Source organism: Pinus tabuliformis, chromosome 4_1, assembly GCF_031772625.1.
Source record: "Pinus tabuliformis cultivar Carrire ecotype Pingquan chromosome 4_1, CPIR1, whole genome shotgun sequence".
NCBI lineage: Eukaryota > Viridiplantae > Streptophyta > Pinopsida > Pinales > Pinaceae > Pinus > Pinus tabuliformis.
The window spans coordinates 712,122,929-712,411,286 of record NC_142303.1 but is presented as its reverse complement, the minus strand read 5'-3'; the positions used below and the strand labels follow the sequence as shown (position 1 = coordinate 712,411,286).

The window sequence follows — 288,358 nt, the reverse complement described above, 5'->3', positions numbered from 1 at the left end:
AAAGGGTCCTTGCACTAGGAAGCGCAAGCCCCTCCGGGACCTTCAATCCATTCGAGGTAGGAGCCTCCTGTGTTCCATAGCGGTAAGTTATGTAGTAACTAAGGTTCCGTAGGGGTAAGCCCCGGTAGAAAGGGGAAATGGGATGAAACCTCGAAACTAAAGGGGCGAAGCCGCCAGAGAAGAAATAGGAGGGGCAAGGACCCGGAGGGGCTTGCGCTTCCTAGTGCAAGGGGTTTCAAATCCAAAAGGGCTATCAGTTCAGTAAGACACTAGAGTTTTTCAGGATAAGGGCGGGCGAAGCGAGATAGACATACAAAAGTTTCCGTCATAAGTATTATAAGTAGGTAGAGTATGGCAGATATATAACTCTTTACTTACGAGCATATGGTTATAGACTTTCACTTATGCCGAAATACGAGGAGATGAAGAAGTTATGCCCAACCACACTTACCTTATTACCTTATGCCAGGATGGATTAGGAAGGTACAGCATGCCCCAATTTCTATTTCAAGTTATGTTTCCTTGCACTCGGAAGCGCAAGACCCTCCGGACCTTCCTTCCATCACTTTTTTAGGGGCTTTTTCAGTGTTTCAACCTATTGTTCGATGCTTCCTAGCTGCTTCTTTCTTCTTTCCTACCTACCGGCTTGAACAGTGAAGCCTTTTCCCCCTCTGGCCCTTAGACTACCATTACGTTCATGTGAACGGTTTTCCCTCTCAATGTTATGGGCACATCAGGAAGGATCCCTAACGGTCGACTGGTTCCTTTGTCAAAGCCTGTTAGATTTCTCATTTCAGGAAAAAGAGATGGCGAACCAAGCGCTTTCCAAGAAGTTGAGGAAAGGATACTCACAGAAGCCCCTTCATCTATGATGGTACCAGCCATGACCATTCTATATACTTGAGCAATGATTTGGAATGGTACACTAGCCGATAAACGGGGTTTGCCTAGTAGATTCCAGTCAAAGGAAACAACTAGGTTGCTTGGAGGTGGGACCAAATAGACGGCCGAGTACGACTCTGACGAACTTCCTTCCTGCGGTAAAGGAATGGGTAAACTGCCCCCATGTTCATAGGAGTTTGTGCTTACGAAAAGAATTCGGATGGTGTCATCCTTGTTCTCTTTGGTGACTGTATCATCTGAAGATGGAACCTCTGAAGGCAAGACCGGGTCAACTGCCGCCTCAACCTTTTGACTTTTGTCTGGAATGGATTCAGATGGTTTTTCTTCAATGATAGATACTTCGGCCAACCACAAGGGCGTGTCAGCTGGATTTTCAACTAGTGACGGACTCAGCAAGAGTTTCTTATATCCAGGAGGGAACCGTAACGATGAAACCGAACAGTCGTCCAAAACTCTTTTAGCCTCATCTAAGAAGGGACAATGGTGGACGACATGATCGCCTTCACACAGTTTACGAGGAAATTTACATTTTCCTTTTTGTCCAGGGGCTTCACTTTCACTAGTTGACAGTGTACTTTCAACATGATCGTCAGAGGTTGACGACACCGGGTTGTGCAAACGAGGAGACCAGTCCCTTAAGATCCGAGGGATGCAAGGACAATCTCAATGATAGTGGTCTTCTTTGCAAATGACACATGGTGATTTAGGCATGGTCGGTGCAGTGTGTGGATTTTCGCTAGATGACGCTAGGTTGCCCCTTTTCGCCTTTGGCTCCTTCTTCTTCTTCTCTTTCTTCTTCTTTTCCTTCTTCTTCTCAGGTACTTTATTTTTGGCTTTACCAGATTCATCAAGCGAAGAGGAAGGAGGAGAGGAAGAATTGGACGAAGTAGAAGGTGGGGGGTAACTCTGGTATCGTTTAGTTGTTGACTCGATTGTTCAGGAATCGCGGTGTTCTGAATGACAGAGGTTGAGAAGAGCCATACGGGAAAGCCGATTTTCAACCCTAGAAGCGACAATGTGGCCATATGGGGTGCACCAACATCTCCCCAAGAGGAGAAGGGACTAGGATTTCCTCCAAGGGGAACTCCTTGGTTGGTGGACTCCATTTTCCTCAACCTAAGACCAACGTAGGAAAGGTGATAATTATTCCGTTTAAAATAAATTTTATACGCTTTGACACAACTTGTTTTTTCAATTTTTAAGAGTCGAGAAAAAACAAAAGAATGACTCTAGTCGCCTTCGATTTTTAATGAGCCTGAAGTGACAAGTGCTCAGATGAACCTTTTCCGTTAAGGAGTCTGAAAAGGAACGAAAGGGACTGCTCTGGAAATCTAGACAGAGGGATTACCAAACCAATCGCAAAATTGCAGAATACTTTTTACAATACGGTAGTCAATCTTCCCGAATGCTGTGTTTAGTGCATCACGATTGATAGGGCTGCAGACACAGCTTCCGATGGATAAAGGATAATTAAGCCTATTGTGGTCTCCCAAAATATACTCGACGGTACGTGGGAGCACAAGTCCGTACTGGCACTTATCGTCTCAAAGTGGAGGAATCACCCAACAAAGAGTGAAAACAACAGTTACCAGGTTTTATGACGCCAGAATACGTCTCTCGCCTAGACTTCTAGATTTTGTGCGTTAGGTTCCAAAGCATTTTTAGATTCATTAAATTTATTTTATAGTTGATCTTGCTTAAGAAATTTTCCTTTCAAGTTCACCGCATGATGTAGATGTACAATTCCTAAAATGCAATCTAAGATGATAAACAGTCGTTTAATCTTCTTTTTGCAAATGAAAATCCTAGCTACTAAGGAAAGAGAGATGGCGTTCTTTCAACAAAGAGAAAAGAGCACACACTATATGCACCGTCCTAAATCAAACCAACAAAGAGTCTAAATGCAAATGCACATGCATGTATTTGTTTTCAGCCTTCTTAATGTGTGAATGATAAAAAGAAAGCTCATGCGCAAATCTGAATTAATTTTCAAAGCGACTATTACTAACAAGCTTCTTTTCAAAACAAAATGAGGACAATGACAACACTTTGCGATTTGGAATTGAAAACTTGCTTTCGACACTAGAAAAACTACTAATTCAGATCAAATACAATAGTAACAGGGTAATCGACTATCAAGAGAAATCAGACTCTCTTCTATGACTGAAAATGACACTTGCAACACTTTCAAATCAAGAAACGACAGTACAATTATGCTACTTCTTTGCAAAGGAGAACTGAAAATGACTCAAAAAAATACATAAAAACATTTACAGTTCTTTGCACAATGGATGCGGAATAACAGCAAGGAAAGGGGTTTCAAACAGAGGTGTACTGACTATAGGCAGCAAAACTCCTGAATAGATCTGAAAAGAGTGAACACAGAAACAAAAATTTAGGAACAAGTCCTTGTCTAATCAGCGCACCTGTAACACAGTGAAACTGAAATGCAACGCACCTACTACACTCAGGAAGTGCGCTGCATTTGAAGTTCACAGAACAGACAGTGCGCTGGACCAGGGATGAGACTTTGATTGCATTCCGGGTCACAGTTTGCAGTTCAGTTCAGGGATTTAGGCCAAGCAAGTGGTAATCAGTAAATCAATCACAGGGGCAGATCTAAGGAGGTTACTAGAGCCACCACGAGGGCAATTAGAGAGCTTGTAAATCAATTGTTTAATTCATAAACAAAACCCGGAGATTGACTGAAGCAGCATTGGTATACTTTGCACTTGCATAGCAAATGCAGTTCGAAGGCTAGCTGGCTTGACTTCAGGCTCCGTCTGTAAGTTTATAAAGTAAACAAATGTAGATTAACAAACAATCTACTCGCTCCCCAACGGAGTCGCCATTTTGTTACCGGGAATAGTGTCTATGTAGAACTGCTAATCCCACTAAGGCTGGTAGCTACCTTAGAAACCAAAAAACTAAAACTACTTTCGTTTTCCTTTATGAAAGATAGATGAGAGAAGAATAAAGGAGGCCAACCTCTGTCTTGCGCTTGGTTCCTTGTTCGATTCCTCTCTCTTCTGATAGTCCTTTGCTACTTGTTTTCGTACCCAGCTTCACAGAATATCTGTAGAATCAAAGCAGCATAACACTATACGAGAACATGGATCTATTATCATAAGCAATATAGGATCAGATGTATATTAGCCACACAAATGCATAAAACATCAATCACACAAGTGTATGGAGGAAAAATTAAATAGTTTTATTGATAACCAAGAAAGAGCCAAGAGAATTACAACCAATTGTTCTGACCCAACATCATCCTCTCAGCAAGTAAGCCCTTCTTCACCTCATGAAAAGCTTAGATCACCCAACATTATGATGTTGTCTCAAGAAACCAACAACAATTCCTTACAAGATGCAAAATTCCAGCCTTTGGATCTCTGGGATGAGGGATCCATATATAGATGTCTGCAAGGGGGGTGAGTCAGCTTGAGATTTGATTAGTGTCTTCCCTCTAATAGTTCTTGATTCCACTTGGAGATTGATGATCTCTTACTCATCCCTGGTCGAATTCAGAGAGGAAAGTGTGATAGGAGAAGTTTCTGGAAGATTCCATGCTTCTCCACCATGCGGATTGACCCTGCCATTTGTCCCTTCTCGCCCATCGCACCCCATAGAAGGGCTTTTTGAAATGCAACACACCTACTGTGTGTATTTAGGTGGGATGCAACGCACTTTGCCTATGGAGAAGGTGAAATGGTCCAGTTTTGACCAGTTCTGAGTAGTTTTTCATGGAGAACTTCTTGGAGATGTTGTAATCAGTTGACCTTGTCCTTTTAGGGGTTGGAACAACACCTTTAGGGACTTAGGAGCCCTTGGTTTATGGACATTTATGCTTGGGGTTGCAGTGCCCAAAAATGTCTATAACACATGGAGACCCTTTTCTTGTCTTATTATTACCCCTTACTTGGCTTCCTTCCTTTTCTAATTCCATAGATGATAGTTTGACGTTATAGTGGAGTGGACAACCTATATATATAGAGGATTGTCCCTCCTTTTAGGCCAACCAGAAGGCCGACTAGAAGATTGTTGACTGACATGACATATATAACTTTGATTGCTACTTTGGAGGTGTCTTTGCTTTGGAGGAGGCTTGATTTTTCTTGGAGGGTTATTCTTTGAATCTTACACAAACATATATATGGAGTAACATGTCCTTAAGGTCTTCAATCATTTTATTCTAACTCCTTGACTCACCTATAGCACTTAACATGTGTTATAACTATTTCAATGAGCAAGAAACTCATTGACATATATTATAAAAATAATATTTATTTTCTTAAATAAGTAAAAATATCAAAAGTAAATTGATGAATACCGAACCTAGTTACATTTCCTTCAACACTCTGTCTTAATTGGGGAGGTATTCATACAAAATTACGAGGTGTTTGGCTATGTTTCAATTTTGAAGAATTCACATAAGAGAAACCGGATTTGTAGTCCATTTGTTATAGCATCATAGTAACCAACATTGTTTCCACACCAAGGCCTTGACTGGAAGCTCACTCTCTCAGTAGATCATAGCACAATGTTGGCGAGACCAATGAGTTATAGACACCTTAGTCATTGTCTCTCAAGGTAAATACCCACGCGGGTGTTCACTAAGTATGACCTTCTACGACTATTCTTTTCTTGGGTTCCCAGGCCTCAAAGAATATAGGTCCTCTTACCTACTCTTGTCTTGGATGCCCTACACATCCTCAAAGAGCATCAGATTCCAGATGATTACCCAATCCTCCCATTCTTTCTTCCCAAGTGAAGACAAGAATCTTGTGTTTATCACTTCCTCTCAATTGAGGAAGACATGCCCAATTATCCTCTGACAAGGTACTTGTCCAAGTTCCTTTGTAATTGGGAACTTGTTATAACTCCCACTTAGCTAGGGACTTGTCCATTTATTAGCAACTTCTTCTTTGTGGTTCCTCCAGTTGCTTGATCTTCTTCTTTCCTTCGATGTCATGAAGTCTTGGTTCGAACTTCCTTTTGGTAGGGCACCATCCACATATAACTTTCCTTCTTGGTTTGTCATGACATTGCTTCCTTTGTGGAAAGCAGTCTTCTTGTTATATATCAGGATATGTTGTCATATAGCTACTCCTTTGTTATCGTGTGCATGCTTCATAATACTCTTCTCATGGATGCTTCGTTGAACTTGTTTGTTCCCATGTTTTGATCTAGTAGTCGTTCATGACTTCATCCTGATATTGCTTCAACATTGCTTTGCTTTCGTTGGATGGCTTCTTCATCACGACATCTTCGTTAGACTAGAATTAGTTATCTACACATTTCATATCTCCAAGGTCTTCATAGGTTTCAAGGGTCCTTTGATCTTTTTCTTCCTTTGTTAGAGTTGTCATGCCTTCTTTTGGGATATGTCTTCAATGTATCTTGTCAGATAGTGATTCTTTATGATCATGGTGTTCTTCACATGCTTGATATCTTTCTTCATTTGCTTCTTAATTGGTCAACCACCTTCTACTCCTTGTGGGAGCACTTCTTCATTGCTTGCTTCTAGTACTAGTCAACATTTCTTCCTCACTTGCTTCTTAGTCATCAATTTTATACTCCTTATGTGAGTATTTCCTTTTGTTGACCTTCATTGTATTGTAGCACATGCCTTCGAGCATGTCATTGGTGAAAGAGATTCTTTCCTACTTGATCATGTTATAGAACTATTCCCACGACTCAATAATATACAAATGATAACATGACTAAACTTTGATGCATACATACCTCATCTTGATTCTCCTTTGATCATCTTAGTTTCATTTGGTTGTCCTTGGTGTGGCTCTTCTTACTTCATCTTAGCTTGCCTGCATATCATCCTTTTCTTGAATCCCATGAATGGGGTTCCGAATGAGACATCTACTTTGGTTCATGAACCTTCTTTTGAAGATTCCATCATAGGATCTTAAAGACCTTTTCCTTCCAAATGTTTATTTTCTTTTGATGATGGAGGTCTTCTAATATTCTTAATCATGATCAATTTTCTTTCATCATGGATGAGGTCCTATACTAGGTATATTCCTTATACATGAATATCTTGAGCTATATCTACTATGCTCCTATATTCTAGAATATATTTCTAACCATGCATTTTGTTCTCGTTATAAATGCTACTTCTACATGAGTATCTAGAACTTTATTTACTTCATGCTTCTAGATTCTAGAAGATGTTTCTAGCCATGCAATTTTTATTTTATTCCCACATGCTCCTATCCTATTCAAAACCTTGAAAGAAGAATTTAAGTAAAGAGTTTGACTTAATCATAGTATAGATTCGGAGGATCTTCCTTATTTTGCTTATTTTTCTTCTTCTTTCACCTCTTGAGTCATGTGAGCTTCTTCCCTCTTTATTTCGTTGTTGTTGTCCTTCTTAAGCTTAAGACAATTCCTTTTGTAGTGTCCATATTCTTGGCATCCATAGCATTGGATTTTGGACATATCTTTGTCGTATGTTCTTTGTGGACCAAATTTGCCAAATTTTCCCTTTCTCTTAGCCATGGTAGAAAATGCTTGCTCCTTTGATCCCAAATCTTCCTTTGCTTTAAGTCTAGTTTCCTTTGTCTTGAATAGAGACCACATTTCACTGAGTGTGGTTGCTTCCTTCTTGGCATATATTCTTGATGTGAAGTTACCCCAATCCTTGGGTAGAGCATTGATTACTAAAATTTTCATTTCTCTATCATACATGACCTCCCCAAGCTCTTGAAGTTGATCCCTCATCTCAGAGATCTTCATGAAGTATGGATTTACTCCTTCCTTTGATATCTTCATCTTGTATAATTCATTTCTTAGAGATATCACTTCTCTGGTTGTGGATACCGAGAATAGCTCTACTATCTTATCATAAATTTATTTTGATGTTTCAAATTTGGATACATAAGGAATAAGAGAGTCCTTGATAGATTCTATTAGAATCCTTTGAGCTCTTGTCTCATCCTTATTGTACTTGGATAAGGCTTGGGTTTGTTCCTTAGCAAGGATAGTGATATTCCCTTTGACATGTTCTAGAAGTTCATTCTCCTTGAGAAGTAAATCAGTCCTCTTCTTCCATGCAAGAAAGCTATTAGTACCTACCAATTTGTTGCTTTCCTTGAAAAAATACATTGATGTATATTCAGAAGGGGACATATACTTACTTGATAGATTTTGAAATGTAGTTGACTTCTTTTCTCCTTGAAGTCTTGATGGCTTTCTTTTTTTGAAGCTTTATGTTCCTCAAGATGTCTTCTCCAAGTGGGCTTCCTTGATGATTTGTGGCTTGATGTAGGTCCCTCTTTGATCTGCTCTTCTTTGTAGGTGCCATTATATAAGGCTCTTCTTATAGATTTGTAGTCTTACTTGATGAATGATATAAGATAGACCTTCTTGTCCTAGATGTGATAGAGAATTCTTGGCTTGATGCTTCAACTTTTGTAGATGTCCTTCCTTGATGAGTGTTCTTGAGATGCCATTTTCTTGATGTGTGACCTTATCTCTGATACCATGTTAAATAATCTAGGGAAACTAGGTGTAGTGTGATTCTTCTTTACTTGATAACAATTTGTGGAGTCTTTTTACTTTTTCTTGTTAGCTTAATATTCTTTTTCTTCTTATTAATGCATGTGTGTGTACTTCATCAAACTGCTACCAAAAACATAAGAACAAGAACACAAGATGTTGGCTCTCTACCAGGGAAAAAACCTCTCTTCTCTTGAGAGGAAAACCCTTTAGTAAGTTTCTCCTATTGAAGCTTCTTATTGATAAATTTCAAACCCTATACCCTTGACAAGAATATCCTCCAAGCACAAGTCAAACCCTTTCAAGATTACTTCTTCTTGCAGCACTTTGTCCTCCTTCCTGCAGCACTTTGTCTTTCTTCCTTCGGCACTTCTTCCAGAAGCTGTAGAGACCTTCTATTGTACACTCTAGAATATTCCTTGACCTTTTCTTCCTTCACTTGTGATGGAGCCTTTCTAACTTAAGGATATGACCTAGCTACCTCCCAACCGAGCCTTCTTCTCTTTCACAAATATTGCAAACTTAGAGCAGCAATAATGTAGCCCTAGTTCCTCGCACATGTGAGGGAATCTCCTCACAAGAACTATGTTAAAATTCTCCTTATCCCTTCGCTTGCATAGCCTTCTTCCATGCTTGAGTGAGAGGCCTTCTAGGCCTAGTTTCAACCCTAAAAAATGAGATATGGTTGATTGTAGCTTATTGTTGTCATAGCTGGAGAGAAATCTTCTTTCCTTGCACATGTGGATGTAACTGGCCCTTCAACACTTTGTTTTGCTTCCTTCTTTCTTCTTTGCCTTGGAGACCCTTTTCCTGTCTTATTATTACCCCTTACTTGGCTTCCTTCATTCACCAATTTCATAGATGATAGCTTGATGTCATAGTGGAGTGGATAGCCTCTATATATAGAGGATTGTCCCTCCTTTTAGGTTGAACAGAAGGCCAACTAGAATACTATTGCCTGACTTGACATATATAGCTCAGATTGTTGCTTTGGAGGTGTCTTTGCTTTGGATGGGGCTTTACTTTTCTTGGAGGGTTATTCTTTGACTCTTATACAAACATATACATGGAGTAAGATGCCCTTAAGGTCTTAAATCATTTTCTTTTGACTCCTTGACTCACCTATAGGACTTAACATGTGCTAAACCTATTTCAATGAGCAAGAAACTCATTGACATATATTATAAAAATAATATTTATTTTCTTGAATAAGTACAAATATCAAGGTCGGGCTTGCTGCATCATGGAGGATATGAAATTAGAGGAGGTGGATTATTCCTTCGACCCTAACCCCAATATCCCTATTTTTCGTGGCCCTAACCCTACGTCGGCTTATTTTGCTCACCGAGAACCGACTGATCTGCTCCTATCCATCTCTCCTCCCATCGTTACTCTCTCCAGACCATCTACATCTGGCCTCCCCTACGCCACCCTCTCCATTGATTACCCAAAGCTTGGCTGCCCTCCACTCTCGCCGGTGACCCTACACCTTCATGTTGCTTGTTCTCCGCCATCCCCTCCCTTCGCACCCTCACCTTCCGGGGAACTATTGCACTCACCACCCTTCGCACCCACATTTGCAGTCATTCACGCTATTGTGCCTAAGCAAACCTTGCCTAAGCCTTTTTCCCCTTCTACCTCTTTTGCAGTGTCTTCCTCCACTATCCCTTCCGGATGCTTCAAGACCCCGGTCATTAAGGTTCGGCACTCTGTGCAGAATCGCCACTAGGAGAATCAGGGCTCTCCAGACCCTCTGCAAGACCACCCGACTGCACCTAGATTGGGCAAGCAGAAGATTAAGTGTGTGAAGGCCTCGGGTAAGGACCTCACCCTCAAATTTGGGGAAGGTTTGAACATGGGAGAAGTTGTCACTATGGTTGGTAAGGTTCTTGTGGGTAGGGTTTGGGGACGTGCATATTCCGTCGAGCGGCTTAGCATCTAGGTCAAAAATATTTGGGGAAACATTTTCAAATATCTTCCTGAAGTGCAAACATTGCCCCAAGGTTGGTTTGTGCTCTATTTCTTGCTGGAGGAATACACCAATTGTGCACTTGCCAGATATTGGCACATCGAAATGGCCTCGATCATGTTAAAGTGATGGAGCCCACTCTTCGACCCTAAAAGAAAACAAATCGGGGCTAGACCATTATGGGTTACGTTGCAAGGACTCCCTCTATAGTATTCGTCCGAGGATGTGTTTTTCCATATCTGGAATGCGTTAGGTACCTATTTGGACTATGATAGTTCCTATATCCAATCCAGGAAAAGGTCACTGGCTCACATATTGGTACATCTTGATACAAGAGAGGGATTAGAGGAGAAAATCACCTTGCACTAGAAGAATTTGGACTATGAAATAGTCTCATTCAAATGTCGCAGGTGCCACAAAGTTGGGAACCTCTTCAAGGAATGCTCATTGGTGCGAAAGGACTCGGACTCTCCTAAGGTACCAGAAGGTGAGACTGCTAGGGCTCCTACATCCACTCCAAGACCGACTCCTTTGACTGATTCATCGATGAACAGGAAGGGGACTCTAAATAAATTTATGACTTTGAGCCCTCCTCATCCTCCCTCCCCTTCAATGACCCGATCAAGGGCTGCTGTTGACGCCACTCGCTCCTCAAGTACTCCTCCTCTCCCTGACTCTATTTTTACTTTTTTCTCCTACTTGTTTTGCATTACATATGCACTCTGCATCTGCATCAGTTCAGGATTTCACCTCCACCACCGTCCCTTTCCCCCTCGTCTCTCATCAATCAGTCCTCTTGACCTCTCCCCCATCCTTCCCTCCAAATATTCCACCCTCTTTTGCCAAATTATCTTCTTCCCTCCTGGGTCCCCCCCCACCCTTACAATCTCTGACCCTACCTCCCCATCTCTTCGGCCTACTCTGTATCCTCTGGTTTGGGACTAAACCCCCTTTCTCACCCTCCAAAATCCATCAGAGGTTGTAAATCCCATTTATCTAAATCCATCCTATTAGCCAGGGTGGAAGTGGCTTCGGGAAGATAATCATCACTTAACCGAGTGCTTAGAGCTCTGAACACCCTTCCTAAATCACCCCCATCAAGTGGCTCTCTTTTAATTGTAGGGGTCTAGCTAGCTCGCCCAAAAAGTTAACCCTCAGACATATGTTTGAATCTGAGAATTTAGACATTATCTTCCTACAAGAAACATTGGGTGAGGCTGAACTTTCCTCTCGTATTCTCCACTCCCTGAAGCCTGGGTGGATCTTTCAATCCCTTGATGTCATGGGGTGATCTAGAGGACTAGCCCTAGGATATAACCCCCATACAATTAACCTCAAGGCCTCCTGGGGTGGAGCTGGTTTTATTGGAATGGACATATTCTCATCAGATTTGGGAATGGACTTTGGATGGTTAATGTATATGGCCCATGTCAAAATAGATAGGCCTTTTGGAACCGCCTCCTTAATCTTTCCCTCACAAATTCTGATAGCCTCATATTGAGCGATGATCTAAACTTCTCCATAGGATATGTAGAATCATGGGGGAAAAATGATCAGGTGGATCCACTTTCCGAGGCTATGGAGTTGCTGCTTGAAAAGCATCATTTAACGGATATCCCCATGGTAAAGCCCCTCCCCACCTGGAGAAACCGTAGAATTGGTGAGGTAGCTCTGCCCAAGAGATTGGATCGCTTCCTCATAAAGGACACTCTGGTTCAAATAATTTCCTTATATAGAAAATGGGGTGGGTTAAGGAGGATTATCAGACCACTCCCCCATTTATATGGAGATCACTAGCCCCTCTCAGAAACCAAGGGCGCCGTATAAATTCAACTCCACTTGGCTATCGGACCCCTCATATATTCAACTGGTCTCTAATTTCTAGCTATCAAATCCTCCTTCCTTGGGGAGAACTCTGGCGAAAGGATTCTGCACCAATCTCACTAAACTCAAGAGACTTGCCATTAATTGGGCTAAGGAAAAAACAAAGAGGGATGACCAAACCCATGGAGATATAGAAAATACATTGGCCACTCTTCTAGATGATTAGGGATGGGGTTTTACTTTAGCAGAGGCAAAGGCTCATCTCATCAATTTGGAAAATCAAAGATCAAAACTTTTGAGGGAGAGGGAAGAAACTTGGCAACTCCAGAGCCACGCTGTCTGGCTAAAAGTAGGAGATGAGAACACCAAGTTCTTCCAAAAAATTTCCAAGGGAAGGGAATTCATCAACACTAATTGGAATATGCCCATGGAGGATGGGGGCACAGAAACAACCTATAATCATCTCTCCTACCTTGGGAATTCTCATTTCTGAAAACTCTACAAGGCTCCTCCTGGTGCCTCTCTCGCTGAAATTGTCAGAATTGTGGGACACTTCCCTAGATTTGTGGACATGGAAATGGCACTAGAATGTACTCTGAAATGGTTCAAAAAATATAAGAGTCCAAGGCCGGATGGCTGGACAAATGAATTCTACCTTTCCTTTTATGAGATCATTGGTGAAGACCTGATCAAGGTGGTGGAGGAATGCAGGACTTATGGGCATATGTATGAGGCCATCAACACCACTTTCATAGCCTTGATTCCTAAATCTGACTCTCCTTCATCCTTCAATGAATTTCAGCCTATTTCCCTTTGTAATTGTCTATATAAAATCATTGCCAAGATTATTGCTAACTAGCTTAGGCCCATCCTATCCTGCCACATCTCCCCTGAGCAATTCGTTTTCCTCCAGAATAGACAAATCCATGAAGCTATCGGCACAGCTTAGGAAGCCCTTCACTCCCTTAAAACAAAAAAGCTAAAAGGGTTAACTCTCAAAATTGACCTTGCTAAAGAATTCGACCGGGTCAGTTGGCTCTACATTAAGATGATCCTCACCCACCTGGGATTCCCTCCCCCCTTCATCGACTGGATCATGTGTTGTATCACCTCGGCCACCTTCAGTGTTCTCATTAATGGTTCTACATCACATTTCTTCCACGCTAAGAGAGGTCTTCGGCAAGGATGCCCACTCTCCCCGCTCCTCTTTTTTATTGTCATGGAAGGTCTCAGCAGACTCATTGCATCGGCCAAGCGGGAAGGGCGGATACAAGGGCTAAAAATGTTTGACTATTGTTACCTCACTCATCTACTTTTCGTAGATGATGTTCTCATCTTCCTAAATGGAAGCATCAGGGACTCATCTACTTTCCATGAAATTCTCACCCTATTTTCCTTGGCTACTGGCATGGAAGCAAATCACTCCAAGTCTACCATCACCCTTTCCAATGCATCTCCTCCAGAAACTAGGTACGCACATCAAAAATTTCCTTTTCAGAGCCATCATCTGGAGGATGGCCTCAAGTACCTAGGGTTCTGGATCAAGCCACATTGCTACAAAATAGCTGATTGGATCTGGCTTGTGGTTAAAATTGAAAAGTGCTTACAAAATTGGAACCACAGATTCCTATCCAGAGTTGGTCGGTTAGTCCTCATCAAATCTATCTTGGAGGCTACCCCAGTCTATTGGATGTCATTGGCTTGGATTCCTAAAGGAATCCTCACCCGAATTCAGAAGATCTGCTGCAGATTCCTTTGGAACGGGTATAAAGAGGGAAAACCCTTTGCTTGGGTGGGATGGAAGCACATTTTCCTCCCCAAGAAATGGGGTGGTTGGGGACTAAAGGACTTATCAGTATTTTCACATGCTCTTGCTGCCAAGATGGGATGGATCCTGCTCACATCACAAAACCTCTGGACTGAAGTCTCCTACCATAAATATATATGGCCTCATCACCTCTTGGATTGGATTTGACTACCCTCCTAGCCTTGAGAGGGTCTAGCTTGGAGTATAAATGATGGTACATTGTCTCGTATAGATAGGCATGGACCCATGGACGGGAGGGGGGAATTTGTATCAATTACCTCCAAACCTCATTCTGTTTCTCAATCAGAGGAATATCAATGTAATTGCACAAGTTGTTGATTTGGAGAACAACTCCATCTTTGAATAGGCTTGGTTATCAACTCTGCACTTGGGCATCCCTGAACACTGGCAGCAAACTTGGGAAGGGTATATTAATGCCCTAAAAGAAGCCCATGTGTGCATCAAAGAAGGCCCCGATGAACTTATCTGGACTTCGGCTGAGCATGGTGTATACTCTCCTAAAATTGGATATCCCATCCTACTCTCAGCGCACAGGCCACTTGCACTCCTAGACTGGTGGGGCAAGATTTGGAAGCTCAAAGCACCACCGAGAACGAAACTATTCATGTGGAACGTGCTCAGAAATAAAACCCCAACTGGAGCAAACCTCATGCATCGATCCCACTTTGGTCCACATTGGTGTGTACTATGTAAACAGGCCAAGGAGACTAATGATCATTTGTTCCTCCAATGCCCAATGTGTGCTCAGCTATGGCTGCAAGTATTAAACATGCTTTCCAAATCTGGCTGTTGGCAGGGACAATCGATACCTGAGGCTTGGGATCACTGGACAGCTGCGAACAATGACTCTAAAATTCACTGCCTTCCTCTACTTGTCTATTGGTCAATCTGGTTGATAGGAACAGGATTATTTTCAAGGAAATAGAGGCCAGATGGCCACATGTTGCAGTGAAAATCGTTGCTGCCTACCATGAGATCCCAGATGAATCACACACTCCTACAAATCACAACTTTACCATTGATTCGATTGATCCCACCATTCCGTGGGCATATTTCAATGGCTCCACTCAAGCACAGTGGTGTGGAGGTGGAATTATACTCCATCTATCTAAACAACATCACTTCAAAATTCAACTGAGTTTTGGAGAGGGAACAAACAATTATGTTGAATTGGTCACACTCAGGCATCCTTTTCATTTTGCATTGGCTCACTCATGCAATAAATTACAGATCTTTGGTGATTCCAAAATCATCATAGATTGGTTCAATAACATAAATAATTGCCATGCACATTCACTCATAAACATATTAGATGAAATTTCAGATTTCAAGGCACAATTTAACTTTGTTCCCTGTCAACATATTTACAGGGAACGTAACGCAGTTGCTGACAAACTATCCAAGGAGGCTACGGCACATCCCATAGGTCTGTGGATGATATAGGAACAAATTGGTGAAGAACAATATCAATACTACCACCGTCCCTACATTGATAGGGCGTATCCTAGGGCGGACAGACCCTAATTTTTGTTTACTTTCAGTGAATGTACACAACACTGACTTATGTATATATTTATGTTTTTATTTCTATTACTATACATATCGAGCACACCCTTCATGGTGATCTATGTACAGCGCTTTTTGGAATGGCCTCGACCATAACTTATTATTTTTGAACACTACTTGAATGGCTACGGCCAACAGTTATGCATATGCCAATGGCATCTACTATATGTAATTTTTCAAAAGTTATGATTTTTCCTCAGGAAAAAGAAAGTACAAATATGAAAAGTACATTTATGAAGACCGAACCTAGTTACATTTCCTTCAACAAATGGAATATTCATCTTGTTGGAAAATTAAGAAAGGAAACATTTTTAACTTAACATTTTCCATTCATGACCTTTACTTGTGACATTATATTCTTCTTATTATATTCATGCTTATGTTCTTATCATCAAGTAAATGCCAAATTGTTATGAATAAAATATTCATAAAAATATTAATTACATAAATAATATTAAATTAATAATTAATTAAGTAATTACTAAAACATTGTTATTTATGAAGAGGTAAATAGTCAAAATACATGACTATTCATACTTCATGTCCAGTCACTGTCTATATAGGCAAACCACCACGAAGGTATTGTACACCATTCAGTTCTTATCAATAATAAAAAATACTTGTTTACATACAATAGAATTACATACATATATACTTTTGTGTATTGGTTTTCTCCTCTACCATGGTATCAGAGCCAAAAAAATATCAAGAAGAACTCGATAAGGTATGATGTCATCTCGATAATGTTGAGAAGAAACAGGTAGAGTTAGGAGAAGGTCAAAATAGTAAAACTGTAACTCAAGAGAAATTAGCAAGTGATATTAAATAAAGAGATAACACTGAGAGCATGTTGCAAGGAATGCAGAACTAGTTAATGGGAAGGGTTAATTCATTTTTTAATCATTTAATTGCTCATGAACCAACACAAAGTCCCAAGACTCCAAAAAGTGAACGTTTCCCAAATCATGAAATTATGCAAACACATCATGAAATTCTGCAAATTCCGCAAATACACTTGTCAAGTAGTTAGTACTATACAAAATTCCCAGGAAAAGACTATTAGCGAATTAATAAGGAGCTCCCAAAATACGATGGAAAATACCATAGAGATTCTATTGTGTGGGTTAATACAATGGAAGCCATTTTTTAATCGAACCCGCCAATAGGTGGAAGAAAGAAAATCATGACTGCATCCAACAATTTGGAAGTTGAGGCATATGATTGCTTCATATGGTGGTCCAAAAAATGTGACGCTTGTTCCTTTCTTTGGAAGAACTTTGTGGATGCTTTGCTAAGAAGGTTTTATGATGAAGAAGAAGATGATGTCTACGAAAGATTTGTTCACCTTAATCAAAAAGGTTTTATAAGAAAATACATCCACAAATGAAAAGTATTAGCTACAAGAAAAAGAGGATTTACTAATGAACAACTACTTAAAGTGTATAAATGTGGACATAAGGAGTATATCCATGTAGAATTGAAGTTGTACAAACCCAAAAATATTGAAGAAGCTAGACATGGATCAAAATTATTGAACAAAATCATAAGTTCAAAATGTCATCATTCAAGGAAGATGAAGACCAACAACAATACTCAAGTAAAAAGGAGTCAAACAAATGTAGTTATTTATAGAGACAAATGGACTTCAGGACACATATTCCTTAACAATAAGTTATATATTTATGAAGTTGAGAAGGAATAAAACGCTTCAATTAATAAGAAAAAAAAAGTATCACGAGTGTGGAGAAAATTGGACGTCGGGACATAAATGTGAAGAGACATCCTTATGCTACTATAAAATAGTAGATGTGAAGCAAATTAAAGTACAAGAATGTGATGAATAAATTGTTGTCACGCATAGTGAAGATTCAGATTCTGAGGAACCATCATTAGCTGCAACCTCATGTGTCCAACAAAATCAAGGTGAAGGAAGCAATTCTTCAAAAAGTCAAAAACAATAAGTCTTTGCAAAATATGTTCCACCACACCTTCAGAAGCAGAGAAACCAGTCACCAAGATGAAAGAACATTAAGCTTAATACTCTACCAACAAACATGACAAAGGGATTACACTCTAAAACCATAAATCTTAAAGGGCTCATAAGAGGCGGAAATGTCAATATACTTGTAGATTCTGGCAACACTCACAATTGTATAAACATTGATCATGCTAAAAAATTTGATCTTTATGTGTGCCTAATCAAAGACTTGACCATGTCTGTCACTACTGGGGAAAATTTCAAAGAGATAGGAGAATTTCATAAGGTTTCAATCCAGATACAAGAACAAGAGCTAGAAACAAATTTATTTGCCCTACCACTCAAAGAAATGATATAGTGTTATGTGCATAATGGTTAATACAATTAGGGAGCTATACTACAGACCTTGAAGAACAGTTCATGGAGTTAACTAGAATGGATGACATTATAAATTATATGGTTTTAATGCTTCCAACTTCAAGGAAGTTGCAAATACACATGATGATTTCACCAACTCACAAAGCACAAGTAAGTCAAAATAAAGGATGCCATTCCTAGAGAGACCCTTCTGTTATGATTTGAGGACAAAACATTTATAAAGGGGGTGGAAATGTTATGAATAACTTTTTCATAAATAATATTAATTGCCTAAATAATATTAAAATAATAATTAATTATTAAAACATTATTATTTATGAAGTGGTAAATAGTCAAAATACATGATTATTCATCCTTCATGGCGAGTCACTACCTATATAGGCAAATCACCATGAATGTATTGTACACCATTGAGTTCTTATCAATAATAAAAATTACTTATTTACATACAATATGAAAACTACATACATCTATACTTCTACGTATTGGTTTTCCCTTCTGTTAGCGCTTGAAATTTCACCTCATGCTGAGAAAGGTAAACCTCAAGGCAACATCAAACCACTTAGCCTCGTAGCTAGCCCTACGGGGCAGGAGAGGGCTCTCTCCGGTCTATCTCGGTGAAATCTTCAATGGATGAGATTACCAATAGGGTAACACTGATTTTAGGCTAGTAAACTGGTCAAAAAGGTTGTTTTGGGGTTTTTAGGGTTTTTTGGTGGCAAATTGAGGAATGGCAATTTTGGGTGCGGGGATTGGACACAGTTTCTGCAGGGGGTTCTTTGGGGCGAGATAGGAGACAGTATTGATGCCTTTGATTGAGGTGGATGGTCAGGAATGACAGGTGAGGAGCTAAGGAGAGCAAACAATAACTTTGAATTCTCCTTAAACAGTAGAAAACATTGAAATTAAACAAACTTAAAAGCAGAGCATGACAGTCATGAATTCTTACTTTAACACTTCGTTTGCTTAATGTGCAGAAGGAAAAGAAAGGAAATGATTCACATAACACACTTACAGGTACATAAGAAAACACACCATCAATACATGTAACCACAAGAATCCCAAAGAGGACTGCAAAACCCTGGTCTTCCTTAGCCAAAAATTGCAGAGATACAGTGAATAATACAATGATAGCTTATCCCTCAAGAGTCCAACCATGAAAATGAGCAAGAAAGTACATAATATAGATCATCTAACCTCTTTCCCTGCCTCCATGGGTCGAGCTCACTATCCTAGGAGCTGTTTCAACCACTTCTAAACTAAGCACTACAAACTAGGCAGTCAAAACAACTTGCCTCTATAAGCTAGGAAACCAATTCATTCATTTAATTTTCACCTTTTTCATGAATGAATCTTCTAGAAGAGGTACATAAGAGTAAAAGTGTCATAAAATTACATTAATTACATCAAAGAGCATAATAATCCACCCCAAAAAGTCAAACAGGGTCAAACTGCGTTTTTCTGAGCTGTACAGTGAAATCTGGAGAAGTTTGCCTAGCGGGTCGCGCGCCTCTGCATGATGGGTCGTGCGCCTTTGGGACCACATTTGGGGCACTTCCAGGTGTCCAAATTGAGCACGAGTAGGCTTTTTGGAAAGGTCTGTGAGTCTACTTTCCAACCCAACTGGAATTTCTGAATTTGGTGGTCATTTTCCCCTCCAAAATTGCAATCTCCCAAGACTTCTTTCTGTGTCTCAAAATGTGGCAGAAAGTCATTTTTTGCTTGTTTTTTGACTTTCTGGAGGCCCAAAACTTCATAAAATCTCAATTCCATTGATGAGCATATGTAACTTCTCATGAAAAATCTGGAAATGCTGAGTTTTTGCAAAATGGAGTTGCCGGGATGAAGGGTCGCGCGGGGGGTGAGACCCGTTAATGGACAAAAACCTGTAAATTGCCTGAAAAATCAAAATTGACCCAAAATGTTCAAAATTTCTTGGGATTTGTGCTGTGGCTAGGCTATTTAGTGCCTTGGTCCTTCAGTGAAGCCTCGGCCAAGATATGGAGGGGATCGGGCCTCTTTCTCCTTTTTTGTGCCTTGGCCAACCGCCTTTGGAACATTTTCATCTTTGCCTTGCACACATGCATTCTTGCCCAATAATGGTTCTTCATGTTCCTCAGCAATTTCTTCTCTTGGTTGGCCTTAGCCAACAACCTCTCCAAGTGTGCATTTACCTGGATGAGCATGGACTCTCGCTCAGCGGGCAATAGATCACCAGGTCTTCTCCGGTTCAAATGGCGGTCACTACGAATCCTCCACAACTCATCAAGAGCTTGTTCATCCTCCAACTATTTGTTGCGCTGCTCTAGGTATGAGATTGTCCATTGTGCCCCCTCTAATCTCCTCTGCAAGGCATCATTTTCAGCTCTAAGGTGCTGACTCTCGGCTAGGAGAACTGACATCAAGATCAATAAACTCTATATCCGAAACACCTGATGGTCCCTCATCAATCTTGGGTTGTTTGCCCCTCCCTGGTACCTGTGCTACTGAAGAAAGCGAGGCCCCTTCCACCTGATGTGGAGATAACACTCGCTGAGTCGATGAAGAAGGCGAGACCCCTTCCACATGCTGTGGAGAAAGTACTCGCCGAGCTGCTGCAAATAAGGCCCTCTGGCCTCTCTGATAAGTAACCAAAGGTGAGGAGCTGACATGTCTAGTGACGGGGATGTCATGCTGTTGTGATGGTCCTCCCTCCTCGTGAATAGCCTCAGGATGTGGCGGTGGTGGTACTGTGAAAAGCTCACGAGAAATGAACTCCTCCCATGAGATGCCCTGCTGAGCCAACTGATGTAATACTACAAGCTGAATCAAACCATAATGGTAAAGGCTCCTATACTGTTGTGCCGGGCTCTTCCTCTGCATCATGGACACCATCCTCTCAATGTTCTGATAGAAGAAAACAGGGATGTTCATCATCCGTACCCGTGTGAAGTGCATCAAGAGGCGAATATGGTATGAATATACCTGTGAAAATCTGCCCTCACAGGTAAAATAGAGCATGATGAGCCTCATCATGGGAGCATACTCACTCCTGAGAAATCTGAAGGGAAACACTCCTGTCAAGTGCCTCATGAGTGTTGGTCTAACAAAAGGCTCAAAATGGACACTGTCCAGCACCTTGCGCTTATTCCATACCTCTCCGACATTAGGTATCCCTGTGGCCTGTGAAATCACCTCAGGTGTCAATGTAAAGTCCACCCCGGCAAGGTTGGCATGTCCATCATGCAAGTGTAAAACAAACAGGTGAGCCAACTCTCTGTGGTGCTGAATCTGAGAGATCCTCTCACAAAACTCATAGCAAGACATGTACTGGAAACATGAGAGTGCCATGGGACAAGCCTGTAAATCTGCCAAAGAAGTGGGCTCCTCTCACCTATGGTGACCACCCTTTCCACCCTTATGAGGCCTCCTCTGTACCTCAATCTCTGAAGCTGATGCCTGGTCATCACTCTGCTCATAGGTTTCGGTTTCTGACATTGTTTAAGGATCAGAGTGGCCAAAATGTACTGCTGTTTCTGCCTTGTAAAATGCTGATTTATATGTTGTTTCAAGGGGACAAGGAGCATGAGGGGAATGTTAGGGGAGGGATAATTTTAAAGGGAAAATGGGAATAAATATATAAAACATGGATTTAAGGGAAAAACATTGCAAAAATCATTGCATATGCATCATTACATACATTGTTTACATGGGTAATGAGAGGTAGGGTTAGGGCTTAATTTTTCATTTTTTAGGGAAGAAGGGAAGGGTTTGGATTTTCTTTACAATTTAGCAAGGGAAATTTACATGGAATATCAAGGAAAAAGAAATGGGAATGGGGAAAAAAATGATTACAAGGAAATACTCTTAAAACAACATAAAACCCTAGGCATTTTTACAAGTTCAAACTACAGCAACAAGGAGCTTTTCTCTTGCACATGGAGATCTTTAAAAATGAATTCATGATGTCTTTAATCATAACAAGCAGCAATTTATAAGTTTGGAGGGCCTACCTCAGGCAATTTAGCGATTTGTTGGCTCCTTAGATAAATTTGCAGTCGGTTTGGTAAGGAGGGCGCTGACGGGTCGCGCGCCTCACCCAACGGGTCGCGCGCCACTGACGGGTCGCGCCCGTTGAAAAAATACACTGCCGGAACGCGCTTGATGGGTCGCGCGCCTGTCCAGCTCCCAAATTCGCTCAAACTTTCACTCAATCACTCTTGCAAGTAGCTTAGATGCACAATAAGGGTCGATGGAGGGAGATTGGGCCTTTATATCTTTGATTTGAAATAATTTCATGCCCAAACCCACTTTATAATGTTTTTCTTTGACACTTTATAAAATTGACTTTTCTTGGTTTCCTTTGTCCTGAAATTGACTTATTTAATGCTTTTGCTCGATACTTTTTGCAGGGATATCATCTGAGGGATCTTGGCAAGGGAGCCAGGGTACATGATGTCTCTGGAAGTTTTTTGAAATTCCATCACTTTTTACAAAAATTAGAAAAATGACCTTGGCTTTAAAAACAGAGTTTTTAAATCCAAGGTAAAGATTAACTGTACAAGATTGAAATTTGCGAAGAAACACCTTTAAAATCATCCCTCTGGCTTGCTGGGCACTTATTGACCTTCAGAGACATGACCTTGTAAACAAACTTGACCAAAACCCTAGACCTAGGAATTTGACCTCAAGACAAGACAAGACAAGCTTGAAAGTGACTAAGGACTGAAATGACTTGATCCAGCAATGCCAAGAGGGGGACAAAGACACCAGCTCCTCCATCAGGGTTATGGCATGCCTAATGGGATGCAAAAATTGACATTGATGAGACACCTACTTATGCAAATGCAAAGAGCTTTGATCATTGATGGAGGGCTACAAGACCGACTCTAACACCTTCTACAAAAACCATAAAGATCATAACCATAAAGAGAGGCACTAGAAATAGGCTCCAAGCTAGGGAAAAACCCCTCCAAGCGGAAAACCCTAAAGAACATTCTCTTCTTCTAGAATAATTTCAAAGGATACTTCCAAGACCCAAAAATAAAATTGTTATCTTCCTCCAAGGCACAAGATAACCTACCAGATAACCCAAGAGATCTTCAAGAACAACACTCTAGGAATTTTCCATGAAAGTGGTCGTTTTGTCATCTCGAGTCTAAGGTAACCCTAGGTCCCCTCACATGACATATCCTTTCTCCTTCACATGCCTAAAAGTTCCTCTTTTATGCCTTCACACTCTTCCTCCAAACCGCAGACCACAAACTCATATATGTGAGCTTATTGTCTTGCAAAGGAGGTCAAAGTTATGCTTTATATCTAAGTCTTTTCGCGTGGATTTTCAGGCCTATCCAAAGTCAAATTTAACTGTAAGTTGACTTGACCTTGTTGGAGTATCTAGATACTTCTTAAATACAAAATAATATTTCTCTTCTTTGATACATGTTCCCACAAGGGTCTTTTACAATGTAACAATGATCTTTGACTCATGACAAACATTAAAAGAATACAATGGACGCTTTTACCTATTAACCATTGACCCAAGCATAAAACCTGTTGTACCTTAAGAAACTAATTTCCTGGTTGTAGAGGCATTGTGCTTAAGACATTAATAAATATTATTTACTGTCACTTATTGTTTGTTATGTTCTCAAATGAAGGACCTAGAGAACTTGGTCTTTAACCCTTAATACATGTATGACTAGACAATATTAGAATGTCATTTGTTGCTAGATATAAATGGTGAATGAAGAATGCTTGAAGGAGAAGTTAAAGATAATATGGTGATATTTCATAGAAACTACTATCTGTAACTTAGAATAATTATAAAACTGAGAACTGAATCATAGACAATATGTTGTTCAACACAGAAACTACTATCTGTGACTCAAGGAGAAGTTAAAGATAATATGCTGGTCTTTCATAGAAACTATTATCTATAACTTAGAAAGGAAGGTGAAAACTTCAAGTATAGGAGCGCTCTTTTAAGGAATTTTAACTTTATCTACATAAGCAAATAAAGACCTACAGCTTCATTACTACACTTGAAAGAAGAAAACATAACATGACACATGACAAAGAAGGTTACAAAATTATACCCAACAACTCATGCAAACTTTTGATTCTTTCATTAACCAACGATGATATCAAGAATACAGTGGCCTAGTCTCCAGGTTCTCCAAAATTCCAACAACAACCATTACAATTCCCTTTTTGGGCTTTTATCTCTTCTATCAAATCAGTTTTGGAACTGATTTCTTGGAATAGCTAATAAACTAATTTATAGCAGTTATAAAACTATTTTATCTTTGAAATTATTCAACTTTGTTATATATAAAATATTAAGACTCGGAACATATATAAATTGCGCCAAAAGCTTTGAAAGAGGTCCAGATATATATATATATATATATATATATATATATATATATATATATATATATATATATATATATATATCGGGAATGATCTGATTGGCGAGAACACCAAATAACCCGACCAATCACCTTTTCTTCAGATTTGGCTTTAACACTAATTTTCCCTTTATTCAGCGGAATTAATGCAAACCTTTGGTAATTGCGGAACTTAAAATGAATTAAATTTGTTGCATAAACTATTGGATCCGCCCATTCGCCTTTTAAATATGCCTTAATACCTTTATGGACTTGATTATACATAGATCTGTATTTAATAATTCATCGGGTCCGTAACCCATCGCAATCGCAATCGGCACTTTCAATTGGGGTATTAACCCAAAACCTTAACAAACTGCGATTAGCGGACCCGCTGGAAATATAAAACATGGTATATGTAATATCGGGTCTGGTTCGCCATCGCAAATCGCAATCGGCATAAGTCATAAACGTTATGCGATGATCGCAGACCCGACGGGAGAATCAAACATAATATATGTTATATCGGGTCCGGCCATCGCAATCGCAATCGGCGGAACCCATATACCCAAACCTTAACGATTTGCGATACGGCGGACCCGCCGAAATTATAAACGCGATATATATATGTTTTCGGGTCCAATTGTTCAGTGCTTTGCGATACAGCGGACCCGATGAGACTTTTAAACACAATATATATATATATATATATATATATATCGGGTCCGATTCTTTTATAATTGTTCCTTTAGCGATTCCGCTATGTTACTTTGTTTCTTTCTTGTTTCAATATGCACATATATATATATATATATAGATCGGGTCTAGCTCCATACAACCATTTATATAGTAATTTGTATAGCAACCTTGGCTACTTTGGGGCCAATTCTTTTATACTTGTTTATTGCATCGCCCCTTTTGTGCTTTATCTATTTTTCAATGACTTTTAAATGAAAAATGAAAATTATAAACAGTGAAGATGCATGTTACAACATCTGGCTCCACCTGGGGATAGTGCTTTTGCCACAAAAGCACTAAGAACAGTAGATTAGTGCCTTATCCATTTGGCATGGAGTCATATATTGCTTCACCAAACTTAACTGTGTGAAAATTTTGTACAATGAACCCACGTCGATATCTACAATGACAAAATGCTTGCGCTTTGATAACAAAATATTGAGAATCGTATATCAGTAGCCTTAGTTGGGCGTGGAGTCCAAAACTGTGAAAACCCTAAAATGTGACAACTGAAACCTGACAATCTTGAAGTCTGACACCTCTGCAAACCAGTTTCCAACTAGGAAAGTCACCCTTATTCATCACCTAATGATTAAAATGAAGAACTGCAACTGAAAACCAAATTCTCAACACATGAGCTTATTTATGTACAAGTTCCCACATATGTACATGATTGATCTCCATCAAGTGAAGTCAATCTTCCAATGGTACTAAGTTAGCATTTGAGTGCTTAATCTAGAACCATTCTACGAGTGAATCTTTAAAAAACAATTCATCTTGAACGAACAATAAGCTTGTACGAAGGCACCTCACAATAAAAATTAGGAGTATATCCACAAAATGATATGTGTAGACTGTTGATAAATTCTTCCATGTAATCTACCATAGGATCTTCAAAAGTATAAGAAAAAATATGTTCTTGATCAGCTCCAAAAAAAAAATTCTCTATGTATGAAGGTTTCTGCTCGATTAAACCTTTTGTTGGGATAATATGTTCAACATAACAATCAGCAACATCTTTAAGAAAATGATCTGTGTCACTTTTATGTCTCCACCTTTTATCTTTAAGCTTTGATTGAAAATAATGTGTAATTATATCCTTAGGAAGAAAAAGAAATTTTTTCACATCAAATTCAAATAGATTGTTTACCTCTGATTCATGGGCATCATTTGTTCTTCAATGCATTGATCTACAACCTCTTTATCAACTTCCTTTTTACATGAGATAGCCTCTTTTGCTATGATAGATGGCTCAATATATTGTTGTCCAAAATATCCCTCTTGTTGGTTTCTTCCTGTATGTCCAACACCCAACTGATGAACTTGAAGAGATTCATCCTGCTCCCCATTTAAACCATTTTCGTTATATATAGGAGGATCATCAAATTTAAAAAAATAGGAACTCTGGGGATTTATTTTCAACTCAATCATTTCTTCCTCTTCTTGACTGCTGAGCAGAGACTCTTGATGCATGTTTGAACTTTCTTCCATCTAAATACTCTCTTGATTTGCTTGGAACAGAGTTAACCAATTCTCTTCTTGGGAGATTATTGGAGAGAAATGTTTTATGAACTTCTCCACCTCATTTTGAGAAAATAATGCTCGATCTTCTTGGAACATAGTTAACCAAGTCTTTTCTTGAGAGAATATTGAAGAGGAATGCTTTATAAACTTCTCCGCATCATTTTGAGAAAATCATGGTTCCTCGCTTTCAAAGACTTGCTCATAGTTAATCTGGCTATAACTTCTCTGAATGCTTGATATATTATCAACAAGATCATTAGTTTCCTCAACAGGATTATCTTGAGCTTTTAAATTTTCTTTAAAATAATAATATTCACAACAACCTTAAAAAATAAACCTATGTGGATAATAAATTCTACAAGAAGAATTGAATACTGAATGGAAATCTTTCAAAGATGAAATTCTTGAACGAGGCAGAGACCTGAACCAAGCCCTAGCTTTTTGGTCCAAAGAAAACAAAAACAACTTCATCTTTACATCTTCATGGATGATGCCATGCTGCTCCATGCATTCATGAAACTCTTGGAGATGTTGAGCCGGATCTTCATATTCCTTTCTACTTAATTTTTGAAGATACTCATTCCACGCAGAAAATGTAGGCATATCATGAGGACAGCCAGTGATCCCAGTAAAATCAAATGGATCAAATTTATGGACTATGAATGCAGGGAGAGCCATTAAAACCCAAAGAAGAAAACTTCAAAGTCCAGTGGAATCGCCAATCAATGTTGTAAGTGAAAATCACAGGTGTGAATGTACAACCAATTGTTGAAACTTTTCACTCTCAAGGATCAGCTTCAAACTTGAAAAATCTATAAAATAGTGTTCTTATTCTATTGCTTTGTAGTCTGTGGTCTTTGTTGCAATGGAGTCGCCTTTTATTGCTTTTATTCGAAACAACCAAGTATTTCCTCCTCACTGAACAACCAAAGGAAAATAGTGAAAACCCAGGGAAAAGTGTTCTTGTCTTCTCTCCCCGGCAACAGTGCCAATTAATGTTGTACCTTAAGAAACCAATTTCCTGGTTGTAGAGAAATTGTGCTTAAGACATTAATAAATATTATTTACTGTCACTTATTGTTTGTTGTGTTCTCAAATGAAGGACCTGGAGAACTTGGTCTTTAACCCTTAATACATGTATGACCAGAACATCTCAGAATGCCATTTGTTGCTAGATATAAATGATGAATGAAGAATGCTTGAAGGAGAAGTTAAAGATAATATGCTGATCTTTCATAAAAACTACTATCTGTAACTTAGAATAATTATGAAACTGAGAACTTAATCATAGACAATATGTTGTTTAACACAGAAACTACTATCTGTGACTCAAGGAAATGTTAAAGATAATATGCTGGTCTTTCATAGAAACTATTATCTATAACTTAGAAAGGAAGGTGAAAACTTCAAGTATAGGAGCGCTCTTTTAAGGAATTTTAACTTTATATACATAAGCAAATAAAGACCTGCAGCTTCATTACTATACTTGAAAGAAGAAAACATAACATGACACATGACAGAGAAGGTTACAAAATTATACCCAACAACTCATGGAAATTTCTGATTCTTTCATTAATCAACGATGATATCAGGAATACAGTGGCCTAGTCTCCGAGTTCTCCAAAATTCCAACAACAACCATTACAATTCCCTTTTCAGGCTTTTATCTCTTCTATCAAATCAGTTTTGGAACTGATTTCTTGGAACAACTAATAAACTGCTTTATAGCAATTATAAAACTATTTTCTCTTTGAAATTATTCAAATTTATTATATATACAATATTAAGACTCAGAACATATATAAATTGCGCCGAAAGCTTTGAAAGAGGTCCATATATATATCTCAGGAATAATCTGATTGGCGAGAACGCAAAATAACCTGACCAATCACCTTTTCTTCAGATTCGGCTTTAACACTAATTTTCCCTTTATTCAGCAGAATTAATGCAAACCTTTGGTAATTGCGGAACTTAAAATGAATTAAATCTATTGCATAAATTATCGGATCCACCCATTCGCCTTTTAAATATGCCTTAATACCTTTACGGACTTGATTATACATAGATCTGTATTTAATAATTCATCGAGTCTGTAACCCATCGCAATCACAATTGGCGCTTTCAATTGGGGTATCAACCTAAAACCTTAACAAACTACGATTAGCGGACCCATAGGAAATATAAAACATGGTATATGTAATATCAGGTCCAGTTCGCCATCGCAAATTGCAATCGGCATAAGTCATAAACGTTATGCAATGATCGCGGACCCGACGGGAGAATCAAACATAATATATGTTATATCGGGTCTAGCCATCGCATATCGCAATCGGCGAAACCCATATACTCAAACCTTAACGATTTGCGACACGGCAGACCCGCCGGAATTATAAATGTGATATATATATGTTTTCGGGTCCAACTGTTCAGTGCTTTGCGATACAGCGAACCCAATGAGACTTTTAAACACAATATATATATATATATATATATATATATATATATATATATATATATATATATATATCGGGTCCGATTCTTTTATAATTGTTCCTTTAGCGATTCCGTTATGTTACTTTGTTTCTTTCTTGTTTCTATATATATATATATATATATATATATATATATATATATAGATCAGGTCTAGATCCATACAACCATTTATATAGTAATTTGTATAGCAACCTTGGCTAGTTTGGGGTCGATTCTTTTATACTTGTTTTCTTTTTATTTCAATGTGCAATTATTGCATCGCCCCTTTTGTGCTTTATCTATTTTTCAATGAATTTTAAATGAAAAACGAAAATTATAAACAATGAAGATGCATGTTACAACAAAACCCATGCTTTATAAATAATTTTATTTTACAATTTTCTTTCTTATTTTGATCAATACATAGAGATTACATCATTATATGAGTCAAATGATAATTATGAAGACCGAAACTAGTTACATTCTTCAACACATCTCTCAACCTAAGTACATCAGAGATGTGTTGAAGAAATTTCGAATGAAGGATTGCCAACCAATTAGTACTCCCATGGTGACAGGATGCAATCTAAGCAAGCATGATGATTCTAAGGAAGTTGACAAAAACTTATACAGTTCCATGATTAGTAACCTATTGTATGTAACAACCTCCAAATTGAATGTGATGTAGACAGTTGGATAGGTTGCACGATTCCAAGAAACTCCAAAAGAATCTCAAGTCCTTGTTGTAATTATGATCTTCAAATATCTCAAAGGGACAAATGAGTTTGGTCTACGGTATCCTAAAGGGAATGAATTGATCATTACAACTTACACTAATGCATATTGGACAGGTTGCATTGATGATTGCAAGAGCACCAATGGAGCAACTTTTTACTTGGGTGGAAACCTTTTATCGTGGTTGAGTAAAAATAAATCTTCAATTTCCTTATCAATAGCAGAAGTAGAATATATCGCAGTCGCACCATGTTGTACTTAGGTTCTCTACACGAAAAAAAATGTTGCAGGATTTACAAGTGAAGGTAGATGAGCCCATTGTGATGTTCTACCACAACACCAATGCCATCAACATCACCAAGAATCTTGTCATGCATTCTAAAACATAACATATTCCTATCTAGTATCACTTTGTTAGAGAACAGGTTGCAGAAAGAAACATAACGGTGGAATATATTGGGAATAAGGAGAAAATAGTTGACATCTTCACCAAACCATTTGATCTTGAGATAAAAAAAATAGGCTCAAAAACTAAATTCTTCGGAATCTCCCAAAACTAGTGTCAAGTTGTAGTGTTCGCTTTCCTGATTCCAACGATGCTTGAATCGCCTCAATCCGACGTCATATGAAGAAGTTATGGCGTTCTGAATTTTTTGACCAACACTTAAAAGGTCAACAGCAGGGTTGACTGGGCTACTGACTGGGAAGTCCATACATCTGTCATCATCAGTTGAGTGTAAGTACAGTTGGAGGTGGACCAAATATTTTTTTACACGTGGCATCATGGTACTAGTGTAGCTAGTGCATTGTGCTTTGTTGTTGATTTTTGAGGTGGCCCAATGATAGGGTGTCGTGTGACACCCCATGGTTGGCCAAAATTTTTATAATGGGCCCAAAGGCCACGACAGGGTTCAACCCCTAGCCCTCTGGCAGACCAACCTCTAACCTTACCATCACACCACCACGTTAGTTCTTAACATATAACAATCATGGGTTATATTTAAAGTTGATTGTTTCGGTAGTTTGGGAGGAGAGGTTAGGTGGTTAGCCCCAACCCCAGGTCAAATTGATTACCCATATGCTCATAGCACATGGCAGAGAGGCCAGGGACATGGCCCCAACCCATGGTCCTATTTCTCACCACAGGACCTTGGCGGCCAAGCAAAATGCACTATGGCAGAGGGGTGGGGCACCTAGCCGTGGCCCCAGGTCTTATGTGATACCACATGACTGGCAATGAGGGCGGGCGGTTAGCCTTGGCCCTCAACCACATCAACGTCATGTGACCTTATCCTAGGGCATAAGGAGTGGAAGCTGGCAGGGGTGGGCAGTTGGCCCCCAGCCCTCGGCCATATGGCCAACACATGACCTTATCGCAACAGAGCGAGAGTTAAGCTGGCGGGGGAGGGAAGTTAGCCTCGGCCCCTGGCCACATGCTCCTCCACATGGCCCTGATACAATTCATAGGGGTTATTGGTGAAATTAATGAAGTGACAAATTGCACCTTTTGCAGCGAGAATCTCTCCGGTCCCGGGCAAAATTGTTGCTTAGCGGACTGTGTAAAGGGAGAAATCATCGCGCAGTTAAAAGGTTTTTCCAATTTTCAGGACATAGTAGAGCTTGGCTTGGAGAAGAATATCTTGTTTAGTTTCTAACTTTTTCGAGCTCAAGAAGAGACTAGATGGGGGTTTTCGAGTGTCCTGAACTCAATGGTAGCCTCAACTTTCTAATTTAAGCAATTTATGAAGGACTTTTTGCATAGTCAAGTCTTTTATTGCTAGAAGCAAAGTTAGTTTTCAAGCAGTATGAAGGCATTTGTGAACATGGAGAGAGCCTAGTTAGAGGTTTTCCATCCTTCTAGTTTCATCTACAATAGCTATGACATCATTAGAGCATCTCTTTTCAGTATTTTTTCAATATGTGTTCATCATAAAAGCTCTTTTCATCCCTTCATTGTGGATTTGTTATATGTTTTTGTGCTTGCATTTCAGGTGGAGTACAAGAACCTGTTGTGAGGGTGTCCTTTTTATGTTGATAATCATGACTTACTGTAGGGAGTCATATTTTTGAGTGAGAATTATTTGTAGGAGAATTTTTCTTTGTAGGATAAACAAGCCACTCTTGTGTCAATGATTTGTGATGTACTCATTTGCTGCTAAAATTAAAATAGCAGGCCTAGTCATTGGAGCAAGGCCCAGAGATGTAACCCAAGAAGGGTAATTTTGTTATCAAATTGATGGTTTCTTCTCTTCATGTTTATCATTTTGAGTTGCATGTGAATGTGCTTCTCTTTGAAGTTCATGTGAAAACTTAACTCACCATCTTTAAGAGGTTTTGAAACTTATTTTTATCTTTAAAGACCCATTTTGATTAACTTGAAAAGTGTCAGAGGATGGTTGTTTTTTATTAGAGGAATTGTCTCTTCCCATTTTCAGATCAGGTGGTATTAGAGCAGGTTCTGACCAGATTGCAAGTATGGACAAGAAACTGAAGTGTGAAAGACTCAAAGAGTTGGAGGAGATTAATCTATCTCTTCGAATGGAGAATGTCGAGCTAAGAAGATTTCTTGAAATTTTAGAGGAGAAAATAAAAATGCGCCTACAATTGCAGCATGTAGTGGAGGAACAGACTGGTGAGATTTCTATCCTAGAAGCAGCAAAGAATCCCTCCATGATGAAGCCAAATTGTGGGCATGGTTCGTACACAGGACATGGACCTTATGTTGAGAATGATTCTTGTGAGTTTTATCAGCATCTGAAAAAACTCTCCCTATGTTCCAGTTGGTAAAAGTGGTTGGCTAGGGTCATCATAAACTTAATCATCATCATCTGAAATAGAAAAGATGGGTGATAGGCCAAAGGAGGTAATTAACATCTCTAGTTCTAGTCCTTCAGCTAATGTTGATAACACATCGTTTACAGCTTTTGAAAAGCATACCAAATGTATTGGTATGAAGCTTTTAACTCATATGGGTTATGATGGAAGAGGCCTCAAATTCAATGGCCAAGGTATCATTCATCCTATCGAGGTGAAGGAACAACCACGATACGAAGGATTGGGTTATGGTCATGGAGAAATTGGAGGGTGCTCTAAAATTGTTGAGACAAAGAAATCATGAAGTGATGATATGTCACACCATGATGGAAGTGATAATGGAAAATTGTCTCTAAAAAGAGATGAATGTTCCAAGGGACATGTCAAGTCCAGTTCTTCTCGTCAAATTCACAGCCCAAAGGACATGTATAAGTATCATGGGGATTTTAAAAATGTTGGTGATTTTGATTATTTATGGAAATTGTTGCCTTGCACATTTTGTGATGTATCTGACCATTGTGTGGTTAAGTGTGAACAACGGAAGGCGATGGTCAAGAAAATGGATAAAATCCTTCGGAAAAGGAATGAGGAACCTCCCTCAAGTATGAAGACTTCCTTTTCGATGGGCAAGCATAAGCATTTTGTACCAATTGTAGCATGAAAGGGAACTAGATCGAAAAGTGTTGGAAACCCCATCCAGAACTTCATCCCAAGAAGGACAAAGATGTCATGCAATCCAATGCAAGGAAAGAAATAGGTGCCAAAGTGGAAACTGATGTAGTTCCTGAAGAAACCTTTGAAGTAGAGCGGGTGCAGAAAGAGAACCAATAAGCCTTGTTAGGCAAAAAATTGGTAGACTATTTTGTAAAATTTGCTTGCTTTGTAAAATTGTAAATACTTGTTGTATATCCCCATTTGGGTACTTTGTAAAGTGAAGTCATGTACAATCACTTATCTACAACAAGTGTGTGTGTTTTTTTGGTATGTTATGTTATCTTGGATTAATGATAAGTCAACTTGAATGGGACTTTTAGGATGAGCATTTGCATATCATCTAGCATGTCTAAAAATGTGTCAAGCACTCACTTATACAATTGTTTTGATGTGAAACTTGTTTTTCAATTTGATCTTTGGGAAAGATTGTGCAGAAGATAATCATAGTAATGCGGACAAAGTCAATCATTGATTTTCTTCTGATTTCTAGGTGGAAGATCAAGTTCATCTTTAGCAAAGAGACAGTTCAAGCTTAATTTTGTTTGAGCCAAAGAAAGATAGTTTTGGAGAGAATGTGCAGATTCCATCCATCAAAGTATTTATTCCTACATGTTTAGAAGAATTGCGGCAAGCCACAATTCTTGACAAGAAGATAAAGACTTCATGCAAAGTCAAAACCTGTTTGGTCCACTGCCAACTGTACCCGACATAGTTCGCCAATGAAATGAGCTATATGGACTTCCTAGTCAGCAGCCCAACCAACCCTACTATTGACTTTTTGTTATTGGTCAAAAACTTCAAAATGCCATAACTTCTTCATACAACGTCAGATTGAGGCGATTCAAGCATCGTTGGAATCAAGATGATGAACACTACGACTTTACATTGGTTTTGGGAGATTCTAAAGCACACTTTTGTTTTTGAGCCTATTTTTGATCTCGGGATCGTACCTCCCCAACTAGGAAATTTTAGACCTCCAAAAGTCTATATTCACTCAACAAATAAGTAAGGAAAAAAAGCTCATTAACTTTCTTGATCTCAATCCTTTTTGTTCTGATTGAATTGGTGCCTTTGAGCTCCAATCAAGGTATGGGTGCAGCTGGCACATTTTGGTTGGTTGTTGAGTTTTAAGGTGGCCAAATAAGAGGTTTCCACGTGGCCCAATGAGACGGCGCCACATGGCACCCCATGGTTGGCCAAAAATTTTATGACGAGCTCGAAGGCCTCGGCAGGGTTCAACCCCGAGACCTCTGGCAAACCAACCTCTGACCTTACCATCACACCACCGCATTAGTCCTTAACATATAGCGGTCATGGGTTATATTTAAAGTTGATCGTTTCGGTGATTTGGGAGTAGGGGTGGCGCGGTTAGCCCCGACCCTAGGTCACATTGATTACCCATATGCTCACGGCGCATGGTGGAATGGGCAAGGACAAGGCCCCAACCCATGGTCCTATTTCTAACCATAGGACCTTGGCAGACAAGCAAGGGGCACTACGGCAAAGGGGCGAGGCACTTGACCCTGCCCATGACCAGCGACACGGGATCTGACGATGAGGGTGGGCAGTTAACCCTTGCCCTCGGCCACATTGATGCCATGTGACCTTATCCCAAAGCGGAAGCCGACGGGGGTGGGCAGTTGACCCTCGGCCCCTGGCCATATGGCTAGCACATGACCCGACGAAGTGGGAGCTAAGATGGTGGGGGCGGGCAGTTGGCCCTGACCCCTACCCACATGCGCCTCCATGTGACCCTAATCTGGCAAATAAGGGTTATTGGCGAAATTGATGAAGTGAAAAATTGCACCTTTTACATCGATAATCTCGTTGGTCCCAGGAAAAATTGTCGCTCAACGAACTGTGTAGAAGGTGAAATCATTGCGCAGTTAGCAGGTATAACCAATTTCTAGGACATATAGCAGAGCTTGGCTTGGAGAAGCATATCTTGCTCGTTTTTTAACCTTTTTGAGCTCAAGAAGAGCCTAGATGGGGGTTTTTGAGTGCCATGAACTCAATGGCAGCCTCAATTTTATGATTTGAGCACTTTATGGACTTTTTGCATAATCAAGTCTTTTAGTGCTAAAGGCAAAGTCAGTATTGAAGTAGTACTAAGGCATTTGTGATCATGGAGAGAGCCTAGTCAAAGGTTTTCCAGCCTTCCAGTTTCATCTGCAGCAGTTGTGACTTCAGTAGAGCAACTCTTTTCAGTCCTTTCTCAATATGTGCTCATGAGAGAAGTTCTTTTCAACACTTCATCGTGGATTTGTTGTATTTTTTTGTGCTTGTATTTCAAGCGGAGTACAAGGACTTGTTGTAAGAGTGTCCTTTTTATGTTGACAATCATGACTTACTGTAGGGAGTCATAATTTTTAGTGAGAATTATTTGTATGATAATGTTTCTTTGTAGGAGAAACAAGCCACTCTTGTGTCAAAAAATTGTGATGTACGCATTTGCTGTTGAAATCAATATAGCATGCCTAGTCATTGGAGAAAGGCCCAGAGATGTAACCCAGGAGAGGTGAACTCCGTTATCAAACTGTTGGTTTCTTTTCTTCATGTTTATCATTTTTAGTTGCATGTGAATGTGTTTCCCTTTTAAGTTCATGTTAAAACTTAACTCACCATCTTGAAGAGGTTGTGAAACTTATTTGATCTTTAAATACCCATTTTGTTTAACTTACAAAATGTCAGAGGACAGTCAGTTTTTATTGGAGGAGTTGTCTCTTCCCATTTTCATATCACCATTACCACGTGAAACTTTTGAGTATACAATTGCACAACAGCATGCATATTGTCACGGGAAGTCTTTGGCATCGACGTAAAAGGGGGAGAGAAAGCAGGTCAAGAAGATCAACGACATGAAGTCAAGGGGAGAAGTGGTCATAGAGGGAGTTTGTGTGTTGCCATAAATTTAAAAGGGGGAGATTGATGAACTATTGTTTTCATTGATGTCAACCAAAGCAACAGCCAGTGGAGCCCTGCCTTTGTTGACCAAAATGACATGGAAAATTATGGTTTTTCGAGTTAGGATCATCCTCGATGGATTCTCCTCGTCAATCCGGTTTCGGCAGTATGTGGCATGCCATGAGATCCTTCATTGTTTATGAGATATTCTTGTTTGAAGTTGAAGACCCCGCCCTGTGGCCAAAAACTCCGAAGGCTGATGATGTGGCAACTCCTCATTAGTCATGTCAAACGGCTATACAATAAGGCTCTTCTACAAAGAATAAAATAATCTTAATTATGACAAAAGTATATTTTGAAGGGGTTTCAAATATATCAAAAATAATGAAAAAGGTTTTAAGCCTACAAAGAAAATTAATTTCAAAACCCTAAAATGGGTTTTCTCCCTTCAATATTTCAATTTTTATATTCTATATTTCCCTCCCTTAAAGGAATTCCAATGTGTCATTTGAAGCCTCTTAATCATCTATAAAAAGGTGCTATATTCCACCTCTTTGGTTATGAAAATCAACAATTATCATCAACATCTAATCTCTTAGTTCTTTTTTCGACTCCTGTGGCGATGTTGAACATCAAACGAGAAGGGGTTTTGTGGGACATCAACCTGGGATTCATTGGTTTGATTTGCATTATACTAGGATTTGTTTGGAATAGATTCGTGTTGCGGGCTCGGTTTATTCTAAGGAAGAATCACGTCAAGGTCTGAAAGCTTCATCTTTGCAACACATTACTGAGTGTACCAGTGAAGGGTTACAGAGCAAGATCTTTGTGATTTGATAAAAGGAACTAGCGAAAAGGAGACCCTTGTCCTTGCGGACTATGTAATCATCTATCTGAAGTTATTTGCGGACCCCTTGAAAATATATCTCTAAGTTTTGCAGTTCATGAAACTTTGTGTTCATCTTTGTATTGGGTAGTCTATATTTCTGACCTTCTAAGAGTAGCGAAGGAACAAGAATATCCTACAATCAAGGTTTTAATACTCTGTATTCTATGTTGTCTTTTGATCTGGAATGAGATTTGTTTGAGTCTTACAATCTATGTGGTCCTTCTTTCTTTCGTACATGGGCTTCATTTCTAGATATGTCGTGACCTGTGGTGATGAACCAAGCTCTATGGAGCATGAAATATGACAAGGCTATCACTAGGGAATCATCTCTGTGACTACTTTGTGGTTAGTTTTAGGCTACAGGATCTAACAAGGTCCTCCATTTGAGCACAATATCATTGCGGCCTAGATCTCTTCTAGTAAAACTAAACAACGAAGTTGTAATGATGAAAATTTGATTCATACTTATGTTGATCGTTGAAGGTTCATTGATGCCACAAGCAGTGCTTGTAAAGTTGTAATATGCTCAAATCTATACTCAGATACATGCTTGCTTCAACAATTCTGGAATGTGATTATTAACAACTCTACAATCAGATCGTTTTGAACAATCACCTTGAAAATCTTCTAAATATGATCATGACTACTATCGTTGCCATAGTTTCATTCCTACAGTGACACAATTTCTCCAAAGTAAGCATCAAACACAGTCATGTGAACAATAAATTAATGAATATTTATGAAGGATAGGAGTACAGTGGCATTGCCTTTCGAAGGTGGAAGTTGGAGTACTATGGTTTATTTACTAAAGAGGTTGTGAAAGATACCATCATTAGTAGTCTTGGCTCATAATTCTCGAAATTTCAATAGGCTTGAGATTTATCATCAATTTGGCTACAACAATGTATTCATCGTTACATCATCTTTATAGCAAATCTTTCATCTTTAATCATTGTGCAACGATAAGGGGTTTTTCAGGCATCATCTTACAACAGCAAGGATTACATTGTCCAATACCTTTGCAGGGTGTCATAATCAGTAGTAAGGGCAAAAAAATCTCATCAATAATTGGCATCATTACTTACAACAATTTGGAAAAAAGAGTCACTTGTCATAAGTTGAATCTTGCAGTAAGGGATTTGTTGTTGAAATATATAACTAGGTTCGGTCTTCATAATGACATATGTAATCATGATTTTATGTATTTAATGTAAATAGAAAAATAAATTTATTATTGTTGTTCTATAGGCATGGGTTTCATGCTCAAGGGAAAATTATTTTTAGGTCAAGAAGCCATTGAGTGCTTCTAGGTTTGTCATAAAGTCAATTGAGTCATAGTCATGTATTGAAGACCCATTTGGGCATGTTAAATATTGTAAAGAAATATTTATTTGTGTCAAAATAGAGGGAAAAGAACCTCCAAGACCGATTCATGGTGCAAATATTAAGTCGGCCAACATGAAGGGACAAGTAAGCCTAAAGATAGCAATTTGTACCCCTCAAAAGCCTATAAATAAGAAGGAACTCGACCTCATTTGGAGACACTCTCAAGCAAGTTAGATCTCCTCAAGAGAGAAGTTGGAAAAGGAAGAAAAAGAAGAAGAGCAAGATCGAAGTTTTGGGCCTCTCTCTCTCTCTTTCTCTCCCTATCATGTCAAAGTTTCTACAGTTGTTGGGCAAGTTGAAGTGTTGGAAAATTGTTGGGCAAGTCAAAGTGTTGGAAAATTGTTGGGAAAGTTGAAGTGTTGGAAAACTATTGGGCAAGTCAAAGTGCTCGAAAGTTGCTAGGCAAGTCGAAGCACTGGAAAGTTGTTGGGCAAGTCGAAGTGTTGAATAGTTGTTGGGTAGGTTGAAGTTGCAGAAGAATCAGTTGGGTCAACCTTGCAAAATAATATGTTGCATCAAAGTTGCAGAAGAATTTGTTGGATCAAAGTCGCAGAGGAATCTGTTGGAGGTCAAAATTGCAAAAGTTATTAGAAGGAAAGTTTTGACTTGGTGTTGGAGGGTCTTGGTCAAGGGTCATAGGTCTTCGGATTCGTCAATTGAATTTTTTTAAGAAGACAAGAATTCTTGTGGGTTTTCTTCTTAAGTGGAGAGGTTTTGGCCCTAGCTGATTTGTTGAGAAATATGCTATTAGAATTAGGGTTGGATTTCTCTTTCTTGATAATTACTTGTGAATTATGTTGGCTTCCTTTTACTTCTTTGTTATATTATCTTTCATCAAGCAATTACCAAATTATGTGTATGAATAACACAAAAACACAAGACGTAAGATGTAGGCACTTTGCTAAGAAAAAACCCCTATCTAGGGGAAAGCCCAGTCAACAATTCTTCCTTCAATAGTTTTACGAGATAATCCAAGACTCTTGACCTACACATATACTTCCTCCACACCAAGTTAGCCATATCCTCCTTCTTGCAGATGATAACCCTTCAATAGCAACTTCGACCTAGCAGCATCAACTTGCAGTAGCAGCTTCGACCCAACAACTACCAGCAGTAGTAGCTTCGACTAGACAAAGAAAAACTTTGATCTCCATAGATACTCCTAAGTGAGAGATAGATGGCCCAAAATTTCGATCTTGATGTCTTCTTATAGCCTCCAAAATTGCACACTTCTTTTCAACCCCTTTCCATCTCTTCTTCAACTTCGCATTTCCCAGCTTCCAACTTCTGGATATCGAACTATGAGAGAGTGAGTGAATTGCTCCAAATAAATTTGAACTGCCTTGTATATATAGCCTTCCAGTAAGGTCAAATTGTCCTTCTTGAAGCTGACTTGATCTCTTTGAGGCCGAATTGGTGTGAAGGGGACAAATAGCATATTTGACTCAATATTAATTCTTTTTACATGATTCAAAAGCCAAGAAGGGTATCTATTAATGGACAATGACTCTAATGACTCAGAATAAATCCTATAAGTCCTCAATGGGGACTTTTATCTAAAACAATATGACCGAAGCATGAAAACCATGCTTTAATATGTCATAATAATAATAATTTCTTCATTCTTTTGATAAATACATTTCATTGTGACTCAAATACATTTATGAAGACTAAACCTAGTTACATATTTCAACACACCCTCTTAACTAGGGAGGTATTCATAAGTACAAGTACAAGGAAGATCTCAAAACACATGAACCATGAATAATTTAGGCACCACAATGCCATGGACTAGATTCCTGACTAGGAAATCTATACAAGGTTCTCCAATAGTTTAGGCACTCACAATGCCATGGACTAGATTCCTGACTAGGAAAATCTATCTAGGTGGGACTAAGATGGACTAAAACTTTCAGCCTCTCTAATTACCATCAGGATTATTTGCTAACCATCAACCCAAGGATCTATGTGCGTATTTGACGTCAGAGCTTTATGACCAACGCCACCCTCCCTACTTTGGGACCTATACATCAACACAAAGTGTCGGCCAAATGCCCTCCCAAGCAATGTCTCTTACACACAAAGCCTCAACACTCCCAATTATTCCAATCAATAACAAATCCTCCCTGGTCAAACAGATCGGTAACAAATCTCTCTTGTGTAACTAGCACACTATCAAACCTCTGAGAGATCTACCAGTACAAACACAGCCCCAATTAGTAACAAACTTTTAAATGTACATAAGTAAACATAAACCTTCGAGGTCTTCCAAACAAATGATGTTTCTTCTCAATTTTATCATAATAGGACTTCCAAACGAATCTTGACAGAAGATTCCTTAATCATACATCTTCCTTTACTACTTCACTTGCAACAACATATTCTTACAAATAGATCCTGCCTTCCTCAAAATGCATTCTCCAAATTCTTCTTTCAAGGTGTTCGTCATGACTATGATATGCCCTCCCTCTAAACACAGGCCTTGTTTCTATGAAGACAAGAGTGATGTGCCCTTCTCTCGAGTCATGTCCTTCACTAAGACCTACGACTATTAGTCCTATTCTAGTGCATGACACATGAAGTAGAGAACCATATCCATCACTCCACGTTAACTAGGGAGGATCTAATCATTCATATACAAGGAATATACCCAAGCTCCTTCTTAACTTAGGGAGATCAACTTATTTTCTACGACATCGGAGAATCTTTCATGGCTTCCATACTTCTCATTAGAGTTATCATGGCCATCATCATCCATATAACTTTCGTCATCATGCTTATCAAATGAACATCTTCACCATATTGAAGATTATGTACCTGCACAACTTAGATAGCAAGTATAACCAAATCTATAGAAGCATGAAGTTAACCATATCAGAATCATATAATAATGAAAGCATTAGACATTAGACATCAAACACCTAAACTTAGTTAAGTTCACAAACAATAAGAAACATGTACTTTTATACTTCGACTATGTGTTAGGGGTTTTGTCATAAACCTTAGATTTCATCAAGGTTCTTGAGCACCTCAATCAAGAGAACAACCTTCATTATATATAAGACTTCAATATTTCTTCCAGAGGTATGACATACCCTACTACAAAATATTGCAAACCCTAGAAGTAATTTAAATAAATATAGTTCTATAATGCATATAACAACTTTAGAACTCATTGTTAGACTTCCACTAGGATTTAGTGCAAGACCCTAGATTTCATACATGAGCCATTAATCTCCAAAAATCAAAATCAATCACAGCTCAGATTTAGATTTCAACAATCTTTTATAAATCTCAAATTATCACACTAGTCATTACATATTAGAGAGTTAGACTTCTACTAAGGTTTAGTTACAAAACCCTAGAATTAACAAATACAATCATCCTAGAGAATCAAACTTTGACTAGGGAATAGTTCCAAACCCTAGGACTCATGACCACCAACAATTAGGTCAACACATATATCTAGAATTCCATCATCATGCACAAGCATATCATAACTTGTGTTAGCCAAACCCAATGACACAAATATCAATATATTAAAGTTAGGCATATAACAAACTTGATCAAACTAGGGTTTGATCGGCCAAACACACATATACCAAGGATTTCATTTCTAGGTCATTATAAGGGTCTTTCTTATAAACTTTAACAAACACTAATGATCTATGGTTTAAATACTAAACATAGCAAACCCTAATACTTCAAAGGTTTGGGATTTCAAACATCACCATTCAACCCTAACAAGTTAGGGTTTTCATTACCATACCAAAACCCCAAATATGAAAACTTCAAACATCAAGAATAACATCCTCTTAGACTTCACCAATAACACTAAGTAGGCTAGGGTTTCATACATCATCATCAACATACCCTTAATTTAGAGTTTTTACAAAGAACCTTTTTAGGGTTCCACAAAAGTAACCAAATATAAGGAGGGTAGATTTATCTAATGATGAATCACCCAATCAAGAATCTTTATGATTCAAAAGAGCTAGACACAATGATGTTAGTAATATTTTATCAAGACTAAATATCATGAAGGGAGAAAAAACTTATAGTTTAAGACATACATTTGTTTCTTAAGAAACCTTATAATTCCAATGCTTTGTCTTGTGAAGCCTTCTTCCATGTTCCTTGAGTATTCAGCAAGTCTTTCCTAAACAAGGAAAATATGAATATAAATGTGATTAGTATTTAATGCAATAAACTTAGATAAGTAAGGAAAACAAAAAATGAAAAGGTAATAAATCTTTGGAAGTTGGTAAGGGCTTCCTCCAATTTTGAGGGATATCTATAGCCTTATAAAAATAATTCAAAAATGTTTTTCAAAATATGTTAAACATAGAAATCAAAACATAAAGGAACGCAATTCAAAACTTAGAGTAGAAGGATATGCAAGGGATAGAGTTCCTAGCAAATAGGTCTTTGACTTCAGGTCCTTCCATCATGTTCTTCTTTTGTGAAACTTCTTTGGCAAAGTTTGCTTGATCCTTGTCCCTTTTTTCTTGGCCCTTTAGGCTTCTTGATTTCTTTGTAGACTTCTTCACTTTTCCTTTTACTAGATCCAAGACTTTATTCTTTTCAAGGATGAGATGTATCATCTTCTTCCAAACATTGTAATTAGATCCTCCTTCTAATTTGTTTTCTCCCTTTATTGTGTTAGACATTGTCCTTGAAGATAGTAAGCTTCTTTTCTTATAAGGTCTCCTTATATGATCCTTTAATCAACTTCTTGAAGTTCCTTAGATTCCTTTCAATAGATCCTTAAACAGTTTTTTTCCTCCTTCACCTTAGCTCCACTCTTCAGCTTCAATGATGTTGATCCCAGACCTCTGATAGCATAGCTTTTGTTGTCTCCCAATTCCACCGCATGAGAAGATGATTCATTTGATAGAGTGTGAAGTTGTTTACTCTTCCCTGGCATATGCCTAGATGCTTCACTGTCATTAATCCGCGCATTATCATCATCAAGTGAACCTGTAAGTGTAGCCAAGAACCCTTAACTTTTGACTTTGTTGAATAAATAGTAGAAGATATTTTTGATACAGCGTCCTGCAGTATTGAATCCCATTCTTATCATAGAGGGAGTAATCATTTCCTTCAAGCCAACAAAGAGATCTTCAATATTCTTTGATCTTAGCTCCGATACCATGTTGAGAAATCAATGCTAGTAGAATTAGGGTTAGATTTATCTTTCTTGATAATTACTTGTGAATTATGTTGCCTTCCTTTTACTTCTTCATTATATTATCTTTCATCAAGAAATTACCAAATTATGTGTGTATGAAGATCACAAAAACACAAGACACAAGATGTAGGCACTCTGTTAGGGAAAAACCCCTATCTAGGGGAAAACTCAGTCAACAATTCCTCCTTCAATAGTTTTACGAGATAATCCAAGACTCTTGACCTAGACAAAGACTTCCTCCACACTAAGTTAGCCCTCTCTTCCTTCTTGCATAGGATAACCCTTCAAGAACAGCTTCAACCTAGCACCATCAACTTGCAGTAGCAGCTTTGACCCAACAACTGGCAGCAGCAACAACTCCGACTAGACAAAGAAAAACTTCGATCTCCCTAAATACTCCTCCTGAGTGAGAGATAGATGGCCCAAAATTTCGATCTTGATGTCTTCTTCTAGCCTCCAAAATTTCGCACTTCTTTTCAGCCCCTTTCCAACTCTTCTTCAACTTCACATTTCCCAGCTTCTAGCTTTTGGATATCGAACTATGAGAGAGTGAGTGAATTGCTCCAAATAAATTCAAACTACCTTGTATATATAGCCTTCTAGTGACGTCGAATTTTCCTTCTTGAAGCTGACTTGATCTCTTTGAGGCCAACTTGGTGTGGAGGGGACAAATAGCATATTTGACTCAATATTAATACTTTTTACAATATTCAAAAGCCCAAGAAGAGTCAATTTTAATGGACAATGACTCTAATAACTCAGAATAAATCCTAGAAGTCCTCAATGGGGACTTTGATCTAAAACAAGATGACCCAAGCATGAAACCCATGCTTTAATAAATCATAATAATAATAATGATAGTAATAATTTCTTCATTTTTTTTATAAATACATTTCATTGTGACTCAAATACATTTATGAAGATCAAACCTAGTTACATATTTCAACATGATTGCCGACATCTTGTGTCCTCTTGTCCCATTATTCTTTATGATTTGGTAGTTATTTGATGATAAATAACACTAAATATAATTAAGAGAAAAAAAGAAGCTAATTAAGTTAAGTAAAAATACATCACATGAAGTTATCAAAGAAGAAAAATCACCTAATCTAGTTGCCCTAGATTTCTCAACATGGTATCAGAGCTAAGGAGACAAGACAAGGAAAGGCATCTTGAAGAAGGACCATCAAAAGAAGTAACAAGAAAGGTCAAAGCATCAAATGTGGCATCGAACCATCAAAAAGGGTACTCAAGGGCTGAAGCATAAAGAGATCATCTAGGAAACATCAAGAGCTTCAATCATCAAGGAGAATCAAAGCCAAGGATTGCATCATCATATTGAAGGAAGTAACTAAAAAGACCTCAAAACCCTAGCATATTCAAAGAAGGGTTCTACAATCGAAGCATGATTGGGAAGCTTACAATCTACATCACAATCAAAGACCTCAATAACCCTACCTCCACTCAAAGAAGGACCACTTATTAAAGTACCTTGAAGTCTCTAAATGAAGAAGCATTGGCATCATCACCAAAGGAATCAGGGTAATGTCCCTCTCATTGAAGCAAGGATCACTTTCGTAGAATTCTTGAAGGAAGACATATTTGTCAAGAAGACATCTTCTACTATCAACATCATCAAGAAAAGTATCAAGTTGAAGATTTCATCATAAAGGAGTATTTTCACTAGACAAGTAAGTACCTATATATCTATGTCTGAATCTACCATCAAAATGACTTCAATTTGCAAGGAAAGCAACAAATTGGTTGGGTCATCAAGTTATTGGTCATATTAAGGGCTCAATCACTAAACCTCCAAAGGAAGAAGCTCAAACTCTAGCTAAGTATATGAAAGGGGAAGTAAGGGCTCAAATGAACCTTATAGAATCCATCAAAGATCCCCTCATACCTTATGTATCAAAGTTGGAGACATCAAAAGAAATCTATGAGAAGTTGGTCGAATTGTTCTCTGTAAGCACTGTTGGAGAAGGCATATCTTTGAGAACCAATTTGTATGAGATGAAGGTATCAAAAGAAGGGATAGACTCATATCTTATGAGGATGTCAGAAATAAGAGACCAACTACAAAAGTTTGGAGAAATAATGTCCAATAAAGAGATGACCACAGTTGTGTTCAATGCACTATCGAAGGAATATGGCAACTTTGTATCAAGCATCTATGGAAAGAAGGAAGCCACCCCATTCAGTGAACTTTGGTCACTATGTAAGATTGAAGAAACCAAGCTGAAGGAAAAAAGTGATGTGGGACCAAGTGAAAAAGTTCAAGCATTTGTTGCCACGGCTAAGAAAAAAGGAAAGTTCAGAAAATTTGGTCCTCGGAAAAAGAAGAAGGATATGTCAAAGATCCATTGCTACGGTTGTCATGAAATGGGCATTACAAGAGAGATTGTCTGAAATTCAAGAAGGACAACAAGAGGAAAGAAAAAAATGAAGCTCATATCACTGAAGAAGTGGAAGAAAATGGTGAGAATAAATCTAAAGGGACAGATCTTCACTATTAGGGTTTCTCCAATACATCGCAAGGAGAAGTGGAAGGTGAAAAGACCTCCACCACAACAGTCAAGATGAGAAGCATTATGACAAGATGGCATACACTAGAAGCATATTGTTGGAGCAAGGGTTCATGACATCATTAGAAAAGCTTGAAAGAATAGTTGAAGTAGAAGTCTACATGGATGTAGCAATCATCATAAGAAGGAAGTAGATCTTGGTAACCTCATTGAAAGCATAAGTAGTACTAGTGGGTAAAAGAAAGTCATCTAGCATAGAGTTCATCATACATCATCATCATTAGGAAGGAGCATTTGCGGGATGAGAATAATCAAGATCCTCCATTGGAATCTTCATTAGAAGATTCACCTCTACTTGCAAGAAGCAAATGTCTCGCTAATCATTCCAACTTGCGTGGGACCCATTGTTTACAAGGATAATGGTATAATGACAAAGGAGTGTGGCATGTCAAGATGGTTGAAGTACTTTCAATCAAGAAAAAGAAGATGTCGAAGAAAGTCAAGATGTCCAAAAGAAAAAAAGAGGTATGTATATATTTGATAAATAATTCATGTCATCATATAGTTGCAGATAGTATGGGTAAATGCTCTACCTTGTGAGCATGATCAAAACGGATCTCTTCCTTTAGAAAGATGCATGAAAGCATGGTTCACATATTCGCAAGATGAAATCAACACAATATGTCCTCATATGGAATATGAGGTAGTTGATAAAGATGAAGGAACCATGGACGGAAGTTTGTGGGGAACAATATGTGAAGAAAGAAAGAGATCATGAAAGATGCAAGTATGGTCACATAAGAAAAAGTGCTTAAAAATCCAATGACTAAAAAAATTGGCTAGGACATCTCCATGAAAAAGTTATAAAGATGTTGATGAAGTCTGTAAAGAAAGGAGACCCTTGACATTGAAAGTCTTGGAGATGTGTTTATGAATATGCAAGATGGTGATGTTGTGAGCAAGTAAATGTCATGATGAAGAGCCATCACAAAAGGTAATTTTGATTTGATGTTCATTTTTTATTTTTGAGCAGCATCTATATGGGCTGATATAGGGCTACCGAAAAAGAGTTGTGGATTTCACCTACAACTAGTACTCATGTGGTGGGATGGAAGATCTTGAAGGAAACATGATGTGGAAGAAGTAGTTGTATGAAGGAAAGCCAGATGTGGATTAGTAGATCACTTTCCGATGAAGAGAAGGATGACATCACTGACATGGTTCGTAAAGGAAAATGATGGATGACTGATGCCCTACAATATGAAGGCTCCACAAAGATGAAGACGAAATTCATGACATCAAATGGAGGAGTTCTATAAGCAATTGAAGGTACCATGATCTCCACCAAAAAATAGATAATTGTTGCTGGAAACAAGTCCCTAGTTAAGAGGGAGCTTGAAAGCAAGTCCTTGGTTAAGTGGGAGCTTGGAGAAGTCCCTGGATAAGAGGGAACTTGGGTACATTCCTTTATAGGAATGGGTATATATTCCCTAGTTAAGAGGGAGAGATAGACACATCATTCTTGTCTTCACTTCTTGAAGAAAGAATGGAGGATTGGGTAAGCATCTGACATTCAATGCTCTTTGAGGATGAGGTAGAGCATACAAGATAAGAGTAATTGAAGAGAACCGGTAATCTTTGAGGTCTGGGAATCCAAGATAAGAATACTCCTGGAAGGACATACCCTATGAACACTTGGGTGGGTTATGTACCTTGAGCGACAATAATGATGTTGTCTATCAATCATTGGTATCACCAGCATTGTGTTATGATCTTGTGGAGAGATAGAGATGTTAGTCAAGGTTTTGCTATGTAACAATGTTGGTTGGTATGATGCTAAACATATGCCTTACCAATCTGACTCTTCTTATGAGAATTCTTCATAACGAGAATGCCCAGTACCTTGTATGGATTAAGAATACCTCCCTATTTAAGAGGGAGTGTTGAAATATGTAACTAGTTAAGAGGGAGTGTTGTAATCATGATTTTATGTATTTAATGTAAAGAGAAAAATAAATTTATTATTGTTGTTCTTGAGGCATGGGCTTCATGCTCAAGGGAAATTTATTTTTAGGTCAAGCACCTATCGAGTATTTCTAGGTTTGGCATAAAGTCAATTGAGTCATAGTCATGTATTAAAGACCCATTTGGGCATGTTACGTATTGTAAAGAAAAAATTATTTGAGTCAAAATAGAGTCAAAAGACCCTCTGAGACCAAGTCATGGTGCAAAAATCAAGTTGGCATGTATCAATGGACAAGTCAGCATAAAGATAGCAATTTGGACCCCTTAAAGCATATAAATAAGAAGGAACTCAACCTCATTTGGAGACACTCTCAAGCAAGTTCGATCTCCTCAAGATAGAAGTTGGAAAAGGACGAAAATGAAGAAGAGCAAGATCGAAGTTTTGGACCTCTCTCTCTCTCGTGTTAAGGTTTCTACAATTGATGGGCAAGTTGTAGTGTTGGAAAACCATTGGGCAAGTCGAAGTGCTGGGAAGTTGTTGGGCAAGTCAAAGAGCTGGAAAGTTGTTGAGAAAGTCAAAGTGCTGGAAAGTTGTCGGGTAGCTCGAAGTTGCCGAAGAATCTGTTGGGTCGAAGTTGCAGAAGAATCTGTTGCATCGAAGTTATAGAAGAATTTTTTGGGTCGAAGTTGCAAAAGAATTTGCTAGAGGTCAAAATTGTAGAAGTTGCTAGAAGGAAAGGTTTGACTTGGTCTTGGAGGGTCTTCTTCAAGGGTCATAGGTCTTGGGATTCGTCAATTGAATTTCTATAAGAGAAGAAATCTTGTGGGTTTTCCTCTCAAGTGGAGAGGTTTTAGCCCTGATTGATCACCTACATCTTGTGTCCTCTTGTCTCATTGTTCTTTATGATTTGGTAGTTGTTTGATGATAAATAACACTAAATATAATCAAGAGAAAAAAGAAGCTTATTAAGTTAAGTCAAAATACATCACAAGCAATATCAAATAAGAGAAATCACCTAATCTAGTTGTCATAGATTCCTCAACATTTGTTAGGGTTTTGTAGTAAGAGTTTCAGTATTTGGGATTTTGATGCTATATATTTTGATGATGTAAGTGGGTCATTGTCCTTGGTACAAGAACTCACATTAGTATGTCAAGTTCCTTATCTTTTTAGGGTGGTTGGGTGGTGCTAGGCAGGGGATTGAAGTCACCTTCAGGTTGAAGCCTGAAAACATTTCAAGGCAGTAGTGTGGTGCTAGGGCAAGTTGGAGCTTGTAGGGTGTTTAAGCATCCTTCTAGTAGGTGCTGGTAGAGCAGGTTGTTGTCGCATCCTTTCAGGGGTCGGAGCTACCTGATAAATCTTGAACGCCTCTCTGAGTACTAGGGAGTTGGTGCTTCCCTTTTCAATTGCTGTTGATGTACTCATAAAATTATTAGAGAAGTGTTTGGTGATTTTTCTCCTAGAAGGGTTTCGACCTAAAAAGATTGTGTCTATTGCCTTGATTTTGTGCACTATTGTTTTATGTTTATTGTTGAAGATAATTAATGCTCTGTAAAGATAAATTAACTAATTGTAAGTGAAACACTGATTCACCCCCTCTCAGTGTTTCCAACAAATTATAAATAAAGAATATGTTAAGTTTCTTGCAAATTTGAGTTTATATTTTACTTCTCTATTCTTTTGTAAATCCATTATATGTTTTGCCCAATATTTCCCCCACCCCCAAACAGTCATAATTAACTAGAGAACAACTCTTGACCATGCATTTTCTATAAAGAAAGTAGCCTCTCCTTTAGCTAATAAATCAACTTGTTCATTTATACAAATACCAGAGTGCCCCTTGATAGTTTGTTCTTACATGTTAGAACAAAAAAATCAAGATATAAATTCTTGATGAAGAGATTTTAAAACCAATGAGTTTCAACAAATAGTTCATTTGCTCTTAAGAACCAGCAGTACAAACAAACTCTTCTCCAACTCCAAAAGGAAAAGCCCATAGTACAAACAAACTCTTCTCCAACTCCAAAAGGAAAAGCCCACAGGCCCTCCTTGTGGAAAGATGTAGAGTTAGACAGCAATTAAGTAGATCCAATAAAGACTTCCTAGGACTCGGTGCCCACTCCTTTTCATCCATTGTAACTACTCTAGTGCACCATAGTGGAGAAGCCACTATTATTGCTATCTTATGTGGCAACTACTCTCTTCTTGATTCCCAAATATGAAATTTTTTTGGATCTAGAAATAAGAGATAAATTAGAGTCCTAGAATTATGGAAAAGATCCAATTTTGTTTTCATCAGTGCATGCAAAGAAGCAATTGAACGTGACAGATACTCCAACAATTCACGATGGAGAGGTAAACTGGACCAGAGTCCAGAGAAATCGAGAGAAAAAGGGGCATAAATGGAGGAAGTACGATATTTTATCAAGTAAAAATGGACAGTTTGGTCATAATTATAATTAGCACATATATCTAAGAGGTCAATGTAACACCAACTCCAGTAAAAGGTGGATAATGTGAACATAAAAGCCATGGATATTTGCAAAAGAATATGGACCTTAAGGTTTTTATTTATAACAACACTTTAGGAAGCAAACCGTTGGTCTATACTTCCAAATATAACATGTATCAGGAACTACTCCATCTGTTTGCAAAGTGCATAAAATGCATTGGAAGCAATCAATGAAGTATGACAATATATAGACATGGCAAGTCCTATGTGCTTTTAAATTTATATTTCCTGGTCTGGCAAGACATCCATGAAGCAAAAGAAATTGCATAGTTAAAAAAATTTACCACCAGAAAAATTGAAGCCACCTTGATAAAGACAATTTGCACTTGTTTCGACTATAAACATCCCTGTAGTAATCACCTACAAGTGCATATACAAACATACATTCCGTTTGAAGTGGCATCAAAGTACCGTCAACAGTACCATTCAGAGACCAGTAGATCCAGATCCAGATCTAGATCCAAACGTATAGCCATGTCAGCGAAGGGGGATGGTGAATTCTCTGTTTCACTCATCAATGAAGATTACTCCTACTAAACCAATGGACCTTATTTAGTAGAGTCTGGGCAGGAACAAGATAATGATATGCCACTATTCTATTGGAGGCAACCCTATCTCATCTTCCGTACAATGATCTATTATGTGTGTAGGAGAAACAACCATCAACACTGCCTGAAAAATTACATTAGGAAAACCTGCAAGCAGCATTCTCAGCTACTGGGCTAATTCAAGGTAATAGTGACACACTGACAAGCTATTTTTTCTGTTCCTATGCTCTGGATATGTAGGATCCTCACAGTAGGCTAAGAGGATTGCCAAATTTTGAATATCCATATACACTTTTGCTTGATCTAATATAAATAAATGTATTATATTTACAACAGCCCAGCCCTCCCAAAACAAAAAGTACATTCCATTTCAACATTTTGAATTCCACATTCAAATACTAACTTTGCTGGAAGTATCATAATTATACAAATACAAGTCACATGTCATTGATGTGTCTACCTAAATATGAGAGAATCCATAGTTCTCTCAAGTTCATTTCATGACACTGTACTTCAAACTACATAATGGCACCACAACATTGATGAATGCCAGCTAAGACTAAATGTGACTACGAAGAAATGCAACCGTTGCAACACGACTTCCCTCAACACCACCAAAAGTAAAAGTTGGGTATGTCCGAACATGATCAAGATAGTGGAACAAAGGCTGCGAAGCATTATTTGATGCCGAGGAGGTTGAACATCCTTGCATTTCTGAGTTGATATTGCCATCAATTAAACTTTCTTGGTAGCTATTCAGCTCCTCAATAAGTTCATCCTTTGTACAATTACAGGATGTAATAACCTGCGTGCAAGTAACGACAATGTTTAGATAGAATAAATATGAAAGAAAAAGATTAGGCACTAGACATGCTACACAATAAACTGCACACCAGTAAACCACCAGGAGCCACGAGCTTTGAAACAGAACCCCAATACATAATCCTGCATGGTACAGAGAAAGTATTATGACAACTTCTGGACAATAAAACCTGTCCGATAACTTGATTCTCATCGGATCCAAATTACTAGACTCTCAGGCACAGTTAGTATCAATTTAATATAAAGATTCATATGAATAAAGGTGGATCAACCATCAAAAACTGATTAAGTAGCTTGGAGGAAGAAAGCATGCACAACTAAAACAAAAAAACAAAAAATTAACACTGATTCTAGTATAAGTATAATAATTACAAAAAATCTTGAGAGTAGAGTGAAAGTCTGTTACTGAAAATGCCCCAAGGTATCGGTTTCCTCTCTGACAGTGTTTCTGAAATAGGAATGACCAGGAAAAGTCGCAGAAACAATTTTTCCTTTGCTGTTTCCAGTGTTGGGTTCCACTGTGACCCATCAGAAACAAAAAATTGGTCTTAAGTTGTTTTGTCTGTTTATGACCTTCGAGAGCCAGCTATTGAGCAGCAGCGTGGAGAGGGGATTCATAGGAGATATTTTCTTAGAAATCTGAGTTTCTCTGGTTTGAATATTTTTCATGAGATTTTAGAGTTTCTTAAATCTTCACTATTCAGATTTCTTGATTCTTCTTGAATTTATACTACATTATTCTGAGAGACTTAATGGTTGTTTCTGATTCACATGCTTCTCTGAAGAGACTTCAAGATCCAGAAAATTTTGATTGTGCAATGAGTATTATGAATCTGTGTTGAATTGATGAATCCTTATGCTTATCTACACACATTGAAATGCTTTCTCTCTCTCTCTCTCCCCCCACTTCCCCATTCCCTAACATTTTTAAAAGTGGTGTTAGGGCTTTTAGATGGCACTCTGCAACGAGGACCAGCACAGATCATGTATAGCAGTAAATGGACAGTACGCAGAGGATAGTTAGATCTAACCCAAGATGATCAAGGGATCTTTCCTTTGCATAATCTTTCATGCACACGGGGTGGTCAACATCTCCTGTTTCATCCTGAGCCTGCAATCGGTTTATTTGACCTTGTAAGGTGGATTATACATTTGAGGTGTCATTTCTTCCTACAGGAAAGACACCATTGGATAGATGCCCATGGATGAATCAAAAAGAAACTTCAATTGCCAAAGGGCATCGATGAAGTGCTGATGGAAGAATCTCTTTTTACAAAATAATGTATCATTCTCATGGTTGAAGATTGTCTCAAGGTTGAGTGGCAAGATAGGAGCCTTTTCATGGGATTTGTCTTCGAGACAGGCCCGCTGCTAAGCAAGTTAGCAATGAAATCGGGGTGTTTGCATGGAACTGTCTGTAGGACCATAATTGAATGGAGTGAGGAATAGGATACTAAGGGATTAGAATAGGGCCTGACAAAGACGTCAACCTGTGAGGTACCCGTGTCTATAGAGTTTTTGCTGCTCTTTCTCTTCAGATGTGAATAAAGCTTTCTTGGCCTGGTAGCATCTGTCAAAGTTACATTAATAATAGTTGAGTCCCAGCTTCATTCCTTCAGAAATCTTGATCTTTCCAATGTAGGATATCTTTGAAAAATTTGGATATCAAAGACATAGTGGCAAAACAAACTAATCAATTCCCCACCTTCCTTTCTTTTCTAATTTGAGCGAAAATGTTTCCATACAAAACAGAAATAGAAGTTAACATGAGACTACCTTCTTTCAGTACAGACATTGAATAGAGACAAATTTCATAGCCATGAATATTATCACAATGACATGAACAAATATATTCTTGTGCGGTTTCATTATCATCATACTATACCCATAGCCAGCATAAGTTATGGCTTCCAGTAATACACAATAGCCGGTAAATTTCTTGTTGAAATACATGTCCAATACAAGACCCATACCTTTTAACTGCACCATCAGGATGAAGTCCAATTGCATCTAAAGTCCCTTTATCATTGACAAGTCTAAACTGTCTCTGTAATTTGGATTCCAATATATCATCTGCCTGAATGAAAAGAATCATGCAAAAGCCATGTGTTTATTAGAGAAGAATAAGGATGACACCTTGAAAAATAGGTAAGATTTGTCCTTTAGTAATTGCTACGCATCCATACTATCATCCAAACCTCAACATGAACAAGTATACTAGCAAAGATAATATCTTGTTACTCTCTGTAGAATCAGTGGAACACTTCTTAACTACTCAAGCGTTGTAGATGACTGTTACTTGCAGATTATTTTCTTTGAAAAATGCTACTTAGATTAACAAAAAAATATAATATATAAATAATGTACAACCAAGCATGAGAAAAACATTTGGTTGTGTTGTCCTTGGATAGAGATATGTTCCATTATATGGAGATTTTCAATGAGCAGAGGACAGCTGGAATTAGTCCTCTAGTGGCTGAGAAAGAGCTATAATAAAGAGCATATCCAAGGATGTGGAAACGTTAGATACATTCTGTATATGCAAATCGATTGCTTACTAAGATTTTGAAATAAACGTGCTAACCTTTTTTACTACCAACTTATAACGGGAATATAACAATTCATGCAGGGCCCAGAACACAAGTGACCAATAACAGATTCAAAGAAAATAAGGCAGGCAAGATAACCTTCATTAGGAATGTAAGTCAAAAGGCTTTAATTTTCACATTTATAAACCTTCAAAAATGGAATGTCCTCTATGAAATATTAAAGCATATTTTTGTATGCTTACATGTCCAGCACAGAAAGCTTTGGTGTTCCCTTCCCAAAATTCCCATGAAATTGTATAAGCTTATATGAGAAAAAATGTTTTCCAATTATCAAAATGTGGTGCTAGTGTGGTTAATGAATAAGAGGTGCAACCTTGCCTCATAAGATGACTTGTTTGACCATAGGTAAGAGAGAACTTGTAAAATGATCAAGCAGTTGCAGGATATGTTAACTGCCTATGAAATGGTAGCTTGAGATTCATTTTGAATTGACAAACCTATGCGGATTCTGGAATTTTATGAAGAACATATCAGCTTCCAAGAAATTTGATGTTGTTTCAAACCATTAAATTTGTCATGGTATACCAGTGACACATTTTTTGTTTCTCTGTTATAGTACACCTTTAAGATCTCATTTGAATTGTATGTAGTCATTTAAAAGCTCATTTCCACATAGTCCAGCAGTTAAAGGACAGACTGTTATACCTGAAAATACCTCCTCATCAGCTCAGAGGAGATCACTATGCTTTGGTTGAAAACACCCCTTTTTCTGGCTTATTTGAGACTCTAATGCACCCTTTATACTCAATAAATGTGTTATATCCTATGTTGCCAGGAAACGTGGGTTCGGGGACAGATACAGGGACGAGTGCGGGAACAGGTGTGTCACTTTTTGAAACAGGGTACGTGGGTTCGTCAGGGGTATATTATAATTTATATATATTATATATTTTATAAATTATAATATATATGAATTTTGAAATCTTCCAACTTACAACAAGAAAAATAAATCATTTAAAGACTTAAACATGAACATTCACTTTGAAATTTCAAATTTGATATCAAGTGGAAATTGCAATTTACATATTGATGTGAATCATGATAATAGATATTAGAATCATAAGTATATGTCCATTGTCATACTACATTCAAAATTTGCCCTAAGGCATTTCCAAACATGAAATAGAAATTTCAAATTTTCAAAATTCCAAAAAAAGTGAAACTGAACAATGAACAAGATTAGGCTTCCTTAAGCCATGTCATCAGTATCCATGTCATCAACATCACTAAGACCATCAGTTTTGATTGAAGGATGAGACTTTAATTTCCTCAAGTTGGGGCTTTGTATTTAAGTGCAAATCTGTGAAAAAAATACGAGTACCACTTCACAAGGAAGAACTCCAAACCTACTACACACTGCATCGCTGTCTCCACTCTCCAACCTGCCGCCAACACCACAAACTGCTGCAGTCGCTCCCTCCAATCTCCAACCCACCACCAACACCACAAATTGCTCAGTGTTGCACCTTCATCTGAGCAAATGAAATTTTGGGGGTTCCCAGGTCGGGTTATGGCCATAGGTTATAAACTTGTAACTCGTAAGTTACAATGAGTCATAACTATTAAAAATTAAAATAGGATTTAAAATTATAACTATTAAGATAATTACAACGAGTTGTAACTATACATAGGGTTTAAACTTATAACTAGTCGTAACTATTAAAATTTGTTTTTGCTTTATTAAAAAAAGAAAATTTCCTTGCCACGCGCCACAGAAGAACCCCTCAAGCACTTGTTTTCGGGGTTCACACACCCATTTTATGCAATGTTCCACCAAGACTGCGGTGCGGGGAGACGCGGGTGCGGAGAGACGCACAGGGGGGACGTGTGGGAGTACCCTCAAATTTTAGGGAAATTTCGGGGGTGCGGGGAGTCGTCGAGGTATATATATATATATATATATATATATATATATAATTATAATTCAAGTTCATATTCATTGTTCACTGTTCAATAATGAAAGCATAAAAATACTAAATAGACAATTGAAATTTGAATCATTGATCCATCCTCATCATTCATTTTGATACATACAACATTCATATGACATACTCAAGTGACAAGTCTCATTATTGAATTAATTATTATTCATACATACCATGAGATTCGAAAAACAAAAATAAAAATCAATAGTAAAATATTCAAATAATGCTCATGTTGTAATCAACGATTTTACACTTGCAGGCTTGCAGCTTGTTGTGTCACTGTTTTAATTTATTTTGCAATTTTTTTTTTTGTTTTTCTGCCCTGCAGAAAGAGTTAGAAAAAAATTCATCATGTAAATTCAAATTTACAATGTAAATATATTAGAATTAAATTTAAATTATTAAAATTTAAAAACAAAAACATAAATAAAAAATAAAAACTAAATTCAAGTGACTGTGTTTTGAAGCATTTTGAAGTTTTCATTAAAATTTATATTTAAAAATTATTAAAATTTAAAACATTATAATTATAGTTTAAACAAATGATATCAAATTTATAAAAAAAAAAATTAAAAATTTTAAAAATTACAGCAGGGCCGTAGGCTGTATGTTCACTGTTACAACAATTATTATTTTTTTAAACTACAACATTAAAACAGTTCAAATTTCAAGCTTTAATGTCTACCTGGAGGTGGAGCCACATAGCGTCAGGGACAGAGGGTTGACGGCAAAGGACTCGGGAGGTCCGAGGACACTGGGCTGCGGCTGAAACTTGAAAGTCGTGGTCAAAATTTTAAACAACAGCGGCTGGAGCAACTGCCAACAGCAAGCCTGCAAGGGGACGCAGCACGCTGTCTCGGCTCAGCGTCTCTCAACGGCAATGACTCGGCTCACCATCCCTCAGCTTAGACTTTTAAGTTTTAGTTATTTAGTTTTAATTTTAGTTTTAAAAAAAAATTAATGGTTTTGATTTTTGAATTTTAAATTTTTTATTTTTAAGTCTTATTAGACAAATTTAAAGGGGGACGCCCAGGTGCACCCTTTTTGGGGAGTCTAGACTCCCACACTGAAGGGGGACGCCCAGAAGCACCCTTTTTGGGGAGTCTTGGGGAGTCTAGACTCCCACACTAGGGAAACGCTCCCCCTTGCGTCTCCCCGAGACTCCCCAAAAAGGGTGCGTGGGGAAACGCACCCCCAAGAGACTCCCCGTCCCAGGTGCGTGGGGTGCGAGGGGTGCGCACACCCGACCTTGAGGGACGTGTCCCCGTGGAACACTGATTTTATGGGTTCATCAAACCCGTTTTTGCAAAAGAACCCAGCCCGAAGCTACTGAGTATTGAATTCTTATGGGAAGTACCGAGTTCGTCTGGGAAGTCCCTGCTACAGCACCCGATTCGTGGGGACAAGAACCCGGGATGGGTTTGCCAACCCATGCTTCACAAGTTATAATGCAATTTATGTACTATGAGGACAATGTTACGATAGTCTATAAAGCTTTGTCTACTCATCTAATCCGCGTTACCAAATTCTCACATAGTCAGAAGGAAAAAGCCCGAGTTAACTCACTATGACACTCTTGTTCACTTAAGGAAACTCTGAAAATGTGGAATCTGATCACCTTTTCCTCATCTACAACTTTTTCCTAAACAAATAAAGCACTATAAAACGGATAAAAACATTAAAGCATTAGGAAACATTATCCACCCCAAAGCTTTTGCCGAAATTGCAATAGAGAGAAATTGATAGCCTCCATAGCCTCCATTTTTCCTATAAATTGAAGGCTTGGCCATTGAGAAAGCTATGAGAATTCTTTATATTGTTATGCCGTCAAGATCTTCTTTGAGATAGAGAGTTTTGGGAGCTAGGAGCTGGAGGAGGTGGTGTTGCTGCACCTTCATTTGGTTGTAACCTTCCCTCTATTTATTAATATATAGATCTAGTTTCCTTTCTTCCATACTATTGTTCATTGTTCATGTCTTTTATGCTTGATTAATGATTGTTTGGAAGTCAAACAATCATTAATCAACTATGAAACTAGATTCGTTGTTTTTTCCTCAAGTGTCTGAATCCTACAAATCGGACACGATTCGACCTAATTCAAATCCTATTCCGGGACACGACGTGTCCTAACAGGACACACTCGAATCCGGGCCGTGTCTCGTTAGGACACATCGTGTCCCGAAAACTAGATTCAGATCTGGCGAGAAGGAACCCGCGGGCCATTAAAAAGGGCGCATTCCTATTTTTCTTTACCATTTTCTCTCGTTCCTTTTGCAAATAGTGAGTTGTGGGTTTGTTGTTAAAGTTTGGAGCGCTTTCAAGGAGATTCAAGCACCAGGTAAGTGCATTTCATCTCTATTTTTTTGCATTTGTATTACAGCAGTTTGTAGATGCATTTCTTTTACAAATTTGTGCATGTTTTGTTTATTTGTTTTACAGTATTCATGGCTCAATCAAGGGCAGTAGGTAGGGGGCAAAGGAAGGGGAAGAATGTCCCCATTGGAGATGCCCCTCCTCTCCCAATATCATCAGAGTTTGTTGCAAGTAATGTTGAGGGAAGACTTCCTCCTAAAGGTAACATTGAGAAATATCCCTTGTGGAAATATGTCACAAGAGAGGATGGGCCAAGCAGCAAGGGGAAGAGAGGAGGCAATGTGCATTGGAGATGCAACTTTTTCCACAGTACTTTCACAAGCACATATTTTCGTGTGAAAGGCCATTTGGTGGCTTTACTGGGTTGTGGAGTTGGAGCTTGTGCACAAGTTCCTTTACAAAAGAGGAAAGAAATGGAAAAATAGTTCACTGCTGGTATGGAAAATGTGGTTGCAAAATCAAGAAAAACCAAGAATGATGACCCCCTTCCATTTTTTAGGAAAGGCACCACCAAATTTCCATTTGAGAGTTCTATTGGGGGACAAGCAGCAAAAAAAAAGGCAATTTCACTTGGTCCAATGGACAAGATTTTTCAAAAAGAGAAATGGGAAGAGCTTGATCTCACCATTGCCTTCTTTGTCTATCAAAACTTCATATCCTTTAATTTTGCACGCTCACCTCTATTTATTGAGATGTGTCGAGCTCTAACTCACGGGTCTCCATCATGGTATGTGCCTCCTAGTTCAGAGAAGCTTAGAACCACATTATTGACGAAGGCAAAAAAAGAGGTGCAAAAAATGCTTGAGCCTATTAAAGCATCATGGCCAACATCTGAGGTTAGCATTGTTTATGATGGATGGAAAGATCCAACAAGACACCCACTCATCAACTTCATGGTGTCTTCCTTGAATGGTTCAGTTTTCTTGAAAGCAGTGGATACACTTGGAGAATACAAGGATGCACAATTTATGGGTGAGTTGTTTATTAAAGTTATTGAAGATGTAGGTGTTGATTCTTGTGTGCCAATCATTACAGATAATGCACCTGTTTGCAAGGTTGTTGGCATAATTGTCGAAACTAAATATCCACAAGTGTTTTGGATACCTTGCATTGTCCATTCATTGAACTTAACACTGAAATCCATTGCTTCTGATGTGCTTTGGATTGCTAACATTATTGAGGATGCACGACATATCCGTAACTTTGTGCAAAATCATACAAATGCCCTCACTATCTACAAGGAGTACAACAATCTATCATTGTTGAAGATTGTTGATACACGGTTTGCCTCTTCATTCATTATGTTGAAGAGGTTGAGGGAGGTCAAGACCGCTCTTGGGGCCATCATTATTTCTGACTTTTGGTCTTTTTGGAGAAAGACAGATCAACTAGCCTCTAAAATAGTGAAGGACACAGTGCTAGATGATGATTGGTGGGAGAGAGTAGATCTAATTATTCAGATCATGGACCCTATCATTTCTTTGCTTCGATTTGCAGATACAGACAAACCCATCCTAGGAGAGGTTTATGAGGGATGGGATTCCATGATTGAGTCTGTGAGGAGCATTATTCTACAAAGTGAGTGCCTCGAGTATGAGACATCACCAGAGGCCTTCTGGGGTACTATACAGGATATTCTTATCAGCAGATGGAACAAGAATTACACACCTTTACATTGTTTGGCTCACTCATTGAACCCAAAATACTACAGCCATGAGTGGCTAAATGGTGGACCTTCTTGCAAATTCCCTCCTCACATGGATGGCGAAATCTCACAGGGAAGGAAAGATGCATTCAGGCGGGTTTTTCAGGATAGAGCATTGCTTGATGAGGTGGAGGATGCCTTTGCAGAGTTTTCCACTGGCATTGGTCGATTTGCAAGATATGATGTGATTAGAGACAGGAGGGCTAAGAAGCCCTATTCTTGGTGGGCAAATCATGGGGCAACAAGCCCTCCTCTTCAAGAGTTAACCATGAGGCTCCTTTCTCAGGTGACTTCATCCTCTTGTTGCGAGAGGAATTGAATCACATATGGGAATTTGTATAGTATGAAGAAGAGCAGGCTTGAGCAGTCCAGGGCAGAGACAATGGTGTATGTGCACACCAACCTTCGTCTTATTTACAGGAAGAGGGAAGATTGGTTGAAGGGAAAGACAAAGATGTGGGATGTCTTTCCTGATGATATGGGTTTGGACAGCAATGTTGAGTTGGCATTGGCCAACATGGATCTCAATGATCCAGTGCTAGATCCTGTTAGATTTGATGAGGGTGATATTGTAGAGGGGTCATCCTCCACACCAGCAGATGCGGAGGCGACCATGGATACAGGGGAGGAGAAGGATGCAAAGGAGAGCGGTGATGACCATGATGATGAGGACAGTGATGTTGATTCTGATGATGACTATGAGGATTGATGACTCATGAGTCATGGGCTACCTACTGCCTTGAGGCTTGTATACCTGTAGTTGTTTTGTATTTTCTATTTCTATTTGCCATTGGCATTGCACTACCTATGTAACACATTTTGATTTGATGACTTAATGAGAAAACTACAGTTGTCAGTGTCCTTATCTTACTATCTTGTCTTTTTCCGATTGGATCATAGATGAATTGAATATGTATAATGATTTATCATTTATGAATTTAGAATTTATGATTCATTGATTTATCATTTAGGATTTATGTGACATGTATTTGAATTTTGTATGTACTATGCATGCTATAATGTTACTTACTTTGTAAACAGTATCTAGATGAAGATCTATGTTTGAAATCAATGAATTTGTATCATTAATGAGAATTTGTGTAAGAAATATCTAATTTTTAATATATATATATATATATATATAACGAATCCTACGTGTCCTGTTCTGAGGGGTCAACGTGTCTGAATCCGACACTCGAATCCCTGTATCCTACGAATCTCGAATCCCCGTGTCAAGTTACTTAGTTAATCAAGCATAAAAGACATGAACAATGAACAATAGTATGGAAGAAAGGACAGTAGATCTATATATTAATGAATAGAGGGAAGGTTACAACCAAATGAAGGTGTAGCAGCACCTCCTCCAGCTCATAGCTCCAAAAACTCTCTCTCTCTCAAAGACCTCGACAGCATAACAATACATAGAATTCTCATCCTTTTCTCAATGGCCAAGCCTTCAATTTATAGGAAAAATGGAGGCTATGGAGACTATCAGTTTCTCTCCAGTGCAATTTGGGCAAAAGCTTTGGGGTGGATGATGTTTCCTCATGCTTTAATGCTTTTGTCCATTTTAAAGTGATTTATTTGTTTAGGAAAAAGTTGTAGATGAGGAAAAGGAGATCAAATTCCACCTTTCAGATTTCCTTAACTGAACAAGAGTGTCATAGTGAGTTAAATCAGCCTTTTTGCCTTGTCATTGAGTGAGAATTTGGTAAGACAGGTTAGATGAAGATACAAATCATTATAGACTAGGGTAATGCTGTCCTCAGAGTACATAACTCACGTGATAACACATTTATTGAGTATAAAGGGAGAGTTATAGTCTCAAATAGGCCAAAAAAGGGTGTATTTCAACCAAAGCTAATGAGGAGGTATTTTCCGATATAACATAGGCTTCATCATACAAAGTTCACAGTTGAAAGTTGTGTAATAAATCACAAGGCAGAAACAATCAAGCATCTTCTATGACGCTGCAAGGTAGCCTGAACTTTCTAGGACTAGATTGTGGAAGAATAACAGACACTATTCATTCCCCCCTTGCATTGGAAGGGGGCCATTTTTGGGGACAAATGGATGATTGGGCTATTGGGAAGAGCCATATCAAATATGACAAGATTGGCAGGCACATCCTTCTTATGAAAGGTGTTGTCGAATCTAGGGCAATCAGGTTAGGGTTTATTTAAATTTGATTTCACTATTTCAATGACACATTCTTGTGATTATATTATCGCATCATTATTATTAATGTGTTCAATTCATCATCAAGACAAGTGCCAAAAATTAGATCACAATGCAAACAAGAAGACACCAGAAAATAGGCTCCAAGCCAAGGAAAAACCCCTCAACAGGGGAGAACCCAGAAAACTTCCTCTTCTTATAGAATCACTTTCAATGAAGACTTTCAAGACCAAGACACGATATTACTCAACACATTGTCAGACCAACCACCCATACATAGATCTGCTTCTCAAACAAAACCAACTGCTTTGTCTACACAAATTAATCTGCGGAAACCCTAGGCTTTTGTTGAAAAATGTGTAACTAGGTTCAGTCTTCATAACTATGAATGTATTCTTGTAATTTATAAAATGAAAAGAAATTATTATTGGAGTATGGGTTTCATGCTCAAGATCTTCTATTTTATAGGTCAAGCACCCATTGAGTGCTTCTAGGGTTTGTCCTGGGTTTAAGAGTCATTGTCATATATTGAAGACCCCCATGGGCACATTGTTTTTGTCTTTAAAGTGTCAAAATGCCCTCGAAGATCAAGTCGGACTAGAAGTTGTCAAGTCGGCCTACATGAAGGGTCGCGTCTACCTTTAAAGAACCCTATATATAGAGTAGAACTCATCCCCCCATTAGAAACACTCACTCATCTCTCATTCTATTCGAAGAAGAGTACTAAGAAAGGTCGAAAAAGAAGAACAAAAAGGAAGTCGAAGGAAGTCGAAGTGCTTGTGCTAGTTATCTCTCTCCCACGTGAGAGTCGAAGCTAGGGTTTCTGCACTAGGTTTATCTTTGGTTTGATCTTGGAGGAAAGAGAGAAAGGAGGTCAAGTGTAGGTGTCTTAGGGTGTCTCACTAACCCTAAGACTCAAGGAGAGGCAAGCGAAGGAAAGAGGAGGCTATACGAAGAAAATCGAAGTCTCTTAGAGGAGCAGCAATAGTTGTTGGGAGTCAGAATTTTGAATCTACAGTGGGAGGTCTGTTGATTTTGGGTAGCATCAGATGTGCTCTAGCCACGAAACTTGGTGGAGAGGCTAAGGCACATGAAATCTCCAATACCCAAAAAGGGTTTGGGCAGATTCTAAACAGTTTGGGAAATATTAAAATAATTAGTATTTTTAATGTAATCCCTAAGTCTAGACTTAGGGAAAATAAAATATTAATGTGAATTAATATGAAACTATGTTAGAATGGTCCAAAAGTCATGGATCAAGCAAGATCTAATCTTAGCCGTTGATTAGGGACTTAATCTCGATCGTTGATTTGTCAACAAGAAAAGTATAAGAAGAGGCTTGAAGGTCACTTGGAGAACACACTCAAGGAGACCAGTTCAATTTCTGGAGCGGGGTTAGCTGAGAAATTGAATCAGTGGACTGGTGAGTAGTCAGGAGGCAACAAGTACGGAACAAAGAGACAGGAGATCAGTGCAAAAAAAGGCAGACACAGGGCCAGAGGGAGCCATGCAGAGACTACGCAGAGCCAGTAGGGCCTGTGTCATCCACGCAGAGGCTGCAGGAGTGACGCAGAAGGCTAGAGAGGCTGCACAAAGTCTCAACAAGTTGACGCACAGGGATTCAGGCCAAGCAGAGGTCAGCAAGGCTGACGCTGGTTTCAGAAGAAGTGCTGAAGAATTTGTCTATCTGTGGGTAAGCCAGTTTGGCACCCTGTTGTACTAGAAAATTGCTAAATAATAAAATCCTCCCTTGCTACACCGGTTTTCCCACATTGGGTTTTTCCAGGGACATTAGTCCAAAATATCTAAGTCAATCTGTTGATTATTGTGCATATGTTTGTTTCTGTATTACGGTGTGATATCTGCAGCAGTATTTATTTTAATGTTTATTGAAGTGATTTCATGAATAAGTAGGAAAAGTAAATCAGTTACTGCAGTGACAGAATTTTCACATGGTATCAGAGCAAGTAATCAGAGACAGAAAGGGAAAATCAGTTATGGGTCGAGACAACGATGCAGAGGCATCCACCTCAGGGGACTCACGCAGATTTTCAGAAGATTGCACAAGAGAAAGAGATTTTGATTTCTCTATGTTGGCTTCCAGGCTGGAAGAAGAAGTGGCGTGCATGACTAGTGTTGCATCATCAGAAGTATGGTATATAGACAATGGAGTATCGTGGCATATGACGGGAATCAAGGAGTGTTTCTCAAAATATCGAGAAGAGAAGATGAACTTTCAGATCACCATGGGGAACAAGGCAAAGTGTACTCCAATAGGGAAGGGTACCATAGTTTTTCAGACAGAATCAGAAGAGCGGTTCCGTGCCACAAATGTGCTGCATGTACCAAGATTGAGGATAAACTTACTTTCCGTGTCACAACTACAAGGCAAGGGCTATGACGTCTACTTCATCAAGGAAAAGGTATACGTCAAACAACCAAGCTGGAAAATGAAAGTGCAGATCAGGATCAAAAATAATCAGTTGTATAGATTACAACTAGAATCACCAATGGCACTAATAGGCCGTCATGGGGACAAGGACTTGAACGAACTATGGCACAGAAGGATGGGTCACTTGCACCATGGAGCTCTGAGAATTCTCAAGAGCACTGTAACAGGAGTTCCGGATCTAAGTACGGAACGAGATGATGTATGCAGGGGGTGCGCTCTAGTAAAGTATGCCAAAGCAGCATTTTCTAGGAGCAAACACAAGGCCAAAAGTGTACTAGGATTGATACACTCAGATATCTGCGGACCTATGTCCATCAAATCTCTCAGTGGTGCTGAGTATTTCCTTACCTTCATTGATGACCACTCGAGGAAAACTTGGATTTATTTTCTGAAAACGAAGGATGAGGTTTTTTGTCAATTCAAGGAGTTCAAGGCTCTAGTGGAGAACCTGACTGGGAAGAAAATAAAAGTTCTATGCTCACATAATGGTGGAGAGTATTTCGATAAGGACTTCATTGATTATTGCGCTAAGGAGGGCATCAGAAGAGAGTGGACAGCTCCCTACAACCCAGAGCAGAATGGGGTAGCAAAAAGAAAGAACAAGACTACTGTAGAAGCAACTAGGGCCATGCTATACGATCAAGATATGCCAAAATTCCTGTGGGCGGAAGCATGCAACACAGCTGTCTATGTTCAGAACAGGACTCCTCATCGGGCATTAGGCAAGATTACTCCAGAGAAAGTCTTCACTGGGAAGACGCCTGAAGTCAGTCATTTCAGGATATTTGGGAGTTTGGCATATTGCCACATACCCGAAGAAAAGAGGAAGAAGTTGGATCAGATTGCGGAAAAGGGATACCTGGTGGGATATAGCGAGAACGCTAAGGCATACAGAATCTATCTTCCAGGGAGTAGGAAGGTAGTAGTTCGACAAGATGTAAAGTTCATGGAGGACAGAGCTTTCAGAAGATCTCGTGAAATGCCTTGGAGGACAGAGCTTTCAGAAGATCCCATGAAATGCCTTCTGTGGAGCAGTCGAAAGAGGATCCGTTGGTCATGCCTCTTCAACCAACGGAAGTGAAGAATTCTTCCTTATGTTAGGAAGATTCTTAGGATGAGGAGAAGGAGCGAACAGAAGCACCTACTCGTAGAGAAATATCTAGCAGAGAACTTTATCAGATTCTGCGTGATGTAGAGAATTTTATCGGTGAGCCAAGGAACAGTAAGAGGGAGTGAAAACAGCCACACAGATATTAGGCATTAGTAGCTCAGGATGGAGAGCCTGGCAACTTCAAGGAGGCAGCTCAGCATCAGGTCTTGCTAGATGCGATGGTAGAGGAGTATAACTCCATAATGGTGAACGATGTCTAGGAGGTGGTGTCAAGACCTCAAGACAGATCTGTGGTAGGTTCGAGATCGATCTACAAGATCAAATATGTTGCGGACAGCAATGTTGAGAAATACAAGGCCAGGTTTATGGCTAAGGGGTATGTTCAAAAGGAAGGGATTGACTATGAGGAAACCTTCGCCCCAGTAGCCAGGTATACATCTTTTAGGACCGTGATATCTCTTGTAGCACAGATGGGATGGGAGATCCATCAGATGGATGTCAAGACAGCGTTTATGAATGGGATAATAGAAGAAGAGGTATACATTGAACAACCAGAGGGCTTTGAAACTCATGAGAAGAAGTCTCATGTATGCAGACTGAAGAAAGTCTTGTATGCGCTGAAGCATGCACCGAGAGCATGGTATGGTCGAATAGATGGCTACTTGCAGAAGATGGGGTTCGTCAAGAGTGGCGCCGTTTTGAATCTCTACTATCTGGTCATAGAGAACGAGCCGCTTATCTTAGTATTATATGTGGATGATCTCTTTCTGACATGATCATCCAGACTCATTGAGGACTGCATGATCCAGGTGGATGTTGGTGGCCACCCACCTATCCCATTTGGACCCCCACAACTGTTTCTTTCAGTTTTTCAGTTTCCTGAATTGTAGCACAGTTTACTATTTTTAGCAGTTTTTCGGGTCCTGAACTTCCGGCGCTATTTTGAGGCCCTAAACAACGTTTTTTGGGAAATCTGGGGGCATGGACCCATGTTTCCCTTCCAAAAGTTGTAGTGCCTGGATAGATCTTTCTAACGAGCTATTGTACGCGTCAAACGGAGATCGGGTGCCAAAGTTACGACCCCAGGAAGTTGATGTACCAACTTACCCAAAACGGGCCCACAATTTGGCGTTTCATCTTCTAGGGTTAGGTTTTGGGATTTTAAGGGTTTTCCATTGTTTTTCAACAATAAATAGACCTTTGAGCCTCATTGTAACACAGTTCAAAGGCACGTAGCTGCCACATCTCTTCTCAGAGATAAGCTACCATCACCCTAGCTGGTTTATTTCCATTACAGTTTGTAACCATATTTCAGTATTTTACATCAATGAAATGAAGTATTATTTCCGCTACATATCTGTGTTTATGGTTATCTCTGTATTTTGTTGCATTCCTGTTTAAATCCGTATCAGTGGTATTAGAGCGGTCTGCTTTGTCTTTGTTTTTCTTTGCATGTCCCCAACGAGGTCGGGATATAAGGAGTTAGGGCTTGAACTGGTCGAACCTTTGCAAGACCAACCTCGCAAATCCCAACGGCCTCCCATGGCTGATGAGAAGAAAGATGAGGGGGCAACAGATCCTATCAAAATCTTGCTCAAAGAAGCCCTCAAGTGACAAAAGAACACGATGATGGACAGCTTTGCCCAGATCCTTCAGCAGCTACCCAGAAGCGACGCACCGGCTTCCAGCAGCTACTCAGGAAATGCCACGTCCTTTAAGGTACAAGTTAATTTTGAAATCCCCATATTCGAAGGTCAAATAGACGCAGATGCCGTAGATAAATAGTTAAATCTGCTAGAGGGTTATTTTTCTGTTCATGAATTTTCGAGTCGGGAAAAGATTGTTTTCACTCTTCTCAAAGCAGCCCCCCACGTCAAGGACTGGTGGGAAACCTACTGCGAACAGAAGGATGAAAATACCGGCTCACTATTTTCAATCGCACCCACCTAGAATTCATTCCAGGATGCCATCAAGGAGCAATACTACCCTGTCGGAAGCTATGAGGATCAATACATAAAGTGGACCACGCTACGGCAGGGAAGGGACCAAGACGTGCCGGAGTTTACCAATCTTTTCCATACACTTCGCACAAAGTTGGGTACCAGGGATTCGGAGCAGCATTTGATACTCAAATACCGCGGTTGCCTGCACAAGTACATCTAGGAAGAAATAGTTTTCCTGAACATCTCCTCGCTCGGCACAGCATACCGATATGCCGTCAAGGTCGAGCAGAAGTTTAAACAGAAGAAGCGAGACTTTGGATCTGCGAATCCGAAGCAAGGGAAAGGTGCCCCTAAACCACAGAACAAAGGACAAAGCCAAGGCGGGGCAGCCCAAGACAACCCACCAAAGCTGCAAGCAAAGAATAGCGCCGCGAAGCCGAAAAAGGACACGGGAAAATGGTGCAAGTTCCATAAGAGCTCCACTCACAACACAAGTGAGTGTCGGGCCAAGCAGTCATTGATGGCTGAGCTAAAGGTTTCAGAATCAGATGCATGTTCCGACTCTGAGTCAGAACCCGACAAGGGGAATGACAAAGGGAAGCAGATTATCGATGCGGAGCCCAACGCCATTGTTGCCACCACAAAGATACAGAAGGAGGAACCCGAAGATCCAGAGGAGGAGGAGCGTCTCTTCCACTCCCAGATGTGGGTAAAGGGCTCCCCGCTATAGTTCATTGTTGATAGCAAGAGCCAAAAGAAACTCATTTCGGCAGAGGTCGTGAAGCGGTTGGGCTTACCGACCACAGCACATCCACAACCGTACACCATCGGGTGGCTTCACCAAGGACGGGATCTTCGTGTGAGCAAGCAGTGTCGCCTTCCATACAACATCAAGCCCTTCACGGATGAGGTATTGTGTGACATTGCTCCCCTTGAAGTTTGTGATGTATTATTAGGACAACCCTACTTGTGGAAGCAACATGTTGTGTATGAATCAAGGCCTCGTGCTGTTATTGTTACATTGGGAAATAAGTTGTACAGGATACCGGAGGTAGCACCGCCTACCGCCATCTCTTTGGTTACTGCAAAACAATGCAGTAAGCTCATTTCCAAAACTGGGAAATTTGTTTTCCTAATGATACGCCCTCAAGGAAAGAAGAAGATGGTGGCCACGACCTCCAGATAAGGCCCCTCCGCACGACAATTACAGATGGACAAGGTCATGAAGGAGTACGAGAACATCTTCACCTTCCCCGCAGGGGTTCCTTTGCACTGTCAGGTCAAGCACTCCATCGATCTGACACCAGGTGCACCACTAACGCATGGACCAATCTATCGGCGCTCTGTTCTGGAGAACAATGAAATCAAGAGGCAGATTCAGGAGCTGTTGCAGAAAGGTCACATCCGTCCGATTTCATCACCTTGTGGGAGCCCGATCGTGTTGGTACAGAAGAAGGATGGGACTTGGAGACTCTGTATTGACTATTGGGCGCTGAACAAGATCACGATCCGTAATAGGTACCCGATCCCGCGGATTGATGACCTCCTAGACCAACTAAAGGGGGCAAAATATTTCAGCAAGATCGATCTGAAGTCAAGATATCACTAGGTACCAATCGAACCCTCTGATGTGTGGAAAACTGCCTTCAAAGCCAAGGAGGGCCTTTTCGAATGGTTGGTTATGCCTTTCGGATTGACGAATGCTCCTGCAGCCTTCATGAGGTTAATGGATTACATCTTGTGGCCATTCACCAACTCATTTGTAGTGGTATACTTGGATGACATCCTGATCTTCAGCCAGAGTTGGAAGAGCACCTCCACCACATCCAACAGGTTCTCCAAACACTGCGGCAACACAAGCTATGTGCCAATTTGGAGAAATGCACTTTTGGCATGACCCAGGTTCAGTATCTGGGATACATTATTGATGAACAGGGGGTGCATGTGGATCCAGCCAAGATCCAAGTCATTCGGGATTGGCCATCTCCAACCACTCTGACAGAGCTCCGCAACTTTCTAGGTCTTGCCAACTTCTACCGCAGGTTCATGTTGGGATTTTCTCATATCACTTGGCCCTTGAATCAAGTCACCAAGGGAGGAGCGAAAGCAAAATTCTTTTGGTTTGAATCTCAACAGAAGGCATTCACAGAGTTGAAAGATTGTCTCTGCACGGCACTAGTGCTCGCATTACCAGATTTGCAACAACCATTTGAGGTCGAGACAGATGCCTTTGACTATGCTATTGGGGCAGTCCTTATTCAACATGGGCATCCAGTGGCATATCACAGTGAGACACTTTCAGACACAGTCCGAAAGTATCCCACTTATGACAAAGAGATGTATTCCATTGTGCAGGCCTGCCGACAATGGAAACATTACATTTTGGGGAAGGAAACGGTCATCCACACAGACCAACGACCCCTACAGTTCATACAGACCCAAGGGAAATTGCAGAATGATCGCCATCAGAAGTGGTCTACATACCTGCAACAGTTCCATTTGAATATCAAGTATAAGAAGGGCAGCACCAATAATGTTGCAGATTGCCTCAGTCGACCACCGATCATGGCGTTAACCACCGTGCTCAACTCTTGTGGGCACGAGACTTTTGATTGGCCACTTCTCTACAAAAGCGACCCGGAATTCAGCCACACATACCAGACACTCTTGGAGGGTCAGCATGTTCCAGATTTTCACCTCTAGGATGCCCTATTATGCCACCTGGGTCACCTTTGTGTTCCTTCAAGCAAGCGTGCCAAGATGATTTAGGAAGCACACTATAGTCGGGCTACTAGGCATTTCGGGTCGAGAAAACGGTGGAAATACTACAAAAGTATTTCTATTGGCCGAATCTTCGACAGGATGTCGCGAAGTACATCAGATCATGTACTGCCTGCACCATTGCCAAATCGACCATCAAGAAGCAAGGCCTCTATACCCCGCTGCCTACCCCTAGTCGACCTTGCGAATCCATCTCCATGGATTACATGTCAGGCCTTCCTTCCACTAAGCATGGAAACAACTGTGTTTTTTTGGTCGTTGACAGGTTCTCGAAGATGGCCATTATGGCGGCCTACAAGAAGAATATCACAGCAGAAGCCACTGCTAAACTCTTCTTTGAACGAGTGTGGGTGCACTTTGGGATCCCACAGTCTATCATCTCAGATCGGGACAGTCAGTTCCTCAGTACATTTTGGTCCAGTCTCTGGTCGATGCTGGACACCAAACTCACTAAGTCCACAGCCTTCCATCCTCAAACTGATGGCCAGACAGAGGTTGTCAATAGGATGATTGTACACATTTTGTGCATGTACAACTCAAAGCATCCACGCACATGGGATGAGAGCCTCCCCTATGTTCAGAACAGCTACAACCGAGCTCTTCACAGCTCGACTGGCCACAGCGCTTTTCAGGTGGGCTTGGGATTCCAACCACTATGCCCCATTGATGTGGCCATGCCATTTGCAGCTACTCACACAGATTTGGCTCATGTCCAGTCTGAAACAGATAAGGCAACCAGCTTCATTGAGCACATCCAACATATTCGCCAGCGGGTCCATGACATTCTGGAGAAATCAAATGCCAAGTACAAGCAGCGACATGATCAACATCGGGTGCCACACAAGTTTCAGGTGGGTGACAAAGTCTGGTTGCATTTGCAAAAGGTATGCCTTACTGGAGCCTATCGGAAACTGAGACCACTCCGATATGGTCTTTACACCATTACTAAGGTTGTGGGAGACAATGCATTTGAGCTCAGCATTCCCCCATTCCTTGGCCTGCACCCAGTGTTCAATGTGGACCGCCTTCGACCATACTTTCCACCATTACTAGACACATCCGACATTCTAGAACAACTCACACCCACAGAATTAAATCCACATTGCATGGAACAAGCTGCAACTGATCGGATCATGGACACACAGATCAAACACACTCGCCAACAGAATATCCAACTGTATCGAGTTGTCAAAGCAGGCCAACTCCTTCACCAGGACAAGTGGCTCACCAGGGACCAAGTTCAGCAGAAGTTTCCTCATCTCATGGAGGAACTCAACGCAATGGGGACCATTGCTTCCTAAGAGGGGAGGAATGATCTAGGTGGATGTTGGTGGCCACCCACCTATCCCATTTGGACCCCCACAACTGTCTCTTTCAGTTTTTTAGTTTCCTAAATAGTAGCACAGTTTACTATTTTTAGCAGTTTTTCGGGTCCTGAACTTCCGAAGCCGTTTTTAGGCCCTAAAATTGCCCTTCCCAAAGTTGTAGTGCTCGGATAGATCTTCCTAACGAGCTATTGTACGCATCAAACGGAGATCAGGTGCCAAAGTTACGACCCCGGGGAGTTGATGTACCAACTTACCCAAAACGGGGCCCACAATTTGGCATTTCATCTTCTACGGTTAGGTTTTGGGATGTTAAGGGTTTTCCATTATTTCTCAACAATAAATAGGCCTTTGAGCCTCATTGTAACACAGTTCAGAGGCATGTAGCCGCCACATCTCTTCTCAGAGATAAGCTACCATCGCCCTAGCTGGTTTATTTCCATTACAGTTTGTAAGCATATAATGAAGTATTATTTCCGTTGCATATCTGTGTTTATGCTTATCTCTATAATTTGTTGCGTTCATGTTTAAATCCGGATCACTGCAAGAAGAATCTAGCCATAGAGTTCGAAGGATCTAGGACGAATGCACTATTTCCTAGGGTTGGAAGTTTGGTAGTAGAAAGGAGAAATCTTCCTTGGGCAAGGAAGGTATGCTACAGAAATCCTAAAAAGATTCGAGATGGGAGACTATAGACCTATGGCTACGCCAATGATCACCAACTGGAAGAAGATTGATGCATCAGAAGACAAGAATGTCGATCCCACCCTATACCAGCAGCTCATAGGGTCCCTGATGTATCTGGTCAATACCAGGCCGGATATTTGCTACGCTATCAACACCCTCAGTCAGTTCGTGGTGGAACCAAAGAGGGCACACTAGGCAGCAGCCAAACACATTCTCAGGTATTTACAGGGAACAGTTGATTATGGGCTCTTATACACCAAGGGGAAGGATATCAGGTTGAGTGGATTTACTGATGCACATTGGGCAGGAAGTTCAGTGGATCCCTTTGGATACTGTTTCAACATTGGATCAGGAATGACCTCCTAGTGCAGTAGGAAACAGAAGTTCGTGGCTCTGAGCTCATCTGAGGTAGAATATATGGCAGCAAGCACAGCTTCGTGTGAGGCCATATTGCTTAGAAAATTGTTGGTGAACCTATTTAGAAGAAATATGGAGGCGACTAGGATCATGTGCGATAATCAGAGTTGCATCAAACTCTCTGAGAATCCAGTGTTTCATGATAGGTCGAAGCATATTGATATCCAGTGTCACTTTGTCAAAGACTGTGTCCAACGAGGAGTTGTACAATTGAGCTACACTCCTACAGGAGAACAGGTGGCAGATATTCTCACCAAGGCCCTTGGAAAGTCAAAATTTGACTACTTCAGGGAAAAGATGGGGATGGTAAAGAACCCCTTTCAGAAGTAGAAATGAGTGTGTTAGCAACACGAATGAAGAGGGAGTTGCAGTGCAGATGCAGTGTTGGGAGAAAGGACCAGCAACAGCACAGATGCAGAGGGAGTTGTCGTACAGATGCAGCAGTGGCAGTAGCAGTGGCAGAGCCATGGGCAGCAGTATAGGATACAACAGTGCAGAGGATGTTGGGCAGGAAGGCTTAGCATCAGCACAGGAACCGATGCCGGATGATTAGGGTGATGCTCAGTGAGGAGTATTACCAGAGCACAATCCTCGCTAAGAGGGAGTGTTGATTTGGGGAAGCATATTATGCGCTCTAGCCACAAAACTTGGTGGAGAGGCTAAGGCACATGAGATCTCCAATACCCAGAAAAGGTTTGGGCAAATTCTAAACAGTTTGGGAAATATTAAAATAATTAATATTTTTAATGTAATCCCTAAGTCTAAGCTTAGGGAAAATAAAATATTAATGTGAATTAATATGAAACTGTGTTAGAATGGTCCAAAAGTCCTGGATCAAGCCAGATCTAATCTTAGTCGTTGATTAGGGACCTAATCTAGGTCGTTGATTTGTCAACAAGAAAAGTATAGGAGGAGGCTCGAGGGTCACTTGGAGAACACACTGAGGGAGACCAGTCAATTCAATTTCTAGAGCGGGGTTAGCTGAGAAATTGAACCAGTGGTCTAGTGAGCAGTCAAGAAGTAGCAAGTACGAAACAGAGAGACGGGAGATCAGTGCCGAAGAGGCAAACGCAGGGCCAAAGGGAGCCACGCAGAGACAGCAGAGACTGCGCAGACCCTGTAGGACATGCGTCATCCAGCAGAGGCTACAGGAGTGACGCAGAAGGCCAGAGAGGCTGCGCAGAGTCTCAACAGGCTGACGCAGAGGGATTCAGGCCAAGCAGAGGTTCCCACATTGGGTTTTTCAGGGGACATTAGTCCAAAATATTTGAGTCAATGTGTTGATTTTGTGCATATGTTTGTTTCTATATTACGGTGTGATATCTACAACAGTATTTATTTTAATGTTTATTGAAGTGATTTCATGTATAACTTATGGTGGAATAAGTAGGAAAAGTAAATCAGTTACTACAGTGATAGAATTTTCACAAGGTCGAAGTTCTTGCAATAGGAGGCCGAGTTGATCTTGATCTTGGAGGGTATTTGTCTGAGTCACTAGGTCATGGTATTCATCAATTGAAGGATCTATAAGAAGAGAAGAGATTTAAGGGTTTTCCCCTCAAGAGGAGGGGTTTTGGCCCTAGCTTGCAGCCTATATACTGTGTCATTGTTCTTATTGTTTTGGTAGTTGTTTGATGTATTACACACTGTAATAATAAGGAACAAAGCTAATAAGGTAAAGGATAACACAAACAATTATCAAGTGAAAGAGAATTAACATAATCATTGCCCTATTGAATTCTCAACATGGTATTAGAGCTAAGGTTATCTAAGGGCATCATGAAGATCTCTTCTACAGTGAAGAAGTTCATCAAGAAGATCGCAAGCCATCTCAAGAAAAGTATCAAGGAAGCATGGAGTTTCTTATTTTCTTCAAAGAAAGTATCAATCAAAGAAAAGGATGAAGGTCTCTTCTCGGCTCTCTCTAGCACATTCCAAGATGAAGACATTTGGGTAATTGATAGTGGTGCATCAAGGCACATGACTGGCCACTCCAATCGATTGAAGACCTTATCAAAAGGAAAATCCACTTATTATGTCGAACTTGGAGATAACAAAAGCTATCCCATGAAAGGTATTGGATCAACCTCCATAACCCTGGAAGATGGAAGCAACATTCACCTCAACAACATTCTATTTGTCCCAGGTTTGCACAAGAACTTACTTTCCATTTCAAGTCTAGAAGAAAAGGGTGATAGAGTAGCTTTCATTGATGGTAAGGTCGTTGTATGGAGTAAAGACTCAAGTATAGATCAAGCTAAAGTCATTGGCATTCAAGAAGGAAGACTCTACAGACTAACGTCTCTTGTGGCCCAAGCCCTAGTTCATATTGAAATTAGCCCATGTGAACTTTGGCATAGAAGATTTGGTCATCTATGTTTCAAAATCCTTCCAACTCTAAGTTCCATAGTAGATGGAATTCTAAATCTAAAGGAAGATCGTGAAGGAGTTTGTAAGGGATGTGCATTGGGAAAGAATACTAAGAGACCATTTGGGAGCAGTGCTTCGCAGTCAAGAGAAATCTTGGATCTCATCCACTCCAATGTATGTGGCCCTATGACTCCTAAATCTCTTGGAGGTCATTTATATTATGTAACATTCATCGATGATCATTCAATAAAAACTTGGGTTTACTTAATGAAAACCAAAGACGGAGTATTTTCAAAATTTCAAGAATTCAAAGTTGAAGTGGAAAACCTTACAGAAAGAAGAATCAAGATATTAAGATCTGATAATGGAGGAGAATATACATCCAAAGAAATTATAGCATTATATAAGGAATTTGGGATTAAGAGGGAGTTGATAGTCCCATACAATCCCGAGAAAAATGGAGTTGTAGAACGGAAGAATAGATCCATTGAAGAAAGTGTAAAAGCAATGTTACACAATCAAGATTTATCTAGGTTTCTATGGGGAGAAGCCACGAAGACAATTGTCTACATTCAGAATCAAAGTCCCCACAGATCTCTAAACAACAAAATTCTGGAAGAAGTGTTCAATGGAAAGAAGCCATTTGTAGATCATCTCTGGATCTTTGAGTGCCCTGTATATATCCACATACCAAAGGACAAGAGAAAAAATTTGGATCCTTCAGGCATAAAGGGAACATTTGTTGCATGCGAAAACTCATCGAAAGCTTATATGGTCTACATGAAAGATGGACATCACATAGAAGTCAATCGTGATGTTATATTTGATGAAAGCATTGCTTTCAAGAAATCAAAGGAACTTTCCACAGACTTTGATGACGAAGAACTTTAGTATTTGAGGAGGAAGTGGCAAGGGAGAAGAAGAATCACACCATGAAGAAGAAGGTCCTAGTGAGCCTGTTCAACCGGTGGTCATCCATGAAACAAGAAAAAGACCTAATTGGTTAAAATCTTCTCTACTTGATGCGGAAGGTCATGAGGCAGCAAAAGATCATTTAGAGAAAGAAAGAAACCCAAAAGATATTATGGGTATGTTGCATACATGAAAAAATTAATAGAAGTAGAACCATCCACTTTTGAAGAGGTAGTAAATAATCAAGAATGGAAAGATGTCATGAATGAAGAATATCAATCTATAATGAAGAATGGAGTCTGGGAGATCATACCTAGGCCCGAAGACAAATCTGTGGTTACTTCCAAATGGATCTATAAGATTAAACATGCAACAGATGGAAGTATAGATAAATATAAAGCAAGATTGGTGGCTAGGGGTTTCTCTCAGCTTGAAGGCATCGACTATGAAGAAACATTTGCTCCAACAACAAGATATATAACAATTCGATCATTAGTCTCTCTGGCAGCATCGATGGGATGGAACATCCACCAAATGGATGTCAAGACTGCGTTTCTGAATGGTACAATAGATGAAGAAATCTATATAGAGCAACCCTTGGGATTCAAAGTTAAAGATAGGAAGGCCTATGTTTGCAGATTAAAGAAATCATTATATGGCCTCAAGCAAGCACCAAGGGCACAGTATGCTAGAATGGATGCATATCTTCAAAGAATAGGCTTCACAAGAATTTTTGTTGATCCGAACCTTTATATTAAGATTGTAGATGGAGAACCTGTAATCATTCTTCTGTATGTAGATGATCTTCTCTTGACAAGTGTAGAAGGTCAAATTGAAGAATGCAAGAAGCAACTAGCAGCAAAATTTGACATGAAGGATCTTGGGCTGATGCATTACTATTTGGGACTAGAAGTCTGGCAAGGGCTTGATGAAGTTTATTTGGGTCAAGGAAAGTACGTGATCAAGCTGCTGAAGAAGTTTGACATGATGGACTGCAAACCTATGACTACTCTGATGATCACAAACTTGAAGAGACTAAGGAGTTTTGAATCTAGCCCTATGGATCCTTCCAAGTATAGGCAACTTATTAGCTCATTGATGTACTTGGTGAATACTCGACCAGACATATGCTTTGCAGTAAATGTTCTCAGTCAATTCCAAGTGGAGCCGAAGCATGATCATTGGGTAGCAGCAAAACATATTCTGAGATATCTACAAGGAACCATCCACTATTGTTTGAAGTATGATAGAAGGAATGATGTCCAACTAATTGGATATACAGACTCTGATTAGGGAGGCAGTGAGCAAGATGGAAGGAGCACCACAGGAGGATGTTTTAGTTTGGGATCCTCCATGATCTCATGGATGAGCAGAAAGCAAGACACAGTTGCTTTAAGTAGTGCTGAGGCTGAATATGTTGCAGCCTATGAAGTAAGCAGAGAAGCAGTATGGTTGAGGAAGTTGTTATCTGACCTATTTGAAGGACCAATGAACCCTACAGTGATACTTTGTGATAACACCAGTTGTATACATTTGTCTGAAGATCCAGTGTTTCATGGAAAGACAAAGCATATAAACAACAAGTATCACTACATTCGAGAGCTAGTACAAAATGGTGTGCTGCAACTACAGTATATCTCCACTGATGAGCAAGTAGCTAACATATTGACAAAGTCACTTCCGAACAAGAAGCTTGTGTACTTGAGAGACAAGCTTGGTTTGGTTGATGTATCCTCCCTAATTGAGAGGGAGAGATAGACACTACATTCTTGTCTTCACTTGGGAAGAAAGAATGGAGGATTGGGTAACCATCTGGCATTCGATACTCTTTGAGAATGAGGTAGGGCATTCAAGACAAGAGTAGTCGTGGACCGATATTCTTTGAGGATTAGCTACCCAAGATAAGAATAGTCCAACGAAGGTCATTGGTCTCACCAACATTGTGCTCTGATCTTGTGGAGAGATGAGTTGTTAGTCAAGGCCTTCCTATGTGACAATGTTGGTTAAATATGATGCTAGACAGGTGGTTACCAATCCGACTCTTTTTATGAGATCTCTTCAGATTAAGAATGACCATGTACCTCTTACGAATACCTCCCTAGTTAAGAGGGAGTGTTGAAAAATGTGTAACTAGGTTCAGTCTTCGTTAGTATGAAATGTATTCTTGTAATTTATAAAATGAAAAAAAAAATATTATTTGAGCATGGGTTTCATGCTCAAGATCTTTTATTTTATAGGTCAAGCACCCATTGAGTGCTTATAGGGTTTGTCCTAGGTTTAAGAGTCATTGTCATATATTGAAGACCCATGGGCACATTGTATATTGAAAAAATTGTTTTTGTCTTTAAAGTGTCGAAATGCCCTCCAAAATTCAGTCGGCCTAGAAGCTGTCAAATCGGCCTACATGAAGGGCCACGTCTACCTTTGAAGAAGCTTATATATGGAGTGTAACTTGTCCTCCATTAGTTGCACTCACTCATCTCTCATTCTATGCGAAGAAGGGTATTAAGAAAGGTCGAAAAAGAAGCACGAAAAGGAAGTCGAAGGAAGTCAAAGTGCTTGGGCTAATTATCTCTCTCCCACTTGAAAGTTGTAGCTAGGGTATCTGCGTCAGGGCTATCTTTGGTTCGATATTGGAGGAAAGAAAGAAAGGAGGTCAAACGAAGGTGTCTTAGGGTGTCTCAGTAGCTCTAAGACTCAAGGAGAGGCAAGCGAAGGAAAGAGGAGGCTATACGAAGAAGATCAAAGTATCTAAGAGTAGCAGCAACAATTGTCGAGAGTCAGAATTTCGGATCTACAGTGGGAGGTCAAAGTTCTTGCAGTAGGAGGCCGAATTGATCTTGATCTTGGAGGGTATTTGTCTGAGTCACTAGGTCATGGTATTCGTCAATTGAAGGATCTATAAGAAGAGAAGAGATTTAAGGGTTTTCCCCTCAAGAGGAGGGGTTTTGGCCCTGGCTTGCAGCCTATATATTGTGTCAATGTTCTTATTGTTTTGGTAGTTGTTTGATGTATTTCACACTGTAATAATAAGGAACAAAGCTAATAAGGTAAAGGATAACACAAACAGTTATCAAGTTAAAGAAAATTAACATAATCACTGCCCTATTGAATTCTCAACAGCTTTCACATATGTGCGTTGCCAAGAGGGAGAGAAATTCGTTGATGGATAAGATCAAAGAGAGAGAGACTTCGTTGCCTGCCTTCCTGAAATTAGCACTTTCTATCTTGCTTTAGATTGCTTGTCATGATCAAGTCATCAATGTGTGTCTTGTGGAGGTCAAATCCTCCTTTTTAATAGCCTTCTCAAAGGGTGCATGGGCCTCATCTAGGCCGACTTGGTGAGTTGGCTGACCTAACATTTGGGAGCTTCTAGACAAATTCTTTACATAAAATATTTTTCGTTTCTTTGATTCATGAGCCCTCAAAGGTTCTTTATAACATGACTTTTGAATTTTGACTCTAAAACAAAAACCCTAGAGCACACAATGGGTGTTGTGACCTAGGACGAATAACCATGGGCAAGAAACCCATTTATGGATAAATAATTTTTCTTATATAAAAGTAAATATATTTTTCCTTTTCTTTTTCTTTTGACAAATATAACAATGATTACATCAATTCATGACTCGCATACAATTATGAAGACCGACACTAGTTACATTTTTCAACACGATGTGGTTAACCCTAGTTATAGTGGTAGTGATTGGAATAGACCCTATGCCATGCGAGTAATAGACTGGAAACTCTGACCCAATTGCCCATTCCTCTAATTACAAAAAAATATATGTACTATGATTAATATATAACACCTATAAATAAATTTTTAAACCCTATAACTCTATTCAACATAGTGAGACCAAGTAGTATAAATATGAAATATTGATAAACTCTACCAAAGCTAATAAAAATTTAAAAACCCAACCCAATGGAACCCTTTTCATGGAGCTGCCCCAAATTATGGAAGGTTTGAGGTCTTTTTCACCGCAAAAGGAATGTGCCACAATTCTTAAAAACCCAATGGACTCTTTCTCACCACGGATGGAATGCAGCTTCGGGAAGAAATACAGCTGAAGGACCGTTTTTCTATCCACTTGCTGTGAATTTCACATGCTAAAGGCAACATGTTGTGGTTTTTCACCCGCCACAAACCATGATAAGAGAATTCCATGGGATTGTGAGCTGTGTGTGGACGTCAGTGAACCACTAAAATTTTAGGGAGGATCCTGGGCGGATCGAGATCTGAATCCATATCGGATCTGAGGATCCATCCACCCAAAGCCCACGGATCAGGTAACACAGGTTGGGAAACACTTGGATTATTGGGGACAGTAGAAAATCTTAATGGCACATAGTTCATCTATCCACTATTGGCTTTTTGTCAAAACGTCAGTTTAAGACTGCTTTTCAGGAGGAACCATTCCCTCTTGGCTGAAGGGAATTGAGCCTTCTTAAACAGTGTTTGGCTTTGCTCGTTAAAGTTAAATTTAGTATTCAGTCTATTTCTGTAAGAAGTAGACTCCCTTCCTCTTGAGGAATACTTTAGGCTCAATGCTAGCTTTTTTTGCCTTTTTAGGATGGAAATTTCCTTGTAAATATGTTGGTGGACTGCTGTAGCTATCTTTGTTTTATGATGTAACTCACTTTTTCATGAAGTAATATATGACGCATTTCTCAAAAACAAGACTATGATATATTGTTCCCACATGATTTTACCTGCTCTGCAAAATTTTACGGAAGAAAAACATGAAAATGAACAGTTCTTCCCACATAAAGCTCTTGCGGAGGCTTTAGCATCCCTAATAAACGGATCACACAAGAGATATGGACAAAATCATACTAAAGCCCAAAAAAATAATCCCTACCAGGAAGTTGATATTGGTAAATCCATCCCGAACAGCAAGATTTCTAGCCAATTCCACAGCCGCTTCACTGTAATCCGTTCCAGTCAAGTCTGAATATCTACATCCACAACCATTCATGGCAAGAAGAAAACTTCATTTCAAATTAGCATCCCCATTAATTTAGTAAAAAAATATCCTAAAAATATTTCGTGAATACAAGCTCTCAAGTAATGGAGACATACAAAAAAATTTATAATGTACATCCGCAGATTACCATGATAGCTTGTGAAATAAACAGCAGATACAAATGGGAAAATGTTTACCAATGAAAAGGTTAACCATATGATAGCAGATCTAAGAATATCGAGCTTGTTTTTACAGTGGGTATAATCAGACAACTGTCTTATATTCACTGACATGGGCAAAGAATGCTTCTAGAAATAGCTAACAGTCAAAGTCTGAATACCCTCACAGAAAATCAAAAACATACGTAACTAATAATTGACATAATGGAAAACATTTTACAAATAGCAATAATGGGTAAAGCAATTTACTTACAAACGCATCAACCAACTCGAACTGACACGAAGAAAGGTCAGTATACTCCATACAAAATACAATTTGGCCATAATCCTGCAAATCCAGCTTACCTGGTTCTTACAAAAATAATATACAAGTAGTGGGCAGCTTTGAAACTACTTTAGATGAAAGGCACAAGAGCAGATGGCAGAATCAGTGAAGTAGCTGGCAAAGAAGACATTCAGGTTCAGAAATGATGAAAATGTCAATAAGGCTGGTATGGACATGAATGTCCAAAATAGCGATCATGGAGTATGAGTGGAGAATCCAACCTGGTTCTAAAAGCAGTATACAAAAGGAAAATCATTCAACTATTACAACTTGATGTCAAATACCTACCACAAGAAACGAAGTCTGCAATACTCTCAAGAGGATAAGTACAAAGATGGAAACTTTAATTGTATGACACAACAATATCCACAAAGTTAACATGGGCATTCATGTAATGGCCCACCTACAGCTACAAACAAAATGTGGATATTAGCATACATACGGGGCATCCATATGATAGCTACATGTGCATAAACCGCATGTATTGCAGTAGTACACATACTAGCTAACACTGGAAAATGCCTAAGTTAAGGTAATGAATTGATTATCGAAATAAATTTCCATCTCACCAGAATATAATAAATATATCAAGTTAGGTACTTGATATGTATACCACCCTTATATACCAAAAGAAAATATAATTTAATTTACAAATTATATTGGAGTAAAATAATAATTTAATTAGAATTATAAATAAGGTGAATTAAATTAATTAAAAATTAAATTAAATTAATAAAGTAATGTTAACCCTAATTAAACTAATCAAATGAATTCTACGTAGCCTATCTTTTAGAAAAAAAAAAGAACCTACACAATCAAATCTATAAAGATCATTAAAAGTTCAAAGGCATGCAAAGTTCCACGTAACAAGGAGTGACACAGAGATAGGAAAGGGAAGAAAGGCGGTGAATCGAAGAAATAAAAAGGGAAGGGAGTACGACTAAGAAGAAAACTTTTGTTGGGGGGAATGAAGTGCAGGGAGGAGAAATTTGCTTAGAAAGTCATAGACCAAGAGAAGCCTCAATTGTTCTTGGTGTTTTTTGGAGACGAGGTCAGAGTACCTCATTTGTGAAGTACTTTGGAGCTGGGTACCGAGGTTGTGCCTAGTTTGGCTCGGAGGTTTTGGTCATTTTGATAACAGAAACGGGAGCAGCAGCCACCAGAAACATCATCAGACAAAATTTCGATTTCAGGAACACTCCAAACAAAATTACAAGTACTTATTGATGATTTGCTAAAATCAAGAATGTCTGCTTGCTTCATAAATTTAAGGGTTTAGTTCTGTATGAATGATAATTTAGGGCTTTGTGTATGTAATGACAATTTAGGGCTTTACAATTCATTACTTATTTTTTGTGGGTGATTAGTTGCACTCTAACATTTCAAACCAGAAACTTTGCACAGAAAAAGCAAAGACACAACAGTTAAATCTTCCTTGTTGGCAGGAGTTTATGTGGTTGAAAGAAAAAGCATGACAAGGATCAGATATGAAGACGAACTTACTGCCAATATGTGGATTTATATCCACAAGCATAACTTAGTGCCCAAAAGTATGCTAACAACTAGTTCTAAGTACCTGGTTCTCAGATACCTTGGCTTTTAGATTGTCACATATTCATACAATCTCAAGCTCTCCAAACCCTAACAAGGGAAACCATGAACATCCTAGCCACCAACTTTGTTTCACTATGAATCATTCCTAATTAAAAATGGATTCTCTACCCAAGATCCTCTTTGGCTCCTACACTATCATCATACAAGTGTACAAGGCATCTCCTTCTCTTCAACAAGCAAAACCAATAGCACTAGCATTTCCAAAACCCTAGTTTTCTTCTCTCACAAGAGATACGAGATACAAATTTTCCTTTACCCTCTAAGGTTTATAAAAAACCGTAATTTCTTTGCCTCCTTAGGGTGAAACTTTAACGCTACAATTTACTTTAACTTCTCCAAGAATCCTAGTGCTCGAATACAGTAAATAGAATGTGAGAGAGAGAGACTCATGTGCTATACACCTCATCTCTAATAAAAGTAAGTGATGAATGAATCCACAAGATCCAACATGAACAAATGACTTTTGCCTCTCTCTATTTATATGAGAAGTGACGGATGCCAACGATACAAAGTGGACTTAGTTGTTTCACTAATGCAAGAAATAGCATGTCTATGATTTTCCAAGCTTACAAGTTGATCCTTCTGGATGAGCCTGGTAATTGGATTCCTCTCATTTAGAGATTCATCTATCCAGCTGTCATAGTGAGATATCGTAACATTCCCTCTAGTGTGGGGCTCTCTCTAGTGAATATGTGGGATTGGTGTTTAGAGCATCTATAGCATAAACTCCATTTTTGGTAGTAAAAACCTTCCATTTGTTGGAAAACTAACTATAGTAAGCAGAATTCTTTAAGCCTTCTTGCCTGAAGTGGGAAATGGTGGAGCATGTCCTTTGGGATTGTTCTTCTACCAAGTCATGTTGAGACTCGAGAGTTTGTTCAGTTTGAGCATTTAACCATTTTACAAGGGACGTTGCAATAAAGAACGGTGTTATTGTGTGATTTCAGATATTTGGTCTACTCCTTTCTTGATTGTGTCTGTCACTACTTGAAGATTTCAGCCTTCTTTGTTCTTTGGAAACTTTAACGCAAATATCTTTCCAAGAACGAGGTTAGCTCCTTGTCAACATTTTGTCAAGTATGGAAAGAAAAGGTGTGTATGCACCGTGCAGTTGTTAGCTAAAGGATTTATATTGATCAAACAAAGATGCCAGGGAGTTAGATTCAGCTTCCTATTTGGATTTTATTTTCCTTTTTAGTTTCTTTAATGTGAGGCATGTAAATTCATTGTACCTACTACTCCCACTTTATTGCTTTTGCTATGATGTAACTACTCCCACATTATTGCTTTTGCTATGATGTAACTAAATATTTTTATACAAATATATGAAAAAATTCTTAAAACAAATAATAACAAATAAAATTTTGTTGAAAGAGATTTCATTGCCATACTTTGAAAACTCCCTGTGGGAAGATCATTCCATTTAAATTCAAAAGAGCATATTGCAAATTCAAACAACATAATGCAAAAGAGAAAGACAGCAATACTCATGATCTGTGACTGCAATTAGTTATTAAATAAAGATTAGACAGTTGAGTCCTCCCAGAAGCCACTTCCATTTTGAACAATATACTTGTAGATTAAAAGTATTGCTTGTTATCACAAGGGAAACTATCTCCAAACAGAATTGCCATTTTTAACAACTCCATATGAATCATTCATTCTAATACATTACAGAAGAAAATATAATCACCTTTACAAAAATCTGTTAATCACTACAACAAGCTCTAGTCCTAAACAGTGTTGCACGATCCTCTCCCCCCCAAGGATCTAAGGCCGGAATGGCATCCTGTATGGATCCTTGGACGATCCTACGGCAGAACCACGGACCCAAAAATCAGATCCGCGGTTCCGGAATTTTGAGGTGATTCCTAGAAATAAGGAACCGTGCGAGCTTGATCCGTTGTTACAGATTCCCGATCCGCAGATCTGAAAAAGGATTCGCCATGGATCCGTAGAGGTTTTGGGCATGGATCCGCACGGATCACAAGCAGACCCAAAGCGAGATGGGGCGGTTCTGTGAGGTTTTTTCTTTGACTTAAGTTGGGTTGGGGCTTACCAGACATCCCAAGGTGATCCTTTGATGCTCCTTAGATGCTTCCTAGATGCTCCCTCATGGTAATGTTAAATTCTCACTTTTACTTAAATTTTTAACATCACCATGAAATGACTCAGGATGTTTGAGAGTGGTTCCAACCTCATCAGACTCCATATGGACCAAAAAAAAAATTCATATCCTATTCAAAATTCAGCAAAATTAAGAGTTTTCATGAATTCAGGATCAATGAAACTGTGGCATTTCATTAGATTATATGTATAAGGGTATGTGATTGGCATTTAATCAAGAGCACCAAGCCCTATAAGTGCTCATGTACCCTAGTGTTGGCGGTGTTAATTGTTGAACTCCTTTGTTGTGGCCTTAGCAAAAACTTACCTTTCAATCAAGTCAAATTCATTGATCAAGCATGTTAAGCTTTTAACACCATATTTTAAGGCTTGGATTAGGTAGTTTGATCAAAATTCGGCAATGTTGACTAATATCCCTACACAATCGAGGTAGAGGCAAAGGTGAGACAATAGGAGAAGAATCTAGATTCTAGATGGTTGATGCTCGAATAATTAATTATTGGTGTAAAATGGATGCCATATCTATCTTGATTTATGTACAAATATGCATGTTTTCACATCTTCTACATCTAATTTGGTATTTTGGATTGCTTTTTTCAATATAAATGCAAAAAAATAGAAAATATAAATATATATATATAGCAGATGCTTTGCTTCCTCGATTTTTGGGAAATGACGCTTCCATGTATCCGCTTTCAAAAGCGTCCCCGCTTTGACCCCGCTTCATGCAACATTGATCCTAACGACCCTTGATCATGAGTCCCATCTACACTCCATAACTCTTAAATCCAATTAGTGGTACCTGTTACCCACCACTTGTGGGCTATGTCACAGGGTTCGCCGAATTTGAACCTTGAGGTTCGAAATTTGGCGAACCCAAAAAAAATTTCAAATTCGTTCAGGTTCGGCAAACCTGATAGTCGAACCTCAAATTCAAACCTCAACGAATTCAAACCTGAAGGCTAACCTAAAGACGAACCTGAAGCTGAACTTTAAATTTTTTTGTCGTTAGAGGTTGAGTTCGAGTTGTTTTTGTCAATTGTTTTAAGGTTTATAAGAAAAGCCATGGGCAGCACATGGTTTTCTCTTGTTTCAGTTACCGCCACTTAGTTTCCCATGGTGGCCACTGGTTTGGCTTTATTTACCATGGTTGTCGATAGATTTTCACAAGCCAACTTCAATTTGAGTGTACTCGCTCTATTGTGCTCAGTGTTGTCGTTGCGTGTTGTATTGTTTGCAATTTCCTGAATTCAATTTCTAGATGTTGCTTGTCCCCATCACGCGGAGCGTGAAGTGAATAGTGACTGTGATTTGTGGCTCATGGGTGCTCACTACTACTCATATAGCTTTATTCATTGATTTTGATTTTTTATTATTTTATGTCATATATATATGTTGAAGAATATATATAATCGAACTTAATGTCGAGACTCATACGAACCTCATCGTAAAATTCAAATTCGAATCGAACTTAATCAATGTCGAACTCAAATTCGATCCCGAAGCGTGTGACATAGACTGTGGGTAGTGTATATAGGAGAAATTTTTTTCTCCTAGATGGTCATCAATCGGCAACCAGCAGCCCATTGCAGCCACCAAATAGCTTAATGTGCCATTATCTCTGCCACCTGAGCCAGCCAAGTGATCCCTCACCCATCTGTTATGATTAAATGTTTGAAGGTGGACCTCTAGACTCCAAAGGTATGGTTTTTCATTGGTATATGTTATAGGCCATTTTGTTGCATCTAGTCAATAAGCCTGCAAACCGGATCAATCCACATCCATGAACATGTTGTCATCATCCCTACACAAAGCCCTAAGCATGACCTTTCCAAATGTTTGAGTTTCTGGGTCTAATTGCTAAAAATCAATGCTTTTAAGCCCCAGTGCACCCTGCCCCTTTAGAGACCTACATTCAGTGTTGTTTTCTCCTTTCTACACCAGCGTTGATCATCACTAGTTGCTCCTTGTTGGGGGTGCATTGATTCGAAAATTAAAAAGATTTCCAAAGCTTCCTCTTCCAGAAGGTTCCAGGGGTTTTTTTAACCATTTACTTTGGATAAGAAGCTCGAGTCCTATCTGATCCTACCTTGGAGACTTCACCTCTTATCCCTTGAGCTCATCCTCCCATCATAAGTGGATCTCAAGCTCATTATGGTAAATCCTAAACTACCATCCCTCTCCTATAAATTTACTACCATCCATAACATCAGGGTTGGCTTTTGGAGACTGATCATGCCCTCATGCTGCTGCCTTGAATCTAAGAGAGTCATCATCTTCATGCATCAGGGTTGGCTTTTGGAGACTGATCATGCCCTCATGCTGCTGCCTTGAATCTAAGAGAGTCATCATCTTCATGCATTAGGGTGACATTGAGGTGTGCTTTGTGACAAGGAAGGACAAGTCAACTTGGGGAGATCTCTACAAGATCAACTACTATTTTTGGTTGTAAACTCTCTTTGTTTTCTATTAATACAAAGAATATCTTGTTTTCCCATATTTGTTGTGTTACATTTACATTCATGTATTCCAATGCCTCGTTGATTCATTGAATAGAGTAATTGAATTATGCTACGTAGATGTCCCATGTCATCCTCTTCTAGAATCCTATTTGGCACTTCTTTGATGAGCACTACACAGTTTGCTCTTTCTCCTCCATCTACACCTACAATTTAGTAGCAGACTAGTCCTTATGGCAGTGGGTATTGACACCTACAACACAATCTAGTTCATATTGGGAACCCTCCTCTTGGGGGGGAGTTGCCTCTGTATTCCCCTCCTCTTTCAGCAGGGGGGCAACCTGTTAAGGGAATATTTCCATCTCCTCATCAAATATTACAAGTTAGTGCTCAGCGGCTCAGCCTCATTCGAGTCCTCCACATTCAAGAATGGTTGTCAATTTTTGGTAACCTACATCGCATGTACAACCTGGTTCTGCTGTGGTTTCATCTCTAATCTCTCAACCTGTTCCATCTGCATCTCAAATTCCTACTCATCAGCATATACCCCAACCTATTCAAGCTCATGTTACTGCTATGTTGCACGAGTTTCCGATATGCAGGTACGGGGGAACAAGTATCCGGTTCGGCTAAAAGCTTTGCCCAAATTTACAGGAAACATCAAGTTGGGAGCGACAATAATATAATATATAAAAATTTAATATGTATTAAAAATAAAAATAAATAATTTATTTATTTCCATCCAAAACTTGTCAATTAAATTTCATCCTGCAGATTCCATCTTGCAATGAAATATGTAAAAGATTGAACTTTGAAACACTGCAAGAAAAAATCAAAATATTAATCCATCAACAATTTTGCCAATGAAATTTCTTGCCCACAAAGAAACATGTGGAACTCCCAAACCGAAAAAAAAAGGCTATTATTACTTGATTATTATGTGATTTCATGCAACACTATATTATATTCAACTTTGAAATTCAAGTTTCGAAATTTATAAAATGAAACTGACTAACACACTACTCTTTCTCTTTCTAACCATCACTATAATTTGCTTAATCTTATCATTAAAGTTTCAAGATAGACTTCAAGAAAGTAGACTTATTTGCAAATGTTGAACTTCAAGATTAGCAACCGAAGTTGCCAAGGAATGACTAGATATTGTCTATATTTTGTTGAAACCTTTGCTACGTCTCCACGTCTCTGTCGCTTTACAGAGCCCATGCAGTCCAACACCCTGACCTATCATGTATCACTTAGAAAATAAACAAATCGTACCTTCTATGCTCAAAATAGGTACCCGAAAGGTGAAAATCTGCTCAAAATAGGTACCAAAACGTCAAAATTTGTTGTAGTGAAGCTCCTCAAAAGCTCCAAAGTACCCTTTGGAGCTTCCAGCGATTTTGGAAAATTTCCTATCAGCTCCCAAGCTCCCAGGAGCGCGAGAGTGTGGAGTACATGCTCTCCAATGCCTGGGAGCAGTACCCGTGTTTCTATGTGTTAATGTAATCCAACCTTTGCACACTGCATCTTTGACTCAACCTGTTCTACTGGTATATGGCGCCTCCCAAGCCCCATTTACTTAGCCTCTTCAAGGTACCTTACAACCTCCACCACTTGGTCAGGCTATTCCTCAAATTCAAGTGGGTCAAATTGCATATGTTATGGCGCAAGCACAACCTAACTAACCTTATGTTGGGATGATGCCAAATCCCACAGGGAAACTATATCAACTCTATCAAGGTATACCTTACCAAGGTCAACAAATGCCTTACCCAGGTCAGTAAATCCAAACTCAGCCATTTCAACCTTTACAAGGTTATCCTAGAGCTGGGAAACAAGGTTATGTGCATCCCTGTTATCAAAATCCTCCCTATCCCAGAGCGCAAATACTTGTTGCTCAGGCCATCCCATCTTACCCAAGGTATCCTCCACCAGACTTCAATAAGCAGTTGCCATTTGTAGCAACTCCTGAATTGCCAGATCTAAACGACTTACCAATGATCCCATTTCCCATTCTCCTTGGTGGTCAATTATTCCCACAAAATTGCCCAGTGATATCCCTAAATTCAATGGAAATCCTGGAAAAGAACCATCTCTACACATTAAGACTTATTATTTGTGGTGTTTTTCAAACTCTCTCAGCAATGACTCTATCCATTTACGTCTTTTCCAGTGCACACTTACCGGTATGGCAATAAAATGGTATATTGAATTACCACGAGCTTCGTTCGATAATTTCAGTGCCTTGGCTACCACGTTCTCAACGGATTTTCAGTTGCCCATTCAATACGAGACTAGAACTGAACTTTTAACCAATTTGAAACAATCTAATTCCACTCACATTTATAGTTACATTCATTAGTGGTGACATCGTCGTCGTTTGGTTAAAGCCTTTGTTCCTAACCACTTGTTAGTTGAATGGTTAATTAAGTCTTTGTTACCATCCATAATAGAAGACGTCGCTAAAGGCGGAGTTGTGACTGCAAAGTAGGTAATTGCTCGTATACAATATCTTGATCTTATTTATACCCAATCCAGCACACTCTATGATAAAACACCAAATGCTATGTGACCTTCCGATACTATTACTCAACCTACTAGTAAAGAATCACATGTCATTGATGGTGTGATAGGTTCTGCTAGCCAACAGTCGGTGAGTAAACCATTTGGCTGAACTCTTGTTGTGGCTACCCAAAACCCCCCTTCCACTACTCCTGTGGCTTCTACTTCCGAGATCAATGTCATTCAATCTTCCAAAGGCAAATCTCAGCAACCATGAAGTCAAAAGAAAGGCAAAGGCAAAAGAAGAAAGATAATCCTCCGCAGGATAAACAAAATAATTAGTCTTCTAAAGAAAAGCGGAAACCTCGTTATCCATGCTTAATTTGTAATGAGGAACATTTCACTCATGACAATCCACATCGAGCGGAAGTCAATCAATTCCTTAAGTCATCTATTGCACCTGTTGTGTTGATAGATCTATTTCTGAACCAGGAGACTAATATGGTTGCTTGGGATCCCGCTTCCTCTAACTCGATTATGATGCTTTCCTCCACCAAGCCAAAAAATGATGTTATGGTGGCCACCAGGAATAAAGACTACGGTAATGCGAATCCCACGACTGGTCAGTGTACTGATCAACCTGTTAGTTCTACCGCATCTCCATCGAATCCTAATCCATATATGTTTCCTACCGAATTGACAATTAAGCCTCGCAAAGGCATTATTCATAAATCTACATTCAACCTGTTGAGAAATCAATGCTAGTAGAATTAGGCTTTTGATTCCTCTTTCTTGATAATTACTTGTGAATTATGTTAGCGTCTTTTATTTCTTTGTTATATTATCTTTCATCAAGCAATTACCAAATTGTGTGTGTATGAAGATCACAAAACAAGAAACAAAAGATATAGGCGCTCAGCGCGGGCAAAACCCCTATCTAGGGGAAAACCCATTCAAACCTCTTCTTTCAATAGTTTTCACGAAATAATCCTAGACTCTTTAACCTAGACACAAACTTCCTCCAACCACCAAGTCAACCCTTCCTCCCAGCAACTTTGATCTAGACCTTCGACCTTATAGCAGCAAAACTTCAATCTATGCAGCAACAGCACTTCGACCCCAGAGTCTGGTTGCTCGGGATCTTGCTTCCTCTAACTTTATTATGATGCTTTCCTCCACTAAGCCAAAAAATGATGTTATGGTGGCCACCAGGAATAAAGACTACAGTAATGTGAATCCCACAACTGGTCAAGCTACTAATCAACCCACTAGTTCTACCGCATCTCCATCGGATCCTATTCCAAATGTGTTTCCTACCAAATTGACAATTAAGCCTTGCAAAGGCGTTATTCATAAATCTACATTCAACCTGTTGAGAAATCAATGCTAGTAGAATTAGGGTTTTGATTCCTCTTTCTTGATAATTACTTGTGAATTATGTTAGCTTCTGTTATTTTTTTATTATATTATTTTTCATCAAGCAATTACCAAATTATGTGTGTATGAAGATCACAAAACAAGAGACACAAGATATAGGCACTCATCCATGGCAAAACCCCTATCTAGGGGGGAACCCAGTCAAACCTCTTCCTTTAATAGTTTTCATGAGATAATCCAAGACTCTTTAACCTAGACACAGACTTTCCAACCACCAAGTCAACCCTTCCTTCCAGCAACTTCGATCTAGACCCTCAACCTTGTAGCAGCAAAACTTCGATCTATGCAGCAACAACACTTCGACCCCAGCAACTTCAACCCCTGCAACTTCGATCCTAGAAACTTCGACCTTGCAATTGCCGAATTTCGATCCCTACAAATCTAGCACTTCGATCCTGCAACTGCCCAGTAAATTCATAGGAGAGAGCTAGACAAATAGGCCAAGAACTTTGATCCTGCAATTCTCCTTCTTGCACTTCGCACTTTTTCCTGCACTGCTTCTTGTGTATATCAAACTTGTTGAGTTGGTGAGCAAATAGATCAAACTACACTTGTATATATAGCCTTCTTGTGGGTCGAATTGCTCCTTTGTAGGCCGACTTCATTAGGCAAGGGTTGACTTGGTGTGGAGGTGACAAATTACATATTTGACTCAAAAATAATTATTTTTACATGATTCAAAAGCCCAAGAAGGGTCTCATAAAATGTACAATGACCCTAATGACTCAATATAAATCCTAGGAGTCCTCAATGGGGACTTTGACTAATAAAATGATGACCCAAGCATGAAACCCATGCTTTAATAAGTCATTGTAATAATAATAATAAAAATTCTTTTTCATTCTTTTGATAAGTACATTTCATAATGACTCAAATACAATTATGAAGATCAAACCTAGTTACATTCTTCAACACTCCCTCTTAACTAGGGAGGTATTCATAATGACATATACAAGTACAAGGAAGATCTCAAAACATATGAACTATGAAGAGTTTAGGCACCGCAATGCCATGGACTAGATTCCTGACCAGGGCAATCTATCCAAGTCCTTCAATAGTTTAGGCACTCACAGTGCCACGGACTAGATTCCTGACCTGGGAAATCTATCCAGGTGGGACTAAGATGAACTAAAGCTTTTAGCCACTCTAAGTACCATCAGGCTTACTTGCTAACCATCAACCCAGGAATCTAGGTGTGTATCTGAGGTCAGAGCTCCATGACCAACGTCACCCTCCCTCTTCGAGATCCAGACATCAACACATAATGTCGACCAGATGTCCTCCAAGACAATGTGTATCACACACAAACCCTAAACAAATCTCTTCCAAACTTTTATCATCATCAAGAAGATCAACAATCAACTAAACCAATCATGCTTCTAAGATATTCAAACTTCTTATTAGGAAGAGACTTTGTTAGTACCTAATCGTCGAGACATATTATAGCTTCACGATCCCATCTTGCAACAAGCTCCTAATGTAGTGGAACTTATTATTGATATGCTTTGTCCTAGCATGAAACACGGGATCTTCAGACATCTTGACGCAGCTTTGATTGTCACAGTTTATCACAGAAGGACTTAGAGACTTCTCAAACAAATCTGTCAGAAGTTTCCTCAACCATATATCCTCCTATCCTACTTCACATGCAACCACATACTCTGCTTCAGCACTACTCAAAGCAACAAGATCTTCCTTTCTACTCATCCATGAGATCATGGCAGATCCCAAACTAAAACATCCACCTGCAGTGCTTCTTCCATCGGTCTAACTTCCACCCGAATCAGAATCTGTGAAACCTGTCAGCTTGACTTCCTTGCTATCGTATTTTAGGCAGTAATGTATAGTGCCACGAAGATATCTCAATATATGCTTGGCAGCTATCCAGTGATCATGACGAGGCTCCAATTGAAATTGACTAAGAATGTTCACAGCAAAACATGTATCTAGCCTAGTATTTACCCGATACATCAAAGAACCCACCAACTTATGATAGGAGGTAGGATCTACGAGACTTGAGTCAGACCTTCTCAACTTCTTAAGATTGGTGATCATGGGAGTAAGCATGGGCTTGGAATCCATCATCCCAAATTTCTGCAATAACTTGTTTATATACTTTCCTTGCCCAAGATATATCTCCCCAGGTTTCTGCCATACTTCCAAACCTAGGTAATAATGAATCAATCCCAGATCCTTCATCTCAGAATTGGCTGCTAGCATCTTCTTGCATTCTTGTATCCTTTGCTCCACACCTGTAATGAATAGATCATCCACATATAGTAGAATAATGATTGGCTCATTACCCACAGTTTTGATGTAGAGGTTTGGATCAGCAATATTTTTAACGAATCCAATTCTTAGAAGGTACGCATCCATTCTTTCATACCATGCCCTAGGAGCTTGCTTCAAACCATATGGGGCCTTCTTGAGACTATAGACATGAGTGTCTTTACTATTTACTTCAAAGCTTTTCGGTTGTTCAATGTATACTTCTTCATCGATGGTCTTGTTGACCACTACGTGTCAATGACCGACAGTAGTACACCCCCTTTTTTCGCAAAAGGGATAGCGCCTGATCGATGTGTTCCTTCCATCCAGCTATCATCATCAGCCTGAGGATCATGTTATATTGTAAACCGATTATGCATGTGTATAATGTAAATAATCTTAGCAGATCCGTGTCATGTATGTAATTACCTAGGTAAACCTACTTTTCTGGTGATGATCTACATTCCAGGAGGCTTTTTTGTCTCACTGATCAATTCTCGGATGGTGGCAAAGTTTTCCTTCAGCCTTACCCAAAACCGGAATGGGTTTTGTCACTGGGATCTTAGGGGAGTCCTAGTGTTCTAGATTGAGTCTATGTAAAAGTGATTTGGGAATAATCTTAATCATATGGTTAGGTTATTTTATTACAAATTGTTTGGTCTACTGGATTATATTTGTGTCGCAGAATTGGGTAGTCTGTGAGGGCCTTTTGCAAATGGGGTTTTCCCCTTGAGATGTAAGAAATGTAAAAATCATGATGTAAAGTGTCTTGAGGGTTGGAAAAATCCTCATAGGTTAATTAATTAAATTTTCTGGCCAAAATTAATTAAAATCTTAAACCAAAAATTTAATTAATTCTAGGTCCTAGGTAAATTTAAATTCTCCGAAGGCAAAATTCATCGGTCCTTAAAAATTAAATTTTAAGAGGTCGAGGGACTAAGGTAAATTGATTATTTTGCTAAATTTTAAGCCTTGGTCCCTGGGGTTAAGTCAAAGTCAAAAATTTTAAGGAAATTAATTCAAAATTTTAATTTTTGAATTAACTAAAATTGCGTTTAATTGAAAAACTCGAATTTCCTCAATAATTTAAAATTTCGACGAATGAGATTAAAAGAAATTTTGATCCTCATCAACGGTCGAGATTGCTTTGACAATAATCACTCGAACTAGCCATTGGAGAATTTATCTTTAAATAGGAAGTCATTTGTCAGTCAATTCATCCGATCTCTAGATCGTGTACTAAGCGAAAAAGCTCTCTTGTAATCCTTTTTATGAGCAATAAAGAAAGACTTTGGGGTTAAATTTTTGCTGGTATTACTCTTCGTGGAAATATTGTAAGATGTGTCATTTTCATGCATAGATTTCTTTTTAACCATTGATGATAGCTTTCTGAAGAGCGATTTGAGTACATGTATCTTGCTCAGTCGTTGGAGTTTGAATGATAATTTAAGTTTTGAATATAATAGCAGGTATTTCTATTTATCTGAATTTTATTATCGTTTTCTCGCTCTACGTTGATAGTTGAATTGAGTTGTGCAGAAAAGTCTTGAATTTTAGATCACCAGGCGTTCAGAGAAGTTTTCAGTTGAACCAGCCAACTCTTGATCTGTGTTTTCTGAAGAGCCCAGCTTGATTTGATCCCAGGCTTATCATAAGATATTTTGTATGGGTGATGCATGAAGGGTTTTGAGCTTAGTACCTCCTTTAAAATTCAAAAAAATTAGCTTTTTTGTGTTAAATCGATAAATCTGACTGTTGAGAGCCTCATCTTATCCGATCTGGGAGCGGAGTTGGACTAACACTCCCTAGATCTGATAGATCTGTCATTTATGTACATAGATCTATAATTATTATTTGGTTTTCTAACTTAGGTTTTTTTTTTGGTCATTGCATATATCGTTTGGGTGTTTCTTGTTGTCCCACAACTGCAGATCTGAAGCAAAAAGCTATGCAAAGCCCAAATCTAGGCCCTGGAGGGTAAGATCTGGATCTCTGGGGTCATCAGCATTATTTTTGCAGGGATCATATCGAGATTTTGCAGTCCAAGGGTTTAAATTTATTTATTTTCAGATCTGGAAATTTCGTGAGGGTTTCATTAAGAAATTTGAAGCAGAAGGATTTAAAATTTTAAATTAAGATTTCTGGAAAATTCTTAAAGAAGTTCTGATGGATTTAAAGAAGTTTTGGGCCACCATTTTAAAGATTAATTCGCTGCCTGGTTTTAGGGTTTACTGTGCAATTTTTTTGGATTTTTTTTTACAGCCTTTGTAGCCTAGGTCTGCTGCAAAATCCGTCGTCAGATTAGCTCCTCATCGCACAGCAAACGCTGCCATACTCCATCAATCTGCTCCTTTCTACTGCCTGTAGCATACCCACGGAATCTCTCTTCCACTGCCTAACTCGCACCCTCATACCTTTCGAAATCTGCAACCCGTGGCTCCATTTTGCGAGCTCCCTCAACTGCTTTCCTGTCCATCTATGCTGTCTATCCTCGTTGTTGCCCTCAACCTGCTATCTCCTCGTCCTCCCTCATCATTCCCGCACCTCCTTGCATCCTTTACCTGCGTACTACCATCCTGCCTGCAACTTCCTCTCCACATCTGTCCCTTCTCGCAAACCTATTCTTCACTCCACAGTGTTGTGAAAAGCGCGATTAAATCGCGCTTTTTTCCCGCGCCGATTTAATCGCGCTTTTTACACAAAAAAAACCGGCTATTTTTTTGCCGATTTTTTCCGGAAAAAAGCGCTTTTTACACAAAAAAATCGGCTATTTTTTTGCCGATTTTTCCCGGAAAAAAGCGCGCTTTTTTCGAAAAAAGCGCAATTTTTTTCGAAAAAAGCGAGATTTTTTCCAAAAAAAAACGCGGGTTTGCCGAGACAACACGATTTTATAAAAAAAAAAAATTGGTTTTTCATTTGGTCAATTGGGTTTTTTCATGCAATTTTTTTTGAAAGTAACAAATAATTTTTGAGTGGGGCAGCTTAATGATCAAGTCTAGGCCCTAGTATGGATATGTTATTCATGGTAATGTTAAATTCTTAAAGTAAAAGTGACATTCTCCTTAATCTTCATTTTCATCCTTTTACTTAAATTTTTAACATTACCATGAAATGACTCAGGATGTTTGAGAGTGGTTCCAGCCTCATTGGATTTCATATGGAGAAAGTAGAATTTTAGATTTCATTTAAAATCCAGCAGACTTATCAGTTTTTCAGGATTTCAGGATTGGGAGATTTTAATGTTTCCAGGTGACACCACCTGCTCGGGCTAACCCTGCCACCAGTAGAGGACGTGATCTACCTCCTATAGCTCCTACTTCTAGTTCTTCAGCTTCTAGAGCACATCAGACTCCACTGCCATCTCCACCAGCACAGGCACCAGCATCTACAGCTAGAGGGAAAGGGAAAGCTGTGGCATTTTCTCGCAAGAGGGGCAGAGGAAATCAATAGGATTAGACCTCATTTTATTGTATATGACATTATGACATGATGAGATACATTATCATATTTTTTGTTGATATTTTGAGGCTGATTTGGGACTCAGGAGTCAGGACTTACTATTCAGGACATGATTCAATGTTATGTGTGATTTTAGCGCTAAAAATGATATTAAACATCTTATATATTAGTTTTTTTATCATATTTATGTGTCAATGTATTTATTTTATGTTGTAGATGGTTTAGATATTAAAAAAATTGAAAAAAAAATGAAAAAAATGAATATTTTTGTACCAAACGATTTTTTCCCGCATTTTTCCCCGATTTTTCCCGATTCATTCCCCGTGCCAATTTAATCTCGCTCGCGCTTTTCACAACATTGCTCCACACCCATCGTAGCAGCTCCCTTCTACCATCTCCGTTCTGCTGCCAACATACCTTCCTGCACACTGCCCAACCCCTCCATCCATGTGTTGTCCCTCGCATCCAAACCTACGTACTCTTACCCTCGCTCTCCTTTCCGCCCTCAAGCTTACACCTGCAATACATACAAACTCAAAACATTTTGATCTTTTTTTTACTTATATGAATGTGTTAGGTTAGGTTTTTCATTTTTTTTCTTTATTTTACGTTTGGTTTGTATGTAAATTAAAATTTTAGGATCAGAATGTATTTTTAATTTTCATTCGATTTTCATTTTTTATTTTCATTTTTATTTCACTTTTATCTTTTTATTTTTGATTCGATTTAATTTTTGTTTCATTTGATATATAGATATATATTTCATTTAGAAAATCTAAAACATTAAAAGAAAAAAACCTCGCCTTAGATAGTAGGAGTTTGAGATAATCATGTGATCGCTTCCCCTGATGCCTGAACTCTAGATTTCAGGGAAATTCCTTGAGGGCTCTCAGATCACAGTACCGAACGTGAATAAGTGAAAACAAAATTCGAAAGAGATGCATCCCCACCACACTGAAGACTTTAACCATTTCATCGCATGGTTATCCGTTTTGCTTTAATCATCAGTTCCCCATCGCCTAGCAAGTTTAGAGCCATCATTGTGTCGTGACCAAATAAAGATCACCGCGTCCTCTTGAGACTTAGAGCCTGAAGGACTCACAGAGCTCCTAGTTACAGAGTCTGTCTCTTTATGAAAGTTTTAATGAAGGCAAGGTTTGTTTTTGGGCATTTCTATCATATCTCTCATAATCACAACGAATGTTAATTATTTCTACAGGCGAGGACCAAGAGAAGAAAAGCGAGGTCGGCGAGCTAATGCATAAGCATCATGAAAGGCTGCAACAAAAGATGCAAAGGGATCGTGAGGTGGTAATAAAATTCGAGAAAGTAACGCAGCCTTTGAATGATCATCACAGGAACAGCATGCCTAGTCCACATGATACCTCTACCAGCAGGATTTTCGCTGCCATGTGTCATGGCTTTGGGATAGATGGGGTAGGATGTCGTAAAATTATGAGAAGATAGGAAGCAGAACAGATGTTGGTATAAGAGTCATTATGTCGCTCTGGGGACTCTAGATGACACCTCTGCACCACTGATATCGATATTGCAAAGAAATACTCCACAAGAAAGGGATATGGAACCGCCACAGTGCATAATGGAGGCACACTCTATGTTAAGTGGAGGTACTCCTGACAGCGCAGATCCATCAAGACACCTTAAATCATGCCAGATGTTCGATGATGAGCGCAGTGTCTTCATTTGCGTTCAGGAAATAACAGGGAATAACGTTCAGTCGATACAGGTGCGAAGAGATGGCTTGTAGTCATTCTTCTTTCCGTCGACATCCATTCATTTCCTCTAGGAAATAAAACGCTCCAGCAAATGTGGCCTCGACGTGTCAACGGTTTCATTGACCGTTATGTGTTTGTATATTTTAATTTGTATATTGAAAAGAACAGGAAGGTGGAAAGTCATGGAAGACCGAGGATCAGTTGACTTGCTGCATAAGTATTACCTCTGGATATGGGTACAGGACTTTTTTTTGGCAAAAGAGGGGTCGATTTTATTATGCTAATAAAGAAGATTGTTTCGGTCAAGAAGAAGCCTTTTTTCAGATTCATTTTTCTTTTTCTTTTATGTTTGAAATCAGGGTGTTGTGACTGGCATGAGGATATATATGTTTTGTTTTTGTGCACGGTGATAACAGACATCTTATGACTAGTCTTGGTTATTTGAATATAATTCGTTATCATGGTTAACTCATGAGCAGTCTCCGATTCGAAGCTATATTAAACATCAGTTGCAAGTTTTATTTGTAGAAACAGGAATGTATATTCTTGTATGAATAATGAGATTGCAATTAAGCTTAAATATAGCCTTGTTCATCGGTGAACTTAGTAATTGATTCATTTGGACTTGGAATTTATATATGATGTTTAATATCTTTTATTATGCTCCTGCGGGATAGATTAGAATAGTTAGGACTAGCATAAGTAGGTAAAATCAGTGTAGATAGGACTTGATACTTATAGGTTAGCTATTTCTTTTGTTGATTTAATGGAAGTGTTACTCTGAGGAGCAATCTTTCAACACCTATAACAGTTTACGAGATCCTTTGAAACCCGTTGGAACTAGCCATTCCAAACGAAAGCAGATCTAATCGGGGTCTGCGATCGGGTTGGTTCCCTTTTGTTGGCATAGAGAAAATTCGCCGTGTCACCAGAACCACTGTAAAAAAAACTGGACCAAAAGCCCGGTTGAGCAAAAATACATAAATATTCAACTTTTAAAGAAAAGCATATATATTCATGTGCGTCCATATAAATTCAAACCATTTATACACAAATATGAAAAAATTCTCATTTATATAGCAAATAAGAGTGCATAATATGATAATACCAAAATAACACTTAGTGCAATACATGTTTGAAACAAAATACATCAAGATACAGACTCTAAATGGCCTTTGATACATCAAACTACAATATTATTAGTACTAAATTACTAATCAGAATCAACATCCTCAACCTCCCCCTCATCTTCATCCTCAGAATTAGCAGTAGCAGACTGAGGATCTATAGTGGGATTTTGACTTGATTCCCCTGGCCCTGAAGGTGGAGCTGGAAGTGGGTCCAAGTCCATCCAAGAAAGATCTTCATTATCAAATGTTGGTTCGTGGGTCTCCACAACCCACTCTGATGATGGATCAAAATCATCCAAAGTTATGTTGCTTGATTCAGGTGTCTTGTTTAGCAACTGGTTTTGCCTCAACTTGAGGTTGTACTGAACATAAACCATGTCATTTAACTGTTTTTTCTCCAAACGATTCCTCTTCTTGGTGTGTATTCGCTCAAAAACACTCCAATTTTGTTCACACCCCAAAGCCCCAACTAAGAAAAATATTTAAAAAATCAAAAAATAATAACAAAATCGCTTGAATGGGCCCCATGCATGAGTTGTTAGGTGGCTATACCAAACTGGCCAGATCGGTACTATTTCAGCAAAAATGGTCGGTTCAGTACCGAACCAACCGGTTTCGTAACAAAATCGGCCAGTTCCATACCGAACCGGCCATTTCCAGTCTGTTGCACTGGTTTGAACCGGTTTAGGCCTGAAAACAGTCGAACCGGCCGGTCCAAACCAATTCAGTCCGATCCTGATAACACAGAGTTAAACACATGCAAGCATGCCACAGAAGATAAGTGTGAGCTACAAAAGATCGAATGTCATACGTTGTATGGAGGATTGATGGGTATATATATATAGTAGCTTCCATCTATGAAGGGTCACGTCATTTGGGGCAGGCTGACTCAACCAAATCGAAATCCGACTTGAATTCTTGGAGTGAAACCCAAATTTTAAGTTTGAATTTCAATCATAATAATATTAGATATATTCCTCCCCTGATCGGGGTGACAGAGTGGGTAATCAAACTAATTATGGTTGTCAGAGGCCAGGAGGTGAAAGGACTGCCCACCACAGCCCACACGATTATACTGCAGGGCGTGGTGGAGTCCTGCATGTATGCAGCGACGTCAGAAGGGAGAAGTGGCGGTTTGTACGTAGGCAAGAGGAGAGGTGGTAAGGACGGCGGCGTAAGGTGGATGGGACGACAGGTAGGTAAGGTAGAGTATGAGAGGGAGTGTAGGGAAGAGAGGTTGGCTAGATTGCAGAGTAGCAGGAGAACAAGAGCGGAGGACCGGCCATACTCGCATTCAGCAAGCAGGCATAGTAACCACGGGTACGTTAATCGTTTTCTTTCTGTAATTCATGAAGGAAAATTCAGTATGCCGGGAGGGGGAAGGAACTTGTGCCAGGTTGGGAAGGAAATTCCACGGGGAGAGGTTATGTTGCGCAGAGAGAGCAAAAGCAGTGAGGAAGAGTGGCCTTGTAGCTTTTCATTGATTCTAGCCAGGGTTGAGGGTATAGAAGTTAATAGGGAGTGGCGCATTTTGCTCAGGGCTAAGGCTTGCGAGACTAGCAAGGAGTTTATCCGGGTGGAATGGAGGACTGAGGGTCCAGAGAAGTTCCTCAGGCCGAATTTCTGGGTAGATAGGGGGAGTTATGGTAGCAGAGAAGAGCAAGCCTGGGAAGGGAAGCTGGGCAGGAAGCTAAGCAAGGAATGGGTGACATGTAGAGGAGGTAGCGCTGCGAGGGGAGGGAGTGGCGATGGCAAGCAAGGTAGGGGGAGGGAGGAGAGTCCCAGCGCGAAGCTCCCTTCGTTCGCTCTAACGGGGTCGCACAGGGAATGGGTTAGCCTGAGGGACCTCAACGCGGGAGGAAGGGACAGGGGAGGAGAGACAGAGACTATGGGTCTAATCGAGAGGCAGGTCAAGGTGAGCAGGGAGAAGGTGAAGACCACTCCTGGTTCACTTGAATGCCTGGGAGCTACAGAGTGTAGGCAGAAAGGTGGCAGTATCGGAGAACAGAAACCCCACGAGGCAATTGGTATTTGGATGGTTAATGGTTGTTTTATCCTAACATTGAATTGTGATCACTATGAACAGGTAGTAGACACTGGCGACATGGCACGTCCAGCCAAAGGAAGAGGTCATGGAGGACGAGGTAAATCTGGTCCTCGTCCAAAGGACCTGGGAACCTCAGAACAGAAGAAAGGTAGAAGACCCATGGACGAGACTGTCAGGGAGGCAGCAAAAGCATACAAGGAAGGAACGGATGTTGGGATCCGAAAAATTATAGAAGAAATGGAGGATAAAATTCTGGAAGAGGACTCCGAGGACGAAATGGAGGAATGGAAAGACCACATCCCAGATCCTGGGAACACCAGAGGGAGACTATCCCAATTCAAACAGACCTTGCATCTGTACTGGCTCATGAAAAGACTGGTAGGAAAAGCAATGGAGCAAGTGTCCATGGGGATGGCGCTGATCGTCAGAGACATGCCAGACTATAAAAAGGACCTGCAAACAATCCAGTTCCAACTCTGCAAGCAGGACATAAGACTAGACCGTATATAGCGACACATTCCATGTATTATTGAAATGACACCAGCACCTAGAGATTCAGCTGAAGATCCAGCGACAGTGGAGTCAAAATCGGAAGACCTCAAAGAATAGATGATTTCAATGACCTCAGGATTTTGTTTTTAGCGGTTAGCTTTCTTTTACATGCATGCTTATGCGATCTAAGACTATAGACTGGTTTTTAAATAGTTATGTATATATTGCTTGGGTATAAAGACTAATAACTTATCGTTTTTGGATGGCTTACAATATGCATAGGTGGCCAACAGACTTGGTTTCCCAATGGGCAAGTTGAGGCCACCTATTAACTGTATGTGGTTTCAATTTGCTTTTATATAAATAGAAAACGAGGTTCTACCTTAGCTTACAAAAAAAAAAATATTAGATATATTCCTCTTTAATAATTGCTTGTCCATGTAATAATAATAATTTCTTTTATACAATTTGAATTCTCCTTTGGGGATTTTATTGGGGTAGTTGGGTTTCTATGGGAAATTCGTCCCATAGCTTCCCAAATTTCAAGAGATGGTGGCCAACTTGCAAAGGTATCTGTATTGACCCAAGATTCATGAGCTCCTGCTAAGTTCATAAGAGGATGCATGCTTTGTTGTACCAACAAGCCCAGCAACAAGAAACAAGGTCTATATCATCCCTTACCTGTACCCACTCGTCCTTGGGAAAGTATTTCCATGGACTTTGTGGAAGGTTTACCAACAACCAGGAAGGGACATGACTACCTATTCCTGGTAGTAGACAGGTTCGGCAAGATGTGTGTTTTGATGTTCTATAAAAAGACCGTCAGTGGGAAAGAAGCAGCAAACTTGTTCTTTGGACAGGTCTGGATGCACTTTGGGATACCAAGGAACATCATTTCAAACAAGGACACAAGATTTCTTAGTGCATTTTGGACCACATTGTGGGAGAAGATGGACACAAAGTTGAAGAAAACAACAGCATTCCATCCATAGACCGATGGGCAAATAGTAGTCACCGGGACTTTCGTGCAACTTCTAAGGGAATACAACCAGAAGCGTCGGAAGACCAGGGAAGAAAATCTATCATATATACAACATTCTTACAACAGAGTAATCCACACTTCTACAGGAAAGTCCCCATTTGAAACTTGTTTTGGATATTTGTCACCTTCACCTTTGGACATTGCATATGAGTAGCAAGGAGGAGTGAGGAAAGATCTTATAGGATACACCTTCAGGGCTGAAAATTTTATAGAGAAGATCAGGCTGATCCATATACAGGTACACAAGACACTGCAAAAGTCACAGGAGAAATATAAAGCCAGGCGTGATGAGCATAGAACAAAAAAATCATTCAAGCTGGGAGACACAGTATGGCTACAGTTGAACAAGGAAAGGCTATAGGGACCTAGCAAGAAAATCAAGGCTCTGAGGCATGCTCTTCGAGATACTGGAAAAGGTGGGTGATAATGCCTATCGACTCAACTTACCATCATATATGTGCATTTACTCAATTGTGAATATAGAAAATCTGAAACTCTATGAGCCTTCCATGCTAGATCGGGAAGCAGAACAGGTCCTACCTTTTGTGGAGGATTTGGCACCAGATGCTCAGGCAGAGTTGACAGAAGATATAGTTTTGCAGAAGAGGCCCAGAACTACACGATAGGGACAGCATGACCTTTAGCAAATTCAGTTAAAAGGAAAACTTCCAAGCAAATTTAAATGGTACACCAGAGAGAAGGTGGAGGAAAAATTTCCTCACCTCATTCAGTAGAAGCTTTTGGGGACCAAAAGCCTCACAAAATGGGGAGGTGTGATTGAAATTGGATCATTATATTGTTTGTCATCCATCTCGATGTTTTCAAAGTGGAAAAAGTTGTTCAAAAGTATGGTAGCCGTGGTCAGTATTATAATCTTGAAAAAGAAATTGGAAATTTGAATTTTTAAATTTACATCCAAAATTATTTTAAGTCGGCCTAATATGATTCAAGTTGGTTGGGCCTCTTCAAAGGCACGCATTCGACCCTATTTGAATTCTATAAAAAGGAGACTATCTCTTCAAGGAAAACCCACAAGGGGAAAACTAGTCTTCGAGGAGTATTTGATTGCTCTTAAGGCAAATTATTTACAACAAAGATAAAGTCAATTTATCTCCCTTTAGCATGAAGAAGGCACTGCTGGGTTACATTGAAATATGAGCCTCCTCACAGTCATTAACTCTGACTGATAAATGCATTGATTTTTATGCATAATAATTTACCCAATAGACCTTGATTTCTGTGCTTGGTACAGCAGACTAAAACCCAGAAATTTCTACCCTCTCAAAGTCTCGAAAATTGTGCTTCTAGGGCCTCAAAACTCATGCTGAAGGACACAGAATTCTATGCAGTAACAACCTTGATTTCTGAACCAAATATAGCAAAACCTTTCCTGGAAATTTGTGCCTGATTGAGCAAATACATTGCAGAAATTTTCTGTCTGAAAATATGTGCTATAACAGTCGCTAGAAAAGCGCTGTCTGCACCCAGAAACTTGGCCCCTGATGACAGTTCTGTAGCAGAGGAATCTGGGTTCAAACAGCCCCCTAAATACTGCTGAAAATTGCTGAGTTTCCCACTCAGATTTCCCACACACCTGCGCTGTCTCTAGGCTAGAAGCACAGCCAGCAAACACTAAAATTTGACTCCTCAGCTTAGCACGAATTTTTTGGGATTCGTGTCAGTCAAGGGAAGAGGAAACTCGACCTGCTGTATATTGTCTCCTCTTGTTTTATGTTGCTTCCATTCTCTGCAATCAAACTCTGCCTCCTTGCTATCACTCGTACTTTTTTTGTTTCAAATTTCATTGTCTCTTCATACTTTGCTTCAACTTTCAAATTTCAATTTATGTTCTTACGTTTCTCTTATTTGTTGTAGATGCATGGTGGAAAAACTATGGTGGCAGAGTGCCCAATCTCCAAAAGCTTGTCCTTCGAGTGCCCAACCAAACATGTGTGAAATTTTCAATCTATTGCAGCAACTAGAAATTATTCTTCTAATTGAATATAATTATGTGCAGTTTACTTGCTACAGCAATTAAGGAATAAAATCACAACTGCAATTTTCACCATTAATTTACTGCAGAAAATAAAAACAGGGACTGAGAAAATAGAGCGCACATACAATATAAAATTGACACCATTATTTTTTGACAAAAGTCCCCAGAAAAATCCAATTTGGGAAAACCAGTGTAGCAGATGAGGATTTTATAATTATTATTATGCAGCAGTGGAATTTCTGAGTACAATCCGGATGTCAAACTGGCAATCCTCAGAAAAATAATCTGGACAAAATTATTAAGGGAAATTTTCCCTTCTCCACAAGCAATCATGCAACTAACTGTTGCTCGAAAACTAGCTCTGGAATACCTCTGTGTCACCTCTGCACAGCCTGTAACTCACACTGCCCAAAACTTCCTCTAAATCAGACGTCCTTCCTGTTGTTGTTGCTAGAAGTGGTTCTCCAACCCTCTGGAAAATTATCACACCCTTTGGCAACAGAATCGACCTCCTCCTTAGCCAAATCGAATTGCCCTTTGAAGCTGCTTGCACAGCTTCTAGTGGAATAACTCAGTCTCTCTGTTGCTGCCTCTCTGAGACTAGAAATTATTCCAGAATTCACTTATGTTGCTTCCTCTCTATCTCTGTGTCCCTTCTGACTCGAACTCTTCTTCCCTGCTCGACCTTTGCAGCTGGATAGCTCGATCTGCCAAGGAACTCAACCTCACAGTGTGTCTTTCTCCAACTCAACAACTTGCTCTTATAATCTACCATTGGTGAACCAACGGCCATGATTAGATCTCCATCAACAGCTAAGATCATCTCAAACTCAATCTCTGTGAGTTCTAGAGCATTCTCACCTTTCTCAATTAATTGTTGTTGATTAATAACTTTTCCTAAGGCTTAGGAAATATTTAATTATTGCTTAATTAATTTAAATGAGTTGTCTCTAGGTGTTTTCTCAGAGAACTTGAGGGCAACCAAAAACAGAGGCTCAAGGGTGAGCCAAATGGGTCAGTGAATGATCAGCAATGGGTACAATGCTCATGGTGTACAGTGCCCGAGTATAAAATCTAACAACTGACACAAGTGCAAAACCTCCATCTCCACCTTGTTTGTCTACAACTTTTCCCATTTTTCCCATATTAAAAAAAAAAAAACAATATAATAATAATATACATCTTTGGTGCTCTCAACCCACCATTTTTTCATAGAAATCTGGGGAGGTTTCTAGCCATTTTGGACACCCCTTCCCACATTCTGGAAACTTGTGCAACATATTTTGTCTTTAGAATATCAGCAGAGAAGAAAGCATAAGAACACTAAACAGGAAGTTTTTCTTCAAAGCATGCAGGTGAATTTACTTGCTTCTAACACTTGAGAACCCACAAGGGTTTTCGGATGAGGTTTGAACTGTAAACTGAAAGACAAGGTGGCATACTATACAGAATAAGGGAATGAAGAAAAGGAAAACTGGATAGGTGAACAATATAATTAAAATTTAATAAAGAGAATACTTCAAAACAATCACTAACATGTTACAGATTACATTTCATTATCCAACATCTGACCCTGACATTCAACATCAAACAATGATGAAGTATGAACAGGAATTCTCCCTGAACAGAAAACCCCCAAATCAATCTAACTACAAGTAAACACGACAGGATCAAGAGCTCTTCTAAAAGATTAAAAAGCCTATAAAAGAAGCCTTGCTGATCCTCATCAAAGAAATAGGTAAAAGAGTCAAGACATGGAAAAAATTACAATCCGAGTCCGGACCACCAATAAAATATCCTAATAGAACTAGAGAATTGATTTCTTTCACTGAAGAGGGCTTAAGTTCCATTTAAGTCTTTAAAAGCCATAATTAAAAGCAACAGATGCTTATGAAAATATAGACAATCATGAGGAACCAGAACTATCACCGATGTCATAAGTGGAGACAAAACAGAAGAATTGCTGAAGACAACCTCAGACCACTATTTCAAGAGGTAAAAGTATACCAACATTACTGACAAGAAGCAAACTTCTAGGATTCTTTATAAAAGAGATTAGGACACCCCAGAACAAGAATTTGTTTAGGTGATCTAGTAGGGGAAAGGCCCTAAAGGCTAAAAGGCTGGTCTTTATTCTTTCAGAACTTAATCTTCTCACAGGAGATAGAATCTGTTGCCTTTCAGTTTCTTTTCTCAGAAGCAAAGCTAAGAAAGCTATTGACTATGTTTGATAACATTGAACTGTTCTTCTAGAATACCTTTCTTCCTTCAGTTTTGTTTTTGCACTGTTATATATTTAAATCTCTATATAACATGAGCTTTCAAGTGAAATTAGAACAGAGGAAAAACCTGAGTATCATCTCATAAAATCTCAGGATCGTTGTATGTTATTCCATGCAAATACAGTTTTGATTCAAGGTCAAAGAAAGTTACAGAAACTCAAATTAGTTGAAATCGTTGATTACCAGAATCTTTCAATAAGTAACAAGATGTCCAGTATGTTAGTATCAAACAAAGTTGATGAAAAAATTTCAAAATGTTTTTGAACCAAATAAATTGAACTTCTTCAATTTAGCCAAAATTTATGGTCATATGCAAAGCATAATATATACTGCAGGTAGACATCCATGATGCGTACTAATCAATAGAGTTTCGAGTAATACCCTTGCTTTGCAAGTGCATGAAGGAGTAGTCCATTCCCGGTTCCAATATCAAGGACACTCCAGCTTGCTAGCTCTTTAGCTGTTGCCTCGGAATTTGCCTCATCTAACTTTGTGTTAGTGACATCTTCTTGATCTATATTATGGCCCTGCTTAAGACTTAAGCATAGTTTTACTGCCCAAGTAGCAACAGACTCCATGACCTCAACTCCAAACCTGATATAGAAATTATGTTAATCAGTATTTAATCTTTAGATATAAAAGGCCTTAGCATACAGAAAATTATCTAGTTCATTCTTTTGATAACCTAAACACACAAATAGTACTGAAGCCCTATGAACTCTTTAAACGAGCCCCTAAAATGAATTTATCATAGATACCTAGAATAAATTTAATAGTATTCCATTTTAGAGATTGACACTCAATTCTGAAGAAAAACATAATATTGGAATATGGTCAAGGAAACACATGAATCCATAACCAGAATCTATACGGAATTGATTTGTCTTACTCAATCTCACCAACATGATTTCTATTACATGACAACATGTAGGTGGCTTTGTTTGTATTAGATATATAGCCTCCATACCAACATTAAACCCATAGGAATTTTATCATGGACTATTATCTAAATTAATTTTTTTAGAAGATCTAACAAAAATGAAATCAAAATGAGAAGCACTCATCTCTTGGTTGGAAGAAGGCTTTGCACCAAAATCAATCAAAAAGTTGAATATTACTTTTACTTTAAGATAAAATGATCATATGTACGTCGCTTGCTTTATTATATGTTGATGATGATAGCTCAGACAGGTGGTTCTGCATAGGCTAGGTGTCAAGTATGCAGAAAATGTCCAAAAGCCTCTTTAGGTACTTGCTTGAGTAAGTGACTTTTATGATCTCTTTCCTATGTCCAACATAGGAAAAGCAAATTGATTAATTTCTTAATTAATGTTGGCTATTGGGCTTGTTGTCGCACAGATTGTCACGACAACGCTCAGACCAGGGGCTGTCACTCTGATCCCCGATCTCTCCGTTTAAGCCTGTCTCCCGCGGCTAAGGGGGGTAGACCCTATGAGGTGATGAAGACCAACTGTCGACCAGTTGGGTTGGGAGACACGAAGAAACAAGGACTAAATTGACTTTGTTAAGTTAAAAGACCAGTGCCTTGTGGGTTTGATGTTTAAACAGTTATTTACTAGATGTTGCAGAGATGTAAACCATGTACAGCAATCATTTACCATCAAACAACTTGAACGATGCAAGATATCCAGTAAAACCACAATGTTCTTATAATGATTAAAGCTCAATAACGATATCCAGCGATTAAAAATTTCGAAAGATGAATGCTTTAAACAACCACGCAATTATGAACATTAACCAGATATCATATTCATGCAGCTAATCTTCAAAATGATCATTCATGTGCAGACTCGCATAAAATGATAAACATTCATTCCACATCAAAAATTTTAGCCTTAGCAGAAAAGATAAAATGTGATAAAATCCCCGAGCCAAGACTGAATCTGGCAAAATATTTCCAAAATATTTTTTACGTTTTTCAAAATAAAACAAGACTATAAAGTCTAAATAAAAAGGTTTTTTGATTTTTTTTTTTTTTTTTATTTTTTTATTTTTTTAATTTTTGTACTTTTATGATTTTTTAATAAAATCTAAACTATAACAAAACAAAAGAAAAAGAAACTAAATTTGAATCCTAAAATATAACTTAGCTTTAATCTAATACATAAGAAATTAAAAAAATGAAACCATTTTTTTATTTATATTTTTTTTTTTAGAACCAAATCCAAACAAAGTTAAATTTCTTTTTTGAACAAATCTAATGCTAAACCCTAAATCTAAAATCTAAACTAAAAAGAAAAACAAAACAAAAAAACATAACTAAAAAAAAACCTAACAAAAACTTTACGGATTTTAAATTAAATCTAAAGATTAAATAAAACCTAAATCTAAAATTTAATAAATAAATTTAAACTATGCAAATCGTATATCCTAAAACTAAAACTAAAACAACGAAAAACCAATCCAAATAAAACTAACTGCGAAACCGAAATAAAACTCAGATTTAAGATCGAAATCTACCCAAAAAAATTGACTGAGGCTCGAATGGAAAATCTAACCAGCGTAAAAGACCCAATCGTTCTCCACGCAGGCCCGCAGAAGCTCGGTTAGCACAAGGGAAAGAAAACTGACTGCGTGGGCGTGTGAGGAAAACGCTGTTTCTAAAACGCACTGCCCAGCAAAGGTCGAAAACTTTGAATCGTATTGGAGCTTACCTGATCCTTTTGGAGTATCCGAAACTTGCAGACGTGACTGGATGCAGAACAAGAGCTGCGTGCAGGCCCACGGTAGCTCTGGTGAAGGCAGCGAAGAGCAGATGCGTAGGAAGAAAAGCCTCACGCAAGTAATCTCCACGTGCTGAGAGCAGAAACGCGGGCAAACTCACGTGCTGACCCAAAAATCGAATTTCGTTGGGTTAATATGACTGAAGGGTTGAACGTGGGGATCAATCTGCGTTGAAGAATGGAGTTGGGCGATGGCGTGGAGAGGAGGATTGCAAACAGTGGGCGATTTAAGCAGCGTGGAGAGCCTTATAAATGAAAAACGCAGTTCCAATGAGAGTTGTGCAGCGTTTGGATGAGTTGCAGGTTGATTGATGAGGAGCAGATGGGGTTTGACGGAGCTGTGTTGCTGAGACCAGGCTGAGTTGGGATTTGATGGGAGCACATAAAATTTAACTTCCTGTAAATAATGGAACCCCAGATTTGAAAAACAACTGATATCTGAAACCTCTGGACAGCAAGATAGTAAACCCTGCAAAACTCAATTTTCCTCTAGAATTTTATCTCAAACCTGCAAGTGGAAGACCCAAAAAATCTGGAAAGTATATGCAAAGAAAAAATGAAACCCTACAAACCGGTTCAAAATTTCAAAATTTTAGCTCTACAACAGCCAGATTTGTCAGTTATGATCTACAATATTTTAGAAATTCAGATTTACTTATGAAAATACTTTAGAAATCTCTCATGCAAATCAGAAAATAAACTAAATGATTAACCCAGGATCCAAACTAGCTGGGCTCTGCAAGAAAATGCTTGCGGGAGCTGGCTGGTTCAGCCGAGAACTTCCCCAAACACCCGCTGATCTTCTTCAATAAGGGTTTCCTGCACAGCTCACTTCAACCATCAATAAAGAGAGAAAAATAATACTAGATCTCAAAAAGCAATGGAGATACCTGCCATTACTTCAGAAAACCTAATACCATTCAAACCCTAGCAAGTGAACAAGATACCTGTGCTCAACAATACTCTATAATAAGCTGTTACTAATGGCTGAAAATCAAAATATGCAGAAAATAAAATAGCTCACAGCACTTCCAGAGAGTAACACCAACAAGATTTTAACCCCAAAGTCTTTCTTTATTAGCACCAGAAAAGTTTACAAGAGAGCTTCTTCAGCACAAGACTCCAAGATCGAATGATCTCAAATGACCCCTAGCACCCTATTTAAAGGAAAAGATCCCAACAGCTAGTTCAAGTGATCCATGTCAAAATGATCTCGACCGTCGATGAGGATCAAGATATCTCTTGATCTCATCCGTCGAATTTTTAATGTATTAAAAAATTGAAATTCTGCATTTATTTACTCAAAATATTATTATTTTATTATTTTTAGGTTTTTTACTTTATCATATATTTAAAAAAAAAAATTATTATTATTTTTTATTTTTTATTTTTTATTTTTATTTATTTATTATTTTTTAATTTATTTTTAAATGGATCCTTGAACTTAGCTTTTGGGAAAATTACCTAGGACCTAGGACTTAGGACTTATGAGGGGATTAAAACATTTCTTAACCCTCAAGACACTTTACATCATGACTTTTACAACTTTACATCCCAAGGGGAAAACTCATTTGACATAGACCCTCATAAACCACCCAGTTCTGCGAAACAACTATAATCTAGCAGATCGACACACTAGGATTCTCCTAAGATTCTAATGACAAAATTCATCCCGGCTTTGGGGTTAGGCTGAAGGAAAACTCTACCGATCATGGATTGGTGAGACGAAAAACCTTCCGGAACGTAGATTATCACTTAGAAACTTAGGTCCACCTAGGCAATTTACAGACATGACTCATATCTGCTAAGATTATTTATAATTTATACATGCAGACTGGGTTTACAACATAAATTGATCAAGCTGTCGATGACTGTAGAATGGCACGGGCATGTCGATCAAGCGCTACCCTTTTTGCAAAGAAAAGGGGGGTGTACTGCTATGGGCAGTTGACCGGTAGTGGTCAACAGGGCTAAAGTTTTCTAATGAAAATAAATTAATTTAATTTAGTGAGTTAAATTTGATCTCTACTCTTGATCTCGAGTGAGGCTTACAATCTAATCCTATCCTTCCATCGCTTAGGAGACTTAGGGTTAGGGATCTAGGTCAATCAGAAATTATAAAATAAGCCCAAGGGAGAGGTGGATGACAATCGAGCTTTTGGAAGAGCAAATTTTCTCAAGGGAGTGAGAGACTCAAGGCTGAAGAGGAGAAAGGTGTGCAGCTAGAGGTTCTAGTGGACACAGGTTTGCAAGTTGAGCACGTGAGAGGAGGGCCTAGAGTCATATGTGGTTGGGGCTGGAGAGTGTTCTGCACATAGAAGGCCAAGAATGGTGACAGCAAGTTCTAAGGGAGAGGTGGAAGACACATTAATTTCATTGGGAGAGATATTTTTGCAAGAAAAGTGAGAGACTCAAGACTGAAGGGAGAAGAAAAGTGTGGAAAAAGGAGATTCTGGTGTGAAAAATTCCAAGGGACTGAGATCTTGGAGAAAGGAGACCCAGATTTGTCAAGAGGTTGAAATTCCATCTAAAGGCTTGTGCAGGGGGGCCATATGGCCTAGGTGAAGGATGAATTTGTCGTACAGGGCTAGGAGAAAGGAGGCTGATTTCCAAGTTGCAGAAGCCAAGTTTCCAAGGGGGGGCAATATTTTTAGGAGAATTAAAAATTTGGGGGCCCGAAAATTCCAAGTTTTATTATGTTATATTTTTTGTGTATTCTTTGAGGGTAATTTTCCCTATTATGGGAGACCTTAATTTTCCCGAGTAATAAAAAGAGAAGGAGAAATTGGAGGGCGAAAATTTTGTGTTCCTGACTGATTTTCTATTTAAATCTCTGCTGCAAACAATTTAAGTTAAAATACCTGTGTATTTTTATTCAGCAGTTTCTTCAGATAAAATATAAATAAATTAATTAAAATATATATATATATATATAGGTGAATATATTTTCTAGGCATAAAATAAATTGCTAGGATATAGGAAAATTTTAACATGGTATCAGAGCAGCAATAAGCGCTGATGAGAAAGAAGATCGATTTTGTCACAAGGGTTTTAGCAAAATATTTATTTTCCAGCAGTTATATTTTTCTGGGTTGAGTATTTGATTTGGAGGTTGTGAGGATGGTTGCAACCGAGCTGAGGTTTCAAGACCAGTTAGAGGGTACATTCAACTACAGTCCTTGGAGGAGAGGATAGCATTGGTGTTGATGGAGAATGGGATCCCGGAGTTTGCAGATCAGCAACTCAACCCTTCTATTGATGCTACACAACTGGCCGCCCATAACCAAAATGATGTGAAATCTAGGAGAATCATTTTGGACGGTGTAGAGGATCATGTGATCCCTCATCCTTCCGGAAAGAAATCAACCAAGGAAACATGGAAGGCTCTAACAAAGATCTACTAGAGTGACAATCATAGCAAGAAAATGGCGTTGACACCGGACGGAGAAGCTTAGGAACCCCAAGATGTCCAAATCAGATACAGTAGCATATTATCTCACCAGGATCACACAGGTTCATGATGAGTTTGTTGTAGATGGGGAGGTTGTGTCAAAAGGTGAAATCAGCCTTGAGAGGTTTCACAAAGCCATGTGCTCCCTTTGTAAAGAGTATTGTGGCATGAGAGAAGCTTCCAAATTGGGAGAGGTTGTGTGATGACTTGATTCAAGAAGAGATTTGAAAGGAGTCTCTACATGGTGGCCAACAAAAAGGTGATGATAAGAACCTTGACCTTGCTAGTCAAGCAAGGATGGGTAAGGGGAAGACCAAAAAGAATTCTAGAGGAGAGGCTACCTCCGGAGTTAAGAAGAAAAAAGGAATGCGCAAAGTGAAATGCTTTGCATGTCACAAATTTTGCCATTATGCAAGTCAATGTCCAAAAATAGATTCACAGATCAGTGAGTTTCCCTCCAAGTTCAAGAAGGAATTCTCATTGGTGTCTTGTCTTTCTAGCACCATAGCCAAGGGTGCATGGTTTGTGGACAGTGGTGCTTCTCGTCATGACAAGACCACAAGAGTTGTTCACCAACATTTTAGAGGGAGACTCAAAGCTACATTTGCGGCTTGGCAATAATGCCAAGTGTGCAGTAGAGGAGGTTAGTGTTGGAAGATGTAACTAGTTTCGGTCTTCATAATTTGTACCATTATGTATTTTATGAAAGGTTACTTGGGAGCGGGAGCAGGAGCGGGAGCGACATTTTCAGAGGCTCGGTCATGGAGCGAATCAGGGAGCGAATTTTTATATAATATATATTTTTTTATATTTTGGTGCATATATGTTAACAAAACCATATAGAATGATGAATTAGATATGAAAAGCATAAAAACATAAACTGAACCATATAACATCAATCATCTAGAAGTTATAATCTTCATCAACCACGTCCACAAGTTAGTAACATACAACATACTGAGTCTCATGATTCATCAATCTTAAAGTTTCAAGCTTTCAGAATTCAATATATAACATTTATAATCATTGATCACCAAAGTTGTACTTGTAAGCTAAGTGTACATTTATTTATTTTTTTTGCACGTGGTTCACAGACACCTTCTGTCAACGGGTGGTGCTACGTCCACTAGAAAAATCTGGGCTTGACGCCCTACGGCCTATTGCAAGACCTGACCCCAAGAGCTTTCGGGAATTGATCCTATGATCTCCCATTTGGCGAGGCCCCGTCTTGACTGATTGGGCTAACCCTTGGGGCTATAAGCTAAGTGTACATTGTAACTATTACAACAAATAATATCTGACATAAAATGAAATGTTATAAAATGAAATGAAATGAACAACTTTCATGAAGCATCATATTCATAATTCATTACCAATGAGTTATAATTGCCAACTTCAAACTTCGAACTTAAATTGTCTTATATTGTTTACAAAAAATATCATAATAAATATGAAAGAATCAGCAGTTATAAAACTACTAGAAACTAGAAAAAACAAGTAAATCTATTATCTACAGCTTCCTCTTACCACCACGAGAAATGTCTAATTTCTAAGCAAGTCGTGGCACTGGTGATCTTCTAGGAGTCTCCTCCCGCATAGTTGCACGACCAAAACCAAAAGACACATGCCCTCCACGTGAGGATGTAGATGGAGGCAGCGGCAGCAAAGGAACAATATTTGGAACTCGAGCATTGGCATTGCTACTGGATGGTGGGGCCGAGGGTGGCATGGTTGTTGTTGCTTCATCATCATCTCTCAAAAGTTTTGCTTCCAACTTTTCAAGATGTATAGTGCCATACTCCAAACTATCGTCCTCTTGGTTGCTGTCCCAAATTTTATATGTTGGATCATCATAACCCTGATCACAATAATTACTCAACAACCTCAAGTTGTAGTGCACATAAACCAAGCTTTCTACCCGATTTTCATTGAGTCTGTTTCTTCTCACATTATGTAGTTGTAGGTGCTCCAACACCTCTCTGCATCTGATGTTATTAATAGCCAAATGACTTGCAAATATTCTCAACACTCAATTTGGGGGGGGGGTTACTATTTATAGGTTGAAACAACACTTGATTGGTGTAAGAGGCCAAGCAACCCGATGCGGTGAACCAAAGGATGTGATAGGGTATATTTTAGCAGAAATGCTTCAAAATCTTGAAAAATATGAAGAGGAGAAGAGTAGGGAACGTGCAATAAAAGAAGAAGTTGCAAGAAAGAAGCAAATTGCATAAGTTATGAGAGAAAGTGCTATTGGTATTTGTGATTTTCAATTTCAAGACTCTTCCTCTATCCCTTTTGTTATGTTCCTCCCCCTTTTGAGTCTTACAGTCAACCTAAAAAGAAGACGAATATTAAGAGCTATTTCACACCTTCCCCCAACTCTGCCTCTACTAGTGCCTTTCAGTCTCAACCAAGTCTAATTCAACCCACCTTAGATACCCATTGGAAGAAGCAATGCAAAGAAGTTGCTTCTGAATATATTGTCAAGTGATAGTATGATGCAGATATCCCCTTCAATGCTACACACTCCCCTTATTACCAAGTTATGTGGGACTCTGTTATTGTTGTACCAAAGGGCTTCAAAGGCCCTAGTAAGCATGCCATGAGGGGATCTCTTTTGCAAAAAGAGGTTTTGTCCATAGTTGGATATTTGAAGGAGTACAAGGAGTCATGGGCCAACACAAGTTGTTCCACCATGTCAAATGGATGGACTTTAATAGGAAGAACTCTACTATCATAAATTTCATTTTCTCTTCTCATCAAGGAACCATGTTTTTGAAATCAGTGGATGCATTTGATAGGGTGAAAGATGCAAACATGTCATTTGAGTTTTTGGATGAGATGGCTAAAACAATGGGGGAGCAAAATGTTGTGCGGGTCATCACAGATAATGCCTCAAACTATGTTCTTGCTGGAAAAATGTTAGAGTCCAAACATAAGACCATATTTTGGACCCTATGTGTTGTAAATTGCATTGACCTCAAGCTTGGGGACATAGACAAAGTTGATTAGGTAAAGAAAATTGTAGAGCATGCCAAGTGTATCACAAAATACATCTACAACCACTCATTGGTATTGAACCTAATCAAGAAAAACATTAGAGGCAAGGACCTTGTTTGGCCTGTCATCACAAGTTTGTAATTCAATTTTTTATGTTGCAATTTGTTAAGTTATGGTATGTTCTATGCTTATAGCAGTTTGCTTATCTTTCTTATTATTATCCACAGATGAGCAATCACATGTACATAAAGTAAAGTGCAAATAGAACATTAAACGATCGACAGAAAACAAGCCAAGACAAGAGACACAAGATGTGGCGGCTAGCCAGGGACAAACCCTAATGTGCGGAAACCCTTTGATCAAATCTTCCTTTATCTTCAATAATTTAGCAGAGAGAAATAGTACATAAATCTAATTTACATCAGCAGCAGCAAACCCTAGATCAACCAAACTAGGGCAAACAATATCTTGCAAACCGACTGTCGAATCGGCTTTATTCCTTCACCAAAAAATGCGGCCTTCAGAGGAGATCCAAATTCACCTACAGCGCAGTTCTGAGAGGCAAACTGATGGTCAACGCTGGTCAAACTTTGGTTCTGCAGTTGCAGCCTTAAATTCTGCACCTTCCTTCCACACGTGAGAGAGAAGAGTCTCTTTCTGCGCAGTAGGAGAAGAGCCTTTTTTCTGCGTAGGGGAGAGAGAGAGATGTGATGAGTTGAGTGAGTCCAAATGAGGAAAAGACCTCCTGTATTTATACACAACTGTTGATGATTGAATAGATGTGATTGTTGGGCTTCTGAGCCTACATGAGTTGTAGGTCGGCTTGATAATTATTCCATAATCAAAATAAATTCATATCTCCATAAATACTCATCGGAATCGGATGATCTTTAGATCAATCCTACACCTCTTAACGAGAGGAATTTAATAAAAATATTATCAGCCATGAATAAGATGACCCACATGGAGTTTGGCCCTAGTTTCCAATTTTAACACTCCCCCTCAACTAGGGAGAACTCCATCTACAATTTGTCAATGTTCCACCAAGTCTCCGGGACGGGGAGACGCACAAAGGGAACGTGTGGGAGTACCCTCAAATTTTAGGGAAATTTAGGGGAGACGGGGGGACGTTGAGGTATATATAATATAATTTTTAATTATATATATATATATGTATATAATTTTGAAATTTTCATGTTCATATTCATTGTTCAATAATGAAAGCATATTAAATAGACTAATTAGTAATAGTAATACCAATACATTGAAATTTCAAATTTGATCCATACATAAAATTTAAATTCATAATTGAATCAAATAATAACATATTATAGCAGCAATGCTGCCGGCCGCGTGGAGGGTTTGGTGGAACCGTGAAATAAACACCCACCTAGCAAGCAAAGGTTGAACCCATGTTTTAAAGAGACAAACAGCACAGGGAAATCCGAAAAACAGTTTAATAATAATAATGCATGGCCTGAATCGGATTAAAATTTAGAAGGTAGATAAAATGTTAAGAGACTGGCATAGTAGATTGCAAAACAAAAATTACCAGCACAGCAAATAGAACATAACAAATCGTTGTTTCAGCTGCCGGCTGCGTGGAGGGCTGGTGGAACCGTGGAGCAGCAATGCTGCCGGCTGCGTGGAGCAGCAAGGTAACCAGTAACCACTGCAACGTAACTACTAACAGCAAGCCGCTGCGTGGAGAAGAGGGAGGATAAGGCATGAGCTGAAGCTCTGAGGCTCTTGTGGGCGCAGTGGGAGCAGATTCACACTGAAACGATGGAAGAAAAAAATGCACTCAGTTGTTTTAACTTTTAATAGAGGTAAGAGCATAATGAATGGCGGCAGAATGAAAAGTAGAGTTAAACCTAACTTTTCATGTAATTTTTTATTTGTAATTGTTAGTTTAGTTTATTTTTATTTTTGTTTTTCTTTAATAAATTAATTTTCATTTTTATTTTTTATTTTTTTTATATAAAGGGGGGACGCCCAGAAGAACCCCATTTTTGGGGGGACACCCAAAAGCACCCCTTTCGGGGAGTCGAGTCTCCCACCCTGGGGAAACGCACCCCCTTGCGTCTCCCCGAGTCTCCCCAAAAGGGGGACATGGGGAAACGCACCCCCGAGTCTCCCCGTCCCGGGTGCGTGGGGTGCGTGCACCCCACCCTGGGGGACGCGTCCCCGTGGAACACTGCAATTTGTCTATCAGTCACTACTATTCATCCATCAAATGCACTGCCCTGTATAGCTTGACCCCTGCTCTGCTCTACTCTATCCTGCATGCTCTGCTCTGTTCTGTTCTACCTTGTTCTGATCTACTCTGCTCTGCTCTGTTCTACTCTGCTCTGCTTTGTCCGAATTATGAAGAGGAAGAAATGATCGAGGATGTATCATACTAACTCAAAGTCAGTCTCAGAGTGTGTACCACTGGTCCCAGACCAGTCTCAACCGACCCGAAGTCAGCGTCATAGTGGGTACAACTCCTACCACAGGTCCCAGACTAGTATCATCCTCCGTTGACTCAAAGTCAGTCTCAGAGTGTGTACCACTAGTCCCAGACCAGTCCTCAACCAACCCAAAGTCAATGTCATAGTGGGTACAACTCCTACCACTAGTCTGAGACTAGTATCATTGATCCCAGATTAATGAAGGTCATCCTCGCATAGGAAGTACGGTAGATACAGCGATGCATCCATCGGTACTACTATGGTCCCTATCCTCATTTCCCTGCTCATTGATCAGATAAGAGGTACTTCCCATGAGTCCCAGACTGCATGGGTAGGATGCCTCGACAAGAGAACTTAATCAATCCTGTCCTCACAAGAGAACTAATCATCCTGCTACACAATCGTCATGGAGAACACATCATCCAGAACTCACAAGAGAACAAATCATCATTCTACATAATCGTCATGGAGAACGCATCATCCAGACCTCACAGGAGAACAAATCATCCTGCTACATAATCGTCATGGAGAACACATCATCCAGACCTCACAGGAGAACAAATCATCCTGCTACATAGTCGCCACGGGGTGTCACAGGGAAAGTTTTGATTCTTTTACCCTGTTCGTCATATGTTGCTCCAAGAAGTACCCCGCACCCCCCCGGAGCTCCGAGAGCTCAATACATCATACAGGACCCTCATTAGAGAGTTTTTGCAGGACCCTCATCAGAGAGCTTTTGAACGACACCAAGTCGTTCTCGAAAAGTCAAAAATTTGACCTTTCCTAGGGGCTTTGTCAAAATGTCGGCGACCTGTTCATCTATACCGATATGTTGGAGCCTTATAGCTCCCCACTACACCATATCTCGAATATAGTGGTACCTGATATTGATATGCTTGGAGCGATCATGAAATACGGGATTCTCTGACAAACGAATCCCACTCTGGTTGTCACACAGGATCACAGTGGTATCCAATGTAAATCCAAACAAGTCACGGAAGAGCTTTCGCAACCAGATTGCCTCACAGGAGGCCATGCTAGCAGCAATATACTCTGCTTCGGTGGTGCTCAAAGCCACCGACTTCTGCTTCCTGCTCATCCAGGATAATGAAGCAAATCCCAAGGAGAAACAGCGCCCGGAAGTGCTCTTATGGTCCTCCACATTGCCTGCCCAATCAGCATCAGTGTATCCAAGTAGTCTCACATCTCCGGCATTGTATCTTAACCCATAAGTAATTGTGCCACGAAGATATCTCAACAGATTCTTGGCACCAATCCAATGTATGTGGTGAGGTTCAACCATATGTTGACTCACGTGTTGTCTGTGAAGCATATATGTGGACGGGAGTTCACTAAGAACATGAATGCTCTGACGAGTTGACGATACTCGGTGGCATTTTGTAAAACAGGTCCAGCAGCGCTATCGCTTAACTTCTTAAAGTCAAGCTCCATCGGGGTAGTAACAGGCTTGCAGTTAACCATACCGAATCTTTCCAATATCTTCACCACATATTTTCCTCGAGATAGGAAAATTTCCCCTGCCTTCTGCCACACTTCAAATCCTAGGAAATAGTACATCAATCCTAGGTCCTTCATTTCAAATTCAGAAGCCAACTCCCTCTTACATTTGTGAATCAGAGGCTCTGCACCTGTTAGGAAGAGGTCATCCACATACAGCACCCGTATGAGAGGTTTGTCATCTTCAACCTTAAAGTAGAGGTTAGGGTCGGCTCCACTCCTAGTGAATCCCAGCTTCATCAAGTAGCTATTGATCCTCTCATACCATGCTCAGGGTGCCTGCTTCAGACCATAGAGAGCCTTCTTCAACCTGCATACATGAGATTTTCGATCATACATCTCAAATCCTTCGGGTTGCTACACGTAGACCTCTTCTTTGATCGAACCATGCAAGAACGCAATCTTGACATCCATCTGATGTAGATTCCATCCTTGTGAAGCCGCAAGGGCTATGATCGAGCAGATGGTGGTATATCTGGAAACAGATGCAAATATCTCGTCATAGTCTATACTTTCCTTCTGGGAGAAGCCACGAGCGACAAAACGAGCCTTATTTTTTTCCGTACTTTCATCTGCTGCATGCTTTATCTTGTAAAGCGATTTAGAAGTGACAATTGTCTTGTCCTGGGGTCTGGGAACTACTTCCCAGACATCATTCTTCATAATAGACTCATATTCTTCGATCATAGCATCCTTCCATACTTGATGCTTGACTGCATCTGAGAATGATGAAGGCTTATTTTGTATGATCGTGCTCATGATGGTCATATATCCCTGATACCTATTGGGTTTCTTACTTTCACGGAAGGTTCCTCGGGGTGCAGTGTGTCCTTCAGCATCATCGAGTTGCCCCCTAAGCCAAGAGGGCCTCTTCCTAGAAGAGGAGGGCTCAAGTGGATCAATAGGATCCATGGGTTCTTCCACATCAGGCATTGTTTCATCATCCTTTTCTTTCAGTTCCCTGGTATCAGCTTCTTGAGAGCTCCTCCAAGTCGGAAGATTGTCCACCTTGTTGAGGGCCATATCTTCGTCAAAGGTGACATCATGACTAATCACGACTTTCCTTTGACCGGCTACATAGATCCTATAGCTACATAGATTTTATAGCCCTTAGTATTTTCTCCATAGCCCACAAAGATTCCTTTCTTTCCAGATGCACCCAATTTATTCCTTTTCTCTTTCGACACATGAAAATATACAAGGCTTCCAAAAATTCTAAAATGAGATATGTCAAGTTTCTTACCGGTGAACATTTCTTCAGGAGTCTTGGAACCCAATGCTTGATGAGGGCATCAGTTTTGTACATATACGACGGTGTTTGTAGCTTCGGCCCATAGAAACTTCGGAAGTCTTTGATCATGAAGCATAGCACAGACAGCTTCCACAATCGTACAATTCTTCCTTTCCGCCACACCATTCTGTTCAGAAGTATATGGTGTAGTAGTCTCTCTCTTGACACCAGCCTCTTTACAAAAGTCATGAACTCGTTAGATTCATATTCAGTCCCATTATCAGTCCTTAAGATCTTGATCTTCTTTTCGGTTTGATTCTTGATCAAAGCTTGAGATGTGTCACAAGACATGACACCTAGCGGACTTCCTCCGACCTGATATAATGAATCAACTCGAAACCCAAGAGTGAAGGCATCTTTAACATTATTTTTCCATATACGTACCTTGCCATCGCTAAAGGTCACCTTGTAGCCTTTGTCTTCCATTGCCGAGATGGACACCATGTTCTTTTTGAGGTCAGGTACATATAATACATCCTATAAGTGGATCGTATTACCTTGATTCAATTTAAGAGAGACATTGCCCACACCTTTCACAGGATATTTCATATTATCTCCAAGGACAATTTCCAGGTTAGTTTCTTTCTCTATCAGATTATGGAGAACTTCTTTGTAACCAGTGAAGTGCCTTGAGGCACCACTATCAATGAGCCAAATTCCCATTGAGTCCAAAGGAGCAGAGGTAGATAGAGCAGCTAGTAGATAATATTCATCCTACTTATTATCAACAGTGTTGGATTCATACCTAGAGTTTCTAGCCTTCTTGAATGGTTGTCCTCTTCCTTGATTTCCAGCACTCCTTTTACCTTTGCTATTGAATTTGTCATTCCTTGATTGCCATGAGAGGGATTTTGATCATTATCCTGGTGTGAGACCTTTCTGTCAGGGCACTCCCTTGCATAGTGACCTGCTTTATCACAAATGTAACATCGTCCTTTTCTTCCACCCTTAGGTCCAGCTTTTCTTTTTGATTTAGTCCCAGAATTATTTCTTTTCTTAGCATGAGAAGAAAAGGCAGCAGGAGGACCTTTAGGCATAGGCATTTCTTGCTCTTTTACCCTTGTTTCTTCTTGAATGCATCTAGCCAATAATTCCTTGAAACCAGGAATTACATTATTGTTCAGAAGAGTAGTCTTGAACACGTACCATTCGGATGGTAATCCTCCAAGAGTCGTGAGTGCCATTTCCCTATCAGTAATAGTCTCCCCAATAGATAGGAGATTGTTCCTGATCTCGGTGATTCTTAAGAAGTATGCTTGCATACTCTCATCTTTGCCCTTCTTAATTTCCTTCAGCTTATTTCTAAGAAACAAAACTTGATTTGCATCATTAACTTTAAATAAACTCACCAATCTATCGTAGATTTCCTTGGAGGTGTTTAGGTCGGAGATGTAGGCCACCAAGCGCTTGTCGATAGAGTCCCGGATGATCTTCTTTGTTTTGACTTCACCGGTTTTCCATTTGTTCTTGGCAGCAACGGGTGCATTTGATGGAGGCTCAAAAATATTGCCTCTCACATGGTCCAACACTCCTTGATCTTCTAAGGTTAGATCGATAGACATCTTCCATCCGTGATAGTCAGCTTTCTCACGGATCTTGTCCTCAGCGGGGAAGAGTATTGAGGACCCCATAGTTCCTTTAGGATAGCCTTGCCAATCTTCTCTTCGGTGATTGCTCTTGCTCTTGCTCGAGCTTTGTCTTCACCTCAGCTTCGATTCCATGTTAAGTTATGGTATGTTCTATGCTTATAGCAGTTTACTTATCTTTCTTATTATTATCCACAGATTAGCAATCACATGTACATAAAGTAAAGTGCGGATAGAACATTAAACGATCGACAGAAAACAAGCCAAGACAAGAGACACAAGATGTGGTGGCTAGCCAGGGACAAACCCCAATGTGCGGAAACACTTTGATCAAATCTTCTTTTATCTTCAATAATTCAGCAAAGAGAAATAGTACACAAATCTGATTTACATCAGCAGCAGCAAACCCTAGATCAGCCAAACTAGGGCAAACAATATCTTGCAAACCGACCGTCGGATCGACTTGATTCCTTCACCAAAAAATGCGGCCTTCAGAGGAGATCCAAATTCACCTATAGCACAATTCTGAGAGGCAGACTGATGGTCAACGCTGGTCAAACTTTGGTTCTACAGTTGCAGCCCTAAATTCTGCACCTTCCTTCCACACGTGTGAGAGAAGAGTCTCTTTCTGCACAGTAGGAGAAGAGTCTCTTTTCTACACAGGAGAGAGAGAGATGTGATGAGTTGAGTGAGTCCAAATGAGGAAAAGACCTCTTGTATTTATACACCACTATTGATGATTGAATAGATGCGACTGTTGGGCTTCTGAGTCTACATGAGTTGTAGGTCGGCTTGATAATTATTCCATAATCAAAATAAATTTATATCTCCATAAATACTTATCGGAATAGGATGATCTTTAGATCAATCTTACACCTCTTGACGAGAGGAATCTAATAAAAATATTATCAGCCATGAATAAGATGACCCACATGGAGTTTGGCCCTAGTTGCCAATTTTAACACAATTTGTCATTGTCCAAGCATAAAAATTGCAAAAAATGTTTTCCAATGATGATTGGAATGTATCTCGGTGGGCTCACAGACATGATGGAAAAGACAAACAAAAGAAAGTTTTTATGACACTTTTTGGAAAAAGGCAGCAAAGATTGGGAAATTGGCGAGCCTCTTGTTAAGGTGTTGCAGTTGGTGTATAGGGAGAAATTGGCAATGGGCTGTAGAATTTTGTAGCTATGGTCAGTCTTCATAATTAATATTTTATCCCTTGAAATATGTAGAACATGTTCTTCATGTCGATTTCAAAAAGAGAAATATACATAATGATTAATATAATACATGTTCTTCATGTCAGTTTCAAAAGAGAAAATTTTAAATTTTAAATTTTTGGCTCCAAATTTGTCAAGTCGGCCCTCCCTCAAGTCAAGCCAACCCCAATTAAAGAAACACCCATTCAAGCCGGCCAAAACACTATATATAAGGCACTTGACCTTCTCTGCAAGGCACAATTTGATCTCTCACACAAGAAGATATTTTATGGATATCCAAGCGAAGTAGACGAAGGATAAGAAGGGCGAAGAAGGACGAAATTATGTCAAGCATCTCTCTATCTATCTCTTTGACTTTGCATGTGTGAATCTCTCTCTCTCTCTCTCTGCAACTTTGCACATGTGATCTTCTAGGCAGATTCTGCAACGAGTCCAAATTTCTAGGCAACATATTCTAGGCAGCAAGTCCGAACTTCTGGGAAACAGAGCTGAGGTTTTGGGCAGATTTGGGAGGTTGAATTTCGACCTAGATAGAGTAGGGAACGTCGAGTTTGTTGGGAAGAAGTTAGACTTGACAAGAGGGCAATTTGATCTGGTTTGACCATTGTATTGTTGGTCAGTTCGACCATCATATTTGACTAGATGATCTAGGTGTTATCTCTTGTTGAACTAAAGAATTTCTCTAAGGTTGGTGGATTTTTCCCCCAAATGGGTTTTCCTTGGATAAATTTTGTGTTATCTTTGTGCATTGAGATCTTTATTGTCCTTGTGCATTTATGGTTGAATTTTTGAAGTGTAATTGCTTAATGATAAACTGGAAGTGCTAAAAGAATATCTACATCATTAGAAGTAATTATTAGTTTTTCATAAATTAGTGCTTGTATCTATTGCACTTGAAAAATCAACATGGTATCAGAGCTTTGGTGAAGGAAAGGACATTGAGATCACTATTGAAGAGACCTACATCTATAATTTGATTGTTTATCTATATCCATGGGTTCCTCTATGAAGTCAGAGAACAAGCTGGAAGGAGCTACAAATTTCAAGGCTTGGAAGACAAGGATTGACCTCATTCTTGCAAAGAATGATGTCTTGGATATTGTGAAGGGCAAGGTCACTAAACCTTTAGATAATGAAGGAAAAGCAAAATATGAGAAGGATGACATCACAACCAGGAGTATTATTGTAGATTCTATCAAAGATCATTTGATTCCATATGTTGCAAATCTTGACACTTCAAAGAAGATGTATGATGCCCTAGTTGGATTATATACCATCAACAACATTGGTCAAGCAATGAGTTTGAAGAATGAGCTTCGTGATGTTAGAATGACAAGAAATGATATTGTGGCCTCATATTTCATGAGAATCTCACAACAAAGATATCAACATCAAGCAATTGATGAAACCATTTCTAATAAAGGACTTATGACTACAACACTTAATGGTTTACCTGACTCCTGGGACTCATTTGCATCTAGTATATGTGGCATAAAGGAAACTTCAAATTTTGAAGAACTATGGACCTTATTCTCGCCTGGATTGTACAGGCACCACGACAAGTTACAACGCTCAGGACGAGGGTTATCACTCTGATCCCCGCCCACTATGTTCTAGTTGTCTCCCAACAGTAGGCTAAGGGGGGTAGTCGCTATGCAATGAGGTGAAGGAAAACATGTTGGGAACCAACTTGTTTGGGAGACACGGATGAGTGGCCTAGCCAATTGGTTAAATTTGAGCAAGACTATTGATTAAATTAGATTTTTATTATGATACCAGTGCCTTAATGGAGTCACAAATTCTTGCTTATAGAAAATTGGAACCAAGTGATCAGATGGACACCCGCTGCTAGAATGATTGATTAACCTATATATGTGCAAATCCTAGGACCTACGTGAGATGCAGTGATCTTAATAAATTTTAATTAGATGCCTAGTCTAAGTGTAATGTTATCCCCAACTATTTTAAGAAACAATCCTCAAAGTAAGTTGTGAAACGAAAACCAACGGGAAACAGGCAGCGACCTGATTAACGATACCTCCCCCTATGTTCCACTCACCCAGTGCCTCCGACGTTGCAGAGACTGTGGCTCTGACGACTGCAAGGGTCATTGTGTTAACTACTAGGAAAAGTTGAATCTCTCAAGTTAGTTTGAAAAGGGGTGCCCTAAATCTCTATCAACCTAGCTTATGCTAGGAGATAAATTTTAATGCAGTCTAGAACTAGTATACTTGTGCAAGAGATTATGAGTGAGATTATGTTACTTAAGTACTTATTGTGAATTGTCTTAAACCAAGAGTACTTAACAATATTGAGATACAATTTTAAACAACACAAGTGCAAAACTTCAACAAAATTCCCACAAAGTGTAAAATGAAAAATTTTCAACAATGTTCGATACCACTTAAGATAAATCAATCACCACTTAAGATAGCCAATGAAAGACTTAGATGCCAAATGTATTAAATGATTAATTCAGATGTTAAAGACTTAAGTTATATACCAAATAAAAAGATGCCAATTAAATTCCAAGTATTAGAACAACTTATCACAAGATCAGATCTAGAACTTGAATGTAGGAGTGTTTTAGGTGCCAAATTATTGAAATTTTATAAACTGAGAGTAAGTCACACAAGTTTTAGATCTCAACAGTCAAATCAACAATAGTACTTCAGAAAATTCAACGCTTATTAATGTTATGTCAATAGTAGAAAATTCCCTCTAAATTGAGAATTTGCCCAACACATGAAGTACAAAACATTCCAATGACCAGCAAAAGTAAATTTATGTATCTAGCTTACTTTATGATGATGTATTTAGTAATATTTCATATCTGTAATAAGTTATTATAGCAGTAAATTGACCCACAGATCAACAAACTAGTGATGTTAGAAGTTAGAACCAGTGCGCAATACACCCAAAATAGTAAAAAATTTACCTAACTTGAAAAAATCAATTTTTAGGGTTTTTAAAGGGTGTGATTCAGATAATTTCAGATCTGATATATTTACTACAACATTAATTAATTGACAGATCAGTGAAGCGAACAAAGTTCCTTCTACAGATTAATTACTCCAAAAGACTTGGAATATCCAGATATGCATGAGGATACAAATATTATATTATATGTATGGATAAGAATAAGAATGAACTACAATGAGAACGAGAGGCTTGCTTATATATCAAGCAAGTGTCTCTTCATGAAGAGTCATGTCTCATTTAGACATGCCTCTTCAACTTAATTACTAATTAACTAATAATTATTTATGTTTATTATCATTTACATTATTTATATATATTTTATTCGTTACATTGCCGCCTTCTTCAAAAAGCTTTATCCTCAAAGCTTGTTAATGAAAAAGGCTTGATCTCTTTTTCGGCTTCAAATGTCTTTCTGTCTCGGAACAATCATCTTCGTCGATACAAGCGGATATGATCTTCTAAGTGACAAACAAAATTGTCGCACTAAGAAGGGATCAGACCATCCTAGATTAATCTTCTGTGTAGTATTGTGATCACTGGAATTTTGTAACAACTTGTCAGTATAAGACGAGATTGATTTTACATCATTATTCTCTGAAACATCAGTTTGTTGTTTCGGTTCTGAATGGTCTCGATACGTAGCGTGGTAGATTTGTCTAATCTCATGATTCAGATGGCTATAGGGAACTTTTTTGGTTTGATTTTCCCTTATTGGGCATGTGGCAATTTTTAGATTTTCTTCTGGCGAAAATGTTGTTGAGTTGGATATGGAACATTCACTGGGGATGTTCATTATCTGAACGGCAGCATCTTAGTTTGTATTTTCTTCAGCTTTGTTGTCTTCTTCTTGAGTTGTGATATTCACTGAATCGGTATTCATTCCCTTATTTTCAACTTGAACTATTGTGACTGGAGATTTCGATACTTTTTCTTGAGTGAATTGTTCCAACTTCTCTTTTAATGCTTTCTTATCCTCCTTAAGTTTCTTAATTTGAGTTAGTAGACTTTTATTATGGTTTTTCAGACGTAAGAGTTCTTTGATTTCTGATTTATCAACCTTATTTTCAATGTTTTGAATTTTAAGATTTTCATCTTTTAAATCTCTGATTTGTTCTAATAAATTTTTATTAAGGTTCTTTAAACGCAAAGTTTCCTCTTCTTGTTCTGATAAGTGCTTCTTGAGTTCTTTTTTTGTGACCTTAGTCTTCTTCACTTGCGCCAGTAATTTTTCGACGTGGTCCTTGAGACGAGAAATTTCTTCGTCCTTTTCCATTATTTCTTTGTAATGCATATCCACAAGATCTTTATGTTCGTGTTCTAACGCTTTCTTGTTTTGCTGGATTTTGACTATTTTGCCATTCTCTTGATCTTCTTGCACTTTCTCGGTACACTGGATTACATCATTCTGTGGGAGTGATGATGGATGTAGAGAATGGAATAGGGATTCCCTTCTCTCTTTCTCCTCAGCATATTGTCGCTTAAGTATTGTGATTACTTGTTCTACATCTCTTTGGAATTGTTTTTGTTTATTACTTAGAGATTCCATATTTTTTTTCACTTCTTTTATCTCCCTTTTATATATATATATATATATATATATATATATTTCAAATATTCTCTTTTTTTTTCTTTTTTCCTTTTTTTATTTTTTCTAAATTTATTTATTTATTTTTATTTTTTTAAATATTTTTTTTTTCAATATTTTTTTTATTTATTGTTATTCTTGTTTTTTATATATTCCTTTTTTTTTAATTCTATTTCTTATATATAGATATTATATTACACTCCTCTTTTAATTTTTTAATTATTTTTAATAATACTTTTGATTTTTTTAATTTTCTAATAGTAACCTCTCTCTTTTAAGTATAATTCACGTTTCCCTTTCTATCCTTAGGAGTATCACAGCTTTCTTCCTTTTTACCCTTATAATTTTTTCCTCAAAAAAGGTAACTTAATATTTTATAATATTCTTTAAGAATTACCTCAAAAATACATTTCTTATCCTTTGACTTACTCAATGCACTTTAATAAATACCCTTACGTTTATTGAATCAAATACCCTTCTGTTTATTTGAATCAAATCACACTTTGATTCAATATAATGGTCTATGTAGCCTTGTTTAAATTTCGTTAATATATAAATAATATGAAAGTGTGCAAATTATTTAAATTAGAACCCTTATAAATAACCTTGTTCCATGTACGGACGTGACTCTATTTGTATGGACGCAACTGCACAGGTCTTTTAACAAGGGTATGTTGTACGAATGGTGGAAAGCAGTCAGGCGGTGAAATTATTGTAACTACCAGCAAGATATATATAACTCCTGAGTTCCTATGGCCCAACGAAATATATATAAATTTTCGTTGTTACTTCTGCTAGTGAAAATTCAAATTTAAACACACGCAGAGTAGTATGATTGTTGTTGCCTTGTCAGATTTACTTCAAAAATTATCAGCGGTAGGGTCGGTAGCGGCTTGAATTACACAACGTCCACAGGTAAAATCGTATAGATAGGGTTGTATTGCTTGACAACGTCAAACGACTTTCAGTTGGTCGAGTGGGTACAACGGTCGGGCGGCATAGTTGTGGCTAGGTGCAGCGAGCGGATGAAGTAGAACAGTCAGTTATGGTGGCGGTGGATGGCCTGTTGGGTGGCAACGGTTTGTCTATTAGCAGCGGTGGATATTACGGGTCGGTGATGGCTGAAGCAGGGCAGAGCAAACTATTGTGAAAGTTGCCCGTGCCTTGGCTCGGGAGCGTTGCGACCGCTATAAATGAAAAATGCGGCTGTGTGGCTGTACGACTGTTTTTTGTTGTTGTTGTTTTGGTTTTTTATATATAATTTTCCCTTTTCTTTTTTTAATTTTTTTTTATTATTTTTTTTTAATATTTTTTTTAATGGCCAAAGCCCTGATTAGGGATATGGAGAAACTCCAACTTTTTGCAGCGAAACGCTTCAAACTTGATGACAACAATGTTGACGAAATCTTGATGGCCAAGGGCCTGGATTGAAGAGTGTGGCTCTATGTAGCGGTGACGATGCCAGAGGATCGACTGCTCTGATACCAGATGAAGCGAACAAAGTTCCTTCTACAGATTAATTACTCCAAAAGACTTGGAATATCCAGATATCCAGGAGGATACAAATATTATATTATATGTATGGATAAGAATAAGAATGAATTACAATGAGAACGAGAGGCTTGCTTATATATCAAGCAAGTGTCTCTTCATGAAGAGTCATGTCTCATATTAGACATGCCTCTTCAACCTAATTACTAATTAACTAATAATTATTTATGTTTATTATCATTTACATTATTTTACATTATTTATATATATTTTATTCATTACAATCAGCAAGATAATGAAACCACAATCAGTGCCCAAAATGTCCAAAAATAGCAAAAATTAATGAAACTGAAAATTTTTAGTTTTTTATCCAATTTAGGTGTATGCTTCAAAAATCTTCAGATCTGAATTTTTCAGTTATGCAATGAATTCCAGTGAACTTAAAAGTTAGATCTGGGCTAGACCTAAGGTGCCCAAGTGGCCAAAATTCATAAAAATGAAAATTTTGCAAATTTAAACAATTTTGACCATGTAGTATGTGATTTTAGGGCTTGATCCTTACTGATTTAGTTGTAATAAAACAGAGATAAAACTAGGGTTTAGAGGTCAAACCCTAGACCCAAGGCTTTGAAGATCCCTTAGTCATAATTCGTTGAAATTTGGGATGAAGTTGCCACCTGAAAAATAGAATTTTTGAGCCTCAAAACCGGCGAAACCACCAAGTATTCAGCTCTTAAAAATCAGAGTAGGTTTCCAAGTCAAGTTAGGGCAGAAAAACCAAGGAGGGCCAACGCTAGGCCAAGGAAGGCCAGCATTTGGGGAAAAAGGGCTTAGAAAGACAGATCAGGGGCTAAGGCAAGAGGAGGCCCAAAAGGGCTAACGTTGGGCTCAGAAATAAGACGTTGGAAGAGGAAGGGGTCAAAGGGCTAGACATATAGGGTTTAGGGAAGATCTAGGGCCTAGAATGCCACGACTAGCCAAAGGGGCAGTCGTTGGGGTCAAGGAAGGGGGGGTGGAGGCTCCTAAAGCCCACAGCTAGGCCAAAAGAGGCCCTAAAACCCTATCGCAAAGGCTAGGAGAGGAGTTTGAGGCCTCACGGTCAGCCTCAAAAGGATGACTCGGGAGGGAAGAAGGCTAACGCAAGCCTTGGAGAGGCCGGATCCGGTCCCAGGGAGGCCAAAAACTGAAACACTTGGCTCAAAAAAAAAAATTTCTTTTCCGAATTTAAATTTTGCTGCAAAATCTTCAGTGAATGGCCCTGCAAAAATTTCAAGAGGCTAGATCTTACCCTCAAGGGCCTAGATCTAGCTCTTCCTTTACTTGATCCCTTGATCCAACCTGCAAAAAAAAAATACAACACCCAAACCCCAAATATATACAAAATAAATCTAAAATCCCAACCCGGGTTAGAAAAAAATAAAAATTGCAGTTAAAATTACAGTATTATTTTACAAATTATACAAGGGTTTCAAATAGATTTTGAGAGATAAATTTTTTATAATATTTCTTCCTTTGATGAATGACTAAAAGTGCTTCAAAAAAATTTATGTTCACTATAGCCCTAGCGAAGATTTAATCCACCATATAAAAACTTAGGATCCAAGCAAAATGAACCTTGCCCACAGTCTGAGAACTTGGAGACCAAGGACTGAAGTACCTGCAATCACCATGTATTATCTCCAAAATAATCATATAACACCAAACATAGGAAGCCCGTAGTTAGTACATTCCACAGATCAACGAACAAGAACACCTCGAGTTGCACCCCAAAGACTTTTACTATAGCGCAGAAAAAATAGTTCCCAACAGGACAATAGTTCACAAAAATGCTTCAGCAAGAAATTCTAGCCAGAGATCAAAAAGGCTAGAGACTCAACTAACTCTCTATTTTAGAGATAAATCCTCCAAGTGGAAAAATAACGGCTAGTTTCTTTGATCTTTGTCAAAATAATCTTGGTCGTTGATAAACACTTCAAGATCTTTTAATCTTGGCCTTTGCTTTTTTATTTTTGACAAATTTTCGAATTTATCATTTAATTCTATTTTAATTAGCTCAAAATTAATTATTTTGAGCTAATTTCCTCAAAAATTTGACTTTGATTTAACCACCAAGGTCCAAGGGTCCAAATTTTCTTGAAAAATACAGTATTCCCTCGGTGGAGGACCTTTAAGACTCACGAATTTTTTCACTTGGAGAATTAATTTTCCTAATACAACTTAACTTAACTCTAATTAATTAATTTTTTGGCTTAGGATTTAATTTTATTTTGCCAGAAAAATTAATTGATTTACACGAGGGGATTTAATTATTTTTCCACCCTCTAATACATAAGATTTTATATTTTCAACCCTCAAAGGGGGAATACACATTTGGATAGACCCTCAAAACGCATAACCCATTTGCGACACAATGTGATCTAGTAGACCAAGTGATTTGTAATAAAATAATTAAGCCAACTAACTTAAATTATTCCCAAACCACTTTTACATTCAACTCGACTAAAAACATTAGGACTCACCTAAGACTTTGATAGTAAATTTCACCCTAGCTTTGGGGGTTTAAGCTGGAGGGAAAAAACTCTTCTGATTAGCCGTGTTTAGAAACACAGATAATCAGTGAGGTTAAAAAACCTCCTAGGATGAAATTCTTCGCCAAAATCATAGGCTCACCTAGGTTGTTACATATACACAAGGTCTTACTAGGATCATTTACATCATACAACTTGCAGAATGGGTTGACCATGACACGTGGACTGTTGATATATGATGCGAACCTGTTGAGAAAAATAAGCACTTCTGCTTCCTTGGAACTTTGACAATTTGAGTGCGTTAGACCTCGTACTCAAGAAGAATCTAGAATTTTCTCAAAGGAGAAGATCCCAAGATCTTAATATGATGACTCTCAAGCATTTATAGCCCACTTTAAAAATGGCAAAGGAAGGAGAAATTTTGTAAAATTTCAAAGAAATGCAAATAGAAGACTAGCTCCTCAAAAGAAGGATATTCAATTTTTTCATTGCCACAAGTTTGGTCATTATAAAAGTCAATGTACTGAAGGGTAGAACGATAAGAAGAGGAAGGGCAATGATGATGATGAGCATCCTCATCAGAAGAAATCCAAGAATGATACTACAAAAGCTTTAGCAACTAATGATAAGGACATGTTTTACTAGAATTGCAAATAGATCTTTGATTTATGCAAGTAGGCTAGGAGCAAGAGGGCGTTGAAGGGGTCTCTCACATAAAAAGAGAAGTCATAACACTTATGCTATGAGCCCTTCTTAGAATTGATTTGTAAACCCTAGAAATCTAGAATTCTTGATAAGAAAGCCCTAGGGTTTGTGGATAAAACCCTAGAGTTAGACCTAGATCAATGTTTCCGCTAAAAGAAGAAATCCTAGCTCATGCAAGAAAGAAAAGGAAAGCAGCATGCTAATGATGAGGATGAGGATGATGAAATTGCAAATGGATTTCATTCCTGCAAGAAGATAAGGATCAAAAGGGAGCTAACAATTCCCTACAATCCTCAAAAGATAAGTAATTTATATCTCTCTTCCTTGATTATTATTTGTTAATCTTGTTGTCGCTACAAGCACTGTGACAACGGCTCAGGGCAGGGGTTGTCATCTGATCCCCGCCCACTCCACTCTAGTTGTTTCCCAACAGCAGGCTATGGGGGGTAGTCCCTATGGAAATAAGATGATGAGAGACAAGTTGGCAACCAACTTGTCCAGGAGACACAGTTGAGTGGCCTATCTACTTGGTTAATTTAAGCAAGATTTAATGATTTGATTAGATTTAGAAATGAGACGGGTGACTTATGGAGTCAAAACTCTTGCTTGCTACAAATCAAGCCCAAGTAACCAGATGGACAATTGTTGCTTAAATGATTAACTAACTTATATGCTATGCAAATCCTAAGATCTAGGTGTAATGCAAGGATCTTGGTTGCTTTTAAGTTATATTCTTAGTCTAAATGGAACCTCTCTCTTAATTGCTTCGGGATTAGTCTTTAGAGTAGGATCTGGGATGGAAGCCAATGAGAAACAAGCAAAGGCTTGATTACCGATAGCTCCCCCTATGTTCCAACCACCCAGCTCCCCCTGTGTACCAACCACCCAGTGCCTCTAACGATGCAAAGACCATGGCTCTGACCACTGCAAGGTCACTGTGTTAACCACTAAAAATGGGTTGAATCCCTCAAGCTAGATGAGAAAGGGTTGTCCTAGGAGTCTATAAACCAAGCTTATGCTTAGAGGTAAGTTATTAGTGCAAGCTAGGCCTAGGATGCTTGTGCAATGATCATGAGTGAGATTCTTAGTTGGAGATTAGCTTAATGTTTAAGTACTTAAAGTTATGATGAATCTTTAAAGACAAGAGTACTTATAAATCAAATGAAATCTTACAACCAAGAAAGTGCAATGTCAAATCCACAAGATGCTAATTACTCAAGGTATTCGATTAAACAATCTTATGCCACGATTACATTCTTAAACAGCGCCAATAAGGAAAAGATGCTTGATTAAAATAAAACTTAAGATGCCAATTTCTCGAGAAATGTTACTTGGGAGCGGGAGCGGGAGCGGGGAGCGGGAGCGAAAACGGGAGCGGGAGTGACCATTTTCAGAAGCTCCCGGTTTGGGAGCGAATCCGGGAGCGATTTTTTAAAAATATATATATATATTATATTTTTTAATTTTTGATACATATATGTCAACAAAAACATGTAGAATGATGAATTAGACATAAAAAACATAAAAAAACATAGATTGATCATTGAACCATATCACATCAATCATCTAGAAATTATAATCGTCATCAACCATGTCCACAAGTTAGTAAAATACATATTACAACTGCAACATATTAAGTCTTATAAATCATGATTCATCAAATTCAATATTAAAGTTTCAACTTCAAGCTTTCAGAATTGAAAATTCAATAACATTTATCATCATTGATCACCAAAGTTGTACTTGTAAGCTAAGTTTAACCATTACAAGAAGTAATATTGAAGATATTTCTAAGTCCTAACTTCTAACTGTTAACATGATATGAAATGTTAAAAATTTATAAAATGAAACATGAATAATGAGATGAAATGAAACAACTTTAGTCTTTCACAAAGCATCATATTCATAATTCACAATCATTACCAATGAGTTATAATTGCCAAGGCCCAACTTCAAACTTCAATTTTTCATTGTCACAGTGATATAATGTTTACAAAAAAAAATCATTATGATATGAAAGAGTCGAGTCAAGAGTCAAGGACTCAAAACTCAACAGTTATGAAAACTAAAGTCTAATAGAAACTAAAAAAGATCTACATGTGGCCAATGTCACATGGTTCGGGTTCGGGTTTGAGTTCGACAATGATTAAGTTCGATTCGAATTTGAAATTTATGATAAGGTTCGAATGAGGTTCGCCATTAAATTCGAGTATATATATATAATTTTCCTAAATTTAAAATATAACCCAATATACTATTTATACATTAAATTTTTTAATGCTTATATTATATAATATAAATGAAATTGCCTCGTCCCGACTCCCCACACATATATATAAAACATAAAATCTTATTAAATTTAATATATAACTCATTATAATATTAAAATATTATGTTTAATATATATGAAACAATATATAACAAATTATTTATAAAATTATCTTTCAATAAGATATTAAATTTAAAAGCAATTAAATTAAGTTAAATTTAATAAATAATTTAATATAATATTAATATATTATTTTTTTTAAATATATAAAACAATATGTATCTACAACAAATATAAAACTATACTGATGTGATTCAAATTTAAAAAAAAAGCGTTAAAGCTTATTCCCTAACCTACCGAAGCGTCATTTTGCTGCGTAACCTATCAAAGTGTTATTCCTCTCTGCGCGAGTGCAACTCCATCGATGGTTTCTTAGCATATATTATATGTAAAATCATTGGCTCTCAGACGCGTGATGGCCCTCATATAGCATATGGTTATCTTTGTGCACATTTTCATCGTGATGGTAAAATTTGAATATAAATTACCTTATGGAATGTCACAAAAACCATTGTCTATGCGCTTAACGACCCTAACAAAGTTACCCTTCATCTACACGCTTGACGACTCAAATCAAGTTAGTGGGGCAACTTGAATATAAATAATCGATAGGAACCTCAAAATTAAAATATGGCAGACTACAGACCTAGTACCGTAAAATAACGCAAACGAAAAAGCAAACTTGAACCGAACATGATCGAACCTCATGCGAATTTGAAAATATTTTTGAGGTTCGCCGAATTTCAAACCTAAAGGTTCAAATTCGGCGAACCCTGTGACATAGCATGTGGCCCTTGCCACGAGAGTCTCCAGGAGTATAAGGAAGTCGTGGTGGTCTTCTAGGAGTCTCCCGCACAGACCGACGACCAGAACTAGAACCTCCACGCGAGGATGTAGATGGAGGTGGCGACAGCAAAGGAACAAGACTCGGACCTCGAGCACTGCTACTGGATGGTGGAGGTGGCATGGCTGCTGCTTCATTTTCATCCCTTACAAGTTCCTCTTCTAGTTCTTCAATATGTACAATGCCATCCTCCAAATTGTCATCCTCTGAGTGATTGTCCCAAATTTTATGTGTGGGATCCTCATTAGCCCGATCACAGTAATGACTCAACAACCTCAAGTTGTAGTGCACATAAACCAAGCTTTCTGCTCGGTTTTCATTGAGTCTATTTCTTTTCACATTATGTATATAACTGTAGGTGCTCCAACACCTATCTGCAGAAGAAGAATTTACAACCTGTGAAAGAACTTTTTTTGCCAATTTTGGCAAAAGTCCGTGGCCGCCATATGTTTCCCACCATGTGAGAGAATCAAATTTATCTTTGTCGTCCATTGCATGGAAGTTACCATACAAACCAGTGCCACTGAAGTATCTGCCTATTTCAAGGCGCACAGCTGCACATTCCTCCCTGTCAGGTACCAACTTTTCTAATGCTTCCAAATATCCTTTAGTTACCTCTTGATCTAAATGGGGTTTGGTCCTAACTCGACCCCCTGCTGCAGGTTGGCCCAACCAAGATGTAGAGTAGTATTTTGGCATAAGGATATACGCCAAGCAATGTAGTGGAAGGTTAAGCCTATTCCACCGTTCACACACACAATCATGAATCAGTTTGTACAAGTTGGGATCTCTATTATGAACAATGTCTTTTATTTCCCCCAACATGGTATCCATTTGCTCATACACCTCGCCAATCACTGGTTTGTCTGTATCTGCAAACCGAATCATGTGATAAATTGGCTTGGTGAAATCCAATACCTGCCTCACACTTGTCCAAAACTGCCCATCAAGAGCGGCCTCCTCCACCATTTCAAAACCTGCCATGTCAGCTACATTTGTAGCCCTTTCCTTTAACACCTGCCAATGTGGACTTGATACCATGCTAGCTAATGCCTCTCTTACCTTCAAAAGGCGCCTGAAGGTGAGGTAATAGCTACCAAATCTAGTCCTCGCAATCTTCAGCAACTCCAATCTCGAGTGACTGCGGAAAAGGCCATGGGTATTGCTATGATTTGTAATAAATTTTATCATTTGTTTTCCTTTCTTGTACAAATTACCAATCCATTGGTATTGTTCATTTTTGTTTTTGACAATATCATGCAACAGAAGGTTCAATGTGTGAACCGAACATCCAGACCAAAATATGTTCGAGTATTTATCCTCAATAATTGCTCCCGTTGCCTTACAATTAGGAGCATTATCAGTGATGACTTGGATGACATTGTATGGGCCAATACGCTCAATTGTTTCAAGTAATGCTTCTGCAATGTTGATGGCGGTCTTGAACTTGTCTGAGTAATCATGTGCAGCTAGAAAGATGGGACCACTAACAGACACAGAGAACACTTATCAATGGCTTGCCTTTTACATTTGTCCATCCATCAGATACAATGGACGCCCAATGGTCAGTCCAAGAACTTGTCATTTTATTCAAAGAATGTGATATTTTTGCTTTTTCATGATCAAGGCCTACGGTTCTTGCCTTGTCATACCCAGGGCTCTTGTATCCTTTAGGGGCATCATTTATGGCAGAAACCATTTCGTGCCAATAAGGTGAGCGTAGAACATTGAATGGTATCCCACATGCATAGAGAAACCTGTAAACTTTTGAATCCACATCATTCCTACACCCCTCATCAAGGAAATCTGATATGGTTCTACACCTTAAAGATGATGACCCTGTGCCTCCATGTCCATATCCACTGCCTTGGGAGGATGCTGAAGGAGTTCTTTGTGATTGTGAGCTTGGTTCAAAGAAACCCCTTGATTTTTTTGTTCTGTATTGGGCTTCCTCCTCTTCCCTTATGTATTTGGCTCTATCTGTTGTTGACACCGCTGTACAAGTTTTGATTCCTATTTGTTTCTCTCCATCCCATGGCCTTTTCCCGCAGAGGTGTCTTCTAGCACGGGTGTATGAACCTGTGTAATCAGTGTTGCAATGGGGGCAATGAAATTTAGTGGTTCCACCCCCTCTCCCTGTTTCAGCCCTGTGAACATATTTCCACAATGGAGTTTGGTCTTGTTTAGTTTTTTGAGGGTCATGTTCACCCTCCTCCAGCTCCTCCTCACTGGGGTTTTCAACCATTTGACTTTCTCCGGCTTCTTCATCCCCCTCTTCAGTTTGGGGCCCCCTCTGTTTCCTACTCTCCAGCACCATAATAACCATAAAAGGGACCAGGAAGAGGAAAATGCCAATAAATATAGCCAGGTCCATGGTGTTTGATGTTTGTAGGGTTTTGATTCTTGAATCTGCAAATTAATTTAATTTATTGGGATTAATTAATTTAATTTATTAATTTAATTTAAATACATGATCTTTAAACTCAAACAACTAAATTAAATTAACTAAATTAACTACCTAACCAGCTAAACTAACTAAATTACTAAGTTACTTACCTCTGCAGGCTTGCTCCTCGCTCCTTGGCACTTGCTCCTCACTCCTCAGCACTTGCTCTTCGCTCCTTTGCTCTTGCTCCAGCTCCAAACTCAAGCTCAATGAAGTTATAATGAATTTTTTTGGCCCATTGGGCTTATAAAACTAAAAAAAAATTCTAAATTTTTTTTATTTTCGGGTCCGGCGGATTTTTTTTCCGCCGAACCGCTCCCGGCCCGGCTCGAATCGCTCCCGGAGCGATTTTTAATGTCCAGGAGCAATCGTGGAGCGATCGCTCCCTGATCGCTCCCGGGCATTAAAAATCGCTCCGGGAGCGCCGGAGCGATCGCTCCCTGTGTCGCTCCCTAATAGACCAAGGAGCGTAAATTTTTTTAAGGGAGCACGCTCCCGAAAATCGCTCCCGTCCGGTAGCGATTTTGGGAGCGCGCTCCCCAGCCGCTCCCGCCCGGAGCGCGATTCGGGAGCGGGTTCGGGGGGGGGCGCTCCCCCGCAACACTGAGATAAACAATAATATTACCCAAGCTTCTTAAGATTAAGAAAGAGCACAAGATTACAAACAATGCCTCAACCACAATGTCAATTAGGTCTTAAATGTCAAAGATACTTATTTCATTAACAAGGTAACAAAATCTGGAGATTAGGTGTTTGAGTGATTTTAGTGCCAAGTTAACAAATTCTCAAATCTAACACAAAACAAACAATTGTTAGAACTTAACAACATAAACCACCATTAACCAAAGAGATCATGAAAGAACTACTTATGATGAAGTTATGACAGCAGTTAGTATGTCACTTCAAATCAGGAGATTTGTCAAACATATGAAACATAAAATGACCAATAAGTAGCCCAATGACTTGCCAACGTAAATTTATGAATTTTAGACCTCTTAAGATGTTATGTTCAGAATATATCAAATCTGAAAACTCTTATTACAGCAACAAGAAAAGTGTGCAATTAGTGAGCTACTATTGCAATAACACATGCCAAAAATTGCCAAATGCTAGAGTAAGCTTGCCAAATTGAAAAAAAAAAAAAATCAAGCCCTTTAAGACATGATATTCAGAAAATATCAGATCTGATCTAGTGATTATGTAGAGAATTTTTAGCAAGCAAATGATTAGATCTATACTAGATATTCAATGCCCAAGTAGCCAAAACACTAGCGAAATTTAATCATGAAATTATTAAGGTGTTTAGGCTATTTAGATGAGATTTTGGGGTACTTATATCATTGTTTCAAAGAATTTATTACAGCTGAAACAGAACAAAGATAAAACGAGGGTTTGGAGAGCAAACCCTAGGCCCAAGGCCTTGTTGAAGACTTGCCCAAATTTGCCAAAAAAATTTCAATGATTATGCTACCTGAAAACACAAATTTTGACTAATTTCTTCCTACAAAACCCACTAATTTTCAGTCCATAAATTTTAGAAATGGGTTGAGGGCAAACTAGGGCCAAAGATGGCTAAATGAGGGCTGAAAGGGGTCAACGAAAGGCCAAAGAGGGGGACAAAGGCAGCAAAAGGCTGAAGGAGGAAGGTTGAGGTAAGAAGAAGGGAGGTCGAGGTGAGGAAGAGGCTTAGAAAGCCTACGGCCAGCCTAAAATGTTGTCATCTAGGGTCAAAGAGGGGGACCGAGGCCTCCTATGCCCACGGGCAGGTCTAAATAGGCCTTGAACCCTTGATGCAAGGCCTCAAAGGGAAGGTTGAGGCCCCTAGAGGCTACGGCTAGCCCTAGAAGGGCCTAAAATGATGACGTTGGGTGACAAAAGGATGACGCAGAGGCTTGAGAGGAGGACATTGGCCGTAGAGAGGTTAGATCCGAGCCCATGAGGCTTGAAACTTGAAACACTTGCTTCAGAAAAAATAATTTGCTTCACATCATAAATTTATTACAAATTCTTCAATGCTTGGCCATGTAAAAAAATTTAGAGACTAGATCTTACCCTCAAGGACCTAGATCTACTTCTATTACAGCTCCTTCACTTGATCTCACCTGCAAAAATGGGGATAAAAATACTCAAAACCCCAATAATGGCTAGTTGGCTTGATCCTCGTCAAAGTAATCTCGATCGTCGAAAAATATTTGATCATCTTTTAATCTCCACCATTGAAAATATTTGTTTATGAGGAATTTTTGAATTTCTCATTTAAACCATTTTTTATTAACTCAAAATTAATTATTTTGAGCTAATTTCCTCAAAAATTTGATTTTGACTTAACCACTAAGGTTCAAGGGTCAATTTTTTCTTGAAAATTCCAATATTCCCTTGGTGGGGGACCTCCAAAAATTAATTTCTTTGATACCCACGAATTTTTCTACTTGGGGAATTAAATTTCTCTAGGACTCTAATTTTGAATTTAATTAATTAACTTTTAGGCTTAAGATTAATTTAATTTTTAGCCCCGAGGGATAGCTCAAATGGTCGAGTTCCCGTTGATAGTACTCTCCCGGTTTGGGAGGTCACGGGGTCAAATCTCCTCGACGCCCTCGGGGTCAGGCCTGATGGCCGTGCAGCTTTACGTGGACGTAGCGGCCCACCTCCGGTGCCCCGTGAACCACATCGAAAAAAAAAAAAGATTAATTTAATTTTTGCCAAAAAAATTAATTAATTGACACTTAAGGGAATTTAATATTTTTTCCACCCTCTAATACTTTAACCATGGTGTCTAAGTATGAGGGACCATGCATTAAAATATTTTTTACATAAGATAATTACATTTCAACACTCAAAGAGAGAACTCTTGTTCAGTATAGACCCTCAAATTACACACTCAATTCTACGACACAATATGATCTAGTAGACCAAGTGATTTGTAATAAAATAATTTGCTCAATTGGCTTAAATTATTCCTAAATCACTTTTACATAAAATTCGACTAAAACAGTAGGACACACCTAAGACCTTGACGAAGAATTCCACCCTAGCTTTAGGGTGAGGTTGGAGGGAAAAACTTTGTCGGCCATCCATGTTTAGAAACACAGATGAGTCAGTGAGACGAAAAACTTCCTAGGATGAAATTTTCGTCAAAATAATACGCTTATTTAAGTTGTTACATACATATAAAGTCTTATTAGCATCATTTACATTACAAATTTGCATAATGGGTTTACAATGACTCAATAAAAAACGGATTGATGATCCGAGCCTTTTGAAAAAATTGTTACATCTACTTCCTTGGAACTTCAAAAATGAGTACAAGTCTCTTGTCTTTGTTTCCTTTTTGCTAAGTTATAATCATTTCTTCCATGACCTCCTAGTAAGGGTTGCAAGTACGTCATAAAGGTTGCCAAGGCTTTGGCTGTAGGTGAAAGCATTATGAAGAACGAAGAAAAGCTTGCAACAAGAAGATTCTCCCAAAGTAATTTGTTTTCAAGAGGGAGAAGTTGTACCGACATCTACAACCATGTCTGATGACCAGAAGATCTCCTTGTTCAAAGGCGCAGGCTAGCAAGTTTGAAGAATGCCGTAATGAAGATTGTGTCAAGATTTGAGAAAATCTATGGTGAATTCCAAGTGGATCTACAAGTATGTAGTAAATGGAAACATAGAGAAGTACAAAGAAAGATTCAAAGATTCTCCCAGAAAGAGGGAGAAGACGATGACAAGACGTTTGCTTGACAACATCTACAACCATGTCTGATGACCAGAAGATCTCCTTGTTCAAAGGCGCAGGCTAGCAAGTTTGAAGAATGTCGTAATGAAGATTGTGTCAAGATTTGAGAAAATCTATGGTGAATTCCAAGTGGATCTACAAGTATGCAGTAAATGGAAACATAGAGAAGTATAAAGAAAGATTCAAAGATTCTCCCAGAAAGAGGGAGAAGACTATGACAAGACGTTTGCTTGACAACATCTACAACCATGTCTGATGACCAGAAGATCTCCTTGTTCAAAGGCGCAGGCTAGCAAATTTGAAGAATGCCGTAATGAAGATTGTGTCAAGATTTGAGAAAATCTATGGTGAATTCCAAGTGGATCTACAAGTATGCAGTAAATGGAAACATAGAGAAGTACAAAGAAAGATTCAAAGATTCTCCCAGAAAGAGGGAGAAGACTATGACAAGACGTTTGCTTTAGTTGTCAAGTACACTTCCGTTAGAATTTCTATTGCTTTGAAAATTGCACCAAGCAGATGCAGAGATCGCTTTTCTGAATGATTGATAAAGAAGAAGTGTATATAAATCTACCTCAGGGCTTTGAGCTACATGAAAACAAGTCTCATGATTTCAGACTAAAGAAAGCTATGTACAATCACAAGCAGACACATTGGACTTCATATTCTTAGATTGATGGATCTTGGTTGATCTTGTTATTACATGACTTGTTTCTAGTGGGAGCAGAAAGACTCATGTGACAAAGGGAGCAACATTGACAAGAGAATTTGCTTCAATGATAGAGAGAGTTGCCAAATCCTACTTCAATGTTAGAGGGAGTTGACATCTAAGTTCCAGATGAAGGATCTCGGCTACAGTGGCAGAGGAAGCAGTCAAGATTGCCACAACAAGATCGCTTTCAAGAAAGAGCACTCGGTTAGAATAACCGGAAAGTATCCAATCAACATATGGTCGAGCCAAGACATGTAGCTCGACATGTGTTGAAATACTAGCATGGTGGTTAATATTGGCAACTAGGGCCAAACTCCATGTGGGTCATCTTATTTATGGCAGCGGATATTTTTCTTGGATCCCTCTCATCGAGAGGTGTAGGATTGATCTAAAGATCATCTGATTCCAATAAATATTCATGGAGATATGAATTTATTTGTATTATGGGACAATTCGTCAAGGTCGGCCAGCAACTAAATTGCCCCCACTTGTGCTCCATGTTTTGGTATAAATGCAAGTGCCTTGCAAGTCATTTGAACATACAACTTTCTTGAGATTTCTTCTTTTCCACTTGTTTTGGGTTTTAGTGGAAAGAATAATCTCATAACGAAAAACGCAGGTCTAGAAGGAGACCCTATACGCAGCAAAAGAAGGATTCCCTAGCCGCAGGTCTTGTGAAGGTTTGGCCGCAGTTCAAAGGGAGCTCTGTCCATTGTTTAAGGGAGCTTCAATAGCCCTAATCTTGGAGCCCTAGCCGCAGTCTATTCATAGACTAACGCAGTCCTATCATGCCCTAAACGCAGGTCATATCAAGCCCTAGCTAAACGCAGTCATGCCCTAATCCATACACTGTTTTGGAAGGGTTTGAGACAGCCCTTAGATGCAGCAAAAAGGGATGCCCTGGCCGCAGTAAAAAGACTCCTATACGCTGCCCATAACCGCTCCTATACGCTGCCCATACCTGCTCCTATATGCTGCCCTAATCTATACGCAGCAAGGCAGCCCTAACCACAGCAAGAGAAGAGCCCTAGTGACAGCATGAAGAATGAATGTGTTTGGGTGCTGGCAAGTGCTATTAGTTAGGCATTTGGATGCCACAGCTGTGTTAGGGAGATAGGTAAAAGTGTTGGGCCTGAAACTACCTCAAAGGGGCAGCATGGAGGGCAGCATCTCTGTGGAAGACAACATCAGTCATTAAGTGCAATTCTGGGCTAGTTTTGATGGGCTGTTAGGGACTGTGGTTAGTACCCTAACCAGTCCCAGAATTGCAGCAGTGCACAGTAAGTACAGCGGCATAATGATGTGATCGGTGGCAGCATGATGAAGGCAACATTGTGAAGTATGGTGCAACAATGGGACAGCATGGTAATGATGGACATGCAGCAGTATGGACAGCAAGAAGTATGGTGCAGCATTGGGACAGCAATGCTACATGGTGTTGCAATGATAAGCAAAGGGACAGAAAAGGAAACTTGGTGAAATATGGTACAGCAATGGGACAGCAATGGTCAATGGCATATAGTGCACAATGGGACAGCAATGGTCAATGGCATATAGTGCACAACAGGACAGCAATGGTCAATGGCATATAGTGCACAACGGGACAGCAATGGTACAATGGTACAACATGGGCCAACTAGTACTTAGTGCTGCAATGTTTCATGGTGGATACATAGGACAGCAAGTACATAGTGCTGCAATGGTTCATGGTGGATACACAGGACAGCAATGACATTGTACAAGAGTGGCACAATGGGACAGCAAGCATGTGCAGCATGATGTTGCACGATGAGGTGCAGCGTGATGACGAGATGCAACATAATGATAGGTGAAGGTGTCACCTTGGAGAATTAGTTGAAGCAGCATGTCTTCAACTAATCTCATGTATCATCTTGTTAGAGATGATCTATTCTCTTATCTAGAAAGTCAAAGTGTTGACTTCTATTGTAAATGTACTATCTCTCTCTCTCTCTACTAAACTATTGAAGAACATATAAGAAGAATTGATCAAGGGTTTCCCCACATTGGGGTTTGTCCCTAGCTAGCACCACATCTTATGTCCACCTGTCTTGGCTTGTCTTCTGCGATTTATATTTATGTTCTATCTACAGTTTACTTTAATGCTGATGTGATTGCTAATCAGGAAAATATATTGAGCTTACTGTGAAATTGAAATAAATTGCTCTAGCATAGAACATACCTAAATTTTTCAATGGTACAATTGGTTATGGCACGGCAAATTATGCTTTGAGATATGTCTCAAACAGTGAAGTATAGTTGTAGGGATATACAGATTCAAATTGGGCAGAGAACGCTAAAAACAGGAAAAGCACATCAGGATGATGATTTAGTTTGGATTATGCTTGGGTAGGAAGCAAACATTTGTGGCACTCAAGACTACAAGAGTTGAGTATATTGCAGTTAGTTTGGCGAATTGTAAAGCAATGTGGCTTAAGTAACTGTTCACAAGATGTTAAAATTTGGCAGCTCAAGGATGAATTTCTCCTAGCAGAAATCATATCTTTCAATTTTGTTCGAACCACCTATAATAAAATTTCATTTCTGACAATTCTAATATGAATGTCCAAAAATAGTAAGCCGCATTTCAATTTGGAAGTGACTTTCCAAAAATAGAAAGCCATGTCTAAACGACCAAGGATGAGCTTGACATATGGAATCCACTTTAAAATAAAATCAATAATGATTATACAAGTCAAAAATTAATATTTTATCCTTACTAGAATTATTATTATTATGAAACTATTATTTATAAAATAGTCTAAAGTCATTCACCTTTAACGGATTAATAAAAAACAAATTCTCAATAGTCTCATCGAATAAGTCAAATAAATTGAGAATCTTTTACTTGGCAAATCGAATCTCTTTCTTCGAATAAAATAGTAACTCCAAACTTAAGAGAATGTAACTCTCTCTCTCTAATTAGATGTATGGAAAAAGTGTAACTACTCCTCATCAAATGCACTTGTAACTCTTTCACTCAATTCGATTTGTAACTCTCACTAAATATTCTCTCATGTCTAAGTGTAACTCTCTCTCTCCCTAATTCAAATTGTAACTCCTCGAGACATGTCTACCTCTCTTTATTATTATGATGAATTATACTTCTCCTGAAGTAACTCCATCATGGAATTCGATTCTCTTGTTGTTGGCAAAAGGCATGAATTCATTTTGTAACTCCTTTCCTTTCTCATCTATTTAAGCAAGAGCAAGTGAGAGTTGAAAATAGCATGTTCATTGTGAAGAAGGAGAGCAAATGTTGAGTGTGTGCAAGAGAAGTGTGAGAGCAAGTGAAGAGCAAGAGCAGGGGAAGAGCTGGAACAAGTGTGAAGGACAAAATCTAATCAAGAGAAGGAAGAGATCTTCAAGCAAAGAGCAAGAGCACTTCCACTGTAGGTTAATCAGATATTGGTGACTTTATTCATTCCCATCTTTATCTCTCTCTATACTCTGTTGAACAATTGAAGAAATCTAATAGAAGAAGAATCATTTGGGTTTTTCCCCTTGAGGGGCTTTTCCCTAGTCATTGGACATAAATCTTAGTGTCTCATATTTGTGTTTGGTTATCTTCATATGATCCTTATGTTTACGTTCTATCTACAATTGCTGATCTGAAAAGTTTTGAAGAAGAAATCTCATTCTAAGTAAATTGTAACAGCATAGAACATTTAGTTTTCTAGAAAGTACTTTCAAGTCCCAACATAGAACATTCAGTTTTCTACAAAGTACCTTCAGTTTTCTAAAAAGTACATTCAACCTTCTACAAAATACATTCAGTTTTCTACAAAGTACATTCAACTTTTTGCAAAGTACATTCAATTTTCTGCATAGATCTTTCAAGCTTCTGTAAAGAATTTTTAAGTTTCTGCATAGAACTTTTAGATTTTTAACACAAGATTGGTTGATCACGTGCAGGAAATGACCATCATGACAGGTCAAAGCACATATCGAGACACAATAAAGGAGTGGTGAGGTTCACAAAGCCTCTATCCCAAGGCGATGTTTGTATACTCCAGGGACAAGCCAGAGTTGTTGAGAATGTTTTCCTCGATTAGAGGGAACAGTGATGTTTTGCATCAAGGGGCAAACATTCTCCCTAGGTCATAATATAGACAAGTCAAAGTATTGACCAGTGGCCACAAAATGTGGCTAGGGAGAATGGCCCAAAGAGCATCAAGGCTCGAAGTGCTCCCCAGGTGGGCGAGTGAGTGCCTCTAGCATCGGGCAAGAGAGTTACCATTCAATTAGCATGCAAGAATGGTAACAGCACGGGGTTTCACCATAGGTGACAAGTGTTGACTGTCGAAAAGTGTAACTAGGTTCGATCTTCATAATGGCATGTAATTGTTATTTTATGTAAAAGATGTAAAGAAGAAAAATAATATTATTGTAATGCTTGCCTCATGGGTTTCATGAGCAACAGATTTTATTTTTAGTTAAGGCTCCCATTGTGAGCCCTTAGGGATTTTATCATCTAGTCATAAAAGTCTAAAAAGTCATTGTCATGTATTCAAGGCATGTTACACACTGTAAAAGTCAGTTTTGTTTTTGTAATTCACCCTCCAAGACCTTGTCACCAATCCTCACTCAAGTTGGCCCACAATGAAAAGGATAATAGTAGAAAGATGATGTCGGCCTATTCTAGTGATCATATCGGCCTAATAACCATGGACAAACCATTATATATAGCAGTGCTCGGCCTCATTTGGAAAACAACAATTCGATCAAGCAAGTCTGAAATAACCAAGTGTGAAAATAATCTTAGAAGGAGCCTTAATATCAGCGAAGGAAGAGGAAGGGATAGCAAAGATAGTGACATCATTGTGGGAAATTTTTGAGCTAGTCTACCCTCACACGTGTAAAGATTGTAGATTTGAAGTTTGCAAAGGGAGGCCGAAGATTACATTCATATAGGGTGATCTAGATTGGGTGAAGACTCTGTTGAAGGAAGCAGAGTAGAAGTGAAAAGAGTCTCCATCCAAAAGGAGACTATTCAAGGATCAAAACAGATCTAGGGTTTCTGTTGTGAAGCAAAAAGTTGCAGACCTATAAGAAGAGGCCACAATTTTGAAGGAAGCCTAGAAGAGGAAGAAGAAGAGCAGTGTTGACGTAAGGGTGAAGAGAAGGCTTGTGACTTGGTCTTGGAAGGGCTCTAGTGTCAAGGGTCTTTGTCATGGTCTTGGTATTCGTCAATTGAAGTTTCTATAAGAAGAATTTGTTTGGGTTTTCCTCTCAAAGAGTGAGAGGTTTTGGCCCTGGCTGACAACCTATATACTGTGTCTCTTGTCTCTTTATTGTTCATGAATTGGTAATTGTCTTGATGAAAAGAACACAATAATAACATAAGAAAGAGAAGATCATAATCAAGAAGTAAAAAGGCACTCACAAGCAATTATCAAAATAGAGAAATCACCTATCTATTGATGCCCTAGATTTCTCAACACTGACCAGGTTCCAATTGACGACTTAGATAATTGGTGAATTGCTCCAAGTGGCGACTTGTTGAGTATGATGTTGATGTAGGATACTTTCCTCAGGTAGTGAATTGACACATCAACATAGCTAGCTCATTCAAGGATAGACATTCTCTCTAAGTCAAGTATGTTCACCAGGATTAGGGAGAATGGTTCGGCAAAGGACAAACATTATTCCTGAGTCAAGAATGTTGACCAAGATTAGGAAGAATGGTCCTATAGGCCCAAAATTACTCAACCATAGATTTGAGTAGGCACCTTTCAGCTTCAGGTTTAAGATTACTCTCCAAATAGGTTGAGTGAGCCTATTCAGCATTAAGGCCTAGATTGAGGCCTTTATATTTGGGACCAGAATACTCAAATGGATTGATTGTGTCCCTAGGGTTTCAACACAAGTCAAAGAGATTGACCACGATGATGGTGAACCAGGACTAGTCAGTATACCATGAGTTAGAAGCATAGACCAGAATCATGGTGACTAGTTGATGCTAATACCATAGGTCAGAGATGTTGACTAGAATTATGGTACCTAGTTGATGTTGTAGATTTTTACCATAGGTCAAAGATGTTGACCAGTGTTGATCACTACGTGTCAACTACCCATAGCAGTACACCCCCTTTTCTTCGCAAAAGGGATAGCGCTTGATCGATATGTCCGTGCCATTCAGCAGTCATCGTCGACCCGATCATGTTATGTTGTAAACCCAGTCTGCATGTGTAAATTGTAAATAATCTTAGTAGATCTGAGTCATGTATGTAAATCGCCTAGGCAAACCTAATTTTCTAGTGATAATCTACGTTCTAGAAGGTTTTTTGTCTCACCGATCCATGATTGACAGAGTTTTCCTTCAGCCTAACCCCAAAGCCGAAATGAATTTTGTCATTAGAATCTTAGGGGAATCCTAGTGTGCTTCGAGTCTATGTAAAAGTAATTTGGAAATAATTCTAACTATTTGGTTAGGTTATTACAAATTGCTTGATCTGCTAGATTATAGTTGTGTCGCAGAACTAGGTGGTGTATGAGGGTCTATGTCAAATGGGTTTTTCTCCCTTGACGTGTAAAATTGTAAAAGTCATGATGTAAAGTGTCTTGAGGGTTAGAAAATGTTTTAATCCCCTCATAAGTCCTAAGTCTTAGGTCCTACGTGATTTTTCCAAAGGCTAAATTCGAGGATCCAAAAATGAAAAATAAAAATTAAAAAAAATATTTAAAATAAAATTAAAATAAAATAGAATAAATTTAAAAAATAAAATTAAAAAAAAATAAAATAATAATAAGTCAAAGTTTTGAGAAAATAAATGCAAAGTCTTAATTTTTTAATATATTAAAATGCATTTAAAATTTCGATGGATGAGATTAAAAGGGATTTTGATCCTCATCGACGACCGAGATTTGTTTGACATAGATCACTCGAACTAGCGGTTCGGAAATTTTCCTTTAAATAGGGTGTTAGGGGTCATTTGAGATCAGATATGATCTGAGAGTCTAGTGCTAAAGAAAGCTATCTTGTAATCATTTTTTGTGCAATAAAGAAAGACTTTGGGGTTGAAAATCATGTTGATGTTACTCTTCTGGGAATGTTGTAAGATTGTTTTATTTTTCTGCATAATTTTATTTTCAGTCATTGATGATAGCTTAATGAAGATTGATCTAGGCACAGGTATCTTGTCTGATCTCTGGGGTTTGAATGATAGTTTAGATTCTGAAACATAATGGCAGGTATCTCCATTTGATCTGGATTTCACTACTATTTTCTCCCTCTATGTTAATGGTTGATTTTACGTTGTGCAGGAAATCCTTTTTTTAGATTACCGGGCATTTGGGGAAGTTCTCGGCTGAACCAGCCAACTCCCGGATTGTGTTTTCTGAAAGAGCCCAGCCAGTTTTTGATCCCGGGCTTATCATTTGAATTTTCTTTTTGTTATGAATGCATGAAGGGTTTTTCTGAAGCATCTCACATTAAATTTAAATTCTGAAAATATTTCTGTGACATAACGATAAATCTGGCTATCTAGAGTCTTCAGTTTGTAAATACTGTAATTATTTAGCTCATTTAGGGTTTTCAGTTTTGTTTCCTACACATTATTTTTGGATGTTCTGTTTTTTTTCCATTGCAGCTTGCAAGTACAGATCTTAAAAAAATTTCAGGGTTTCCATCAGGCAATTGGGAGCAGGAAAGATTTAAAATTTTGATCAGGTTTCTGGACTGCCTGGGGTTTTACTGCTGCAGAAAAATTTTGAAATTTTTTTTAAGGGATCACAGTTTTTGCCATTGCCATACCCTCTGCCATCTCTTAGCTCTCTATTTCTCTCCACGCAGACTGCCAATCCGCTGCTCCACGTCATTTCTCTGGTTGCTGTCACTTCCATTTTCACGCTACCCTTCCTACGTATTTCCCTTTTCACTACGCTGCCTCACACATCAAACGAACATTCGATTTTTCGCGTTTTCCTCTTCCTGGCCCGCGTGAGCACTCTTTTCCGTCGACTCTCCTCCACTGGCCATCCTCACGCTAGAGCTTCCTACGCTCAACTATCCTCGTGATCTCCTTAGTGTGGCCAACCTGCAAGCAAAAAAAAAAAAAAGATCAAAACCCTTAACCCGTGTTTTCATTACACCTTGTCCCTTTCCATTGCCTTCTACCTGCGTGCACTCTCCAATTCCCTGCGTGTAGTCTCCCCTTCCTATGCAGCCCTTCTTCAACCCGCATTTCCATCCATCCGCATTTCTCCTCGACCTACCTATCATGCTTCTCTCTTTCCCTATCCATCGACTTGCAGAAACCCCACTCTTTCACTCCCCAGAAACTTCTTTCCCTGCGCTGCTCTTTGCCTGCTCATCGCACTCCTCACCTATTGTCAATCCTTCCGCACAGCTATAACAGCTTCACCTTCATTGCCATCATCCATCGACCTAAACGCATTCCTTCCATTCCCCATACGCACGTCCCTACTTGCCCTCCTCCATCTAGCTGTGGGTCGCCGCCATCGAGAACCTACACATAAGCAACAGTGAGAAATACACTTATATTTTGGTTTATTTCCTGTATGCGTTTAGGATTTGATTTTTCGATTATTTGTTTTCTTTTTCTTAGTTAGGTTTCATGGTGTTGGCATATGATAGTTAGAATACATTAGATTTGATTTTATGGTGGTCATTTGGTTTTAATAATTTTCGATTTGGTTTTTGTATTCTTTTTTTTTTAAATCATAAAAATTTAAAAAGTTCTTTTAAGATTTAATTTTAGTTTCTGCATAGTATAGTTTTTGTTTTATTTTTTTTATTTCATCCATAAAAAATAAAAAATTTCATTAAAAAAAGAAAAAAGGAAGTTTTAACGGGTTGGCCTTTGGGTTATTTTTAATTTAGATTTATAGTTTAGTTTAGTTTAGTTTTATTTTAGAATAAATCAAAAATCAACAAAAAAATAATTAAAAAAAAATCATAAAAGATAAAAAGTTCCTTTTTTATTTTTTAGACTTTAGATTAGATTTTATTTCTATTTAGGATTTTAATTTTATTCTATTTTGATTTTTAGCTTAAAATATATAAAAAATATAAAAATGTAAAAAAAAAAAAAAAAAAATTTGAAAAGCTTAGCTAAAAATTGAAAAATCATTTTGGTGTCTTTTTGTGGTATTTTTCTATAGCTAAATGCACTTAAATGTTTATTTACAAGTTGGTTATATGAAAGTGGTAGCTGGTCAACATTTAAATTTTGTGGTCGCTTAAAGCATTTAATCTTGTAAAATTTAATTGATGGATCATTATTAAAGCGTGGAGTTTATTGAATAGCTTGTATCGCTTGGGATATTCGATGATAAATGATTGTTTTACAAGGTTCATATTTCTACAATATTTAATAAATAATCATTTAATCATTAACTCCATAAGGCACTGGTACATTAACTTATAAAATCAATCAAGTGCTTGTTTCCCCTTGTTGTGTCTCCCAACCCAACTGGTCCACAGTTAGTCATCCTTTGTCCCATAGTGTCTACCCCCCTTAACCGCGGGAGACGGCTTAAACGGAGAGATCTGGGATCAAGGTGACAGCCCCTGGTCTAAGCGTTGTCGTGACAATCTGTGCGACAACATTTTTTGGTGCCGTTGCCAGGGATAGAGTTTTTTCTGTCATTGGTTTATTCAACATTCATCATTCTTTCTTCTTTCTCATCTCTCATTTGAGCTGGCAGATTCAGCATTTTTTGGCATCATTTGGATCTTTTCATCACCTTATCTTTCGTCATATCAACAACTACTCTTCAGTTCGTTTCTTGTTTGGGTGGCGACTCCATTTATTTTCATTTATTTTTCCCAGACAAGAAGCCTCTCTCATATCAGCTTGTTTGTTGCTTTTTGGATCCTAGAATTAGATTCATTGTTCAAGTGGTGACTCCACTTCTTTCATCTCTTGATTTTCCTGAGCAGGGATCTCTCTCTATCATCCATTTGGTCCCCCGTTATTCATCATGGATTATTCGTTTAAACCATGTCATTTACTGATGATCTCCATGATTTACCGAAAGTGACCATTTCTAAATTACCTTTGTTCTCGGGTGGTGGTTCAGTCATTGTTAGAAGGCATTTATGGAGTTTTTATCATATAACGGTCATGTATTGTAGACTTCCTCAATATGATCATGAAGATGTCTAAATGCGTCTATTTGTCCTTTCTTTAGAGGGTGATGCTTTGAATTAGTTTAATAATTGTCCTAAAGACTCTTTCACTTCTTTACAAGAGATTTACAATGCTTTTAAAGATAGATATGGTGATCGAAATAGCTCGCCTTGTGCCCCTAAAATTGTGCAACAGAATGAAAGTAATCTTATAAAAGGTCCAGTTGTCGATGAAAGATTTCAAGACAATTCTTCATATCAGAATGTGCCATCCACCTGTACCATTGTAGATCAAATCCACGATAGTGGAAAAGTAAGGACAAATTACAAAATCAATGTCGACAATGAAAAGGAAGATCAGAAGCAAATTATACAAGAACTAATGCGGCTGGTAAAAAATATGGAGATCAATCAAACTAATCACCCCAGTGATGTGAGAACTTTATGCACCCACCTGGAAAAACGTAATAAGGAGATGGAGATCATGCAAAATCAGCATGCTAAGGAAATTGAGGCCATGAAGACTAATCATGACACAGAAATTAGTTTTATGCAAAGCAAGTTATCAGGCTTAGAGGAAAATATGACGACCATGAAAGTTAATCATGATAGGGAAATTAATTCTATGCAAAAAAAGTTATTAACTATGGATGAAGAAATTACTATCATGACATTCGATCATAATAATCAGTTGGCTACCATGCAAGCAAATCATAAGAAAGAGATAAACTCTATGTAGCGTTGATTGATGACCATAAAGGAAAAGAACGATAAAGTAATAAAACATATGGAAGAAGACCACGCCAGGGAAATCAGTGCTATGAAAGTTGAACACTCTAGCCAGATAGATGCCATTACAATACAGGTACATAAATTTCGACAATGGTTAGAGGATGAAAGAAACCAGGAAACATCTATAGATCAGGAGCCTCCTCATTTGCTGCAACAAGCTCCATCTTATTATGAGGAGATCATTGGTTCGATTGAAAGGTGGTTAATTGAAGGTGATCCAGACAAAATTAGAAACGATAAAGATCAAATGCAAGATGAAGAAAGACATGTCACACATATCTTACATACTTCATCTGAGAGCTTTGAAGCAGAAAGTTACACGTCATCAGTAATACAGCCTGCCACGAAGAAAAAGCGCAAGAGAAAGAAAATGAGAAGAAGATTTGATGCATCAGACGGCCGCGAGCAGCGTGATTGTCGAATAGGGAAAAGTCCTACCGTATGCAGAATTGGACATGGCACATCTGACAAGCAGCCGACAGATTTGCCTGAAAGCAGGCAAATGCTCAATATACATTATATTGAACACATTTGATGCCATGGGGCATCCTCTGTATTTCTAACCTTACTCCTTGTTTTTTCAGCACTTTCATTTCTGTTTTAGGATTAGATTTACTTTTCCAGATAGTTAATGAAAAGCTTATATTTTTCATGTGCTTAATGTTATATGATGATTTTTGAATGGACGCTACTTATGCTTTGTTCTATATTGCGTGGATGCAGATTCTGGATTCTCACATTCCTATAGTGCAGCAATGTGTCCCCAAGTAGAGCCAGATGTTGATCACTACATGTCAACTACCCATATCAGTACACCCCCTTTTCTTCGCAAAAGGGATAGCGCTTGATCGATATGTCCGTGCCATTCAGCAGTCATCGTCGACCCGATCATGTTATGTTGTAAACCCAATTTGCATATGTAAATTGTAAATAATCTTAACAAATCTGAGTCATGTATGTAAATCGCCTAGGCAAACCTAATTTTTTAGTGATAATCTACGTTCCGAAAGGTTTTTTGTCTCACAGATCCATAATCGGCAGAGTTTTCCTTCAGCCTAACCCCAAAGCCGGAATGAATTTTGTCACTAGAATCTCAGGGGAATCTTAGTGTGCGTTGAGTCTATGTAAAAGTAATTTGGAAATAACTCTAACTCTTTGGTTAGATTATTACAAATTGTTTGATCTGCTAGATTATAGTTGTGTTGCAGAACTGAGTGTTCTATGAGGGTCTATGTCAAATGGGTTTTCCTCCCTTGAGATGTAAAATTGTAAAAGTCATGATGTAAAGTGTCTTGAGGGTTAGAAAATATTTTAATCCCCTCATAAGTCCTAAGTCCTAGGCGATTTTTCCAAAGGCTAAGTTCAAGGATCCAAAAATGAAAAATTAAAATACTAAAAGATTAAAAATACTAAAAAATAAAAAAAAAAAAAAAAATAAATAGAATAAATTTAAAATAAATAAAATTAAAATAATAATAAGTCAATTTTGAGAAAATAAATGCAAAGTTTTAATTTTTTAATATATTAAAATGCATTTAAAATTTCGACGGATGAGATTAAAAGGGATTTTGATCCTCATCGACGTTCGAGATTTGTTTGACATGGATCACTCGAATTAGCGGTTGGGAAATTTTCCTTTAAATAGGGTGTTAGGGGTCATTTGAGATCAGATTTGATCTGAGAGTCTGGTGCTAAATAAAGTTGTCTTGTAGTCATTTTTTGTGCAATAAAGAAAATCTGAGGTTGAAAATCTTGCTGGTGTTACTCTTCGGGAAATGTTGTAAGATTGTTTTATTTTTCTGCATAATTTTATTTTCAGTTATTGATGATAGTTTAATGAAGATTGATCTAGGCACAGGTATCTTGTCTGATCTCTGGGGTTTGAATGATAGTTTAGATTCTGAAACATAATGGCAAGTATCTCCATTTGATCTGGATTTCACTATTGTTTTCTCCCTCTATGTTAATGGTTGATTTTAAGCTATGCAAGAAATCCTTTTTTTAGATTACCGAGCGTTTGGGGAAGTTCTCGGCTGAACCAGCCAACTCCTGGATTGTGTTTTCTGAAAGAGCCCAGCTAGTTTTTGACCCTGGGCTTATCATTTGGAAAAAAAAATTATGAATGCATGAAGGGTTTTTCTGAAGCATCTCACATTAAATTTAAATTCTGAAAATATTTCTATGACATAACGATAAATCTGGCTATCTAGAGTCTTCAGTTTGTAAATACTGTAATTATTTAGCTGATTTAGGGTTTTCAGTTTTGTTTCCTGCACATATTATATTTGGATGTTCTGTTTTTTGCCATTGCAGGTTGTAGGTACAGATCTTAAAAAAAATTTAGGGTTTCCATCAGGCAATTGGGAGCAGGAAAGATTTAAAATTTTGATCAGGTTTCTGGATTGCGGGTTTGCAAACTTCGTTTTCATTTCTCACTGCTGCCTGGGGTTTTACTGCTGCAGAAAAAATTTGAAATTTTTTTAAGGGATCACAGTTTTTGCTGTTGCCATACCCTCTGCCATCTCTTAGCTCTCTATTTCTCTCCACGCAGACTGCCAATCCGTTGCTCCACGCCATTTCTCTGGTTGTTGTCACTTCCATTTTCACGCTGCCCTTCCTACGTATTTCCCTTTTCACTACACTGCCTCACACATCAAACGAACATTCGATTTTTCGCATTTTCCTCTTCCTGGCCCGCCTAAGCACTCTTTTACATCGACTCTCCTCCATTGGTCATCCTCACACTGGAGCTTCCTACGCTCAGTTATCCTTGTGATCTCCTTAGTGTGGCCAACCTGCAGAAAAAAAAAAAAAAAAAAAAAAAAAAAAAAAAAAAGATCAAAACCCTTAACCCGTGTTTTCATTACACCTTGTCCCTTTCCGCTGCCTGCTGCCTGCGTGCACTCTCCAGTTCCCTGCATGCTGTCTCCCCTTCCTACGCAGCCCTTCTTCAACCCGCATTTCCATCCATCTGCATTTCTCCTCGACCTGCCTATCATGCTTCTCTCTTTCCCTGTCCATCGACTTGCAGAAACCCCACTCTTTCACTCCCCAGAAACCTCTTTCCCTGCGCTGCTCTTTGCCTGCTCATCGCACTCCTCACCCGCTGTCAATCCTTCCGCGCAACTGTAACAGCTTCACCTTCACTGCCATCATCCATCGACCTAAACGCATTCCTTCCATTCCCCATACGCACGTCCCTACTTGCCCTCCTCCATCTAGCTGTGGGTCGCCGCCATCGAGAACCTACACATAAGCAACAGTGAGAAATACACTTATATTTTGGTTTATTTCCTGTATGCGTTTAGGATTTGATTTTTCGATTATTTGTTTTCTTTTTCTTAGTTAGGTTTCATGGTGTTGGCATATGATAGTTAGAATACATTAGATTTGATTTTATGGTGGTCATTTGGTTTTAATAATTTTCGATTTGGTTTTTGTATCATAAAAATTTAAAAAGTTCTTTTAAGATTTAATTTTAGTTTCTGCTTAGTATAGTTTTTGTTTTATTTTTTTTATTTCATCCATAAAAAATAAAAATTTTCATTAAAAAAGGAAAAAAGGAAGTTTTAACGGGTTGGCCTTTGGGTTATTTTTAATTTAGATTTATAGTTTAGTTTAGTTTTATTTTAGAATAAATCAGAAATCAATAAAAAAAAATCATAAAAGATAAAAAGTTCCTTTTTTATTTTTTAGACTTTAGATTAGATTTTATTTCTATTTAGGATTTTAATTTTATTCTATTTTGATTTTTAGCTTAAAATATATAAAAAATATAAAAATGTAAAAAAAAATAAAAAATTTTGAAAATCTTAGCTAAAAATTGAAAAATCATTTTGGTGTCTTTTTGTGGTATTTTTCTATAGCTAAATGCACTTAAATGTTTATTTACAAGTTGGCTATATGAAAGTGGTAGCTGGTCAACATTTAAATTTTGTGGTCGCTTAAAGCATTTAATCTTTTAAAATTTAATTGTTGGATCATTATTAAAGCGTGGAGTTTATTGAATAGCTTGTATCGCTTGGGATATTCGATGATAAATGATTGTTTTACAAGGTTCATATTTCTGCAATATTTAATAAATAATCATTTAATCATTAACTCCATAAGGCACTGGTACATTAACTTATAAAATCAATCAAGTGCTTGTTTCCCCTTGTTGTGTCTCCCAACCCAACTGGTCCACAGTTGGTCATCCTTTGTCCCATAGGGTCTACCCCCCTTAGCCGCGGGAGACGGCTTAAACGGAGAGATCGGGGATCAGAGTGACAGCGCTCAGTCTGAGCGTTGTCGTGACAATCTGTGCGACAACAACCAGAATTATGGTACCCAGTTGATGTTGTAGATTTTTACCATAGGTCAAAGATGTTGACCAGGATTATGGTAATTAGATGATGTTGATACTGATGATAAATGATGAACCTTTTCTTAGAGAAATTTGTCAACAAGAGAACATCTAAGCAGTCCTTATGAATACCTCCCTAGCTAAGAGGGAGTGTTGAATTTTTTAGCTATGGTCGGTCTTCATAATTAATATTTTAGCCCTTGAATTATGTAAGATATGTTCTTCATGTCGATTTCAAAAGAGAAATATCAATGTTGCAAACATCAGTGTCGGGTTAAAATCGGCAAGGGTCCGGAAAACCAAAAAATCATAAAAATCAGGAAATTATTGGTAACAATCAGCAAACATTGGCAAAATTAAGATACCACCAAAACATCAATAAAAATCAACAAATATCAGCTCAACCAAAAAATCATGATTTTATGATAAAATCAAGATGTTATCAAGATGTTTGCAACACTGAGAAATATATATAATGATTAATGTAAGACATATTCTTCATGTCGGTTTCAAAAGAGAAATTTTTGAATTTTGAATTTTGGCTCCAAATTTGTCAAGTCGACCCTCCCTCAAGTCAAGTCAGCCCCAGTTGAACACCCATTCAAGCCAGTGAAAACAATATATATAAGGCACTTGACCTCCTCCACAAGGCACAATTCGATCTCTCACACAAGAAGATATTTTCTGGGCATCCAAGCGAAGGAGAAGAAGGATAAGAAGGATGAAATTGTCTCAAGCATCTCTCTATCTATCTCTTTGACTTCGCACATGTGAATCTCTCTCTCTGCAACTTCGCACATGTGAATCTCTCTCTCTGCAACTTCACAAGTGTGAACTTCTGGGCAAATGTTGGCAACAGGTCCGAATTTCTCAGCAACATATTCTGAGAAGCAGGGCCGAGTTTTTGGGAAGATTCTAGGATGCCGAATTTTGGCCTAGCTAGATCAAGGAAGGTCGAGTTTGTTGGGCAAAAGTTTGACTTGACAAGAGGGCAATTTGACCAAGTTTGGCCATTGTATTGTTGATCAATTTAACCATCATATTTGACTAGAATATCTAGGTGTATTTCTTGTTGAACTAAAGAATTTCTCTAAGGAAAAGGTTGTTGAGCTTTTCCCCCAAGTGGTTTTTCCCAGGATAAATCTTGAGTTATCTTTGTGCATGGTGATCTCTACTATCCTTGTGCATTTAGTGATTAATTGGATGTGTTAAAAGAATATCTACATCATTAGAAGTAATTGCTTAGTGATTAATTGGATGTGTTAAAAGAATATCTACATCATTAGAAGTAATTATCAGTTTTTGAGAAATGATTTTTTGTAGGTCTTCTATCTGATAATTACTTCTAATGATATTCACTTTAGATTCTTTTCATGTTCACATTAATCATTAAGCGATTACACAGAATATCTTCAACAATAGACATTAGGATCATAAAGAGACAACCAAATCAGGAACACAAGCATTTACCCTGGGAAAACCTACATGGGGGAAAAACCAAGCAACCTTTTCCTTAGAAAAATTCTTTAGTTCAGCAAGAGACACACCTAGGTCATCTAGTCAACCACAAGGTCAAACTAAATAGCAAAGTAGACATGGTCAAACTTGGTCCAACCGCCTCCTAGTCAAGTCATAAGACTACCCATTGAACTCAGCCTGGTTAGGCCTGCTAGGGCTGAATTTCAACTTCATATTGTGCCTAGAGAAGCTCGGTCTTGTTGCCTTTCACAGAATTCTTGGTCCTTAGAGATTTTGTCCTTCCACAAAGATCTAGATATGTTGCTACCTCGGAGATTCAATCCTGCACTTAAGCTTTAGATTCTTCCTTCAACAAGCATCAAATTCGTCATGTCTTTTGCCTTAGATTCGTTCTTTTCTTTCTTCCTCAGATGATCGAATTTTGCTTCGGTGGTGATCCAAAATTCCTGCTTGGGAAGGAGGTTGAATGCCTCATATATATAGTAGACTAGCTGACTGAATGGGTGTCATTTGGCTAGGCCAACTTGGCTCCTTGGAGCCAAAAATTCGAATTTTTCTCTTTTGAAAAGGACATGAAGAACATGCCTTAAAAAAATTCTTTTGACAATAGCATGAAGAACATGCTTTACATTTATCATTACAAATACTTAAAGGGTTAAAATATTAATTATGAAGACCGACCATAGCTACAAAGTTCAACACTCCCTCTTAGCTAGGGAGATATTCATAATGACTATCTAGATGTTCTCATGTTGAAAAAATTCTCCAGGAAAAGGTTATAACAATTAATCAGCATCAGCATCATCCAATTACCATAATCTGGTCAACAAATTTCACACATGATAAATTAACAGCATCAACATTATGCAATTACATAATCTGGTCAACAACTATGACACGTGGTAAATCATCGGCATCAACAAGTTACCCTAATTCCAATCAGTACCTCTGACCGATGGTGCATCCTCACCATAATCCTCGTCAGTACTCCTAACACATGGTACATCTTTAGCATCATTTAGTCACCATGATTCTAATCGGCACCTCTGAACCATGGTATATTGACTAGTCCTGGTTCACCATCATCCTGGTCAATATCTTTGACTCATGGTGAAACCCTAGGGACACACTCAATCCATTTGAGTAATCTGGTCCCAAATCCAAAGGCCTCACTCTAGGCTATGATGCTAAATGGGCTCACTCAACCCATCTGGAGAGTAATCTGAGCCTGATGTTGAAAGACACCCACTCAACTGAACATGTAGTCCCTAATGAGTCCAAGCAGCTGAAAATACATTGACAGATCAATGCTTTCACTAGGGCAACAGGTACCTCTGACAAAAACCTAGCAAAGACTGCAACAGATGTGGACCAACCAAGTACACAATTCCAATTTCTTTTTAAATTGTTTAAAATTCAAATTATAAATACTTAAATTTTTAACCAAACTCACAATCTTAAGTGTTGAACATTGAAATGACTTTAGTCTTTGTCTTTGCAGCACATTGGTGGGAGCCATTTGGCAGCCAATGTCCTCAATCGTTAGAGTCAGCCAATTCTTGTTATAATTGAAATACTTGTTATAGTTGAAATAACAGTGTGGGATTAGTTCTACAACTTAACACTTTATACCACCATATCCTAGGCAGGCAAGCATTTTTTTTAGGATAATCATTCAATGAAATTGATGTTTAAAATAAGGCCAACTTAGTAATTGCGAGCAGTTAAATTTTCCATAGAACAAATGGGAATAAACTATGAGAAACTTGAAAAAGACATACCAAATTTCACCAGCATAGCCATGCTCATGAAAGTTTGCTAGATCATCTGCATATGCAGCATCCCAGTGACTCTGCAGACCCAGCACTGATGGCTCCACCTCAGTATCCCGTTCGTCCTTATCTGAACTGTTCCAGCCAAGAGAAGAGAAGAGGAGATTATATAAAGAACTTATGACAACATTATGACTATGTTCACAGGTTTTAAGACGACAATTCATAGGAGTCAAATCACAACAAAGAATTTAAGAATTCAACTAAAGCGTCAGCAAATTCATGTTACATTTCAAGCATGTTGACATTACAGATTGTGTAATTAGAAACATGTAAGAGGAAAGCTAGTTTAGTGTGTTCTATTCAAGGCCTGTCACTTGTGCTTTATGCTTTCTGTCCAGTTTACCAAACAAGAACTTACAAACCCCAAAGTGCACAAATAGTCAGCTGCTAAACTGATATTTCTGCAATCATACTACCAGAAGAAATAAATGCCTATGCCCATTTATACATGTTTCTTGCTATTCCCGCCCCACTCTTGCAGATCAAACTGTGCTGCTGGCTATGGCCTACGGCCTAGCCCAGCAACAAGTTAAGCTTATGATCTCCAATCATATTAACACAGCTGTATTGAGTCCAACAAGCTTGACTCAATCTGAATATGTTGATCATGGACAAGGACAGATTTCTTCACTGCAATGACAAAGGTTTGTCAGCCTTATAAACTGTCCTCGTGAGCAGCCTCATCACTACACTGTCACCATACTTCTAGGACACAGTTACTAAGAGACTTGATGTTGTCAACATGATGCCTGGTTAGGGCACTTCTTGGTTGTAGCTTAGTGATCCAAACAGCCCTCAAACAGTAGACCCTAGCTCCTCCCTTTTGTGGATTATGTTGTCCCTCAAGAACAATATCAATATGCCCAAACAGTCTTCAAATAAGCCACGTTGTCACCTACAGCAATGTGGCATTATGACAGCAGTTGAGATGATTGTAACTAGGTCTCTTGGAGATTAGAGAGCTACTTGAGACCTCGTTTGTGGTAGTTGGAACCTCCTTCTTGGACTGCGGCTAGGGCAGATAGAAGCCTCATCAAACTGCAGATTGGGGCTCCTAGTTTGGGTTGCAGATTAGGGCCTCTTGACTGTGTTTTAGACTGCGGATTAGGTTGCGGATTAGGAGATCTTTTGAGTTGCAAATTGAAGCTCCCTTTGACTGCTAGAGCTCCCCTCTAGAACTGCGGCCAAGTCTCTCCATTACCTGCGGCTAGGGTAAGGCTAGAATCCTCCCATTAGGACTGCGGCTAGCTGTGAGTTTATCTCTTCCTCTTGACTACGGCTAGGGCTCTTTTAGAGCTTCACTAGACAGCGTATAGAGGATTCCTAAGGCAACGTATTGAAGCCTCTCCTTGCTGCGAAGAATAGCCTCATTTAGGACAGCGTATGACTCTGATTTTATTTCGTTAGGGCAGCGTATAAGATTCTCCCATGACTGCGTCTAGGGCACTCTAGAACAGCGGCATAGGGTCTCTTCTAGACCTGAGTTAAAGCCTCTCTTCCATGACTGCATCTAGATCTCATTAGGGCAGCGTATTCTCCTCTAGATCTCTCCTTCCACCAAAACCCAAACAAGTGGAGAGAGATCACAAGAGAGATGTGTGTGTAAAATGACTTGAAGACCTCTTCTATTTATGGTGAAACGTTGAGGATAGGTTGGGGTAATTTGGTTGTTGGCCGACCTTGACGAATCGTCACATAACACAAATAAATTCATATCTCCATGAATACATGTTGGAATCGGATGATCTTTAGATCAATCATACACCTCTCGACGAGAGGAATCCAAGAAAAATAGAAGCTGCCATAAATAAGTAGACCCACATGGAGTTTGGCCCTAGTTGCCAATTTTAACACACTATAACCCACTTCTTCATCCTCCTCTTCATCATGATCAACCCTCCTTCTACTCTCCAACACCATAATAACCAAAAAAGGAACCAAGAAGAAGAAAATGCCAAGCCATATAACCATGATGTTTGAACTTTGAAGTTTTGAGTCTGCAAAAAAATGGAGGAATGTGAATGGGAAATAGAGAATTTTTTTATTTATTTAGCAATGAACATAAAAAAATGGCTAGATTAGAGTGTAGATCCTACCTCTTTGGCCTTCAATACCAAACTCCAATCTCCCTTTGCAAGCTCCTCAAGTTCCTCCAAGCTCCAAACCCTCTTGCTCCTCTTGCTCTCCAATGGATGAAGTGAATAATGGGAGGGGAGAGGGTCTTTTTATGCTTTCCCCGCTCCCCTTTCCCTCCCTTTCATCTCCCTCTTCGTTGTTAGTCATCACCCCTCTCTCTCGGTCGTGCAGCCTTCTTTTTCAGTATCGGACGGGAGCGATTTTTAAGAAGGGGAGCGTTCGGGAGTAATCGCTCCCCGACCGCTCCCCCTCTTAAAAATCGCTCTCGAAGCATACGGGGGCAGTCAAGGATTGAACGCTCCTGACCGCTCCCTTAAACGCTCCCGAAAAACCAGGGTTCGTTTTTTTTGCAGGGAGCGTGCTACCGAAATCGCTCCCCCATCAGGAGTGATTTTGAGAGAGTGCTCTCGTCTAGCTCCCAAATAGCTCCTAAGTGGAGAAAAAATTCGGAGTGGGGACGTGAGGGGAGGGCGCTCCCCCGCAAACCTGGGGTGCCCTGACTTGTGACATGTCTATTGAGATTCTATGATGATCCTTGATGTGAAGGAGAAGGAATTTTGTAGAGCACTTACCTCCTCTAGACATCTTGCATATTACTTGTTATTTTGGCATAGCATCCTAGGGTTTCAGGCAACATTAGTATGATTGGTGGCATCACAAACTCTTGGTGAAGGCACCCTAAGGTTTTGCATGTCTATTCCACTTTCATGACAATATTAAACACAAGAAACTCTTGTTCTCTTAGAGTGCTCATCTCGGAATTTTTTGGAGTACCTTGGGGGATTGGATGAGGATTTTTTGGTAATATGCTACTAGACTCTTGTGATAGAGCACCCTACCTCTTGGAGTGTCTTTTGTACTCCTGCAGTGATACTTAACGAGATAAACAACTCTTAGTGCACTCACTTCCTTATGCATTTTTCAACAACCTATGGATTCAAACGTTGATATTGGCATAATTGACGGATCATATTCCTTGGAAAGATCACCCTAGGGTCTATTGTGTCTATTTCATTCTTGTGATAATTCTTGGTGGATTAGACACTTACTCCTAGTGAGCACTCCTTTCTTTCATGGATTTCCAACATTTGGCTCACATTAGGTAATTTTCAACTTTTAGAAGAGGATGGATAGTCTAGCACTTCTCAATAAAGGTGCTCTAGGTTTCTTTGTCTACTTTGAACTCATTATGATACTTAACTAGATAGACACTTGTTCTTGTAGCATGCCCTACACCATCATATATTTTCAACATTTGGTACAATTCTGTTAATTTTAGGTATGTTCTATGCTTAGGAACAATTTACTTCAATTTCTTTATTAGCCCAATATCAATATTCAGTTTAGCAATCACATTAGCATGATAGTAAAATGTAGATAGAACATAAACATAAACAGTAGAAGACAAGCCAAGACAAAAGGACACAAGATGTGGCACCAGCCAGGGACAAACCCTAATGTGGGGAACCCTTGATCAATTCTTCTTATATTCTTCAATAGTTCAGCGGAGAGAGAGTACAAATTTACATATCTGATAATTTATGACAGCAACCAAAAAAACCCTAACTAGAAAAGTCAACAATGGTCAAACAGGGTTGAATTCTTCCTCTAAGCAGCTCGGTCTTTTCTACTCCTGCAGTGATACTTAACAAGATAAACAACTGTTAGTGCACTCACTTCCTTGATGCATTTTTCAACAACCTAGGGTTTCAAACGTTGATATTGGCATAATTGACAGATCATATTCCTTGGAAAGATCACCCTAGGGTCTATTGTGTCTATTTCATTCTTGTGATAATTCTTGATGTACTGGACACTTACTCCTAGTGAGCACTCCTTTCTTTCATGGATTTCCAACATTTGGCTCACTATTTAGGTAATTTTCAGCTTATAGAAGAGGATGGATAGTCTAGCACTTCTCAATAAAGGTTCTCTAGATTTCTTTCTCTACTGTGAACTCATTATGATATTTAATTAGATAGACACATGTTCTTGTAGCATGCCCACCATCATGGATTTTTAACATTTTGTACAATTCTCACGCAAATTTTACCCTGTTAAAGAAGGACTAATAATGCGGCACCTTGGACAACAGTACCCTAGGGTTTGAAGTGTCTAGTATGGCCTTGTGATGATGTTTTATATCATATACACTCAAACTATGGGAGCACTCCACTTCTTCATGCTTTTTCAAGCATCTAGGGTTTGATTAGAAGGCCCAACCAACTCCTTGTTGCACAAGTTGTTTCCACAACTAGAAAACTTGACTTCTTGGTTATCTTTTGAGGTTAAGATTGCACTTTTAGATGGCTATACATTCTATTATCATGGAGTTCCCCATCATTTGCACACTTGTGGAGGTATTTTTCATGAAATAAGGTTGTTAATGGTGTATGTTAAATGCATGTGGAGGTTGTTGAGGTTTGATGATTCAGCACTTGATCTATGGTGTCTAGTTGTTACTAATCGACCTTCTACCTTGATCTATGAATGACTTGGAGCCACACATGTCACTTGTTGGATTATTGTTGCACAGTTCTTGGAGTTGGTTGTATCTTTAAGTTTGAGAATTCATAGACCACTTCACTTGAGCGATACAATTGTTAAGGTGTCTATTTCCATGATGAGGACTTGAAGACACCTTGCACACATTTGCATGTCATTTGTTAAAGACGTACACTTAAGAAGGTGATTTCACACTTGTACATGCATATTGATGAGGATGTTACATTGCATATGTTCCTATGCTACATTGGTTGAGGGTGTCCACATTCATGAGGCATCTACTTGGCCTTCAATCAATACTGCTACCTTGGGATCATGCCACAAATATCACATGAAGCTTCTAATGCAGATTTTCCATAGAACTACACATAGGACATCTATTAGAAATCCATGCACCCTAGGTCTAGTCTATGCACTTAGCTAGAAAACATTAAGACGTTGAAAATGCCTAACTTCAAAATTACACAATGGAAAATACTAGCAATCAAATCAATGATAGTACACAAGAATTAGTGCCCATAACTTGTTTCTTATCAATCCATTAACAAGAAAAACCTCAGGAATCCTATACCAAGGATAATGGCCCTTTATATCCCAATACAATGCCAAGTCCTTTTGACCAAACACTGAAGGTTGAGACTTTGTCCTCTAAGCCCTTCCTGCTCAACCAAATACTCCTACAACACTCTAAACACTTGGTTGTAGCAAACTAGGGCTTTTATCAGCCCACCTTAAACCATCCAAACAATAAATTGCATACCTAACAATTCCTTGTAACCCATGGTCAACCTATTGTCCCTTTTTCTTCCATAGCTAGCCCTGTTCACTCTGTTCCTTCAACTGCTACAAGCTTGTGAGCACTCCAGCTGGCCTCAGACATCTTTCTGTGGGTCTTTCAGGCCTCGGCTTACCTCTCCTAGCCCCCGGCCTACCTCTCCTGCCCTCAGCCAAACACTTGTTCTACCTTAGGCCCTCTTACTTTCACCAACGAACTGCTCCTTTAGCCTAGCAAGTCGCTACACAGCCCTAAACTAATCTCGGCCTCCTTTACGAGCCTAACAAGCCATCTTTTAACCCTGCAACTAGTCCAACCAAAGTTCGGTTGCTCCTTTAGCCCTTCATTAACAACTACAGTCAGCTCTTCTTAGTCCCAAATTCTTCCTTGTTGTCCTTGGCCTCTTTGTTGCGACAACACCTTCATCAGTCAACCCTTAAACTAGGTTTAGATCTCCTTTTCCAGAGTGCAGCTTCCTAGTTTTCACAACTTCCTTCAACTTGTAGCTAAGTCACTTTTAGCCTCTCACAAGAAGATGATACTTTATGTGAAAATTTCAGAACATAAATACTATTGTAGCAACTAGAATTAATTCTTCCAACTGTTAATTAATTTAACAATTTATTTGCTACAGCGAATACCAAATTAATCACACTGCAACCTTCACAAATAAACTGCGGAAAATAATAGCGTTGGAAACTGAGAAAATACTAGCACACACACATAAAATGACACTGGTATTTTTGGACAATTGTCCCCGAAAAAACCCAACTTGGGAAAATTGGTGCAGCAACTGACGGTTTTATTATTAAGCAACAGTGAGAAATTCTTAGTACAATAATCTGGATGCCGAATCTGGCAATCCTACATAGAAAAGTACTAGAAAAAATCTAGTGAGGAATTTTCCTCACCCCATAGGCAAATCCGACATTGAAGACTGGCCTTTAAAACCCTCTACGAATTGCCCTGTGTCACCCTCTGCATCGGTTATGCACAAGCTCTAATTCATACGGCCTAGATCCCAATCTGAGTTGTTTCTTTTGTTTGCCACTTCTCCTGGCCTTTGCAAAAATCTTCTACCACCTGAACATTGAAACGACTTCTCGAATCTGTAAATCGAATTACCTTTAGAGGCTATTGTGCAGTGCCTGCGTCAACCTCACTGTGGCTCTTTCTACCTCTCTGCAATGAACTCACTGGATCTGGAAATCTTCCTCCAACCTCACTGTCCCTACCCCTCACTCACTACTTCGATCTCTGACTCTCCAGAACTGCTGTTGCCCTCTGGAAATTGCTCTGCCAAGGAAATCAAAATTCTAGTGTATCTGGTGTGTCTTCTTCAAGTGCCCATTGACTGCCTCTTATAATCCACTTTTGGAGCACCAACACCCAAGATTAAAACTTAATCATTGGCGCTATCATCTTGGAGTCGATCCATGTGAGTTTCTAGATGATTCGCACCTTGGCTTAATGAATTCTGATTAATTAACCATATTCCCTTTATTTAGACTTAGAAAATATTTAAACACTGGTTAACAATCTACTTAAGCCATCTCTAGGTGGAATATCCAAAAACGATTTCTGGGTTTTGCAGATCTCATGTATTCTAGCCTCTCCACAGAATTTTGTAGCTAGAACACATATGATGCTATAGAAACTAACACTCCCTCTTAGAGAGGATTGTGTTCTCTCTAGGGCTGCATATTTTGCCACAACGCCCTGTTTCTGTATCATCCTTTGTCACATTGTTGATGTCCGGCCACTGTGACTGCCCACCAACCACTACGCAACTCTGATGTTGCATCTGTGTTGATGATGTCCTTGTTGTACTGCTGCCAACACCGCATCTACATTGCAACTCCCTCTCATATGTTGATGCAACAACTGCAACTGAGAAACATCCAAAATACTGAATCAACTGTGTTCAGTATGCTGCATCTATCACCCGAGTCTCTGACTAGTACTAGTCGTTGCACTGTCTCTGAAGAATCTGCATTGTTGTTGACTCTACACTATGCCACTCTGCACTGCGCACCCCAACACCTGACTGCTACTAGTTTGCGACTGTCACTTTGGTTCTGACTGCATCCCCTGACACTGATTCACCCTAACACTGATTCACCCTGCTACTGAATATTGTGGGCCCCCATAGCCATGTAATGATCCATGAGGTGGACTCCTCAATGGACCTGGTCCATCTCTGTAGCTCTCTGGGGCTACAACTCCAAGTCACCCCACCTCACTCCCGGAGGTATCGCTACCATCATAACGAAGTCTTCCTCCAACCTGGAGGACAACCTGACAATCTCAGCTGACACTGCTTGTTGGTCCTACTTCTCGTGCTTGTTCTTCTTCTTGAAAAGACAGTGTGTGTTGTAGTGACTGAGCTCATCACATCTGAAGCACTTGACCTGTGGCAGGTCCTTCTTCTTCATTCTTTGCTTCCCCTGCCCCTAACTGGGACCCTTAGATGCAAGGGCCACATTCTCCTCCTCCTTCACCACCTTCGATCCGTTGTTACTATTGCCAGTGTGGAGCTCTTTAGCAGAGCTTGCCTCAACTCCTCTTGCTACAAATTGGCCCACATTCTGTCCCATCTTGGCAAAGTGTCTCTGCCCAATATGCTTTGGACAAACACTTGCGAATCATCTTGGCAAAGTGTCTCTGCCCAATATGCTTTGGACAAACACTTGCGAATCATCAGAGACATTGTTTAGTGCCAAACTCACTAGCTCTGATGGTTGAGGCGTTGCCCAAATAGCTGCAAGTTGATCTCGAACCTCCTGGATTCTGGTGAGGAAGGGATTTATGCCTTCTCCCTTTTGCATCCTGATACATCTCAGCTTTTCTTCTAGGAACATCTTCCACTGCTCGGAAGTACCCTGATATAGTGTGGAGAGAGCATCTGACATTTCCTTGGTTGTTCACTTGTCTGCCACATGTGAGACTATATGATCTAGGACTCCATCCAAGGTCAACCGCTTCGCCCTTGCCATCTCCTTCCTGTATTCTTTCCGTTGATCTGCATCTTAGGGAACTGCCACCACATTATCTATGTGGGCTTTCAAGCCATATTCATCTAGAAGGAAGGATATCATAGCCTTCCAGATGACATAGTTAGAAGCCCCATCCAACCTGTCGTGATCTCTAAGCCCAGCGGTGGCCATCTCAAAAACTGTCGAAAACCCTCTCCTTCCTTCTGCTTGGTTGTTGCTTTACTACTCGCACTCCCTTCTGGAATGCATGGCTTTGCTAGCTGCTATTGCCAATCTGCCTAGAAAAATCGAACTTCTGAGACTCGAAGTTCCCTAAGAGAAATTTTCCCTCTGTTGTGTGTTCTTTTCTCTTCCACTTCCACTTGACGTTGGTTCTACAGCTGCAAAACCCTTTGTGTCCAACCAAGGGATCTGCTCAGCGAAAATCTGAGCTACAGTTGCTCCCTCTGACATCTAAAATCACTATCCTAGGCAACTCGACTTCTCTGCAATCATGCAACTGAAAATCGAATTGATGCCCCAGCAACTCGGTCTGTTGGTCAATGAAGTATGCGGCCTCTAGGAATTTCGGTCTGCTGCTCACTCTAAGTAGCGAAATTCTCTCCTTCGCTTTTGAGCTTCCCGGCTAATCAATTACGCTCTGATACCATGTGAAATTTTCAAAACAGAAACCCTATTGCAGCAACTGGAATTCATTCTTCTAACTATTAATTAATTTAACAATTTATTTGCTACGGAAAATACCAAATTAATCACACTGCAACCGTCACAAATAAACTTCGGAAAATAATAGCACTGGAAACTGAGAAAATACTAGCACACACACATAAAATGACACCATTATTTTTGGACAATTGTCCCTAGAAAAACCCACTTGGGAAAACCAATGCAGCAGCTGAGGGTTTTATTATTAGGTAGCAAAGAGAAATTCATAGTACAATAAGCTAGATGTTGAATCTGGCAATCCTACAGAGAAAAATACTAGCAAAAATCTAGTGAGGAATTTTCTTCACCCCACAGGCAAAACTGGCATTGAAGACTGGCCTCTGAAACCCTCTATGAATTGCCCTGCACCACCCTCTGCGCAGTGTCTAATTCGTACGGCCCATGGCCAGGATCTCAATCTGAGTTGCTTCTTCTATTTGCCACAGACTCTAGAAACGCTTCTCCCAACCTCTGCAAAATTCTTCTGCCACTGGAACACTGAAACGACTTCTTGAATCTGCAAATCGAATTGCATTTAGAGGCTACTGCGCAGTCCCTGCGTCAGCCTCACTGTGGCTCTTTCTGCCTCTCTGCAATGCACTCGTGGACCTGGAAATCTTCCTCCAGCCTCACTGTCCCTGCCCCTCACTCACTGCTTCGATCTTTGGCTCTCCGGCAACTATTGCTACCCTATGGAAATCGATCTTCCAAGGAAATCGAACTTTTGGTGTATCTGGTGTGTCTTCTTCAAGTGCCCATTGACTTCCTTTTATAACCCATTGTTGGAGCACCAACGGCCAAGATTAAAACTTAACCAATGGCTAGGATCATCTTGGAGTCGATTCTTGTGAGTTTATAGATTATTTGCACCTTGACTTAATTAATTCAGATTAATTAACCATATTCCCTAAGTTTAGACTTAGGAAATATTTAAAAACTGGTTAATAATCTAATTAAGCCATCTCTAGGTGGAATTTTCAGAAACGAATTTTGGGTTTTGGAGATCCCATGTATTCTGGCCTCTCCACCAAATTTCCTGGCTAGAAGACATTTCATGCTATAGAAACTAACACTTTATTGCTCCTTGTCACAAGCCTCAACATTGGCTACTTTATTTATACTTATCCTTAGGTCTTTATGGAAGCCCTTCTGTCATTGAAGAAACCTACAACACAACCTTTACATTAAATTAGATTATTAAATGCTCTTCCTTGAGTTCCAAGCCCACTCACTTTGAATCCAAAACCCTAAAATTTGGTCCAAAGCCCACACATCATAAATTGTGGGTGTTTCCCTCTCACAAGCCTAGCACCAAGGGCATGTGAGAGTACCTCCCAATGCTACCCAATTTCAACACTCCCTCTTAATGAGTGAGGTACTTCCATTCCTTTCAAGTCTCTGTTTCCCACAATGGAACAATATCAACTTCCATTGTTGCTCTCCAACTTTCATCATAAGCTTCATCTTTCATCGCAAAAGCTAAACCTATTGTAAGAATAGAACCCTTCTTGCTACTAGAAGCCTCTTGCTTCTTTTCGTGATAGGCATTTTGTTGAAGTTGTAACTAGAGTCGGTCTTCATAATATAAAATTATCATTGGTGTCTTTAATATATTCATTTACATATGTTAAATTATGTTCTTCATGGGAGTCAAAAGAGTCAAAAAAAAAATATTGAGTCAAAAGAATATTTATTGGAGTCATGTCCCATTTGGACATTTGTAAGAAAAAGAATTTAAATTTTATTTTTGAGTCATAAGCCCACAAGAAGACCAAGTTGGCCCTCCTTGGACAAGTCGGCCTACTGGCACCTATTTGACCTTCCTGAACAACCATATATAAGAGACAATTCGACCTCTTCGAGAACCAATTCATTCATCACATCATCTATCATCTTCTACACCTAGACAAGAAGAAGAATGCTTGAATTCAAAGGAGAGAGAAGGAAATCAAAGGAGAAAAGATAATAGAAGTTTTCTACCCTACTGCAGCCTACACGTGCGAAATTTTTGAGGCATTTTTGAATTTATTGCAAGGCCGAAATTTTGAGCTTGATCGGATTTGAAGGGGTTTGACCAATGTTGAATTTGACTTGTTGGAGGAGCCTTGGAGGGTTTGACTTGGAATTTTTGTGGCAGTTTGGTCTTGGTCTTGGTCTTGGATATCTCTTATTTTGATTTGATTCTATAAGAAGGATTGTTGGGTTTTCTACTTATGGGTTTGGCCCTAGCCTCGGCCTAACTTTTGGTGTCCCTTGTCTCATTGTGATCTTTATGTTTTGAACATTTGTATAATTGCTTGATGAAGTAGACATGAAAAGTAATAAGAAGACATCAAATATTCACAAGTAATTATTGAGAAGAGGGATCAAGCATTGAACTACATAGCACTTGATTTCTCAACAGGGTATCAAAGCTAAGGTGAAGGAAGATTGAAGGTCACATTTTGTTGGCACTCTTGATTGAAGATATCTTTGTAGCAGCTCTCTCTCTCTCTTTCAATGGCCAAGTACATGAAGGTAAGTCTTGTTACACTTGCCGCCTGACACACACACATGCCAGTTAGTGAGAAATGCCCTTAACCCCACAAGGTGTGGTTGGTGGCAAGGACTAAGAGATGGGGCCTGTTGCAGTGAAATTGTCAAAGTTCCAAGGAAGTAGAAGTACCAAATTTTTCAACAAGGATCGGATCACCCATCAGTAGTCCATGTGTCATGGTCAACCCATTCTACAACTTGTAATGTAAATGATTCTAGTACCGAGTCGACTCCAACTCGGCCGAGTCAAACTGGGTTAGAGGCTGACCGGGTCGACACGGTGGCTGACTCGGACTAGCCGGCTGAGTTGTTACCAAGTCGGCCGAATTGGATATTGATTTGGCCAGCTCGGTAACAACTCGACCGGCTCGGTAACAACCCGATCGGCTCAGCCAAGTCCAAGCCAACTCCGCTGGCTCGGTAAGAGCAGCCAGAATGCGGCTTTTTTTTAAAGTTTGATTTTTTGGGATCCCAAAGCCCATTCTAATGTTCCTTTCGGTTCTTTGGGGTCCATTTCCCTCTCCTAAACCCTATAAAACCCACCCAACCCCTCTCATTTCCTCATAGCCATCTCATTGCATTTGAGTGAAAATTTGTGAGGAGTTGTAGAGATTGTTTTTGGAGCAGCAGTGAGGAGTCTTGGGCAAGCATTGTAGCAGGAGTGAAGAGCTTCTTAGGCAGCCATTGGAGCAGCATTGAGGAGTTGGTTTGTTGGAGCAACTTTGAGAAGGCAGTTTGTGCCTAGAGGTATTTTTTTTCACTTCTAAAAATATGTTTTTGCTTATTTATTTTTTTGTGCAAATCTAGAAATTGAAAAGAGTGTTTTTTTGTGAAAGAAATGAACATTGAAGCAATGCTGTTTTCTTTGTTTTCATTTTCAGATTTTTTCCTTTCATTTCCAAGACAAAAAATGGCACCTAGAGTGAAAGATGTTGCTTGGGCATATGTTGAAATGGTTGATAGTCAAATGCATTGCACATTTTGCCATAGAAAAATTAAGGATTGTCCTGAGAGCATTAATAGGCTGAAACAACACTTGGCAGGGATTAGATGCCAAATTACTCCATGTGAATCACCAGAAATTGGGGAGATTAAGAAGGATTTGTTAAATAGCTTTGAGAAGTTTAAAGAAGAAAAGGCTAGGCAAAAAGAAAAAGAGGCTGAAATTGGGAGGAAAAGGAGTATACAAAAAATGATGGCTACCAACCCCCATTTTGATTTGAGAGTTCTTCCTCTATCCCTTGTACTGATGCATCCAACCCCTTCCGATATGTTCCTCCCTCTTTGGAGTCTATTCAAGAAAAAGGTAAGGGTAAAATGAAAAAGAAGGGTGATATGAATATCAAAAGTTATTTCACTGTCACACCCTCCTCTCCATCAAATGCACATGGTCCTGAAGCTAGTAGAACTTTGCAGCCCACTTTAGATGACCATTGGAAGAAAGAATTGAGGGAGACTGTTTGTGATTACATATGTAGATGGTGGTATGATGTTGATATCCCCTTCAATGCTTCCCGTTCACCATATTATGAGCCTATGTTTGATGCCATATATGCTGCTGGAAAAGGCTTCAAAGGCCCTACTATGCATGAGATAAGGGGGTATCATTTGTAGAAAGAAATTTCCTCCATTAATGAGTATTTGAATCATTTCAAGGACTCATGGGAAAGAACAAGATGTACCATCATGTCAGATGGATGGACTAATCAAAGGAACCGTACCATCATAAACTTTCTTATCTTCTGCCCACAGGGAACCATGTTTCTAAAATCAGTTGATGCATCTGATAGGGTGAAAGATGGACAATTGTTGTGTCAACTATTGGATGGGGTTGTTGAGGAGGTGGGGTTGACTAATGTTGTTCAAGTCATCACAGACAATGCCTCTAACTATGTTCTTGCTGGTAAATTGTTAGAGGAAAAACACAAAACCATATTTTGGACCCCATGTGTTGCACATTGCATAGACCTCATGCTCGAGGATATTGGCAAATTAGATTGGGTCAAAAACATTGTAGATCATGCCAAAAGCATAACAAAATTTTTCTACAATCATTCATGGATTTTGAGCGTTATGAGGAGACACGCAAGGGACAAGGATATTATTAGGCCTGCCATCACTAGATTTGCTATTCATTTTTTGACATTGCAATCTATGCTTTCACAACATAGAAACTTGCAAAAGATAATTTCCAGTGACGAATGGAATCAAAGCCAATGGTCTCTCAAACAGGAAGGCAAAGAATTGAAAAAGAAAGTTAATGAAGAAATATTTTGGAGAAAGGCGACAGAGATTGTAAAGGTTGTTGAGCCACTCATTAAGGTGTTGTGGCTGGTGGATGGGGAAAGATTGGCTATGGGCTTCATTTATGAGGCTATGGATCAAGCAAAGGAGCAAATAAAAAGGGCATACAAGGATAAAGTGGCTAACTATGGGCCCATTTGGGAAATCATTTTTGAAAGATGGAATAATCAACTCCATCGCCCTATACATGCAGCTGGGTATTTTTTGAACCCCCAATATCATTATAAAGCTCTGGCGGCGGGAGCTTTGAGTGGGGAGGTTAGAGATGGATTGATTGACTGCATTGATCGCATGATCCCACTGGAGTGTGATCAGCGGTAGATACACCGACAGGTCACAACCTTTAGCAAAGCCACAAGTACCTTTGGGAAGAACCTAGCAAAGATTGCAAGGGAAGCAGATGAGCCAGGTAAACAAAAATTTCAATTTTCAAATTCTTTAAACTTATTTTGTTAAATCATTTATAATTTGAAAGTTGGATATAATTTGCAATTTTGTTGAGCTAACTCATTACACTCCTGTGTTTTTTGCAGCACAATGGTGGGAGGCTTTTGGTAGCCATTGTCCTCAATTGCAGAAGTTTGCAATTTGTATTTTGAGTCAAACTTGCAGTGCTACTAGGTGTGAGCGCAATTGGTCTGTCTTTGAGAGGATTCACACGAAAAAGAGAAACCGTTTGGATCAAAAACAGTTAAATGATCTAGTCTATGTCCAATACAACCTTCGGCTCAAACGCAACCAATCGTTGAACAAAAGACCTGATTCAGATCCCATTGTGTTGGAAGATATTGATCCAACATCAAATTGGGGCAGTGGAGAGTCATCCAGCAGAGTTTGATTCTGATGAGGAACTTGATTTGGATTTACAGACAGTGGCATCACTCGAACATAATGTTCAGTTGAATGCAAACCCACTTGCACCAGCCTCAAGGCCAACCCCAAGTCCTCCAGTTGCAGGCGCTTCCTCTGCGCAGCCACGACGGAAGCGCATATCTTGTCTATCTCAGCAGCCACCAGTTACACAGCCTACTAGTGCTACCACTTCTATAGTTGCAGTTGGAGATGATGAGGAGGAGCAGCCATGGGCTTCCCTATCTGACTCTGATTCAGAGGTTGAGCCAGATGATGTTGGCTCCTCTAGCAGTAGCCAGTGGTACTGGTCACAGTTTACTTTTGTTGTAGAGGCCATTTCTAGCCTCCTTGGTTACGTGTTTTTGTTTTGATCTCTATATCATCATCATGTATGTATTGGACAGTGCATTGGGTGCCATTTTGATATAATGGATATATTCATGAGCCTGCTTTGATCATATGTTGTTTTCTATCTATATTCTAAAGCTTTGTGTTTGGAAACATGAATGAAAATCTTTAAAATTATGTTTTTTTAATAAATAAAAATTATTTAATGTATTTTTTACAACGACCGAGTCATTGAAATCACACCAGCCGAGTCGATACCAAGTCGGAGTCGGAGTTGGATTTTTAAAACATTGTTCTAGTACGACCGTTTAATTATGTAACAACCTAGGTAAGCCTATGATTTTGGTGACAAATTTCATCCTAGAAGGTTTTTTTACCTCACTGATTATCTGTGTTTCTAAACAAGGCTAATCAGAAGAGTTTTTTCCCTCCAGCTTAAACCCCAAAGCTAGGGTGAAATTTATTGTCAAAGTCTTAGGTGAGTCCTAGTGTTTTAGTCGAGTCTAATGTAAAAGCAATGTGAGAACAAATTAAGCTAGTTGACTGAATTATTTTATTACAAATCACTTGGTCTATTGGATCATATTGAGTCACAGAAGGGTTATGTGTCTTGAGGGTCTAAGCCAAAAGTGTATTCCCCCTTTGAGGGTTGTAAATGTAAAATCTTATATATTAGAGGGTGGGAAAATATTAAATCCCCTCATGTGTAAATTAGTTAATTTTTCTGGCAAAATAAAATTAAATTGTAAGCCAGAAAATTAATTAATTAAAGTCAAAATTAAGTTGTCTTAAGAAAATTAATTCTCCAAGTGGAAATATTCGTGGGTCTTAAAGGAAACAATTTTTAAAGGTCTTCCACCAAGGGAATTTTGTATATTTCAAGAAAATTTGGACGCTTGGACCTTGGTGGGTCAAATTTTTGAAGAAATTAGCTCAAAATAATTAATTTTGAGCTAAAAAAATGGAATTAAATGATAAATTTGAAAATTCCTCAAAAATAAAAAAATCAAGGGCCAAGATTAAAAGATCTTGAAGTGTTTATCAACGGCCAAGATTATTTTGACAAGGATCAAAGAAACTAGCCAATTTTTTTCCACTTTGAGGATTTAGCTATAAATTAGAGTCACTTGAGTCTCTAGTCACCTTGATCTCTGGTTAGAATATTGTTGTTGAAGCATTTGTGTAAACTATTGTCACGTTGGAAACTATTTTTTCTGACATAATAAAAGACTTTGGGTGCAACTCGAGATGTACTTGTTCATTGATTTGTCGTATGTACTAACTACAGGTTTCCTATGTTGTGCTTATATATGATTATTTGGAGATAACACATAGTGTTTGCAGGTACTTCAGTCCTTGGTCTCCAAGTTCACAGACTGTGGACAAGGATCATTTTGCTTGGATCCTAAGTATCTGTATGGTGGATTATATCTTCACTAAGGCTATAGTGTGCATGCATTTTTAGCCATTTATCAAAGCGAAAAATACCATACAAAATTATTTCTCAAAATTTATTCTAAAACCCTTGTATAGCTTGTAAAATTATTTTGTAACTTTAAATTGTATACTATTTTGCTAATTGGGGTTTTGGGTGTTGTATTTTTATTTTTGCAGGTTGGATCAAAGGATCAAGTGGAAGAAGAGCTAGATCTAGGCCATTGAGGGTAAGATCTAGTCTCTAGAAAATTTTGTTGGGCTACTCAGCCCTTCTAGCCTATGCGTCCTCCTTGCATCAGCCCTTCTAGCCTATGCGTCCAAGTTTTAGGGCCTTCTAAGGCTGGTCGTGAGGCCTAGAGGCCTCGTCCTCCTCCCTTTCATCCTGTGCAGATGGTTTAGACCCTTTTTAGGGCTAGCCATGGCCTAAAAAGGCCTTGGCCTCCCCTCTGGAAGCCTAGACGGTTGCCCCTAAGGCTATCCCTGGGCCTTTCAACCCTTAAACCCTAGCCTTTTCCAATAGAAGCCCTATCATCAAGCCTCCAAGGGCCTCCCTCCTCCAGCATTGCCCCTTTCTGGCCTTCCCTTGCCTCTTTGACCCCCGATCTATCATTCTAGCCCCCTTAGACCTCAACGTTGGCCTTCCTTGGCCTAGTGTTGGCTCTCCTCGGCCATCTTCTACCCTAGTTTGCCCTAAACCCTCTAAAATTTTTGGGATTGATTCCTTGATGGTTTTGCAGATTCTTGAGCTCCAAAAGTTTGATTTTCAGGTGGCTTCCTCATCAAAAAAAATTGGGCAACTTAGGCAAATGCATCTACAAGGCCTTGGGCCTAAGGTTTGACCTCTAAACCCTCTCTTTGCCTCTGTTTTATTACAGCAATGATTATAGTGATAATTAGGCCCTAAATCACATAAAACTTGGTCAAAATTGCAAAATTTTCATTTTCCTAAATTTTGGCCACTTGGGCACCATGGATCCAGCCTAAATCTATTTTTCTACTTGATGAAATTTACTGCATAACTGAACACATCAAATCTGCAATTTATGAATCACACACTTGAAAAGGGCCCAAAATTTCATTTTTTTCAAGTTTCAGTAAATTTACCTAAATTTTAGGCATATTGAGCATTGATTATAGCCTCATTAGCTTGTTGATTTGTTCATTATTCACTGTTGTAATAAATAGATCAAATCTGAAATTTTTCTGAGTATTATATCTTGAGCAAGCTAACACATCTAATTTTTTAAGTTGGTCAAGTTTATTTGGTAGTTGGGTTATTTCTTGTGACATTGGGCAAGCATATGCAGGTTGGAATTGACATTTACTTGCTTCTATCATAGCTTTTTCACTGTTGTTCTAACAGTAATATATAACATCTTAAGAGGTCTGAAAATCATAAATTAGCATTGGTTAAGCATTGGAAAATTTTCTACCTCATAAGTTTGGCAAATCTCATGGTTTTAAAGTGACTTTCTTGATGTTATCATAAGTATAATAGAGTGCTGAAATTTTCTAAAGTGCTAATGCTGATTTGATTATTGAGATCTAACATTTGTGTCTTGCTAAGTTTGCCAAATTTTCTGAATTTGACACCTAAAGCACTTCTACAATTAAGCTCTAGATCCTTGATCTTGTGATTGACACAAGTTGTTTTAACACTTGAAATCTAATTGGCATCATTGTGTTTGGCATCTAATTAAATCATTGTTCTAAGTCTTTGGCATCTTGGTTGATCACCTTAAGCACTGGGCATCTAAGCTTTTCATTCGTTATCTCAATAGTGGTGTGATATTGAAAATTGTTGAAATTTCGGCATATTCATTAGTGGATAAGTGCCTTAGTTTTTTTTAATTGGTCAAGCATCTCATGTATTGATCTTTAGTTGAAGTTTGCACTTGTATCTGCTAGCATTTATCTTGTTTAAGATTGTTATCTCAATGTTGTTAAGTATTCTTGCTATAAGGCGATTCACACCAAATACTTAAATAACATAAATAATTTTAACTCAAGATAATCTCACTCATAGTCTTTTGCACAAGCATCCTAGTTCTAGCTTGCATTAAAATTTACCTCCTAGCATAAGCTAGGTTGATAGATATCTATGTCAACCCTTTCCTAATTAGCTTGAGAGGTTCAACTCTTCTTAGTGGTTAACACAGTGACCTTGCAGTCGTCAAAGCCACAGTCTCTGTAGCGCCGGAGGCACTGGGTGAGTGGAACACAGGGGGAGGTATCGTTAATCAGGCCACTGTCTGCTTCCCATTGGCTTCCATTCCACAACCTACTCTGAAGACTATTTCTCAAAACAGTTAAAGGAGAGGTTGTTACACAGCATTTTGTCATGTCTCTTGTTCACTTACCGTGCCATATCCCGAAGTGCCAAAACATTGACTACTGTGCAAAATATCCATCATGATATGCAGACCAAAACCTCCCTGAAGAATCAAAGGAAAGCTACCCTGAAATCATTCTGGAGAAAATTGCCTTAAAACCTAACTTCTGGCATCAGCGCGTTTTGCTCCACTGTCTGCCCATGCTGATGGCAGGGTGCTCAGTTAGACACTCATGTTGACCTCCTTCTGGCAGGTTTTCCCAAACTGGAGGAAAAGCTTCGTGATCTAGAGGCTTCTAAAACGATAAGCTGGATGTTATTCGTTGTGGATGTGGTTGAATTCTCCCAATATTACCCTTTGATCTTATCCCTATGAGCTTCCTCCTTGAGATGTGGGCCTTCCTCTATCTTTGGTGAGGTCCTAACTCCCTCTCCCTTCCTATAAATTCACCCCCTTCCATTCCCAAATGGTTGGTCATTGATTGCTGCATCCCTATGCTGAGATTATGCTTACATGCTTCCCATTCTAACTTGGAGAAGGAGTGCTTGAAGAGTCTTTTCTTGGACTTGGACATCCACCCAAAGGAAGGCCTTAACATCAAGGCATAGGTTGTATGCTTCCCTTTTCAGTTTCTTAATATATACAACTATTGGTTCACTTTCCATAAATGTTTGTGTTGATGCTTCATTTATCTTAATTCTCCTTGATTTGTTAAGTGGATTACATTTGAATTATGTTGGTTGCACTTTTATGCTTTGTTGTGTTCTTGATCTCTTGTGCAGGTATTCAAACGCCGTGAGCAACAAAGATTCAGCCTAAAGGAGCAAGCGATTAAAATCTTCAACAAAGGAATACATAATAGCATCAAAACGAGGTAGGTCTTCTTCCTCTTCTTTAATTTCGATTGTAGTCTAGGAAAGTGTCTTGTAGACTGCTCTTTTACTATGTCAACCTCGTTAAAAAATGAAATAGATCTCCATGAGGATAGTTCTTTTACTATGTCAACCTCGTTAAAAAGTGAAATAGGTGCTATGAGGATAATTTTTTTACCATGTCAACCTCGTTAAAAAATGAAATAGGTTCCCATGAGCATGGTTCTTTTCCCGTGTCAAGCTCGTTAAAAAATGAAACAAATCCCCTTCCAATTCGAGTCTCTCATTAGATCTCGTAAAATCCCAGTCAAATCTTTCACTTGATCTCGTAAGTGAACCCTCATTCCATCCACTTAGGTGAATGAAATGAAGTTTGGGGGGCATGTGCCTCGAATTGAGTCATTATGATAGGGGCATGCAAACTTATCTCAAGCATGGTTTATCTTTGTTTCAAGCTTGTGTAAAAATGAAACCAAACTGAAGCATAGTTTACCATGTTTCAAGCTTGTGTAAAAATGAAACCATTCCCACTTTACATCTCGTGATTGTTGTTTTATCGGCCGATTTTTTCCAAATGAGCCTTGGTTTTTTCATTCCATTGTCACCATCTCTTTGGTCGATCATACGCTTTCACTTGGTTGTTTTACCCTTGCCTGAGAAACATCTGCGATGAATGGTCTTATTAGCCAGCCTCTTGACCTTTACATGTTTTGAGCAGTTCCATCATGACCGGAACCAGTTGTTATCCTTTTATACCACTCGTTTTTCCAGGCGGAGTCATCTTTCAACTCTTTTCTAACTCTCAAAATATGAAAAGATTGTCAAGTACTTGTCGTTTCGGACTTGTAAAAGTAAATGAAATGACGTCTACTCAGTATAAGTTTAACCCTTTTCCGGATTGAGATAGACTATTGTACAAAAAAAGAATACCTTAGTCGAACATGGCTAAGAGGTTCTCTTAGATATTGTTTTCTAACTTTTCGGGTTCAAGAGACGATTTACGAAAAGGGACCTTTAGAGTTTTCTTTTCCACTTCTTTTTCAAACTCTCTAAACATGAAAAATATGTCGAGTTTCACCTTCATCGGACTCGTAAAACTTAAACGACGCAGGACTTGTCGCCATGACGAAACCGAGTTCCTCCTTCCTAGGGCTTGTAAAACTTACAGGGATGGATTCATCCGAAGGGTGAAATTATATGGCAAGCATATGTTATCTCCTTCAAGCTTACGATAAAAAATATATGGGGTACTCACCAACAATGGTGGGGGAACAAGTGAAAGTGTCTGTCTTTTTGTATCTTGTAAAGGCAGTGTGTCACTCTTGAACATGACACTCATCTGTGATTTGCGTCGGGTTTGGGATAACCTCGCTTCATTACTTGCCTTCTTGGGTTTGGGAAATCCATTTTGCCTCTAATTTGATCATATCATTCCACCATCATGACCTTTGATCTTATGCAACTCAAATGATGCCAAACTCCGGAGTCACGTCATCAATATATTCAAGAGAAGTCCTATCTGCGATGCTTTACCGCCTATACACTATCTGACTTTCTGCTACAGTCCTGGATCACACTTATCTACTATACTACATCCTTTGTTTCGTGTCGATGATGTGGGATTCATTATGGCCCTCCTTTTACAGATCACTTCCCGTCGAATTCAGCTCATTTTTGGGAAGATTATCTAAAAACTCCTTTCCAGTACCTTAGAGCTTACATGCCTCAATGGCAAGTTCTTTGCATTCGACACCAGGTTCACATCATTGACCTTCGATTGGATGACTTCACAGATGTTCGACTTCAGTCCCATTATTCACATTCGTGGATTGTGTTGATTGTACCTTGAGAGCCATTGTCATTATTGGTGGTTTCTCTCGTGCCTGTTAACGATTTACATCATTGACCGGTAATCAGGTGGTTTTCTATCATGTTTGACTTCGACACATCTATTCACATGTTAGAATCTGTACATTAATTGGGTCGAGAAGGAGCGCAAGACCCTGGATTTTGTCTGATAGAATCCAGGTTCCGTGGAGTTATGAGTCATTCAGGATTGTATACATGTTTCTGTTGGACAGATGGTTGCGACCATACCATGGGTCCCTATTTATGATCCTTTCTATTCGGATGGTTGCGACCATACCGAGGATCCTTACACATGATCCCTCTTATTTGAATGGTTGCGTCCATACCACAAATTCGTGTATCATTAGATGCCTATTTCTGTATCATTAGGCATGATCGTCAGAAATGTCAAATATATATATGTATATGCTTGATTCGCAGGTCTCCTAACGGTATTGTTCTCGTCCTTGCATTGACTTGTAAAGCATCTTAGCCATCACTCCCTGTTTTTCCTTCATACTTTAGGGGGCACCTGTTACACAATGTTTTGTCATGTCTCTTGTTCACTTCCCATTCCATATCCCGGAGTGCCAAAACATTGACTACTGTGCAAAATATCCATCATGATATATAGACCAAAACCTCCCTGAAGAATCAAAGGAACACTGCCCTGAAATCATTCTGGAAAAATTTGCCTTAAAACCTAATTTTTGGCATCAACGCGTTTTGCTCCACTGCCTGCCCGTGTTGAAGGCAAGTTACTCAGTTAGACACTCGTGCTGCCAGCACGTGTTTTCATAGGAAAACTCGCGTTGGCCTCCTTTTGGCAAGTTTTCCCAAACTGGAGGAGAAGCTTCGTGATCTAGAGGCTTCTAGAACGACGAGCTGGATGTTGTTCGTTGTAGATGTAGTTGAATTCTCCCAATAATACCCTTTGATCTTATCCCTATCAGCTTCCTCCTTGACATGTGGACCTTCCTCTATCTTTGGTGAAGTCCTAACTCATTCTCCCTTCCTATAAATTCACCCCCTTCCATTCCCAAATGGTTGGTCATTGGTTGTTGCATCCTTATGCTGAGATTATGCTTACATGCTTCCCATTTCTAACTTGGAGAAGGAGTGCTTGAAGAGTCTCTGCTTGGACTTGGACATCCACCCAAAGGAAGGCCTCAACATCAAGGCATAGGTTGTATGCTTCCCTTTTCAATTTCTTAATATATACAACTATTGGTTCACTAACGGGGGGTGGTCCCTAACAAAAAGTTATATGATATGAGTATCTAGGAGATTAAGGTTAATTTGGATTACTTGTCAAAAAATAACTTGTTTCCAAGAATTAAGCAAGCATATGAATAAATGAGCAAATTTCAATGATATATTCAAAATATAGACCAATGCCTTCAAGTAAATAACAATAGCTTGCTCAAAAAATGAAATCAAGATACAATGATAAACAATCCTGCAAAATCAAAAGTTAGCCCAAGAGAAGCATATAAACATCAATTGCAACTATAAAGGAGATTGTACTTGAAAGTAAATGCCCAAATGATGTGATAATGGCATCAATTACTCGAGCTTAAATGATCATCAAAGCAACAAATATATGAAATAACTTTAAAATAGAGTTATACCAATGAAAGAAAGTCTAGTACAAGAAAGCTAAATGTTGCAAAAGTAAAAGAATTCACAATACTTGCATAATAAATGCCTCTTGAAATAACAGTGATATTTGCAAACAAGTCTCAAGTAAATCCAAGATAGCATAAATAGGAGAATTGCATTTGCAAGTAAAGTAAAGTTGTGATGTAGATGTTCTCTTTGTTTATTTTATTAGTTGTACTCTAAAGCAAAGTTTCAATTGAACTCCTATCCCTAGACCTCACTTTCGCACGGAAATCCAGATCTCACGGTTAAGAGTCAATAGTGGTGGAGGGTCCCTAGAGTCTATACAACAAACTTAAGTTGGAGGTCGATTTTAATGATGCTTGAAAATGGGCCTAAGTAAGATGCATGTAAAGTTTCCTAGGGTAGATTGCAATGCTTGAAAGTGAATTGAAATAAGATTGATGCCCACAATAGCTTTGCAAAAGGAACTTTAACTTGAGAAAATAAAAGATAATTAGCTTGACATAGAAGTAAATAGTTTCTTTGGAAAATAAAATTGTCCAATACACAATGCTTCAATATTCAAGATATAAAAATGTAGCATAACAATGAGGCATAAGTGATTATTAGACAAATGTCAAGCTAAATGTGTCAAAGTTTGCTACAAGTAAGAGAGTTGCTTGTATAAGAGTAAATTGCTTTGAAATAGAATGTGAACTTGTAGTTTATAGCAACAAAGATAAAATGGTGCAAGCTTGTAACAAACTTTAAGAAATGAAATCTGATTTGTGTTACTTTCCAATTAGAGCATGCATATCATGTGAAAATGAAAGAAATGGAAATGTTAAACAATCAATCCACCACAAAGCTTCTCTCCCTAAATGGAGCGATAGGATGCCATGGGTAAAACCTACGCTCACACAACAAAAAAAGGAGATTTATTATTAAATGGTGTTACAATGAGGTTAGAGCCTCTTAGAAGGTTACCCAAGGAATAATGGGAAATATTTAATATGAGATCTTGCAATAACATGGAATTCCCTTCAAACTATGGGAGCCTCAAAAGGGATGAAATGATTCTACAACCTGAAAGAATAAGCTCCCAAAAAGGTGCACGGCCTAGCCTCCTTGATAAGTCCTCCTAATGCCCATGACCTCTTTGGAAATGAGCTTGAACGTTTGAGGGAAACTACAAGAAAGATCGTTAGGGCTGCAAAACTAATACATGGTTAGTGTGCAAAAAAGAGAGCATGCAAATAAGTGAGTATACTACAAAATAATGTACAAAACTAATTCAAGTGATGCGAAAGGACCCCATCACTTGACTTATAAACAAACTATGTCAAAGGGAGAACCCTACAAAACAAGCACTTTGATATATTGGACTTATGAGATTCAAATAACGATGAGAGCTCCTTGAAAACTATGCCAAGAGTGAGTTGGTCTCTTGAAGACTTCCCCTCACACTTGCTAATTGATCCAAAAGATGGTCTTCTACAAAACTTCCAACACACATTAGCTCATATGTCTTAAATCAATAAACAATGGTAAGATAACTCTAGAAATTTATATGAAAATAACTAGAGATTATCTACACCTAGAGCATATTCATAAACCAATTGCAAATGTAAGATAGCTCTACATCTACAATTCTATAAAAGCATATGAGAAATGAAACACAATTTAAAGCACAAATAGAGAAGATTATACCATCAATAAACCAAGAACATGCTCCAATGGAATAACAGTCATGAATGAACCCCAAAGACTTTTTATTCAAACTGGTTTATTTATAGAAAAATTGGGAGGAAATCCCAATGTGAACCAGTGCAACAAGTGACTAATGATGACAATCCCAAAGTTGAGATGGTTGAGATCCCAATGCAATTGATCTCTCCAAATGGCAACATGACTGTTGTAAGTGGTCTGCGATTCCTCCTTCTGGTGGCAACATATGAGTATGAGTGACAGAAGAATACATATGTGTGGAAATGAAGGGAAACAAATCCCACAATTTACTTTTGAAAACTGACACCAAACAAATGTAATGACTACTGTGAACTACCACTAAATCAATGTTCTCCCATGAACCCACAGTCCCCAAAAACGTGTGCAAATATGTCCATGCGTGTGTTCTAGAAGGCTGCCAACGTGAGGGTTGAGTGGAGTTGGCTCTAATTTGTGTGTACTTGGTTGGATATTCACGTAAACAAGAGGGCTTTAAAGTGCAGACCGTTCCACTTCAACTAGAGTCAATTGCTCATCCAAATCTGCGTATGATCCGTGTGGTTGGCTAGCAGTTTGAGTGCTATCTTTTGACTGATTGTTGGTGCCACCGTGTGAGTTGAGAGTGGAGACAAACATGAGCTAGTGGGTGACAAGGCTTGTCCTATGTGGCAATGTTGCCCCCCCACAAAATTATCAATTCCATGAGTTGCTAACATGGTAGACCTGAGATTTTTTATTTTTTTTTTGGATGAAGTTCATATATTTAAGATCATATATGCATTCATATAACATTATTGAATGATGACAGATCATTTTTGCTGCTGTTGTGCGCGCGCGCGCCTGAGCCTGCCTTCGAACCTGCCTGCCTGCCTGCATCAGCTTGATCGACCAGCATCATGGATCCGCCTGGTGGGGATCCGGAGCTACAGCGAGCCTTCTCAAATCTGGTTAAATCTCTCCCCCAGCAAAGACCTAGACCAACAGCAACAAAATTTGTGAAGAAGCTAGATATTTTACAGGAAGTTCATTTGCCTCCGACCATTCCTCGCATGGCAGCCATTTCCTTAGCAGAGAAAGGATTAATCGGGCAATTTACAGGACTATGGCCTTCTCCCAAAACAGTGCAAAGGTGGGTTGAACGGAACTGGTCGGACAAGATCCAAGGCAAAATATCCATCAGATTTTGTGGTAGAGGATACTTCACCTTTCATTTCGAAACTAAGGAGGACAAGGATCTAATCTTCAGAAACGGGCCTTACTTTATGGACTCCAGGGGTCTCTATCTCAACAAATGGACTCCGGATTTCGATCCAGAGCTAGACATTCCAAGTGCAGTTCCAGGCTGGGGCGACGATTCGGTCAAAGCAATAGGAAACGCGGTCGGAAAATACATAGACCGCAGTGAACCCAAAGACAACATGCAGGCCTGTGCGCGGATTTGTGTTGAAGTTGATCTGGGGCGTGGACTGCCGGAAGCCATCAAACTGAAGGTAGACGACTGGTGTCACATTCAGCAGCTGGATTATGAACAGATTCCCTTCAAATGCAAGGTATGTCATGAATACGGACATTTTGCAAATAGATGCACTAAAATCATAAATGTAGAAACAGAAGAGCAAGAAGGGCAATGGGAAACTGTTAAAAGGAAAAAATCATCACCCCCTCAGAAACCATCGGACTCTGAAGCCCCTGGGCCTTCCCACCAACACCCCTCCAATCATCATTCAGCCCACCAGCTTCCTTCCTCTTCCTCCCAGCAACCTCCTCTCCATCACCCCTCCTCTCCCCCTCGATCTTCGGATCCTTCCATTCCTCCATCTTCTAATCCATTCGCAACTCTCACTGAGGAAGATTCCGACCCCTCATCTGATCCTCCTCTCCATCCCTCTCCCCCTCACATTTCTCAACCCTCCCCTGATACCCCCTCCGCTAGGATAACCAGAAGTTCTTCAAAGGATCATGGAGCGCCCAGTGATGTTCCCAAAAAAGGGCCTGGCAGAAAATCGGCCAAACAGCAGAGAGAAGAAAGCACTCAGAAAGATATCGCCATGGGCTCTCAGACTCCTATAGAATCCTTCATTCTTGGACACTCGGATAAAGAAAATAATAACAAGGGCAAAGAGAGGCGAGCACCTCTCCATGTAACTGGTAAACCATGATGAAAATGCTATCCTGGAACAGTAGGGGACTAGGGCACCCCTCCAAGATAGCAGCCCTTAAGGATTTAATCCAAAGTGAAAAGCCTGAAATCGTCCTTGTTCAAGAAACAAAGCAAGATCAATCTGAAATTAATAGAGTCATCAGCCAGCAAAAGCGTTACAGTGGTTGTGCAAGTGAAGCAAGAGGAGCCTCAGGTGGCATCCTAACAATGTGGGACAGTAACAAATGGAGCTGCAAATCCACCAAAATACATCAGAACTGGATCAGTGTTAATCTAGAAAGCAAGGAAGATGGATCAACGGTAAAAATCTACAATATTTATGCACCGAATCAATACAGGGAGAAAGAAGTGTGCTGGAACACTTTGGAAACAAATATAGAAGAAGAGCAGGACAACAATCTCATTCTTGCAGGGGACTTCAATTTGGTTTTGCATGCCAACGAAAAAAGAGGGGGAAACTTCAACCCAGACCCATTCAGAAATCGACTTGAGAACATTATGCAGGAGCAAGATCTGATTGATATCAAACCCAAGAACCGCAGGTATACCTGGAGCAACAGACGATTAGGAGCTGGCAACATCATGGAGCGCCTTGACAGGTTCCTCATAAATATAACATATCTGTCCACCTTCACTACTGGCCAGTCAAACATTCTTAATGTCTCCGCCTCTGATCATTATCCAATAACGCTTACTCTGCACAGTCATTGCCAGCTAGGACCACTTCCTTTCAAATATTGCTCTCTCTGGAATCGTATCCCTGCAGCAAAAGACGCGGTGTGGCAGGCTTGGACCCAACATGTGGAAGGCTCCCCGACTTATATCTGGGAGACAAAATTAAAGAGAACAAGACAGGCTTTAAAAAACTGGGCAAAGAGTAATTACCAAGAGCCCGAATTGAGTAAAAAGAAAATTAAGAAAGATCTTGAGGAAGTGCAGCAAAATATTGAAGTCTTTGGGCTTTCCCAGCAAGCCAAAGAGAACGAAATAAGACTTTATACCCAGCTGAGACAAACTATAAGGGATGAAGAAACTAAATGGAGACTGAAGTCAAGGCAGCTGTGGCTGCACGAGGGAGACAAAAATACTTCATATTTCCATAAGCAGGCTACAATTAGAAAGGTTCGAAATACTGTGAGCACAATTAGGGATAACGAGGGGAATAGCTACAACACCCAGGATTCCATAAAAGAAGCAGCCACCAATCACTTCAAAAACCTTTTGACAGAGGAAAAAAGTGAGGAGGATTACACAAGTTTACTACAGCACATGCCTAAAGAAGTCACCCAAGAAACAAACAGCAAGCTCACGCAAGAAGTAGAAGAAGAAGAAGTTCAAAAAGCAATTTGGGGTCTTCACCCAGACAAAGCTCCAGGACCTGATGGGTTTCCAATCAGTTTTTACAGAGAGTACTGGCAGATGATCAAAAAAGATCTTTTAAAGATGATACGCTGGGTTTTACAGAAAGGCAAAATGGGGGGACTCACCAACTCAACCCATCTAGCCTTAATTCCAAAAGAGAACAGACCCTCCACCTTCTCAAGGTTTCGACCAATATCCTTATGCAATTCTGCATACAAAATAATTACAAAAATTCTGTCAACCAGGCTTAAGCCTTATCTCTCCTCTTTGATCTCAGAAAACCAAGGGGGCTTTCTCCCCAATAGGCACATCTCTGACTCCATCCTTCTTGTGCAAGAGGCCATTCACTCAAGCATAAGCCGAAAGGAGAAAGGGTTTGTCCTAAAGCTGGATCTTGCCAATGCCTTTGATAGGGTTAGACACTCCTTTCTGTTTGCAGTCCTTCATAAAATGGGATTTGACCCCTCCTTCATCAATATGATCAAAGCCTGCATTTCGAACCCATGGATTTCCCCACTGATCAATGGGAGACCTTGTGCTGCTTTCCAATCCTCTCGAGGCCTTAGACAAGGCTGTCCCCTGTCCCCATATTTATTTATCCTCATGGCTGAGTCTCTTAGCAAAACCTTGGATTTCAATCGAAGAATAGGCCTAATCACTGGCATCAAATTTGAGCAAGGTACAAAGAACATCAACCATTCCCAATTTGCTGATGATACCCTCTTGATTGGAGGGGCGTCCATCACTATTGCAAGGCGCTTCAAGAAGATCTTAGATCAATTCATGGAATACTCAGGAGGGAAGGTTAATCAGTTAAAAAGTTGTATTTATGGTTGGAACACATCAGATCACACCATCCACAGCATTGCAAAAATTCTAGGAGTCTCATACAAGCTAAACTGGAACCACTTCACATATCTAGGGATGCCGGTAAGTATGGGACCACTGAAGGCTGATACTTGGAACGAAATCCTTGACAAAATAAAGAGAAAAATCCAACAATGGGGATCTATGTGGCTGAACCCAGCAGGACGCCTGGTACTACTAAAATCAGGTTTGGCCTCTCTACCTATTTATCGTTTTTCTTTGTACCAAGCTCCAATGGTCTTCCACCAAAAAATGGAAAGAGCTCTTAGGCATTTTCTCTGGCAAGGAGGGAAAACGGAAAAAAAAAAAAAAGTTCAATCTGGTCAGTTGGAAGAATGTCATTCAATCTCAGGAGAAAGGAGGACTTGGAATAAGATCTCCAAAACTGCTGAACTTAGCTCTTGGAGCTAAAATAATTTGGAGAATGATCTCAGGGGTCACAGCATGGTGGAAGACGGTTCTTGAAGCAAAATACCTGAACAGCACTAGGCAACAACTCCTGGACACTAATATTCCCAATAGAGATAGCACAAAAATTTGGCAGCTCTGCAAGAAAGCCATACCCTTTATGTCACAGAACACTTCAAAGGTCCCAGGAGGAGGGAGCAGCATCAATTTTTCCACTGACCGCATATTAGGACAGCTTCCCATTGGATCAAAAATGGAGGCAATTCCTGCCATAAACTGGCTTAATAATAGAGGTATATGGTGCTTAGCCCAAATATCGCAATGGGATAATCACTCTCAGGCATGGACAGGTTGGAAATTACCGGATTACCCCAGAGAGATAGAGGCAAGCATCACAACTTTCAAGAACCTTCTACACAATAAAGCTCCGACTCAAAAAGGCAAGCAAGATGGCTACCGTTGGGACCCAACGGGAACCCAATACACGGCCAAAGCCGGCCACCAACACCTTTGTGACAGCACCTTTCCACAGGAAATATGGAGCCAATGGAAATTGGTTTGGAGAGCAGAAGCACCCCCTAAAGTCAAATTCTTTTTTTGGCTACTCCTGAAAGGGAAGATACTAACAGCAGAAAATTTAAGAAAAAGGGGTATAATGGGACCGTCAAGATGCCCAAATTGTTGTAAAGCAGAAGAAACAATACAACACCTGTTTATAGATTGCCCGGTTGCTGAAGAATGCTGGAGACAGATGGCCACAATTGGGGAAGTTACATGGGAACCCAAGACAACTATTGCAGAAACTGTCTATAACTGGAAAAAAAATTGTCCATGGAAAGAGAAGAAGAGCAACTTGACGCAAAGGATATGGAACACCATACCTTTGACCCTTCTTTGGCGCATCTGGTTGGCAAGAAACGGGAAGGTCTTTCAAGAGAAAGGATGCAATACCAGAGTCATGTGTCATAAGGCAAAGAATTTAGCGGTGGAGGCAATTATAGCCCACACTCAAGGCAAGATCGAGGCTACCAACTACAGCATTGAAGAAAGAAATTTGATCAGCTATGCCCAAGGGATTATAACTAGCACTCAGGAAACAAGACAAGAAAGGATACAACCGAAAGAGACAAGCAGTGTCTGGAAGCTGAGGTTAAAGGAAGCGGAATTTGCAATCTGGTTGGGTAACTGTAATAGGTTCTACATGTTCTTTGATGGCGCTTCAAAATCAAATCCAGGCCAAGCAGGTGCAGGGGGTCTTATCTGCAATGCTAACGGCGAGACAATTCTTCAATTTGAATGGGGATTGGGAGAGTTATCCAATAACAGGGCAGAGGGATTGGCTCTGTATCAGGGTCTCACTCAACTGATCAAGATAGGAATAAAGAAAGTAATAGTCTTTGGCGATTCAGCAATAATCATTAGGCTCATGGCACTGAGGCAGAGCACGCCAAACATTCTATTGCAACAGATAAATTGTAGGAACCAGACTCTCCACGACTTACTAGAAGAAGTCCGCTACTATCACATACTTCGTGGACTGAATAAGGAAGCTGACAAGTGTGCCAACAGGGCATGTGATCGCGCCAAAGGCAATCTTCGCTGTAATAACACATCATCCCTCCAACCGTTACCATGAACACTATGCAGCTAGTCAACGCCTGGTGTACCGTAGTTAATAGAATCTATGACTGCAGGCAAGCAATCAGTGCAGGGGACAGAGTAGGTATGGTAGATAGGACTTATATCAGAATTCAGATAAGGAGATCTATTCAGCGCATGGGAATCGGGCATCGCGCAGGGGAAAATCGTCCTAACAATCAGATCCTCGATACAGGCCAAGATATGCATCGGACGGTGTGGTGGATTATTGGGAGACGCAGGGCTCATTCCCGCCATCACAGCTTGTCGAAAATGTCTTTATATGCCCCGGGTATCACAAACCATCTTCCCATAGGAGATATCTGTGCTCACAGTTATAAGAGCGGAGTTGCTTCTGCATCTCTTCAAGTAGCTCGAGGTAGTCACTTTAAGGCCCCTGCGCGCACGGTGACAGCTACCAGTAGCAAGCAAAGAATCCAGAGACATCGTGTTAAGAAAGAGATCAGCACAGACAAGTATTTTCCAGTGACAATGGAGCGTCCAGAACAGTGCTTCCACTGCAGGGATTTACAAGCAGAGTTTGAAGAAGTCCGAGCGCAGCAACGAGCCCTGGAGGAACAAGTGCGAAGTTTGGAAGCAAGACTTGAGGATCAGTGCAGAATTATCCATGAGAAATACAGGGCTGAGATGAACCTCTTCTTACACAGAGTCCATTCCTTGCATGAACAGTTTAGCAGTTTGAGTAATAGATGTAGCCATGCTGAAGAAAAGATAACTGTCCTCAAGTACATGATGGACAAAAAGTTCAAAGATGCAACATCCTCTTCTAGTGCAAAGCAGAACGAACCAGATCTAGACCCAGAAGCGTCCACAGCAAGGAAGATTAGTCATATAGACATAGATTAGATATGGTTTGTAAGTGTAAATTTTGGGGCCTGCAGTTTGTAAGGATTTATAGTAGTATAAGAAGCTTTAGAGGCAGGATAACTAAAGTAAGGATCAAGGAAAGGAATCTTTTTGTAATTCCTTGGATCCAGAATGCTCAGGATGCATTATATGTATGGCAAACAGCCTTTTTCTTTTCAGATTAATATATAGCAACCGAACTTTGTCTCAAAAAAAACATGGTAGACCTGAGCCCCCAACTTGGAAACACATTCATACGTCCCCCACTTAATTTTTGTACTGGTTTCTTTTTGTCTCATATGCCAAGTCACTTTATTATGTCCCCCACTAACTTGGAAACATATTTTCTCATCCATTTTTTGACTTGGATAACATTTTGATATGTTGCCTCATGAACTCATCATGGAGCATTTGACTTCCTAATTGACCACCCTTTGGCTTTGACCATGAGATAGGCCCCTTTTGGTGGGCCCCATGTAGCTTCCACGTCATCATTTTCTTCTCCACTTAATATCCATGTCAAAATTTGACTTATTTTGGCTTTGGAATTTATTTATTTTTCCAATTATTCATTTTTCCTCCATTTTTCTCATTTTTTCTCATTTTTGCCACTAAATTTAGAAAGAGGCTTTTGAAGAACTATAAGTCATTTTTTTACCCTCAAAGTGGGTCCTAGGATAACGTTAAGCCTCTGAGGATGAATTTCGAGTAGTCACACGCCCCAAACATTTCCCAAGACCACTTATTTACATCATTACATAGAAAACAATTAAAAAATCCCATTTTGCCGGAAATGTTTAATTATTAAAAAATTCTACTTAGACCTATTCAAATTCCACGAAATTTCAGATATGAACTAGCATGGTAATATACATTGACCCTAGACACTAAGATGGACTTAAGGCACGATCTTCAAGCCGTCACCTCGGCTTTGGTGTAATGCAGTGAGTGGAAAAAACTAGAAAATTATTTGTCACTGAAAATCAAGAATAATTAACCAAGTAAAAAAACACTCCAAGGTGTACTCGCTTGTTGATCGAGTCTCAAAATCCTAGATCTGTTACATAGATTTATTCATCATGCTAGCGACAATTATACAATATCTCCATAGGGCTGCGGAATCTGAGTACAATATAGAAAAAGATGAGAAGAAAAAGAAGAAGACGAGATAAAAAATTATGATAATATAGTGAACAATAAAGCCTCTGACACATCCTTGGGCATGGAGTCTCCAAAAAATATTCAAGTGCAACTTTAGTGGTCAACAAGTCTCAAGGATCTAAGGATTCTCCTTGAATCCATCAAAGGATGCATCACCAACTTCATTTCTAAACTATCTAAGGAAGTCAAAGGACAGAAATCTTTACTCTACTCTTGCAAGTTCAATTGAAGATGACAACACATGGGTAATTGATAGTGGAGCTTCAAGGCATATGACAAGTGTATGTGCACATCTCAACACTCTATCAAAAGGAAGCTCCTCTCACAAGGTTGACCTTGGGGACAAAAATAGCTATCCGTTCAAAGGCATTGGATCTACCTCCACCGAGTTGGAATCTGGTGGGAACATCCATCTCAACAGCATCCTCTATGTTCCAGGTTTGAAAAGGAATTTACTTTCTATTTCTTGTTTAGAAGATAGAGGAGACATGATAGCATTTATTGATGGAAAAATGGTTGTTTAGGCTAAGGGATCTAGTATAGATAACACTAGAACTATTGGGATTCGTAAGGGGAGGTTGTATAGACTTCTAACCCCTCCTGAAGCTTTAGTACACATTGACATCAATCCATGTGAATTGTGGCATAGAACATATGGTCATCTCCATTACAAGATATTGCATCCTTAAGTCAAATGGTTACAAGTATGCCCCAATTGAAAGAAGAACATGAAGGAGTTTGTAAAGGGTGTGCTCTTGGCAAAAATGTGAAGAAGCCATTTCCTAGTAGTGACTCAAGATCCAAAGAAATATTGGACCTAATCCACTCTAATGTTTGTGGCCCTATGTCTGAAAAATCACTTGGTGGTCATCAATACTATGTAACATTTATTGATGAGTATTCCAAAAAGACGTGGATATATTTCTTGAAATCTAATGATGAAGTATTCGACAAATTCCAAGAATTCAAAGTCGAAGTTGAGAATATGACAAGAAAGAAAGATCAAGGCCTTGAAATATGACAATGGAGGTGAATATACGTCTAAAAAACTTGTGGCCTTTTGCAAAGAAATTGGGATTAAGAGGAAGCTGATAGTTCCCTATAATCCCCAATAGAATGGTGTAGCTGAAAGGAAGAATCGATCTATTGAAGAATGTGTAAGAGCCATGTTACATGATCAAGACCTTCCCAAATTCATATTGGGAGAAGCCTCTATGACCACAATCTACATTCAAAATAGAAGCCCTCACAAAATTCTTGGTGACATAACTCCAGAAGAAGTCTTTATTGGAAAGAACCCAATGTTGACCATCTCAGAATCTTTGGATGTCCAGACTACATTTATATTCCCAAGGACAAGAGAAAGGAGTTGGATCCTACAGGTATAAGAGGAACCTTCGTTGGCTACAACAACTCATCCAAAGCATATAGAATCTACATAAAGAACAGTGTTGTATTGATGAAAGTAATGTTGTAGAAAAACAAAATGAGTTTTATCTTATTTCCGCTCTACCCATTGCCTCTCCTCCAGATACTTTGGATCATTGGTTGATTGATAGTGCAGCCCTAAGGCACTTCACTGGGTACAAGGAGACCCTTTCAACTTTGGTTGAAAAGAAGACTAATTTGGAGATCATACTTGGAGAGAATGGTACCTACGTCGTGAAAGGGATAGGTATTGTCACTCTTCACTTGAATCAAGGTCAAACCATTCATCTACAAGAAGTATAGTGTGTGCTCAATTTGAAGAAGAACTTGGTGTTTATTTCTGCGATGGAAGATAAAGGCTTCAAGGTAGCATTCATTGATGGAAAGGTACATATTTGGCAAAGAAACCCTAAAGATGCATTTACTCTTGGATTTAGTGTTGATGGTCCCTATCCAATTGGAAGAAGTTCTTTGGGAGCTTTGGAAAGCGATACTTCATTTCAATCTGAGCTATGGCACCGGAGATTTGCCCACTTACATTACAACGCTTTACCTGGGGTAAGGAAGATGGTCACAGGTATGCTCAAGTTCAACATGAATCATGAAGGTGTTTGTCAGGGTTGTGCAACTGGGAAACTTACAAAGGGACCATTCCCTTGTAGTGAAAGCAAGACCATCGATATTCTCTAATTGGTCCACTTTGACATGTCTGGTATGTTGCCCATAACATCATTGGGAGGATATCTATATTATGCAATCTTCATGGATGACTTCTCACACAAAACATGGATCTATTTCTTAAAGAAAAAGGATGAAGTGTTCCAATGGTTCCGTTCTTTCAGAGCCTTGATGGAAAATCAAACAGGGAAGAAGATCAAAATATTGAGGCCCAACAATGGAACCGAATATGAATCAAATGAATTCAATGACTTTTGCAAAGAGGATGGCATTAAGAGGGAGACAACTATCTCATACACTCATGAGCAAAATAGAGTTGCTAAAAGGAAGAATTAAACAATCATGGAAGCCACCTGTGTCATCCTCCATGATCAAGGTCTATCGAAGTTCTTATGGGGAGAAGCTGCCAACACTGCCGCGTATGTTCAAAAAAGGAGCCTGCGTCAAGCATTGGATTTCAAGACACGCGAGGAGATCTTCCCTGGTAAGAAACCTAATGTTTCTCATTTTAGAATATTTGGTTGTCCCATGTATTTTCATGCGCTTAAAGAGAAAAGGAATAAGTTGGAAACATCCGAGAAGAAAGGTATATTTGTTGGCTACAGTGAAAATTAAAAGGCATATAGAATCTATGTGCCTAGCCAAAGAGATGTGGAAATAAGTCGCGATGTCAATACTGCCATTGGGAAAACCAGAAATCTCCCTATCCCAAGGAAGGATGATGATGCTGCGGAAAAACATGATGATGCTCCAATGGATGAGCTTATGCCTGATGTTGAAGGACCGATGGATCTCATTGATCCACAACCTGGTGATCCCTCTACCTCAAGGAAAAGACCTTTGTGGCTCAAAGATACTCTCGAAGATTCTGAAAAACATACTGCTCCAAGAGGGACATTCCGTGAAAGTAAGAAGTCGAATAGGTAGCAAGGGTACTTGGCCGCCATGAGTACTATCGTTCAAGTTAAACCATGCACATTCGAAGAAGCTATGAAATACCAAGTATGGAAGGATGTGATGAATGAGGAATATGAATCGATCATGAAGAATGATGTCTGGGATGTGGTTCTTAGACCCAAAGACAAGTTTGTGGTCACCTCTAAATGGCTTTAAAAAATCAAACATGCAGTTGATGGGAGTGCTGAAAAATATAAAGCCAGGTTCATTGCTCGAGATTTCTCTCAAAAGGAAGGAGTGGACTATGACGAGATATTTGCACCAATTGCCCGATACACCACTATCCGATCTATTATTGCTATTGCTTCCAATCAACGATGGGGCCTACATCAAATGCACATCAAGACTGCTTTCTTGCATGGCTCGCTTAAGGAGTGAATCTATTTGGAACAACCTTAGTGGTTCAAAGTACAAAATCGAAGGACACATGTATGCAAGTTGAAGAAAGCCCTCAATGGGTTGAAGCAAGCTCCTAGATCTTAGCACGAGAGGATTGACAGTTATCTTATGAAGTTGGGATTTACGAGGAGCTAATGTTGATCCTAACCTATACTTCAAGGTTGAAAAGGACATGCCTCTCATCTTGGTCTTTTATGTTGATGATCTCTTTCTGACTGGTGCAGACCCTCTCATTTATCAATGTAAGAGCGAGTTGACTTCCAAGTTCGAGAAGAAGGACCTATGACTGATGCACTACTTCCTAGGCCTGGAGGTCTGGCAAAAGCCAAGTGAGATTTTCCTTTCTCAAGGAAAATACATTGAGAAGCTACTAGATGTTGAGAGATCTTAAGGGCAATGATTAGAGTAATTTCTCTTTCTGTGATAATTGTTTGTGATGTATTTTTACTTTTTCTTACTTATTAGCTTCTTTAGTTATTATTATGTTTGTATATCATCAAACAACTACCAAAACAAGAAGAACAATAACACAGAATATAGGTTGCAAGCCAGTGCCAAAACCTCTCCTTTTGAGAGGAAAATCCGCAAATCCCTTCTCTTCCTTATAAATCTTTCAACTAACAAATTCCAAGACCTCTAGAGCATGACCAATACCCTCCAAGACCAAATCCAACCTTTCCAGATGATGTGTGTTTCTTGTCCAAGTTAACCCCAGTCAAATCTCTTCCAGTAGCACAACTTCGACTCTCAGCTGCAAAATTTCGGCCTCCACTGTAGACCTGAAATTTTCGGCCCTCCTGTAGTTGTTATTGCCACACGTGTGAGCTTCTTTTAGCCTCCTAGGACTTCCTAAGACCTTCGCTTAGCTTTCTCTGACTTGTAGAGCTTGAGGATAGCTTCTTGTGACCTTTGCTTAACCTTCTTGCCTTCTTTTCCACAAGATCGACTTTGTAGAGGAAAGCCCTAGGTCTACTACAGAAACCCTAGCCTTCCATTCGCACGTGTGAGAGAGAAATAGCCCAAAACAAAGTCTTCTTCATCCTCTTCCTCCTTCACTTGGATGAGTGAGTGAATGAATGTCCTTCAAGGAGGTCGAGTTTCCTCCTTTATATAGGCTTCTCAAAGGTGGGTGTGGCTCCTCAAATTAGGTCGACTTGCCAGCTGCCAGGCCGACTTGATCTTGGAAGGTATTTTGACACTTTTAAGGACAAAAATAATTTTCTTTACAAGTTACGATGTGCCCGAAGGGGTCTTCAACTTATAAAAATGACTCTTTTGACTTCTTGACCTAGGGGAAACCCTAGAAGCACTCAATGGGTGCTTGACCTATAAAATAAAAGACCTTGACCATGAAACTCGTGCTCCAAAAATAATAATAATAATTTTCTTTCATTTTACAATATACAAGAATCAAAAGTACATTTCATATTTACAAAGATTGAACCTAGTTACACATTTTTCAACACTCCCTCTTAACTAGGGAGGTATTCATAAATGGTACATGGACATTCTCAATCTGAAGAGATCTCATAAGAAGAGTCAGATTGGTAACCCATGTGTTTAGCATCATATCATCCAGCATTGTCACATAGCAAGGCCTTGACTAACAACGCTATCTCTCCACAAGATTAGAACACAATGTTGGCAAGACTAATGACTTATAGACACCATCATCATTGTCTCTCAAGGTACATACCCCACCCGGTTGTTCACAGAGTATGACCTTCCTTGGACTATTCTTATCTTGGATAGCTAGTCTTCAAAGAATATCAGTCCACGTCTACTCTTATCTTGGATGCCCTACTTCATCCTCAAAGAGTATCAGATGACAGATGCTTACCCAATCCTCCATTCTGTCTTCCCAAGTGAAGACAAGAATGATGTGCCTATCTCTCCCTCTCAACCAAGGAGGATACATCAACCAAACCAAGCTTGTCTCTCAAATATACAAGCTTCTTATTAGGAAGAGATTTTGTCAATATGTCAGTTACCTGCTTATAGGTGGAGATATATTGTAGCTGCAACACACCATCTTGTACTAGCTTATAAATATAGTGATACTTGTTGTTGATGTGCTTTATCTTTCCATGAAATATTGGGTCTTCAGACAATCGTATACAACTAGTGTTATCACAATGTATAACTGTAGGGTCCATCGGTCCTTCAAACAGGTCGAATAGCAACTTCCTCAACCAGACTGCTTCTCTGCTTACTTCACATGCTGCAATATACTCAGCCTCAGCACTACTCAAAGCAACTGTGTCTTGCTTTCTGCTCATCCATGAGATCATGGAGGATCCCAAACTAAAGCATCCTCCCACAGTGCTTCTTCCATCCTGCTCAATGCCCCCCGATCGGAATCTGTATATCCAATCAAGTGGACACCATTCCTCCTATCATATTTCAAGCAGTGGTGGATAATTCCTTGTAGATATCTCAATATATGTTTTGCTACTATCCAACGATCATGCTTTGGCTCAACTTGGAACTAACTGAGAACATTCACTGCAAAACATATGTTTTGTCATCTATTCACCAAATACATCAGTGAGCCAATCAATTGTTTATATTTAGAAGGATCCACACGGTTTGATTCGGAACTCCTTAGTCTCTTCAAGTTTGTGATCATCGAGGTTGTCATTGGTTTACAATCCATCATGTCAAACTTTTTTAACATCTTGATCATATACTTTCTTTGACCTAGATAGATCTCATCAGGTCCTTGCCAGACTTCCAGTCCCAAATAGTATTGCATCAACCCTAGATCCTTCATATCAAATTTCGTTGCTATTTGCCTCTTATAGTCTTCAATTCGACCTTCCAGACCTGTCAAGAGAAGATCATCCACATACAGAAGAATGATTACCAACTCTCCCTTCACAACCTTAATATAGAGGTTTGGATCCGCATAACTCTTTGCGAAGCCTAATCTCTGCAGATATGCATCCATCCTAGCATACCATGCCCTTGGAGCTTGTTTGAAGCCATCTAATGCCTTCTTTAATCTGCAAACATATGCCTTTTTGTCTTTAACTTTGAATCCCATGGGTTGTTCTATATAGACTTCCTCATCAATTGTGTCATTCAGGAATGCAGTCTTGACATCCATTTGGTGGATGTTCCATCTCATCAATGCTGCCAAAGAGACCAACGAATGAATAGTAGTATACCTTGCTGTTGGAGCAAATGTCTCTTTGTAGTCAATGCCTTCTTGTTGAGAGAAACCCCTAGCCACAAATCTTGCCTTATATTTATCAATACTTCCATCTGCCGCATGTTTGATCTAGTAGATCCACCTAGAAGTTACCACAAATTTGTCTTCAGGCCTAGGTACGATCTCCCAAACTCCATTCTTCATTATAGATCGATATTCTTCATTCATGGCATCCTTCCATTTTTGGTGAGTGACAGCTTCTTCAAAAGTGGATGCCTTTGCTTCTATTAGTTTTGTCATGTAGGTTGCATACCCAGAATATCACTTGGGCTTCTTGCTTCCCTAAATGTACCTTGAGATGCTCCATGACCTTCTGCATCTGGAGGTGTAGACTTCAACCAATTAGGTCTTTTTCTAGATTAGGCGATAGCCACAGGTTATATGGGTTCACTAGGACCTTCATATTTATGATTTGATTCCTTGTCCTCCCTGGTAACTTCTTCTTCGAATACAAGAAGTTCTTCATCATTAGAGTCCATAGGGAGATCCTTTGATTTCTTGAATGCAATACTTTCATCAAATATCACATCTCATCTGACTTTTATCTACTGACCTTCCTTTATGTAGATCCTATAGGCCTTAGAGGAATTGTTGTAGCCCACAAATGTCCCCTTCAGGCCTGATGGATCTAAGTTCTTTCTCTTGTCCATAGGTATATGAATGTAGACAGGACAACCAAAAATTCAGAGATGGTCCACCATAGGTTTCTTCCCAGTGAACACTTATTCGGGAGTTTTATTATCTAGAGACTTGTGGAGACTTCGATTTTGTATGATATATATAGTTGTCTTTGTGGCTTCACCCCACAAAAATTTCAGTAAATCTTGATCATGTATCATTGGTTTTACACTTTCTTCAATGGATCGATTCTTTCGTTCTGCAACTCCATTTTGTTCAGGATTATATGGGACTATCAGCGCCCTCTTAATCCCAAACTCCTTACAGAAAGCAATGATTTCCTTAGATGTATATTCTCCTCCATTATCGGATCTTAATATCTTTATTTTCCTTTATATAAGGTTCTCTACTCCAGCTTTGAATTCTTGAAATTTGATAAATACTTCATCCTTGGATTTCATCAAGTAAACCCAAGTTTTCCTTCAATGATCATCTATAAATGTGACATAATATAGATGACCTCCAAGAGATTTAGGAGTTATAGGACCACAAACATCGGAATGGATAAGATCCAAGCTTTCTTTTGACCGTAAAGCACTGCTTCCAAATGGTCTCTTGGTGTTCTTACCCAATGCACAATCCTTGCATACTCCTTCGTGATCTTCCTTCAGTTTGGGGATTCCATTTACTATTGTGTTTAGGGTTGGAAGAATTTTCAAATAGTGATGACCGAATCTTCTATGCCAAATTTCACATGGGTTGATTTCAATGTGAACTAAAGCTTGAGCAAGAGGAGATAGCAACCTGTAAAGTCTTCCTTCACGAATCCCAATTACTCTAGCATTTTCTATGCTTGAGTTTTTACCCCATACTACAATTTTTCCATCAATGAAAGCCACTCTATCACCTTTATCTTCTAAACTTGAAATAGAGAGTAAGTTCTTATGCAAACCTAGAAAAAATTGGATGTTGTTGAGATGAATATTACCTCCATTTTCTAGCTCAATTGACGTTGATCCAATTCCCCGCACAAGATAGCTCTTATTATCTCCAAGTTCTACAAAGTAAGAAGACTTTCCTTTTGATAGTGTCTTTAGTTGCTTGTGATGACCAGTCATATGCCTTGATGCTCCACTGTCGATCACCCAAATGTTCTCATCTTGAAATGTGCTTGTAAGTGTTGAGAAGAGTCCCTCGACTTTTGTCTTGGTTACTTCTTTGGAGTAAATAGGAGATTCCATACTTCTTTATTACCTTTCTTGAGGCGGCTTGCTACCTTTAAACACTTCATAAGAAACTTCTTCAATGTAGTATAGATCTTCATGATGCCCTTAGCCAACGTTAGCTCTGAAACCATGTTGAGAAATCTTAAGGGCAATGATTAGAGTGATTTCTCTTTCTATGATAACTGCTTGTGATGTATTTTTACTTTTTCTTACTTATTAGCTTCTTTAGTTATTATTATGTTTGTATATCATCAAACAGTGACCAAAACAAGAAGAACAAGAACACAAAATATAGGCTGCAAGCCAGGGCCAAAACCTCTCCTCTTGAGAGGAAAACCCGCAAATCTCTTCTCTTCCTTATAGATCTTTCAATTGACGAATTCCAAGACCTCTAGACCAAGACCAATACCCTCCAAGACCAAGTCCAACCTTTCTGGATGATGTTCTTTCCTTGTCCAAGTTAAACCCAGTCAAATATCTTCCAGTGGCACAACTTCGACTTCCAGCTGCAGAATTTCGGCTAACACTGCAGAATTTCGGCCTCTAAGTCAGCCCTCCAAGAAGACCTTCCAATCAGGTCAAAGTCAAACCAAGTCAATGAGAGACAAATCCTTCCTAAACTGCACCAAACTTAGAATTTCGGCCCCTAGCTTTAGATTTCGGACCTGCAGTAGTTCTGCAACTTCAGTCCCTGCAGCAGCATAGCTACTTTGCACGTGTGAGAGAGAACTAAAGCAAAACTTCGATTTTTCTTTCTTTTAGCTTTTGCTTCCTCCTTCCTTGCCTTTCTTGATCTTCTTCTTGAAATTCGCACTTCAGATCAAACTTCTTGATTGCAGATCGAATTGATGAGCAAATGAGGTTGAACAACTTCTATTTATACTCATTTGTGTGGGTCGAATAGCCCTCTCTAGGCCAACTTGTCTCTAGCAGGACCAACATGTGCTAGGAGGCTCATTTTGATTGTCTTGACTCTAAATAAATTCTTTTACATGGTACATCTTGCCCAAATGAGTCTTATATACATCACATTGACTCTCTTAACTCATGACAATAAATCTTATGACATGACAAACCCTAGAAGCATGAAGAATGCGCTTTACCTAGAAGACCATTCAAAAGATGCATGAAACCCATGCTTTAAAATAATAATTTTTCTGTTCTTCTTTTGCTTATTACATAAGATATACATATTGACATGGGTACAATGATAATTATGAAGACCGAAACTAGTTACATTTTCCAACACTCCCTCTTAACTAGGGAGGTATTTATAACTGTACGCCCTGGTACATGGTTTTTCTCAAACTGAAGAGTTCTCATAATAAGAGTCAGATTGGTAAGCCATCTTTAAGCATCAAAATCATGACCAGCATTGTCAATATAGTAAGGCATTATCTTTGGAAAGCTCTTTCATATACAAGAGCATCATGCTGGGAGGTTTTACGTGCGATGCCACACTACCTCCACAAGGCACATACCCCATCCAAATGTTCACTAGGTACGTCCTTTTAAGACTATTCTTATCTTCGATTCTCAATTCTCAAAGAATATTAGTCATCTTCGATCACCCTTGTCTTGGATACCTGTCCAATCCTCAAAGATTGTCAGTCCATTTCCTATCTTGGATTTGTCTATGCTCTAGGAAATCACATATGCTTATCCAATCCCCCATTCTCCCTCCATGGCCTTCACTTAGACTTATGGTTGTTAGTCTTAGTCAAGTGCATGACACATGAAAGAGAGAATACAAATGTGATGTTCATCATCACTCCTTCTCAACCAGAGAGTAGATCATTTTTCCCTCTTGATTATGGAATAGATCCTTGCTCCTATTTAAGGAGACTCCTTTACTCCCTCTCAAATATAGAGGAGATTCCTGACTTCCTTTCAATTGGGAAGTCATAGCCACAAGCTCTTTAGCTTGTCTTCATAAATGTATCAGCTATCAGTTCTTCATGGAGATAGTTGCAAGGCTCCCTTTTTCCCATTTGTATCTCATCATATTGAGCTTCTTCATTCCTGGATATTATGGAGCCATTTTCTTCCTTTAATCTTGTGACAGGGTTCAATGCATCAACTTTGCACATCACTTTCCTCCAATTATCATCAATGAAGGCATTATGTTGAGCCTTGTCAAACTTCAAGCTAGTCATAGCTCCCTCATGAAAGTGATCTTTGTTGATGAACATCAGGTTATCTTCTTTCACTGCTACCTTTCAATCCCAAGGTGATGATGTGAACAACTTGACTTATTAATTGCCAAAACCATATACTCAATTCATATGTTCATTGAATTGAGTTTAGCACCCACAGTTGAACTTGCCTCAACTGTCATCATGCATTCCTGCAATATCTTATCAGGTAGCAAAATGATATGTTAGCCAGATAACCAATGTCAAAATATTAAATATCAAAATTACCTTGTCATGACAACCCTTTTCATCAACATACTTGCATACTTGAGTCCTTTGAGATCAACATCCTTTCATATAATCCATCTCCATATTATTCCATGCATTCATTTTAATCAGAGTGCCCATGGATCGAATCTTGATTACCAAGCTATAATATCTTTCTTGGAGTTGTCATTGTTAACTCCCTTTCTTTCTTCTAGAGACTATACTTGATGTTGATCAACATTGTCATATGCCATGCAATTTTGTGAGAGAGTCTTGATCTCCATTCATTCCAAAGTATGTCAAATTTCTTCTTTCGAGCATCATGCAATCATATGGAAGACTTACCAAGCACATTCATAACTAACTCTTCCTTCATGATTCTTGTAGATATGAACCATGCTTTAGGGAAGAATATGCATACCTTTGCTTTCATATAATCATCTAGCCATCCTTTGAACGAGCTTGCTTCTTATACCTGTCAAAGATAGGTTTCCTTTTCCAAGAAGAGACAGACTTCCATTAGCCTTTCATACTGCAACTTTGACCATTTGCATTCCTTCATCCTTAAAAGTGTATTATTTCCATACCAGATGGAATATATACTAGTCACAGTGTTGCTTCCAAGAATCTTCCATAATGATGATTCTTAGTCGATCTTGATGATCCTTCTTTGCTAAATGACTACCTCTAACATGATGTTAGAAAACGCTCGGATGAACAATAATAAACAATGTGGTCCAGTCTTGTCATTCTCTTTTAACCAGATGATCTTTCCCAAAGCAAATTAAACAAGTAGTTTCTAATCTTTCTACTATCATGTGCTTCTATCGATGATGCCATGCTTTTTACAAAACCAAGACTCTTCTAGACTCTAATAATGCATGCTACTCTACATTCTACTTAATAAAAGAAAGACAAAAATCTATAAAGGACCTAACAAAGATGAGACTTCCTTCAGTAATAAAGATTCTTGGGATATACTTTGTCACGGTAGGAGTAACTCCACGAATGAATTGTGTTTTTTATTAAGAGAAAAGATGGAAATATACAAGGAGAGGGAAACTATTGGGTTTCATCTCCTAATTTCTTTCCATCTTCCAATTTCTTTTATTTTGCTATTTACAATATTTACATGGATTTTCCTAATCCCAAATATTAGATGTCAACATTCCCCCCTTAATTTGAAGATGTTGGTGAGTGCAAGCATCATTCTGAATCTTTGAAACTTTTCTCTTCCAAGTGCTTTGGTGAAGATGTCTGCAATCTACTCATTTGTGTAACAATGTCGTAGGTGGATTGTCTTGGCCTCAACATGATGTCGAATCAGATGATATTTTGTATTGATGTGCTTGGTTCGATCATGGAACTTTGGGTTCTTGGCCAACTTTATTGCAGAAGTATTGTCAATCAAAAGAAGAGTTGAATGCACTTGTTTCTCCTACAAATCCTCCAAAATTTTCCTAAGCCAAACAATTTTCTTCATTGCTTTAGTTGTGGAATCTGCTGGAACTGATTGTTTGTGTGACCTCAAGGAGATAGCTCCTGATCCAAGACTCGTTACATGACCTGAAGTAGATACTCCAGTTTCTTTATCTCCATCAAAATCTGAATCAGAGGTATCCAATCAAGCTGAAGTCATCCCCTTGTGTATACTTGAGTCCAAAGTCTTGAGTTTCATTCAAGTAATTTAGAACTCTTTTGGCGGCGAACCAATGACCCTCACAAGGCTTTTGGCATAAACCTGGAGAGCATTCCAACATCAAATGAATATTCTATTCTGGTAGTTGTCGAGTAGTTGAGACTTCCTACGAGCTGTCTATACTTCGTTGCATCCTCAAATTTTTTTCCTTCAAAGGATGTGAGCTTTAAATTATGTTCCATCGGAGTAGTCAAAAGATTACACTCATCCATCCCAAACCTGTTCAACAGATCTCCAATGTACTTCTTCTGAGAGAGGAATATAAACTTCGAATGTTGGGTTACTTCAATATCAAGATAGTAGTGAACATAGCCCAAATCTATCATTTCAAAACCTTTCCTCAGTTCCTTCTTTATGGATGCAATATAGTTCTCGTTGTTCCCTGACATCAGAAGATCATCTACATACACCACAAGATACACAATTGTTTTGCCAGCTTTCTTGAAAAACAAAATTGCATCATCAAGATCATAATGTTTGAAATTGAGTTTCAGAAGATGATCAATCAATTTCTCATACTAGGCTCGTGATGCTTATTTGAGGCCATACAAAGATTTGAAGAGCTTGCATACTGTGTTCCTGACCCTTCACAACAAATCCTTCTAGTTGGGACATAAAAACATCATCTTTCAAATCTCCATTCAAGAAAGCAGTTTTTACATCCATTTGATGGATTTTCCAACTGTTCTAAGCTGCCAAGGCAAAGAGTGTCTGGATGGTAGCCCATTTTTCTACGGGGGAAAAAGTCTCCTCATAATTGACCCCTTCCTTCTATGCAAAACCTTTTGCCACAAGCCTGGCTTTATGCTTGTCAAGTGGGCCATCCGCTTTATAATTGTTCTTGAAGACCCACTTGCAACCAATTGGTTTGGTTCCCAATGGAGGATCATCCAATTTCCAGGTGCCATTTTTTATCAAAGCATAATATTCTTTCTACATCACTTCTTTCCATTCATCATGAGGAGCGGCTTCTTTGAAGGAAGTTGGTTTGAAATTTGTAGAAAAATTTAGCTCACAATCATAAGAACATCCATATCAACAAGTGAATCAGGATCGTCTACATCACCTCCATTCTATCCAACAGAGCTTCTTGTTCCTATCTTTCCAACCTCATTAGGACGAACACTTTCAAGTGTCTTTGTTAGGAATTTTGGAGGACCTTTCTGAGATGGCTTAGGATGCTTAGTTGACTGAGATGGTGCTGAATCAAGATTTAGCCTCCCAATTTTTTCAATCACATCACTCAAAGTGTCATCTTGTTCAGTGGTTGGAGCTTCATGCAGTAGAGAAAGTGCTTCAAAAAAAGATTTCACGGATTGATCAAATATAGGGATCCCCCCATCAAGATGTGGTATCTCATTATCAAACTCTTGAAAAGACTTTGCATGTTCGAATATATCCAAGCGATCAAGTTGTCACTCAACAACATTGTTAGACTTGGAAGATTCAAGAAAGATCACATCTCTAGATATTATAAACTTCTTATTAAATTCATCATAGAGACGATATGCTTTGGAGGTACCTGAGTACCCCAAAAACATACATTTTTGACTCCTTGCACCGATTTTGTTTCTTTGTTCCTTAGGTATCAAGGCATAACAGGTGGAACCAAAATCCTTGAGATGCCTCACCAAAGGAATGTGGCCATACCACATTTCACAGGGAATCTTGTTTTTGATAGTATGAGATGCACACCTATTCTTTATATACACCACACATAGAACTGCATCAGCCCTGTTACCGCTCAAACTAGTAGGGGCCCTAAGAGGGAACCCTAAAGGGACAATTGCTAGGTCAAGGGCAACAATGGAGCAATAGCCCACTGTCACCTCAGCTAAAGCTCCCTACTCTTTACGGACGTTCACCAATGGGAGGAGCCCCATATGATAATGATCACCAAGATGGATAGATCGAAAATAGGATAAAGGGTGATCCTACAAGCCTAAGGGCCAATTGCTAGGTCAAGGGCAACAATGGAGCAATAGCCCACTGTCACCTCAACTAAAGCTCCCTACTCTTTATGGACATTCACCGATGGGAGGAGACCTGGTATGATAATGATCACCAAGATGGATAGATCGACGATAGGATAAAGGGTGATCCTACAAGCCTATTCACAAGAGAGGATCAAGATTGTGGCTTACTTGTCTTGGAAGACAAGATCGAAGGCTCTCTAGAAAGGGCATGGGGAGAATTTCAAGGGTTAGGTTTTGAGTATGTGTTTTATAATGAGATCCCTAAGCCCTAGGATTCTTGCGGAAACATGGGTTCCAAGTGATCTTTGAAGAATTAACCTTGATAGTGCATGGGACCGCATGGAACCAAGTGGACCCGAGGTTAGGTCAAGGGGGTAGGATTTAGCAACCAATGATATACTTGACCTAATTAGGGAGGGGAGAGGGATCAAGGAATGAATTTTCAATGAAAGGCAATGCAAAGATCCCAGTGAGGTTTCTAGCCTAAGGGAAACCAAGGGCAAGAATTGGTCTTCGCACTAGGGCTTGTGATATCTCAATATCCCACCGTCATAATATCATGAAATTTGGAGGGCTTCTTGAGGACACACTAGTGCAATTGTAGACCAAAAATAGAAGTATTTGGATGGCTAGTTTCTGAGATAATTGATGCCCTAGGTGACCTATGCGGCTAGATTTAGAAAGAAAGGGAGAAGGTGAGAAAAATATGCTTTAAAGTGATCACCTATGAAAGACCAGTGCCTATTCCTTTGGGAAAAATGGAGTCAAGAAGATTCCAATGATTAGGATGGTTTCATTCAGTCAAGGAGGCCTCTAGAACAATTTCGAATGACAATTAGGGCATGAGGAAAATTGTTTCAAGGTCTTTATACTTCAATGTGCAATATGCGATGAATTATCAAGATAAATTTCAATGAAATATCTCTAGGAACATTCACTTTTTCAAACATGGCCCAGAACATGATGCAAAGCTAATAAAAGACAAATTTATACCCTTTTACCAAAGAAAAGCAACGAAATTTCTGCCTAGTATAGCAAAAATCACAACATCATTTATGTGACATAGAAAAGAATAACAAAATAGCATTAAAAGATCGCTTACAAGTGAGAACAAGTATATCCAATCATCATATGCCAATATAAAAGCTCCAAGACAAAAAAAAAGATGTCCAAACATCAAAATTTATCCATCCATCCAATTTCGTCCTCCAAAAAGTATAGTGAAAATCTCTTAAGAGAGAATGATCAATCCAAGTGATGATGCTAAAATGAATTCACATCACTTCTATTTATACGCTTCTAATGAGTTTGATTTAGCTCATTAGGCCTACATTACCCTTTTACCAAAGAAAGGCAACGAAATTTCTGCCTAGTATAGCAAAAATCACAACATCATTTATGTGACATAGAAAAGAATAACAAAATAGCATTAAAAGATCGCTTACATGTGAGAACAAGTATATCCAATCATCATCATATGCCAATATAGAAGCTCCAAGACAAAAGAAGGATGTCCAAACATCAAAATTTATCCATCCATCCAATTTCGTCCTCCAAAAAGAATAGTGAAAATCTCTTAAGAGAGAATGATCAATCCAAGTGATGATGCTAAAATGAATTCACGTCACTTCTAATTATACGCTTCTAATGAGTTTGATTTAGCTAATTAGGCCTACATTAGCCCCTACAATAAAATATTGAAATAATGTGCAAAATAACTAGCTTTTGGTGACAATCCCACCAAACTAGATCATAAACAAAAGAATAAGCCTCTCAAGAGGTCGAATAATCAATAATATATGTCGTTATGCCTTGGAGGAGGCCTAATGAAGTCCTTATGTGCCATAATATGGAGTTGGACTTCTAAAAGCAGTGGACAAGGGGTTGGCCCCTTGTACTAAATTGTGGTGCTCCAAATGGTATGTGGGAGCACACAAGTGTCATTAAGGGTCTCCAAACAAATTGAAGATGCATGTAGATCGCCTGCAAGGGCTAGGATGATAGTGTACGTGATGTCATATCATCGTGCAAGTCCTGGATCATCTGCCAAGTGTATGGTGCAATTGTGGAGCCGGTTGGGCATGATAGATCAGGTGCATCTTCCTCGTCCAATAAGTGAACCACAAGCAATCTCTAAATGGTTGTGGGGATCCATGGAGTGTTGTCCACTGTTGTGGAGACCCATGGCTCTCTACACACACCCTACATGTGCCAATGTAGCCCTCTAGGGATCAGGATCCCGTATAGGGAGACCAAACCCAAATGGAAACCATCTGCAATCCTGCATAAGATCCAATGCGTCCTCGTGCCTTCCAGCATACCAAGTCATTAAAGAAATCAAGTAAAAGAGTTTATAAACCATGGACAACAAGTGGGCACTTCACAATGGCATGCCCTTCCATAGAGGGCTTTGGTATGTGCTAATGTCTCCAAGCTCCAAATAGGGTTAACCAGGCATCCTATTAGGTGGTTTCTACTTCTAAAGGGGGTGGTATGTCCGTGATACATCCTTCAAATGGTGGTGGCATGTGGCATAATGATGGAATGGAGTAGGGAATGAAAGGAAGCAACCTAGATCACATGCCATGTTACAAGGGTAGCTAATAAAAGGGAAGCCCACACTTGGGTAAATAATGTGTAGGTGGGAGCAATCATGGTACATGTGTTACCCTGACCTTGATTTTTCCACCCTTCTTCATATGCCTTTTGCCTTTTTATGGTTTTCTTTGGTTAATTGCAGGGCTCTAGGTAATGAGAGCATGATGTGTAAAGTATAGCAGTGGATGCCCCCTTTTAAGGTGGGGCATTTCATCGCCCACCGAGGGTTTGGGACAATCATGGGTTCCTGAATGATAAAGGAGGCTCATCAAGGGCCATGTAGGAACCAGGGTGATGGCCATGGAATGGGGTAGAACTCATGTCATGGCTTTTGCCCACGTGCTAAATGTTTTTGTCCTGACCATCTTTTGCATTTTGTGGTACAATTTCCTATTCAATGTGGCCAATTATGTTTCTTTTCTTTTTCTTTTAGCTGCAACAACCTCGGGGAATCATTCCAAGCCCGACCCAAGGAGTGGGGCGAGGGGAGGGGGTGGCTAACCCTATGTGGACCTAATGGAGGAATGTGGACCCAAGTGGGAGGAGAGATGATTGGGGGTGTAGTGAGCAAAAGGGGAGTAATATATGTGAATCGGGGAGCGGGATAACGCAACCAAAATTGGGGTTTCCCATGTAGTACCATCCCTGAAACCAATATGTCAGTAAAAAGATCCCACGGAACTAGGGTGCAAGGTTAAGATCCCAAAAGAGTCCTAGGGGACAAGAGCACAGACCTAGACCACTCTTTCTGCCAAACCCCCCCATTAATCCATGCCCAGAGATTCCATGATAAATAAACTAGAATACTCAATTTCCATATAACAAGACATACCTTTAGGTTTGGGAGGCCCACCTTCAAACATATGATCATGACAGATGGGTGAAGGACCACATGGTTGGCTCAGGTGGCGGAGAAATGGCACATCAAACTAGTTGATGGCTACAAAGGATTGTTGGTTGCCGGCTAAGAACCAACATGGAGAAAAAAATTCTCGTAGGGATATCACCCACAAAATGCTGGGTAACATCTGGCTCCAACTGGGACATGATCTCTCAAGAAAAAGTACACGAAGTTACTCGAACAGGTCATGAAAACACCAGCAATCGCTTGGTTACCGTAGACCTATTATATGCACATGTCAAAGACTAAACCCACGGGGCAACATGTTTCTATGGTGTCTTATGATCACTCATGCTTAGTGTTAGGCCATAAAATCAACAGAAAGTAAAATATGCAAATTTAATCTAAATGCAGTTAATTTATAATGAGAAATATCATATGACATTAGTTATAATGCGAAAATCAACGTGTGATGTATCCTACCCTAACATGCATATAGTAAGGCCAATACTAAGTGTAATCATAAAGCCAGTGCAACCAACATATCATCATATCACTATACATATGCCTGCCAGTATGATTACTAATGAAACAAAACCCAAAGTGAATGCGGACATAATCACATGGAGGGTGAAGTGGGTGGGAGGTGGGAAAATGTGATCTCCATTTGATGTAAAAGGAAGCCCTACAAGAAGGTGGATGGGTCAATCTAGAAGTGTAGGGTTTTCCCTCAAAGTACACAATGATGGAAGAAAGGATCACTCTCAAGAACTCCCTATCACAATCATTGCTTATAATATTATGCTTTGTTGATGCCACAAGGTTGTGGTGAGAGGGGAAAGAATGGGGAGTGGCAGGCCGCAGAAGGAGTGCAACAAATAGGTTGCTCACGGTGATGGTCACATTAGAGGGGGGAGGTTGCAGAGTAATCATAACCCTGGGGACGTGTCAAAAGAGATAGAGTATATTCAATGAGGGGTTCTTCCTTGACACCATATTCAGAAGGGGGAAAGGGCTCATGGTCACTTGAGATCATATGAAAAGGGATGAGGGACTCTCTTGAGGAAGACTCAAGATGATGAACAAGAGGGAAGGATGAAGTGTCATATTCAACGGATTTTTCTTCCCCGAAATCATAATTTAAGGGCTCAAGTGATTTCAATATAGAATCATAGGTAGCGTCCTTATTGATTTCCTCATTATTAGTATCAGAGATTGGGTTTTCCCTAAAAGGAGAATCCATTACTTTCAATTGTCCTTCTTCGTGCAAGGGAAAATAACAATTCTCCTTCCCAAGGGTATCGATGGGTATGTCGTCATAAATAATGCCTGAGGGAGGGAAAGGGAAAACCCATCTCAGCGTCACCCTCTTTGTCGGTATCATAAATGGGAGCACAATCGAATTAAGGACCACAAATTTCCCATTTTCCCTTTTTAATGTGGAAATAATCTTCTAAGAAGCTCATGGGATCACCTCCCTCGAGGTTTTCAAACGAGAGTCATCGGGAGTAATATCCTTGAGAAAGGTAAGGTCAACATCAGCTTCACTCTTCGTATCCTCACCTGCCCTAACATATGTGCTCATAAAATCATTTGGTTCATCATGTGGATCCAACGAAGACTCATCTTCCTACTCATCACCTAGATCACCAAAGTTATCCCCAACCTCTTTAGCAGGATCTTCCTTTGGGGCTTCATCACATGTAATGGGAGGAGGGTTCTCTTTAGAAGTTGAAAGGGAACTTAAGACATATTCCTCATCTTTACCAGGATTCTTTTTCAGATTACTCGTTCCATTGCGGAACTCTTGCACATAGGAGTCTCTGAGAGCCTCCCACTCTTCATGAGGGATGCCACCCCATCTTTCTAAGAAAACACCTTCAAAACTATCATAATCAGAGGCAATCTCATGAAAAAGGGTATCATACCAATTTATAACTTGACCCTTAAGTGATAAAGCCAACAACCTCATAATTGTGCCATCATTGTTAATCCTTACTGGAGCCAGGGCCCAAAAGAAGTCGTCGAGATGTACATTGGGATCTTGATTAGGACTTCCTTTGAACTTAGGCATCCCACTTCTCATCCATGCCTTGATTTTTGGGCGCTCTAGAACTTCTTCAGTACTCAAGTCATTATAGGGAGAAGGAGGGAAACCATGCTGCTCGAGATAGTCCATTTCTTATGATTTTTACACATTACAATTAAAAATGGAGTCATCGGGGTGAATGTAGATGCCTTAATAGACGCTTGCTTCACCCTACAAGCATTAACTTTAAAGTTTAATGAACAACTAGGGCTTCATTCTTCCAATGAAGTCGCCAAATGATCTATCAATAATGTCGTATGGGGAACAAAAGACATGTTTCGTGTCCTTGGCAATGGTGCCAAAATGTTACAGCTCAAACTAACAGAGCCATAAGAAGGAACCCTAAAGCGACAATTGCTAGGTCAAGGGCAACAATGGAGCAATAGCCCACTGTCACCTCAGCTAAAGCTCCCTACTCTTTACGGACTTTCACCGATGGGAGGAGACCCGGTATGATAATGATCACCGAGATGGATAGATCAAAGATAGGATAAAGGGTGATCCTCGAAGCCTATTCACAAGAGAGGCTCAAGATTGTGGCTTGCTTGTCTTGGAAGACAATATGGAAGGCTCTCTAGGAAGGGCTTGGGGAGAATTTCAAGGGTTAGGTTTTGAGTATGTGTCTTAAAAGGAGATCCCTAAGCCTTAGAATTCTTGCAGAAACTTGGTTTCCAGGTGATCTTTGAAGAATTAACCTTGATAGTGCATGGGACCACACGGGACCAAGTGGACCCGAGGTTAGGTCAAGGGGATAGGATTTAGCAACCAATGATATACTTGACCTAATTAAGGAGGGGAAAGGGATCAAAGAATGAATTTTTAATGAAAGGAAATGCAAAGATCCTAGTGAGGTTTTTAGCCAAGGGAAACCAAGGACAAGAATTGGTCTTCGAGCTAGGGCTTGCGATATCTCAAGATCCCATAGTCGGATTCTCATAAAATTTGGAGGGCTTCTTGAGGACACACCAACGCAGTTGTGGACCAAAAATCTAAGTATTTGGATGGGTAGATTGTGAGATATTTGATGCCCTAGGTGACCTATGGGGCTAGACTTAGAAAGAAAGGGAGAAGGTGAGAAAAATATGCTTTGAGGTGATCACCTATGGAATACCAGTGCTTATTCCTTTGGGAGAAATGGAGTCAAGAAGATTCCAATGATTAGGATGGTTTCATTCAATCAAAGAGGCCTTTAGAACAATTTTGCATGATAATTAGGGCATGAGGAAAATTGTTTCAAGGTCTTTATACTTCAATGTGCAATATGCGATGACTTATCAAGATAAATTTCAATGAAATATCTCTAGGAAGATTCACTTATTCAAACATGGCCCATAACATCATGTAAAGCTAATAAAAGACAAATTTATACCCATTTGCCAAAGAAAAGCAACAAAATTTCTACCTAGTATAGCGAAAATCACAACATCATTTATGTGACATAGAAAAGAATGACAAAATGGCATTAAAAACGCACTTACATGTGAGAACAAGTATATCTAATCATCATCATATGCCAATATAGAAGCTCCAAGAAAACAATGAAGATATCCAAACATCAAAATTCATCCATCCATCCAATTTTGTCCTCCAAATAGAGTAGCAAAAATATCTTAAGAGAGAATGATCAATCCAAGTGATGATGCTAAAACGAATTCACATCACTTCTATTTATACACTTCTAATGAGTTCGACTTAGCTAATTAGGCCTACATTAGCCCCTACAATAAAAAAATGTGCAAAATAACTAGCTTTTGGTGACAACCCCACCAAACTAGATCATGAACAAAAGAATAAGCGTCTCAAGAGGTCAAAAAATCAATAATGCATGTCGTTAGGCCTTGGAGAAGGCCTAATGAAGTCCATATGTGCCATAATGTGGAATTGGACTTCTAAAAGCAGTGGACAAGGGGTTGGCCCCATGTAATAACCTTTAGTGCTCTAAATGGTATGTGGAGGCACACACGTGTCCTCATGGGTCTCCAAACAAATCGAAGATGCATGTAGATCACCTGAAAGGGCTAGGATAATGGTGTAGGTGATGCCACATCATCGTGCAAGTCCTGGATCATCTGCCAAGTGTATGGTGCAACTGTGGGGTTGACTGGGCGTGATGGATCAGGTGCATCTTCCTCTTCCAATAAATGAACCACAAGCAATCTTTGAATGGTTGTGGGTATCAATGGAGTGTTGTTTGCTGTTGTGGAGGCCCATGGCTCTCTACACACAACCTACATGTGCCAATGTAGCCCTCTGGGGTCAGGATCCCCTATAGGGAGACCAAACCCAAATGGAAACCATCTGCATCTTGCATAAGATCCAATGCTTCCTCGTGCCTTCTAGCATACCAAGTCATTAAAGAAATCAAGTAAAAGAGTTTATAAACCATGGACAACAAGTGGGCACTTCACAATGGCATGCCCTTCCATAGTGGGCTTTGGTATGTGCTAATGTCTCCAAGCTCCAAATAGGGTTAACCAAGCATCCTATTAGGTCGTTTCTACTTCTAAAGGGGGTGGTATGTCCGTCGTACATCCTTCAAATGGTCGTGGCATGTGGCGTAATGATGGAATGGAGTAGGTAATGAAAGGGGGCAACTTGGATCACATGCCATGGTACAAGTGTAGCTAATAAAAGGGAAGCCCACACTTGGGTAAATAATGTGTAGGAAGGAGCAATCTAGCACATGAGTTACCCCGAACTTGCTTTTTCCACCCTTCTTCATATGCCTTTTGCCTTTTTATGGTTTTCTTTGGTTAATTGCAGGGCTCTAGGTAATGAGAGCATGATGTGTAAAGTATAGCAGTGGATGCCCCCTTTTAAGGTGGGGCATTTCATCGCCCACGAGGATTTGGGACAATCATTGTTCTTAAATGATAAAGGAGGCTCATCAAAGGCCATGTAGGAACTAGGGTGATGGCCATGGAATGGGGTAGAGCTCATGTCATGGCTTTTGCCCATGTGCTAAATGTTTTTGTCCCAACCATCTTTTGCATTTTGTGGTACAATTTCCTGTTCAATGTGGCCAATTATGCTATTTTTCTTTTTACTTTAGCTGCATCAACCTCTGGGCATCATTCTAGGCCTGACCCAAGGTGTGGGGCAAGGAAAGGGGGTGTCTGACCCTATGTGGACCTAGTGGAAGAATGTGGACCCAGGTGGGAGGAGAGATGATTAGGGTTGTAATAAGTGGAAGGGGAGTAATATATGTGAATCGGGGAGCGGGACCACGCAACCAAAATTGGGGTTTCCCGTGCAGTACCATCCCTGAAACCAATATATTAGTAAAAGAGATCCCATGGGACTAGGGTGCAAGGCTAACATCCCAAAAGAGACCTAGGGACAAGAGCACAGACCTAGACCACTCTTTTCGTTGAATCCCCGCATTAATCCATGCCGAAAGTTTCCATGATAAATAAACTAGAATACTCAATTTCCAAATAACAAGAAATACCTTAGGTTTGGGAGGCCCACCTTCAAACATAAGATCATGACAGATGGGTGAGGGACCACATCGCTGGCTCGGGTGGCGAAGAAATGGCAAATCGAGCTAGTTGGTGGTTGTAAGGGGCTACTGGCTGCCGGTTAAAGACCGCGTCATGGAGAAAAAATTTCTCCTAGGGATATCACCCACAAAATGGTGGGTAACAAGCCCAAAACATCAGCTTAACATTCTTGAAAACATCATTGAATGTACCATATTTAAGACTATCCTGTTCATTCTTTCCGCTACTCTGTTCTGTTGGGGATTATAAGGCACAGTGGTTTGATGTTTTTTTTTTTTAACAAGAATAGTTAATGTTTTTATTGCCAAAAGTGGAGCAAGCTCCTATTACAATCGACAGTAGCTTTTAAAAATTGAGCAATGAGAATGAGTTGATGGTAGTCCCTTCTCCTATGCTTATATTCAAAAGTTATGTGAGTTCTTTGGCTATTCTTGTTTTCTATCTTACATATTATCTCTGGAAGAGCAATTTCTGCGACCTTTTCCTTGCATTTTTCTTTTTGTTGTTCCTTAAGTTTGTCGTTCCTTCTGCTATTGTTCTTTCTGCTTGCTGTTCCTTCGGCCTGTTGTTCCTTCGGGTGCGGTTCCTTCGGGTGTTGTTCCTTCAGCCTGCTATTCCTTCGGATGTTGTTCCTTCAGTCTACTGTTCCTTCAGCCTGTTGTTCCTTCGGCATGTTGTTCCTTTGGATGTTGTTCCTTCTGTTTGTTGTTCCTTCAGCCTGTTGTTCCTATTGTTCCTTCAGATGCTATTCCTTCGACCTATTGTTCCTTCGGCCTGCTGTTCCTTCGGATGTCACTCCTTCTGTTGTTGTTCCTTAAGCCTACTGTTTCTTTGGATGTTGTTCGTTCTGCTGCTGTTCCTTCTGGTTGTTGTCCCTTCTGGTGATGTTCCTTCTGCTGTTGTTCCTTCTAATTGCTATTCTTTCGATTGTTGTTCCTTAATCTGCTTGTTGTTCCTTCTGCTGCTACTGTTCCTTCTCCCTCTCAAGATTGGGGCCAGAGAGAGCAGATTTGCCTTCTTTAGATTGTCTAAGGCAAAGGATGAATCGAGCAGGGTCCTCCATTAAGGCTAAGCTTACCTTAAGATAGCAAGTAGCCTTTATTTGCCAGTGAGTCTGCTTGTTTGTTTAAATCCCGCAAAATATGGTATGAGTCGATTGTGTCGAAGTCTTTCAAAGTGTTTCGAATTCTCTGCAAGGTTTTGTTTAAAGTTGGGTTACGAAAATAATCTTCGGAGTTTAAGAGCTTTATCAGAAGCTCCGAGTCTCCGAATATTTGGATTGTTTTGTAATCTAACTCCTTCGCAATCTGGCAAGCTTTTAGGAGACTGTAACTCTCTGCTTGATTGTTCGAACTTATGCCTAGGCCCCAACTGAAGCTGGTTATTTTCGATCTGTCTGGGGAAAGAATCAATCCCCCTGCGCCTGCAGTGCCTAGATTCCCCTTGGACGCTCCATCAAAGAAGATAGTGGCTTTTGGGGTCCCCTGCCACCACTTAAGAAAGTCTCCTTCAGTGAGACGCAGGCGCCAAGTAGGATCTTTCATCGGTTTGTTGATTGAATCTTTCCTTTCTCCTGACACGCAGGGTCCTAGCCACGCAGAGACTTCTGCAGATAATATAAAGGCAAAATCTAATTTACCTATTATTTCCAACAAGAGAGCTTTAACTTTGGCAGCCACTTCCACTGATTTTGGGATCATGTTGTTGAAAACACACTCATTTCGAGCCAACCACACTTTCCACCAAAAGCATTTTGGAATAGCTTGCCAAATGTTTTTCCAGCCTGCGTTTTTAGATTTTTTCTCAGGGTTTTGTTCTGTTCAGGAGGTGAAGAGAGAAAGGACTGAAATCTGGGAGGGGGTGGGAACGTTGAGTCCGTGGAGGACCATCTTCCAGACTTCTTGTGTGAAAACACAGTCAACCAATAAATGGTCAGAGGTTTCGATAGTAGAAGTGCATAGGCAACATCTAAAGGGCCCGTGGAAGCCTCTTTTGTTCAGATTTTCTCCTATTAGTGCATTTTTATGCATGAGTAACCAACTGAAAAAATTCACCTTTGGAAGGCAAAAGGGAGACCAAACGGATTTCCAGAGCTTCGGAGTCAGCAAAGATGTGTGTGTGGCTTGTAATGAGGAGAATGCTTGAGCTGCTGTATAAATTTCGGTGCTTCCCCACCCCCATTTATCTTTGGATGTACGATGGACAAGGGCAAGGCCAGAGAGTGTTGCACAGAGCAAGTTTTTTTGTACTTCCAGAGGGTCAGGAACCCCTGGAAAAGTCCATCCTGCCCAATTCCCTTTGCTGTCCCAAGAACATATGTCTGCAAGCCGGAGAAGTCCTTTGTTCACTAGCCAGATCTTTAAATCATTACAAGAATTTAGGGTGGCCAATGGGGCATTCCCTTGAATGGTGTCCTCCCACAGTAATGTTCTCTGTCCATTACCCGGTATTTTATATAAATGCTGTTGTATATGGTCGATGCTTCTTCTGACTAAATTTCATATTGTTGTTCCTATTAGAGTAGAAGCAGTTGTGGGGTTTCTCAGGGAGCCTCCCTTTAGGTATTTCTTCCATAGAATCTTGCCGACAGGATGATTTTTATCTGCATACAATTGCCATATGATTTTTCCACCAAGAGCCAAATTTGCTAAGCCTGGATCCCGTATCTGTAACCCACCTTGCTGGAGTGGTCTATTCAGTATATCCCATCTTACCAAATGTAACTTGCTCTGATTGCCCTTGCCCCTGTTCCATAGGAAGTCCTGAAGGAGTTTGGAGATCTGTTCCGTGGTAGACTTAGGAGCTAGCAGGAGGGAAGACTGGAAGATGGGAAGGGCAGAGAGGACTGCCTTTATCAAAACCAACTTCCCAGCCTTTGTTAGCCATTGGCCTCCCCAATATGCTATTTTTGCTTTTATCTTGCTAATTACTTCAGTCCATAGGGAGGGAGGGCTTGGTCCCAAGGTTAAGGGAAGGCCTAGATATTTGATCTTTTCCCACTTGTCATACCCAGGGAATCCCAATGTGTAGGCAATTCGAAGGATAGTTGGGTGATCTACATTCCAGCCATAAACCGCACTTTTTCTCTTATTGATCAAGGCTCTTGTGATTAAACAGAAGTGTTGAAGGATTTCTTTGAAAGCCTTTGCTATCTTAATTGAGGCCCCTCCCAAAAGGAGAGAGTCATCCGCAAAGAGGGCATGATTTATAGGGTCCACCCCTCTTGCTGCCTTGATACCTAGAATATTGCCTACTTCCATTTCCGCTGTCAGCTTTCTGCTTAGGGATTTTGCCAACAAGATATAAAGAAAGGGTGACAAAGGGCATCCTTGGCAGAGCCCTCTAGAAGCTTGGAAGAAGTCAGAAGGTCTGCCATTGACCAGGGGGGCTATCCAAGGTCTGTGAGTGTAGGCTTTTATCAAGTTGACAAAATCAGCACTAAACCCGAAGGAGAGGAGGATTTTATAAAGAAATGAGAGTTTAACTCGGTCAAAAGCATTTGACATATCCAACTTGATGAGCATACCTTTTTCCTTCCGAGAGTGGCTAGAGTGGAGGGCTTCTTGCACTTGAATCACATTGTCTATGAGGTGCCTTCCTTTGACGAAATCGCCCTACAGCGGGGATATCAGGTTCCCTAATAGAGGCTTGAGTCTATTGGCTAAGAGTTTGGCAAGGATCTTGTAGGAGGCATTGCATAGAGAGATTGGTCGGAATCTGTCGAAAGTCTCAGGGTTAACTTCTTTCAGGATTAGGGCAAGGAAGGTGGAGTTGGTGCACCCTCCCACTTTGGCTTTCTTTTGGAAGGCTTTTACCATCCTGAGAAGATCGAGTTTTACTACATTCCATCAAGCTCTGTAGAAATGTATGATGAAGCCATCCAGCCCAGGTGCTTTATCCGACTGCATTGACCAAATGACTTCAACTATCTCTTTTTCAGAAAAAGGCTTCATTAACCCAGCGTTTACATCTGCAGTGACAAGAGAGGGGATGTTTGACAAAAAGTTGGCAGCCAGGTCATCATCGGAAGAACCATCCTCCTGGAACAGATTCTGATAATGGGTTGTGGCTGCCTGTTTTATGAGAGACTGTCCTTTGATAACTTCCCCCTCCCTGTTGGATATTTCGGAAATGTGATTCCGAGAGAGACGGGCTCTGCATTGTCTGTGAAAGAAAGCTGTGTTTCTGTCTCCAGCTTGGAGCCAGAGGCTGCGAGACTTAAGGCGCCAGTATTCCTCTTCTTGTCGAAAGGAAAGAAAGGAATTGAACTGGGCCTTCTGTTCGTTGAGCAGCTGTGCTTTGGTGATTTCAGATCCTTCCATGCCTAATTGAATCTCTGCTAGAGCCTGAACTGTCTTTTGTCTATGGCTCGTAGGAGTGGAAAGGGGTTTTTTATTTGCCCAGCCTTTTAATGCAGACTTAGTGTATTTGAGTTTTTGTTCCCACACGAAGCTGGGGGATCCTTCAACTGGTTGTGCCCAAACGTGAGCCACTATGTCCATAAAGCCCTCTCTCGATACCCAAAGAGGGTTGAATCTAAAGGGAATAGGGCCCAAGTCCTCCTCTTTCTCTATCAGCAGCGAGATGGGGTTATGATCAAATGTTATTTTGGGCAGAATTTTTGTAGAGATTAAATGCTTCCCCTCCAGCAGAGTACTTTGGACTAGGAACCGATCTAAACGAGCAGCAGTGTTGGCATTACCAACACTATTGTTGGTCCAGGTATAGCGACCTTTCTTAGGTTTGTGGTCCAGAAGGTCCCATTTGTGAATCAGAAACTCCACCGAGGCATGGAAGGGATCTTTCCCCATACTCCGCCTTTTTTCTCGTATGGGTCTAAAGTGATGTTAAGATCCCCTGCCAAAATTATGTTTTGGGGGGAGTAGATTTCTAGGAAGTCTAAGAGAGAATTCTAGCAGTCCTTCTTTTCCAAAAAATTAACAGGAACATAAAGATTGAAGAGAGCTAGAGAAATCTTACTTGGGAGATGAAGAAGATTTGTATCTATCCAGTGTTGGGTTGCAAAAGAGCTTTTAAGTTGAAACAAATCCTCCGACCAAAGGGTTGCAAGGCCCCCTGAAGTGCCTCGGGCGTTGACCGCTTTTCCTGAGTTCTTTTTCCATTTGGTTCGACTTAAAGATAGAAGAGCATCTTCTTCTATCTTTGTCTCTTGGAGCAGGAGAATGTCTGAGGTTTCCATTCTTAATAGATCTTTTACTGCTTCAGCTTTCAGAGGGTTTCCCAGACCCCTGCAATTCCAAGAGACAATCTGCATTATTTACTAGAGGGGGCGGTACATACCCACCCTTGGGGGGTCTGGTTCTTGTGTTCCTGCCTAGTGACATTTCGATTGTGGACTAACTGCCCTGCATCTTTAGTCTCTCCGCCTCTTCTTCTCTGATCTCCTTGCGAGACTTCCTTCCTGCCTTTTTGTTGGATTGCTCAAGAGGTTCGTCTTCGGAAGAACCAGGACTATCTATCAGCTTTTTCTTTTTGGTCATTTCTGCATAAGAGGGTGGGGAAGTGGCGCCTACAGGAGGGCCCTGATTTTCCTATTAGATTGCATCTCCACAAGGGGTTTCTGAAGTGGCTTCTACAGTTTGTTCCTGAGATCCTGGGTTTATTTCTGTGTCTGCTGTCTGTTCCATATTCTGTTACACCTCTCCCTCTTCAAGTTCTGGTTGGTCTTCTAGGGGGTTTAGAGCAGCAAAAGGATTTGTTGAGATGGTGGCTTTTGTTGTGGCTTGATCTTCAGTTAAACTCTTCCCAGCAGAGGGTCCTCCGGTCTCTGGATTCCCTCCTTTCCTTTTCACTCTGTTGGTCTGTTTAGTTGTGGTGGTTTTTCTGGCTTGTGTCCACTATTCGCCCTTTTCTTTTTCAAATTCTTCCTCAGTTTTCTTCTTGCAGTTTCGAGCGAAATGACCATAGCCATGACAATGTCGGCACTTGAAGGGGAGCTATTCATAATCTAGTTCCTGAATGTGAGACCAGTCAGCTATGGTCAACTTGATCGCCTCAAGCAATCCTATCTCTAGATCGACTTCGACACATATTCTGCCATGAATATTGTTCTCTCCTTTCAGCCCTATCAATGTATTTTCCTAATTTGTTCCCGATTGTTTCCATAGATTCTGGGTTCCAGCAATGAAGAGGAAGATGGGCTAACCTTACCTAGACAGGGACGTCTGAAGGAGTGTCTTGGGAAGGATCAAAGTCCGGCGTCCATTTATTCAGATAGAGCCCTTTGGGGCCCATGAAATATGGACCATTTCGGAAAATGAGATCTTGATCTTCTGCTGATTCGAAAACAAAAACATAATACCTTCTGCCTACCATATGGCTTCGTACTCCTTCAGAGACAAGGGCCTCCAGTTTCGTTGGACCCATCCATCAATAGCTTTGGGAGAGGGCCAGAGACCTGTGAATTGTCCAATGAGCCCTCGTTCAGCCAGGTTTAGCGCAGTCTGGCATGGGTGTTCCGCAAGCAATTCTACCGAAGGGATGGATTCGGCTTTCTTAACAAATTTCCGCTGGTTCAAATTTGCTTTCCTCTTGCCATAGGAGGCTACCAATCTTTTGAAGGCAACAAGCTCAGGAGGGGGTGGAGGGGAGCCCCCTCTGACATCCATACTGGTTGGACTCAAGTTTTTGATGAAGAGACTCACTGCGCAGAGCTATCTCTTCACTCTTACTAGTTGGTCTCAGTAGCAGGAGGCTGTCGAGAGAGCTCTGGAGGAGCGACGGCGGCTGAGCATACTCCAAAGCCAAACCCTAATCCCCCAAGCTCTCCTCAATCGCAAACACTATTCACAATTGTTTAATGTTTGACCCCATGCTGGCGAAGATAGTTTTCAAATTCATTTGAAGTATATTCTTTTCCATTATCAGTACAAATAGAGCCAATATGAGATTGTGCATCATTTTCAATCCATGCATGAAAGTTCTTGAATGTTTCAAAAGCTTCATAATTGTTCTTCAATAAATAAACCCCAACACATTCTGGTGTAGTCATCAATAAATGTCATGATATATTTATTACCATTTGCAAATGGAACAGGCATTGGGACCACATAAATCAGAATGAATGAGTTCAAGCTTTCTATGTTCTCTGGAATGAGAATCATGAAATGATTGTTTGTTGTACTTTCCTAAGATACAAGCATCACAATGGTTAAGTTTCCTAGTAATTGTAGGCAAACCAATAACACCATTTTTCTTTAACAAACGAAGGTTGTCATAGTTCAAGTGCCCAAATCTAGCATGCAATAAAAGACTTGATGGAAGTGTACCTTCATCACAGTGAGAACTATATGAAAAGTTTTGTGCACGAGCAAAGGTTCATTGCAGCTTCAAAAGTCTTTCTTCTTCTATCCCAGTCATGACAAGTGAGTGATTTGATGCTTTTCTAACCTCAACTTTTCCATCAAATATGTGAATGGAGTGTCCTTGTTGGTGGATGTGGACCAAAGACAGCAAGTTTCTCCTCAACTCCGAGAGGTATAGAACATCATGTAGAAGAAAGTCTAGAAGGCCAGGCAATTTGAGCCTGATGGTGCCAAGCCCTAAGGCTTAAGTTTTGACTTGTTTGCAAAGTAGGTTGCTCCATCAACATTGTTGGTGAATTCTTCAAAGAAATCTCTTCTGCAAGTCATGTGGCAAGTTGCTCCTGAATTAAGCAACCAAACATCTTTCCATGAAGCAAGTGAAGCATTAAATAAGTCTTCAGTTACTCCAATGTTGCAATGTGCCACAACATAATGAGCAGACTCGGGTGCTTTTCATTTCCCTTTACCAAGTGTTTTACCTTTTTCTTCATTTCTTTCCTGCTCGATTTTGTCCCAAGGCAGCTTACATGTGGAAGCATCATGTCCATTTCTATTGCATCGTATACAATGAATATTAGACTTTTCTCCTTGGAAATGTCTGCCCCCCTGCCTCTAAAATTCTTCCTTCCTCTTCCTCTAGAAGAATCCTATCCTTGATTCTTCTCTTTCTGTGCAAGGCACACAACTTCTTCAAAAGACTAAGGAGTTGTCTTTTTCCCAAAATCCTTCTCTCTTTTAGCAAACTTCTTCTCAAGGGAGTCAAAAGAAATCTCCTTAAGTTTGCCACTTGCTTGCAATGACTCAAGATAATGTGAATAAGTGGGATATAGTGCCTTGACATAGGCAATGAGAGGAACATCTATTTCAACACCAGTGGCTTTTATGTCATGCATAATGGATCTTATTTATGATGCTAAGGCAAGAGGGTCATCATTTTTCAACTCAAGATTGAACAACTTGATCATCAATTGAACAACTTCAAGCTCAATGAGTAAGTCATATAATTCCTTCAGCTTCTTTAAAGTACCAAAAGCATCTGTAAAAGGAGTAATATGACAAGTCGCCTCATCATTGACTGATGTTGTGATCAAGGCATAGGCCTTGTTGCTCTTGTTCTCCCATATGGCAAGCTCTTTGTCAGAAGTGGGCTTCTGAGGTGGACTGACTCCTTCTCCTTCACAAATTCCTTTCCACAACTCATTAAAAATTAAGGTGTGCTTTATCTTCCTGGACCACTCATGATAGTTCTCTTTGTCAGAGAGAACTACTTCCACAATGGAAATTAGTGAATGCATCATCAAAAAGGACTATGTGCTTTTGATTTCCAAAATAATGCAGCCTTACTTTCTGCCTTCTTAAAAAACTGATTTAAAAACCTCACTACTAACTTCACTCTTCACTATACAAAGTCCATATACCATATGGTAATTTCATATAAAAAAGAGTTCAACGAATTTCTTATATACCATATATGGCCATTAAAAATAGTTCAACGAATTTCTTATTCCATATGTCATCACATCACATAACATTTCATATGTATGAACTTTTATGCTACGGCCCTTTTAAAAATCCATTATATCATTACTTGAAATATGACAATACAAAAATCTCAACACAGGAGCATCGTTTTAAGGGGAATCAATGCACAGTATATGGAACCACACCAAAACAACCAATGCACATGCAAAATATATACTTCAAACAACACGTCATCAAACATCATCACATCCATACTTCAAACAACATCATCATATATGCTTCAAACAACAGCATCGAACAGTCCATCAAGAAATTTCGACACACAGAATATGTTCGGCTTTCAATTTATGCACCAGACTGTTGTTTTAATGCATTAAAACTGTAGTTGAATGTACATACCATTCAAATGCATTGGCTTTCAATTTATGCACTAGTTCAAATACACCATGTCACGACCTTCATAACTAGTGCATAGTACAAGGAGTTCACGGTCAAACGCAAAGTAGCGTTCAACATTCTGTATGCAAAGGTCTCAATGCATAACCTTTACTGCTCATCAAGAGTTAAGTCATGGTCATTGTCTCAAGAGATTCAACCAGATTGTGAGAAATACACCTTCAATGCACCGTAAAACCAAAACAAGCACTCACAATCAGCTCCAAGGGATTTCGATTGACAAAATCTTGCAAATAATATGGCAGAGAGCAGAGGGACAGAATATGGCAGAGAAAATAGGAGTTACAAGAGCAGATGGAAACCAAAAATGGGATTGGCTCTGATACCATGTTAGGCCAGGAGTAACTCCACGAATGAATTGTGTTTTTCATTAAGAGAAAAGATGGATATATACAAGGAGAGGGAGATTATTAGGTTTCATCTCCCAATGTCTCTTCATCTTCCAATTTCTTTTATTTTGCTATTTACAATATTTACATGGATTTTCCTAATCCCAAAGATTAGGTGTCAACATTCTCCTTTCGACTTCTCAAATTCTCCCCTTTCCTCAGCTATGTGAGCTTCATTTCTTTCCTTCCTTTTGTTGTTCACTTTATTGTTTGGACAATCCCTTTTAAAGTGTCCATACTCATTGCATCCAAAGCATTGAATCTTGGACATGTTTGTCTTCTTCTTGGACTTTCCAAACTTCCCTTTCCTCAACTTCTTAGTTCTTGCAATGAAGGCTTGAGATCTTTCATTTGATTCAATATCATCCTTTGCCTTGATCCTAGATTCTTCCAAGATACATTGAGCCCACAATTCATCAAAAGGTGTGGTATCTTTCTTTGAGTAGATGCTCGTTGCAAACTACTTCCAATCAAGTGGCACGACATTTAATACACAGCTAGTCATCTCAGAGTCTGTAATAGTCTCCCCAAGCCCTTGCAACTGGTCTCTTATTTGTGAGATTTTCATTAGATAGGTGGCCATGTCTTCATCCTTTGATTTCCTTATTCTATATAGTTGATTCCTCAAGGAAATCTTTTGACCTTGTGTACTTATTAATGTTATCAGAACTGAATCGCTGATCGAACCGGAAAACCTTGTGGACCAGGAACCAGTCAGAACTAGATTGGAACCAGGAAAAAACCGAATTAACAAAGCGAAACATTAAACAAATATTAAAAAAAAAACAGTTTACCAAAAACACACAAAATATTTATAGTTTAAAGAAAAAACAGACATATTCATGTGCATCCATATGAATCCAAACCATTTAAACACATATATGCAAAAGTTATCATTTATATAGCAAGTAATAGTGCAAATAACCAAAATAGCACTTAGTGTAAAACATCATTGAACCGAAAAAGTTAAAAACATCAAGAAGCAGGCTCTAAAAGGCCTTTATAGTCCAAAATAACATGATAGTATGATACTACAGCTAAAGCCTAGAATTGCTAATTGTCAATGTCATCAATGATCAACCATCATCAGAATCATCATCCTCATTTGAAGAATGAGTAGCATCCAAGTCTGCAATGGGATTATGGTTTGATTCCACTAGCCCTGAAGTTGCTACTGGTGCTTATGATATATCTGCCTCTGCAACCTGTGGAGGTGGGACCAAGTCCAACCAAGAAAGGTCTTCATTGTCAAATGTTGGTTCTTGACTCTCCACAACCCATTATGATGTTGGATCAAAGTCAGCCAAAACACTGTTGCTTGATTCAGGGGTTTTATTCAGCAATTGGTTACACCTCAACCTAAAGTTATACTGAACAAAAACCATGTCATTCGACTGCTTTTGCTCCAAACAGTTCCTCTTCTTAGTGTGTATACGCTCAAACGCACTCCAATTCCGCTCACACCCTGAAGCACTACATGTCTGGCTCAATATTTGAATTGCAAACTTTTGCAATTGAGGACATTCACTACCAAATTGTTGCCACCAATAGGCTACAGAAAGGGTGGAAGGAAAAAAAAGTATTAGCAAATGAATTTGAAACTTGAAACTTGGACTCAACAATTGTAAATTGAAATGAGTGATATAAGAATTGCAAATTTTGACAGTTCTTACCTAGGGGATTCTTTGTTTTATTTCTTACAACCATAGAAATTCCAAAGGTACTGATACCCTCACTGAAATTCAAGAGCTTGTTATGAATTTGATCTTAAGTCTTGGAATTACAATCCCCCTAATACCTCCCCATCAGCGTAAAAAAATTTAGTGTAATGGTATCTTCAAAGTTCAGAAAACAAAAACATATTCATCAAGTCAACAAAAATTAAAACATATAACTTATAGCTTATAAGCAATGAGCATTAAAATCCAAAATTACATACCTTGGATTTAAGTAGTAGCCAGCTGCATGTAAAAGTCTATGGAGTTGTTTGTTCCATTTTTCATCAATGATTCTCCATATAGGAATGTACTTTTGGCTTTTATCCCCATATGTTGTCTTTATTTGTCCCTTGGCCCAACCCATGGCCTCATATACAAAACCCATGGCAGGTTTATCAATATCCACCATCCACAAAACTCTAATAAGAGGCTCACTAAATAACACAATCTCCTCTACCTTTGACCAAAATATTTTATCAAATACTTGGTCAAGCATATGTTTCCCTTCAACTTTTTTCTCCATTGAGATGAATTCCATTCATCACATGAAAACATCTTCCTCAAGTTCGATTTTTGTTGAAAAACGGATTGCAACAAAAGAAAGTTGGTTGCAAGTTGTGTGATGATTGATCCAACAAGCTCTTTACCCCTTGTGTGCTTTCTCATTGTAGGAATTTACAGGGTAAGTTCCACAGAAAGAATACCAAAAGGACACCGCTCACAACCAGATCTCAAATCAATACACCAGTATTTTTGACGTGGTTAAAACCCTCAGAGTGCAAGGAGGGAAACAGTCCACGGCCTGTCCCAACGTGGGTACTACAGGCAATTTATTAATCAAAGAATGAAAATTTACATAAGCTTCTCTCATGCACGGATTACCCGAACAATGACCCTCCATGCGCTTTAAATAGAACTCATGGACCAATCGGGTGTCAAGCCACGGATCAAGTGTCGGTAATACCGAGGTGAGAGTGAACCGTCGGATCACTACATATAGTGACCGTCGGATTGTAAGTTACAAAATATACAACGGTAAAGAAACACACTTTACCTAACTCTAACCTAACTCTATACTAGACCAAGTTGAACTTAACTATATCCTATGTGTCGGAATATCCTAACATCCCCCCTTAAGAACAACTTGGGATAGGATTGAAGGATTTACAAATATGACACAATAGGAGAAGGAAGGAGGCACTAGAGCCTATCCCCCCTTAGTGACAACTTCCTGAACTCCAAGCATATATTGAAGTTTAGTGAACTTCGCCTCTGTGAGAGCCTTTGTGAAGATGTCTGCAACCTGATCATCTGTTGGACAATATTGCACTTCAAGAACATGGTCATGAATGAGCTTTCTGATGAAGTGCATGTGTAGTTCAATGTGTTTGCTGCGCTGATGCTGGACTGGATCTTTGCATAGCTGAATGGCACTTTGATTATCACACCAAAGTGTGGTGGGATGCTGCTGCTCAAAGCCAAACTCTGATAGGATCTGACGAAGCCACAAGGCTTCCTTACTAGCTTCCACGACACCACGATACTCTGCTTCTGCTGACGAAAGAGAAATGGCAGCCTGTTTCTTACAAGCCCATGTAATAGGTCCTGAACCAAGAGTGAAGACATAACCGGCAGTAGACTTCCGATCATCAGGGTCACCAGCCCAATCAGAATCAGTGAAACCAACTAACAGAGGAGCTGCTTTGGCACTGTAATGAATCCCAAACTGTACTGTACCTCGAACATAACGAAGTATTCTTTTAGCTGCTTTCCAATGACTTTCACGGGGGTTTTGCATAAAACGAGCAACAAGGCCAACAACAAAGGAAAGATCAGGACGAGTATGGGTTAAATACAAGAGTTTTCCGACAAGTTGACGGTATAAGGTAGCATCAACTTCAGGAGAAGTACAAGAGACTGAAAGTTTGACTCCAGACTGAAAGGGAGAAGGGGCTGGCTTACAGTCTTCCATGTGAAAATGACGAAGAATATCACAAGCATACTTGGACTGGGAAAGGAAAATACCCTCTTGGGATTGCAAGACTTGAAGACCGAGAAAATAGTGTAAATGTCCTAAGTCTATCATTTCAAATTTCTTTTTAAGGCTGGACTTCACATGGTTTAAAGGTTGGGATCACTACCAGTAAGAATAAGATCATCAACATAAAGAACAAGGATGATAAGAGAGTTGCCCACTTTCTTGGTGTAGACAGTATTGTCAGAATGACACCTAGAAAAGCCAGATTCTAAAAGAAAGTTATCCATTTTGGCATACCAAGCCCGAGGAGCTTGCTTGAGGCCATAAAGGGATTTCTTAAGTCGACAAACAAGGCTGGAGTCTGTTTGTATGAAGCCAATGGGTTGTTCCATATAGATTTCTTCATGCAAGTCCCCATGCAAGAAGGCAGATTTAACATCCATCTGATGGACTTCCCATTTTAAAGAGGCAGCAAGGGAAAGAACAAGGCGGATAGAGTTCATTTTGGCAACAGGGGAGAAGGTTTCAGTGTAGTCAATGCCTTCAACCTGTGAAAAGCCCTTAGCAACGAGACGAGCTTTATGTTTATCAACTTTCCCATCTGGTCCATACTTGGTTCTGTAAACCCATTTACATCTAACAAGTTTGCGTCCCTTTGGTAGAGGAACAAGATCCCATGTATCATTTGTCATTAATGAATGATATTCTTCATTCATAGCTGCTTCCCAATGTGGATGGCCTGAAGCTTCTGCAAAAATGTCAGGATCATGATTTACTGGAGCTTGAGCCAGTAAAGAAGAGGCTCTTTCAAACTGAGAACGTGTACGTTGCTGATCTGTAGGATCACCGGCAAGATCACTTGCTGCATCCCGAGTAGCACGGACCCATCTTGGAAGTTGAGGATCCTGAGAAGGTGGGGGAGGATTATCATCCTCGCTTTCATCATCTGAAGAAGAAAGGTTTTCAAAAGTAGAAGAGATAGGAAGAGGTGGCACATCCGCCGGACTAGGCTCGCAGGCCGATTTATTTTCATCAAATTTTACATCTCTTCTAATGATAACATTTTTGGACTTAAATGGAATAAGTCTATAACCTTTTACATCTTCAGAATATCCAACAAAAGTACATTTCTCACTCTTAGGTTCTAAAGCTTTATGCTTTTCATCTGGAATATGGGCCCATGCTTCACTTCCAAACACACGAAAGTGACTTACATCTGGTTTAATGGAACTCCAAGCTTCTTCTGGAGTGATATTATCTAGAACCTTAGTAGGAGTGCAATTGATTATATAATTTGCACAATTAATTGCTTCGGCCCAAAAACTAAGACTGAGTCCTTTAGATTGCAGCATACAATTAGCCATTTCCTTTAAGGTGCGATTTTTCCTTTCAACTACACCATTTTGTTGTGGAGTGTATGGAACAGTATGTTGCATTTGAATTCCATTTTCGGTGCAAAAGTTGATGAATGTGTTTTTAACATATTCTCCACCATTATCAGTTCTTAGCTTAAGAATTTGATGTCCAGATTGTTTTTCAACAAAGGCTTTGAAGGCCAAAAAAGTGTTAAATACTTCGCTCTTGAGTTTTAAGAAGTATACCCAAGTGCGTCTGGAGAAATCATCAATGAAAGTTAAGAAGTACTTGCAGCCAGAGAATGAAGCAACAGGAAGAGGACCACATAAATCACTGTGCACAAGCTGTAAAGGGGCTGAGGCGTGCCAAGAGGCACGTTTGTCAAAACTGTCCCGATGATGTTTTCCGAGTACACATCCGGAACAAACACCATCTCTGCAAGATACCATAGGAAGACCTGTCACCATATTTTCTTTACATAGATGCTGAAGGGAGCGATAGTTTAAGTGACCAAATCGCTCATGCCAAAGTTTGCTCACTTCATCATTATGAGCAACAAATACTGAGGGAAGATTGGATGACCCAAAGTTGTGAAACTTATACAACCTTTTGGAATCATCAGCAAGACCAGTAGCTAGAATCTGTTTAGGATCTTTTAGATCCTTGATTACAACATCATGAGGTGAAAATTCAACAATTTTACCTTCACCTGAGTGAGTTATCTGATAGACAGATAGAAGGTTGCAGGATAAGGTTGGAACACATAATACATCATTAAACTGACCATTGTCTAGATGAACAGTTCCAGTCCCTACAACATTAAGAGATCTATCATCACCAATATATATATTTTTGGTGTTACAATCATTTAAAGAAGAAAACATGGCTTGGTTTTTGGCCATGTGACAAGAGGCTCCAGAATCAATGAGCCACTCATGAGAATGAGAAGAAGATACATTTAATGCATAACCAGACTGAGATGATAGACAATGAGATGCAGAAAGTGCCATTCCGGAAGTTGAAGTTGAAGTAGGCTCCACATGGATGTTATGTTTCTTCATTGCGGCTTCCAAGGCTTCCATCTTCATAAAGCATTTAGATTCTAAGTGGCCATCTCGATTACAAAAGTTACAATGTCTATCAGTCTTCTTCCATTTGTTTTTATTGGTCTTATCATTTTGCTGAAATGATCTTTCATTTTGAGGCTGAGATGGTTTAGGACCATTCTTTTGAGGATATGACTTCTTAGGATTCTTTGAATTTGGTTGCTGTTGGGCGGCTAACGCTTTCGTGGAAGAGTTTCCAAGATTAAGAAGACCAAGGTGTAAGAGTTTTTCTTGTTCTCTTATTAAGGAATCACAAAAGGAGTCAAAGGAAGGAGCCTTGTAGTCTTGTCCTTGACAAATGAAAGCTTCCCTTGTAGAATGGAAAGTGGAAACAAATACAGAGTAGGCTGGTCCCAACTTAGTAAGGATGGAATAAATAAGGTTACCATCTTCTTTCTTAACTTTAACACCTTCCAAAAGATATCTAAGGGTCTTGAATTTGGACAAGAAATCTTCAATGCAAGAAAAATTATTAGGATCCAAAGTAAGCAGCTCATTTTCAAGTTGATGGGCTCTAATTTCATTTTTAATCCCAAAAACTTTAGCAAGTTTTTCTAATGCTTCATGAGGAGTCTCAAGTCCTGCAATGTGGAATCTAAGATCAGGAGAAATAGACATCCCTATCAAACCACATGCTTGATCTTGTCTATTTTCCCATTTTGCCACCTTGTCTTCATCTTTTGGTTTCTTCTCTTGGTTTGTGGCTATTCTGAAGAGACCTTTACTTCTAAGTAAATCTTCCATGTATTCTACCCATTGGAAGTAGTTAGTGCTGTCAAGAATGACTTGGCATGGACTTTCCATTTTAAAAAAAACTGAAGCTGAAGATGCTGAAAGTAAGTGTTCCAACGGATAGATCTCGAAAAAATAGGCGGTTTTAAAAAAAACGGCTTTGAAAAAGGCTTCCAGATGAAGAAGTTATGGCTTTTTGAAAAACAATTGTTGACGTTGCCGGCAAAGTGCGCGAATGTGCGGGAATGAAAAAATCCGCCCCCACAAAATGGAGACTTGAACCCAAGACCTCTACTCTCTTAAAATAGCTTTGAACAAATTGATCTATACAAAAAATTTGAGAGAGAGAGAGAGGGGGGGGGCCTTGGTTTGCGTGCTTGCCTTGAGAAAGCTCTTTTTCCCTACAAAACGTAAAACACAAAACCCAACACGAATATGCAAAGAAAAACGAACCTTGCGGCTCGAAGTTAGCTTTAACCAAAAAACTAGAAATTTAAAAAAAAAAATCTCAAAGTTAGCTTTAGCCGAAAAACTAAATATTTTTCTCAATGTTTCTGATTTTCCGAGATCACACTAAGGTGCAGGGAAAAGAGCATACGCATGAGAAAAATCCTTCCTTTCTGTTTCTGATTTGCCCAGATCGCACAGAGTCGCAGGGCAAAGAGCATACGCAGAAATGAAAGGTATAGATCCGGTTAAAAAAAAGGCTAAATAAACTGAGACCGAAATAAGCAGAGAGAAAATAACAGTAAACTGCAAAAGAAACACTGTATACCTCCCGATCTGAAAAATGACGCAGCTAGGGCTACCGGAAACCTTTTCGCGTGAAACGAAAGGGGTTCCTCACTGGAACAGATGCTCCGAACACAACAGAGCAGTCCTCTCGGCCCGAAAGCAGTCAGAAACAGCAGATCTAGGACACGACAGCCGCATGCAGTTCTACCGGCTTCAGATTTGGATCACCAACGGACGCGGCCCTCAAATAGCTCTGATACCATGTAGGAATTTATAGGGTAAGTTCCACAGAAAGAATACCAAAAGGACACCGCTCACAACCAGATCTCAAATCAATACACCAGTATTTTTGACGTGGTTAAAACCCTCAGAGTGCAAGGAGGGAAACAGTCCACGGCCTGTCCCAACGTGGGTACTACAGGCAATTTATTAATCAAAGAATGAAAATTTACATAAGCTTCTCTCATGCACGGATTACCCGAACAATGACCCTCCATGCGCTTTAAATAGAACTCATGGACCAATCGGGTGTCAAGCCACGGATCAAGTGTCGGTAATACTGAGGTGAGAGTGAACCGTCGGATCACTACATATAGTGACCGTCGGATTGTAAGTTACAAAATATACAACGGTAAAGAAACACACTTTACCTAACTCTAACCTAACTCTATACTAGACCAAGTTGAACTTAACTATATCCTATGTGTCGGAATATCCTAACACTCATAAGGTTCAAAACCCATGAGTGGTTGTAGATGTACCTGGTTATGGATTTTGCATCATCCACACACTTCTTCACCCACTCAATTTTGCCAATATCCTCAAGCATGAGGTCCAAACAGTGGGTTGCACATGGAGACCACCAAATGGTGGGGTGTTTTCCCTCCAACATCTTTCCTGCTGCAATATAGTTAGAGGCATTATCTGTGATTGCTTGTACAACATTTTCAACCCCTACTTCCATAACTACTTCATCCAAAAGACGAAATCGCAATTGTGCATCCTTCACTTGATCAAATGCATTAATAGATTTGACAAACATAGTACCGTTTGGACAAGCAATTAAGAAATTTAGTATGGTTCAAGATCTATCATCAGGCCATCCATCAGACATAATGGTGCATCTTGTTTTGGTCCATGATTGTTTGAACTTTGTAAGGTACTCTTGTCTTATTTGGACCTCATTTTGTAAAAGTGCCCCCCTGATATCATGGAAGCTTAGGCCTTTGAAGTCTGCTCCACATGAAACTATAACATCAATCATGTGTTGATAATAAGCAGAATTAGTAGCATTAAAAGGTACGTTTGCATCATACCACCATCTAGCAATGCATTCATATGCAGCCTCCTTCTCTATATTCTTCCATTTAGCATCAAGGGTTGGTTGAGAACCAAGGGTGGTGCGGGGTACAAAGGAGTCAATCCCTTTATGGGTTGTTGTCCTCTTCAAGTTAGAAGCACTTGAAGGACCCTCTCCAACTCTACCAGGGAAACTAGAGGAATCTTCAAAACTGGGCATATATTCTTCAAAATTAGGGTCACTAAGCATAGCATCATCCTTTTGACTTTTGCTTATATCTTTTTTAATTCTTTTGTTTTTCCCATTTTCTTTGTTGTAGGCTTCAATTAGACTTTGCATCTCTGCTTTAAAATCATCATAAACATTTTCACAAGGTTTTACTTGCCCTCTATAATGTGTTAAGTGTTCTTTAATTCTATAGATCCCCTCATCCTTAACTTCCTTCCCACAATAGTTGCAAAATTTTATCCCTTGTTCATTTAAATGATAGTGAACTGAAGTCGGATCATTCTTGTTTTGGGGGCTCGTGACAACTTCTATAGGAGTAAATGAAAAATTTGCATAAAAAACCCTATGGTTTTTAGAATTCTATGGCAAAAAAATTTTAGAGAAAAATAAGAGAAGAATAGAGGCCACGGAATACCTAGAGAAGATCTGTAAATTTTGAGAAGAAAAGAAGCTCCCACAAATCTGAAAATAAACTCTTCAATCAGCTTCAAAATCTAACTCACAAATTTGCTAACGAAATCCCTCAAAATAACCCTGCAAAGTTCAACAATTGTTGAGAAAAAAATAGAAGAAAATAACGGCCACAATTTTTTACCAAAAAAAATACAAATATAGATTTTGCATAAAAACACTAGGGTTTTAAAAAATTTAGGGAAAAAGAGAATAGATTTTTGGAGAAAAATAGAACAAGAATGGTTGAAAAAATACCTTGAATTGCCCTCTTAATTTTCCAAAGAAAATCCGCTCCATAATCCCTCCCAAATCAGCTCTAGAGCAGCCCCCACAACTTTGCATAAAAACACTAGGGTTTTTAAATTTTTTGGGAAAAAAAGAACTGATTTTTGGAGAAAAATGGAACAAAAATAGAAGGCAAAAATTACCTTGATTTACCCTCTAAATTTTTTGGACAAAATCAGCGCCAACATCCCTCTCAAATTAGATATGTAGCAGCCCCCACAAAATAAAAATAAAAAAACTTTTCAACCAACTCCAAAAAACACTCAAGAAAATCCAAAGATTTCTGAGAAAGAAAACCTTTAAGTAGCTCGAAAATCTCATTTAGTATTCAACCCAACAGCACTCCAAGACTCCAATCAGCGCTTCAAATCTACAAAAAATCTCCCTCAAAACAACCCTGCAAAAAACTCTTTGAATTCTCTTCATCGAACTCAACTCAAAAATTGCAAGAGACTCGAATGAATAATGTGAGTGAAATAGAGGAGATGTGGGTGTTTAAATAGCTTTGGGGAGGGGGGGCTAGATTAGAGTTAGAAACTAGGGAAAAATAAAATAGAATAATATATATATATATATATATATATATATATATATATATATAAGCCTAGGCCATGCGACCACAGGCCTTGCGGATCGGCGGAACGGGCCTCTGAACCGGAATAGACCGATTCGGTACTGAACTGATCTGTTTCGGTTTGGACTGGCCAGTTCAACTGGTTTCGGTCCAGTTCCGATAACATTGGTACTCATGGAGTACAACTTTACCAACTTGTCATACATAGCCTTTGATATCTTCAAATCAGCAACAAAGGGAACAGGATGATATTTGATGGATTCAACAATGATCCTTTCTACCCTTATTTCTCCCTTCTTGTACTTTGCCAACTCTTGAGTCTTCTCTTTGTCTGGGACAGCTACTTTTCCCAGGACATACCACATGACTTCATTCTCTGTGAGTGCCAAGTCAATCCTCTTCTTCCATGCTAGGAAGTTTGTTGATCCAACAAGTTTGTTGCTTTCCTTGTAAAATGTAGCCATGTTATCTATAGATTGGGACATAGAAAACAATATACTACTTACTTGCCAACCAAGAGTCCTCTTCTTGATGATGTGTCCAACTATCTTGATGTTTTTCAAGACCTCCAAGGAGACTTCAAAGATGTCTTCTAGGATTCCTTCAACAATGATGTCTTCAAACAACTTCAAAGAGTGAATGATGATATCAAGATCCCTTGATGCTTCCTCTTCTTCAAGATGATGCACTATAGAATCTTCAACAAATACTTGTCTTTCCTTCCTTTAATGAGACCTTGATGATGAGGTCTTCTTCAACGAAAGCTTGATGTGGAAACCCTCATTCTAGATCAATAGGTCTTCTTCTTCTTTCCTTGTGTCCTTCTGCAAATGATTCCCCTTGACAAGCAAACCCTTCTTTGTGTCCTTCCAGTTGCCTTCTCTTGTTCACCTTTGCTCTGAAACCATGTTGGAGAATGCAAAAGGGCAGCTATTAATTCAAATTCTCCTTATCATTAATAATTGCTTGTGAATTTTATTTATCTTTTTGTGTTCCTTTATTTTTTTTTTGTTAAGCTTGGCAGGACCTTTCATTTTCTATTTATAATCGGCAAATTTACACCACATAGGTTGGCTAGGTGGCCTCAACTTGCCTAGTGGGAAACCAAGTTTGTTGGCCACCTATCCTCATTGTAAGCCATCCAAAAACAATAAAGTTTCAATCTTTCTAACCAAGCTAAGTATGTCTCTGTTTCATGACCAGACTCTATATGTCTAGCTATCCTTAAACATGCATGACGTAAAGTAAATGCTAACCGCATATAAAACAAAAAGAAACAAGGTAAACTGACTAGCCCTTCTGCTCTTCCGATGCCGATTCCACAAGTGCCAGATCCTTGACAGTTGCTCCAGGCATCTCAGCCAATTCTATGATGCATGGAATGTGCCTTTGAATTCTGTCCAATCTAATGTCCTACTTGTGGAGTTGAAATTGAATTCTCTGCAGATCCTGTTTGTAACTCGGCATGCCTTGGAGAGAGAGTGCCATCCCCACCGAGATTTGTTCCATGGCCTTCCCCAACAGGCTTTTCATTAGCCAGTAGAGGTATAAAGTCTGCTTGAATTGGGTTATCCTTCCTCTGGTATTCCCAGGGTCTGGGACTAATGTCCTCCAATTCTCCATCTCCTCCTTTGTCTCACTGCCCTGCTTGATTTCTTCTTCCCATTCTTCTAACAAATTCCGAATGCCTTCATCTGTTCCTTCTCGATATGTCACGGTTGCTTCACTGATAAGATGCTCCACTGATTTCCTTCCTCTGCGGGGTTCCGACGTGCTCGGGTCCTTAGCCTTTCCAGGCTCCCGGCTTCGTCTTCCACGACCCTATCCTATTGCTGGCCGAGCCATATCAGCATGGTTCGAGACCTGTTCACAAGAAAGAGATGTTAACCGCAAGCATTGTAGCATATTACTGTCGTGGTTGGGATTGTCAATGTTTTCATTCACTCCGTTCTTTGTCTTGTCCCAACTACGAGCAGAATAGGGGGCAGGGTGGGCAGTGGACCAGTCTTCAGACATGGTCGGGCTCCTTATTCCTTCTGGCTCTTCACTCCTCCCTCTCTATTGCCTCACATACTCAGTGTGGATAGCAGGCCCCTGCCGAGGCCATGCAAATGGGCTTAGCTTCAACCCGACTAGTTTTCTTTTGTGGTGTGCCATCCCATTCCCCTTTGCCCAGTAAGCCAGAGCCATTCCTCTGCGTTTGTCATGCCTGTCCTCCCCCACAGGGATCCTAGCTGGTTTCTTAGCGCAAAAATTATTCCCAATTCCCCATAGCTTGCCATGGTTGCAACCACTAGTCCATCCTCCAACCCAACATGTTAGCTAACCTTTGCTACCCTTAGCCTCCAATGCCAAACGGCTACCTACCCATCCCCAACGACCAACCCCTCTCAGCCCACAGTATGCGAAGCCCGGGATCCCAGTGCCACCCACAATAAGGTCCTCACAGCCACAGGCCAAATCAAATCCTAGCAGGCTCAAAACAAAGACGCGAAGCCAGACTAATACAGCTCGATGCCTCCGCCAATTTCCCCTGCATTTCCCCCAATTTCCCTTCTCGAGTATCTCCCTCTCCCCCCAGCAAGAATCAAACCAGGTCAACATTGCAAAGGAGGCGAAGAGCCAAGATACATACCCGTTTCCGCTCCAAGGTTGTTGTTGTTGTTGTCGTCGCCTTCCTTCTCTGTTGTTCCAGCTCCTTACTCCACAAACCAAATTACAATTCTTACGCACCTGTCTCACCTTAATTACTATGCATCTCACCTCACCCCTGCCATCTCTGCCACCTTTCCCACCACCCTTGCATGTACTCATGTGAAGGGCCACCGCACCCATCACTTTGACCGTGTGGGGGGCAGTGGGACGTACCTCTCTACTCATTACTATCTGCAGGCACTGCCATCCTCCGGCACGCACCCGATCGAGGTTTCTTGTGTTTATTAGATCTTCTTCATCAAACAATTATCAAGTGCAAAGTAATAAAGACAATGGACACAAAAATTAAGCTCCAAGCTAAAAGGCAAAACCCCTCCAAGGGGAAAACCCAGAAAATCTCTTTTCTTATAGAATTTTGCTTCAAATGAGAAAACCAAGACCCAAACCTCAAGACCAAAGTCTCTTCTAGCACCAAGTCAGCAAGAAGACCTTCCAATTAGGTCAAAGTCAAACCAAGTCAACAAGAGACAAATCCTTCCAAAACTGCACCAAACTCAGAATTTCGGCCCCCAACTTCAAAATTTCAGACCTGCAGTAATTCTGCAACTTCGGTCCTTGCAGCAACACAGCTACTTCGCACATGTGAGAGAGAACTACGGCAAAGCTTTGATTTTTCTTTCTTCTAGCTTCTGCTTCCTCCTTCCTTTCCTTTCTTGATCTTCTCCTTGAAATTCGCACTTCAGATCAAGCTTCTTTATTGCAGATCAAATTGATGAGCAAATGAGGTTGAACAGCGTCTATTTATACTCATTTGTGTGGGTTGACTCGTCTTTGGCAAGCCCAACTCGTCTCTGGCAGGGCCGACTTGTTCTAGGAGGCTTATTTTCACTGTCTTGACTCAAAATAAGTTCTTTTACATGGTACATCTTGCCCAAATAGGTCTTCTATACATGACATTGACTCTCTTCACTCATGACAATAAATCTTATGGCATGATAAACCCTAGAAGCATAAAGAAAATGCTTTACCCAGAAGACCATTCAAAAGAAGCATGAAACCCATGCTTTACAATAATATTTTTTCTTTCTTCTTTTGCTTATTACATAAGATATACATATTGACATGAGTACAATGACAATTATGAAGACCGAAACTAGTTACATCTTCCAACATCTCTATCATTGAAAGAAAGGCAGACTTTCAATGGCAGACCAAGATGACTTAATGTCAGGCTAAGAGGTATCTCCTCAAATGAAAATGTGTTTCTTCATTAAGATTGCTCATGGATATATACAAGGAAGGAGAGACTCTTGGGCTTCACCTCCCAGTGTCTCTTCATATTTCTATTCTCCATTATTTACTATTTACATTATTTACAAATATGGAGGGAGAGACTCTTGGGCTTCACCTCCCAGTGTCTCTTCATATTTCTATTCTCCATTATATACTATTTCCATTATTTACAAATATTCACCCAATCCCAATGATTAGGTGTCAACATTCCCCCCCTTAATCTGAAGGGATGTTGGTGAGTCCAAGCATCGTTCTGAACCTTTCGAACTTTTCTCTTCCAAGCGCTTTGGTGAAGATGTCTGCAATCTACTCATTAGTGGAAGAATGGTGTAGATGGATTGTCTTGGCCTCAACATGATGTCGAATCAGATGGTATTTTGTATTGATGTGCTTTGTTTGATCATGGAACTTTGGGTTCTTAACCAACTTTATTGCAAAGGTGTTGTCAATCATGAGTGGAGTTGAATGCACTTGTTTCACCTGCAAATCTTCTAGAAATTTCCTGAGCCACAATTTCTTTTGTTGCTTCAGTTGCTACCACATATTCTATCTCTGTTGTGGAATCTTCTAGAATTGATTGTTTGTGTGACCTCCAAGAGACAGCACCTAATCCAAGACTCATAGCATAACCTGAAATAGATACCCCAGTTCTTTGTATCCATCGAAGTTTGAATCAGAGAATCCGATCAAGCTGAAGTCGCCCACCTATGTATACTTGAGTCCAAAGTCTTCGGTTCCCTTCAAGTACTTTAGAACTCTTTTTGCAGCAGACCAATGTCCCTCACAAGGCTTTTGCATAAACCTGGAGAGGATTTGAACAGCAAATGAAATGTTTGGTCTGGTAGTAGTTAGGTATTTGAGACTTCTTACAAGTTGTCTATACTTTGTTGCATCCTCAAATTCTTTTCCTTCAATGGATGTGAGCTTTAAGTTATGTTCCATTGGAGTAGTCAAAGGATTGCACTCAGCGATGCCAAACCTATTCAACAAATCTCCAATGTACTTCTTTTGAGAGAGGAATATAGACTTCAAATGTTTAGCTATTTCAATACCAAGATAGTCGTGAACATAGCCGAAGTCAGTCATTTCAAAACCTTTCCTCAATTCCTTCTTTATGGATGCAATGTAACTCTCATTGTTCCATGTCACCAGAAGATCATCTACATATACCACAAGATATATAATTGTTTTGCCAACTTTCTTGACAAACAAAGTTGCATCATCAAGATCATAATGTTTGAAGTTGAGTTTCGAAAGATGCTCATTTAACTTTTCATACCAAGCTCGCGGTGCTTACTTTAGGCCATACAAGGATTTCACAATTTTGCATATTTTATGTTCATGGCCCTTCACAACAAGTCCTTCTGGTTGGGACATAAAAACATTTTCTTTCAGATCTTCATTCAACTTTCCAATCATTCTGAGCTACCAAGGCAAAGAGTGTCCGGATGGTAGCCCATTTTGTTGTGCGGACAAAAGTCTCTTCATAATCGACCCCTTCCTTCTGAGCAAAACCTTTTGCCACAAGCCTGGCTTTGTGCTTGTCAAGTGAGTCATCAACTATATACTTGTTCTTGTAGACCCACTTGCAGCCAATTGGTTTAGTTCCCAATGGAGGATCAACTGGCTTCCAAGAGTCATTCTTTATCAAGGCAGCATACTCCTTTCGCATCGATTCTTTCCATTCGTCATTAGAAGCAAATTCTTTGAAGGAAGTTGGTTCAAAATCTACATAAGAAACATCCATATCAACAGGTGAACCAGAATCATCTATATCACCTCCATTTTTCCTGGTTGAATTTCTTGTTCCTGTCTTTCCAACCTCATCAAGATGAACACTTTCAAGTGTCTTTGTCAGCCATTTTGGAGGACCTTTCTAAAATGGCACAGGCTGCTCAGTTGACTAGGTTGGGACTGAATCAATATTGAGTCTCCCAATTCTATCAATCACATCACTCAAAGTATCATCTGTGGCCAACGCTTCATGTGGGGGAGAGAGTGCTTCTAAAGAAGATTCCACAGATTGATCCAGTATAGGAATCCCCCCTTCAAGATGTGGAATCTGATTATCAAATTCTTGAAATGATTTTGCATGTCTGAATCTATCCAAGAGATGAAGCTGCCACTCAACAACATTGTCAGCTTTGGAAGATTCAAGAAAGATTACATCTCTAGATACAACACTTCTTATTAACTTCATCATAGAGACGGTATGCTTTGGAAGTATTTGAATACCCCAAGAAGATACACTTACAACTCGTTGCACCAAGTTTGTTTCTTGGTTCCTTTGGTATCAAAGTAACAAGTGGAACCAAAGGCCCTAAGATGCTTTACCGAAGGAATTGGGCCATACCATATTTCATAAGGAGTCTTGTTTCTAATAGCATTAGATGGACATCTATTCTTTACATACACAGCACATAGAACTGCATCAGCCCAAAACATCAATTTTACATTCTTGAAAAACATTATGGAACGTACCATATTTAAGATTGTCATGTTCATTCTTTCAACTACTCCATTCTGTTGGGGATTATAAGGCACATTTGTTTGATGTTTGATCCCATGTTGGCGAAGATAGTTTTCAAATTCATTTAAAGTGTATTATTTTCCATTATCAGTGCGAATAGAGCCAATATGAGATTGTGCATCATTTTCAATCCATGTATGAAAATTTTTTAATGTTTGAAAAGCATCAGATTTGTTCTTCAATAAATAAACCCAACACATTCTGGTGTAGTCATGAATAAATGTCATCATATATTTATTTCCATTTGCAGAAGGAACAGGCATTGGACCACATAAATCTGAATGAATAAGTTCAAGTTTTTGTATGTGCTCTGGAATTTGAATCATGAAAACACTCTTTGTTATGCTCTCCTAGAATACAAGCATCACATTGCTTAAGTTTCCTAGGAATTGTAGGCAAACCAGTGACACAAATTTTCTTCAACAAGCGAAGGATGTCATAGTTCAAGTGTCCAAATCTAGCATGCCATAAAAGACTTGATGGAAATGTACCTTCATCATAATGAGAACTGTATGAGAAATTTTATGCACGAGCAGAGGTACCTTGCGGCTTCAGAAGTCTTTCTTCTTCCATCCCCGTCATGACAAGGGAATGATCTAATGCTTTCTTGACCTCAATCTTGCATCAAACTTATGAATGGAGTGTCCTTGCTGGCGGATGTGGACCAAAGACAACAAGTTTCTCCTCAATTGTGGAAGATATAAAACATCATGCAGAAGAAAGTCTGGAAGACCAAGCAATTTGAGCTTGATTGTGCCAAGCCCTGATGACTTGAGTTTTGATTTGTCTGCAAAGTATATTGCTCCATCAACATTGTCAGTAAATTCTTCAAAAAAATCTCTTCTAAAAGTCATGTGGCAAGTTGCCCCTGAATCAAGCAACCAATCATTTTTCCAAGAAGCAAGTGAAGCATTGAACAAGTCTTCAGTTACTCCAATATTACAATGTGCCACAACATAATGAGCAAATTCAGGTGCTTTACCTTTCTCTTTGTCATTGGTTTTACCTTTGGCTTGATTTCTTTCCTACTCAATTCTGTCCCAAGGCAACTTACATGTAGATGCATCATGTCCATCTCTATTGCAACGTATGCAATGAAGACCAGACTTTTCTCCTTGAGAGTGTCTGCCCCCTCTACCTCTGAAATTTCCTCTTCCTCTTCCTCTTCGACCACCTCTTCCTCTACAAGAATCTTGAGCATGATTCTTCTCTCTATGTGCAAGACACATCGCTTCTTCAGAAGACTGAGGAGTTGTCTTCTTCCCAAAAACTTTCTCTTTCTCAGCAAATTTCTTCACAAGGGAGTCAAAGGTAATCTCTTTGAGGTTTCCATTTGCTTGCAATGACTCGAGATATTTTGAATAGGTGGGATAAATTGCCTTGACAAAAGCTATAAGAGGAATGTCTAGTTGAATATCAATGGCTTTGATATCATGCATAATAGATCTTACTTCTGATGCTAAAGCAATACAATCATCATTTTTCAATTCAAGACTGAAGAATTTCATCATCAATTGGACAACTTCAAATCAGAGTGTGAGTCATAGAGTTCCTTCAACTTCTATAAGGCTTCAAAAGCATTTGAAAATGGTGAAATATGACGACTCACCTCTTCATTTACAGATGCTGCAATCAAGCCATAGGCCTTACTGTTCTTGTTTTCGCAAATGGCAATCTCCTTATCTGAGGTGGGCTTTGTCGGTTCATTATCTCTCTCCTACACAAGTTCCTTTCCACAACTCATTGAAAATGAGAGTGTGTTTTATCTTCCGCGACCATTCTGGATAGTTCTCTTTCCCAAAGAGGACTACTCCAACAATTGATATTAGTGAATGCATCATATAGTCTTATCTGGCCTCAAAATTATTATAATACTTGCAACAACAAATTGATGTCTATGTACTACAAATGATTTGCTATGTCTTCAAAAAGCTTCAACTAAAAAGTAAGCTCCAACATATACATTATGGTATCCAACACATGACTTGTATGATGGTTATATACCTTCCATACCATATAACATATAACCATTAAAATAATCTCATAGCTTCATATCTTTGCATGAACCATTATATATATACCATAAGTCACCTTCATAAAAAAAAACTCAATGAACATTACCATACGACCCTTTATGATATTATATCATACCATTGATATAATGACTATCCACCTTTATTTTGTTTTTAAAACACCATTCGGTCTTAATTAAAAAAAGGTCAACCAACGCACATAGCATAATCAGATAATGAACAGCGCAAACTAAAGTCGGAAGGCACAGTGGGGAGCGGATTTAAAAACAAGAGTTATGACAGTCAAATATGGGAGGGAGGTATGACTGTCGAATATCCCAGATGGGAGGTGTTACAGTGGGGAGGTTGTTGATTTTAGGTAACAATGAAATGTTCTATGCTTTAGAGCAATTTTACTTCAATTTATTTATTAGCCCAATATCAATATCAAGATTAGCAATCACATCAACATGGTAGTAAAATGCAAATAGAACATAAACATAAACAGTAGAAGACAAGACAAGACAAGAGGACACAAGATGTGGCACCAGCGAGCGACAAACCCCAATGTGGGGAAACCCTTGATCAGTTCTTCTTATATTCTTCAATAGTTTAGCAGAGAGAGAGAGAGAGATAGAGTACAATGATTTAAAGTCAACACTGACTTGCCAAATAGAAGATCTGACATCAAAGCTCTTAAACATGAAGATGACTCAATGAAACTGCAATTCTGGCACCAAGGGCTGGAGATTTCTATACTGCAATTCTGAATACTGGTTAGGGCACAAACACAGTTAGCTTCAAGAGCTGATGTCTTTCCTCTGCAATCTGGGTCACTGGTTAGGGCTGCCTGCTTCAACCTTCTTTCTCCATTACTGTGATTTACCATTAGAAGACATCCAATCACTGATTTAGAGCTTTGAGGCTCCTCCTCAACGAACCCTACAACAACCCTAAATCAGTGGCAAGATAAAACAGTCCCAAACTCATGAAAGAATTCTGACCTGCCTGCGCTCAAGCCTGGGCATATGCAGCCTAGAGAGAAGGACTTATCCATGCCTTCATACCCTCCAAACAGCTTAACAACTAGCTGTTGTAGCGGCTCTCTTCCTGCGGCCTGTAACAAAGATACACCTCACCAAATAGCACAAAAAACCATCCAACAAGCATTCCTCTGACTGCGGCTCTATTCAACAGGAAATTTGTACCCAAAATCAAGAGATATGCTGCCCAGACAGACCTCCTATCCTCCATGCATGATGCCACAGACCTGCGGCTCTTTCTCCCAAGAAAACTGAACCCTAAACAGAGATGGGTCTCATCATAAACTCGACCCTTGCCACTTGCGTCCTGCCTCAGATGCCGTCCTATTTCAGAGGAGAGGATGAGCACTTGGATGTATCAAATGAGGGAGAAAGCACCTCTATATATACCAATCGGTGGGGGTCAAGAGACGCGACTATTGGATTAGGTGAGCCAACATATAGAAGAGGTTGACTTTGATAATTTGTCCATAATCAAAATAAATTCATAACTTCATTTGTACATGTCAGAATCGGATGATCTTTAGATCAATCCTACACCTCTCGGAGAGAGGAATCCAAGAAAAATATCATCTGTCATAAATAAGATGACCCGTGTGGAGTTTGGCCCTAGTTGCCAATTTTAACAGAGGTGTTATATGGTAATGGGATGCAGTGTATTATTCAGTGTAGTATTGGCAACGAATTCAATACCAATGAGCGTATACGAGCGGGGTGGAGTGGTATTATGTTGAGCTATGAACTGGTGGTATACAAACTGTGAACCAGAGCGTAATGTATAGTGGTATTGCAGTGGACCGGTGTGATAGGAGTGGGACTGTGAATGGTGATAACCGGGAATGGTGAGAACCGGGAGTTTGTCACACGGTATTTTTCAATCAGAGATGACAGCCGAGATACCATCAGAGGCCAATAGTGCAAGTGAGGTCGAGCTGCGCAGGCCAACTGTGAGGTGAGACCAATGTTCCAGCCCGCAAAAAATAATTTCTAGCTCACAAAAAAGAAAATAACAAGATTAACACAGTCAAATAAAAATGTTTTGTTGGCTTACTAATTTCTTTAGCTGGTGGTTCTCCTCCTCACACGAAAGCGACACTCCCACATTCATCTAGTGCAATTTGAATGCCGCAAAGATGTGCATTCAACAAAACTAACGCAGATACAAAAAGACACAGAATATGGCAGACTAAAGGACAGAGAATATGGCAGACTGCATAAATGGGAAAGACTACAAAAATGGCAAAAGAGCATTACAAGGGCAGAGAAGCTAAAGTGGAGTTGGCTCTGATACCATGTTAGGCCAAGAGGTAACTCAAATGAAATTGTGTTTCCTCATTAAGATTGCTCATGGATATATACAAGGAGGGAGAGACTCTTGGGCTTCACCTCCTACTGTCTCTTCATATTCCTATTCTCCATTATTTACTATTTACATTATTTACAAATACTCACCCAATCCCAATGATTAGGTGTCAACACTTAAATATCTCAAATTAATGAGTGAATCAAAGAAGGCAGAGCTAAGCATTAGAGGTACAACAATAAATTGAAAAAGTTATAGAGTAAAGCTAAAGCCCAATTCAGCATTTTAATTAGTTTGCATAAAATTATCAAATCAGAATTGCAGATTTTGATGAAGGATAAATCCATTGTAAAGAAATCAACGAAACAAGATGAAAGAAATTTGTAAATAGTTAGAAAACATAAAATGATAAGCGGTTAAGGCAGGGGAGAATTATTAGCAATTTATTGAGGTTGAACAGAGAATATCAGAGTTGGCACATATTTTGCTGCAATAACAAGTTGTCTCAAGGGCGAGAGAAATATAGTGGTTGGGCCTTGTCGAAGACTGTTTTGCAGTTTTGGAATCATGCACGCCTTACCAAGCCTGCGACAACAACGCACCTGACAGACCCTTTTTGCCCACTAGTTGGAACATTATGCGTACCAGACTTTCTGCCGCAACAAGATTTTGCAACATTAACTAATTATACCCAAATAGTAACTACTTTCATTCTTTATATATGTGTAGAAAATATAAGGAATTAGATTAGTCTCCACGGCCATGATGATCCCGAAGATTAAAAATAGTTGATATGGAATGTAAGATGTATGAATGATGATAGAGGGGCAAAGAGGTTGCCTGGTATGGACTATTGTACTGGAATATGTTGTTTGTATGTGTTTTTGGAATGCTAATAGAAATAGTTATTGCAATAGATGATTTACCTTTTGTTATGTGCTTGATTACAAATGGATGTGTCTTTACATGTTAATGTACGATCTCTTTGCTTTATTTACATCTGTTCTTGCAATTGCCTAATGATATTTTGGGGGAGACCTTATCCCTTAGGGGCATTGAAAATACCAGTATCCTCAGGGTATAGAAAGACCACATTTTGTTGGCTCGAATCTCAAACCTGAGACCTTTATTTTCTGCCAACAGCAAGTACCATTTCTTTCAGGGCATGTAAATTGTTACACTATTACACGTAACTTCTGAATGTTAAAAACCTTTAATTTTCTCAGTTTTAGAAAAACGTTATTTTTCCTATTCTCAATATTTAATATTCAGCCATTGCAATTTACCCTAATATTAATATATATTTATTATGCTATTGTGTCCTGGCATGACAAATTAACAGCTCATATAAATATTGATATTTCCACTGTCATCATAACAAGCAAGTAATTTGTATGTATATCCATTTCTTTAGCATCCTGACTTGTAAAATTGCTCGAATCATGTTTGCAAATGTAGTTTGCATTGGGATTTAAGTTTATGTGAGAGATGGATCTATGCAGAATGAATATAGTGAAACTAAAGAGTGTAGACTGAGTATTGTTGTTGTCTAACTTTGTATGACCTTGTCATCGATGGCACAATTTTGTTACCGTAGTCCAAATCGATATGAAATTTTATCACCATCTAGAAAACTTGTGACCTAGAAAAACATGGTACCTGGGTTATGCTGCATCAAAATAAGCAGATGGTTCAAATTGTGCTCCAAAACTTTTGAATAGGACTTTTCATGCTATACATGGATCAGCTCAGACTACATCCCCCTAGTTTCAGAGTGGAGAAGCCTCAGGTCTTTGTTCCCATTAACAATTAATTTTTGGTTCTTTATATTCAACCATCTTTTTTCCACCTTGGTTATGGTGAATATGTTCGAAAAATAGTCTAAGTGGCACCATACCATTATGCAAATTAGTTGTGATGTATTTGTTTACTCTGAAAATTGAAAATAATGCAATACCATGGGTTGCAGATTTTTGAGGTTCGCGGCCGTTAATAAAAGTGGAAATTCTCCTTTACATTTGGAAAAAAGGGGATTATGCCTTATTTAAACACACGCTTGGCTAGATATTAAAGTGGAAATTCTCTCTTACAGTACGAGAAAAAGGAATTACGCCTTATATATATTATAAACACACACTCTGCTAGGTGTTTCTCTTGGTATGACAACTCCCCAATCTGTGAGAACTAGTACGTGCATATTGTCACACGAATTCAGAATGTGGAAACAGATGTGGCCCATCTACGACATATTCTTGATTTATAGGGAAGGACCTTCTGCACTATCAGCAAAGTGCCACTTCAAGCCACTCCTGCACATTCAATTTGCTGTCGGTAGTGACAGAGATCCATCAAGTCTTCCCATGTCATCAGCTTTGCCGAGGAAGGAAAGAGAGGAGGAAGATTCAGCACAAATGACTACCCAGCCCAACAGAATGATGAGTTTCCTACACTTGTGCTTACCATCTTTGAGGCTGCAAATGCCCCTGAACCAAATAATAATGGTTAGGAACCGATTGTCACTGATACTGAGTCTGTTCTAGTGATTACCCTGATTTGGGTCCCTTGCTACTACTGCCTAGCATTGTTGGAGTTATGTTTGTTACTGGACCATGAGCTATTTAGCATAGTGGGTGTTTTTGGTGTATAGGCAGCCCCATTTGGTGTTTTGTTGATGTTTAATGTGGTTGTGATAGTGTCTCATCATTTATTTTAATAAAATCTGTATATAAATCTCGTTTGCATTAATAATTAAATAAAATATTTTTTCAACAATAATATAATATAATAAATATTAATAGCTAAATAAATACTCTATCAATCATTTTATATTATCTTGTTTGCATTAGTATTAATTTTAAAAATAATTTTGATAATTTGCATGGTAGTCAACATAGGCTACTTTCTCTGTTTACTTTTATATTAAGAAAAACTAGATGTATTTTACCATTTAAGATGGTTGAGATGTGTTATATCTATAATATTTATAAATCAAGATGAATATCAATATAGGTTTACATATATTTTACCATTCAATATTGTTTAAATGTGTTACATTTATAACCCCTGTAATTCAAATTCAAAATCAAAATAAAATATACCTTTTAAAGATCTAAAAGTTTATAACTTCATTTCTTTTCAATATAAATAAGTTCTTGATAGATTTAGGATTTAGGGTTAAAATGGATTTTCATCCTTTATAACGCTAAAAGCCAAAAGGAGGCGAATCATGAACCCTAGCTCTTCCGTCGACGCTGCCTCGGCCCTGGCCGCCGTCCGGCCCCTGGTCAGCCATTACGAAGATGGAGAGGTGCGTCTCAGGCCAGGGTTATGGGATTATGTTGTTGATAGAGATGCGCAGGCCCTTCTGCGTCCGTTTTCAGTTAGGATCCCTGTCGGCGGCAGAAATATCCTTGTGGAGACGGGGCTCATTGGGCGACAAGCCAGCGGGTCTGTCACAGTCACAGACGGAGCAGCGTTTCGGCTGTTGGATACCGCAGGAACACCAGATCTAGTAAGGATGCATCCGGATCCGCCACGGATGCAGCTGGAAAAAGGAAGAAAGCTCAGCAGCGAGGAGGATAGGCTAATAAATCCTAGAACCACCATTGATTTGTCAGATCCGGAGCTCAAACAGATAAATAAGGGTTTGGTTAAGGCGGAACCGGCAGATCTGAATCAAATATTCATCAGATCGGTAGAAGGCAAACACGTTTGTGTCCAGATCTGGGAATGGATGACTGTATTGGAATTAAAAAAAGAGATCCAGGTCAAACTAGGTACTCCAGTTGCATTTCAAAATCTTTTATTTTCAGGTCTCTGCATGCAGGATCATCACACACTCCAGCATTACAGGGTTGCAAAGGATTCAACTGTTATCCTCAATCACCGACTGCGAGGTGGATCTAAGGGATCTACATCAAAACCTACAGGATCATACAGAGACGCAGCAAAAGGGAAAGAACCTCCAAAGGGGAAAGAACATGCAACTGTTAATATACCTCCAGGGCAGTATATTGTGGATGAAGTACCAGAGAGCCCCTCCATTCCTTTGGATTTCCCAGAGGTAAAGTGCATATTGTCAGATCTACAAAAAATGCCTTTATTTGTAGATTTAACGGCTTCTGGCCTAGATCGGATGCTTTGTATCAATGGATTCACACGGCATGGACAAAAAATTGCCGGATCCACCTATGCTCGAAAGGTTTTTTCATAGTAGTCTTTAGCGTTGAAGAAGAGAGGGAAAAAGTTCTCACCGAAGGACCATGGTTCTGGGGCAGTGCGGGATTATTTGTTATCCCTTGGTTCCCGGAGTTTGATCCAAATACCATGGTGGTGTCAAGGATGCCGGTATGGGTAAGGTTACATAATCTTCCGATGCATTTTTGGCACTTTACATCCTTAACAGCTATAGGGAATACCCTCGGAAGAATGCTAAAGATTGATACAGAGAGACATTTAAAAGGAATCTTTACCTTTGCTAGAATATGTGTCGAGGTGGATCTCAGCCAAGGGTTACCGGAAAGCATCATCCTGAATTTCAACAATACTCAATGGAAACAACCTTTGGACTATGAGAATACAGCATTCAGATGCAGGGGATGTCAACAAACAGGTCATTTGTTCAATGCATGCAAAAGCCTTAACAAGAGCAAGCCACAACAAAGGAAGCACAAAGGATGGCAGAACATAGATAATGTCATAAAGAAGAGAACCGCGGAAAAGAAAGCCCCCTTAGTATCAGAAGACGCAGAAACAGAAGCAGAGGAGGATGATACCACCATAGAGGAGGTTGAAATAGAGAACCAGCAGGAAAATAGAGCAGTCAACAAGGAGCTACAGCCACACCCAATTCAGGCAGAGAACCAGCAAAATCAGACAGAGACGACAAGCGTGGATCAAAGCATGGGAGGCATCAAACGGCAGCATCACTCAGATACTTCAGACTCAGACAAAGAAACAGGGCAACAGAATGTAACAACCCAGTTAGTCATTGTTTCGACAGAGCCCACTGTGGGAGAGTGGCGCAAGGTTGAAAAGAAAAAGGGGCGAAAAACCTGAAGCGTGAGTTTTACTTACTGCCGGAAGTCAGGCTTTTTTCCCCTTTTTCATTCTTTTTCTCTTATTCTTTGTGCACGTTAGTTTACTAACGCTGTGAGCCCATGTGGCAACATTCTGAATGCTTCATTGCATCTGCTAGTGTAACTTTTCATTAATTTTTTAATAAAAGGTTACCGTTTTTTTCCTTGGAAAAAAAAACGCTAAAAGCCAAAATAAAAAAGACAAGGGTACTTGATAGATTTAGGATCTAGGGTTAAAATGGATTTTCATCGTTTATAACGCTAAAAGCCAAAATAACAAAGACAAGGGAATTAGAGGCTTAATATTGTGATTGTAATTGCAGTTGAAGAGGGAAACAAGGTTCAAGTATTTATCAGTACAATTTTATTTTCTGGATTCTGATTGTAATTGTTTCCCAGATGTGAATGGAAGTGTTGTTTTTCACACAATTTCTGAAATACAATTTTATTTTCTGGATTCTGATTGTAATTGTTTCCCAGTTGTGAATGGAAGTGTTGTTTTTCACACAATTTCTGAAGGAAAAGGGCTTCATATGGTAAAGGCCCTTAACTGGCAAAACTAGACCTGTGCTTCCAATTAAGCAGTTATTTCCGCAAAATACGGCTCAATAACAGCGAAACATAGACCCCGTGGCCCTTGACAATGCAAATGACGTCCCGTAAGTTGGCGAGCAGTTGACGGCAAGACAAACCGAAACAATCGTCGAGACAACACAATCTTTTGACCGACGATTTTACGGAATCAATGAAAATGCCTTTCGCTAATAATTAAACGACCTAGATCTCGGATCCGAATCCCGGAAAACCCATAATACAGAAACCTAGTTACCCGAAGCCCGTTTCTAGCTATTTAAAAAAACCGCAGTTACAGAACAACCATTCAGCCGGCTTTAAAAAGGCATCGTAATAACAGAGAATTGCAGCAGCGTAATGTTCAGAAACTTAGGTCCAAAACTGAAAACTGAAGGGGTTTGGCTACCTGTAGTCTGATGTTCCGAAGACACCAGAAGAGAGAGCTGCATAGGCATCGGCATTGCGTTGTTCGTCGTCCAACGTGCTGCCATACTCACTCTTAATAGACCATGAATCCGCAGCTATTGATCGATCGTCGTCAGAAAACAATTCCGCAGTTGCTGCGGTTTGAACCCGAGACTGAACTTGATCGAAATCCTCGGGATGCCATCGGATGCCAGCCATTATTCAGTGCCAGTAAGCAGTCCAGCACGAGAGAAAAGGAGGGATGAGCTTGTTGTTGATCGCAGAGAAACAAGAAAATAGGAAGATGTGAAGTTGAGTATTATAGTTTGACTGTATTGACACTTCGGAGGATAAATTATGTTCAGAGGATAAAATATGTTCAGTATGATGGGAGACTTGTTTTTGTCTTTTTGTTATTTACTTTAATTACCCTCAGCTTCACTTTGTTTGGCATATCGTTGTCTCACCGAGCTGTGGGTTCATTTGCATGCCGAAGTACACCTTTTTGTCCTCTTTACGCCTCTTAAATATATTTGAAAATACAATACCTCGCTTTATGTCTTTTTAGTCTCTCTCGTTTACATTTTTGGAAATTTCGCATTGTTTCGCAATGTTATGATACAATGTGAAAGTGAAAATTTAGTGATGAATTATAATAAATAGAAAGGAATAGATCTGATCGAATTTTTTTTATTAAGTGGAAGTAATATTATATAGTTTGGGTTCGGTAATGATTTGGTTGAGCTTGAATTTTTTAATAGGGTTTGGATAAGGTTTGTCTATGTATAATAGGTATAGATGTATTAATTTGAAAATGAAATATGAAATAAAATTGTCAAAAATTAATGTCAATAAAAATATTATCATGAATATGAAACTTAGAAGGATAGATTATAAGTTTGAGTTGTCACATGAGGTTATGAGTTTTGATTTATGGATTTGGTTAATGACCATGAGGTTTGAGAACCTCAAAATATTTTTAAGGTTCGTCAAAATTCGCAGCTCAAGGTTGAAGTTCGGCGAACCTTATGACATAGAGTGGATGGTATATTATATATGGGTAATTTAGGATTTTTAAAAGTAATTGGTTATAATATTACTGAATTATATAGTTGAATTTTATATGTGATTTCAATGTTATGATATATGTCATTTAGGATGTATGGTTAATCACTAGATTTTATACAATTTGGAATCATATTAACATTGTTTAACATCTGCCTTATAGAATTAATGGTGTATTTTTGTGGTTTAGTAATTGGTGGATCTAAGGGAGTCTGTGATAACTAACATAAAATTAATTATAAGATCTACAACATGACACACCTTCTACTCAACGAAATGACTTTATGAATGAGCAAGTTGCCTTGTACTTGAGGAGGTGAATTTACTTTAATAAAGAGGTATGAAGTTGTCATGGATGGATGTTTTATTCTGAGTAGTAAGGCATTGAAAGGCCCATTGGATGTTTGCAATAGATGCTTACACTAAAGCTTTGCATATCAAGGGTAAATATTTTGCTTGAACAGCTACCACTACATTTTGGGCTTGGAAAGACCTTGGGTACTAGTTTGAGGCATTGAGTTCTAATAAGGCTTTTAAGGTCTCATTTTAAATCAATCCTCCATGGCTCAGTATCAACTCCTTAGCTAAAAAATTGGAATCCACTCCCCTTGTCCTTAGTAGGTAGAAATTTGTTAATATAATGTGAAATCATCCATATATTTCCTTATAAACTCTTAGCAAATGAAACAAATATGTCAACCCTACATATATCTACTTGTAAATTCTTAGCAAACAAAAAAAATAAGTCAACCCTCCACCTCCTTGTCAACCCTTAGCTAGCGAAGAGGTATCAAGAGATTAGAAGTAAATACTTTGAGAAATATGTCTTTAATGCTCCTAATGCCCAATAAGACTTGTCAAGACCTTACTTTCATATTTTCCTCACAACTACCTCTTATTTCACTAAGGGTTTCTGAGAAGATATGTAGCTTCATTAGCTAAGGGTTTATAAAGAAATAGATGGAGGGTTTACTCTCTTAAATAGTGGCTTCGAAGAAGATAGAAGGCTTACTTCTCTTTATTAGATAAGGGGTAATAAGGAGGTATATATAGGATGGACTTCACTTAAATCTTTGCTAGTTAAGGGTTGATTAAGAGATGAAAGGTTGATTCCACTTCATCATATGACAATAAATGAAGGGTTATTATATTATTAGATAAAAGTTAGGAAATCTAGTTCATATCAACCTTAAAGTAAAACAAATCAATTATATTTAATGGAGGTTATTACATTATTAGATAAAAATTAAGCAATCTAGTTGGTAACAAACTTATCTAAAAAAAATGAAAGTAAAACAATTCACTTATATTTCAAACATAATAAATTTACAATCCAAACTTGTCATCATCAAAACTTCCAACTTCATCCTATGGTCCTAGATGAAACAAACTTTTCAAAATATCATATACATTGTTATTGTTAAAAATAAGATATGCTTACCAATATTTTTCTATAACGCAAGAATTGTCATAAACATTTGTGTATTAGTGATTATCATAAGTGTCTTTATTAATAATTATTTTGCTTATCTTATACATAAACCCTATATAAATATTGGTCATATTAGATGTGAAATTGTTTGTTCAAAATATTTGATTGCAACCATAATACAGAAATAGTTGTGAATATAGATGGTTGTAGATCAAACACTGAAGAATATCTTCTTATACTATCCTTCGTGAAACAAAAAAGGCACAACAAAGATTGTAATCTTCATAAAGTATAATACTTTGACAAAGAACAAAGAATGACCTTATTCCTCTCAACCTCTTGTTTGGTTAATTGAGGCTATTCCTTTTTGCCAAAAGAATTGGAAATTTGAAAATATTCACTTCCAAAATTTCACCTCCATGCTTGAGGTTCCTCATATGTGTTTTTTCTAAACTTCTATCCATTTGGTTGAATCTAAAATATAAATTTCAATAACATGTTTTATTTATATTCAAACAAATTCACTAAGCAACCTAAGAAAACAAACACATAACATTTAAAGGGGATAAGATTTACAACCTTCGGGGCACAATCCCCTTCACAAAGCAAATTTGGAAATTACTTTATATAAACAAATATGCCCCTCTTGTTTCATCTTAGATTATTAACGGACTTAACATATATGTTAATTGTTCATGATAAATTGATATACCAAACATCCCTAGAAACTACTCATTAACATGAGAAACATAAGCTTGCTTTTTAGATCTACAATGCACAATAATTGGACGGTAAATATACACTTCATATTAAAACAAAATGAAGATGTGAGTATATACCATCAACTCATCACAAGCCAATACAACCTGTCCTATCTAGATATCACAAACTAGGACACTTTAATTCCATCCAAACCCTAACAAGGGCATCCACGATCAACAACAATCCTCAAGAAACAAATGTTTTTTTTCAAGGCATCACACCAAGATATTCCAAGCCACTCTAATTGATCGACATTAAGCTAACATCAACACTAAGAAGTACACCCTTGATCTCCCACCTACATCACAAAAGTATTCTAAGTGGTCCTCTAAGCTTGCATCTCAAAAATTATCCTAGACAAGAACTCTAAGGATTCTTTATGTTTTCTTTGCCACAAACCCTCAGTCCTCCTCATGTAAAGACTCAAACCCTAGTGTTATAAGTCACCTATAACATTCCTCTTTCACACACTTAATTTATTTAAAACCCTAACAAGGGCATCCATGATCAACAATAATCCTCAAGAAACAAATGTTTTTTTTCAAGGCATCACACCAAGATATTCCAAGCCACTCTAATTGATCGACATTAAGCTAACATCAACACTAAGAAGTACACCCTTGATCTCCCACTTACATCACAAAAGTATTCTAAGTGGTCCTCTAAGCTTGCATCACAAAAATTATCCTAGACAAGAACTCTAAGGATTCTTTATTTTTTCTTTGCCACAAACCCTCAGTCCTCCTCATGTAAAGACTCAAACCCTAGTGTTGTAAGTCACCTATAACATTCCTCTTTCACACACTTAATTTATTTTTTGCTTTGTTGGTATATTTAGCATTTTCAACTCTATAGTTGGATAATACACATTTATACCATATCCACAAGACTCATCAGCAATATTGTTTTGCAGATGAAGTTTACATCCTCACCCACATGTTTACTTGTATTTGACAACAATTCCCTTGTTAAACTATCAACTTCCACATATACTATAATATTATGCTTTGAGTTAATCTGTAGCACTCCCATTTTATATTAGGGTATGCATTAGATTCATGAATTATATAGTCATGTTAACTCCCCTAAGTCCTTGTGTCATTATTCAAGTGAAAATTATTAACCCATATGTATAATACTAGGCTTGTACAATTTTTTGTTAGCCCTTATACATATGTATATAATTGAGTTAAGGACTCTACCCCTTTACTCTTATTCGACCTTGTATAATTAAATTGTTAAACATTACACTATGAACCCAACTCTCACCTCAATGATCTAAGGAATTTATGTTTATGCCTTAGGTGGCGCATGACTTGGGTTGTGGGGGTGATCCATTGCACACGTAGTTGTATATGATGAGGCCACATACTAAGCGTGCCCCCCCCCCCCCCACCTGCCTTCAAATGGCCCTACCTGACAGATGCACTTGATTAGTCAAAGGTGTGGATTGGATCTAGAAATCCGATGGTGGATATTCAAAGGCATTTCCTTAAGATAGAGAAACCTTATTCTCAATCAATTTGCACTTGGTCTTTGCGCCCAGAGCGTCGCTCGACTTTTCTCTATAAGGTTATTTCTTGCCACATTGCCACTAATCCTACAACTATTATGTCAAATCTCTACATGCATTGATGTAGTATTCTTAACCTGCAAAAAATATGAGAAGTTTGAAATACTCCAAAGATACCACAGAAAATAACACAATGTTATGATAGGAAATGGAAATATTCTATTAAGTTTTGCAACAATATTGTTCACTTTCCTCTTCGAGGGGACAACCTCGAGTAGAGTAGAGCTTAATTACACAACATAAGACAAAACTTCCATTGTTATTTTTTACTATATATAGTTTCATAAGATCCAAAACCCCTACTTGTAGTCCCTTGCATAATGCGGATTAACCACTTTATTTATTAGTTATGCCCTGTTTATTCACCATCCTTAACTAAACTAACTAATTGTGGTCCCTTTTTTAGAATAAGGATCAACCACTTACAATCATCATTAATACGAATAATTGTGGTCCCTTTATTAGAATAAGGATCAACCACTTACAATCATCATTAATACGGATAATTGTGGCCCATTTATTCACCATCCTTAACTAAACTAACTAATTGTGGTCCCTTTTTTAGAATAAGGATCAACCACTTACAATCATCATTAATACGGATAATTGATTACGTGCTTTATTTACTAGGCTAACTAATCATGACTCTTATGGGCCCCCTTGGGCCTATTACATTAATAAAGGGTTAGGGTCAGACCCTAACATGCCCTACCCCTTCAAAAGCAGTCGTGTCCTCAAGGTTGGAGATTCTGAAATTATTGGAGAGTAGTTGTTGGTTCCCATGTCACGTCTTTTGTCAAGGTGTCTTAACACTAGATGAGGACTTCCTTGATAGTGCAACTGAGAAGATGCCTTTCTGTGAATCCAACACCAATTTTGATCATAACCAAAGAGAACCTTCCTCGTCCAATTCAGGCAATATGGTCTGAACCTTGTGATTGTGCCCCACTACTTTCTTTAGGCAAGCAACATGGAATACTGGGTGGATTTTTGAAGTGGATGGCAAGGCAAGTTTATGGGCTATGTGGCCAATATGTTGAATCACCACGTAAGGCCCATAAATTTTTGGAGCTAATTTTTGGAAGCCTTTTTCTTAGAGAGATGTTTGCTTATAAGGCTAGTGTTGAAGAAACACTTGGTAACCCACTTGAAAAGACCTTTTTGAGCGATGTTGGTCGGCTTGTTGCTTCATCATGGTTTGAGCTTAATGGAGATTATCCTTCAGAAGAGCGAGAGTGTCGGTGCATTCTGAAGCAACTTATTAACTGCATGCACTTTTAAAGATCCCAGGGATAAGAAGTCGATGAAGGGAGGAGTTGTTCATACACCACCTCATACGATGAAATCTTAGTCACTTCATGATAATTAGTATTATACCACCATTTTGCTAAAGTTAACCATTGCACCCATTGATGTTGTTTGTCCGAAGCAAAGCACTACAGGTAGGTCTCCAAACATTTGTTTACCAATTTTCTTTGACCATCCGTCTAGGGGTGATATGTTGTACTCATTTAGAGTTGTGCGTCATGGAGCTTGAATAACTCATGCCAAAAAATTGCTAATGAATATGGGATCTCAATCAGACACAACAGAAGTAGGCATGCCATCCAGTTTGAAAATAAAATCAATGAATACTTGAGCCACCAAGGTTGGAGTGAATGTGTGTGGTAAGGCACAAAAATGGGCATATTTGGAGAGTCGGTCAACTACTACGATGATGATTGACTTGTTGCTTGATTTAGGATGACTTGTAATGAATTCCATGGAAATGTTCATCCAAATAAAGGGAGGTAGTGGTAATGGTTATAAGGTTCCCAGTGTCTTCACTATTTCCCCTTTGTTGCACTGGAAAACATCACATTCAACTACAAATGTAAGAATGCCTTGTTTCACCCCAGCCAAAAATAAGGAGTGGCATGCACAAGCATAAGTCTTTTGGAATCCTGAATGTCCTACAATTGGTGAGGAGTGTAGCTCCACTAATATATGGCGTTTGAGTGTGGAGTAGGGGAGAGTACCACACAATCCTTTTATCGGAGAATATTTTCCTGCCAAGTATAACTCGTTGGGGGGTTAGGATCCTCTTGTAGCCTTTTAATTATTTGGGACAGAGAGGGATGGGTAAACCATTACTTGCATGCCTCCTCAATCCAAGTCGGTATGGGCAAAGATAGGAAAAAGAGAGTTCCCTCATCCTTGAACTATATAGACAAGGCAATTGCCATAATATTGTCTCACCCCTTCTTATAGATTATCTTGTAGTCATAGCCCAACATTTTGATGAGCCATTTTTTTTGGGGAGGATAAACGTTGCTCCAAAAAATACTTCAGACTATGATGTTCAATTATGATCTAAAAGTGTCATCGAAACAAGTATGGTTTCCAAGTGTCCACTACATGTAGGATGGCCATCATCTCCTTCTCATATGTAGGTTGACCCCAATTCCTGCCACATAATTATTGCCTTTTGAAGGTTAGTGATCAACCTTCTTTAGTTTAGATTGATCTAATGCAATTCATGAGGCATCACATTCTAGAACAAATGGTTTTGTGAAATTTGGGAGAGTTGACACAGGGGTGGTGCACATGGCTTGTTTGAGTTCTAGGTTCAAGGTCTATTGAGTTGCTTCCATTCATAGAAATGAATTTTTCTTGAGAAGATTTGTTAGGGGTTTGGCAATGCGTCCATAATTTCTAACAAATATTTGGTTGATCTAGGTGGATATTGGTGGCCACCCGCCTATTCCACCTAGACCCCCCAGTCAGTTTCATCTATTTCCTTAATTGTAGCAAAGTTTACTATTTTTGGCAGTTTTTCGGATCTCGAACTTTGAAGCCATTTTGAGGCCCCAAACAACGTTTTTTTGGAAAAAAAATCCTTCAATAATTATTAAGGCAATTGTATCAATAGTTTTAGTGCTTAGAGATACCTTTCCAACGAGGTATCATATGCGTAAAACGGGGATAATATGACCAAGTTACGACCCCGAGAAGTTGGCTACCCAACTAACCCCAACGAGGCCCATAAACTCTTGGTGTTACATCTCCTCGGGTTAGGGTTTTCCCTTATTGTTCAATAATAAAAAGGCCCTTGAACCTCATTGTAACTTAGTTCAGAGGCATGTAGCTACCACATCTCTTCTCAGAGATAAGCTATCATCGCTCGAGTTATCTTATCTCCATTCTATTTGTAAGCATAGTTCAATATTTTTCTATTAATGAAATGAAGTGCTTTTTTGTTGCAAATATGTGTTTATGATTATATATGTAAGTTGTTGTGTTCATGTTTAAGTTCTAATCATTCGTAGTAGCCCGTGAGACCTAAAAATCTCCTTAGACGCTTCAAGGTCTTGGGTTGTGGTTAGTCTTGCATTGCCTGAATATTTTTAAGATACACCTGTACGCCTTCTCAGCCCACAATGGGGCCCAAGTACTTGACCTCCATCCCAAAATAACACTTGGACAATTTAACAAATAAATTATTATCCTTCAAAAGTTGCAATATCCTGTCAACATGTTGAAGGTTTTTGTCCCTTGTTTTGTTGTAGATGAGTATATCATCAAAAAAGACCAAGAAAAACTTTCAAAGATATGACTTGAGAAGGTGATTCATGAGACTCTGAAAGGTGTATGGTGCATTACAAAGACCAAAGGGCATAACCAAAAATTCATAGTGACCTTCATGGGTTCTAAGAGTTGTCTTGGGAATGTCTAGTTCATTCTGATTTGGTGATATCATGAACGAAGATCTAGCTTGGTAAATAATTTGGCACCATGGAGTTCATCAAGGAGATCAATGACCACTGGAATGGGAAACTTATCTTGATGGTGAGCTTGTTTAGAGCCCTAAAGTCGAGACACATGTGCCACTCCCCATCTTTCTTTAATACCATGATTATTGGTGACGAATAGGGGCTTGTGCTAGGACGAATAACACCTACTTCTAATAGCTCCCGAATAATCTTTTCAATCTCATTATTTTGTGTGAATGGATACCTATAAGGGCGAACATTTGGTGGTTGGCTACCAAGAATTAAAATAATTTTATGATCATGCTCACCTCGAGATGGGGGTAGTTCCTTGGGTTTTTCAAATACCTGTTGGTGGTGACCCAACACTTGTTACAAATCTAGAGGAATGGTGGTAGGGATGGATTCAATGGTTTTGCATTGAATTGAGTAACTACCCCATGGTGACCCTTTTTTAAGAGATTCTCCATTCTATGTGAGTTGATGATAGTAGGTGCACCTGCTTGGAGTCCCCTAAGCATATGAGTGTGTCCATTCTAATTGAAGCTCATATATAGCTCTTAGAAGTCCATGGTGATTGGGACTAGTGTTCAAAGGCATTCAACTTTGAGGATGATGTCATAGCCTCCCATTTCAATGGAAAACATCATCTAGAGATTTATGTTCTCGCAATGTCCTTCGCATTTCATGGTCCCCCCATCAGCTATGATGATCTAAAAATTACTACCCTCACAAAATAATTAACAACATCAGCAACCATTTTATGGACAAAATTATGTGCGATGTCACTGTCAATCAACACCACCACCGATCGATGCTTATTAAAGTCTCTGATTTTAAGCATTTGTGGAGAAGAAATGCCTGCTAATGCATGGAGTGAGATAATTGGTTCATCTAGCATTGTGTTAGTATCTTGAAGTTCTGCTTCATCCTCCCCAATCACTTCAGTGGGCAAGGCATCATCGGCTAGGTTATTTTCAGTCACGTCAATCTGAAATTTTGTTCCTTGAATTTGTGGTCTGGTGAATATTTTTTATCACAACAGTAACACAATCCTTGTCTTCTCCTTTCGTCCATTTACATTGGAAAAACCTTTTAAACATTAAGGGTTTGGGTGGGGCCACTAGCAGGGGGTTGGACGTTCCTTTGATGGAAATGACGGATGAATAGATTAGGCATTAATAGTGGAATAGACATTAATAGTGGCTTATGTATATAAATCTTTGTGGCAAGCTTCCAACCAAATAACAGGTTGATGCATTCAAACATGAGCCTGGATGGCGTCCTTGAGGCCACTGATGAAGCATTCCATACAAAAGGCATCCCATGTGCCCTTGTTCATAATGGCTAGTTGTTCAAATATCTTAATGAAGTCTCGTACTATACCAATTTGTTTGAGCATAGTGAGGCAACCCAGAAAGTGAGAGTACCTGTCAAAATGGGCACAAATGGCTCAAGAGAACATATTCCAAGTTGGCTTTCTTGCATAGCATTTTTTATGCCATTGTCACCATTTCTAGCGTTCTTGGTCTAAGTAAAGAACTCCCGCGTGTAGTTTGGTTTCATCCTCCCATATTATTGAGTTGAAAATATTGTTCAATTTGTGCCACCCACACTGCTAAGTTAGAACTGTCAAATTTGTGCATGTCAAGCTTGGGTGCCTTAATGCTAAAATATTGGTGACCTCCTTGAAAATGATTATATTCTTCATATTGATGGTGGCTGACTTCTCCTTCCAGGTGGGAATCTACATTGTTCCCCTCCCCCATGGGGTCTTTAGCCTTGAGGTGTCAGGCTTCCATGGCCTTTACAATTGGGTCTTCAATTGTGGTTGTGAGTGGAGCGTTGAGGCTTTCCTTTGGTGCTTTCACTCTTTTCTTAAGGTTTTTCATATTTTAAGCTCGCGTACATACCATACAATTACTCGGGTCAAAATTTTGGCTTACTTAAGCGTAGTATGGTTATAATCGGTGTGTGACAATGAATCTGTTGATGTAGGTCACTTGAAAGCACTTCTAAAAAAATTGGGACTGCTTGTGATCAGCTTGTCGTCTTGAATCCTGTGGGCTAGGTGTCTCACAAGCGGCATGTTGGGACTACCAAACATTTTTGTTTACTCTGAGAGGAGTAATACTCCCAGTTGATCAATACTGTGATGACAAAAATCCCAAATTTTTGATATGGTAAAATGTGTAGGAATTTGGTGGTCCCACTGATTTGTACTATGATGGAATAAACTCCAACTTATGGATATTACAAAACGTGTAGCAATTTAATGGCCAAACAACATGAAGTAAGGGAACTGTGGTGGTAAAGGACGTCAGGAGCTATAGATTGCGATATACCGCAGGGATCCCACAGTAGTACTCACCCTAATATTTTAGAGAACCAACTAAGGATGATCAATCATGTAACCATACTATCTGACTACCCTTGGTACATGAAAGTAATCTCCCTGAGTGTTATTCTTGGTGTACCGTAGTAGATGGACGACCGACAACTAATCTAAGGTTGGTTTCAGGGTAACCTTGGGGGACTTCTAATATACCAGAGGTACAGGGAAGAGTAGTCCATGTATAGGTGTTGTCTGATGCACTACCACTCGAAGGGATACCAATAGGGGTTACAAGGGAGTCCAACAAACATGACATTCTCTTGTATTTCATGTGTGTATGCAACCCCAATTGCAAGTTGATGTGCATAACGACAAACCTCTGTAGTTTAAAGACAGTAGAACACGTCTCTAGCCTAATTTTTTTTTTCTTAAAATTGGGGGTTTTGTTGGCTTGGGAAAGAGCTCTGATACACTTGTAGTATGCTTAGCCTATAAAAAATATCAGAAGTGTGAAATATGCCAAAGATACCACAAAAAATAACATAATGTGATGATAGGAAATGGAAATATTCTATTAATATTTGCAGTAATATTGTTCACTTACCTATTTGAGGGGCAACCTCTAGTAGAACAGAGCTCAATTACACAAGAGAAGACAAAACTTCCCTTGCTATCTTTAACTATATATAGTTTCACAAGATACAAAACCCTCACTACTTGTGGTCCCTTACATAATGCAAGTTAACCACTTTATATATTAGCTATGGCATGTTTATTCATAATCCTTAACTAAACTAACTAATCATGGTCCCTTTTTTAGAATGAGGACCAACCACTTACAATCATGATTAATGCGGATAACCGCTTACGAGATTTATTTACTAGACTAATTGATCATGACTCTTATGGCCCCCCTTGGGCCTATTATAATAATAAATGAGTTGGGGCCAGACCTTAACAATTGACTTGTCCAAGATATGAGGGGACACCTATTGATTCTATGACAGAATGATAAGAGTAGTTATTCTAGTTTGCACTATATTATTATGCCTCAATCTTCTTTGGCTCTTTCATTCCAATCTAAAATCAATTTGTTTTTGTTTGGAAATTACAGGTTAGAAAAAATGACTATGTGACTGAGGTCGATGGTTTCCTAACAACATCTCCTCACATACCCTATTTACCTTCATTTGCACCTCAACACAAGTAAACTTCTCCTCTATTGTCATTTCCTTGGTTTTTCTAAAGGGTTATCATATATGAGTTAGGTTTTTCAATTTCCTTCATCCTGTATAGGGGTTTGACATGGTGATGATGTTAATACAATAATAGAGTTTAAGCTTCTGTGATCCATATCAAGTTAAGAAAGATTCTTCGGCGAAAATCACATGGAATATCATTTGTCGATGCGTTTCAAACCAACTAGTGTGGTTCATCGTCAGGACAAGTTGAAGCAACAGATCCAGCTTAACATGATAAATAGTTTGAGCAGAGACTCCAACGGCTAAATTAACGGCTAATTTGACCTTAGGACCAGGTCAAATTCTTATTTACTATTTTTAAGGAAATCAGTTGAATTCGGTAAAAAGGATGGTTATAAAAAGGGAATCTGTTTATTTATTTAAATTAATATATATATATATATATATATATATATATATATATATATATATATATATATATATATATATAAAAGGTAGGATTAAATGGTTGGTTTGATAGTATATTTATTTATTTATTTTATTCAATTTATAAAATAATTATTATTGGTATTCTACATATATATATATATATTATGATTAAAATAATAAGATGACTAGTTTTTTATTCAATAATAATTTAATGGTTAGTTTATTTTATGGAAGTTAGTTAAAATAATTTTAAGGTTAAATATATAAATATATATATTCTATGATTAAAGTTAAAATATTCGGTTATTAAGATGAAAGTTAGGGTTAATGGTTAGAATTAAAAGGATAATTTATTTACTTATTTAAATTATTTAATAATTATTATATATATATATATATATATATATATATATATATATATATATATATATATATATATATATATATATACATGCCTATATATATAATTAATCATAGGTTGAGAAAGTAATTAATAATTAGTTTATAATAATGTTTAGGACCAATCCCATACAAATAATTCTAAGGGGTATTAAGTTCAAAAAATATTATCAAAAATATAATTTAAAAGGAATTAAAGTTAAATAAAGGGCCAAAGAATATAGAAGTTAACTAATAATAATAAAAAAATGGAAAAAAAGGATTTAATAAAATAAAGCAAAGTTAGTTGGAAAATAGTTAAAATTTATAACAAGATTAGAATGATAATTTTATTTAAATTATATTAATATAAAAATAGTAATAATCTTATTTAATTTTTATTAATAGATAAAGGTAATTAAGTTAAAAATCAAAGTTAACTATTATGAGTTAATGGGAATAAGTAAATGCCTACAATGGAATATATAAGTAAAAATATTAATTAAAAGAATCATTAAAGTATAAGTTGAATAATACTTTAAATAAATAACCTAAAATAATAAATTAATTTCTATTTTATTAATATAAAACCAATCAATTTATTTAAATTTCATTAGTAAATAAAGGGAAATTATTACCATAAGATCAAGGAAGAAGAAATAATAAAATAAATTAATACTATTTAGAAGAATCAAAAAAGGTAAAAAAGGACTTTATAAGAACAACAAGGCCAAAATAGGTTAAAAACAAAATAAGAGGGCCAAAGAATACTAAAAAGAAGAAATAAATAAATAAAAATAAAATAAAATAGAATAAATAAAAATAGATATAATAGAGACGAAAAACAACAAAAACCAATGAGGATGAAAAAACGACTAGGACGAGAGGGCAGGGACCCAACACCTACTGACTTTCAACCCGTCATCCCTATTGAGATTGCTTGGTCTCTTTTCAATCTCAAGCGCTTCCCTGAATTTTTGATGGTGGAAATGCGAAACCTTAGCTATAACACTGGCCTCTTCAATACAAACATGATGATTGGTTTTCTCAGCATGTTCAGCCAAAGCGGAAGACTTAGCTCTCCTATGCTTAAGATCCGCTGCGTGCTCGCTAATCCTCTGATTAACGGAACGACCAGTCTCCCCAATATAGGGGGTCCCACAGGAACAAGGGATCATATAAACGCCCTTCATATCCTTAGGGTCGATAGGATCTTTCACTGATCTGAGGGACATACGAATGGTGTTCAGGGGCCTGAAGGTCACAGGGACATTATGCCTCATAAGAATCCTACCAATTCTATCAGTGGTCCCTTGAACATAAGGAAGATGGACACCTGGAATCCGATCTCTCGGTTCTCTTTTTGCCATAGAATTCCTGGAGGCTTTAAGGAAAGCCTTATGACCCAAGAATCTACTATAACCATTCTTCGCAAAGACATCCAGCAGATGGGATTTTTCTTTTTCAAAGCTCTCCTTGTCATAGATCCTCAGGGCCTGAGTAGCAAGTGTACTAAGGACACCCATCTTTTGCGCCGGGAAATGGTGTGAACTGGCATGAAGATACTGCTCCGAATGAGTTTTCTTCCGGAAAACTCGATGGGCGAGGGAACCATCATCATTCCTAGAAATAAGAATATCAAGGAAAGGAAGGCAACCATCTACCTCCTGCTCCTTAGTGAACTTAATGGTCGAGGATTGCTTGTTGAGATGATCAAAGAAGAGATCAAGCTCAGCCTGGCCATGAGACCAGATGACATTGGTGTCATCCACATACCTCCTCCAAAGCTTAGGAAGGAGCCGGGAAGAGTTCAGAGCCTTAGACTCAAAATCTTCCATAAACAAATTAGCAACAATAGGGGAAAGGGGGGAACCCATTGCTACCCCACATGTTTGCTCGAAGAACTCCCCTTCAAAACTGAAGAAGGTGGAAGTGAGACAGATCTCAACCAACTACACGTGTCAGGATCTGTTAGGTGGTTAATCACATCCATGGCCTCGTTAATAGGGATGCAAGGGAAAAGGGAGACAACATCAAAACTGACAAGAATGTCCCCCGGATCAAGCTTAATGCCCTTGAGCTCCTCAATAAAGGAAGCAGAGTCCTTTACGAATGACTCCGTATGACCAACAAGGGGCTTAAGCCTTAAAGCAAGGAACTTCGCAAGAAGGTATGTAGGACCTCCAATGGTGTTAACAATGGGCCTTAAGGGGGCCCCTTCCTTATGAATCTTGGGGAGGCCATACAATGTTCCTTTGATATGGCTTCATTTCGTTTCGATAAGCTCACTACGTTCCCTTCAAATTTACATGTCTTTCTTTGCTTCCCTTTAGCGTTTGGTTGTATTTCAACCTAATGTTTTCCAACTATATTCCTAAGGTTTTTGCCACCATACTTTGGTGTAGGAACTGGTCATGGCCATATGCATTTAGGCTTGAAAGCCTTTTTAATTTAATCTATCCTTTTGGGTTTTCAGATTTTGTTTCCTTAAGGTAGTTTAACTCCTTTTTACCTTTCTGGAATTAATTTTCCACCTTTTAACCTAGGTTTCAAGCATTAAACCACAATACTTTCACTCTTAGGCTCTGGTGTTCAATTCGGCCATGGAAAGTCTGGTTAAGGATTGAAAGCGTCTTGTGTTGATTTTATTAGTCGGGTTATTGTTTTCTTCTCCCATTATATAGAATTGGCCCATTTAAGGACTTACATTGATAATGAATTTTCATGGTAACTTGTAGATGGTCGATGAAGAGTGGGATTATTTTAGTTCTCAAGTATATATTTTATTCCTCTTTTATACTAGTGTAAAATGATAATTTTTACAATCCTATCCAAAACCTTTCACTGAGATTAATTTCTTTTTGTTTTTAACCCTATGTAGGTACGTCATTTAATGGGGTATATTCACACTATTACATCTCATATTGGAAATTGTGTCGTTGTCAACAAAGATTAAATCTGGCTCTTTCTCCTCACAGGTCAGGCACACTTGCTTATGACTATAGTCATGTCACTGCTTGAGAAGTCTTTGTCTATGATTCCTCGACAAAGATACAATGCCAATGTTTTTACCGAGTTATTTATTTTGAACAATGCTATGTTCTCCCCTCAAGGGATTTTAGGCTTCGGGGCCAATATGTCATCTTTTTAATGTAGATTGTATATAAGGTTGAGAGATTATACACTTAATAGAGTTTTGAACTAAATAGGTCCTTACAAACCTTTTGGTTGTATCCATATATTTTTTTGGAATTGATATACAAATTTCATTTATTTATATGTTGAGAATGTATACTTATACTTTCTTGCTTTTGCAACATGTATACTGTATAAGTTTGGTGTAATTTTATGTTCATGTTCAGTCACTGTGTGGATACTATACATTAGCTTATGCCAAATTTCCTTCCTCAGTTGCTATTAATTTATACCCTTATCAAGGTCATTTCACTTTTATTGATTAAACCATTAAGTAATGGCTATCGTCCTTACTTGAATAGAATTTAATTTCATGCCATCTCTTTCATTCGTCATTACTTAATTCCCTTTGCCTTTATAAGTAGACAGGAATTGTCCCTATAATTTGTATTTATAATAACATGTTGTCTATAATTCCAATATCAAGAGATTAACCCACGCTAACTTGGTCGCAATAACTCTTTTGGTAATTGTATAATCTATCTAGAAGATTTTCATATCCAATTAAGGACATGTACATATGTATCTTTTAATGGGTACATCCCTCTTCCTTTACTCATACATATTTTGTTGGTTATTTTACCATTAGTGTAGTACTTTCATGACCATTCATGTCTTCTAGCCTCCATTTGGAAGTTATATGTTATGCATAGATGTATGGTGTTCATTGAATCCATTTACTATACTTATCCTTTATTACTCAATTAAAGTATTTGCTTAGTTGTAATAACTAAGAATATAATATTGTTGTTAATATGAAGATTAGTAATACTTATCCCACCACTTAATAACATGACTTAAAAAACGTCATAAACAAATTTAAGTTTTGAATATTTTTCAAGCATACTTTAACGTATTCCATGTTTCGTTACCTAAATTATTTCTCTTGACCAAGTTCAACTACAAGAACTTATTATAGTTCTTATTAGTCCCTGCCCGGGACTCTTAGCAATCGATCGTGCGTTGACTGCCTATTAATCTCTTGTTTGACCAAAAAATATGGCTATACATCACAACTTTAACCAAAGTTTTCATATTACAAAATAATATAAAATTTATTATGTAATTTTTGATTGGACAATAAAGTTGGGGGTCTTATTGCGCGCTTCGCAGATTTCAAGACATTATGTTCCGGGTAAATATAAGATATCCAAAGTTTTCACAGATGAAATTTTTTTGTGTAATCGTCCCTTTTAACATATGCTAAGTTGCTAAGTTGCATGGTCTTGTTTTCATCTTGGGAATTTTCAATAAAAACTATAAGACAATCCTAGCCTTACATTTGGAGAACCCTAAATCTAACACCTGTCACTCATTAGGGTTGGCTTGGTAATTCATTTCACTGAATAGGCTCCAGATGGCTAACATGCTCCGTCTCGTAGGTAGGTGAAAACTTCACATAAAGCAGGGTTTGCCATTGACCGATAAGATAATACTATAGCCCTTTTCTTAATGTCTTATGTTTTTTGACTTGTTAATATATTTATCTGTATCAATGTGCTGCAGACACCGTGGTTCTCTGTCAAATCCTTTTAAGCATAGGTTTAAACGGTTTGCAGGGAATTTAGTAAAGAGTACATGACACACGTGAAGACGACGAAGAATAAGGACGTGAAATGTACAGAGCGGTGGATGGTACATCCATTCATCTCATTTTAGGTATGCTACTTACGGATTCCTCTTTCCCTCGAAAAGGAGAAAACATTCTAATTTAATTTTTCATAGTCTCTGCAGATTCATATTCTGTAGGCACGCATTGTTTGCACTCATGATTTTCTTTTGTATTTTGTGTATGCAGAGCACAAGAGTCGGCAGGGATAAAATCCGTGTTGCCATTATGAGAGGAGGTGAAGATATGTATTTGTTTTTCAATTTATATATATTCAGATATGTTTTATCAAAAAGTCGCGTACTAGATAATGGCTATCAATCCCTGTGTTTATGTATCTTTTTAATCCTGCATTTAAATGACTTGCAGAACAAAGACGTGCAATGTATTGATTGGTGTATGTTACATCCATTCATCTCATTCTTTCTTTTAGGTATGATACTTCCAGATTCTTCTCTCCTCAGACACCTTATAGCCTCGAAAAGGAGAAAACAATCTAATTTGATTTCTCCGAGTCTCTGCAGGTACATATTCTGCCCTCATGATTTTATTTTGTATTTTGTGGCTATATGGAGAGCAGAAGAGTCGTTAGAGATAAATTTTGTGTTGCCCATTCTGAGTGGAGGTGAAGATATGCATTTGTTTTTCAATTTATACATATTTAGATATGTCTTTTTAATAAATTTGTACAGTGAATTTTCATCAAAACCCTTTTTATTCACGGTGAAGTTGTGCGATATCGAGTGACAAGAAGGATGCCTTATAGGATTCTTTGTCTTATCCCAATACGTCCCGCTGCCAACTATTATTATGCAAACAAAACGAAATGGAGATGGTGTTATGTGAGTGCTTATACATTTTTTTTCATTCAGGGTAATCGAGGAACACTGGCTCATTTTTAAAGAACTTGATAATATCAGCCTTTCATTTAAAACTAATGGAATCAATTTATTCGAAAAATTCAATGCCATTTACTAATTTTTTAAATAAATAATAAACTTCTTATATATTAATAAAGAAGGATTATATAATGTTGGCATCGATTGTTGTAAGTCTTTTTCTTACAATAATGTTTACACATTAGCATTTTGTTTTCTGGTTTAATACCTAATTTTTCATTTGTATAAGTTAATAAATATATGTATTTCAAATATTAGGTAATTACCGAGCTAAATATATTTTTGTATATATACTGTAGAGATGATGCTTTTGTTTTTTTTTTTTTTTTTTTTTTTTTTGGCAAAAACGAAGAAAGCGGCCACAATTAAATGTGAAACCAGAAACCCTGAAAGGGAAAAAAGGAAACGACAACATATCTTGGATTAAATCAGTTAAATTTTTCTGAGTTATGACAAAACCTAACGCTTGCCCATAGAAAAGCGCACATAAAATCGAAAACTTTAGCAAGAAGAAAACTAGCAAAATCAGAAACAAAATACAACCCATATAAAAGTTTCCAATAAGAACAGGAACGAATACAACCTGCATAAAATTGGACAGCCCGTTTGCAAGAAGAAAGTAAAATCTTCAATTGCCAAAAGCTTGTTCAAAAGTACAGCCCATACCAAATAGCTGACAAGAGGGTAAAAGACTTCAAGAAATAACAGAATCCAGCGTCCGTGGTCTTAAGCGATGTCAAAAATTGCAAGTTATCAGCGCAGTGGTATATCTCTTTTATGAGATGTTGGAGTAACACTTAAACAGGAGAAAGGTTCAAGGGGAAATAGTCGATCTAGACAAGTGTAAAGCATGCAAATTATGACATTGCACGAGTTCTTTTTAAAGAATTAAGCATGCAAATTCGGCCGCATTAAGTTAAGTTAGTGCTCAATTACGCCAAATTACTGTATAACTTCTATAACTCCATTGCTTTGTTTGTGGATTTTCCATTTCTTATAACTAAAAACCATAACATATTTTATAATTTTGTTGAAAAGTTAATTATTTATAATTTTCCATTTCTATTAACCTAGCTTTCATTTATAATACAATTTATTTATTTTATTGCCCCAATTTATTCATTTTATTGCCGCAATTTATTCATTACCTCTAACTACAGAGTATGTACAATTGGCTTACACGGCATCGTTCAGCTATGCCGCTAGAATAAGATAAACTTTCATCGCTTTGCCAAAGCCCCGGTTTTCAATCTGGAGAAATCCTATAAACGTTATAAGTGCACATGAACCTCACATTTCATTTTTTTTTTTTTATGTTTCCAGAATTTATGAAGTAAACTTGAGAAGCAATTTGTATATTTAGTTTAACTAATTTAGTCCTACTGACTGCGGCCAGGTAAAAACCGCCTCGAGTCCTCATTTCTTCCGCTGTCTCTGTGCATTTTTTCCGCCTCCGAGAATTCTTTGTGCCTGGAGGAAAGCGAATGAGCCCATCCAGGTGTCACGGCATCCATCAGGCCCTCTGATTGGACAATTCAATGATGGCCTTCGATTCTGTGCATTTTTTCCGCCTCCGAAAATTCTTTGTGCCTGGAGGAAAGCGAATGAGCCCATCCAGGTGTCACGGCATCCAGCAGGCCCTCTGATTGGACAATTCAACGATGGCCTTCAATGGTGGTGCATACAAATAGAGATCGCAGCCATCGGTTGTGGATTCTGATATGAAAACTGTATTGAATTGAACGCAGTGTATTTCTTTTACTATTTACCTTCAATGCTATGATGACTAATGCTTTTTTAACTGTACACTGTTGCCATCTGTTTCATTGTTAGCTTGCTTGCAAACTTCAACTGTCAGATAAATATTCAAAGAATGGTTCAGATCGATCCCCACACCGTTGCATGTTTGGTGCACACAAGACTATGCACTGAATTAATTCATTGCGACATTTAATTAAATTTTCTAAAACATTATTATGGATAGTTGGGTGTTGGTAATGTGAGCAATCTATTGTTGACTTGAATTTTGTGTTGTCACTACATTTGGAAATTGTGTGGTGTAATATCCAGATGTCAAGCAATATTCCACCATCTTGGTGTGATTGTTAAGTAATATTGCATGTACTTGGTGGCCTGATGTGTATAAAAGCGTAAAGGCAAAGTGGCAATTTAGTTTTAAATTTTATAAAAATTTATCTGAATCATTAAAACTGTAAACATAAAATATTAATATTATATATTGTAGTGGCAATATGGTTTTAAATTTTATAAAAATTTATCTGAATCATGAAAATTGTAAACATCAAATATTAATATTATATATTCTCAATCCAGTGCTTTTGTGTTAAGCAATAAGCAATATTTATATATTTATGTTTTTATACATATAAGGGAATTACCAAATCCATTCTATTATTTTAAACATTCTGAATATCTCTAAAATACATGAAATAACGCAGAAAATTCACTTCATTCTAGCAATATTGCGGTCAAATTCACTTCATTGTAGCAATATAGCTATCGAATTAGTAGCGAGCTTTGCTGATTGTGGCGAGTTTCTCAACCCCGGCAGGGACTACCGCTACGACAGTGGCTCCCTTGTTATGTTTTGTTCCAATTTACTTTCAGAGAGGGCCTTTACCTAGGTGTTTTTAGTTTAATCTCATGCTTCTTGCATATACCTTGTGTTTTAACTTTACCCTTATTTATTGTCTAAGCACAAAGTTATAAAATCTATTTTTATTTTGATTATGCTCACGAGAACTGAATTTTGATCCCTTATAATAAAGGATGATACTTCTAACCTTAATCATCCAACATGTTAATAACACACACACACGTGTGTGTGTAAACACCTTTTAGGTCATCCTAATCAAAGGAATTATCCTAGACTTAAACATTTGAAATATATATGATATTACTTGTCCATACTAAGACTAATTTACTCACCTCCTATTTATCATTCCATTATAATTATATAAACTATAGCTAAATAGATACTACAATGACAAATAACATCAATAAGTGTAATTCATAAATTCACAACAGTGAATAACATTAATTAATGCAAATCAAGAAACCATAAGAAAATCATAATCATCTCACCATAACCAATTGCTTAGGAAAACTTAAAGAAAGAGCACATTCCTCCCAACCAACAAACTACAGCCACAAGTTCCCCCCAAGCTTATTGCCTATAGGAATAACAACCTCTTATGTACTCCATAGTGGTATTTTTATAATACTTCCCAATAAATTTTTCCTTAGTAGCGTCATGCTTTTAGGACCTGCACCCCTTAATTACCTAGGCTTTTCATGTTAGTTAAGAAAATGTCTTTCCTTTTCCCTTTAAAGCACACATTTCTCTCTTGTTGCGCTTTCTTTTACTTTTCACCCAACTTAGCAATTCTCTCCAGCTAAGTTCTTAGCATAATCTTTCTCTCCCATTATGCTATTCTTGAATTGACAGTTTTCTTTTCGGATTTTAAAGATAAAATTTGGGAAGGTCCACTATGTGGACTTGACCACTTAACAATTTTTTCTAGAATAACAAGAAGTCTCTATTACTAATGTGTTCTTTCTTGTTTATTTCCAAAAATGAAATTATTTAAAGATCATATAAAATTTAATTACATAATCAATTAATTCCAATCTTGACTTCTATAGCCCTTGAGTTCAAACAATAATTCAATAGTATAAAAATATTCATGTCTTTAAAAAGCAAAACGTTGGGGCATCACATAGCATCTCAGGTTTGTCTCAAATGAACCTTGGTGCCTTCCTTCCTTGCGTCAACATAAACACAATAACTCTAAGAGAAGTATAAAAACAATCATCAACACGTGTCTCGCCTTGTATTATTATTACTATTATCTAATTTTAAGGTCACGGCCAAGCCAGACACCAAATTGGTGTATAAGACCCCCTTGTTTGTGGGATAGGGGACCCACCTTTGCGCAACGATTTGGCTGCTAAGTCTACGAAGGCATACATACTCTACCCCCATTTGGTTTTGAACATGTGACCTCTTAGAAGGAAACACATGCTCTTATCCATTGGGCCCACTCAAGATGTATATCATCACATCAACATGACAACAACCAATTTAGTCAATCACGACCTCTCACCAAGCTCTAGGTCTTCTTCACTTCTCTACCACTCATGTCTTATTATAGAGTTTATGTCACACAAACCTTGGACCTTCTTGCATAACATGTTGATTTTTCAAGTGCAACATATGCAAGCATAATATTTTTGAAAATTGAATATTACTTCTAATGATGTTGCTCTTCTTTTAATTTTTCCAGTATATCATTAAGTAATTACACTTAAAAAATTCAACCATATGAAATAATATCACAGTAGAGATCACAATGCACAAATAGAACACAATATTTACCCTAGGAAAACCCACTTGGGAGAAAAATCCAAGAACCTTTTCAATAGAGAAATTATTTTTTTCAACAAGAGACACGGCTATACTTCTAGTGTGCAACTAGGTCAAACTAACCTTCAACCAATCTATCGTCAATACCCTCCAAGTCAAGCCTCCAATATGATCCAACATGTTATGAAGCCATCTCACAAAAAGATAGAAAATATATATCCATGACTTCAAAATTAGCCTCTTTGAGGGGGCAACCTCCTTTACATTACACAAATGAACAATTCTTGGATGATACAAATGACAATACATCCTTTCTATATATAGGAGTCTAAGGGGTACCAATACAATTAGAGCCTACATAACAATAATATTGTAGGGGCACAACAATAACAATAGTGGGCTTCTATGCCCACTGCTCCTTAGGGCCCATACCTTTTAAATACAACCCACTGTGGAGCAGCATTCCCGCCATCAAAGAGATTGTCAAAAGAACATGGTGTTAACACATAGAAGGATCGTTGGGGTACATATGCGAAAACAAGTTAAAAAGGACCAAATACGCCTTGAAGGATTGGGCAAAAAACTGCTACACAGAACTTGAGAAGGACAAAGCTGAGATAAAAAACAAATTGGAAAAAATTCACAACGTAACAGAGGAACGAGGACTCTCCCAGGAATACAAAGCACTTGAAGGCGATCTCTACTTCTAGCTATATCACGCCAATAGAGCAGAGGAGCAAAAGTGGAGAATAAAATCAAGGAAGCTATGGCTGCAAGGAGGAGACAAAAATTATGCTTTCTTTCAGAAGCAGGCCATTGTCAAGAAAATCAGGAACAATGTTACCACCATCATCGATGCTGAAGGAAATCTCCAAACCACTCAAGGTGCTATTAGAAAGGCAACCTCAGATCATTACAATGCTCTTTTAACAGAAACGAGAGAGGTAGAAGATTACTCAAATCTGCTGCAACACCTCCCCACTGAGATTAGTAAGGAAGTCAATGAAAACTTGATCAAGGAGATCGAAGAAGAAGAAATAAGAAGAGCTATTTGGATGCTCCAACCAGACAAAGCTCCTAGCCCAGATGGTTTCCCCATCTGCTTCTTCCAAGCTTATTGGGGAATAATAAAAAAATATCTTGTCAAAATGATAAAATGGACTCAATGCAAGGGTAAAATTGGAGGTTTCACCAATGCCACCCATCTTGCCCTCCTTCCTAAAGAGAACCGACCTTCATCCTTCTCCCGATTTCAACCCATTTCTCTTTGTAATTCTTCTTACAAAATTCTGACCAAAATCCTCGCCTCTCGTCTTAAACCTCTCCTCCCCTTGCTCATCTCTGAAAATCAAGGAGGCTTCTTGGCCAACAGGCAAATTTCAGACTCAATTCTCCTTGTCCAAGAAGCTATTCATTCCAGCCAATCTAGAAAGGAAAAAGGTTTCATTCTAAAATTGGACCTAACCAATGCCTTCGAAAGAGTTAGACACTCATTCCTTCTTGTTGTTCTAAAGAAAATGGGGTTTGCTGCGCCTTTCCTTGACCTCGTCAAAGCATGCATATAAAGTCCTTGGATCTCTCCTCTTGTTAATGGTAGAACAAGGCCATCCTTCCAATCCCCTCGAGGGCTAAGACAAGGTTGTCCCCTTTCTCCTTACCTGTTCATCATGATGGCTGAGTCCTTTAGTAAGGCCTTGGACTACAATCGACATGTCGATCTTATCACGGGTATTAAATTTGGGAATGGAGCTAAAAACATAAACCACTCTCAATTTGCTGATGATACACTGCTAATGGGAGGAGCCTCCAATATAATAGCCCATCATTTCAAAGTCCTCTTAGACAAATACATGAGTTACTCAAGAGGTATGGTCAATCATCTCAAAAGTTGCATCTATGGTTGGAACACTTCTGCTGAAGTCCTTCACAACACCGCCAACACTTTTGGGGTCCCTTGCAAATTAGACTGGGGGAATTTCACTTATCTGGGCATGCCAGTGAGTGCTGGTGCTTTGAAAGCTGAAGTTTGGGATACTATCATAGATAAAAGGAAAAGGAAAGTGCAGCAATAGGGTTCCACTTGGTTCAATCCAACAGGCCACCTTGTTCTCCTGAAAACAGGTCTTTCTTCTTTGCCCTTATACCAATTCACGCTTCTGCAAGCTCCTGCTAATTTTCATTACAAAATGGAAGTCATCCTCCGTCATTTTCTTTGGCAAGGGGGGGAAATGAAAAAAAGAAGTACAATCTTATAAATTGGAAGCAGGTCATTCAAACCCAGGAACGTGGAGGCTTAGGAATCAGATCTCCCAAGCTCCTAAATCTGGCTTTTGGTGGCAAGATTGTTTGGAGATTCATTAGTGGCCAATCTGCTTGGTGGAAAAGTGTGTTGGAGGCCAAATATCTAAACTATCCAAGACAACACCTCTTGGATTACGATATCCCTAACAGAGTTTGCTCTAAAATCTGGAGGTTGTGCAAGAAAGCAATCCCCTTTCTTGCCCAAAACATTTCCAAAGTCCCCAAGGGTGGCACCAACATCAAAATCAGAGCAGACAGAATAATGGGACAGCAGCCTATCAGCAGCAAACCTGGAACTGATCAAATTCTCTCCTTCTTTGACAACATAGGGCTTCATTACTTGGACCAGATATCTCAGTGGGATACCCAATCTCAGATTTGGACAGGATGGACCTTTCCAGCCATACCCATAGACCTCGAAGCAAGTTTTGCTAATCTCCAAGCCCACCTTCATAGCATAGCTCCAATTAAAAAAAATGGCATCGATGGCTTCCGTTGGGATCCTTCAGGTTCCAATTACACAATCAAAGCTGCCCACCAGCATATCTGTAACAATGAATACCCCATGCCCATTTGGCCGCATTGGAAAATCGTTTGGAAATCAGAGACCATCCCAAAAATAAAATTCTTCATTTGGGTCCTCCTAAAAGGGAAAGTTCTCACTTCTGACAACTTGCAAAAACGAGGCATAATTGGTCCTTCCCGTTGCCCAAACTGCCAAGCAGCTGAAGAAACCATCCAGCACCTCTTCATCGCCTGCCCCTTTGCCACTGCCTATTGGAAAGAAATCTCTTTTAACACCCATCTCCCTTGGAATCCCCGTAACTCCATTATTGATGTTTTGCATCTTTGGAAGAAGAACTATCCGTGGCAACGAAAGAAGAACAATATTGCCAAAAGAGTTTGGGATGCTCTTCCCTATTCTCTTCTGTGGAACATATGGTTGGCAAGAAACCGCATGGTCTTCAAAGACAAAGAAACCAACACAAGGAAATTATGTAACAAGGCAAGGAGCCTTACTTTGGAAACCATCTCAGTCAAAAGTCAAAAGAAAATTGACATCGCTGACCTCTGTGTTGAAGAAAGGAATTTCATAGGGTATTTGTTGGATAAAAGTAACAACAACCAAAGTGGGAGTAACATCAACAGCCAGTTCAACAACTCTAATCACAGTTGGAAAATAAGATTGAAAGATGAGGAGTTCTTCATTTGGCTCAGAAATAGCAACACCCACTATCTCTTCTTCGATGGGGCCTCCAAATCTAATCCAGGAACAACAGGGGCTGGTGGAATTATCTATAATGCCAACAGAGATATCAAAATGACTTATGAATGGGGGTTAGGCCCCCTCTCCAACAATAGGGCCGAAGCTCTCGCACTATACCAAGGGTTCATCCAGCTTCAAAAACTTGGCATAAACACTGCAATGGTCCTTGGAGACTCGGTTGCCATCATAAGTCTAATGGTTCACAACAGAAGTGCCTCTAATGTGCTCCTGCATCAAACTATCAATCGGTGTCAAGCTCTTACACAACAAATGATAGATATCCGTTTCTTCCATGTTCTTCGATCCTTCAACAAGGAGGCCGACACTTGTGCCAATAGAGCTTGCACCAGATCCATAGGCAATACCTATGCAACTCCATCGAATCCCATCATTATTTGCCATGATTAGAAACAATTTAATTTTCAAAACGGCTCGTAGCAAATCACTTCTCACTGACATTCGCAGCATCCTCAAGCAGAATCAGATCCTAGTCACTGCTAAAATCCACATTGAAATTTACCATCATGATGATTTTTCCACCAAATCTCTGGAAACGATCCACCTATCTCCTTCCTGTCCCATCACCCATTCTGCTCTGTTCTTCTCATTCCTCTCCCGTGATCCTCCTCACATTTTTCCTGTGACTTCCACTCCATTCTCCCTTATCCCCTCGTTAGAGCCCGCCTACATAACCACACTCTCCTTCTCTCAGTATCGCATCTCCTCTTCTCCCTGGCTACATTCGCTCCATTTGTCGTTTGCTCTCGGTCATTATTCTGCTCCGAGCCTTCGTTCCCTCTCCCTCTTTACTATCTTTCCTCTTCCCAGGCACGTTGGCTCAACAATCTTGCAACACTCTGATCTCACAGCGCACGGAGAAGTTCCCTTTCCCTCTTTACTATCTTTCCTCCTCCAAGTTACGTTGGTTCAACATTCTTGCAACACTCTGATCTCACAGCGCACGGAGAACTCAGATTGGCCATACGCAATGGCGAGAAATGAAGACTGCCTCCACTGCGCCGATTTGCAAGAATTGGAACAAATCTGTGCTCATTAGAAGATTTTGGACACCAAAATCGACACCCATGCCCAGATCACTAAGGAGAAGCATGAGGCCAACCTCAATCTCTTTCTCCACAGAGTTTCTTCCCTTCAGGAGTAGTTCAATGACCTCTCAAACAGATGCAGCCATGTCCAAGAGTCCATCGACATTCTGAAGTTCATCATGGAAAAAAGTAATGCTCCCAGCACCAGCTCTTCAAATCTAAGGAACGCAGAAGCTGAAGGCAATCCTGAAGAATCTACAGCCCACCAAATCAGTCATATAAACATAGACTAAGCATGTCTTGCAAATTTTGTTTCTTACTGTTTCAGTTTATTAGAATCTATACTTGTTCAGGTTTTCCAAAAGTCAAGAATGATAGAAGCAAAGAGGAATTTTGTCTTCCCTGTAATATTTCCTTACTTTGCTTCCCGGGCATAATGCCTTGTAACACAGGAGCTTAGTCTCCCCAATCTTTTTTTGGAATACAAACAACAACCGATTATGTAAAAAAATAAAAATAGTGGGCTTCTATGGGGCATAATAATGAAAACACGGGGATTATATGGGCACAGTAATACAATAAGGGGGTTGCACTAATAACAATAAGGGGTTACACTAGTAGTATAGGGACCTAACACAACAAATTCAACCTTCTTCTTCCACCCTAAGTCATAATCGATCTCCCAGTAACTGCACAGAAACCCAAAAATTTGGGCCTGCCACTGCCCAAAAAATATTTTCCCTGCAACTGCAACTTGCTTAGAAAAACATGAAAACTAGAGAGAGAGAGAGAGATCCTCCAGACATGCGAGCTAGATAGAGAGAGAAAGAGATGAATTCATCCTTGTTTTCGTCCTCTTTTTCCTTCTTGTCCTTCACTTAAATGCACAAAAGATTCTTGCTTGAGAGAGATCAAATTGTTGCCTTGTGGAGGAGGTCAAATTGTATTTACATAGTGATCTACTAGATCGAATGGGTATCTCTTCTTCCTGGGCCAAATTGACTTGGAAGGAGGCCGAATTGAATAACTTTGGAGCCAAAAATTCAATTTCAAAAGATTATTTTTTTCTCTTTTAAAAGTCCATAAGGACATGACTCAAAAATATTTTTTTCTTTTGACTCTAGCATGAAGAACATGCTATACATCAATTAATATAAATACATCAAATGCTAAAATATACATTATGAAGACTAACCATAGTTACAAAATTGAACACTTCCTCTTAACTAGGGAGGCATTTATAATGATTTCCTTAGATGTTCTCGAGTTGACAAAATTCTCTATGAAAAGGTTATAACAAATCATCATCAACCTAGTCAATAACTCAGACATAGGGTAAATCATTAGCCACAATTGGTTGGCACCACTGACCCATAATATTGGTCAATACTCCTGACACATGGTATAAAATTTAGCATCAAATAGTCATAATAACTTTGTTTAGTACCACTGACACATAATCTTGGTTAGTACTCTTGACCTGGCTAGTCTTGTTTCACCATCCTGGTTAATCTCTTGGACTCACGGTGAAACTCCAAAGGCCACACTTTACATGAACAATTGGGCTCGATGATAAATGAGCTCCTCATTCTATTTGGAGGGATTGAGTTTGATTCTGAAAGGCACACACTCAATTGAGTGATAAAGGGCTTCTCATGCCACTCTCCCCAACTGGTCAACACCTTTGACATAGGGAGAATGATAGTCCTCTGGTTAACCATTCTCCCCAACCATTCAACATATTTAACACAAGGAGAATGACTAAGCATTATGTTATCACATCAACACTCCCTCTCAATGAGAGGAGAAATATCAACAAGCCCAAGATTATCCCTGAAGTATATGAACTTCGCTCTGGACATAGGATTCGTCAAAATATCAATTTTCTACTCACTAGTGCAGATGTAATCGTGCCTTACTACTCCCTTCTACACCATGTCACTGATGTAGTGGTACTTGATTTCAATGTCATTTGACTTGTCATGGAACATGGGGTTTTCTGAAATCTTCACACAACTTTGATTATCACAATATATCGCGGTTAGTTCTAGCTCTCGGTTGAAAAATCCCGCAAACAACTTCCAAAGCAGCACTGCTTCATTACAAGCTTCATTGGTTGTGATATACTCTTCTTCTGTAGTGCTAAGTTTGAAATATTTTTGCTTCCTACTCACCCAAGAAATCATGGCAGAGCCCAAACTGAAGCATCCTCCTTAAGTACTCTTCCTATCATCTGCACTCCCTACCTAATCAAAATTTGTATATCCTTGTCGTTTTACATCACTATATGAGACATATCTCAAACCATAATTCATAGTACCATGTATATATCTCAATACATGATTTGCTGCAATCCAATGTTCATATCTCGGTTCCACCTGGAACTAGCTCAATGTGTTTACTGCAAAGCACATGTCTGGCATGGTATTAACCAAATACGTCAACGAGCCAATCAAATGTCAGTATATGGTTGGATCTACAAAATTAAATTAAGAGACTCAACTTCTTCAAATTAGTCACCATGGGAGTTGCC

At 39.0% G+C, this 288,358-nt stretch overlaps 1 protein-coding gene across 2 annotated transcripts; it reads right to left on the bottom strand.

Moving 5' to 3' along the window:
* Nucleotides 1–51,535: 51,535 nt before the first annotated feature.
* On the bottom strand, nucleotides 51,536–258,578 carry AR401 (S-adenosyl-L-methionine-dependent methyltransferases superfamily protein). 2 transcript variants are annotated; one of them, XM_089420269.1, is made up of 7 exons: nucleotides 258,198–258,572; nucleotides 164,063–164,188; nucleotides 109,316–109,528; nucleotides 81,732–81,828; nucleotides 54,052–54,155; nucleotides 52,150–52,201; nucleotides 51,536–52,061 (listed from the first exon to the last, which is right to left on the bottom strand). In XM_089420269.1, exons 1-7 carry the CDS (start codon nucleotides 258,413–258,415, stop codon nucleotides 51,816–51,818), a joined length of 1,056 nt encoding a protein of 351 aa, XP_089276395.1. In that variant the 5' UTR covers nucleotides 258,416–258,572; the 3' UTR covers nucleotides 51,536–51,815. The 2 variants fall into 2 exon arrangements, with proteins under 2 accessions (XP_089276395.1, XP_089276396.1); XM_089420270.1 differs by lacking the exon at nucleotides 164,063–164,188 and having other exon boundaries at nucleotides 258,198–258,578.
* Between the last annotated feature and the right edge of the window lie 29,780 nt (nucleotides 258,579–288,358).

Bases quoted from the DNA above. Each gene is read 5' to 3' on its own strand.
- AR401 (XM_089420269.1), bottom strand. From the start codon at position 258,415: ATGGCTGGCATCCGATGGCATCCCGAGGATTTCGATCAAGTTCAGTCT. The intron at 81,829-109,315 runs GTATTACTCGAA...TTGTGGATGTAG, and splicing joins CATGCACTTGCAAAGCAAGG to ATATTCAGACTTGACTGGAA. The intron at 52,062-52,149 runs GTGTGCAGTTTA...ACTTGCACGCAG, and splicing joins TGGCTCCTGGTGGTTTACTG to GTTATTACATCCTGTAATTG.